At 45.0% G+C, this 288358-nt stretch overlaps 1 protein-coding gene across 4 annotated transcripts; it reads right to left on the bottom strand.

The window, feature by feature from the left end:
- Positions 1 to 64577: 64577 nt before the first annotated feature.
- Positions 64578 to 207512, bottom strand: KIAA1958 (KIAA1958 ortholog). 4 transcript variants are annotated; one of them, XM_075315965.1, is made up of 5 exons: positions 207180 to 207512; positions 150458 to 151658; positions 99646 to 99737; positions 66297 to 66470; positions 64578 to 65780 (listed from the first exon to the last, which is right to left on the bottom strand). In XM_075315965.1, the coding sequence occupies exons 2-5, from the start codon at positions 151632 to 151634 to the stop codon at positions 64977 to 64979; spliced, it is 2247 nt and encodes a 748-aa protein (XP_075172080.1). In that variant the 5' UTR covers positions 151635 to 151658; positions 207180 to 207512; the 3' UTR covers positions 64578 to 64976. The 4 variants fall into 4 exon arrangements, with proteins under 4 accessions (XP_075172080.1, XP_075172077.1, XP_075172070.1 ...); XM_075315962.1 differs by lacking the exon at positions 99646 to 99737 and having other exon boundaries at positions 66297 to 66469; XM_075315955.1 differs by lacking the exons at positions 64578 to 65780; positions 66297 to 66470 and having other exon boundaries at positions 97652 to 99737.
- Positions 207513 to 288358: the final 80846 nt, after the last annotated feature.

A 288358-nucleotide genomic window follows, 5' to 3' on the forward strand; every position in this document is an offset into this window, starting at 1 on the left:
TTTTATACAAGTTGCATGCAACTGTTCTCTTTTCTGGTAGATTTTTTTAGTTCTGAGTTTTCATTTTACAGCAAAATAGCAGCTTTGAAATAGCGGGTCTAAGATTTGCTGTTGCACAACACACATCATCATGTAGTCCCAGGTTAAGGCGTTTATTGTGCTTCGCGAAATTCAGAAGTTGCAAATGAAACAAGATTCCTTGAAGCAGAAGGAAGAGAATGGACAATAGAGAGCTGGATAATGATTTGGATTGCCTTGTATCCATACAGTGGTTAAAGTTTGTGACAAAATGGCAACAAAACCAAAATATCTATACTTAACAATGATTTCATTCATTTTAATGTGTTCTACTATTGCAGATAATGCCTTCTCCTGAAATAAGCAGCATTCATGTTATTGAAAGGTTCTTTATTTTGTTGTTTTCAGCATTCTTTTCCAAGAGATCATTTCTTCCAGGTTATGAAGAAAGAACAAAACATAGTAAGTATTTATGTGTGTAACGAGGAGTTTCATACTCGCTGTGTTATATATATATATATATATATATATATATATATATATAAACACAACTACAGTTTTGGGTGCAGTATTTTGAGCCAAATCTAAAAGTTGATTTAAAAGGAACAGGAAAGAATAAATGACGAATTTCCAGAGGGGGTTTTAAAAGCAAAACCAAAAAACATAAAATAAAAATACTATGTGTTAAATCCTCATACGAAATATAGTCTTGAAAGTGTGATATCTTGGGGAACTGAGTTTTCGATAATGGGGAGGGATGTTCTAGATTTGACCCCTGAATGCCTTTATTACCTACCCATAACTTACATAGGCACACTCTCTATAGCAGACACTTCATTGGACACGACCCCCTTATTTTGTCAACTTTTTCCCTTCTAAATAATGTGACAGGTTTTTGTTTTTTTAATAGAATTCTTCAAAGCATTTGTAATTCTGAAAATTAATACAAATATTGTAAAGACTTTGTTCCCAACTTTGCAATTTTTTGTTTTAGCTTGCAAAATATGCCATGAATTTTATGTTTTTAACAGGCATTTTCCAGGTATTTTGGGAGCTGTTTTCATTTACACATATATTTATTTTTTTATCAAACTTTAGTCAAAGTATTGATTGTAATGTCAAGACTCCATGTGGCATTAGCTGCACAGAAGGACATTATTGTAGATATTATTGTAGATATTTCACAAATGTATCCCTCTCTTCTGAAGAAAAAAGCATGCTATCCTAAACGTTTATATTTCTAGCTACAGTATAATTATTATAGATGTTACTTGGCTAGAATGTTCTACCAAGCTTAATATTATCGAACTGTACAGCCTTTCTTAGATTCAGTGGAGAGAAAGTAGTAAAGGGGTTGTCCAATACTCAGGCAACATTTTCTCAAATAGTATGTTTCCCTCAAGTTAAAGGGAACCTGTCAGGTGCAATATGTGTGATGCCCTGGACTAGTCAGGTCGTCCCAGGTAGTCCCATGCACACACACACACCCCTCCCCTTAGAAAGGTGACAGCAGCCAACCTACAGACCTTTGTCACCACCCTTCGGGTTTGATGTCCACAACAGGGGGGCGGAGCCAGGCGGTTGGCTCCGCCCACCAAGGAGTTCACAGGCCCGGAGGCGGGAAAACAGTTTAGTTTAGAGTTGAGTCTTGACAGAGAGTGAGGAGAGTCAAGTTCAAGGGCAGACCTGTGCCCCGGCTTGCCAAAGATTACACTTGGTGTCTGGGTTGGAGCCCAGACACCACTGGCAAAGAGGCAGATGGTGGTGGCCACCTGCAGGAGCTGGGATTACAGCCGGTGGAACCGTAGGGACCGGGGTTGGGCCGTGGCCCGCCGGTACCGAACCGGGGAACCGATTGGAAACCGGAGCACCAGGAGGGGTACTCAGACCCAGTACGAGGCCCAGAAACCACTAGGCTAAGTCGAATCAACTGATTGAGGACTGGACTTTAGGACCTTTCCCACACAAGACCCGACTGAAGACAACAGCCCAACCATTTAGGGTAAAGCCACCACCAAGACATAGAGACCCAAGGGGCCAGTGTCTGCGGGCAAACAGGGCTCTCCCGACACACAGCAAGCCGGGGAGTGGACTACCGTTGCTTAGGCATAGGAGTCATAACGTCTACATTAAAGAGGTGCACGAGAAAGGCGGAAACCACCAACCTGTTAGAGGGAAGCTGCAGCCGGCTGCGGGCACCGTTCATCATCCCGTTTGGTTTACCAGAGACTCAAGTGTGTTGTATCATAGTGAGTACACCAGTGCCTTCGGGCCGCGCACCGCACCAGCACCCAGCACGCATCCATCCCCTCGCCTCAGCACGTCCCTCGGGCCCCCGGGACCATCATCCCCCTACCCACGGAGGGGGTCAACACCAAGCACCCTCCCCGGGAGCCTAGTCAACGGCAGCGGTGGTGTCCATCCATTCACCACAACCCGTGGGTGCATCACGAACTTAAATCTCCTACAAACCACTGCGGATCTCCCCACCGAAGTCCCTACGTATAGCGCCAAAACCCCCCTTTCAGAGCGACATGACCCCCCGGGTCCGTGGAAGAGCTCGAACCACCCACCCACGAGCACAGATCCGAGCGACTCGGCAGCTGGCCGAGCCCCGGGGCGGTACACATACCCCTAGAACCACGAGAAATTCTGGGTGTATATTGCTGATCCCTGACTAACTGTCCCTGTATACAGTAGCATAAATAAACAGATCTTTAGAAAGTATTTCTGAAGATCGTTTATTATATGCTAATGAGCGCGGGGACTAGTCGCAAGGGCATGAGTTTCCTTGGCTAGCAGGCCCACATAGCATGTTAGCACACCACTGTAGGAGTACTAACATGCTAATGAATGTACAGCTTCGCCGCACATACCCCAGTCTTGATGGCTGCCGGCGGAGGATGGATGCGCACTGCACGTGATCCGGAGTCCTCGGGACATCCTGTCATGCGCACTATACCTCACTGAAGCCGGGAAGCTTCCACCTGGCATCAATTAGTGCGCATGACAGGAAGTACTTTTTCTAAAGATCTGTTTATTTATGCTAGTGTATACAGGGACGGTTAGGCAGGGATTACTAATATTCACCCAGAACTGCTTGTGGTTCTGGGTGCATATACTTTAAATAATACCACCTATACTCGTATCCAGTGCCGCTGCCATTCCATCGATGTCAGCACTGGCTCTTCCAGGGCTCCTGAGCCAGTTTTACATGATCCCTGCGGCTAATCAGTGGCCTCTTCACTGTTCCCTCTTTTGAATGTAATTGATATCAGGAGGAAGTAAGAGCTGAGGCTTCTCTTTCACCACCGGATGTCTGATTTGTCACGCGAGTCCTGGGAAAACCAGTGCCAACAAACCTAGAACAGAAAAAACAAAAAAGTGAGCCGGAGTATGAGATGGTATACATGGAACTTGTGAGACCATATTCACACTGGCCATGAGACAAAGAGAAACCAAGGAAAAAATTGTGAAAACATACCCTGCTGTAACTAAATAAAAGCATAGTGCATATAAACATAGGGTACTTAGTAAACACTGTTTTTGATCAAGAAAAGCATAAAGCTATCCCACCAAACGTCAAGGTGTACCCAGTTGGGATAGTACCTACACTCTCTAATATTAAAACCTTACCATGGGTCTAAAATAGGCATCAATGTGGCCTAGAACAGTGTTAGCACCATAGGTGAGTATCGGTGTTATTATTTTACCTGGGCAAACATACTAATTGAGAAGCGGTGTTCGAGTAGTGACAAGCTCTTTAACCCCTTGACAACCACGAGCAATAATCTTACGTCCTAGTGGTAATAGTTCCGGCAGCCGGGGGAGATCGGCGTACATCTCAGCTATTTCTACAGGCACGAGCGGAATTGCGTTCCGCCAGTGCCTTTTAACCCTTTAAATGGCGCTGTCAATATATGACAGCGCCATTATAATGGCGTTCACGCTATAACTTTACTAACAAGGTCTCCATAGAAGTCACGTGACGTGATCACTCACTTGGATCCTGTGGTTGTTATGGTAGCACACGGTCATGTGATGACTTCTGTGCTCACATGACTAAGGTCCTGTAAACGAACATCCGAGTACTGACTGTTACAAGAGATGCTCATTTCTCCTGGTCTGAGCAATGCCGCTCTGGTCGGGAGAAATGAATGAGCGATCAGACTGCTGATCGTTACAGCCCTCTAGGGTGACTAGTAAAATTAAAAAGTTTTGAAAAATTAAAAAAAACTAAAAGTTCAAATCACCTCCCTTTCGCCCCATTGAGAATTAAAGGGTTAAAAAAAATAAAATAAAATATACACACATTTGGTATCCCTGCGGTCAGAAACACCCGATTTATCAAAATATAAAATCAATAAACCTGTCCAGTAAACAGCGTAGCGGCAAAAAAATTCCAAATGCCAAAATTACGTTTTTTGGTCACCACAAATTTTGTGCAAAATGCAATAACAGGCGATCAAAACGTAGCATCTGTGCAAAAAGAGTACAATTAAAAACATCAGCTCAAGACGCAAAAAATAAGCCATCACTGAGCCATAGATCCTGAAAAATGAGAACGCTACGGGTCGCAGAAATGGCACAAAACGTGCGGCAGATTTTTTTTTACAAACTTATAAATTTTGTTAACCCCTTAGATAAAAGTAAACCTATTTATGTTTAGTGTCTATGAACTCGCACTGACCTCAGGCATCACAGAGACAAATCAGTTTTACCATATAGTGAACACTGAATAAAATCTCAAAAACAATAGTGCAATCGCACTTTTTTTTACAATTTTTCCGCATTTGGAATTGTTTTGCCATTTTACAGTACACTATATGGTAAAACTGATAGTTTAATTTAAAAGTACAGCTCGTTACGCAAAAAACTAACCCTCACATGACCATATTGACTGAAAAATAAAAAAAGTTACGTCTCTCAGAAGAAGAATGTAAAGAAAAAAAACGGAAGCGAAAAATCGGATGGTCGTGAAGGGGTTAAGCTAAATGTGCCAGAATTCTGGTGCCATTTGTGCAAAAAACCCTGTCTTTCACGACTTGCCTCATTTTGTTACGCAATTTGGACACTTTCTGCATTTTGTACTGCAAAATGGCATGGCTTGACTGCGAATGGTTAGTTTACGGGAATGGGGTACCCATGACTGAATCATGACTGCCGGCGGGACAGGCCCAATCAAATACTGCATGATTTAAATAGCTTGTGGACAGGGCTTGATGGCTGAATGTGAACAGCCACCAATTGCCAAAATCAAGACAGGTGAAAAAACAAACCAAATTGGAGGCAGAAAGGAAGAAAAGATAGATTACTTCTCTTTAAAGATTGCCTTGCCTCAACGTGTTTCCCCGTTTTTTTTAGGTCCAAGGTTCATCAGGAGGCTCGAATGGTACTGGACTTTCTGTGCGCACAGCCATGGATTATATTTCCAGAAAGTCCAGTACCATTTGAGCCTCCTGATGAACCTTGGACCGAAGAAAAAAAAAGGGGAAACGCGTCGAGGCAAGGTGATCTATCTTTTCTTCCTTTCTGGATAATAAATAAAGAGAAACGCGTTAGACAAAGCGATCTTTAAAGGGAAGTAATCTATCTTTTCTTCCTTTCTGGATAATTTATGTGGGTCATCTATACTCATGTATACAGGCTAACATTGATTGCCATGATCTGAATATTGAGGTGAGGTAATTTTTCTATGGGAAGGAATTTATCTTTGTCTTCCTATCCTGGATAATAGTGTGTGTTTTCTACACCCTGCTTCGTACATGATTATATAGTTGCTGTTACCTAAATGCAGGATACATATATATCTTGGAATCATGTACTGTTTTTTCTTTGTGTTTTCCCTGTCAATTATGTAAATGGGGCAACAGAAACAATCCTCTTATAGTGGTTAGTACACATGTGGAAATTTTGATAAAGTTATTTTTATTCCTTTGGAATTGTGTAAATAACTGAATCCATCCACTCAACTGCTGCAAATCTAATACAATTACATATGCCTTGATTTGTTATCTCTAGGGTGTGTGCTGTGTTATTTCTTGCCCAAACGGATTGATTTTTCCATTGTTGTTAACTTGCACATGTGTACTGAATCAAGTGTTGGTAGGACTATCTCCTCCACATTTGAACCCCAATTTTGCTAGCCAATTCAATTCATTACTGATCCACTTTCAGTGATAGGACACAGAAAAGGTCAGCCAACATGCAACGGGGGCACCCAAAAACCTACGGTGTCATACCTTCCGTTGTGAGGTAGGAACAGATTCCCTAGGGCTTTATAGAGACCCCAGAAATTTAGTTCCTAGCTCCCTTCTCTTTGTCCTTTAACACTAGAAGTCCCAGAGAGGGGTCATTTAACATTTCTACCTTTGGAACCCAGAGACGGGTCGAATGACCTGAAGGATTTTAGCTAACATCCTATAATCACCGTCTTTTGTTCTGTAATTAAGGCCATTACTGTCGCACCACAGGAGGTTGTTGTTTTCCATTGAGTTTAGCCATTTAGTTTCTAGTTAGTTCTATTCAATTTATTGTATGTCATTTGACCCTCTTTTGGGACTTCAGGGGGGAGCTCGAAATTTCTGGGACTTCTAGTTTTAATTTGTGTATTGTGTTGCTTTTGGTGTCACTGGGTGTCATATAATTTTTAAAATTTTTCAATAAAGATAATTTTATTATATTCTGATTTTTTCGTGCATATAAAACTATATTTTCCCGGACACTCCAGAGCATTGCAGAGGAATACGTACCTGGCAGCAATCTTGCAACCAGGAGCTGATTCATGCTGCCCGTGGTTTAGCAGTACTGCAGAGAATACTTTTCTCATCTGCAGCCAATATATTATCTACATTAAGTAAGACTTTCTAGAGGAAAAATATATTTCACAAATGAAGATTGAAAACTTTAAATTAGGAATTAAATTAAGGGGAAAAGAAAATCTTGTTGTAAGGCAGCAGTGACAGATCTTTGTAAAGTATAATGTTCCAGAAATGATTAATATATATTAATATATTCATTGTGTCTTTTTGCTTTGCAGTTATAGACTGTGTCATTAATTTCTGTTTGTCTGGGATGGAGGACTGCACAAAGATCTGCTTCACAAGACACGGCTTTCAATTCCAAGGTATAAAGTGTGTTATTTATGGTTTCTGAGGTTTTTGTAATGTCTTTTACATAATTGGATGATGACAGTGTTATACTTGTTTAACTTATGTTTTACTGTAGAGGATAGTCCTTTATCTGGTTTATATTACCATACTGCCTTCACATTGTGATATTTGCACAGACAACAAGGTCAGTACCTTTAGGGCTATCCAACCTATATGTCCATACATCACTTTATTATAGAACTACATTGATAGCAGCGGTCTACAACTGTTTTTAACTACCGGTAGTTGTTTTTTAATGGGAGTCTCAAACCTCAAATTAAACCATTTATAAATTCATATAGGGATTTAGCCCTATGAAATATATACATATAGTGTACATTTTACTTATTTTGCATAAAAAAAACCACATTTTCTTTGCTATTTAAATAAAGGTCTTCGGTGCTCCCTTGTCATGGCTAAGGGCCCAGTACACCGTTCCACAGCCAAAATCCTCCATCATTGCTTTCTGTTGATTGACTGTGCTCGCTCTGCAGTGCTGCCTGAATAGAATCCTCACCCCTACACACTGACAATACAGGATCCAAGACACACACAGTATCAATGTGAGCCGGTGCGTTCTCACCCCCTGTCCTATCTGCAGTGACCGGTCACTGTACATAGGGTCATACTAATTATAAAAAACCTAATTTTAAAGTAACCCTGTAATAGGGTACAATTATGCCAAACACCATTGCAATGGAGTGTCCAAATAATATCATACAGTTACCAAATAGTTAAACCATATGATGTAGTCACCAAAATAACAATGTCATCATACAGTGGCCATATTTTAGTGCTATATACAGTCTTATTTATTAATGCTAACGAATAACGTTTGGAACACCATTCTAAGTCTGAACTGGGTGCAAAAACCTAAAAAAAATCACTATGGGGAGATAAGGTATGCACACCAGTGACTATGTAAGGGGAATACATGGAATAGCAGAAACTGCTGTGTGAATACTGACTTGAAAAATCCAATAGCTATATGTAAGAGTGAAAATGTGAAAAATGGAATCTGCATTACTGCCATGAACATATGAATCAAGAGAAATTTAGCTACTGAATTGATCAATGCAACAGAGCCCCAACACTACGCCACAGTATTTCTCTACGTTGGGGTCCTTAGCTAGTGTGTGTCCTCTCATGCAGTTATGCATGTTGGGGCTCTATTGCATTGATCAATTCAGTAGCTAAATTTCTCTTGATTCATATGTTCATGGCAGTAATGCAAATTCCATTTTTCACATTTTCACTCTTACATATAGCTATTGGATTTTTCAAGTCAGTATTCACACAGCAGTTTCTGCTATTTCATATATTCCCCTTACATAGTCACTGGTGTGCATACCTTATCTCCCCATAGTGATTTTTTTTTAGGTTTTTGCACCCAGTTCAGACTTAAGCTGGTGTCACACTAAACGACAGCGACAACGACGTCGCTGTTACGTCACCATTTTCGGTGACGTAACAGCGACCTTGTAAGTCGCTGTTATGATCGCTGCTTAGCTGTCAAACACAGCAGAAGCAGCGATCATAAGGTCGCTGTGCTACATGTTCAGAGAGCAGGGAGCCACGCTTAGCGCTGGCTCTTTGCTCTCCTGCAGCACACATCGGGTTAATTAACCCGATGTGTACTGCAGCCACATGTCACAGTGCAGGAGCCGGCGCTGGCAGCAAGAGCGGAGGCTGGTAACCAGCGTAAACATCGGGTAACCAGGGAAAGGTCTTCCCTTGGTTACCCGATGTTTACGCTGGTTACAGCTTACCGCAGCTGCCAGTGCCGGCTCCTGATCGCTTCATTTCGTTGCTCTCTCGCTGTCACACACAGCGATGTGTGTGTCACAGCGGGAGAGTGACGACCAAAAAATGAAGCTGGACATTCAGCAACGACCGGCGACCTCACAGCAGGGGCCAGGTCGTTGCTGGATGTCACACACAGCGACAGCGACGGGACGTCGCTGCAACGTCACAGAAAATGGTGACGTAGCAGCGACGTCGTTGTCGTCGTCGTTATGTGTGACACCAGCTTAAGAATGGTGTTCCAAACGTTATTCGTTATTGTTAGTAGTTTTTCGTTTGTGAACCCTCCCCATACACACCTATTGCCAATCCATTTCATACGCATAAATAGCCTGGGTCTCAGCTTCTCATACACGGTAAGTTTTTGTTTTTTTTTTTTAACTGCATGAGAGGACACACACAAGCTAGGGACCCCAACGTAGAGAAATACTTTGGCGTAGTGTTGGGGCTCTATTGCATTGATCAATTCAGTAGCTAAATTTCTCTTGATTCATATGTTCATGGCAGTAATGCAGATTCCATTTTTCACATTTTCACTCTTACATATAGCTATTGGATTTTTCAAGTCACTATTCACACAGCAGTTTCTGCTATTTCATATATTCCCCTTACATAGTCACTGGTGTGCATACCTTTTCTCCCCATAGTGATGTTTTTTTAGGTTTTTGCACCCAGTTCAGACTTAGAATGGTGTTCCAAACGTTATTCGTTATTGTTAGTAGTTTTTCGTTTGTGAACCCTCCCCAACCACACCTATTGCCAATCCATTTCATACGCATAAATAGCCTGGGTCTCAGCTTCCCATACACGGTAAGTTTTTTTTTTAACTGCATGAGAGGACACACACAAGCTAGGGACCCCAACGTAGAGAAATACTTTGGCGTAGTGTTGGTGCTCAGGTGCATTGATCAATTCAATAGCTAAATTTCTCTTTATTCATATGTTCATGGCAGTAATGCAGATTACATTTTTCATACTTTCACTCTTACATATAGCTATTGGATTTTTCATGTCAGTATTCACACAGCAGTTTCTGCTTTTCATATATTCCCCTTACATAGTCACTGGTGTGCATACCTTATCTCCCCATACTTATTTATTAATGCGTCCATGTAAGGACCAAATAACAGTTATAGATCTACATTTCTCAAATAAGATTGCTCTTTCGTGCTTCACGAAGGCGGACCATACACATTGTATGGATGTCGGCATATCCGTTACTTCTTCCAATCATTCGTCTGACCGCCATCTGACTCGACACTCAGCTATACACAGGTATGTTTGCTTGGCCGAGTGCTCCTAGGCGCTCAGTGAGAAAGGCACCTTCTAACGGCTTTTCTCGGGAGAACAATGCGATCGGCACTCCAAAATTGGACATACGCAATCGAAATCTCCTCTGTCCATCAGTCAGCTAGCACCCCCATACACATTAGACCATCAGCTGAGCATGTCCTTATCAGCGGGTTCAGCTGACATTGGTCTAATGTGTATTGGGCATTAAGGCTGGGTTCATGCAAGTGTAGAAAAAATATTTTGATTTTCATTTAGAGAAAAATGGGCGATTTTCATCCGAATTGTGGTCCGTATGTAATCTGTATGGCATCAGTTTTTTATTTAAAGGGGTATTCCCATCTCCAAGATCCTATCCCTACATAATACGGTATTAGCAAATACCTCCAATTATAAAATGTAGTATAGTTTTCCTGATTCACTATGTTGCTTACCTCATGTGCAAGTCATTGCAGGACCTTAGGTATCCATGGTTACGACCACGAGCAACTGACTGACTAACTAACTGACTATGTGCATGGTCATAGACATGGATACCTAAGGTCCTGCAATGCCCTGAAGTGACATAGTGAATCAGGAGAACTATGCTACATTTTTAATTGCTATTCTTACAATTATTATTATTATTATTATTATTACTGCTACACCTACTGCATAATAGGATGGGATCTTGGAGATGGAAATAACTCTTTAAGTACGTATTAACATTTACAAGACCAAATGGTTTTCTCTGATAAGTATTGCAATGTATCGGTAAAAAATGGATACTTTATGGAGTATCTGTATGGGATTCTTTTTTTTTCTCTGCACCTATAGGCTTAAATAGGCAAATGTCACCCTACGATACTAGGTCATGCTGGGATTTTTCTTTTTTTCACATGCAGATTTGGTCCATAATAAACAATAAAACAGTCACCTTGCACTGCCCTATTGTATAACATTTGTGTGAATGAGTGTTTTTTCACGTATAGCACAGGGACCAAAAATATGCTCATGTAAACCGACCCTAAGGCCAGGTGCACACGTTCAGTATTTGGTGAGTGTTTACCTTAGTATTTGTAAGGCCACATGCACGCATTGAGTATTTGGTGAGGGTTTTTTTACCTCAGTATTTGTAAGGCCACGTGCACACATTCAGTATTTGGTGAGTTTTTTACTTCAGTATTTCTAAGGCCCTATGCACACGTTAAGTATTTGCTGAGTTTTTAACTCAATGTCTGTAAGGCCAAGTGCACACATTCAGTATTTGGTAAGTTTTTTACCTTAGTAATTGTAAACCAAAACCAGTAGTAGAACAATGAGAGGAAAAGTATAATATAAACACGGGCAGTACTTCTGTATTTTACACCCACTCCTGGTTTTGGCTTAGGCTAGGTTCGCACACTGCGTCTTTTTGACGCTGCGTTTTTGTGCGTTTTTGGCCGCTAAAAACGCACAAAAACGCACCTGCGTCGAAATAACGCATCAAAAAACGCATGCGTTTTTGCCACGATTTGGTGCGTTTTGGCTGCGTTTTGCTGCGTTTTTGATCTCTGCGTTTTGCTGCGTTTTTCCAATGCATTGCATGGGGGGAAAACGCAGAAAAACGCAGGAAAGAACTGACATGTCCATTTTTTTTTAAAACTCAAAAACGCAGGTAAAAAAAACAGATGTGTGCGGACAGCAAAAATGAAAACTCATAGACTTTGCTGGGGAAGCAAAGTCCTGCAGTTTTGAGGCCAAAAACGCACCCGAAAAACGTGCAAAAACGCCGCGAAAAACGCACTGTGCGCACATAGCCTTACAGATAGTCAGGTAAAACCTCACCAAATACTCAACGTGTGCCTGTGGCCTTACAAATACTGAGGTAAAAAACTCACCAAATACTCAATGTGTGCACGTGGCGTTATAGATACTGAGGTAAAAACTCACTAAACACTGAATGTGTGCAGGTGGACTAAGGCTATGTCCGGACGTTGCTTTTTTACCTGCTTTTTACCTGCTTTTTTGCTGCTTTTTCAACTGCAGCGTTTAATGCCAAAATGGTTGTGTTCTGCTTTTCAAGCAAAGTCTATGGGAATTTGGGTTTCTTGTCCGCACTATGCAGTTCAAACTGCAGCCTTTTTGTTGCAGAACTTTGGTCAAAAACTCAGCTTTGCAGTGCAAAACCCAAATGGCAAAAACAATTGACATGTCAATTGTTTTTGCCATTTGGGTTTTGCACTGCAAAGCTGAGTTTTTGACCAAAGTTCTGCAACAAAAAGCCTGCAGTTTGAACTGCATATGTGTCACCCTGGGCAAGCCAGGAGACACAGATAACAACACACACGCACCCCACATTCCCTGCAGGTACACCAGCTAACCCACAAATCCTTGTTGCCTTCCTCCAGGAGTCTGATGATGCACACCAGGGGGTGGGCCAGGCGGTTGGCTCCGCCCATCGAGGAGCTCACAGCTCTGGAGGCAGGAAGTTACAGGCAGATAGGAAGAGGAGATAGCTCAGGGACGAGCAGGAGTGAGGAGCTAAGTGGAGGAGTTAAGAAAGTGAAAGTGAAAGTAGTAAAGGAGGAAAGCAAGTGAAGTGACAGAAGAGGAAGACAGCCTGAAGGGTCCGGCTTTGTGTAGGGCCAGAACATCAAGGTCAGCAGACAGTGGTGAAGATCTGCAGTGGGACTGTCTGGAGGTTACTGGAAGGGCCACGGAGGCTGTGTGTATCCGGGGGTCTGGAGCAGTATACAAAGGGCAGTCAGCACCAGAGCAGGGGCTTTCGGAACCCAGCAAGGCTTGGAGTCGCTGTAAATTGCTAAATCCGTTAGTAAAGGGGACGTAGATCTCCCAACAAGCAAGTCCTGATTGACGGCAAAGGTCCAACCACAACGGGGAAACACCGCCACCGCCAAGGCACCAGTTTCCCAGGGCCGGCGCCTGCGGGCAAAGTGTGGAGCTCCTCCGGCACAGATTGCAGTCGGGGAGCGGGTAACCGGTGGGAATCCACCGCTACCAAACAGACATTTCAAAGGTGCAGGGAAGAGACCGTCACCGCTAACTGCAGGGAACCGCAGCACCGTGAACCGTCCGAGGGACCCGTCCAACCAGCCGTTTGTTTACCGAGAACTGTGTCGTGTTTACTGGCTGAGTGAGTACCTCAGTGCCGCAAGGCACAGCGCTGCCCCTGCGCCCCTGCACTCCACTGGGCTCCGGGATCACCAAACCCTACCCACGGAGGGGCGACACAACAACTGGCTGCTCCACATCACCATCCCCGGGATCCACATATTGAGCAGCGGTGGTGAAATCACCACAACCGTGGGTGGCGTCACGAACTATAACAATTCCCCACACCGAACAACCCCCTTTCACTCACGGGCGAGGAGTGTCGCTCGAGAAACCCCGGGATCCGGCCCACCGCTCGAGCCACCACTGAGCAGCTGCCGGACCCGAGCAGAAGGGGTGAGCGCGGTGTGCTGACACCCTCCTCCCCGCCCGCGACAACTTGGCGTCAAGAACAGGATCCTACCGCTCTGCCGTCAGGTAGAGGTGCGCCTTGTTACCGCCGGAGGCATCCGGCAGGAAAATTTCAGAAGCCGCCATCTTTGGCGCGAAAAGTTCCCGCTCGAGCGTCTTCTCGAGCAGTAGAGGTGCGAAGGCCAAAACTCCGCCCCGAGAGAGGAGGGGCCGGAAAGAGCTAAGGGGGACGCGATGGCGGCTGAACGCATGTAGCTGCGGCTATAAAAGCAGGGACGCCAGGACCTTGCGAGAATACCGTTCCTGGAAGCAAACAGAAAAGCCACCATGTGGATGCCGTCCCGCGACACCGTACCCCCCGCGCCTGGAACCGCGGCGTGGGTGGAGATCCGGACCGCGCAGCTCTCCCAACGGCTGCAGGTGAAGATGCAGCTCCTCGTGGAGGAGTGGGAGGCCGACATGGCGGACGTTGTAGCCACCGTGCGGAGACGCGAGGAGGAGGCGGAGAAAGGGAGGGTGAGTGACCCACGTCCCGATGCCCTTGCAGGGCCGGTCATCGCGGCTGTGGGGCCCGGTCCAAGCCCTCTCCCCCCGTTGCCTCCCTCGCCACCCGTCTCGGAGGCCGTGACCCCGCCACTAGGCCCGCTACCACCGCAACCAGTAGCGATACCCAGCCCGTCCGCCCCAGCGGATCGACCTGTAGCCGGAGCCCGTAACAAACCGGAGGCATTACCTTGGAATGCCCCGAAGATTGTGCCAGAGACAGTCCCCGAGCAGTTTCCCGAGCCGGAGCCGATGACCCGCTCTGAGCCGAAGGCCCAACTGCGGAAAGCCCCTGTGCCCATCCCCCACACCTCGGCTGAGGTGGCGCCGGGTTGTTGCTGCAAGGCAGCGCCCAAGGCCATGACACCGCGGGATACGCTACCCACCTTCCTGACAGTGGGTAACGTGCTGGATGTCCCGCGGGGCTCAACCCGTGCGCCGGAGCTGGCAGCAGCGCCATACTGGGACAGGGAGCCGACAAAGCTGGGCCTGGAGATCGCGGAGAGGGAGAGAAGGAAAGCTGAGCTGGTGGCCCGAGCCATTCGGGAAAAGGAAAACCTGCGGCAAGCGACCTTCCGTGTCCGGGGCCCGTTCTACGAGGGGCAGGTGAGGCGATTTGATGTCCGCCGGGGCTACGGATTCATATACGAGCCGGGCCTGGAGGCCGAGGTGTTTGTGACCCGGCGGGACGTGAATGCCCATCTGCCCGAGGAGCATCCTGGCCGCAATCTTATACCGGGGGATATGGTGCGTTACACCCGGCACTGCGGAGAGAGGGGGTGGTTCGCCCTGGATGTAAAGCTGAAGGGCAGCCCGGAGAGCAAGGTGAGCTCTGCATCCCCTCCCTCGGATGAAGCAGCAAAGGGACCGGAGTAGGGCAACGGATGCCCGTTGCACCGTCCCCGTTGGGACCACCACTGAAGTTGTTGTTTGTTTGAAAAGGTTTAAAAAGTTTGAAATAAGTGAAATTACCGAAGAAGTCACCTGATTTGTTTGTTGATTTGCTTTGTGATTGAACCGGCAGGAGCCGGCACCGTTGTCCCCGTGGGGACCGTTTAAAGTTTAATTTGCATGGGAACTATCCATGGACAAGCCCGTGAACTTGCAGGGCACCACAAACGTTAAGTGGCTTGTAAATATGTTGGTTACCGTTACCGTTTCCGCCATACCGCCTCCGGAGAGGCAGGTTGGAGGGAGGGCCCTGAGCAGAGCAGGCTAGGGCCCAGCCACCAAAGGAACCGGTGGCCACCCTCTGGAGGGGAAGGACAGATCCCGCTCGGGTAACTTGTGCTGGACTGTGGGTCAAGGGGTGCTGCCTGGGTTTTAGGGGCAGCATCAGGGCCAGGTTGCTTGGGTGGGAGAGAGCGGAAAGCGTGACCGTATACCGTTGCAACGTTAAAAGTAAATGTGCCTCCCGTCTTGGGAAGAGTTATTATTAAAAATGTATATAATTTACCATTTATAATGTTATACCGTTTTACCTTTACAGAAAAAAAAAACAAAAGGAAAATAAAACCGGTGTTGGACGGGCAGCCCGAGGACGGTCTGCGTTTTGCTAAGGAGGAATGTGTCGCCCTGGGCAAGCCAGGGGACACAGATAACAACGCACACGCACCCCACATTCCCTGCAGGTACACCAGCTAACCCACAAATCCTTGTTGCCTTCCTCCAGGAGTCTGATGATGCACACCAGGGGGTGGGCCAGGCGGTTGGCTCCGCCCATCGAGGAGCTCACAGCTCTGGAGGCAGGAAGTTACAGGCAGATAGGAAGAGGAGATAGCTCAGGGACGAGCAGGAGTGAGGAGCTAAGTGGAGGAGTTAAGAAAGTGAAAGTGAAAGTAGTAAAGGAGGAAAGCAAGTGAAGTGACAGAAGAGGAAGACAGCCTGAAGGGTCCGGCTTTGTGTAGGGCCAGAACAGCAAGGTCTGCAGACAGTGGTGAAGATCTGCAGTGGGACTGTCTGGAGGTTACTGGAAGGGCCACGGAGGCTGTGTGTATCCGGGGGTCTGGAGCAGTATACAAAGGGCAGTCAGCACCAGAGCAGGGGCTTTCGGAACCCAGCAAGGCTTGGAGTCGCTGTAAATTGCTAAATCCGTTAGTGAAGGGGACGTAGATCTCCCAACAAGCAAGTCCTAATTGACGGCAAAGGTCCAACCACAACGGGGAAACACCGCCACCGCCAAGGCACCAGTTTCCCAGGGCCGGCGCCTGCGGGCAAAGTGTGGAGCTCCTCCGGCACAGATTGCAGTCGGGGAGCGGGTAACCGGTGGGAATCCACCGCTACCAAACAGACATTTCAAAGGTGCAGGGAAGAGACCGTCACCGCTAACTGTAGGGAACCGCAGCACCGTGAACCGTCTGAGGGACCCGTCCAACCAGCCGTTTGTTTACCGAGAACTGTGTCGTGTTTACTGGCTGAGTGAGTACCTCAGTGCCGCAAGGCACAGCGCTGCCCCTGCACTCCACTGGGCCCCGGGATCACCAACCCCTACCCACGGAGGGGCGACACAACAACTGGCTGCTCCACATCACCATCCCCGGGATCCCCATATTGAGCAGCGGTGGTGAAATCACCACAACCGTGGGTGGCGTCACGAACTATAACAATTCCCCACACCCAACAACCCCCTTTCACTCACGGGCGAGGAGTGTCGCTCGAGAAACCCCGGGATCCGGCCCACCGCTCGAGCCACCACTGAGCAGCTGCCGGACCCGAGCAGAAGGGGTGAGCGCGGTGTGCTGACACCCTCCTCCCCGCCCGCGACACATAGTGCGGACAAGAAACCCAAATTCCCATAGACTTTGCTTGAAAAGCAGAACACAACCATTTTGGCATTAAACGCTGCAGTTGAAAAAGCAGCAAAAAAGCAGGTAAAAAGCAGGTAAAAAGCAACGTGCGGACATAGCCTAAAAGTGAGATACATTGCCCTATTGTGAAAAAGCTGTTTATGGTGGAGCCAGCATACTAAAGGCCCTTACACAATGAATATCTTAAATCAATTCTTAAGAAAAAAAGGGAAAAACTGCCAGCACCAAAATTCTCAAGGATAAAAAACTTTTCTTTATTTATTCATTTTAAAAAAAGAGTGTGCAAAAATGGAATAAAAACATGGCAGTACCCTTATATGTTTCAGACCTCAGTCCTAAAGGCGGCTTACACGCAACGACATCGCTAACGAGATGTCATTGGGGTCACGGAATTCATGACGCACATCCGGTGACGTTAGCGACGTTGTTGCGTGTGAAACGTACGAGTGACCGCTAACAATCAAAAATACTCTCCACATCGTTGATTGGGATACGCCGTTCAAATCCCAAATATCGTTGCTGGTGCAGGACGCAGGTTGTTCGTCATTCCTAAGGCAGCACACATCGCTATGTGTGACACTGCAGGAACGAGGAACAACATCGTACCTGCGTCCTCCGCCAACGAGGTGGGTGTGTCTTTCCTTTGGCTGCTCTCCGCCCCTCCGCTTCTATTGGCCGTCTGCCGTGTGATGTCGCTGTGATGCCGCACGAACCATCCCCTTAGAAAAGAGGCAGTTCGCCGGCCACAGCGACGTCGCTAGGCAGGTAGGTACGTATGACGGGGGCTAACGATATTGTGCGCCACGGGCAGCGATTTGCCCGTGACGTACGAACTACGGGGGTGAGTGCTTTCACGAGCGACATCGCTAGCGATGCCATTGCGTGTAAAGCAGCCTTTAGTCATAGGACGAAATCAATTGTTATTCTTCCTGTGGTATGGTCTCTGCTCTTTTCTCTTGATAATTGTTTGAGATCATTAGTATTGAGTATGACCGAACCATGTACAGTATTGTAAATAATTATATTAAATATGTTGTCCATGTTTTTAAAGAGTATCTACCTGATATGCTGAAACAGAGCGGCTATTCTCTATGGGCTGTCTGTTATTGCAGTTTATACCAGTCCACGTGGAATAGGGTACTTTTACATAGGCAGAATCAATGCATAACTAATGCGAGTCATTGCTATAAGAAGCCAATTACCACTCACTTTCACATTACAATTACTGATATTCAACAATCCTTTGCACAATTGTTCATTCCCTCTCAGTTTCATTATACAAAGCAAGAAGGCCTGCGGAGACACCATCACATGTTTCTCAACGCTGGCAGGAAACTAGCCAGGTCTTTCACCGGGAAGGAACAACCACGGGAAGGGCAGTCTCCAGTCAAGGAGACCACCTATGCCAAACATGGTATCCATCCACAGACAGCCGTTTCGGGGTATTTGCCCCTCATCAGTGTGGAGTAGGAATCTGGCTAGTGGGACATTGCCTAGTAAAAGACTATGTGAGCAAGGATGGTTGACCTTAGGGAGATCAACATCCACCACTGCGGAGACACCATCACGTGTTTCTCAACGCAGTGATTCTAGAGCAATGCCCCCTGAGAAATATTCAAAGCAAGAAGGCCTGCGGAGACACCATCACATGTTTCTCAACGCTGGCAGGAAACTAGCCAGGTCTTTCACCGGGAAGGAACAACCACGGGAAGGGCAGTCTCCAGTCAAGGAGACCACCTATGCCAAACATGGTATCCATCCACAGACAGCCGTTTCGGGGTATTTGCCCCTCATCAGTGTGGAGTAGGAATCTGGCTAGTGGGACATTGCCTAGTAAAAGACTATGTGAGCAAGGATGGTTGACCTTAGGGAGATCAACATCCACCACTGCGGAGACACCATCACGTGTTTCTCAACGCAGTGATTCTAGAGCAATGCCCCCTGGGAAATATTCAAAGCAAGATGATCTCCCTAAGGTCAACCATCCTTGCTCACATAGTCTTTTACTAGGCAATGTCCCACTAGCCAGATTCCTACTCCACACTGATGAGGGGCAAATACCCCGAGACTGCCCTTCCCGTGGTTGTTCCTTCCCGGTGAAAGACCTGGCTAGTTTCCTGCCAGCGTTGAGAAACATGTGATGGTGTCTCCGCAGGCCTTCTTGCTTTGAATATTTCCCAGGGGGCATTGCTCTAGAATCACTGCGTTGAGAAACACGTGATGGTGTCTCCGCAGTGGTGGATGTTGATCTCCCTAAGGTCAACCATCCTTGCTCACTCAGTTTCATTATAGACTTCTCAACATTGAAATTGCAACACCAAGAAAGAAAAGTTGCGTATTTGTGGAAATCACAGGATCGATAGACATGTTAACAATATGCAAATAATAAAAAAAATGGAAATAAATTGTTCAAAATCGTTATTAACTATCTTCTACATGCAGAAATCCTTGCAGTTACACACCTTGATATGCTATGTATGAGATTATTAATGGTTATTAGGCCCGTTTCACACGTCAGTGAAAAACACAGACGTTTTTCACTGGCGTGTAAAACACGTACAAGTCCCTGCGTGTGCCGAAAATCACGGCACACGTGGGTTGTCTAAGTGCAATCCGGGCTCCGTTCTCCGTGGCCCGTGATTGCACTTAGAGATTCACTCACCTGCGCCCGCTCCCGCTGTCCATGGTGCTGAATCCTCCCGCGACGCAGCATCCGGCCGGCGGTGACCCCCGCAGCAGCTGCTTCCGGGTCGGCTGTGTCGCGCATAATGAATATGCGCGACAGTAATCAGCCGGCACAGAAGGAGCAGGGAGAACGGGCTGCAGAGGACATCGCTGGACGCCGGGTGAGTTAAAATGTTTATTATTTTAAAAGCACATTTTTTTCTGGCACGTGTTTCACGGACCACACCACTGCGTGGTCCGTGGAACATCAGTGATGCCAGAAAAAAATGGACATGTCTCCGTGCAGCAATCACGCACACACGGGTACGCTGCACGGAGACACGTGCAGTGACAAATCACTGACGTGTGAGCAGACCCATTCATTAGAATGGGTCTGCGTATGTCAGTGATTCTGGTACGTTTAAAAAAAAGCACAAACGTACCAGAATCACTGACGTGTGAAAGGGGCCTTAGAGGAATGTTCTTCCACACTGTCCAACTGCTGAATGCAGTTAGACAGACAAATCATCAAGATACGCTGCTGGCAGCTTCCTTTGCAACTGCCAAGCAATGACATCCTAGATATGTTGAATTGGGGACAAGACTGGAGTTGCTGTAGGCCACACAAGCTCTTGACAATAGCACTAGCCTAGTGTTGTCGTGTCAAAAAACCTAATGTACGTAAAACATTATTTTCTGTAAATTGAGCATATTAGATCATCAAATTACTTTAAGATCTGTAATGATGGGAATAAGTATAACTTAGTGAGATGTTTTCTAATTTTTTCCTCTCATCCCTTAAAGCGCTTGTCGGGTCTCAGAGGAAAACTCTACATTCACTCTATGGAACTGCAGACTGTTGAATCATGACAGGGTGTTATGTGCACCATGTCCCAATTTCCCTGTATACCCCATATAGCTGGATGGCCATGTGACAGCATGTAAAGTTGTGGTCACAAGAAGATTAGATTCATAAACTTCTCTCAATTTTCTTCTATTGACAGAATTCGGACAAGACTGCAAATCACATACATGCAGGAACGTGACTGTCTACCTGCACAAAGAATACAGGGGAATTGTGACAGTGCATACTGTACATAGACAGACTGTAGACTTTTTTTTCTAACGCGGGCTTTACACGCTACGAGATCGCTACAGCGATCTCGTTGGGGTCACGGATTTTGTGACGCACATCCGGCCGCTGTAGCGATCTCGTTGTGTGTAACTCCTAGGAGCGATATTGGATCGTTGAAAAAACGTCCAAAATCGCTCCTCGTTGACATGGGGGTCCATTCTCAAATATCGCTGCTGTCGCGTGGGCGAAGTTGATCCTCGTCCCTGCAGCAGCACACACCGCTACGTGTGATGCCGCAGGAACGAGGAACCTCTCCTTACTTGCCACACACCAGCAATGAGGAAGGAAGGAGGTGGGCGGGATGTTCGTTTCCGCTCATCTCCTCCCCTCCGCTTTGATTGGCCGGCCGCTTAGTGACGTCGCGGTGACATCGCTGTGATGCCAAACGTCCCTCCCCCTCGAGGGAGGGATTGTTTGGCAGTCACAGCGCCGCCGCCGACCAGGTAAGTGCGTGTGACGCTGCTGTAGCGATAATGTTCGCTGCGGCAGCGATCACCAAATATCGGCATAACGATAGGGGCGGGTGCTATCACGCTCGCCATCGCTAGCATCGGCTGGCGATGTCGCAGCGTGTAAAGCCCCCCTAAGACTAGACAACCCATTTAAATAGTGGGGAAAAAAAACTACTGTATATGTATGTATATATATATATATATATATATATATTATTGGTTCTGTCGCGGGCGGAGGAGGGGACGCTGCGCTCTCCCACTGCTCGGGTCCGGCTGCTGCTGCTGCGGCTGCTGCTGCTCGGTGGTGGCTCGAGCGGTAGGCCGGATCCCGGGGACTCGAGCGGCGCTCCTCGCCCGTGAGTGAAAAGGGTGGGGATTGGATTGTGGGGATTTGGTTATTGTCCGTGACGCCACCCACAGTTGTGGTGATATTGGTGACACCACCGCTGCTCTGGACGGGGGATCCCGGGAGCGATGATAGGGAGCAGCCTGGATGTTAGTTCTCCCCTCCGTGGGTAGGGGGTTGGTTGTCCCGGGGCCCGGTGATGGGGTAGGGATGGATGGCAGGCGGGTTACGGGGCCTGGTGAGGTGCAGGGTCGCGGGGGCAGCGCTGTGCCGCACGGCACGGTGGTACTCACTCAGCCAATGATGAGGACACAGTTCTCGGTAAAACACACGGCTGGATGGACGGGTCCCACAGACGGCTGCGGTGTTGTTTCTCCCGGCAGGTTGATGGTGACTGCCTTTCCCTGCACCTATGTAGTGTAACGGTTCCAATGGGTTCCCACCGGTAACCCGCTCCCCAGCTTGGATGGGTGCTGGAGGAGCCCCTTTTGCCCGCAGGCTCTGGCCCTGGGAACTTTAGCCTTGGCAGTGACTGTGTTTCCCTCTCTCGGTTGGACGGTTGCCTTCTGTCGAGACTTGGCTGCTGGGAAACCCAGGAGGTTCCCTTCGCTAACGAATTTGGCAAATTCACGGTGACTCCTAGCCTTGCCGGGGTCCGTAAGCCCCTGCCAGATGGTGCTGACTTCTCTTTGTGTACCGGTCCGGTACCGCCGGGCCACCGCCCGTCCACGGTCCTTACGGTAGACTCCGATAGGCCACTCCTGCAGACGGTCACCACCGTCTGCCAACCTTGCTGATCTGTCCGGGCCACACACCCGGACCAACTTCTGTCTGCTCCTTTACCGCTTTCCTTCCTCTCACTTTCACTTCCCTCACTGAACTGTCCTCTTTTCCCGCCTCCAGGACTGCGAACTCCTCAGTGGGCGGGGCCAACCGCCTGGCCCACCCCCTGGTGTGAACATCAGCCACTGGAGGAAGGCAACAAGACTTTTGTCTGACTTAGGTGTGCCTGACCGGGGTGTGGGGTGTGTTGGTGTTGTTCTCTGTGGCCCCTGACTTGTCCAGGGTGCCACACTTCATTTTACTCTGTGGAAATGTGAACTTTTGATTTATGTTTGAATTTAATCACTTTAACTGCCCAAAAATAAAGCAAAGCTACAATGTACAATACTGAATGAAGCTAATTATATATGTAATATTTTATTTTGTAGATCAAGTAGAAAAAGAAAGCCTGGAAATACAATGTGTTATTCTCTTTGCCAACTGTGCAGCCAAGTGTATGAACAATTGGTGAGGCTTTTGACAGAAGCAAAGTTCTTTGCAACATGAGCTCAGCCTTAATCTGATCAACTCCCTGGGCATATTATATGTATGTTGTTTAATGCTGCACTCCATTCTGTAGTCTTTATGTAAAATAAATCTCTTCTTTTGTCTTTATGCCAGTGGTTGATTTCTGATACTGTATGCAGTTACTGATGTCATGTAACAAGACCTGGGCAGCTCTTTTTAGCTTTCTGTATCTCTTTCAAAGGTTATTATTGCAGTGATTACTGAACCTCCCCCTAAAACACATGTGCACATAAGCTGTTTTTTTTTCTTGACCCATCTGTTTTAGTAAATATTTGAATTTTCCATTTAGAGCATACTTTCTTCATAACACTTTTCTCTCAGAAATGTATGAATAAATTGAAGACCATTACCTTTGTAAATATAAATGGAAAATAACACAGGTCTGCCAAAAATATCTTTAAAAAGCTGCATGGGAGGTTTTCAGTGAACTAAATGTACTGTACTTTGGTGTGCTGAATATAAAAATGACTTCCATTTTCCCCCATCACGTACACTTTTCTTGCAAAAGAAGAGAGAATAACAGTGATCGATCAAAAAGTCATCATTTTATTATCAAATAAACACAATTAAATTTGTCATCCATGAAATGTTCTCCTTGTGAGTTTTCATTTTCCGGTATTTCCAGTTTCCCGCTTCAGCATTCAGCAGTAGTTAGGCATTATGTTTACATCCCATCTTCCCTGGTAACGTCTTTCCATTTCCTTAACATCTTGGAGGAATCTTTGCCTTCACTGTAAGCTCCTAAGTTGTCAGGAAAATAGTCCATGTGTGACGTACCGGTACGTGCTAAATCATGAAGGGGTTATCACCGCCGGCTGCTGCAGTGATCCAGTGGTGATCCCTGCACATCTGCTGATTTGAACAGCAGACGTGTGGCTATCAGGCGCAGCTGGATCCGCGGATCTACCCGCACCTGTTAACCCCTTAGATCACGCTGTCAAAATGTGACATTGTAATTTAAATGGCCACGGTGGGGAAATTGCCTTTCCCTGCCACCATCGGAGGCCCTGTTATGCGATCACGGGGAGCCTATGGTTGTCATGGTAGTGACGGGTCATGTGATTACTCCTGTCGCTATCATGGCGTAGTTCCTGTTACAGCCAATAGAGCAGTAGCTGTAACAGCTGGATAGCAGAATTTCTGCTGATCAGAGCTGTGCAGGTCTGATCAACAAAAATTAATATGCGATCAGACTGCTGATCCTTATAGTCCCCTAGGGAAACTAGCAAAATAAAAAAAAAAAGTTTTAAAGTAAAAAATAAAAAACCTAAAAGTTCAAATCACCCCCCCCCCCATGCGCCCCATTGAAAATTGAATGGTTACAAAAATAAAAATATACTTATATTTGGTATTGCCGCACTCAGAAATGCCTGATCTATCAAAATAACCTGATCGGTAGACGGCGTAGCAGCAAAAAATTTCCAAATGCCAAAATTACGTTTTTTTTGGTCGTTGCAAATTGTGCACAAAATGCAATAATAGGCGATCAAAATGTGGTTTCTCTGCAAAAATGGTACCATTAAAAATGTCAGCTTGAGACGCAAAAAAAAGCCATCACTGAGCCTCATATCCTGAAAAATGAGAACAATACGACAACAACACATGACTGTTACCATATAGTGAACACGGTGAATAAAATACCCCAAAAACAATCGTACAATTTCAATTTTTTGCAATTTGTCCACACTTGGATTTTTTTTTACCATTTTCCAGTACACTATATGGAAAAAATAATGGTTTCATTTAAAAGTACAACTCGTCCCACAAAAACAAGCCCTCATATGGCAAGATTGACAGAAAAATAAAAACGTTACAGCTCTCGGAAGAAGGGGAGTAAAACCGAAAAATGGAAAATTGCCCCGGGGGTGAAGGGGTTAAGTGCAGTTAGCATGCGTTCTGCAATGTTTTTTGTAAGGTGTATGTGGCGCCCTGGACAAGCCAGGTCGTCACAGGTACTGCAACAACACACCCCGGTTAGGCACATCAGCCGCACACACAAAATCCTTGTTGCCTCCCTCCAGGGGCTGATGTCCACACCAGGTGGGGTGGAGCCAGGTGGTTGGCCCCTCCCACCAAGGAGTTCACAGTCCTGGAGGCGGGAAAAGAGTGGAGTTGAGTTTGGGGAGTTGAGGAAGTGGGAGTGGAGCAGACTGACCGTGTCTGGGTACGTGGCCCGGGCACCTACGAGCAAGGTTGGCAGACGGTGGTGACCGTCTGCAGGCTAGGCCGATTGACGCACAACCGTAAGGACCGGGGACGGGCGGTGGCCTGCCGGTACCGGACCGCTGAGCGAAGAGAGGCCAGCACCATTCGGCAGGGCCTACGGACCCCGACCAGGCTTGGAGTCGCCGTTAAACTGGTCAAATCCGTCAGCGACGGGAACCTCCGGGGTTTCCCAGCAGCAAAGACCCGACTGAAGGCAACCGCTCAATCGTGAAGGGAAATACAGCTACCGCCACAGCTAGAGTTCCCAGGGCCAGCGCCTGCGGGCAAAAAGGGGCTCCTCCGGCAAATATACCGCTGGGGAGCGGGTTACCGGTGGGAAGCCATCAGGGCCAAGAACACAACACCGGTGCAGGGAGAGACAGTTACCGCCAACCTACCAAGAGTGACCGTCGCAGCCGTCTGTGGGACTCGTCCATCCAGCCGTTTGTTTTACCAGAGACTCCGTGTACGTTACTGGCTCAGTAAGTACCACCGTGCCGTCTGGCACAGCGCTGCCCCCGCGACCCTGCACCTGGCCAAGCCCCGCAATCCACCTTACAGTTAACAACTCCGGGCCCCGGGACTACCAAAATCCCCCTACCCACGGAGGGGAGAGAAACATCCCAGCTGCTCCCTGTCATCGCTCCCGGGATCCCCGTACAGAGCAGCGGTGGTGCCCCAACCTCACCACACACCGTGGGTGGCGTCACAAACCGACATCCCAAACCCCAACAGACCACCCCTTTCACTCACGGGCGAGGAGCGCCGCTCGAGGTCCCGGGATCAGGCCCACCGCTCGAGCCACCGAGCAGCAGCAGCAGCCGGACCCGAGCCACAAGCGCAGAGCCGAGCAGCGCATCCCCCGCCCGCGACATGTATCTTTGTAATTTCCCAAAAACGTATGCACTACATCTTTGAATAAATCCCACACTTTTCTTTAAGTTTCATTCAAGGAATTTGTAAACAAGAAAACATAACAAAGTTTATGTATGTCGGGTCCTACAAAACTCCTTTAGCTTGGCATCAGGGAGGTTTGGGAACTTGGGGCACAGATGTTTGAAGCATTACCCATCCTTTTGTAGAGATTTAACAAACTTTCATAAGACTGAATTTGATGTGAAGAGGTGGTAAGAGAACTCTTTCACGAGGAACCAGTCTTTTATAGATGATGGTCTTTTCACCATGAGTTAAGACCAAGGGCGTCACTACCATGGTTGCCACTGCGACCGGGCCCGGGGTTGAGGGGGCCCGCTGGCCCCAGCCCCTGATTCAGATAGATGTGTGTTGGAGGCTGCACATCCAGCTGAAATACATGGCAGCATAGAAATCCGTCAGGTCCCTGCACTGGATGTGCCGGCCACCGATTAAGGCCACGGATATTGCTCCCCACACATATGTGGTACCCCAGGGTTCAGTCTCCACAAATATACCTGTACCTGGGGCAGGGAAGGATCTCCACATCAGGTAATCCCATAAACAACACTTCCACTCCAAGCCTGGAGGGGGAGTTCTACAAGCAGAGTTCAGGTGAAGTCCACTTTAAATCCAGGTTAGGAGGCGGAGTCGGACAGACAGTTAACAGTTGGAGTTTTGGAGTTGAGCTCGAGCGAGGAGAGGGAAGACATCAAAATGGAGAGGACTGTGCTTAGCCCGCACGAGTAGCTGTGTGACAGACTGAGGGATCCAGAAGTGAGGCAAAAGAGGAGTGACCAGGGAAGTGGAGCCAGATCGGTTCATCCCCGAGGAACAGCGCTGATTACCGGACACCGGCGTCCGAGATTGTGAGGGATCTAATCTGCCCAGCAATAAAGACCAGAGGCCAGGGAGACTCCAGATCTCCTGGCCGCAGCAGCACCTGAAGGCAAAGCCGCTACACAGAGCTTAGGGACCACAGTGAGTACAACAGTGCCCCTTAGAGAAGCTCCAGTCGCCTGCCATACAGATGAAGAGAGAAAGAGAGGGTCAAGGTGTACCTCCAGGCAGCCTAGGACCAAGGAGAGACACCGCAGCAGGGAGGCCACATAACTAACATGGCATAGAGATCCTGAACTGTTCCCAGATTACCCAAAAACTGTCACATCAGAAACTGAACCCCTTTTTAATAACACCTGCAAGTAAAACCTGGTCAGAGTTAATGAAATGGTGTGACATACTTTATTTCTTTCATCTGAGGAGCCATAGGCTGCTGCACTAAAGTGACAGTTAAAAAGGCTGTGAAGACAAACTGCCATATTTGTGTAAAGGCCACTTTACACACAGAGATACATTTTTGGCAGATCTGTGGCTGCAGTGAAATTGTGGACAATCAGTGCCAGGTTTGTGGCTGTGTACAAATGGAACAATATGTCCATGATTTCACTGCAACCACAGATCTGCCAAAGATTTATCTCTGTGTGTAAAGTGGCTTTTAGGCTACAAAAACTGCCCTGGCGATCCTGCTTCACCTACGGGAAGCGTAAACAACTGGCTGCCTAACCATCACCCCGGAGGTCTGACCTGCAGCCCCAGTAACCATACTGGAACCATAGGTGACGTCACAAAATACTTTTATTTATTTTTTTATTATTATTTATTTAATTTTTTTAATTTTATTTATTTATTTATTTTTATTGTTTACTGACTTTCAGCGACCACCAGGGCCACGGGACCGGGCACAGGCCCCCGTGACATAATCCCATTATCCAACCTCCGGAACCGATTACCCCACGGCCCTGTGGCGGGTCACATACAATCCTGGGCATGGGGAGCAGCATGACACTGATGTCATCGCTACACCGCTTACACGCTGCTCACTTCCCAGGGTCACAGTAGGACGCCGGGGCAGCGCAGGGTAGGTGAGTACCATGGCCACCAGTCACACAAGGCCCCTTCCGGCAGACAGCAGATGGGGCGCCGCGGGGAGCAGCAGTTCACTGTCATTTGCTGCTCCTGCGGTGCACAGGCTCCAGCACAGGGCACCCTCCCCTCTTCTGAGTCCTGTCTGCTCCCGTCTTCACTACACAGAAAGGGGGGAGGGGTGCCGGCACTGCTGTGGCCGGAGAAGCTGCTTCTTAAGACCCTCTGAACTCCAGGAGGCCAAGAAGGAGGGGAGTATAATGTGAATCATGTGTTATGTGCTGTCTGTATGTGTTATGTATAAGATATGTGTGTCATGTATAGTGTGCAATATGTAGCTGTCTGTGTTATACTGCCTGTCTGTCTGTGTATACTGTCTGTGTCTACTGTCTGTGTATACTATCTTTCTGTTTGTAAATTATTGGTCTGTCTGTGTATACTATCTGTCTGTGTATACTATCTGTGTATACTAACTGTCTGTGTATACTGTCTGTCTGTGTATACTGTCTGTCTGTTCATACTATCTATCTGTCTGTGTATACTATCTGTCTGTCTATACTATCTCTCTGTGTATACTATATGTTTGTCTGTCAATACTGTCTCTGCCAATACTGTCTCTGTCAATACTGTCTGTCTGTGTATACTGTCTGTCTATACTATCTTTCTGTCTATACTGTCTGGCTGTCTATGTATACTGTCTGTGCATACGGTCTGTCTGTACATCCTATCTATCTATACATCCATCCTATCTATCTATACAAAATTCCATATGCCTCATTGTGAAAGTGAACAGATAGTACAATTGTTTTTTGTTTGTTTCTTTTTACTGTGTGCAGCACAGTGGGGGGGCTTTATACCAGGATGAGTGGGCTATATAGCATGATGAGGGCTATATACCAGTATGGGTGGCTATTTACCAGAATGGGGGGCTATATACCAGGTTGGAGGCTATATACCAGGATGGAGTGCTATCTACCAGGATGGAGTGCTATATACCAGGATGGGGGGCTATATACTAGGATGGGGCCATGATGGGGCCATATATACCAAGATGGGCCATGATGGGGCTATATATACGAGGATGGGCAATGATGGGGACATATATACAAGGGTGGGGCCATATATATCAGGCTATATCCATGATCAGAGTCATACACCAGGATGGGGGCATAATGGGGACGTATACCAGGGTGGGGCCATATATACCAGGCTATATCCATGATCGGGGTCATACACCAGGATGGGGACATATACTAGGATGGGACCATATATACCAGGATATAGGCATGATGGGGGTCATACATCAGGATTGGGCCATGATGTGGACATATTTACCAGAATGCGGGACATATTTACCAGGAAGTGGCCCAGGATGGGGGGCCCAGGCCCAAACTCTGCATCGGAGCCCATCAGACTGTAGTTACGCCACTGGTTAAGACTAATGATGAGCGAGTTTCGAAATACTTGGATTTGTGATATTTGTAACAAATACTGTCTAATACTCACGTATTCATTCCAAAAAGTGTGTGTAATGCAAGTCAATGGGGAAAACTCGCAAAGTAACGAGTAACCTGAATTCCGCACTATTCGCTACTCACACGAATAGTACGGCATGCGGGTTACTCGCTACATTGCGAGTATTCCCCATTGACTTTCATTACACACACTATTTGGAATGAATACGTGAGTATTAGACAGTACTTTTACGAGTATCGCGAATCCAAATATTTCGAAACTCACTTATCATTAGTTAGGACGTCTCTAACTGGTCAGTCAGTTTTTTTCCAATGAAGATCTCTGGCTCTACTATCCCAGAAGTACATAAAGCAGCCAGTAGACACGATCTTTCAAATAGTACTGATACATACTGTACCTCTGTACGTAATTGTATATTAGGGGTCAAATAAAAGTCAGAGGGTTTTTTTCAGCTATATTATTATTATTGTTATTATTATTATTATTAAACAATAGTGAAAACAATTGCTATAATCACAATTTTATTTTAATACATTTTTTTTTTTAAATAAACATCACAAATTAGTAAAGTATATGAACAAATGTAGTATCCAAGAAATTGCAACAATCTTTACAATACAGTGAACAGATTATTTATGGGGATCAGTAAAAATGACATGATGTTTTTTTTCCTTTATTAAACCCATAAAGAAGTTAACAAGAATGTAATGTGTACATATGTGTTTGGCAAAATGGCATTTATAAAGCTACAGCTTGTCTTGCAAAAAAGCAAAATCTGATATAGTGAAACTTATGTAAAAGTAAATAAGTTGTGGCTGTTACAACTATGAATGACTGAACCAAAAATAAATTGTCTGAACAAGTCCATCAAGAAAATGTTATTGTGTATATGTACGTGTATATGTGTGTGTGCATTTTAGATATCCTTGTGTGCCTACGTGTACTGTGTATGATACTGAATCGGTAGAACACGGATTTGAAAATACAAAGGTTGCCTACTGCTGCTGCCAGTGTGTGGCACAATGACAAGCAACAGCGCTCTGGATTTTGTGGTGTGAAGGGCGTGGTTATTTCTCAGAATAAAGTGTATGTAACATGGGTGTGTGATTAATAATCTATTAAACTAGTAATAATTTTATTGATTTATTATATTTATTACACAACAGGAGAATAAGGGGGTGATTAATGACTATAAGGTGATATGTGATTATAAGCTGTGGAAGAGTGAGTCACTAACAGGGCGTAACTACCGCGGTCGCAGCGGTCGCCATTGCGACCGGGCCCGCAGGGTTAGGGGCCCGCCCTGCAGATCAGCAGCCGGATCCTCTCTGTAAGAGAGGAGCTGCGCCGTTCAGTGGCAGACCACGCTGTTGGTATGCAACCGTGAATCAGGGGGCACGGTGTCAGCGGCGCCGAAGAGAACCGGGCCCCCCTCACCCGTCATCACCCACCGTAATGAAGAAAAATTGAGAGGAGCGCTCCGTTCCATTTTTCTTCATTCTCCCCCTGTGCCTGCGCTCGCAGAGCGTGGTGACGTCATCACTGCGCGCTGCTGAGCTGAAACAGCAGAGCACAGGATGGGAGGAAGCTGACCGGAGCAACGGGGGAACGAGGAGTGGTGAGAGGACAGTGCAGTGGCTGACAGCTTGTGCAATTATTGTACTGGGGCACAGAGGGGAGAAGGCCCTATCAACTAAAGGAGGGCCATGCAGGTAATAAGTATTATATATGCATACCTCCCAACTTTTAAAGAAGGAAAAGAGGGTCAAAGTTTGCGGCGCGCGTAGCGCGCCGCGGCAAATTTTTAGGCCACGCCCCCTAACCACACCCATTTCACAGTCACGCCCATATCCACTCCCCATCCACACCCATTCAGCACAAACACGCAGGCAGCCGGCGGGCCTCCAGCACGGACACGCAGGCAGCCAGCGGGCCTCCAGCACGGACACGCAGGCAGCCGGCGGGCCTCCAGCACGGACACGCAGGCAGCCACAGTGAGGCGGCCGGTCGCCTTCACAGACAGGCGGCCGGCCGCCTTCACAGACAGGCGGCGGGCCGCCCGCACAGAGAGGCGGCCAGCCGCCCGCAGAGAGAGGCGGCCGGCCGCCCGCACAATGAGGCGGCGGGCCGCCCGCACAGACAGGCGGCAGGGGGGCGCCCGCACAGACAGGCGGCAGGGGGGCGCCCGCACAGACAGGCGGCAGGGGGGCGCCCGCACAGACAGGCGGCAGGGGGGCGCCCGCACAGACAGGCGGCGGGGGGGCGCCCGCACAGACAGGCGGCGGGGGGGCGCCCGCACAGACAGGCGGCAGGGGGGCGCCCGCACAGACAGGCGGCAGGGGGGCGCCCGCACAGACAGGCGGCAGGGGGGCGCCCGCACAGACAGGCGGCAGGGGGGCGCCCGCACAGACAGGCGGCAGGGGGGCGCCCGCACAGACAGGCGGCAGGGGGTGAGGGGGGAGGGAGGGAAATCAGCGCTGGGGAGATTAGTTTACTGTACCAGCAGCAGCACAGGCAGCGCTCCTCTCTATGCCACGTCTACTAGGATGGTAGGAGGGAAAAGCAGGGAGGCGGAGAGAGAGTGGGTGGGCGGAGCCCGGGAGCCGGCCGTCCCGCCCGTGGCAACGGGACAAACAACGTAAAGCGTGAAAGTCCCGCTGTATCCGGGACGGTTGGGAGGTATGCAGCATGTTAGAATGTGTACATAAGATCCCGCTGGTGGTGGCCGCAGCTTATAGGCCCCAAATCTGGTGACAGGTTCCCTTTAAAGTGAACCTGTCAGGTGCAATATGCACTCAGAGCCAGGAGCAGTTCTGGGCACATATTGCTAATCCCTGCCTAACCGTCCCTGTATACACTAGCATAGATAAAGAGATCAAGAACAAATATTTTTAAAGATCTTATATCTTATGCTAATGAGCGCGGGGACTAGTCACAAGGGCGTTACTTCACTTGGCTAGTCGGCTCGCATAGCATGTTAGCATGTTATTACGCCCCTGTGTGAGTACTAACACGCTATATGAGCCGACTAGCCAAGTGAAGTAACGCCCTTGGGACTAGTCCCCGCGCTAATTAGCATAAGATATAAGCTCTTTAAAAATACTTTTTCTATAGATGCCTTTATCTATGCTGGTGTATACAGGGACAGTTAGGGAGGGATTAGCAATATACACCCAGAACTGCTCCTGGCTCTGAGTGCAGATTGCACCTGATAGGTTCCCTTTAAAGGGAACCTGTCACCAGAAATTTAGCAAAAAAAATAAAAGATTCCCCTCTGCAGCTCCTGGGCTGAATTCTGGAAAGGTTCCTGTTGCTATTGTGCCCCCTTTGAGACCTAAAATAATACTTTATGAAGTCTTACCTTTTTGTATGCAAATCTGTTTTTATGGTCACGGGGGCGGGCTGCCTGGCGTCCGTTATTCCCCCTCCTGCCGTTGTACGCCGTCCCCCATTGCTCATTTCCATACATGAGGACGCCTTCCTCATGTAACTGTCCTCCTGAAGTTTTGTGCATGCCCAGTGCCACTCTCGCGGGAGTAAGCACTGTGCAAAGTGTGAACGCTTTTGAGGTGATTGCGCAGGCGCGAGATTATGGGCGGCGCTGTGATTGTCATCAGCAGCGTCATCCAAGTACCTTCCCATAATCTCGTGCCCGCGCTTCTCACTCTGCCTCCACCGTTATGCGCAAGCACTGGCCATATGAACCACGTTACCTATTACCATGGGCGCGAGATTATGGGCGGCGCTGTGATTGTCATCAGCAGCGTCATCCAAGTATCCAAGTACCTGCCCATAATCTCGTGCCCGCGCTTCTCACTCTGCCTCCACCGTTATGTGCAAGCACTGGCCATATGAACCACGTTACCTATTACCATGGGCGCGAGATTATGGGCGGCGCTGTGATTGTCATCAGCAAAGTCATCCAAGTACCCGCCCATAATCTCGTGCAAGCAGTAATAGGTAACATGGTTCATATGGCCAGCACTTGCGCATAACGGTGGAGTCAGAGGGAAAAGTGCGGGCACGAGATTATGGGCGGGTACTTGGTTAACGCTGCTGATGACAATCACAGCGCCGCCCATAATCTCGTGCCTGCGCAATCACCTGAAAAAGCGTTCACATGCGCAAAACTTCGGGAGGACAGTTACATGAGGAAGGCGTCCTTGTGTATGTAAATGAGCAATGGGGGACGGCGTAAAGCGGCAGGAGGGGGAATAACGGACGCCAGACAGCCCGCCCCCGTGACCATAAAAACACATTTGCATACAAAAAGGTAAGACTTCATAAAGTATTTTTGTAGGTCTCAAAGGGGGCACAATAACAACAGGAACCTTTCTAGAAGCAGCCCAGGAGCTGCAGAGGGGAATCTTTTATTTTTATTGTGAAATTTCTGCTGACATGTTCCCTTTAACTGGTAGGGCAGCCAGGATAAAGCAGAGCTGAAGTTGTTGGGAAGCTAGGACCCAGCAGCTCTGCTCCACAGGCAGGAGACCACTGATCGGTAAGCTAATAGAAGCCTGCAGATGCCACTCTGCATAGGTTATTGTCACTGCTATCTGCAGGAGATAAGTGCTGATTGCACGGTCTCCTCAGCGTCCTGACTCCCCGCGTGTCTGCAGCAGTGAGAAGCCGCACACGGGGAATCAGAGAACAGCTGCAGAGAAACGCAGGCTCCGGGACTGGGGGGGTCGGCTCTGGTGCAGGGGGGGGAGGCTCTGCTGCAGGGGGGGGGTCGCTCTGCTGCAGGGGGGTCGCTCTGCTGCAGGGGGTGATTCATACCTAAGCAGCAGTCACAGGAGTAGGTGCGCGGTCGGCTCTGTAATGAATAGAAGGGAGAAACAGCGAGGCGGGGCTACAGTGGGTGGGTGGAGCCGTGACAAACAGCCTCACGGGCGGGACCCGGGATCAAAGGCTCAGAAGAGGGACTGTCCCGCTGTATCCGGGACGGTTGGGAGGTATGTATATGTCTGGGGTCTGACCCACTCACCAGAAAACTGCTGAGTGCCGATCAGCCCTGGAACCAGTAAGAGACCCTCCTATGTTCCAGTGCAGATCTGCAGGACACTCTGCCCCTCCCTCTGCTAAGAGCCAGGGGAGAAGATGGAGGCCGAAGCTAAAGAGGAGCAGCTGATTTCTGCAGGAGTGGACGTCAGGGCTGAGGGAACAGCAGGAAGATGGAGGCCACTTTTTTTTTATAGTCACGCGCTGTGACTATATTATGAACGCGGCATCCCATCGGTTAGCTTGATCAATGTTTTACACCTTTCAAGCTTCTTTTTGACACATTTTGTGTTTATCCCCTTGTCAACATGCCATCTGGTTGTTCACCTGTCAGCTGTCCTTAGCTGCTATGATATATTTGCCTTCATGTTATCTCGGTGCAGTATCAAGTACACTACTATTGTCACTGAGGGTATCATATCGCAATTGCAGTGATCCCTATGGTATTCTTGTGCAGTATCAAGTGCATCATCATCGTCACTACGGGCAGTATGTCCCAACTGTGATCTTCTTTATGCTTTCTCTGTGAAGTCTCAAACATATTACTATTGTCATCAAGCGTTTTGTGTCCCAAATGCGATCACCTCTATGCTATTTCTGCGCAGCACCAAGCATGTATGTGCGCATGCGTGCATATGGGTACATATGTGCTTGTTTGCACTACCTTTACCCTTGCTGTAATTTTTTCTGTAGGTCACGCATGACAGATAATCTAGCTATGTTGCTACTTTGTAGTTCAACTAAGGGCTGCTTCTCACTTGCGAGTTTCTCGCATTAGAGCAATGCGAGAAAATCTCGCATTGGAATCGGACACATGTTAGTGAATGATTCAGCTCTCATCTGCGATTTTTTTCTCAGTCCAAATCGGACTGAGAAAAAAATCGCAGCATGCTGCTTTTTTGCGAGTTTCTACTGCGAGTCTCTCCAATGCAAGTCTATGGGAGCGTGTAAAAAATCGGATGTCACGGGACGGCACTCACACCATCCTAGTGACATCCGATTTTCTAAATACATTTCTCGCATGTTTCCTAAAACACTGGAAACGAGTGATGTCTCCCAATGTCTGTCAATCACTATTCTCTGTCAGTCGGTCTCTCCCTCTCGGTCTCTATTCTCTCTCTGGCGGTCGGTCATTTTCTCTGTCCCTCTCTCACAGTCTGTCGGTCATTTTCCCCTCCTCTCTCATACTCACCGTTCCCCGATCTCCGGCGCGGTGCTGCACGGCATTCACACTGCTGCGGCAGCTTTTACTATTTTGAAAAAGCCGGCCGCTCATTAAACAATCTCGTATTCCCTGCTTTCCCCGCCCACAGGCGCCTATGATTGCTTGCAGTGAGACACACCCCCACGCTGAGTGACAGGTGTCTCACTGCACCCAATCACAGCAGCCGGTGGGCGGGTCTATACTGTGCAGTGAAATAAATAAATAATTTAAAAAAATGGCGTGCGGTCCCCCCCAATTTTAATACCAGCCCGATAAAGCCATACGGCTGAAGGCTGGTATTCTCAGGATGGGGAGCCCCACGTTATGGGGAGCCCCCCACCCTAACAATATCAGTCAGCAGCCGCCCAGAATTGCCACATACATTAGATGCGACAGTTCTGGGGCTGTACCCGGCTCTTCCCGATTTACCCTGGTGCATTGGCAAATCGGGGTAATAAGGAGTTTATGGCAGCCCATAGCTGCCACTAAATTCTAGATTAATCATGTCAGGCATCTATGAGACACCCTCCATGATTAATCTGTAAATTACAGTAAATAAACACACACACCCGAAAAAATCATTTATTAGAAATAAAAAACACAAACAAATTCCCTCATTACCAATTTAATAAACCCCAAAAAGCCCTCCATGTCCGGCGTAATCCATGGACCTCCAGCGTCGCTTCCAGCATGAAGATGACAGGAGCTGCAGCAGACACCGCCGCTCCTGTCACCTCCACGCAGCAACTGAGGTGAGTAGCGCGATCTGCTGAGGTGTCACTGAGGTTAATCGCGGCCACCGCTGGATCCAATGACAGCGGGTAACCTCAGTGACAGCTCAGCTGATCGCGCTACTCACCTCAGTTGCTGCGTGGAGGTGACCGGAGCGGCGGTGTCTTCTGCAGCTCCTGTCACCTTCATGCTGGAAGCGACGCTGGAGGTCCGTGGATTACGCCGGACATGGAGGGCTTTTTGGGGCTTATTAAATTGGTAATGAGGGAATTTGTTTGTGTTTTTTATTTCTAATAAATGATTTTTTCGGGTGTGTGTGTTTATTTACTGTAATTTACAGATTAATCATGGAGGTTGTCTCATAGACGCCTGACATGATTAATCTAGGATTTAGTGGCAGCTATGGGCTGCCATAAACTCCTTATTACCCCGATTTGCCAACGCACCAGGGTAAATCGGGAAGAGCCGGGTACAGCCCCAGAACTGTCACATCTAATGTATGCGGCAATTCTGGGCGGCTGCTGACTGATATTGTTAGGGTGGGGGGCTCCCCATAACGTGGGGCTCCCCATCCTGAGAATACCAGCCTTCAGCCGTATGGCTTTATCGGGCTGGTATTAAAATTGGGGGGGACCGCACGCCATTTTTTTAATTATTTATTTATTTCACTGCACAGTATAGACCCGCCCACCGGCTGCTGTGATTGGTTGCAGTGAGACACCTGTCACTCAGCGTGGATGCGTGTCTCACTGCAACCAATCATAGGCACCTGTGGGCGGGGAAAGCAGGGAATACGAGATTGTTTAATGAGCGGCCGGCTTTTTCAAAATAGTAAAAGCCGCCGCAGCAGTGTGAACGCCGTGCAGCGCCGCGCCGGTGATCGGGGATCGCTGAGTATGAGAGAGGGGGGGACACTTCAGTCACTCAGGGGATTAGCGGTCACCGGTGAGTCCTTCACGGGTGACCGCTAATCAGGACGCGACACAGACAGAGCCGCAGCATGACAATGAAGTCGGGTGAAGTTCACCCGAGTTCATTCTGATTGTGTGGCTCTGTCTGTGTCTGCTGTCATCTGCCATTCAGCTCTGCTGCATGGCTGTCTGTGTCTGCTGTCAGCGGCCATGTAGCAGCGCTGAATGGCAGATGACATAGTAAAAAATACGCATTACACACGCATTACACACGCATTACACACGCTAGTAAAATCATTAATTTATTCAGAAAAAGCATCTCACTTGCGTTGCACTCGCACCTAACGTGAACTAAAATCAGCCGAGTATTTTTCAGCCCAGTCGGACCGATTTTACTCGCATAGATGTGTTTCCAGCCTAATACTTACTCTTCATCTCTCCTACTTTAGTATGTATACTTGCATTACCTTGCGTATAGGTCTTGTCATACTTACTATATTTATGTACCATTGCATGCGTTACGATATGCTCCACATCCAGCTAGTCACTATGATTGTTATACCCGCCTTTGCTATGCAATAAACCTTTCAGGCAAAAAATGCCTACAAATTTATTTTTTTTTGCAGTTTCTACATGTATATTTTTTTCATATAAATATTGTCTGTGTGGGCCCACACAGTTTTTTCATTACAATGTATATATTTATATATTACTTTTCTATTCTTTACCCTGCTGTCTATATTTATTGTTTTGCTTTCAGTTGCGATATGTCTTCGCAATTAGGGTTAATCCCTATGAACGCATGTATTATCATTGTCTATGACTTGTGATCTGACGCGGTGAGCTTGTATCCGTGCACCGCGCTGATCCCACCATGTGTGCTTTGTTTACATACTTTGCGCATGCGCGCTTCTCATGCTCTGCTCCCAGCAGTTTTTGGGGTTTTTTTGATCCTCTTTCCGCCCCGTCTCCATGTACTGCGCAGGCGCGCATGTTATACTACTCTAATCGCGCTAGTGTTGTTGCCTTTCCTGCGGCCGGCCGATTACCATGTCTCCATACTGTTCTATACTGCGTATACGCCCATATGACGTCACACAGCGCCTACTGCATTCTGTTTTGCTGCTGCACAGGTGCGTGTACTTACCTACTCTACCTTTGTATATATACTCCTTTGTTTGGTACTTGTCTTACTTTCCCTGATGAAGCCGCTCCGGCGGCGATACGCGGCGGGCCATCCACCTTGAGCGGTCATTGTGCCTTGCCCCACCTCAAACCATGTGTGCCTGATCATCTTCATCTCCCCCTGGTGATCTCCCTGCTGCTATTCACCTGTCCTGTTTCCCATGCCATGCTCTGGTATTGAGCACACTATCCTGCAGCTCTTGGAGCTCCCTGCCTTCCACCTCTGTTTCACATAGGTTTGTACCTATCTGTTGATTCTCCATGCCCCCTTTTTTCATTGGGCCTATATATATTTTTGTGCCACAGTGGTCTATCATTTACCATTTCCTTGTATATATGCTCTGATGTTTTTTGCCACTACTGTGACACTTTATTTACCTATTGGCTCCCCTAGGGCATTTGTCCTTGTTGTGGCTGTGTGTGCATTAACCATCTATAGCTACTAATACACCTGGCTCCTTGCTGGCTCTATGATTCAGGATTGTATACCTTACCCATGCAGGTTCGTTATGCTATGATATTACCAGAGGGCTCTCATGTTACATGACACTTGATACTGCACAATTTGTGGTATTGTATACTATTTATGCTGCCGGATTTTTTTTTTGCACATACATTGGTATTTTGGTGTAACATTTTGGGCTCGGCTCCGCCAAGTGGATGTTTTTTGTCTTCATGTCAGTTTTAAATGTTTTTAACATGTCATTTTTGTGTATCCAATAAAGGTGTTTTTTGCTCATTATACTTACTCAGTGTGCCCCTGATTCCGTGTGCAGAATCTGTTTTCTCTTGTAAATGCTTCTCCCCTTCTGCACCAGGGTGCACCTTCCCTTGATTTATTATTAATTGAAGTGGTGCGCTCCGCTTTTTTGTTTGTGTGTGTGTGTGATAATGTATATATAATGTGTATATGTGAATGTGTGCATACAGTATATGTATCTCTGCGCATAGTGTATGTGTGTGTATATATATATGTGTGTGTGTGTGTATGTATGTGTATATGTATGTGTATATATATGTATATATATATATATATATATATATATATATATATATATATATATATATATATATAAAATGTGTGTGTGTTTTACATAGTATATGTACGTGTCTGTGTGTCTGTGTGTGTTTAATGATTGTATGTTCTCAGTGAGAGGAACAAAATTATAATCTTGTGATACCTTTTACTGGCTAACTAAAATAAAGTGATGTTACAGAGCAAGCTTTCGAGACATCTCAGGTCCCTTCTTCAGGCATGGTATTACAAAATATCTGAAGAAACACAAATATATGCACAAACAGAGCAGAGGGATGGCATAATAAAAGACATTTAAATAAACAAACACTGAGCCTAGAAAGTGAATCAATAATTAGCTTTTATTAGTGGTGTGAGAGTTTTATTGTCCCAATATCCATGTAGGATCAGAGGTCTGGTGAATCTCTGGAATAGACTTCTCAGATTTTGTAATGGGCCATAAATCCTTCTGACAGGTTGAGTCCTGTGTCCACAGAGTTAGGCTAGGTTCACACACTGCGTTTTTTTGACGCTGCGTTTTTTAGCGCTAAAAACGCACAGAAACGCAGCATCTTTAAACGCATGAAAAAAACGCATGCGTCTTTACCGCGTTTTGGTGTGTTTTTGGCTGCGTTTTGCTGCATTTTTTCTCACTGCGTTTTTCTGCATTTTTTTATCAGTGAACATTGCCATTAAAGATTGTTGAAAGAAAAAAAAAAAAGGTCTGATGTCATTTCCTTCTTTCATATGTTCTTCATTCTCCACTAGTGTATGCAGGAGAGCAGACAGCTGCAGAACTACAAGGCTCAGCATGCTTCATCCAGGACTGTATGCTGGAGGGAGAGTCAGGGGGAGCAGACCTACAAGGCTCAGCATACTCCATCCACTAGTGGATGCAGGAGAGCAGACAGCAGCTGCAGATCTACAAGGCTCAGCATCCTCCATCCAATAGTGTATGCAGGAGAGCAGACAGCAGCTGTCGAACTACAAGGCTCAGCATCCTCCTTCCAGGACTGTATGCAGGATTTCTTTGGCCCCCCAAACAAAAAAAATGATGTGAGCTTCGCCATATTTTTGTATGCTAGCCGGGTACAGCAGGCAGGTGCGGGCTGCCCCCAAACCCCAGCTGCCTATTTGTACCCGGCTGGGAACCAAAAATATAGGGAAGCCCTTTTTTTTTTAATTATTTTATGAATTTCATGAAATAATTAAAAAAAAAAATGATGTGAGCTTCGCCTAATTTTTGTGTCCAGCCAGGTACAACTAGGAAGCTGGGGATTGGAATCCGCAGTGCAGGATGCCCATGCTTTCTGGGCACCCCCGCTGCGAATTGCAGTCCACAGCCACCCCAGAAAATGGCGCTTTCATAGAAGCGCCATCTTCTGGTGCTGTATCCAACTCTTCCAGCTGCCCTGGTGACGGTGGCTCGCTGGGTAATAATGGGGTTAGGGCTAGCTGTATATTATCAGCTGGCCCTAAGCCCGAAATTCATGGTGTCACGCCAATATTAGGCATGGCCACCATGAATTTCTAGTAAAGATAAAAAAAACCACAACACACAGAAAAATATTTTTATTAGAAATAAAACACAACACAATTAGTGACTCCATCTTTATTGAAATAAAAAGCCCCCCTCCGCAGTAATCCTGGGTCAAAGGTCCCGCGCCGTCCAATCCGGATCCAATATCATCTGATCGGTTTGCTGGAAGGCAAAGCGATCAGATGATGTGTCAGGTTCCAGGATGTGAATCACATCACACATCAGCTGATTGTATAAAAGCCATTTATACAATCAGATGATGCATCAGTGCAGAAAAAAAAAACAAAAAACCTCACTTATGTGCTGATTACCGGCAGCTCCTGGAGCGGTGTTTGATCCCGTCCGATCGCTGGAGGAGCTGCCGGTAATCAGGGATGAAGTCTCCTGACGGCATCCGCTGACAGGTTAAGCCGGCCGGGCACCGGCGTCACCCCGAGACTTACGATCAGCTGACGCGTCAGGTGACTGCATCAGGTGATCAATCGCCAGGTCCTGCATCCATCGCACGTACCCGGGGAGACTGCACACAGCTGGAGTGGTGGTACCGGGAAGAGGAGCTGGGAGCGGGCATGGCACCAGGAGTCTGCAGACAGGTGAGTATGACATTTTTTTTTTCTACTGTTCACTTTTGTGTTCGCAGCTGCCTCCACCTCCCGCCCAGACATGGCGCCGTACAGCAGCAGATATGCACAGGACTGGAGGTGGAAGCGGCGGTGACGGTACCGGGAGGATTCACGCTTCTGTATTTACTGACAGAAGGAATCCTCTTCCTGTACATGTCACTTTACTACCCACCTCCTGCGTTTATAGCTGCGTTTTTGGTCTTAGAAACGTAACAAAACGCACCAAAACGCAGCTATAATAACAATTTGCGTTTCTCATTGCGTCTTTCAACATCCCATTGCACTCAATGGATGAAAAACGCAGTGAAAAACGCGGGAATAATTGACATGCTGCGTTTTTGTGGTCACCATAAAAACGCAGCTGAAAAAAAAACGCTGTGTGCAGACAGCAAAAATGAAAACTCATAGACTTTGCTGGGGGAAGCAAAGTCATGCAGTTTTCTGGGCAAAAACGCACCCGAAAACGCGCAAAAAACGCACTGTGTGAACTTACCCTTAAACATTTTAATGAAATTGTATTCCCAGAGCCTTGGCTGGCTCTGTGATCTGAAGTTGCCTTTTAATATGACAACTTTCATATGGTTTATGTTGTGTCCTAAAGCACAGAAATGTTTGGCCACATGTAAATGGATTTTTTTTGTCTGTAATTGTAGTTGCGGTGAGATCTCATCCTTGCAAGGATAAGTTCCTTGATGTGTCTGAGAGCATAGAACTTCGGATCATGATGCTCCTTAAATTAGGAGGCTGCCTGTAGCACAGCAATGGAGGATCTTTGAATATTATTTTTAACCGGTTATCCTTGTGTAAAATGTGGTGAAGTTTCTTGGCCGTTCTTCTCAGTACCTCAAGCTGTGGGTTGTAGGTCACAACCAGAGATATTGACCGTCTTGTCCATTAAAATCTATTTTATCATCAGTTTTGCACATTTTATTGTCAATAACACTTTATTACTGCACAAACTCACCTGTACTGTATATATGTGGCGGCTTTGTTTTATAACTATATTGGCATATGCATATTTTAATCAATAAAGTTCATATTTATATTGACCCCTTTTTTTGGTTTTCTTCTCTTTTTGTTTTGTAACATTTTATTGTCATTCCGTTAAAAGTGGCATAATACTCTGATAACATTGTTTTCAGCAGCAGCTTTGGAATCAGAGATAAGAGATTAGCAGACCCGAACTTTAAAGTTTGGTGTTCGTACCGTTCGGGTGGTTTAAATATGCAAATCACCAGAGCGAGGACTGCGGTGCTTCGGTGCGCTCGGTGCTCGACCCAGTGTGAGCCACTTGCAGTATTTTATTGGCTTGCACTGGGGGTAAAATCAGCATTATTGGATGTAATCTGTTCCCCCCCCAAAAAATAAATGAAAAATACCATCCTCCCTTTCTCGGAAGTATTCTTTTTGTGACTGGCTGTATGTGGGCAGAGAGCCAAACTGCCCAATCAGTGATTTTAAATTAGGTTCAGGTCAAGTTAGGGTACAGAACAGAACTTTAAAGTCTGACTGAGTCCGCAGAACCCGAACTTCCATGAGTCCGCTCATATTGATCAACGCTGTGTCCAGGCATCTTCCTCATGCTGTTCCTATTTCATTTCATTGCTAATTGCATCCATTTCAGCAATTTTCAGGCTTTGAGGCTGGAGTGAGAGGCACGGCGGCCATCTTCCCTGTGTGCTACCCTGCATCTGCAAAGCGTGCAGTGCTGCAGAGTCCCAGCATCTTGTGGCCGATTCTTCCGCAGTAGAAGTGGAGGAGTTGGTGGAGGCAGCAGCACTCACCCAGTGGAACAAGTTAGCGGAGTGTCCCAGAGAGTGGTGAGCGCTGGTTGACATATCTAATAAAGGCCGTGATGCAGGCGGTTGGCGGGCAGCACATCAGAAAGGGCACACGGTGGTGGAGGAACATTAACCATATAGGGGTCGGAGGGTCTGGCGTGTGTGCTCTGTAAAACGGGCCCCGCGGATCTTCCTCTCGCCTGGGACAGAACAAGGAATCTCCACATTAACCCCTCCCTACTGCCCAGGCCTACATCATACCTATACTCCACATCTAGTGTGTCGAGTGGACCCAGGACTCTCTTCACTATAACCTGGAATATGTGCAGCTATCATCTGGCTGCCCGAGTTAGGTGGAAGAGCAGAGGTACTCCTCTCACTGGCTGCATATCACAGAGGCACAGGACCAAGCGTGCTGGGGTACAGCAGGAGAGGGACATATAATCCGCAAATATCCAGTGGGACACTATGAGCTGCTCCAAGCAGTCTGGAGCCATTGATAAGCTCAGGGAGTTTACCAGGGGAGATCAGGCAGACACTCCTAGGGATAAGAGAAATGCTTCTTTCAAGGGCCAAGCATCAGCAGAAGATGATGCTAGAGATCAAGAAGACCTGACCCTGAGACAAGTATATGAACAGCTCATGCAGGCGATCTCTACATGTAAAAGTTCTATAACAGGGAAGATTGAGGAGGTACACTCAGAAGTTAGCCTTCTCCACCAGGATATGCAGACTCTGAGGGCCCGTACTGCAGAGGTCGAGATGAGAGTGTCTGAGCTAGATGATAAAGTGTTGCCACTGATGAATAAAGCTGACCGATGTGGCTGGCTCTATGAATTCATGGTATCAGAAAGCAGATGACTTGGAAAACCCGATGTACCGGAATAACAACAATTATTGGTCTACCTGAGCGCTCTGAGGGCCAGTACCCTGAACAGTTCTTAGAGGAATGGCTCAAATCCACCCTCGGGGATGAGTTTTCATTGACCGTTGCAGTTGATAGGGCACACAGAGTCCCAGCGAGACCTCCTTTTCCAGGTGCGCCATCGCCGCCTTTTTTGGCATGGCTTCTAAACTGTAAAGATAGAGATGCAACTCTCCGTCTGGCTCAGCAGAAAGGCCCTATCAAGTACAACAATGCCACTCTCTCAATCTTCTCAGACTTCTCTATGGACCTCCAGAAACAGAGGGCTCACTTCATGGAAGTGAAGAAATTAAGGGATCAAAACATTGTGTATTCCATGTTGTATCCTGCTCGACTCTGCACAGTCTATGAGGGATTGTCCCTGTTCTTTTCAATACCTGCGGAGGCTGAGGACTGGCTCCAACTCCATCCGGGGCCTAAGGGGCTGACGCGCTGATACTGTGCTTCTACTGGACGGTCTTTTTATGTCCCTCCACGGACTTACCTCCATTTGTTATCTCTCTTGGAGACATTCGGGATTTTAACATGCCTCAAGCGATGGAGAAATTGGACAGGGACTTGCAGAATGCGAGCCCTGATTCTTCTGTTCCCATATCATCTGTACCAGTACACTATGTTCAGTGACAGTATCCCCTTTTGTACCTGGGATGCTTTATGGGACTCCGAGAAGTTGTTCTGGAGTTCATCATATGTTTTTTCTGTTGAAGGTTCTATATACACTAACCCTGTTTTTTCGCAGGGACATGCACACTGCTGCTAGAATGCTAGCTATATTCTGTTACAGGATAAGAAGCAGCCGAAGGGAACCCGTAAGAATGGTTGGATGTAGGGGGAGGAGTATTATCCACTGAATACAAGATTTGCCTTCCTGCATCTGGGGTCCTGGTTCTATTTATGTGGGTCGTATAAAATGGGTTCAGAACTAGTGTTCATCACCTGGAATGTCAGGGGCCTCAAATAGCCCATAATGTGAATCAAGGTGTTTTCCAAAATTAAGCGCTGTAAGGCCCAATGGGTGGTGTTAGTCGAAACTCAACTTACGAGAGACAAAAGCTAGGTTGGTGAAAAAGCCATGGGTCCAATGGTTCGTACACACATTCCATACTACCCTGTTTCCCCAAAAATAAGACAGAGTCTTATATTAATTTTTGCTCCCAAAGATGAGATAGGTCTTATTTTCAGGGAATGTCTTATTTTTCCATGAAGAAAAATTCACATTCATTGATGAATAAAAAAAAAAAGAACATTTATTATATACTGTACAGTATCATCACAAACCAGCATAACCAGACAAACTGTGAATCCTATCAAGAATTTCTTGTTACTACCATCATCTTCTGGAACATCATCATAACAATCCAAAACCCTGAATTTCCTGGTGAATTTCTTGTGACTCCATTTCTTTCATAATCATTGGCCCAAAACTCTCATGTTTGGCAATAGCACTGTCCTTAAATGAGCTCCTCTTCTCCAGGTAGCCTGCTCGTAGTGCATTTGCAATACTACTGTCAGTAATTTTCTCCCATGAATTCTTCACCCAAGTCACAACCTCTTGCAGTTTAGGCTTCACAAAGTTTCCACGCTGATTTCTCTCCATTCTATTTTCAATGTAGTCATTAATTTCCATGTGCAAATTGTCCTTGAACGGCTTGTTTATTGCAATATCCAGAGTCTGAGATAGGCCGTCATTCCTGCGAGAATCATTATTTGATCTATTTTTCTTTCGTGAAGAAATTTCTACATGTCTTTAGCGCGGTGTTTGCTGGCTGCATACTAGACTAGCAGATTTCTTTGGCTCGTATAATAAGCGGCAGCATAAAATCAACCCACTTCCTTATAACTGCTTGTGTGGCCCAGGCTTTTCAGTTTCAAGAATAAAAGTGCCTGAAACACGTTCAATCTTATCCTTCTTGGCCTTAGAAATTCATAAAGGTGGGACTTTAGTGCCAACCAGACGAACTGCCAATATGCAGGTAACACGTGCACTTTTGCAAGCAGTGGAGGGAATGTACACCGAGGAGGCACCCCGCTGTTCAATTGTTGTTTGAGATGCTTGGCCCATAAACACTGCCATTTCATCCATAGCAATCATGTTGGAAAGATTGTATTTAGAGAAGTCAGTGTCATCAATAAAGGACTTGATTGCAAATGCACGTTTAATAATTACAGCATGTTCAAGCCTAAACAGTGTTCTGGATCTTCTTAAAGACAATTCGCTGAAGGAAGCTATCCAGCCAGTGTTGTGATGCTTTGAATTCTTTGGGGGCTATTTCAAAATGTTATGCCATTGCAAAGACAGTAACATACCGTAGGTACCAGAATCACTGACGTGTGAGGGAGGCCTAAAGAATCAAGCTGGCATACCGAGTGCCTGACTCATGCTTAGATTACATCTTTGGATCAAGTAATGTGGCAACCTTGGTAGATAAAGAGAAAGCAAGGGAAAAATTGTGAAAACATACCCTGCTGTAAATAAATAAAAGCATAGTGCATATAAACATAGGGTACTTAGTAAACACTGTTTTTGATCAAAAAGAGCATAAAGCTATCCCACCAACGCCAAGGTGTACCCAGTTGGGATAGTGCTTACACTCTCTAATATTAAAAACTTACCATGGGTCTAGAATAGGCCTCAATGTGGCTAAGGGCTGAGAGTGACCGGGTCCCAAATTCTTTGCCATATTGCTTGCCCTATTCAGAACCAAAGTCTTTGCTCTCCTGTCAATAACAAAGTCAAAGATCAGGTCTTCCAGCTCGGTATTCATGAGCATAATTATCCGGGCTGGAAGCAACAGACAGCAGAGGCATAGAGAGCAGCGCTTGAGAAGGTGATTGTAGAAAATAATTTTATTTCACAGGCACGTGTTTTCTCTGGTACGTGTCACATGGATCACATCACTGTGTGGTCTGTGTGACATCAGTGATGCCAGAGAAAAACGGACTTGTCTCTGTGTGGAACACACGGACACGCGGCTGCGCCACACAGACACACAGTCCGTGAAAAATCACTGATGTGTGCACAGACCCATTGATTTTATGCCCGTGATTCTGGTATGATAAAGACAGTAACATACCGTAGGTACCAGAATCACTGATGTGTGAGGGAGGCCTAAAGAATCAAACTGGCATACCGAGTGCCTGACTCATGCTTAGATTACATCTTTGCATCAAGTAACGTGGCAACCTTGGTAGATAGTGTGGTACATGGGGTACAGGTATATCAGATCACTGTCCAGTGATTTCCACGTTTAGATCCGGCTGGAACATAAGCAAAACCCTCTGGCGGCTGAACGCCTTTTAGCTTAAATTAATTGATCAAAGTGACAGGACCCTAGCTCAACTACAGGATTTTCTAGCAGCTGACCCCAAACCCTGGAACAATAATCATGTGTGGGATACCCTCAAAGCTTACCTTCGAGGATGTTTAGATTCGATCATAACACATATTAAACGGTTGACTAAGGGTACCTTCACACTTTAGCGATGCAGCAACGATCCGACCAGTGATCTGACCTGGTCAGGATCGCTGCTGCATCGCTACATGGTCGCTGGTGAGCTGTCAAACAGGCAGATCTCACCAGCGACCAGTGACCAGCCCCCAGCCAGCAGCGACGTGCAAGCGACGCTGCGCTTGCACGGAGCCGGCGTCTGGAAGCTGCGGACACTGGTAACAAAGGTAAACATCGGGTATGGTTACCCGATGTTTACCTTAGTTACCAGTTCACACCGCTTAACTTAGCGTGTGCAGGGAGCAGGAGCCGGCACTGGCAGCGTGAGAGCTGCGGAGGCTGGTAATGAAGGTAAATATCGGGTAACCACCTTGGTTACCCGATGTTTACCTTGGTTACAGCTTACCGCAGGCTGTCAGACGCCGGCTCCTGCTCCCTTCACATTCAGGATTGTTGCTCTCTCGCTGTCACACACAGCGATGTGTGCTTATCAGCGGGAGAGCAACAATAAAAAAACGAACCAGCACTGTGTGTAACGAGCAACGATCTCACAGCAGGGGCCAGATCGCTGCTCAGTGTCACACACAGCGAGATCGCTAATGAGGTCACAAAAAACGTGACTCAGCAGCGATCTCAGTAGCGATCTCGCTGTGTGTGAAGTACCCCTAAGGCGAAGGACAAAGCAATTGAAAGAAGACTTAAGGATTTAGAAGCAAGATATATAGCTAGCCCGACTAATGGGAACAGGGCGGCATGGTGGCATTCATAGAGGTCATATGTACAACACTTTAAAACTAAGTTTATTTATTTAAAACATATTTTATTTGATGTCAGCAAGCACATATCATCAACAAGAGAACATGTTGTTACATTCCATAAAATGTCTCCGGATCGTACAATGCTTCTGTTACATCATTTTCTTTTTCATTGTCACAACAATTTCATCTCCATAGAATTATCTTAACAATAATTTACTCTAACTTAACAACCTAACCTATTTGTTCCCTTCAGTTGGTCCTTTGGATGCTCCCCATCTTCAGTGTCCCTAGTGTCCCTGCAATGTCTTCCACACAATACCAAGACGTGTGTTCAAATGCTTTAATTAACTGGGTGATTTCCGTTTGTGTGAAGCTTTGCTCAATAAATGTTCTCCACTTTTTGAAGAATCTTTTAGTGTTTCTCCGAATCCAGTTTGTCGTACATCATTATTGTTTTTAGGGTATCAACTATTTCTGTATTTCTTGGAGTCTGTCTTATCAGCCAATTCCTAAGTAGGCATTTCTTGACTACAAGCAAAACTATGTGTATTACACCTGGAATGTGAGCACTTGCTCTGTCAGTTTCCGTAGGGGCTTCTATACAGTGAAACAAACAGGCCTGAGGGGTGACGGGTATAACTACTTTCCAAATCCTCAATATGTACGCCGCCGCTTCCTCCCATACCCCCCCTCACCTGTGGGCATTCCCATATGCAGTGAAACAGTTTTGCTTTATGGAGTCCACATTTAGGGCAATGGTCCAAGAAATGCACTGGTGAGCTGCTATGTGGTATATTAAAGGCGTATGTTGCGTTGTGTACTAGCTTAAATTGCATCTTCCTCCATTGTTCATTTATCATTACTTTCTTAACAGATTCCAACCCCCTTAGAATTTTATCATAGATGTCCAGATCGCCCAGAGCCATCTCCCAGGTTTTAAATATTTGCTCTTTCCAGGGGCCCTGTACTTGATATCTCAATCGTTGGTATATGATTGAAAGGGATTCATGTCCCGCTCCCTGACCAATCAATACATCAAAACTCCCCTTCTTCTCAGCCTTCCCAACCTCTTTTACCACTGATGTGTAATGTGTTGTTATTTGTAAATATTGTAGGTAATGGTGATTTTCCATGTTAAATTTTTCCGATACCTCCGTCCAGCTCAGAACTCTCCCCTCCTCTGTTTTCAGTAAATCACCCAACCTCCGTATCCCCCTCTGCTTCCATCCTTGAAATAATTTGTTTTGAGACCCTTGAGTAAAATTTGGATCCTCCCACAACGGGGTAAATTTTGAAAGACAATAAGGGAGTCTATACAGTTTTCTCAGTGCTCTCCAGGCCCCCACCGTGTCCTTTATTAAACAGCTCTGTTTCACGTACGTTGGTATTTTATCTAGCTTCATATGTAATACCGCTACCAAGTTAAAAGGGCTTGTTAGCTCCCTCTCCAGCTGAACATTAGAAAAGAAGCTTATTCCATTGATCCAGTCTTTTATATGTCTGGCAAGTGCCGCTAAGTTGTACAATCTAATCATGGGCATTTGTACCCCTCCGTCTTTTTTCTGTAGACACAGCTTTGAGTAGGATACTCTTGGTCTCTTTCCCTGCCATAAAAATTTTACAAACGCTTTTTGCAACTTGTTGATATCGGTGTGTTTTAGCAGTAAGGGAATAGTTTGTAGAGAATAGAGCAAGCGGGAGAAGCTGATCATCTTTATCAGATGTGCTCTGCCAAACAGGGACAGGGAAAGATTTTTCCACCTGTCTAGCTCTTTAGTTATTTTTTCAATTAGGTGTGGATAGTTAAGTCTATATAATGACATTGAGTCTCTGACTATTTTAATTCCTAAATAAGTGATGTAGTGCGGGGCTATGGCTACTTCTATTTCCTCACCTTGCCTATTTCCCAGGGGTGTCAAATATAGAATCTGACTTTTACTGATATTTATCCTGTAGCCTGAAAAGGAGCCAAAGTACGTCAGTTTGTCTATTACGTTCTTCAGATGGTTGTCTGGGTCTGACATAAATAAAAGCATATCGTCTGCAAAGCAGGTTAGTTTTATCTCACTATTCCCCACCTTGATTCCTGAGAAATCTTCTGATTTTATTAAGTATTGGGCTAGTGGTTCAAGGGCCAAGTCAAACAGAAGAGGGGACAGGGGGCACCCCTGCCTAGTCCCCTTCTGTAGCTGAAAAGATTTTGACAGAAAGCCCATTGTGGAAATTCTAGCTTCAGGCGTAGCGTAAAGTGCCTCCATATAGTTCCGAAAAGTACCCATTATGCCAAATGTATCTAATACTAGCCCTAACCAATGCCAATTTACATTGTCAAAGGCCTTTTCCGCGTCTAAGGCCAATAACGCAGGATTCCCCTTTATCAGGCCCGGTCTTTTTGTTCCATCTAGTACCGCCAACACTGTGCGAATGTTGAATACTGCTGACCTATTTTTAACGAACCCCACTTGATGTGGTCCTACTATCGATGGGAGGATCAATGCTAGCCGGTCTGCCAGGATTTTAGAGATTATTTTAATGTCTTGATTTATCAGCGATATGGGCCTGTATGATGAAGGGTCCGAGGGGTCTTTTCCTTGTTTGTGTATTACCTTTATATACGCCATATGGCCAGACTGTAGTAGAATTTTATTTTGGAGAGTGTAGTTGAAAACTTTTACTAAAGTGGGCATAACATCTTCCTGTAGTATTTTATAAAATTCCCCCGTCATTCCATCGGGGCCTGGGGCCTTGTTATTTTTAAGGTTTTTCACAACTGTTCTCACTTCCTCCTCGTTTATTGGGGCATTTAACATTTCCCTGTCCGATTCCGTAATTGTGGGTAATGACAGATTGTTTAGGAAGTTGTCTCCTTCTGTGTCATTTGCTGGCCCTTGTTCATATAGTTTTTTGTAAAATTCTCCAAATATGTCATTGACTTTCTTTGGGTCATTGTGGCTAGCCCCAGATGGGTCCCTCAAATGATTTATGGATGTTAAAGGAGTTATTCCCTTTGCCATTCGTGCCAGAAGCGAACCTGCCTTGTTCCCGAATCTAAAATAATGTGACACAATTCTCTGGCCCCTCATCCTCTCTGCCCTGTCCACCCACAAGTCAAATTCTGCTTTCTCTTTTATCCACTTGTTCCTATTACCAATAGATGGATTATTAATGTAGTTTGTGTATGCTTCTCTGGTCCTTCTGCTGGCTTCAGTGTATGCTTTAGTTGTTTTGTTTCGCAATGCTTTCACATATCCCATTATTCTTCCCCTTAGTACTGCCTTAGCTGCGTCCCAGTATAAATGGGAGTTCTCCTCATGCGCCTTATTATCCCATGTATATTCCTGCCACCACATTTTCAACAGTTTTTGGAAGTTCTCATCTTGGGCTAAGTGTGAAGGGAATCTCCACAGTATGTCTGTTCCCTTGGGGTAGGTTTCTTCTAAGTCTAGGAGTAATGGGGCGTGATCTGATATCACCAGATCTTGTATGTCGATCCTCCTCATTTTGTTGAGTAGACCCTGTGTTAGTAGAAAATAGTCTATTCTAGACCATGTGTTATGGACGTGGGAGAAATGAGTGTACTCTCGGTCTGCCGGGTGTGAGTTTCGCCAAGCATCTATTACACTAGTATGTTCTGTGAATAGATTCAGCACCCTGTCATGTGTCCTGGCTACCAAGCGTTTGTGTCCTGTGCCCGACCTATCTTCTCTGACGTTCATTACCGTATTAAGATCCCCTCCTATTATTATGTTCTTCTCAGGGTCCTCCAAAACCTGCCTCTCCAACTCCTGGAAGAAAATCTTATTACTCTCATTTGGTGCATATACATTATAGATTTTGAGTCGTCCACATGGGGTATCAAGCAAAGCTTTTTGTATCTCCCATCTCCATCATTTTCCTGTGTTATTACCTTACAATTTGCCTGCTTATGGAGTAGTATTAACACACCTGCTTTATTATTTTGGCCTGAGGATCCCATCACTTCTCCCACCCACATTTTGCACATTCTGGTGAAATCCTGATTTTTCAACTGGGTCTCCTGAAGTAGGGCAATGTCTTCTTTAAGCTTCTTTAAGTGCCTCAATATCATTCGTCTTTTGTGTGGCGACTGCAGGCCTTTAACGTTCCATGACACAATTCGCATCCTTATATATTACTTGAAATCTTACTTCTTATCCTATCTTAACTAAAACCTTCTTAAAACCTGTCCACCGCGTCTCTCTCTGGTGGTGCAAAAAAAAAAAAAGAAGTCAATTAAACCAAGAAAATAACACCGCTATCCTATATCCTTTGTAGGAAAACACAGTTGCGGACTTCACTTTTTTCCCGCATGTATGTAGGGACTCCTACTGATCCCTCTTTCACTCCTCAAAATATGTTCGCTTTCTTGAGCTTCCACACTTCACTTAAAGGCATGCTAAACATAGCTTCAGAAATATATACAAGTATCCCCAAGCCCTGAGGACTGAAAGTAGGTTGAACCTCGACCCAGTATATAGAGGCTCATTCCCAGGAGAGATGAAGGAAAAGAAAAGAAAGAAAAAAGGAAACAAGAGGAAGAAAGGAGGGAAGAATGGAGGAGGGGTCCAGAGGATGGTTATGGGAAGGAGAAGAATCATAAATGGGGAGAGGTGTGAATGGGATGGGGGAGTTGATTGGGACGGGTGGGGTGGGAGGTAGTTTGTGGGTGGGAGAAAGTGTGTAGTCGGGGGGGAGGGGCAGGAGAGGGTTTGTTTGTGGGTGGCAAAGGGGGTGTGGGCGGTAGGGGGTGGAAAGTAGTTTGTGGGTGGGGGAGTGTAGTTGGAGGGAGTGGGAGGGGAGTGTGGGTATGGGGGTAGAGGGAGGCAGTTATGTGTTGGAGGGGGGTGCGTTTGAGTGATGGGATAATAACGGGGTTGGGCAAGACAGGGAAAGAAGAAGGACAGAGGAAGAAAGAAAAAGAAGAGAAGAAAAAGAAAAAAAAAAAAAAGAAAGGGAAAAGCGGGGGTATGGAGAGGGACTGTGGGTGTCTGGGTTTTGGTAGAGTTAACGCTTTCAGGCCCACATCATGAACTCCAGACCCCCATACAAATCCCCCTCCCCCATCGCTCCTTTACAAACAGCATCAATACTCCACATTAATCATCAGCAATTTTGCCCCTGTATGGGCTATTTTATGTCCTCACCCCCTCTGGGGAGTAGCATCCCCACTCTTCGCCAGAGGCGACGCTTTTGCAAAAGTCTTGTCCACATAGCTTCTTGCCTGATCAGGGGCCGTGAATGTCTCTGTACCTCCTCCTGGAGCAAAGATTTTAAGGATGGCCGGGAATTGCAAAGCAAATTTTATCTTCTTTTTGAAAAGCTCTGTGCAGACATCACTGAAGGCTCTTCTTTTCTTTGTGACCTCCGCCGAATAGTCACTGAATATCAGAATCTTATGTCCTCTTACCACCGTGGGGAATGTCTTCTTCCGAAATGCTTGTAAGATGTTAGTTTTATCCACAAAGTTCAAATATCTGACAATCACTGGTCTGGGTCTTGGAGGTGTGTTTGCCCTTGTGTGCTGGGCTGGGGGTCCCACTCTGTGTGCCCTTTCAGCCTTGAGTGTATCAGCAATCTCCAGAGCAAGAGGTATGTCCTCCATGCATATCTCCATTAGCTGGTGAGGGGTGATAGTTTCTGGGAGCCCGATGATTCTTAAGTTGTTTCGTCTGGAGCGATTCTCGAGATCATCAATTTTATCTGCAAGTTGCTGGTTCAGCCTGGTGACTCTTTGCAGTTCGGCCTGCACCTCTCCCAGCTCATCCTCTGCAGTGCTGAGTCTATTCTCCACTGTAGCCAGTCTTTCTGATTGCTGTGAGATGGCTTCCTGCATTTGCTTCAGGGCATCAGACACTGTCTGGTCCAGCATTTCCTGCAGCTTGGGGGTTAACATCTTTACCACCTCATCAGCTAGGGACTTGTAAGAAATGCTGAGACCTGCAGTGCTTATCTCCTGCTCACCCCTCCCTCCTGCTGGGTAAGCTGATTACCAGGTTTATTGCTTTTCCTGGGCTTGGTCACCTCCGGAGCCATTTTAGCATTAGCCGGGCTGCTCCTTTGGGCTGGGGAAGATCCCTGTCCTACAGTCCCGTTCTTGTGCACATACCTCTCCATTATGTCTGAGGGGCATGCACACTGTCTTATCTCCTCTTTCCCACCTCTTATCAGCTGGTTTGTGTGCTAGGACTGCAGGGGTCTTGATAAAGAAGCAGGAGCTCTTCTCACAGGCTGCCTTCCATGGGAGCGCAGAACCCGGAAGTCAAAACTAAGTTTAAACGTAATTTGTTCTTTACACGACAGTCATATTTTGAGCTGGGGAACCAGTTGAGTAAATTACTGACATACATGGTTAGGCAGCATAATGCTTCAAATACAGTACTGGGTATACGGGAGACTGACAGCAAGGTTGTCACACCCCCAGATTACATTTTACAATGCGTCTACATGTTTTATAAACCCCTGTATAGCTCTAGAAGTATCCACGGGATCCAGGATTGCTTGGCGTCTCTGTCAGATTTAGAATTTCTCACTTTGAGTCAGTCGCAACTAGAGCTTTTGGAGGCAGATATTACAATAGAAAAGATAACAGAAGCCATATCAGATATGGTTAAGGGGAAGGCTAGATGGATTTCCTCTAAAATTCTACGGCAAATACTGTGACGCTTTGGCCCCGGTCCTTCTGGATGTGTTCTCACACTTTTCAATTGGCGGCTCTCTACCTGCCTCTCTCTATGAGGTACATATTATCGTGTTGAAAAAAGAGGGAAAAGATCCATTGGATTGTGGCTCCTATCCACTTATATCATTAGTTAACGTTGACTATAAGATCTTCACCAAAATATTGGCATCCCGGCTTAACTCTGTTATATTGAATATAGTGCATCCAGACCAAACCAGATTTATGCTTGGGAAAAACACCTCCATTAATATTACACGGGTCCAATCCATAGTGCAATATAGTGCGTTGGTTACGGAAAATGAGTGGACCTTAGCCTCGCTGGACGTGGCCAAGGCATTTGTCTCGGTGGAGTGGCCCTTTCTGTCTACCTGCCTCCAAAAGTTCGCTTTTGGTCCTAAATTTAGCAATTGGATCCACATGCTGTATAGATTCCCCACGGCTAGGATAATAATAAATGTCTTATCTGCACCCTTCTCTATGGGACAGGGCATGCGACAGGGTTGCCCTTTGTCCCCGACCCTGTTTGCACTTGTCATTGAGCCCCTGGCAATCCAAATTCGGTCTCACCAATCTATCGCCGGAATTACTGTGACTGATCATACAGACACGATAGGTGTATAGGTTTATATGCGACATGGTTGTTTTCATGGACAAGGTGCGGGAAACCCTACCAGTTGTTATTGACATTATAGATAGATTTGGGGAGTTCTATACATTAATTGGGACAAGTCGGCCTTAATGCCATTGATGCGCAGCTCAAGGGCCTCGCTAGATCGTCTATCACCCTTGCCTGTCATGTCTAGCTTCAAATACTTAGGCATACATATTCAAAAAGACCACACACTAGATTGTCAAGTGAACATATTACCACTATTGGAACATGTCAAACTTAAATATAATTTATGGGGGAAACTGCCACTCTCAGTCATCTGTAGGATAAATTTAATTAAAATGATATTGCTCCATAAGCTTAGTTATACTTTACAACACAGTGCGATACTTGTACCCAGATCTTTCTTCTCAACGCTCAACTCGCTCACCTCCTCTTTTATATGGGAGAAATCCAGGCCCAAACTCTGGCTGTCCACTTTGCAGAGATCCAAGTTGTTAGGGGGGATGGTCTTACCAGAATTTTTCTTGTACTACCTAGTGGGACAACTCAGGACTTTAGGCCCCTGGATGCCAGACTGTCAGTTGCCTAGATCGGAGGATCATCTGGCATGTGCAGTTGGAACAAACTGTCTGTTGGGGTTTTTGAAGTTGGACACACCGGGGTGTCCAAGCTGTTGCCTATCCTTAGGTTGGCACGATCAGCATGGCGACAAGCTAAGAAAGTAGTGCACTTGAAGGGGGCAGTGGCAGAGCTTCCGCTGTGGAGAAATGGTTACTTCCCTACTCTAATAGATCATCCCTCAGCTCAGTTTTGGATCACCCACAAGGTCCTCTTGTGGTGATCTCTTTGCCTTGGGAACTAATACCTTCAAATCTTTTGGGCAGGTTCAAACTGAGTACAACATCCCAACTTTTTCTAGGTACCTTCAAATCCGTACGGTGATCCAATCTTACTTACAGAGAACGGGGGCAGGGGAATTAATATCGTCATTCCCAATGAGGCATTCTGAAATCAAAGGGACCCTGGGGCTTGATACCGACTACATTTACTTACCTGTTGTCAGTAGAGACAGCTTCCTTGCCAGTTCAGGAAAAATGGAAACTTTTGATTCCTTCCATACAGGGAAAGGAGTGGGAGGAGGTACTGGAATCCCCAACTACTGTATCCCTATCCGCCAATAGTAAGTTGATTCAATGCTACATCATTCATACCTCACACCCACTCGTCTGTTTACTATGGGCCGTTCTCGTACATCGGAGTGTCCACGGTGTCATCTTTCAGGGGCAAACTTTACGCATATGATATGGAGCTGCCCAATTATATTCTCGTTCTGGCAGGAGGTGACCTCTTTACTTTCATCTATCATGTTGATTCCTGTTCCATGTGACCCTTTACTGTGTTTATTTGGGGTAGTGGAAGAGGAGTTGTGGGATCACTACATAAAAGTATTCCTAAGGGAAATCTTGTTCATGGCTAAGAAAATTGATAGGCCTGAGATGATGGGTGGTTCAGATCCAACTGTAAGATCCTGGGTTAAATTGGTCAACTCAATTATACCTTATGAATGAATAGTGTATTATAACAGGGGGCTCCCAGAAAAATTCAATAAAATTTGGGACTTGTAGAACTCCTCTCTCAGCACACTCACAGAAGCTTGAAGGGGATTACTAGGGATGATCGAATACCCTAATATTCGCTTCGACGGATATCCGACGAATAGGTCGCCGCTATTTGACTATTCATGAATATCCGACGCTCAATGTAAGTCTATGGGAAACCCAAATAATTTCACGTTGGACCTAACAGTGAGATGTGCTGACTAAGGAAACGGCCGAAAAGGATGGGAAAAGGCAGAATCTCTCTCTCTCTCTCTCCTCCGTGGAGCTGGAAGCCGGAGCAGTGGGGACTAACACCACAACAAAGATGGCTGCGGCGTTACTGTGAGAGCAAGCAACATCAGATGTGTTCATTGGCTGGAAAACAGGCGCCAGGAAGTCAGAAATGAAAATGAAAGTATTGGAGCGGATGTTGTTTTATTTGTCGGATACCGAATGGCGCGAATAGCCTGTTATCCGTCAGATACTGAATAGTGGCGAATACATTCGCTCATCCCTAGTGATTACTATAAAACTGACAGATCCCTCTCGGTGTTAGAATGTGGAACATTTTCCAGCGGTATATTGAGATAATATATAGTTCTTACTGTTGCCTTTTTTGGTTTTGATTTTTTCAGATCATATTGACTAGGCTGTCTAAGTTCTCAATACAGAAATCCACCGAATGCATAAATGTTATAGTGTATAGTCAACAATTCTGTTTCAGGTGCGGCTTATGTTATAGAGGTCTTATGATGTTATTTTTATGTTTAGGATTGCTATAGCTCCTCTTGTGTCTGGTCTGTATAATGCTATGTACAATTGAAGCTGTACCATGTTTGATTATGTTCTTAATAAAACAAAGTGAAAAAAAAAAAAAAAGAGATTGAAAGGGATTTGATACTGCCATAAGAGACTTGTGTTATTCACATCTTTTCAGGGCAATTTATTTCCTGTGAATCAAATTTTTAGAAAAATGAATTAAACCTGGTAAATGAATCTGAATTTCAAAAGATTCTATCATCACTAATGACTACCCTATCATTACGATGATAGATGTCTTACACCACCAACAATATAGAATTATGTCAACATTTAACTTATATTGCAGCTCAACATTTTATGTCAAGTATCCCTTCTATTATTGATCATCACAATAATTAAACTGGAAACTGTTCATTTTTGCAGGTACTGTCATTTTTAGGCTGTGTGCACACAATTCATTTTTATCACTTTTTTATTTAGTTTTTTAGTGCCGATATGTCACAAAATGTGAAGGGAATCCTGATGCCAGCAAAGAGACCGAGAATCCTGAAGTTTCATGCACACATCAAGTATTTTCTCTTTGGAGATTTGGTGCAGAAAAAAAATCTGCAGCATTTTAGCTCCTGCAGCGTTTTTGCTGCAGATTTCACTCATTCTAATGAATGGGAAAAGTCTGCACCAAAAAAGTGAGGAAAAAACGCATCGAAAACGTTGCAAAAAGTAGTTTTTTTTCTGCTGTGTTTTTCCTGCCAAGAGATGCAGAAATAGTGCAGAAATTTCTGCACCAAATCCTAAAATCTGGCACATACCGTTATGGATACAGCTGCGGTTAGTATTTACTGCTTAAGGGTGGAAACACATCTATGCGAGTAAAATCGGTCCGACTGGGCTGAAAAAAACTCGGCTGATTTTAGTTCACGTTAGGTCCGAGTGCAACGCAAGTGCGATGCTATTTCTGAATAAATTAATGATTTTACTAGCATGTGTAATGCGTGTGTAATGCGTATTTTTTACTATGTCATCTGCCATTCAGCGCTGCTACATGGCCGCTGACAGCAGACACAGACAGCCATGCAGCAGAGCTGAATGGCAGATGACAGCAGACACAGACAGAGCCGCACAATCAGAATGAACTTGGGTGAACTTCATCCGACTTCATTGTCATGCTGCGGCTCTGTCTGTGCCGCGTCCTGATTAGCGGTCACCAGTGAAGGGCTCACCGGTGACCACTAATCCCCCGAGTGACTGAAGTTAGCTGCTCTCTCTCATACTCACCGATCCCCGGGGCCGCGCTGCGCTGCACGGCATTCACACTGCTCCGGCGGCTTTTACTATTTTGAAAAAGCCGGCCGCTCATTAAACAATCTCGTATTTCCTGCTTTCCCCGCCCACAGGCGCCTATGATTGGTTGCAGTGAGACACACCCCCACGCTAAGTGACAGGTGTCTCACTGCAACCAATCACAGCAGCCGGTGGGCGGGTCTATACTGTGCAGTGAAATAAATAAATAAATAATTAAAAAAAATGGCGTGCGGTCCCCCCCCAATTTTAATACCAGCCAGATAAAGCCATACGGCTGAAGGCTGGTATTCTCAGGATGGGGAGCTCCACGTTATGGGGAGCCCCCCAGCCTAACAATATCAGCTGAGCTGTCACTGAGGTTAATCGCGGCCACCGCTGGATCCTCCAACAGTGACAGCGGGTAACCTCAGTGACAGCTCAGCTGATCACGCTACTCACCTCAGTTGCTGCTTGGAGGTGACCGGAGCGGCGGTGTCTTCTGCAGCTCCTGTCACCTTCATGCTGGAAGCGACGCTGGAGGTCCGTGGATTACGCCGGATATGGAGGGCTTTTTGGGGCTTATTAAATTGGTAATGAGGGAATTTGTTTGTGTTTTTTATTTCTAATAAAGGATTTTTTCATGTGTGTGTGTGTTTATTTACTGTAATTTACAGATTAATCATGGAGGGGGTCTCATAGATGCCTGACATGATTAATCTAGGATTTAGTGGCAGCTATGGGCTGCCATTAACTCCTTATTACCCCGATTTGCTGACGCACCAGGGTAAATCGGGAAGAGCCGGGTACAGTCCCAGAACTGTCACATATAATGTATGCGGCAATTCTGGGCGGCTGCTGGCTGATATTGTTAGGCTGGGGGGCTCCCCATAACGTGGAGCTCCCCATCCTGAGAATACCAGCCTTCAGCCGTATGGCTTTATCTGGCTGGTATTAAAATTGGGGGGACCGCACGCCATTTTGTTTAATTATTTATTTATTTCACTGCACAGTATAGACCCGCCCACCGGCTGCTGTGATTGGGTGCAGTGAGACACCTGTCACTCAGCGTGGGGGCGTGTCTCACTGCAACCAATCATAGGCGCCTGTGGGCGGGGAAAGCAGGGAATACGAGATTGTTTAATGAGCGGCCGGCTTTTTCACAATAGTAAAAGCCGCCGCAGCAGTGTGAATGCTGTGCAGCGCCGCTCCGGAGATCGGGGAACGGTGAGTATGAGAGAGGAGGGGAAAATGACCGACAGACTGTGAGAGAGGGACAGAGATAGTGACGGACCGACAGAGAGAGAATAGAGACCGAGAGGGAGAGACCGACTGACAGAGAATAGTGATTGACAGACATTGGGAGACATCGCTCGTTTCCAGTGTTTTAGGAAACATGCGAGAAATGTATTTAGAAAATCGGATGTCACTAGGATGGTGTGAGTGCCGTCCCGTGACATCCGATTATTTACACGCTCCCATAGACTTGCATTGGAGAAACTCGCAGTAGAAACTCGCAAAAAAGCAGCATGCTGCGATTTTTTTCTCAGTCCGGTTCGGACTGAGAAAAAAATCGCAGATGAGAGCTGAATCATTCACTAACATGTGTCCGATTCCAATGCGAGATTTTCTCGCATTGCTCTACTGCGAGAAACTCGCAAGTGAGAAGCAGCCCTAAGGCTATGTGCGCACTAGAAAATGGTCTTTTCTTAAGAAAAATCCGCACCCTCTGACAGAATACCGCACCCGCGGCAAAAACCGTGGTAAAACCGCTCGCGTTTTTCAGGTACCTAGAGAAAAGAAATGACATGCACATTAATTCCGCAGCGGAAATTCCACGAGTAAATCCGCAGGTATATAAAAAAAATGCAGTGTGCGCACAGCATTTTTTTCTACGCATAGGTTTTGCTGGGGAATGACTGCAGAAATGTTAGACACATTTTCTGCAGCAAATCCGCGGTAAAATCCACGGTAAACCGCAGCGTGCGCACATAGCCTAAGATGTTTTTCAGCTCTATAGTATTTTTTAAAAAAACAGTCATATTACTGAAACATATGAATTTGCAATGATTAAGTCCAGAACACAGAGACAGCACAAATTTTATTATCTCGAACATTGTATTTTTTTTTTAAAACCTTCAGCAGTGCGTGCAGATCCAGTGTACAATGCATGAAAAACAGATTCTCCTTATAGACAAGAGACAGCTAACAGTTCACACCATAACTTATCAGGATATTTACACAAACTGAGGCACTTCTTTGCAACCTTTCATATCCTTTAAGGTATATTTGTTCAGAATTTTCAGTAAAGCTATAATGTCTACAAATAGAAGACGCTCATATTTTTATTTCAGTAAATCACAGTGAATCACACAATGAACAAAAAATTCAGTTTTCAGAAAAGACGAGGAAAATGTCAATTAGAGGTAATTGCTGCTCCACTGTTGCTCTGCCATGTATCTAGTGGATACTACACAGCCCTCTTGTTTCATCTTGTTCTACAAGGGATCTGTTTGTGCTTCTACTTTTTTATTAATGTAACATTTAATATTCAAGTACAAACCTAAATCCTGCAAATATAATTTTAAAGTACAGATACTACTTTTCTTGTTCAACAGCCATAGAGGACAACAGTAGTAGTTATGTTTGAATGTGGCAGATAGCTGTAGACATTTTTAGATATTGGATTAATATTAGTCTTACAGTAAATCTTTCCCGTGTGTACTTACTTTTCAGTGTTGCACCTCTGGTTCCTTTGGGTCTCTAATTAGTGTTTCAAATTAAATATTTTGAAGCCAATTAATACATAGATATTTTTGCAAGTTTTAATGGTCATTTTTATGTGACTCTACACATAAACTATAATAATGTTAATTTTTTTTAACAAACTACTACATCGGTCCAATTTGCTAATATTTCCTGCTCTTTGTAGTCACCAGTCAGCCTTGCACAGCTCATCATAAATTAAATGAGCTGTGGTGGCTGGCCCCCATCCTGCCTCATCTATTTTGGCGGAGATGGGGCGCAACTGGCGCAAAAATGGCAAAAATGTTGTGACATATCAAAATGATTAATGCGAAAACACTGATTAGTTAGGGCCTGTGACTCTGTGGCAGCTGATATGGAAGAATTTATAAATAGTAAAATAAATTACGAGTATCTACAACATTAAAAAAAAGATTAAACTATTTATAGTTCATGTAATTAAATCTAGTTTAACTGTAATGAAAAACATGACAAGTTTCCGTCAGGAGGAGGGTTCAAACAGGACTGTAAATGTTTCTTATCAGTAAATTTTAAGAAGTGTGTGCTGGGTTTGTAAACACCTAATCTCAATTTATTATATTACTAAAGTATTCAAGAAAAAGTCGCTTTGTGAGGCAATTTGTAGATGCAGGTTAAACGTACATGGGTAAGTACAAACTCTAGAATAGATTACGGTACATTTACAAAAGTGTTATTGTGTTTATCAGTTTTCCCCAAAATTCTGGTGTCAAACTGAAATGTCGCAAATGTTTTGTTCAACTGATAGTTGTGCAAAACTGTTAAAATATTTAGTGCTTTTACACAAGTCCTGGCCAGCAGTCAAGAATTTTAAATGTGGGGGGGGGGGGGGGGGGGCGAGTGCTGTCGGTAATTTCATCATAATTTATTTCACAAAAATGGGCAATAAATTATGACAAAAATGTACTCCAGTCCCAGTCTTGAAACTACTTATTATGTTGGTGGCCAGCAGCTGAACGATTCACCAAATTCATTAAAAGGCAAAAACCTCTTTTTGAATTTAGTGCATTTTACCCCAGTGCACTGCTCATCAAGACTAGAGTGCAAAGCACCATCTGGATGAATAGGGGCCTATGTTGCTTGGGCTATATTAAAAGGCATGTTGTCTGTTCCCAGTATTTTAACAATAGAGTGGTAGGCACAACCCATTTCTTAAATACTATTGAATATCGCATTGCCAAAATCAAAGAGTTAAAAAAAGTTGCCGTTTGGGCCAATGATGAATCCTCAAAAAGGCTTTCCAACATAATACAAAATTTGGACAAAAACAGGAAATGGAATATCATAAGAACCTATATCCAATTTCCTGCATTTCTCCACATTCCTATTATACAGTGTGTCCACCCATATCCTGTCCACCGCCATTAACTTGAGAATGGTGGCACCTATAGCCATAGAAGTGGTGTCCAGGTATATTAAAGTATCCATGTGCTACGCAATGAAACCACCTATAGCGCCACCTGGTGGAAAACAACAGAGTAAGCATTTTTATCTCGAAAACGGAACTATATAGAGAAAAAAGTGAATTACAAAATTGTAGAGCATCAATTCAATGCGAATCGACACCTTGCATACAGAAATGCTATGATTAGAACGTGTAAAACTCACAAGGCTGCGGACGTGAAGCAATACCTCATGGAGACCTTCACACAAGTCATTGGGTATGATGAGGAGTGGCCTCCACGCTCACCTGACCTGACCCCATTGGACTTCTTTCTATGAGGTCACATCAAATAGCAGGTGTATGCGACCCCTCCACCAACATTGCAGGACCTACGACGACGTATTACAGATGCTTGTGCAAACGTGTCACCTACCATATTGCACAACGTGCAGCAAGATACAGTATGCTGTCCAGAGTCCAGATGTGCATTGCAGCTGACTATGGCCACTTTGAGCATCAAAGTTAAATGAGCGCCATATGCGTGACCAGCATTCAATGTTTTGGGGGGGATCATGGGTTTCATATCATAGCATTTCTGTATGCAACGTGTCGATTTGTATTGAATTGATGATGCCGTACAATTTTTTAATTCACTTTTTTTCTCTATCTCATTTCGTTTTGGAGATAAAAATGCTAACTCCGTTGTTTTCCACCAGGAGGCGCTATAGGTGGTTTCATTATGTAGCACATGGCTACTTTACTATACCTAGACACCACTTCTATGCCTATAGCTGTCGCCATTCTCAAGTTAATGGCGGTGGACAGGATATGGGTGGACAAACTGTATAAAAAAAGCCTTACCTGTTTTATTACTTGTAGACTAAGTAACATCTGTCAACATTATCTGCAAAATATTACATAAATATGAATTCTATTTCATCAATAACTTAGAAAAACTTGTGCTATTGTGATAAATTTCACATCCTCTTTCTTTGTGGTCTTTTTTAGTTGCTAAAAGGCACTAGTTTTAATTACTCATGCTGGGGAAATGAACACATGGGCAACACATGGGATTAGCCTTATAACATATACGCCAAACAATTTGTATGACAAAGTGTAGTCAGGCTGTAGGTCAGTGACAACATTCTGACGCTTTCTTCAGGAAATCCTGCTAGACAACATTGTGCAAGTCCATCATTTTGTGTTTCGTGGAATTCTTAATAACTGTTAACGGGACCAAACTTTCTAAATGTCTGTGTAAAGGAAACAAAAGTATAATTGTCACATAGCTCTAACTTCACACGTTTTGCCAATTTGGGGACAACACCACGTAACGATCGAAGACCCATTCTCTGTTCCTCGTACCAAACTTTTTCCATTCCACTGACCTCTTTCCTTGCCGTCAGGTAAAATGGTGAGTTTGCTTCTATTTGAGATGCTGGGCGATGGGCGTACATGTACTTATAAAGAAGACAGTAAGGACACCGTCTGTTTCCTTTTGAATGTTCATGGTAAATCTGGCCATAGCACATCTTATTAGGGTTAGCTTGTTTGTCTCTTTTAACACTGTCTGTTCTAGCAAAGAAGGGCTGATTATTTCCATCCTTCAGCAATTCTATATCTCCATACATTAGATCGGCATGTTCCTGTAAAGTCCTCATGTTTAGAAACTGACTATTGTATTTTACGACTGAGGACAACAGTGGCACAGGCCCGTCATCACCTAGACAGCCAATTCTCCACATCTCCTCTTCATCTGTTAGTGTGAAGTAGACAATATTGCGTGACCGGGAGCCTGACATTCCAGCTTTGTTGAGCATTCTCAGTTTTTCTTTCAACTTCTGTGACGAAGAATTGAAGACACTGCTGGTGATAGAGAAGCCAGCTCCTGCATTTTTAAGAATGCGATCTAAGCCTCTTCGTATTGCATGGAGAGATGTAGCTAAAAAGTCTGATCCATCTGTTTTTTTCACGGTCACGTAAAAATCTTCCAAAAGCTCATTCAGCCTTATTGCAGGGACCTTAAAGACAAAGCAAAAACAAGTCCTGTAGTTATCAAAGATGAGGAATGTTAAAAAAAAACAACAAAACCTTGCTGGCTACTGTCATATTAAGATTGAAATGTAATTTCAGGGCAGGCAACCTAAGTTGATGTGGATTTAAGCACAGTTGAGTTAGACAAATGGATCAATCATGGACATAAAATAATTCTGCAAGGAATGACAAAACAAACCAAATTTGTTGAGAGTAAGGTACAAATTTGTCTAGGAGATTACTATCAAACAGTACATTGAATTATGGACCACAATGGTACAATCCATTCATACATTCTAGTAAAAAGTTGTAAATACTGTTCATTTTCCTTCAACTGTAACAATATAACCATAGTCTGTCATGCCATTCACATCCACCCTTTCTCTTTATTCATTTGGCCAGTAAACTCACGCCCTGGGTTTGGCTATCTATTTTTTGTCTTTGAAACAGAAGTACTTTCATCATGTTTAATTGGAGGTTCAATTGTCAATGTGTACACTCACCTTGGTAAAGTCCATACAGTCTTTCAGTCCCCGTGTCATACACCAGTATCTCCAGACATTTAAAGCGTACAGAGTAGCTTTGGTTGTGTTTGAGCTGACGGCACTGATACAGAGATCTTTTAGGTCATCATGAAAATGAAAGATGGGGAACCTGTTGAGTTTGGTCGAGTATGCTGAAAAAGAGAGACAAGCATCACTGTATCATATACAGGTATAACAATAATTTATACATATTTTTATCAGGCAATATTACCATTGATAGCCAAAAAGTGAGTAATACCCATTACAATAGGAGCACTATATTGCAACATTTATGCTTTAGTAAATCCTTAAGAAAACTACATAAAGGGTTATTCCGATCTCAGACTTTCATAGCTTACTAACAGGATATACCATAAATGTCTGATATTTAATATATGTGGGTCGCACCTCTGGTACTTGCACTGCTCTCTAGAAGGGTTCTATATCCTGCAAAAGGAGAGAAAGCTGCAAAAACAAGCAATTAGTTTTACCCAACTATTTTCTGAACTCCCATAGAAAGATTGTAGACAGCTGTTCATGCAGTGACCTCTCCATCCAGTGATTCAAGATAGGGCACTGTTCTAAAAATTCCAGAGGTGGAAATGCCATCAATGTGTAAGAAGGAGCTACTGTAGACAGCTGTACATGCACAGTGACCTCGCCATCCAGTGGTTCAAGATAGGGTACTGTTTCAAGATTCCAGAGGTGGATATGCCATAAACGTCTAAGAAAGAAATACTGTAGACAGCTGTACATGTACAGTGACCTCTCCATCCAGTGGTTCATGCTAGATCCCACCTGGCGTTTTAATGTAGTCTGAATAAGATGTTTTATGAATGGTGAGGGCAATCTGATTTTCTATATATTTTTTCTTGAATGTCACATGACTTTTTTTCCATATGTGTTGCACCACATCCTCTTTTTTTCTACCATTTGGTTTTTTTTCTATGATACTGAGCGCTTAGGTGGTGCTAGTTTTTTTTTGTTACTTTGAGTTTTTCTCAGGATATGCCATCACTTTAAATTACAAAGCAATAGGTAAAAGCTGGTTATTTAATTGACAAAGAGGGTGAGTGTATCAACATCACTTAATTTTTAAACAGTAAGGAATATTTATTTAGAGGGGTTACCTAGAGCATAAGTAATCAAGTACAGATCAGCTGGAGTCGTAACATAGCTTAAGGGCTCATGCGCACGTTGCGGGTTTTTTTTTTGCGTTTCTGCAGCGTTTTAAGATGCAGCGTCTCATTGTCAAAATTCATGCTTTCTGCTTCCCCAGCAAACTCTATTAGAATCATGTAAAATCTGTGCGCACGATGCTTTTTTAAATGCAGCGTTTTGATTGTCAAAAATTTGCCAAAATCTCTGCGTTTAAAAAAGCAGCATGTCAATTCTTTTGTCCGTTTTGGCAGCATTCTACACCCATTGAAATCAATGAGTTGTAGAAAAATGCTACCAAAATGCTAAGCAGTGCGTTTGCACTGCATTTTTGTTGCGATCCACATGTTGACATAACAAACGCAGGTCTTTCAGTCTCTCTCTTTCTCTCTCTCTGTCAGTCTCGCTGTCTCTGTCGGTCTGTCTCTCTCTCTCTGTCGATGTCGGTCTCTCCCTCCCACCCCTCTCTTATACTCACCGATCCAAGATCACTGGCGCGGCGCTGCACGGCGTTCACACTGTGGCGGCTTCTCTTCTTTTGAAAATGCCGGCCGCTCATTATTCCATCTCGTATTCCCTGCTTCCCCGCCCACCGGCGCATATGATTGTTTGCAGTCAGACACGCCCCCACAATGAGTGACAGCTGTCTCACTGCAACCAATCACAGCCGCCGGTGGGCGTGTCTATATCATGCAGTAAAAAAATAAATAAATAATTATAAAAAAAACAACGTGTGGTCCCTCCCAATTTGGATACCAGCCAGGGTAAAGCCACACGGCTGAATGCTGGTATTCTCAGGATGGGGAGCTCCACGTTATGGGGAGCCCCCCAGCCTAACAATATTAGCCAGCAGCCGCCCGGAATTGCCGCATCATTAGATGCAACAATCCCGGGACTCTACCCGGCTTATCCCGAATTGCCCTGGTGCGGTGGCAATTGAGGTAATAAGGAGTTAATGGCAGCAGCCCATAGCTGCCACTAGGTCCTAGGATAATCATGGCAGGCATCTCCCCGAGATACCTTCCATGATTAACCTGTAAGTTAAAGAAAATAAACACACACATCCAAAAAATCCGTTATTTGGAATGAAAGACAAAAAACACCCTCTTTCACCACTTTATTAATCCCCAAATACCCCTCCAGGTCTGACGTAATCCAAATGAGGTGCCACGACGCTTTCAGCTCTGCTACATGAAGCTGACAGGGAGCGGCCACAGACCACGACCGCTTTCTGTCAGCTCCATGCAACAACTGAAGTGAGCCGCGCGATCAGCGATGACGTCACTCAGGTTACTCGCGGCAACCGCTTTCAGGTGGAGGACTCCAGCTGTGGCCGCGGGTTACCTGAATGACGGCACTGCTGATCGCGCTGCTCACGTCAGTTACTCAGGGGATTTGCGGTCACAGGTGAGTCCTTCACGTGTGACCGCAAATCATGCTGCAACACAGAGAGAGACGAGCAATATCCGTGAAATCGGGTGAAGCTCTGACGTCAGTGCTGCGGACTCCTGTGTCCTCGCACTTACCTCGGAGGTTCATCTGAGTTCATGACAGCACACAGAGACAGAGCCGCGGGATGACAATGAAGTCGGGTGAAGTTCATCCGAGTTCATTCTCATCGACCGGCTCTGTCTGTGGCTGCTGTCAGCGGGCATGTAGCAGAGCTGAATTGCCGGGGGACCGCACTGACACAAAATGCATCCAAAACGCATGTAAAATGCATGCAAAATGCATCCAAAATACATGCGTTTTGGATGCATTCTTTTTGTCAAAACGCAGTGTCAAGTCTGCCAGAGGGTGCATTCATTTCTGCACTAGTCAGATCGCAACGTGCGCATGAGCCCTAATGCCTTTTTTGGGTACTAGAGCTTAGCTCCTATTTGCCTTAATGGCCACTACCCTACCTGAGAATAGTCACTGCACTACGCACAGAGTTGTGCAAATGTCACCAAATTTCACAATACAAACTGAATTCATTATTACAAAAATTATATTATATATATATATATATATATATATATATATATTATCTCTTAGATCTGATAAGGGTGGTGTACTTACTTTGAAAATTCATATCAGAAAGTATAATCCTGATATTAAACTGAGACTTCACTCATAATATGCTTATGCAACCCTTAACAACCTGTGAGGTTCAGTTATATCACAGGTCGCTGTGGGGTGTATGGAGCTGGCTCAAGAGCTAAGCCCCATTAATACATGGCAGATGGTGACTGTGGCTCTGTTGCATAACTGGCATATGTCTGTCAAAACAGAATTTAAAACAAGCTTAGATAGCTGCTGTTATCTATTTAAATGCCACTATCAATCACGGAAAGCGGCATTAAAATTGTGCAATTAGTGGTGAGCGTGCACATTGACTTCCATTGCACTGCAAAATGCTAACTTAATTTATACACTAACAACACCAATATAGTCCAGAAAAAAAAAATCCTGTACAGCGTCTAATGCAAATATGTAAAACAAATAACCCACTAAATAAAGCATGGCTATGACCAAATATCACCATAAATTATTAGTGCACAATAATAAAAACACAGAAAAAATATATATAAAAACATGACATATAATACACACAATGCAAACGGGACAAAGGGCTGAAGTGGCAGGGCAAATCAAGAACCCCAGAGTAAACCGAACTTAAAGGTGATTCATGTTAATGTACAGTGGTACCTCACTTAACGAGTAACCCACTTAACGAGAATTTCGCTTAACAAGCAAAGCTTTCTGTAAATTTGTAACCCGGTTTACGAGAAAGCTTTGCTGTACGAGCAAAATTCTCACTGCACACACTTCCGGTTCCGTCCATCCACCGCGCTCTGACCCGCACTTGCAGTCCACACAAACACACACATGTACGCACAAACACACACACATACAGTATTATGCTCACCTTACCTTCCGTTCCACCGCCGGTCTCATGGTTCTTGTAGTTCCCGGGTACATCGCGACGTCCTTGGGGAGAACTACAAGTACCATGAGGCCGGCGGTGGAACGGAAGGTAAGGTGAGCATAAAATATGTGTACCTTCCATTTCATCGCCGGTCTCCTGGGTCCTGTAGTTCGCCGCTCCGCTCCACTCCAGGCTGTGCATCGGCATTTATAGCGACGAAGCAGGAACTTCCTGTCACCGCTACTCAAAGGCAGCGCGCTGGCCAATCAGAGGCAAGCGGCTCTGCCTTTGACGTCAGCACGCTGGCCAGGAAGTTCCTCCCTCGTCGTTATGGTAACTCGATACACAGCCCGTACTGGAGAACAGCAAGTCCCAGGAGACCGGCGATGGAACGGAAGGTAAGGTGAGCATGTAATATGTGCGTGTGCATGCGTGCTTGTGTGAGTTTGTGTGTGTTTGTACGTGCTTGTGTGCGTTTGTGCATGTGTGGAATGACAGAATAGGGGACCAGGATGGGACATTTAACAAGTTGTGGAACGAATCGTCTGCATTGCAATGATTTCCTATGGGAAATCTTGCTTTGCTGAACGAGTAACTTGGTTAACAAGCAAACTCCCAGAACAGATTGTCCTCGTTAAGCAAGGTTCCACTGTATATGCTAGGACCTTTGATTAAGAGTAACTTGGTTTGAGAGCGTTTTGCAAGACAAGCAAAGCTTTTTACAAATGTGTAACTTGGTTTAAGAGCAATGCTTTGCAATAGGAGCAAATACTCACCGTGCATACTTCCGGTTCTGTCCTTTCACCACGCTCTGACACGCTCTGGAGGTAACTTTCTGCCAAATGTAATGTTTACTGTATACAGTATATTATTTCACAGTACAATAAAAGAGGGGAGCCAGCACTGCTTGAGAATGATATGCAATAAATAAAAAGTGTAGATTCACAAATTCATTCCAACTGTACTATAATGCAAAATGAGATTTTTAGCAAACAATTGACCAATTTTTTGAGCCACCCCTGCCACATCACGGCAAATCTCAATAGGGGGGTCCTACTCTATATTTTATATTTCCATTGTGCCATGAGGCCTCCTAAACTTATTAAAAGGAGAACCATATTAAAGCAACACATGTACCTGTAACATTTCAGAAACACTTCCATGTTGGAAGGAGAGGCAGCTGTGAATAAAGGCAATCCAGGTCCCAGCATGTGCAGCAAAACGCCACACACACCAGGACAATGTCACAACTGGCCCTCACAGTGCCAGACCAACAACCATAAATAAAGGCAGAGAAGGCCCAAGTAAATGGTGCTTAATTAACATGCCTGTAGAAAAGGGTGAGCACAGTACAGTATATACTATATAGCATTTCTATCAATTTGCATTTGTAGATACAGTATTGTACTCACTTTCCACTAACCAGTATAGCACATTGCTTATACTGTACCTCTCGTACACCAACAATTCTATTGTAAGCTAAAGTGCAATTTAATTTGTTTCACATGTTTTTTACTCTACTGTACAGTATTTTGTATTAATGTACTGTAATGGGGGGGCGTGGCCTGGACGGCAATGTGAAGAGACGTGTTTGTGGAGCTCTCCTGCAAACTCCCTTGATAAATCCCTGAATACTGCTGTTATCACTGCCTCAGCCGGCTGTCAGGAAGATAAGGTGGTGAGGACTTATCTGGAGTGAGTCTGGTGGATGCAGAGAGGTGCCATGGTCCGTCACAGGCAAAAAGATAATGGAGGCGGGAAAGTCCCCAGCTCTCAGGATGGTGCCATGATAAGGAAGGAAGCTGAGAAAGTTAATGCAGCCTGTCAGGAGAGGATGCAGGTCGCGGCAAGGCTGGAGAAATTTGCCCGGACTTCAGAGAAATCACATCAGCATACAGATAACAGAGGTGAGGAGGGAGAAGACAATGCCAGCTCTGATGAGATGGGGGATGGTGAAAAGCAGCAAGATAAGACAGGAGAAGTGGAGAAAGCACATAGTGCAGACCAGGCTCCAGAAAACCCCACTTTAAAGGACGTTTTTGCAGTAGTGTCTTTTTGTAAAGAGGCTCTGACTTCCCTGACGAAGCAAGTTAAGGGATTACAGGCAGAGGTTGCTGACATTAAGAAAGACCTCAAGAAAGCCGATCTGAGAACAACGGCTGTAGAGGAGAGAGTGGGGATAACAGAGGATCATATTACAAAACTACAAAAGTCTGAAAAAACATTTGCACAGCAGATAGCTGAAATCATGGCAAAAAATGATGATTTAGAGAACCGCTCTAGAAGAAATAACATCCGAATTGTCGGCATCCCTGAGAAAGCGGAAGGAAGAAACCCCACTGAATATGTAGAAGACTGGCTCAGGGGGAAAATGGGTGCTAATGTCTTATCCAAGCTCTATGCTGTGGAACGTGCACACAGAGTCCCGATGCAGCCACAACCAGCAGGCAGGGGCCCTCGCACTATGCTAGCCAAGCTCCTCAACTACAGAGACAGGGACACTATACTGCGAAAGGCAAGAGACATGGAGGATCTTATGATTGACGGCCAGAGAATTTCCATATACCCGGACTACTCCATTTCTGTTCAAAAGCTACGTATGACTTTTACAGGAGTAAAGAGGCGCCTGCGAGAGATGGGGGTGCAATACTCAATGATGTTCCCGGCAAAGCTAAGAGTGACGGCGTTGGAGCGGGTGCACTTTTTTACAACTCCAGAGGAAGCCATGCAGTGGTTGGACGCAAACGAAAAGCGGATCCGTTTGAAGGAATGAGCTGACTGTCTGAATCTGCAGTGTGTTGGAGAAGGCCGGCTGAGGCTCTACAACATCCTTAGGAGCTTACAGGGGACCCTTCTTGTTTTTTCTTTTTTTTTTTTTTCTCCTTCCCTTTGGGATTGAGGTAGTATGCAGGGGGAATGCGAAGGGTTTGATGTGAGCTTCGCAGGACATGGGGACTGCCTAATTTGGCGCGGTGGTGGTATTTACAATTTGAGATTCCAGTTTAATTACTGTTCGCCATTTTACTGTTATATTGGTTGAGTGGAATATGATTATACATAGAAAGGGGGGGAGTGGAGAATTGTTGGAAAAGGGACGAATTTTAAAATGTGTCTAAGAGGGGAAGGCGAGGGAGGTAGGGGGGAATTTAGTAGGGATTATGGACCAGGTTTGGAAAACCCGATGCTTCACGGGAGTACTCGAAAACAGGAAGTGGTGGGGAGTAGGAGGGGAGGGGAGCAGGGGGGGAGGGGGGAAAGGGGTAGGGTAGAGGCAGCATGGGGAGATACTACAAGGTTTGATGGTTTTACTGGGTGGGATAATGGGGGATAGAATTAAGGTGTTGAGTTGGAATATTAGAGGGTTATCAGATAGGTCTAGGAGAGCGGCAATAATTAAATATGTTCAAGACCAGAACCCGTCAGTAATATGTCTACTAGAAACGCATCTAACAAAGGAGACAACACATGTTTTAAATAGGAGATGGGTGCAGAAGGCCTATCACTCCACCTTTTCCAACTATGCAAGGGGTGTATCACTGCTGATCCATAACTCTGTGCAATATGAAGAGATAGAAGTGTATGTGGATAAAGAGGGACAGTGTGTGGCCGTCAAGTGTAAAATATTTGGCAGACTCATGTGTATAGCTGCAATATATATACCACCTCCATATAAGTGCACCAAACTAAGGGAGATAAGGGAGTTCTCTGAGAAGGGGGGAGTAATCCCTTTTTTACTGGTGGGGGACTTCAATAATGTGATAGATCTGTACTGGGATAGGAGTAGTAGACCTCCAGGTATCCAGGATAGTTGTATGACTTCTTTGGCACTCTTATTGGGGAACTTGGAATGGTGGATGCCTGGCGAGTGAGGAATGGGAGGGTAACCTGCTTCTCTTGTTATTCGGCTTCACATAACACTCTGTCCCGCATTGACATGGCTCTAGCTAGTGATCTGATGGATGCAATGATAAGCGACGTGCAATATCTGACAAGAGTGATTTCGGATCATAGCCCAATTCTAGTGTCCATACGACGGGGGACCCTGACAGGGGGAAGGAGGGGAGAGTGGAAGCTTCATCCAGCATGGATCCGTCATATTAATATGGGGAATATAGAACGGGATCTTGGGGATTTCTTTATCCACAACGAGGGTAGCACTGGGCCGCTGGTGGTATGGGATGCGATGAAGGCATACCTCAGGGGACTCCTGTTCAGGGATATCTGTAAACGTAAAACACAGACGAGGCAGGATGAGAAAGATAGGCTGGAGGCCTTAGATAAGGCAGAGCTGGAAGCAATCTGGAGTACTACTACGGACGCGAAGCAAAATCTTAGGCAGGCGCATGAACAGGTTAATAAGATGCTTTTGGAGAAGGCGGTAAGGAAGCAGGCATTCCAAAAATTGCATTTTTATGAGGAGGGGGAAAAAGTTGGTCATCTATTATCGGTCATAGCTGCAGCTCAAAGGAGTAGTTCATTTGTGCATGGTATGGACACAGTGGAGGGGACACAGGTCACTGAGGTTGAGGAGATCCTTGGGGTCTTTAAAGATTTCTATCGCACACTATATTCTTCTATTGGAGAGATGAGGGTGGAAGAGGTGGACTCATTTCTTGAGCGAGGTGAGCTTCCGGTGCTGTCTGTGGCGGATAGAGATAAACTGGAGTCACCTATTACTATTGATGAACTGGAGGGCGCTCTGCATGGCATGAGCAATGACAAGGCACCGGGAGCAGACGGGCTACCAGTTGAAATTTATAAACAGTTAGAAGAAATCCTATTACCCAAACTATTGAAAGTCTTTGAGGTGGCGGAGGGGGAAGGTGTATTGCCTGAATCTATGAGAGAAGCAATAATAGTAGTAATTCCTAAGGAGGATAAAAATCCGAGGCTTCCAGACTCATATAGACCCATCTCGTTATTAACAGCGGACGTGAAGCTTCTGGCTAAGGTGTTGTCAAACCGGCTGACTGGAGTTATATCTAACCTAATCCATATGGACCAATCAGGGTTCATGGCCAATAGGTCGACAGCTGCTAATATCAGGAGATTATATCTTAATCTACAGTTGCCGCCTGACAACCCTGGCCGGAGGGTGATCGCTTTGTTAGATGCCCAGAAAGCGTTCGATAGTGTTGAGTGGGGGTATCTGTGGAAAGTGTTGCAGCATATGGGTTTTGGCCCACGGTTTGTAAAGTGGGTGCAGCTGTTGTATAATAGGCCTACTGCTAAAGTTAGAGTTAACGGTATGACCACCTCAGCGTTTGAGTTGCACCGGGGAACGAGGCAGGGCTGCCCACTATCGCCGCTCCTATTTGCTATTGCAATAGAGCCTCTGGCGGCGGCCATTAGGAAAACAAAGGAGATCCATGGATTTAAGTATGGGCATTTAGAGGAGAAAATAGCTCTTTATGCTGACGATTTATTACTTTTCTTGGGGGATCCATCAGCCTCATTGGATCATGCCATGCAGATAATAGAGAAATTTGGAGAAGTTTCGGGACTGACCATTAATTGGTCTAAATCGAGCCTCTTTAAGGTGGATGGGGAAGTAGCCTGGACAAATGAGGATACTGGGGCTAACAAATTGAAGAATGTGGACGAATTTAAATATCTAGGTATCCAGATATCTCTGCCAGTAGAAAAATACATACAGGTGAACTTATGGCCTCTCCTTAAAAAATTGAGAACCAAGGTGGATGCCTGGAACAAGCTACATTTGTCAGTTGTTGGAAGGGTTAATTTACTAAAGATGGTAGTAATGCCTAAACTCCTATACATACTGCACAATGCCCCTGTTTGTATTTCAAGGAAAAGATTTAAAGGGATAAACTCGCTGTTTAGGGACCTGGTGTGGGGTAAAAAGCAGCCTAGGGTGCGATTAGAGACTTTACAAAGGCCGAAGGATGAGGGGGGTCTAGCAATCCCAAATCCGGAATTGTATTATATAGCGGCGCAATGTCAACACCTCAGGGGTTGGTCTGATCGAGAGAAAGATGGGGGCATTAAAGAAGTACTAGAATACATAGTGGGTAGAAGTCCATTGGTAATGGGACTAGAGGATGGTGCGGTGGGGCTCCTGGGTAGAACATCTCCTACAATGGCACTTATAAATAAGACCTGGGATAGGCTGAAAAGGGTGAGAGGGGTGACCCGGTTAACTAAGTTTACACCTATCTGGGATAACAGTAATCTCCCGGAGATTCAGAAAATGGGGAATATTGAGGAGTGGAGACGCAAGGGTGTAATATACATGCATCAGATATTGGATGGAGGAATTGTGAAATCGTTCCCACAGTTACAGAGTGAGTTTCAGTTACCGGCGTCCGGCTGGCTCCACTACAGACAATTAAAACATGCGATTGCAGCCCAAGCGGCTAAACAAAGTGTGGCCATACAGACTGACCTGGTACTGGAGTATGTGTGTAAGGGCGGAGGAAGCACTAAAGGGATCATTTCTGGCACATATAAAGATATACTACATACCTTTCTTTTAGAATACCCAATTAAAACTAAATCTAAATGGGAGGAGGAAGTTGGGCCGATAACGGAGGAGGTGTGGGAGAGTATCCTGGAGTATGTCCCTAAACTTTCCATGAGCGAACCGGCCAGACTGTCTCACCTATACGTGATTCACCGGGTATATAGGTCTCCCTTACTGATGTTTAAAATGGGGTTGAAGAGGAATTCGGAGTGTCCAAGGTGTCAGGGATCTGACGCAGGTATTTTTCACATGATGTGGTCTTGTCCGAGACTGGTCTCCTTTTGGACTAAGGTTATCCACAAGATAGGAAGAACATATGGGTGTGTCCTTCCCAGGGAACCAGTGCTATGCCTATTGGGATATGTTGAGGAGCTTGGGGTGGAAAATACTATGAAAATTGTCATTGCTAGGCTGCTGTATGCGGCAAGAAAGCTAATCGCCAGGTCCTGGATTAAAAAAGACCCCCCAACCAGGGGAGAGTACATTAAAAGGGTGGAGTGTATTCTTCAGCTGGAACGGGGAGTGTATGAAAGAAGGGGGAATGTTAAAATGTTTGAGAAGCTCTGGTCTCCTTGGCTGCAATGCGAATAGGATGAGTGATGGACCAATAAACTGGTCTGGGACCGGGATAGCCGTCTGAGACCTCTGATGTGTGTGTTTTGTTTTATTTGTGTTACTAGTTGTTCCTCCTGCACAACGGGATGGTTGCTATACTACAGTTGAAGGGTATCCTAAGTGTGTACTAAATGGGATGTAGTATCGGGGAGAAGTGTTGCTGCCAGGGTGGGGGAGGGGGCGGGAGGGGGAGTTAAAGGGGTAATAGATGTGATAAATTAATTTGGATGCCGATTTGTTATTCTGTTGTATGTACTCTGTTTTAATAAAAAAGTATCTGATTTAAAAAAAAATGTACTGTAATAATTTTATGACTATAGTACATTAGTTTGTATTACTGTAATAAGTTTGTATAAATACAGTAAATATTTTTGGGTTGTGGAACGAATTGTCTGTGTTTGAATTATTTCCTATGTGAAAACTCGCTTTGATATAAGAGTAACTTGGTTTAAGAGCAAACTCCTGGAATAAATTATAATCCAAGGTGCCACTGTATATATATATAATATGAGTGACATTAAAGGACAAAAATACATATAGTGCAGAAAGAATAGAGTGAAGAGTAAGATTAGATCTAATAGTCCATTATGGCAGCCGTACTAATGAAAGCACATACGTAGTGAAACCATATAGATACTGTATACAATGCAAAGTCAGATATAATAATACCAAGGTAAGGGGGAAGTCAAGATGCTCAGCTAGCCTTATGCGCATTTCGCACAACGTGCTTCATCAGGGGTCTATAAGATCTATTTTTATCATTTAATTTATACGTTTGCACTTGCATATATGTATTTTTGTCCTCAATTTAATAGATATATATCTATCATACCATGTAAGTTAACATAATGTCATCTTTAAATTATGGTTTATTCTGGTGTTCTCTATTTGCCCTGCCACCCCAGCACTTTGTCTCCTTAAGGCTATGTGTCCACGGTAGAATGTTGCTGCGGATTTTTCTGCATGAAAATCCGCGACTTTCGCGGCAAATCCGCACCTTATTTTTGCCGCGGATTTACCGCGAATTTACCGCGGAATTGCCGCGGATTTTGATGCAGATTTTTTTTTTTTCCCCATTCTATACCCAAAATCCGCACCAAAATCCGCAACAATAATTGACATGCTGCAGATTTTTCCGGATCAAAATCCGCGGCAAATCCGCCGCGGAAAAATCCGCAGCATGGACACAGCATTTCCAAAATGCCATTAAAATGGCTTGGAAGTGCCGCTGCTGCAGATTTTCGGAAAATCCGCGGTAAATCCGTGGCAAAATCCGCAGCGTGGGCACATAGCCTTACACTGTGTAGATTATGTTTTTATATTTTTTTTTTCTATGTTTTTATTACTGTATACTAATAAAACCCATTATGTTTTAGCCTGATATTTATTCATAGTCATGCTTTCTTTAGTGGGTTATACTGTACTTTGTATAAATACTGTATGATTACTGTGTGTACTCTTGGGGCTTTTATAGTATATACTATGACTGGAATGTCATTGGTATATACTAGATGTGTAAGATCACTGTAAGTAGATGAGTCAGATCTCTGCATCTAGTGATCATGCAGTGAATCCTGTGCCTGATGCCTGAATATTCAAAGAATCCAATCTTCGAAGACTTAGTTGAATAAGAGAAAAGCAAGACAAAAAGCTTGAGGCATCTCCTAGACAGGAGTGTGTTATTAGGATATAAAAGCAATGTAAATGTATACCAGAAAATGTGGTATAAATATACATGATGAGAGATTAGATTTCAAGTAAAGGGAAATGTCAGCTTGCAACACAAATTCAATCAGACAGCAAGCCAAAATCTTCATGTATGATAAAAGAATGTTATAATCTTCTTCTTTTGTGTATCGGAGAGTCTAAACAGGCAAAACGGCATGTAGAATTGATTAAGACTGAAGACTCAGGGATTATGCACCACGTTCATGGTAAACAGGGGGTAAATTGCAAGATTTCTATTTTTTTCTTCTTTTAATACAGATTAGAATATGAACAATCATCTTTACCAAGGGGGTGATGCTCACATGGTAATAATCCAGAGCAACCTGAAGACATACCGCAGATAATCCTATGCACAATGCCCTCTTGGTAAAGACCAAAATTAAAGCTAAATATAAGGGAAAATATCTCTAAAAAAACAAACAAAACAGGACTAATCAGGAGACCAGTGGGAATAAAATGAAAGATATAGAGTAAAAATGGTGCCTTTTGTCCTGATGACAGGTCTTCTTCAAGATAATAACCTGCTTCAAAAAGTAGGTTATTTTCTTTTGACACATCCCCTTTAAGATGGCTACACACATTACATACAAAGGTTGAATAACAGATAAATGAAAGAATAAGAAAGATTATTATAGTGATGCACCCATAGCTTTCAATTAATATTGACTGTTATAGTCGTTTAGGCTGATCTTATATGTTGAATAATCAAAAATACCAGCGCTCAGAAGGCAGTGGATAAATGGCTAATGCTAGAGAGCAATTGCTGGAGAGCGAAGGACCTGTGGGCTGATAATATCGGGAGCCGTGATAAACATGTAAAATGAGGCAAGTGTTGGAGCTGCTAATAGTGAATACACTCCGCATGAAAGTGAATCGAGAAACAAGTGTAAAACTGCCAAAAAACTATAGCGCTCACAAACTAACGTGATAAAGGTTAATGACAAGTGCAGGGCAAATGAGGAACAACTTACTTGAAGAGTAAAACCCGATTAGGTGAAAATAGTTGTGTGTCCTCATCTGAAGCTTCGTAATGAACTGCAGAGGTAGTGTGTAGCGCAGGTAACTTTGTTAAGAATGGAAAGCTTTTCCTCACAGTAGGTGCAGAGTGTGGCGGTGTTCTGCAGGCGGACTTCACGGGGTAGTCTGCCTGCAGAACACCGCTACACTCTGCACTTACTGTGAGGAAAAGCTTTCCATTCATAACAAAGTTACCCATGCTACCTCTGCAGTTCATTACGAAGCTTCAGATGAGGACACGCAACTATTTTCACCCAATCGGGTTTTACTTTTATAACAAGTAAGTTGTTCCTTATTTGCCCTGCACTTCTCATTAACCTTTATCACGTTAGTTTGTGAGCGCTATAGTTTATTGTCAGTTTTACATTTGATCTTATATGTTCATTGACACTGGGCAAAGGATAAACAAACTTTCCTTCAAGGATAATTAATTAACTAGCATATTCATGTATTAAAGGGACTCTGTGAGCAGGTGTCTGCAATGTAAGCTGAAGAAAGCATGCTGTAAGAGTTAACAGAAAATTCAGCCCTGTGTCTCTTATCGCAATGTCTGCTTTTGTTTACCTGGAATGTTAGTATAAGCCTGTTATCTTTATCATTAGTGGCTCCCAGAAGTACCTGAGCTCTAGTCTGACCCCACACCCTTTTGTGATTAGCTGCTTCTGTTTATGGAAATATACACTCTACATGCAAAATCTAAAATCTTTCACTGTGTCAAAACGGTTGCACACAGTAATCTAAGTGATACATCATTGAACTCAGGGCCTCTTTGCCTACATCATGCTGCTCTTAGATAAGGTAACAAAATCCTGTTGACAGATTTCCTTTAAACGTGGTTGAATTCTTTCCAACTTTTTTGTTAAATTGTCAATTTTTATAAACTTAAGACTAATAGATATGGTCACCTTCTCTCTTGATTATTTCAGGTTGTTTATCTCCTAGCATGCAGTAGGCAAAAATTATAGTTCATTGTGGTATAAAATCTTGGTTTCCATTTGATTCAGGTGTATGGTTGCTAATTTGTACTAAGATAGTGTAATGGAATCTATTATGTGTTTTTTGTGTTATGTATGGTATAAAGCAGTTAGTGACATAGTGGTCCTATGCTACACAATCTTAAACATTTGTATCAATGGAATATCTTATGAATTCCCTCACCCAATGAAATCCTCAAGATATTTTAATTGCACACAAACTGGTACTCTTGACAAAACTTGAAAATTATATGAAACTAAATAAGAATTTACAAATTGTGGTAAGAAAACCAAAAAGTAAACCAATAAATAGCTTACAGGATGGTCACACTTAATGATATACAAAAACCTACAAAATTACTACATTCAAACAGTAATTAGAAGAAATAAAGCTTTATTGGCAATAAAAATCATTCTACAATGATTAAAAATAGAGATAATCATGTTGTCAATTCATATATTAGAAACATCATACATAGATCTAAGTTCTGAAAGATCTCAAAGACAATATATTAACGTTTTTGGCCACTACTTGGATTGTTTGTCCAGTTAAAATAAAAACACTTTTACTCACCTCCGGCTCTGTTCTGGTTGGTGTCAGCACTCACTCTCCCTTGGGCTCATGTTACGTCACATGAGCCCTGTGCCCAATCAACGCTGCATTCACTAATATCATGAGGAAGTCACATCTGAGGCTGGCCACTCACTTCCTTTTGAAATTCGATATGTATGAAGGCAGGGAGAGGGAAGACGGCACTGATTGGGTGGAGGGCTCGCATGACGTAAAAACGTAACATGAGCCTGGGGGAGAGCGAGTGCTGACACTGCTGGAGGTGAGAATGTGTTTTCATTTTAGAGTGCAATCACTCTGATTGAGAAGGGGTTGTCCAACTAGTAATTGTAATGTAATTGTCTCAGTTAACTATGAAAATATACCAGAAAGTGAACAACTAAAAACAAATTGTAAATTACATAACCTACAAAATAATTACCAATATTATACATATGAAATTCAATCAAAATTATATACATATACAGTTAGGTCCAGAAATATTTGGACAGTGACACAATTTTCGCGAGTTGGGCTCTGCATGCCACCACATTGGATTTGAAATGAAACCTCTACAACAGAATTCAAGTGCAGATTGTAACGTTTAATTTGAAGGTTTGAACAAAAATATCTGATAGAAAAATTGTAGGAATTGTACACATTTCTTTACAAACACTCCACATTTTAGGTCAAAAGTAATTGGACAAATAAACCAAACCCAAAAAAAAATTTTTAGTTTCAATATTTTGTTGCGAATCCTTTGGAGGCAATCACTGCCTTAAGTCTGGAACCCATGGACATCACCAAACGCTGGGTTTCCTCCTTCTTAATGCTTTGCCAGGCCTTTACAGCCGCAGCCTTCAGGTCTTGCTTGTTTGTGGGTCTTTCCGTCTTAAGTCTGGATTTGAGCAAGTGAAATGCATGCTCAATTGGGTTAAGATCTGGTGATTGACTTGGCCATTGCAGAATGTTCTACTTTTTTGCACTCATGAACTCCTGGGTAGCTTTGGCTGTATGCTTGGGGTCATTGTCCATCTGTACTATGAAGCGCCGTCCGATCAACTTTGCGGCATTTGGCTGAATCTGGGCTGAAAGTATATCCCGGTACACTTCAGAATTCATCCGGCTACTCTTGTCTGCTGTTATGTCATCAATAAACACAAGTGACCCAGTGCCATTGAAAGCCATGCATGCCCATGCCATCACATTGCCTCCACCATGTTTTACAGAGGATGTGGTGTGCCTTGGATCATGTGCCGTTCCCTTTCTTCTCCAAACTTTTTTCTTCCCATCATTCTGGTACAGGTTGATCTTGGTCTCATCTGTCCATAGAATACTTTTCCAGAACTGAGCTGGCTTCATGAGGTGTTTTTCAGCAAATTTAACTCTGACCTGTCTATTTTTGGAATTGATGAATGGTTTGCATCTAGATGTGAACCCTTTGTATTTACTTTCATGGAGTCTTCTCTTTACTGTTGACTTAGAGACAGATACACCTACTTCACTGAGAGTGTTCTGGACTTCAGTTGATGTTGTGAACGGGTTCTTCTTCACCAAAGAAAGTATGCGGCGATCATCCACCACTGTTGTCATCCGTGAACGCCCAGGCTTTTTTGAGTTCCCAAGCTCACCAGTCAATTCCTTTTTTCTCAGAATGTACCCGACTGTTGATTTTGCTACTCCAAGCATGTCTGCTATCTCTCTGATGGATTTTTTCTTTTTTTTCAGCCTCAGGATGTTCTGCTTCACCTCAATTGAGAGTTCCTTAGACCGCATGTTGTCTGGTCACAGCAACAGCTTCCAAATGCAAAACCACACACCTGTAATCAACCCCAGACCTTTTAACTACTTCATTGATTACAGGTTAACGAGGGAGACGCCTTCAGAGTTAATTGCAGCCCTTAGAGTCCCTTGTCCAATTACTTTTGGTCCCTTGAAAAAGAGGAGGCTATGCATTACAGAGCTATGATTCCTAAACCCTTTCTCCGATTTGGATGTGAAAACTCTCATATTACAGCTGGCACTTTCAGCCCATTATTATATATATATATAATTGTATTTCTGAACATGTTTTTGTAAACAGCTAAAATAACAAAACTTGTGTCACTGTCCAAATATTTCTGGACCTAACTGTATGTTGTGAATGTCAGTTATGCTTTGGCTGCTGGGAGGCTCCCTCTTGTGGCCAGGAATGGTTTGGACATAGAACAGGTGTGTTGAGCAATGGGCGTTTCCATTGCTAACTCTCTGCTTATTTAAATCCTGATCTGATAGCAGGCTATGCCGGATGTCAGTTGTTCTTTGTTCACCAGCCTGCTTCATTCTGCTCCACACCACATCTACCCCAGATAAGTGCTTTGCTCTTTATTTGTTGTTTGGTTCTTTTACTCTTATCTGAGTTTGTCATTTGCTGTCTTTGTTTTCAGTTTATTTGCATGCAGGGATTTTCCTTCTCAGTTGCTTAGCTGGGAAACTCCCTGCAGTTATGTTTGGAGTATAGCTCCTTTAAGTCCATGTGTTTGTGGCTTTTTGAATTTGTAATGATTCTTGTTTTCTGTTCATTGGTATGACAAGAGCGCCTGATATAGGACGGAGTGCAGATCGTGCGATCTGAAGGCCTTTTTGTACTATCAGGAATTTGGAATTTTGCACGGTTTTTCTCTGGCCACCATCAGCTCCTTTCCTGTCCTTTCCTATTTTAGTCAGTGGGGGCCTCACCTTTTGCTAATCCTATCATCTATCTGTATATTGTGTTTTCCTATATCACCGCAGTCTTTGAATGTGGGGGGCTTGCTATTCTTTATCTATTTTCTGAGGCAGAGAGTTATTCATCTTTCCTTTAGGATAGCTAGTTCTCCGGCTGGGTTCGCGGTGCACAGGATGTTAGTTCACCCCTCGGCTACTTCTAGTGTTGATGGTTAGTAAGGGGATGGCGGCCAGATTAGTTGCCAATGCTCTTGTCACCTTTTACCAATGATTTATGGTGGTCTTCCACGGTTCCGGATCATAACACATATACAAGCCAATGATTCTAGCACGTGAAGTAAGTGCCAAGATCATTCGTCTGTGTATGCTATTTTATACATGAGTTGATATAGTTACAGTTGTTAGACTTTATATACACAAGGCCCATTCTTTGTTAGCGTGATTTTAGTGAGTGTACCTATTGCTATTGCACTTATTGTTAGCGTTATTCTAGGGAGTGAAGCAATTGCTGTGCACTTCATTATGGTTATTCCTGCTGGGTGGGGGTAGGAGTCCAATTAATTCTAAGCATATTTGAATAGATGTTTTATATTATACTATTTATGTAGGATTACATTTGCACTTGTACTTTATAATATTGATTGTGTTTCGTGTATATATAGTATTGGTACTTATTTTGTAGGTTATGTATTTTCCATCTTGTTATTGTTCACATTTTGATATATTTTCATTGTTAAGTAGAACTCTTACGAGCATTATTATATATTAAATTTGAGACGTCATGATTTTTAGAAATATGATCTCTAGCACATAAATTGTCAACATGATGATTGTCTATGTTTTTATTCATTATAGTCTGATTTTTATTGTACTTATGTATTGACGAATAAAGCTATATTTCTTCTCATTATTGTCTGAGTGTAGTCATTTTGTAGGTAGTATTTTCTAGTCACTGAAAACTGAATGTAACAGAATCATAATCTCTTATGCTGACTACAGAACTGGTATCTACCACCAAATTTTCATTGTATAGTGGTAATCTGTTCAAAAATGTGTTGGGGTTGTTTTGCTTCCTCTAGCACTGAGTGCTTTGACTGTGTGCATCATGAAATCTGAAGATTACCAAAAGGATTTTATGTCGCAATCTGGTGCCCGTAAAACTGGGTTTGTGTCCTCCACCAAGACAATGACCTCAAACATACTTCAAGAATCACCCAGAAATGGATGGCGAAAAAGTGCTGAAGAGTTTTGAAGTGGCCAACAATGAGTATGAATCTACAACCCATTGAACACCTGCGGAGAGATCTTAAAATTGCTGTTGGGAGAAGACACCCTTCAAATATGAGCGATCTGGAGCAGTTTGCAAAAGAAGAGTGGTCCAAAATTCTAGGGGAGAGATGTAAGAAGCTTGATGATGGTTGTAGGAAGCAATTGATTGCAGCCATTTATTCCAAAAGATGTGCAACCAAATATTAAGTTGAAGATGACAACTATTTTGTCCGGCCCGGTTTTTTTTTTTACATTATTTCCAATTTGCCTTTTTCTCTCTTTTTTTGTGTTGTTCCAATACACAAGGGAAATAAGCATGTGTATAACAAAACGTGCAATTGTAATAATTTTCTGGGAGAAATATTTCATTTTCTGGAACAATTTCAAGAGTGCTAACACACTTTTGTCCATGACTATATTTAAAAGTGTTTTTTGATCTAAGACTTTTATGGTAAATCATTACTTTATCCCAGATTGAAAAACTCCTTTAAGGAGCTATCCCAGCTGGCTCCTAATAAGACATCCAAAGATAACGAGTGTCTGGTTAAAGTAGGAGTCCGTTCTAATCTCCTCATTATCAGATTTTAAATCAAATCAAATGTAGAAAAAGATTTTTTTTTTTTTTTGCTGCACACATTTGTTGGTTGCCTGAAACGTCCTTTTTTTGTGACACAAACACGCCACTTTAGCAGATGCCCTGCTACAACATAAAGACAATGTTAAGCTTTCCTGTCAACTTATCTACATGATCTGACCATTTCTTCATAGCATTTTAGTTTCCTAGACTAGAGAGTTATTACAATAAAATGGAAAAAAATAACATTGTGTACAAAACATGGCACTTGTACTGTAAAATTAAAAAGGCTGCTTATCACTACTATTTTTGAGGACATTTTTACTTGAAATTCATGACATTTTTATTTGAAATTCATGACATTTTTTGCAAGCCAAAAGATAAGTGTTAAGGAATAGTGATGGGCGAACCCCCCGATGTTCAGTGTTCGGGAGCCTTGCCCGAACGTTTTGTAAAGTTCGAGTTTTGGTTCTGAGATAACGTGAACTTACGTCCAAACACCGAACGTGGACTTTACAGTTATGGGATGGGGAGAGCTGTAAAATAATGAATATAGTTAATAATAAACATTGTCATTATCCTTACAGGTCTTGCGATGCATCCTGCAGACTTTGTCTCCTGGCCGCTTCTTCTTCCAGGTCCGATCATTGCTGTGCCCCTGGGTAACCACCACTGACTTACAGGACCTTCCATGACATCATAGCCATGTGACCAGTCTGGTATGAATGTTGTACAGACATTGGGTTACAGACTGATCATATGGCTATGACATCACGGAAGGTAAGAACATTCACACCAGACTGGTCACATGCCTATGACATCATGGAAGGTCCCACCCAGGGGCGCAACTATGAGTAAGGGTCAGCATGACCTGAAACTCGTAAGGATTTTCTATCTATACATGTATATTTTAACATGTTTCCAATAAAAGGATGTTTTATTTAAATTGAAGATTAGACTGCAGGTGCTGGAATTCCTTCTTTGTATTTGGATTTTCCTGTGGAGGTGGACTGCCCTCCTTCTTTCTTTCCGTGCACCTGGATGAAAAGGTGATATGGTGAATGGCAGGCTGAACATTTTTTGTGTATTTGAGTCTGGTATAAATGTTGTACAGACATTGGGTTACAGACTGATCACATGGCTATGACATCACGGAAGGTCCTGTAACACACGAGGTAACAACATTCACACCAAACTGGTCACGTGCCTATGAAGTCATGGAAGGTCCCACCTAGGGGCACAATTGACCGGCCTCAGCTATGCACTCGGGTGAAGTCTCTCACTGCTAAAGCTGAGTCTGTGTGAGCAGACCTGTGTTTGTCTTCTCACACAGATGTAGCAGAGCTCAAGATGCTCACCCGCCTTTGGACTACGTCAGAGTTTTGTTTTTTTTTAGTAATAAAGATGGAATCCTAAGTTTCTTGTTTTATTTCTAATAAAATATTTTTTCTCTGTCACAGACACTGTCACAGAGTCGGTGTCTGTGATTGGATGCTGGAGTAACCTGAAACCAGCCCATACCTTCTAGCATCTAGAATGCATGGGCAGATTCCAGGTTACTCATACAGAAAATCACAGATGCCCATTCTGTGTGACAGCGTCTGTGATTGGCTGTTGGGTCCCTCACACATACAGTAATGTAAAAATAAATAAATAATTTAAAAAAAATGATGTAGCGCTCCACAGTATTTTTGATTCTCAGCACAGATAAAGCGGATGGCTATGGGCTGCCACCACCATCTGCCTGGCTTTATCTTGGCTGACAATTAAAATACAGGAAGCCCATTCATTTTTTTAATCATTTAAAAAAATTTAAAAAAAAAAAATGCGTGAGCTCCCACCATATTTTGATTGCCAGTCAGGTAAAACCAGGCAGCTGGAGGCTGGGATTCTCAGCATGGTAAGGCCCAAGCATTCTGGGCCCCCCATGCTAAAAACTGCAGCCTGCAGCCACCCCTGAAAATCGCGCATTGTTTCTTAGCGGTATTTCCAGGCGCTTTACCTGGCTCATCCAGCGGCCCTGATGGAGGTGGCATGCTGGGTAATAAACGGTTTAAAACCAAATTTGTATTCTCAGCTGATACTAAACCCGAAATTCATGGTGTCAACGCCAAATTAGACATGGCCACCATGAATTTCTAGTAAACAGTAAAAAAAAAAAAACACAACACAGAATTGTTTTTATAATATTTTTAATCTTTTTTTTAGAAATGAAACAAAAAAAAACATTTAGAGAATTCATCTTTATTTTAAAAAAATCCTTAGTCCGACGAAGTCCACAGGTTGAGCATATTCAGCTCTGCTTCATCGCTCTGTAAAGACAAATGTCTTTACAGAGAGAGAAGCAGGCTGAAACTGAGGGTATGATTCCACTTACGCATGACTAGTGTGAGTTGCGCATCGGTATCACCTGGCACGGACTGACACTCTCTTGCCAGGAGCGCTCAGCTGCATGGAAATACATGCAGCCAACCCGCTGCTGACGGGAGAGTGTGCGCCGTGCTGGGCGATACCAATGCGAGACAGTGACAGTCAAAGTTCAATCGACTCCATGAGCCATGGACTCGGGTGAACCCTGACGTCACCATGAACACGGCTGAAAACAGCCGAGTGACGAGCAGTGCAATGAATACCCCTGTAAGTTAACAGGACCTTCCATGACATCATAGCCATGTGACCATTCTGTAAGTCGATGTCTGTACAATATTCACACCAGCCTGATCACATGGCTATGACGTCATAGAAGGTCCTGTAGTCAGTAGTGGTTACCCGGGGGCACAGCAATAATCGGATGTAGAAGCGGTCGGGAGAAAAAGTCTGCAGGATGCGTCGCGGGACCTGTAAGTATAATCATAATGTTTTTTTAACAACGCGCTTTTTTTCACAGCCCCTGGACCCAAACTGTAACACGAGCTTCCCAGGAAAGCTCATGTTCGGGATCGTGTGCACGAACACTATGTGTTCGGTACAGACCCCGAACTTTCCAGTTCGGGTTCCCCATCACTATTAAGGAAGCCTAAATGAACAAAAAATACTACATGATAATACATAAGCATTAAACAATGTATTAGCATCTATTCCAACATATTTATGAATGACATGTGGCATGACATATTAAGAAAAAATACCATACATTTTTGATAGATGAGGATTGTATTTTTTGGGACTCTCACATATGTCAAGAATAGTTGTGTTAGATGGAAATTCCCCTTGAAGTCTTAGGGCTCGAGCGCATGTTGCGTAATAGCATGCATTTATGCTGTATTTAGCACTGCAGCGTAAAGTCATGTGTCCTGCATCCCCAGGACAATCTATGTAGATTGTGCATAATCCGTGTCGCACATTGCTTTTTTGAACGCAGCGATTTGGATGCTAAAATTTAGACCCAAATCCGTGTGTTCAAAAATGCAGCAAGTCAATTAATTTGTGCGCTTTGGAAGCTCCCATTCTGTCTATGGGAGAGCCAGCATACATAGCGCATGAAATCGGCATGTAATCTGCTGAAACACTGCATCCATTACGCAGTATTTCTGCAGCGATTTGAAGCGCACATGTGCTGACAAATCGCTGCAGAATTTTCAGCATGTACGTGCGAACAAGCCCTTAAACTCCCAAACCCTCACCCCTAGCCATTTTTCTTTTTTAAATGTATATGAATTCAAATGTGGTGTTAGAAAGCACTTACAACTGTACCTTAGTTAAGGAATTATATGGGTACTAAATTTCTTTTGTGGTGATTTTAAAACAGTTGATCCCCAAAACGTTTTGTCTGTGAAATAGTAAACTACACTTCTCCTCCCTGGCTTCAGCGCTGTGTTGACGGTACCACCACCGGTCTACATTGGCAGAGCCTCTGAACTCAACAACTAGCTGCATCGCTGTCGACATGAAGTCAGCACTGCAGCCAAACAGGAGACCATGGCAGCATTGTAGACATAGCGCGGAACCCAGATGGGGTAAGTAAAAGATTGCTTTTTATTACAATGAAGCAAGATGCACAAAATAGTGTTTTGTCCAGAGCTTGTAAGGTATAGGTTATATTCCACTATGGCCTTGTCTTTCAACAGCAGTTTTCACCACTGGTAACAGTGTCAGGGAATGTTTTTAGTTGCTTATTTTATGCAGCATATTTGGTGCGTATTATAGTACAGCAAAATGAATGAGATTTCTGAAATCTCATGAGCACACTGCTTTTATTTTTCCAGCACAAATTTGGTGCTCAAAAATGCAGCATGTCAATCGTTGCAGCGTTTTTCAGGAATTCAAATGGACGTTTAAGAAAATCAACAACAAAAATGTAACATAAAAAAACAAAAATAAAACAAAACAAAACCCCTGCAAAAATGCCCTGTGTGAACATTTCCTTACTGTAGTGCTTAAAATAGCTGATGAATCAAAGGAACTTATCTGGCTAATGCTGAAAAAAAATACAGCAAAAAACTGTTTCTGAATCAATCCTCAAACCTTTCGATGTGTGATGTAGCCATGATACACCTATTAGTGGATGTAGATTTCTTAATGAAGCGGTTCTGTATCCAAATAGCATCGAGATACAAAGGGCCCAATAAATTGTGCCTGTTTTGTGTCGCATTTTTGGTGTTTGACGCCCTTTTTTGCTAGTGCCAAATTCATCTTTCCATTTGTGCCTTTTCTAAAGTCCATTTTATATATGTTCTCCTGTGTTAGTTTTTTTTATAATTGCCATTGTAGACAGAGTTTAGGGTTCCAAATGCTTTAGATTCATCATGTATGCCTTTTTGAAAAGTCACAAAGTTTGCCACAGATGTAATCCAATCCCTAACCGGGGTTGAATATATTTATGTCAGATATTCTGGCACAATTTTGTGCCACTTTGCAGACGTGTGACTTTTTGCACTAAAGACTCGAGTCTCAAAAATGAGTTACAGACAAAATAAAGACCATTTTTTTTAGTTTGTGCAAAATATCTTGAACTGAGTGCACCATTCCGGAGAACTTGGAGTAAAAGGGCAACAAATACAAGAAAAAAGAAAGAAAAGTGACTTAAACCTCCTGCCACCCCCAGAAATGATGAATCAAGGCAAAGAAGCTTAACCAGTCGGCTGAAGATGGGAAAATGCAACTTTAGAATAAGTGATGTGTAGAATTAAGGCAGAGATAAATAAAAAGAATAAGTCAAAAGATAGTGCTCTATTCTTAGATATTATCTGTCATCGACTGGAAAAAAAACCTAAAGCTTTAAAACACCATTAAAGCTGAGCTGCAACTTGTGTTACAAGCTAAAGTTACTGAGAGCACAATTATTTATGCAAGTGTTTTCCAAGCCTGCAAGAGCTAGATGTTTGATATATACCTCAGTTTCCTAGCAATTCATAGTGTCACCCACATGAAATAAATTAATGCGCACAGCCTGCCTTTCCAAATCGATATATGTATTAGACAATTGGAGCCAAGATTGTTAAATAACAGATGGCAAATATTTTAAGAAATGCAAAAGTAGATCTGTCAAATTCCCTATTACCCTGAGGGCAGCAGAAGGTAGGAGGCAGCAAATTTGTTGAGAATTAGTTTTCAAGAATTTTATATCCTTAGTGTAATAAGCCATGTAAATGCCATCCGTACTCATGTACTGACCATGTTTCAGCTGCCTGCACAAGTGACATACCATATGAGCAAAACGGTAACAATGTTTTGACCATTTGACTTTCAGGCTCCATATCTCACCATTCACTACAGCTTTGAGACTACCTTAATTTTATAGACAATCATCTAGGCTATCCTATACATAAATTTGATTTGCAACTATATAGCATATGATTAGTTATGCAGCTTGTTGTCATGTCACTGCACTGTTACTCTTTTGCTTGTAAAAATCTAAATTTTAATTTTTATTATTTTGTTACTATTTTCACCTTTGGTTTCAACACTGCTTGAAACCTTCTGGGCATGCTCACAATCAGATTCAGCGTTATTCCCCAATCCTATCGGCGGCCCTGTCATAACAGCCAGCGGTCAGCTGATGACCCTTGTGTCTGTCATGAAGAACTTCCTGTGAACTTCCTATTAGCGCCGACATTCATAGGAGGTCATAATTTCTGCTGTACAGTACGGTGCTGATACACTGCTCTGTATAAAACAAATGATCAGATGGTTGCAGCTTCAAGTCCCCTAAGGGGACTAGCAAATACTTTAAAACTTGAGAAAAAAGTTTAAAATATGAAAAAATATATATAAAAAAAACACACATAAAAATCCAAACCACTTTAAATCCCCTCCCTTTTGCCCCATTAAAAATAAAACAATTAAAAAATTCACATATTTGGTATTGCTGCATTCAGATTGTCTGATGTCTCAAAATACGATAAATTAATTCAAATCGGTAAACAGTGTAACAGAATAAAATTAAAAACGTCAGCATTAGTTTTTTGGCAGCTGAAAATTACAATAAAATACAATGAGGCGATCAAAACATCATTGCATCTACCCAAAAATGGTACCAGTAAAAATGCCAGCTTAGGGTGCAAAAAATAAGCCCCTCGTACAGCCTCAGATCCCAAAAAATAAAAACGTTACGGGTCTTGGAAAATGGCTTTAAAAGTGAAATTATTATTTCTTTTTTTTTTTATACAAAATTCTACATTTATTTTTCACCACGTAAATAAAGGAAAACTATAAATGTTTGGTATCTATGAACGTGTACTGACCTGGCGGACATTTTTTCACACACTGCTGAAGCATCAGAGAGCGGGCTAAAGCTGTTTTTCGCAATCGTGCAGGCTTCTCCATAATTTCCCTGCAGCTGTGACATCACTTGGTGTAGTGCGGTTGATCAGGAAGACCTTGTTTAAAAGGCTAGACAGGGAATCCAGGGACCATTTTATTGGGAATTAGGTTGGTAATCAGGGTAGTGAGACAATCTCTAAAATGTGCTAAATGCTCGTCAGTAATTATTCAAACACTCTATCTCTCCTTCCCCCAACTAGCCACCCTCTTAGCATGTTAGTATGCCCACAGGGGCGTCCTAACATGCTATTCATTGCAGCGTCTCCAGCGGTGACGCGTGTACCTGTGTCAACGGTGAATGCTGAGCTGACTATCCTGCAATTCCGGTCATGCGCAGTACACCTCTCTGAAACTGAGACATACACCCGGCTTCATACTGGAAGTGTGGTGCATTCAGCTCAGCATTCACTGCAGACACAGGTACGCACATCACTGTTGGAGACACTGCATTGAATAGCATGTTAGTATGCCCCTGTGGGTGTGCTAACATGCTAAGATTTTGTTACTTTTGGTATTTTTACACCACTCTTAGCTGCCTGTACCAAAGTGGGCAAAGCTTGGGTGGGATGGAGCTTGGTGAAGGTCTCCCAAAAAATTCATCAAAATTTGTGCAACTTTAGGTGTATAACTTACGCTAGAAATGTACTCCAGGCCCTGGCTGGAGAAAGATTTCTGGTGGAGGCACATAGCACTTGCAAGATCGGCCTAATCTATTAAGAGGTGTGCGCCATACCCCGGCGTTTCCTTCTTTGATACTGGCATGTAAAATGAATCGGGTCAATTGTTTTTCGCAAATATGATTATGTTACGCTGTCAATTACTTTTGGTTAATTGTGTAACAAAGGAAGCATAACAGTGATCATTTTGTTTATTAAAAAAACCTCCTCAATTCATTTTTATGAGTTTATATCTATACTGGTGTCCTATTCATTTCTACTGGGCCACTGCTTGTTCAGATTAAATGATTTTTATAACCCATCGAGCTCAATAGCAGATTTGTGAATTAGTCGCTGATTTTCATTACTACAGGGCGCAAGGTGGTTTGTTAAATACACGCAATTAAACCACCAGTGATAATGAAAAAAAGAAGACTATATTAGTAATTGCTACATACATACTGATGAAAATGAACTGCAATAAGGGAGATTTATTAAAAATCTTTAATAGGAATAATGCATTTATTTAAATATTTGTTGGTAGGAAACATATAGAGGAGGACACATATGTTTTTGATTTTACCCATTCTGCACCTTCTTACTTTGTATTTTAGCAAAATTAAAGTCTTTTCAGGATACTATTAATTTTTTTAAAAAAATTTTGCATATGCTACAGTATATTATTTTTATTCGGAATGGAACAACTAAACTTTTACAAATGTCAGTGCATTTCGATTTCCTGTGGTCAAACATTCAAGCAATCAAACAGAGTGGGAAAAAAAATATATACGGTATATTCTAAATATTATCAATAAATAAAATGAATGCATTTTCTATAAGGCCCTATTCACGCAACAGTATTTTGCATATGTATGGGGCATAATCTAACAGTAGGAGTTGCTCAAAAACACAGAAACAAATCTTTCCAATATATTTTATATCCCAAAACCTACTTGTCTAATCTACTTTGTCAAGCTCATATATGAAACAAAATCAGTTCAATTACTTTGCAGTAAAGTAATTAATCCACTATGTAGGTGTTGGCATCACCAGTAACTAGATCATATTTCTGAAAAGTTACTGGCAAAAACAATTAAACATCTAAAAAATGCCTTTTAGATAGCCCACTAAAATCGAGAGAAAAGATTCAGACTTTTGAAGCCCTTGCAGGCAGCTGTGAAAACATTTGTTCAAGTGCAAACAGGGGTACAAAAATATTTGCTCGGACAACCCCTTTAATTTTCAACTATGGTCACAAGAGCTGATGTCATGAATGGAAGTAAGCAATAGTACACAATATTGCAAGGCCTATAGACCACAGGATTCCTGGAGCCCAGGTAAGAAAATGAAAGAGGGGAATGTTTAGAAGTGACAGGACTTTGCAGTTGTGGATTTTGAATTAGAAAATTTGCAACATACCCCAAAATTGTTTTATTTCTTATATTTGTGTGAACAAGGTTTTGTAACACCTCATTTGTTTGCACTGTACCATTATCAGTTACCGTATATACTTGAGTATAAGACGACCCGAATATAAGCTGAGGCACCTAATTTTACCACAAAAAACTGGGAAGACTTATTGACTCGAGTATAAGCCTAAGGGCAGCTTTGCACGTTGCGACATTGCACGTGCGATGTCGATGGGGTGAAATCGAAAGTGACGCACATCCGGCGTCACAGTCGATATCGCAAAGTGTAAAACCTTTTTGATACGATGAACGAGCGCAAAAGCGTTGTTATCGTATCATCGCTGCAGCCTCCGACATTTCCATAATGCCGATGGTGCGACAGGTACGATGTTGTTCCTCGTTCCTGCGGCAGCACACATCGCTGTGTGTAAAGCCGCAGGAGCGAGGAACTTCACCTTACCTGCTGCCGGCTCCAATGAGAAGGACGGAGGTGGGCAGGATGTTTACATCCTGCTCATCTCCGCCCCTCCGCTTCAATTGGCCGCCTGCCGTGTGACGTCACTGTGACGCCGCACGACCCGCCCCCTAAGGAAGGAGGCGGGTCGTCGGTCAGAGGGACGTCGCACGGCAGGTATGTGCGTGTAAAGCTGCCGTAGCGATAATAATCGCTACGGCAGCTTTCACTAGATATCGCACGTGCGACGGGGGCAGGACTATCGCTGCAGCATCGGTAACACATTGTTACCGATGTCGCAACGTGCAAAGCCCGCCTAAGGCTATGTGCCCACGTGTGTGCGCTCTTCACCGCAGCGTAATGTCACTGCATGTCCACTTCAGAGCGCAGCTGTAAAATCTCCGTTCTGAAAATTTGGTGACTGCAGAATTTGTGCGCTCTGGATGCTGCCTCTCCCTATAGACAGAATGGAGACAGCATGCAAAGCGCACAAAAGAAGTGACATGCTGCTTTTTAGAACGAGGCGATTTGGCAGCATGCAAATGTAGCATGCTAATGTAGGAAATGCAGCAGCTACTGGTAGTAATGTGCCCATATTGTCCCCTGTAGTAATGTGCCCATATTATCCCTTATAGTAATGTGCAAAGATTATCTCCTGTAGTAATGAGCCCTCTAGTAATGTGCCCATTCTTGTGCTCTTTAGTAATGTGCTCATCCTTTAATAATGTCCTCATATTGGTCTTCTTCTTGTTCCCTATTATGCTGTTCACATACACATAAAAAATTATTCTCACCTGTCCTCCGTTCCCACGGTGTCCTCTTACCTGCTTTTTGCAGACCGTAGGCACCTAGACCCCTCGATGATCTCATCCGATGCAAGGATTGCCACTGTTTTCATCAGCGCTTTACGTCAGTTGAATGCTTTGCGGCACCACAAATCATTCAAGTGAAGTAAAGCGCTGATGACAACAGCGGAGGCCCCTGCACCGGGTGAGATCATCAAGGGGTCTAGATGTCTGTAGTCCACAAGATGTAGGTAAGAAAACACCGTGGGAACGGAGGACAGGTGAGAATACTGTGTTGTGGGACCCTCACTCGAGTATAAGTCGAGAGGGGCATTTTCAGCATAAAAAATGGTCTGAAAAACTCGGCTTATACTCCAGTATATACGGTACTAATTTTAGTACTGAAGTTGCACTATTATTATAGCACCATTTATTCTGTGGCATTTTACATGTAAAAAGGCGTATACATAATAAAAAACAAGTAAAATACAAGTCACCGACTGGTAGGAAGAGAGAGGACTATGAATCCACAGCTTCTGAAAATAACTTAAAGAGAATCTGTCATCAGAGATGTTCCTTATAAGCTGCAGCCACCACCATTAAGCCCTTATATACAGCAGTCTATGTGCCCAGGCTGATCTGTATAACATAAAAAACTGTTATTATACTCACTTGCGGTACGGTCCGATAGGTGTTGCTGGTCTTTGACCGGTGCCTCCTCTCTTCCTTCCATAACCTTCCTCCCTCCCAGCTGTGTGGATGACGCATCCTACGTCATCCACACAGAGGTTTCCATTGTGCTCCTGCACACTTTGCTTTGCCTTGCTGAGGACAAATCAAAGTATTGCAGTGTGTATGTGAAGGCGTTCTTTGATATTTCCCCGCGCCTGCACCTTACAGTACTTTGCTCTGCCCTCAACAGGGCAGAGGAAAGTGCGTGTGCACAGGAGTGCAAAGGAGGCCTCTGTGTGGATGATGTAGGATGCATCAGCCACACGGAGGTGGGAAGGAGGACTACAATGGAGGGAAGAGAGGAGGTGTCGGACCAACACCAACGATGCTTATTGGAGCCGAACGCCCAGCAGGTGAGTATAATAAAAGGTCTTTTTTATGTTATACAGATCGGCTTGGGCACTTATATACAGCATTATAAAATACTGTGTATAAGGGCTTACTGGTGGAGGCCACAGCTTATAAGGTAACAATCTGGTGACAGGTTCCCTTTAACAAAAGTATCCAGAGGAAATAACGTACCATTGTATACCTTGGTATAGGTCAGAATATTAGGAAAAAGAAGCATTCAAACAAAAGAGATGAGTCTGATATTTTACCTTTTTTTAATAAATTATAACTTTTCCCATGATTTTGTTGCATCAGGATTGTAAATACTGCAGTAATTTTAATAAGTTAAAATTAAATTTCAAGAGAAAACAGTTGAACAGTGAACACTTTTCACAGAGGAGACTTGATATTACACAAAAATATGCTGCTTTTCATTTGTATTTTAGAGGTCAAAAACATAACATTTCAGTAGTTTCCCATGCCGTGGTGATTGCAGTTTCATGAATAACATACACATGTGGCTGTGGCCCAGTTCTGGCTCACAACAGTGCAGATGAATTGAGGAACAGTCTTCACGCCATAAACACCATTGCATATTGCTATAAATGATATCTTGCCTTGATGCTACAGTTGTACAAATCTTACATTTAAAATCCTAATTTTGTCCAAAAAAATAAAAGAATATAATTAAAAAAGTTAAAATACAACTATCTCAATGTTTTCAGTCCATGAAAGGCATTACACAGAGAGAGTTAAAGTTGCTTAATTTAATCAAGTGCAGAAGACAAAAAGGCCGCTATACAAACTTCTAGGTCAGAACTGTCATTGTTTCAGGTCAAGCAGGCGTTAGGGAAGTAGGAGGCTGGCTGCAACGTGAGCCTACTTCTGGCATTTCTTTGAAAAGTACAAAATTTTAGCACCCTTTCTTGACAATGTAGCCTGTCGCTGTGCTCACCAGTCAAGACCTATGTATTTTTTTTAAAGTATCCTTTCAACAGTATTTATTTCAGGCTACAGCATGCATTTTGGTTGACCACTACAGTATAAATATTATTGTAGGTGCAATATAAAAACTAGATCTATTACAGACTTGTAATGTGAAAAAAACCCAATAATCTATTACATTATTTAATTATTTTTGTTTCTAAAGTGACAACATTAGAAGAGGGCTGGACTCAAACATTCAATCACAGTTTAAGTTTTAGTGCTAGTCTAAAAAACTTAGAGGGCCTTGTTGAGATTTTTCACATCTACCTGTCAAGTCGTGTCAGAAGAAGAGTCATAAGAGGCAGAAACAATAAAGTTTCCAGGCCCCGAGTGAGTTGCCATAGACTGGGCAGCTTGTTGGCTCAGATTGTTACAGATCAGGACTAACTGATTACTTTGGGCTTCCGACAGAGTGCTACAGCTTTGATACACACTAAAGTTGGTTTTTCTTCCAGGTATGTTACCCTTCTCACACATTGTTTTCACCATTTTGGCCAGTTTGTTTTTACCAAGAGCCTGACAATTGTACCAGTGAAGTGCTGCTAGGTTAACAACAGGCTTGATGGACAAGTAAAAAGGAGCATCTTCATAGCGCATGGCTGGAGGTCGTCGCTGTGCATATTCTTTGTAGTCTTGCACAGGACAAGTTTGTGGAGAGTGTGGTGTGGCATATACTCTACATTCTGTCCCTGCTCTTTTGATCTTTGAGTCAGGACTTTCCTGGCCCATCCACTCAAGAAATTCCAGTCCAGTCTCCAGTATTCGAAGCCTTACATCTCCCCATTTGAGTGTGGAACCATGAAAACCTGTACAGTGTCCAAAAGCTTTGGTGTTGTTCAACCAGACAAGATTCAACAAACCTTCAGGATTGTAACGACTCAGAAGACCTCTCTTGCGAAGAATAAGTTCATCAGCAAAGGTGAGCTTCATAGATTTATGGGGTTTGTTTCCTTTTCCCTTGCAACGTAGTTCAATTTGCTTTTGTTTTAAAGCATCCTGTGACCTTTTAAATTCCTTGTCTCTGGTTATGCTATAACCATACCTGTGCTCCTTGAGATATCGTTCCAGACCACACTGATAATTGGCCAGACTGTTTGGCTCATACTCAGACCCATCTTTTTGCCTGGCATCTACGAAGAAAGAAGCCAGGAAGTCATCTAGTTCTTTGCATGGAATCATGTAGATTTCTCTGGTCTCCATGGGGTATTTTGAGATGATAAAGTCTCTAAAGTTTCGCAGAGCTGTCTGTGTGCTACGAATGGTTTTCTCATTCTGTTCTCGGCTCAACTCAGCTGCGACATCATCTTCATCTAAACAGACTATAAAGGGGTAAAAAGAAGAAGAGCAAAAAGAAAAAAAGGAATGGAGAAAATATTGATATAAAGAAACAAAAAAAAAAAAAGGAAGGAAACATGCAGATGGTGGCATAAAAATGAAAGGTATAATGCAATTGAAAAGGTAAGAAGGGAAAAAGGGGAAGGAAAGAAAAGAAAACATGGTTGTGAATTCTACTATATCTGTTTGATTTGCAAGAAAAGGAAAAAAATTGCATTTTAGAACATTATTACATACCTGTTTGGACAGCCAACTTCAGTAGTTTCACAAATGATGTAGTAGAGCATAACAAAAAAAGAATTCAGTAATAGTTTCTTCGTGTCACTGGGCACTCATGGTGCGTGTAGATTGTCAGGAAAAAAAATAATGTGATATTGGAGATAATCCACATTTTGAGAAAAAAAATGTGAGATTAAAGCTTTTACTTTTACTCTTTATCCCACTGCTTCATGTGTGTCAATTCAACTACTAAGCCCATTTGTATGTGCTCCATTTGTGAAACCAGAGGTTGTACTGGTTCCATTTCATTAATTTCAGCTTTCAAAATCTTTGTCACATTCATAACGAATATTAAACAAAATGTTAAAGCCATCCACATGCAGCTTACACAGAAGCAGAATGACTACACTATTCAAGACATTTTTTAAAGATTGCAGTAAAACAGAAGTATGAAAAATAAAGCCACAGTAAAGCAAAGGTGAGTTTTTAAACTATTTCACAAGAAGTAAAGGGCAGTGTTTAGAAAAACTTGTGCAGACAGAAAGTGAAGGGGATCGGCATGATGGGCAGACCAACCAAACATATTAATGCTATCATTAACTACAGCTCCTCTGCATTACAAATTCATATGAGGAAAAGATTTTCACATCAATTTCATTGGTTACTTAATGAAATTTCATATTTTATAGTGTCAATTATAGTATAATCATACCAATTTTTAGAATAAAAAGTACATATTAGCAAAGTGGGGTTGGCCTTTTTATTTGTTTGGCATTTCTCTAAATTTAATCTAATAAAACCCTCAGCTTAGCTGTAATGTGCCCAGAAAGACTGGCCTGAACATTGGGATTGTGAGCTCCTAGCTTTTCCCACAACACTCTACAGCCTTGCTCTTTCCACTTACCCTAGCGCTGCCACATACTTTATCCAGCAGTTTCCAAATGGTGTCATCTGTAATGTTATAACTGTCGGCAACAGCTGAAAGGCAACCTGTCAAGTCCCTTATGCCCTCCAACCCAGCAGCATTCATGCCTGTATTCCCAAAATCCCTCCCGAACCAGCCCGGTATAACGCTATTGACTACTATGAATGTTTACAAAAACAACTTATAAACTTTGCTTTCTCTATAGTCGCAGGGACTTTAGTTCTCCTGACTAGTCAGCCCTATTTCCATGTTATCATGACAATGTTGGTGTAATAACATGATTTCCACGAACCACTGTCACCATCAACTCCTGGAAATCTCACACATTTGTATGTCTCATTTCAGCTGCGTCAGAGAAGCAGGGTGGACACTTCCCTGCTTCATTAGGCAAACTGCGCATGACTGGAAGTTCAGAAGACGGCTTACGTATTGGTCTTCTGAACTTCCAGTTACGAACAATGCGCCTAATTAAGCCGGGAAGCGTACACCCGGCTTCAAAGGCACGCTGACCAGGCTGACAGGAGTCACATGGTGAAGATACTTGGTTTAAACAAAAAAAAAACCAATGGCATGAAAGGTCCTCTATAAATGTACCAACCCTTTTGTAAAGACATCATCCAAATGAAACAAATGGATTTTGATCAGATGTACCACACGGCACCAATAGCAAAACCATTTACTGAACAGTAATATTACTATATTTGAAGGGGTTGTCTGCAGGGCTTTGAAGTCGGAGAATCGGTATAAAATAGACCGACTCCTAAAATATATAATAAATTGGCTACAGTAGTTCAATGCAAAATGTGCTGAATATGTTTTCATTAGAATTTGGGAAAGTTATGAAATGTCCTATAAATGTCTGTTCCATTTCTAATCAAATCTAGGCTTTTAGTTGAAATTAATCTGTGCTGCACTTTAGGTACATGATAAGTAGTGAAGCTCCTCCTCTACAGATAAGGGTAAAAACACACACATAAAGAATGCCTGCAATCATCTCAGAACTGCTAGAAACTCTAGAGTGAATAGGAAAGCAGGATTAAGGTAAGTACTTCTTAACCCCTTCATGGCCTTGGATGTATAGAGTTGAAACCATAAGTTTACATACACTATCTAACAAGACACATATGCATGTTTTTCTCACTATCTGACATGAAATCAGAATAAACCTTTCCAATTTTAGGTCAATTAAGAACCAAAATTATTTATATTTGCCAAATGCCAGAATAATGAGAGAGAAGGTTTTAAGGTATTTTTATTACTTTCTTCAAAGTTAAAAGATTACATACATTTCATTAGTATTTGGTACCATTGCCATTAAACTGTATAAATTGGGTCAAACATTTTGGATACCCTTTCACAAGCTACTCACAATAGTTGGTAGGAATTTTGGCCCATTCCTCTTCACAGAACTGGTGTAACTGAGCCATGTTTGTAGGTCGCCTTGTTCTCATCTGCCTTTTCAGCTTTGCCCATAAATTTTCAACAGGATCGTGATCAGGGTTTTGTGATGGCCACTCTAAAACTTTGACTTTGTTATCCTTAAAGGGAACCTGTCAGCAGAAATGTCCCCTAAAACCTAACAGATTCCCCCTCTGCAGCTCCTGGGCTGCATTCTATAAAGGTCCCTGTTATGATTGTGCCCACTTTCTGACCGAAAAAAAGTGTTTATAAAGTTGTACCTTTTTGGCTTCTGATTCTGTAAATCCGTCACGGGAGCGGGCTGCCTGATGGCCGTTATTCTGCCCCCTGGTCCTGTATGCCGCCCCCATCGCTGATTTCAATACTTCTGGACGCCGCCCACTGCTCCAGCCATCCCCGCGCATGCCCAGTGCCCATCTCTCGGGGATGAGCACTGTGCCCAGCGTCACCGCTGGTGACGTGCACGCAGGGTTAAGATTATGGGTGGTGCTGTGATGTTTATTCCTAAGCAACCGCCCATAATCGCGGGACCGCGCTTTCGGTGTAGTCACTGCTCCGCGCTCTTCCCATCTATTTCCTGCCTCGGGGCAAGATGGGAAGGAGGCGAAGTGAGGTCAGCAGCAGCGCGCTTGCGCAGAAAGAAGCAGGCCGAGGGGGAAAGCGCGGTCCCGCGATTATGGGCGGTTGCTTAGGAATAAACATCACAGCACCGCCCATAATCTTAACCCTGCGTGCACGTCACCAGCGGTGACGCTGGGCACAGTGCTCATCCCCGAGAGATGGGCACTGGGCATGCGCGGGGATGGCTGGAGCAGTGGGCGGCGTCCAGAAGTATTGAAATCAGCGATGGGGGCGGCATACAGGACCAGGGGGCAGAATAACGGCCATCAGGCAGCCCGCCCCCGTGACGGATTTACAGAATCAGAAGCCAAAAAGGTACAACTTTATAAACACTTTTTTTCGGTCAGAAAGTGGGCACAATCATAACAGGGACCTTTATAGAATGCAGCCCAGGAGCTGCAGAGGGGGAATCTGTTAGGTTTTAGGGGACATTTCTGCTGACAGGTTCCCTTTAAACCCCTTTGGCATCATGCTTCTGGTCATTGTCCATTTGGAATAACCATTTCCGCCCAAGCTTTAAGTTCTTGGCTGATGTCTTGATGTCTTGAGATGTTCTTCAGTATTGCCACATAATTTTCTTTCCTAATGATGCTATCCATTTTGTGAAGTGCCCCAGTCCCTCCTGCAGCAAAACAACCCCACAATATGATGCTGTCACCCCTGTGTTTCCCAGTTATGGTGTTCTTAAGCGTCAAAGCTTCTCCCTTTTTTTTCTCCAAATATAATGATGGTCATTATGGCCTAACAGTTCAATTTTAATTTCGTCAGACCACAGAACATGTCTCCAAAAATTTAGCTCTTTGTTCCTGGGTGCATTTTCAAACATTAAATTGGCTTTTTGATGTTTCTTTTGAAGTGATGGCTTCTTCCTGGCAGAGTGGCCTTTCAGCCCATGTTGATACAGTAGTTGTTTCACTGTGGATAATGACACAATCTTACCAGCTTCTGTCAGCATCTTCAGAAGGTCTTTTGCTTTTGTTATTCAGTTGATATGCACATATGCACCAATGCATGTTCATCTCTGGTACACAGAACCCGTCTCCTTACTGAGTGGTATGATGACTGGACATTCTCATCTTGTTTGTACTTGCAAATAATTGTTTGTGCAGATGAACGAGGCATCTGGAAATTGCACCCAAGGATGAACGAGACTTGTGCAAGTCCACATTTCTCTTCCTGAGATGTTGGCTGATTTCTTTTGACTTTCCCATGATGCTACAGAAAAAAGAAGTGTGTTTCAGGTGTACATTAAAATACATCCACAGGTGTGTCGCTAATTAACTCAGAAGTTGCCAATAAACCTATCAGAAGCTTCCAAAGACATGACATCATCTTTAAAGGCATAGTACTCTTAGTGTATGTAAACTTTTGACCAGTAATGCAAATGCCTTAAAGCATTTTCTCTCATTATTCTGGCATTTGGCAAATATAAATAATTTTGGTTCCTAACTGACCTAAAACGGGAAAGGTTTATCCTGATTTCATGTCATATAGTGAGAAAAACATGCATGTCTTTTTAGCTAGTGTATGTAAACTTCTGGTTTCAACTGTATATATGTCCAAGGTCGTGTCATCCTGGTTATTAGAGCTCCGATCAGCAGACTTATGCAGCTTAACAGGCTCAGGTGGATAAGAGATACAACTACATCTACTAACCACTTAGATAACGTTGTTAAAATATGACAGCGCAATTTTAATGGCTGCAGCGGGGATCGTGACGTTCCCTGCCGCCATTGGCGGCACCATGGCGCTATTTCCATGGTAGCATCGGGTCAGCTGATGACCCCTGACAATACCATGCCTCACTTTCTGAGAGAGCCGACAGAGCGCCGACACTAACAGGAACAGTGCATTTCTGTCTGCAGCATTGCTCTGATCAGCACAAGCAATCAGAGTTAGCAGTAAAAAAAAAACAGTAAAATCAATAAAAAAAGTAAAAAAAAGGATTAAAAAATTAAAAAAAGCTAAAAGTTTAAATCACCTCCCTTTCGCTCCATTGAAATTAAAACAATAAGAAAATACACATATTTGTAATTGCCGCATTCAGAAATGCTAAATCTATCAAAATATAAAACCAATTATTCTGATCGGTACACGGCGTAGCAAGAAAAAAAAATTCCAAATACCAAAATTAAGTTTTTTAGTCGCTGCAACATGGCATTAAAATGCAATAACAGGCAATCAAAGTGTCACATCTATGCAAAAATGGTATGTCAGCTCAAGACACAAAAAAAATAAGCCGTCACTGAGCCCCAGATCCCAAAAAATTAGAACGCTAATTTTATTTTGGATACATTTCTGTTTTTTTTTTTCACCCCTTAGATAAAAGAATATATGTTTGGTATTTATGAACTCGTATTGATGTGTGAGTTTTACCATATAGCGACTGTGGTAAATAAAAGACCCCCAAAACAATGCTGCAATTGCACTTTTATTTGCAATTTCACCGAACTTGGATTTTTTTTCAGTACACTATATGGTAAAAGTAATGGTTTCCTTCAAAATGAAAACTCGTCCTGCAAAAAACAAGCCCTCATACAGCTATATTGATGAAAAATAAAAAAGTTATGGCTCTTGGAAGAGGAGAAAAAAAACGAAAATGAAAACGAAAAATCGCCAAGGGGTGAAGGGGCTAAAGGATATCTAAAGCCCGCTTTACACACTACAATATATGTTACGAAGTGTCGGTAGGGGTCACGTCGTAAGTGACGCACATCCGGCATCGTAAGGTACATTGTAGTGTGTAATAGCTACGTGCGATTGCGAATGAACGGTAAAATTTTCATCGCATACACGTCGTTCATTCCTCATAAATTGAACGTCAGGTTGTTCATTGTACCCGAGGTAGCACACATCGCAGTGTGTGACACCCCGGGAACGATGAACAGATCTTACCTGCATCCTGCGGCTCCCGGCCAGTAATGTGGAAGGAAGGAGGGGGGCGGGATGTTTACGTGCCGCTCATCTCCGCCCCTCCGCTTCTATTGGCCGGCTGCCGCGTGACATCGAAAGGAAGTGGACGTTCGCCGCCCACATCGAGGTCATATGGACGGGTAAGTACGTGTGACGGGGGTTAATCGTTTGTGCGGCACATTCAACAAAATTGAACGTGCCGCACATACGATGGGGGCGGTTACGATCGCATACGATATCGTATGCAGAATCGTAACATGTAACAATAGTCCAGCATATAAGTTCTCTCTGTATGCTCAATGCTTTAGTTGAACTCATGTTTGGAGAGGTTAGCGCTGTGATGGCTTTTACACACTATACATACAGTGTGCTCAAAAGTTTACATACCCCGGCAGATTTTTTGCTTTCTTGGCCTTTTTCAGAGAATATGAAAGATAAAACAAAAACTTTTTTTCCACTCATGATTAGTGGTTGGGTGAAGCCATTTATTGTGAAACTACTGTGTTTTCTCTTTTTAAATTATAATGACAACCAAAACCATCCAAATCACCCTGATCAAAAGTTCACATGCCCCAGTTGTTAATATCGTGTATTGCCCCCTCTAACATCAATGACAGCTTTAAGTCTTTTGTGGATGAGGCTCTTTATTTTCTAAGATGGTAAAGCTGCCCATTCGTCTTGGCAAAAAGCCTCCAGTTCCTGCAAATTCCATGGCTTTCTTGCATGAAATCCACGCTTGAATTCTCCCTAGGTCAGGAGACTGAGATGACCACTCCAGAACCTTCACTTTGTTCTGCTGTAGCCAATGACAAGTCCACTTGGCCTTGTGTTTTGGATAATTGTCATGTTGGAATGTCCAAGTACGTCCCATGCACGGCTTCCGAGCTGAGGAGTTGAAATTTGCCTCCAGTGTTTGCTGATAACGTGCTGAATTCATCTTTCCTTCAACTTTGACCAAGTTTCCTGTGCCTTTGTAGCTCACACATCCCCACATCATTAGCGATCCCCCTCAGTGCTTTACAGTAGAAATGGTGTTCGTTTCATCATAGGCCTTGTTGACAACTCTCCAAATGTAACGTTTATGGTTGTGGCCAAGAAGTTCGATTTTGGTCTCATCACTCCAAATTACCTTGTTCCAGTAGTTTGGAGGCTTGTCTCTGTGCTGTTTGGCATATTGTAGGTGAGATACTTTGTGGCATTTGCACAGTAATGGCTTTCTTCTGGCGACTCGACCATGCAGCCAATTATTCTTCAAGTGCCTAGTTATTGTGCATCTTGAAACAGCCGCACCACTAGTTTTCAGTGAATTATGTATTTCAGCTGATGTTATTTGTGGGGTTTTTTTTGTATTCCAAACAATTTTCCTGGCAGTTGTGGCCCTAATTTTTCATTTGTAAATCACAGTTTGAACACTGCTGACTAGCATTATCAGTTCCTTGGATATCGTTTTGTATCCCTTTCCTGTTTTATACAGTTCAACTATCTTTTCCCGTAGATCCATTGACAATTCTGTTGCTTTTTCCATGACTCCCAATCTAGAAACATCAGTGGCTGGATGAAAGAGTCTGTCTGGATCCCAGAAACTCACTCAGCTTTTATGCACACACCGATTACAAGCAAACAGGTCACAGGTGAGGATGTTATCTTTATTAGCCATTCAAACCAATTTGTGTTAACCTCTGTGCATGTTATCAGGCCAAAATCACCAGGGTATGTGAACTTTTGATCGGGGTCATTTGGATGTTTTTGTCTGTCATTATGATTTAAAAAGACAACACACATTAGTTTGACAATAAATGGCTTCACCCAACCAACCACTAACTATGAGTGGTAAAAAAGTTTTTGTGTCATGCATATTCTCTGAAAAAAGGATAAGAAAGCAAAAAACTTTTGAGCACAATGGTAGAATATAAGGGGAAAAATGTTTTCTAACATCCCAAATTCGAAAAACCAGCAACAGGATCGATGAGGACTAAGAGATTATATATATATATATATATATATATATATATATATACACATACATACATACACACATGCACATACACGCAGACACATGCACACACACACACACACACACACACACACACACGTGAGAAAAGTACTGTTGGTATAGATGCCAAAACTTCATGTTTTTAGCTCTGTTAGCAGTTTTTTTCTTTCTGGAGTATGGTTCAGCACAAACTTGCTCCCTCCCTCCCTGCTCCCCTCTTCATAGACTGTGAAGCATCATAATGTGAAGCATTTAGCGAGCTGTACCCCGAGAAAAGCCCAATAATGAAAGCTCAGGGTTAAGCTATCTAATAACATACATTTTACAAACTAAATATTTATCATTTGTACTATTGATTTATGCAAAATTAGTTTTATTCCTATCCAAAATTCCCTATTCTTGCAGGCTTGACAAAATACCTTATTTTTTTATAGGACACAAATGTTTTTGAGAGCAAATTTGTTTGATTACAAAATGTCTAAGAAGCTTCCTATGATGTCAGCTGTATTTGAGCATTTCACAGTTACTCAAGATGAAAAATATTTTGTGTTAATGTATGACAAGTGACCCAGATGAAAACAAAGGCTGTGAAGTCAAAATCAGTGCATACTTAGGCAGTTATAAAAATGATTCTATAAAAGCTTTTAATCTAAAAAGACATTTACAACGCTTCCACACAGAAGTTTTTAAAGCTGTGACTGAAAAAGATCACAGCAGCACCAAAAAAACAGTGCCCAGCACTTCCCACCAGGCAATGGAGGAGGAAAGAGCATCTCAAACTCAAACATCAGTTACCAGATATTTTGTAAGTGACAATGTTACTGTAACAATAACAGCAGATAAGTTTAAAAGACAGCTCATGATGGATTGTGTATCATTATCATTATTTGCACAACAAGCTGTTACAGCTCTTAATGGGAGAAATGGGAGAAACTTGGTGTTTCTCTGGAAAGAGAAAGTATCAGAAATTAGTGATTGAAGAAGTCCTTAACCAAAAGGAAGATCTTAAAAAGATTCTCAAGAGAGCTAGCAATAAGAGATAGTCTGCAAGAGGGACCTGCTCGAACTCTGAATGGCAAAGTGAGGAAATTGGTTATTGCTGCCCGAACCCCTAAAATTGATTCCATCTTGAACAGAACGAGGAATTGCTGATCAACAATTAGTGCTTACGCATCATTAATTAATTAATGAAGCATCACTGGGACAGCCCTTATTTAATGATTGAGTGACTGCTTGAGTTTAAACCGATGGCCAACCCTCAGGTAACACTAAATGAAGGTCAATGGACAAAGGTGGCTGAATTGAAGGAATTGCTTCATCACCCATTTACAGTGACAAAAATGATACGCTGAGGATTTAACTCCTGGCATTTTCATAAAAGAGTGGAATAACTTGCTATTGTGGCTGTCCCAAAGAGAAGGGTTAATCGCAGATGGCAATGCTGTTTCAATGAAACGGAGAGAAACACTGGTATTAGAAAATAAAATTCTTCTGGCAGCTGTGTATGTGGACTCAAGTCATTGTATATTGCTGAATGATCAACAGCTTACTAAAGGAAAAGAAGCTCTGACAGAGGTAGCAGTAAGGATGAGTGGGCTACAGGACTGTCAAGAACAAGAGGAATTGTGTCATCCAGGGCTACTGCTGCCAAATCTTCAGTCTTATCAGATGAGGAGTTTAATTTTGAAAAGTATTTGGACGACATGAAGCAGCAAAGCGTTGCCACAGGGAAAAAGATTCCATTCCCATAGCAAACAGATTGGTCATATTTCGGAAATATTTTTCACTTGCTCTCAAAGAAGTAGAAGAGTTCAACTGTTCATCAAAACTGATTGGGCATGAGGCAATTCCTTTATATCCTGAAATGGCTAAACATGTTGCACATGTGGTTACCGCGTTGCCACAAACCCAAGTTAGTGTACAGGTTGTTCTCTAGCCTTAAAATAACTACCGTATTTTTCGCTTTATAAGACGCACTTTTGTTCCCCCAAATTTTGGGGGAAAGTAGGGGGTGCGTCTTATAATCCGAAAATAAGGGGGGGTGTATATATATATATATATATATTATAATATATATATATATTATAATATATATATATATATATATATATATATATATATATATATATATATATATATATACACACACACACACACACACACACACACACACACACACACACACACACACACACACACACACACACTACAGAGTCCAGGGGAGGTGGTGGCAGCTCTTGAGCGGTGCTGGGGGCAGGTGACAGCTGCGAGCGGCAGCGTTTGATCTCCTGCTCCCGCTCATATAATATGCACAGCCGCTGTCCATCACCATGGTGCTGAAAGCGCACTACGGCGATGGGCTGGGGCAGCGCGCATATTAGATCTGCCTGCGCCCTCCTTTGATCGCACATGCCCCCCCTGTGTTAGCTATGGCCCCCGTGCTGCTGCCCATAGTAAAATAAAAAAGCTTTACTCACCTCCTCCAGCGCTGATCTCCGGTCTCCTGCTGCTGCCGCTGTGATCATGCAAGCAGAGATGATATCACTCTGCCGTGCCAATCACATGACCGGCCGAGAACCAGGAAATGCAGGAGGCCGGAGCTCAACCCTGAGGAGGGAGTCACGAGACAGGACAGTGCTGGAGAAGGTAAGGAAAGAGTTTATTTTACTAAAAGCAGCAGCATGTGTGCAGCCACAGGGGGGGCCGTGTGTGCAGCCACAGGGGGGGCCTTGTGTGCAGCCACAGGGGGGGCCTTGTGTGCAGCCACAGGGGGGGGGCGTGTGTGCAGCCACAGGGGGGGGGGGCGTGTGTGCAGCCACAGGGGGGGGGGGCGTGTGTGCAGCCACAGGGGGGGGGGGCCGTGTGTGCAGCCACAGGGGGGGCCGTGTGTGCAGCCACAGGGGGAGCCGTGTGTGCAGCCACAGGGGTGGCAGTGTGTGCAGCCACAGGGGGGGGCCGTGTGTGCAGCCAAAGGGGGAGGCCGTGTGTGCAGCCAGGGGGGGGGGGGCCGTGTGTAGCAGCCACAGGGGGGTCGTGTGTAGCAGCCACAGGGGGGTCGTGTGTAGCAGCCACAGGGGGGCCGTGTGTGGCAGCCACAGGGGGGGCCGTGTGTAGCAGCCACAGGGGGGGGGCCGTGTGTGCAGCCACAGGGGGGGCCGTGTGTGCAGCCACAGTGGGCCATGTGTGCAGCCACAATGGGCCGTGTGCCAGCCATAGGGGACATGTGGCACCACTGGGGGACATGTGCCAGCACAAGGGGGCTATATTCAATATAAGGTGGCCATATCCAGATTAAGGGGGCTAATTTTAGGATGGGGGCTATGAGGGACATATACCTTATATGATTTGTTAGACGGACACTGGCATTATAAGACGGACCCAATTTATTAAAGAATTCTCTATTCCTTCAAATTTGGGGGTGCGTCTTATAATCAGGTGCGTCTTATAAAGTGAAAAATACGGTAGGTCATATTTGAAGTCATCTATGAAGGCCATAGTATTTCTCAGAACAAATTCATAGACTGCACAAATGTTATTCAGTACGGTTTTGTTGAAAACTGTTTTTTTCCTACTTATTACATTGCATATTTACAATTTATTAAAATCTTTTTGTGTTCTTAAGTTGTATTCAAATAAATATTTTTTTGTTCTATCTAAATAGCTTGATTATTATATCATAATGATGATTAAAAGCCTGATGTTAGCATTTTACTTCAGAAAATGTATCACTTAATCATGAGCCAAGTAAGAGTGAGTTAGAGTCGTGGAATCAGAGTCAGGGAAATTGCTGAATCAGAGTCAGAGGTTTGGCTTACTGACTCCACAGCCCTGGGTGTCCTTGTCTGGGACTTCAACAGTGATAGCCTATCCTCAGCACAGGTCATCAACATCTGATAGTGGGAGTGCGATATCTAGCACCCCTGCTGATCAGCTGTTTACAGTGCCAGTGGCAGCCGGGACCTACTCAGTTGTGGAGCTCCACAGCTTCGTCAACTGTGGCCGTGACTGGGTGCTGCACAATTGCTCCCTATTGGTTTGAATAGGGGGCAGATATGAGTAGTTCCAGCCGGAGACGGCACTGGGAACAGCTGTTCGACGGGGGTGCTGGTTGTCACACTCCCACCGATCAGCCAGTGATGACCTATCCTGAGGATAAGCCATCAATGACAAACTCCTGGACAACTTTTTTAATTAAATAAATCCCATATAAGGCCATTTTTGGCCGTCCCCCTTGCTTTCTAAATTCTTTTGTGGTACAGTATATATTAGTACAGTTTACTGAAGGATTTGGTGGTATTCTGACCTCTGAGATCTGACTCCACAATTCAAACAATGCAGTTTATTCTACAATGGTTTGAAAATTATTCTCAGGTTTGAAAATTATTCTCAGGTTCATAAAGTGATGGCATAGCCTAATGAAATGCTAAGACTTTACACGATGATGAAAAGTTTTAATCAGTGCAGGGTAGACGTTCTATGAACTTTCACAGCTCCAATATCAGAATTTGGCAAGCTATACACAACACCATGTCTCTAAACTTTCTTAGAACTGCAATGCCAGGCATACTGTCACCAGGCCAAACATATCTGCCAATACCCTAATGCTCCTTCTAAATATAGTTTCTTTGCTTTTTTCACATTATTGTCTATATGGTCATTCTACACATCTGCAGAGCATCCAATTAAAACAGTTGTAATTACAGGATGACATTTCTATTAGTTGGTCTGCAGTAACCATAAATGAAGTGGTGCCATACTATGAAAGAAAATGAAATTACATACAGTATGTTATGTATTGATGGGTCAATTCATTCAGATTGTAGCCTGAAACATAATGCAACTTTTGAATTTATGGTAGCAACTAACTTGTAAAAAAGAAAATAAATTTTAGCATTCAAAGGTAGACATTTACTAATAGATCCAGAAAAGCAAAGCATGAGCAATGTTTATTTGTTTCATCCTACATAGATTCCTATAAAATAACACATTCTACGGTAATATGTCAGCAGGATTTAACCCCCAAAACTATTTAAAAGGGAAGGTAGCTCTTTCTAAGACAAGTCCAACAATACCTTTACATGGCCAAGCCATTCTTCTATTACTGAGAAATCAGGGTTTGGCTTGATATGTAAATGAGAGTAAAGAACTATTGTAGATATGAAACCTCTGTCACTCCAGCTCTATTCCTTGCCAAGTGCCACTGGCGTTAAAGCCGCGCTGTCGCCAAAGGATGATAGAAAAATTTGCTGACTTAATGAAAGATTATTTTATTCCATAGGTCTACGCGTTTCGAGGTGAGGACCTCTTCATCAGGACCACAAAAATCAGAAAAATCAACAATACATCAAACAAAAATCAACAACACAATACATTGTTAATTTTTCTGATTTTTGTGGTACTGATAAAGAGGTCCTCACCTCGAAACGCATAGATCTATGGAATAAAATAATCTTTCATTAAATCAACAATTTTTTTTATCATCCTTTGGCGACAGCGCGGCTTTAACCCCTTCTATTCTCCAGCATTGAAGATCTATGCCAGGGTTCCCCAACTCCAGTCCTCGAGGGCCGCCAACAGTGCATGTTTTCAGGATTTCCTTAGCATTGCATGGGTGTTGGAATCATCAACTGTGCAGGTGATTAAATTATCACATGTGCAATACTAAGGAAATCCTGAAAACATGCACTGTTGACGGCCCTTGAGGACTGGAATTGGGGACCCATGATCTATGCTATGTGACTCCAGGCAAATTAGCATCAAGCAGCAAGAGGCAGTGCTGGGTGGTGAATAGAGCTGGAATACCAAAGGCTTCATATCTTCAGCCTCATTTACAAATCAGCTGGTTTCTCAGTTAGGCTATGTGCGCACGTAGCGTTCTGCCCTGCAGAAATTTCTGCAGTGATTTGAACAGCACACATGCGCTTCAAATCGCTGCAGAAAGAGTCCGTAATGAAAAAGAAAAAAAGCCGATTCAATGCGCTCTGAGTGCAGCCCCTCCCATAGACAGAGCGGGGGCTACAAGCAGAGCGCAGGAAAGAAGTGACATGTCACTTCTTAAAACGCGCGCTTCGGGCAGCAGCCGAAGCGCTGCGCTCTAATACGCCACGTGCGCACGTCTCCTGCATAATCATCATAGATTATGCTGGGGACACAGGACGCATGCAGTTACGCTGCGGTGCAGATCGCAGCGTAACTGCATGCAAATATGCAACGTGTGCACATAGCTTAACCGAGGAATGGACTGGCCATGTATAGGTATCACTGGACTTCTCTGTGAGAGAGCTACATGCACTTATAAATAGTTTTGGGGGGGTTAAATCCTGCTGACAGATTCACTTTAAAATGTCCGAATTAGTTAATGCCATTTCAGATACCATATTAGAGAATTTTCAATAATGAAGGGTGATTTTTTTCTGGAACTTTCTTGATCATCCAACTTAGATAGCTAGAAGAACTGGTATATATGTGCATTTCACAGATGCCCCAGTAATTTCAGTATGCACAGTTCATTGCTTAACTTATATCAGCAGATTTAAGGGGTCATATCATATATGACTATACCTGTGCACTTTACATCCTCTTTGTATAAGTTACTCTGTAATGCATCTCACAATAAATATTACTATTCATTGTCTGATTCCAGTATGCCATGCATGACTAGCTTTAAGGGTCCCTTCACACATAGCGACGCAGCAGCGATCCCACCAGCGATCTGACCCGGTCAGGATCGCTGCTCCATCGCTGCATGGTCGCTGTTGAGCTGTCAAACAAGCAGATCTCAACAGCGACGCAGCAAGGATACGGCGACCTTCACAGCGATCTCAGCGGTCGCAGGGACCATGTCACATAGCACGATTCTAATCTTGAATCGTGCACCGTTTCCGCGCCCCCTCCAGTCCTATTGGTGGTTGTAGGTGCGTTGTGACTGGGCGGTCACTTAATATTCAACTGCACAGAGTCACTGATTTTCAGGGATCCCGTAGCGAACGCAACTGCGTCACGCAAGTCCCTTGCGTCGACGTTATAATTCTATCTGATGAACGGATGAAGCGATGCAGAATGGACTGTATTGCGATCTGCTTGCTACACGCGGTCAGGGAAGTGAACTAGCCCTACCTACAAAATGAACTGTAATAGAACAAACAATGGAAGACGCCCAATGAGACGTCCAATGAGAACGCAGTAGCGATCACCAATCAGAACAGAGAGGGCGTGGAAACCAACGAAGATGCACGCCTACGTGAGTCGTGAACAAGGTCGCTGTCTAGGAGTCACACACAGAATTGCGTCCTGCACAGCAGGACATCGCCTTTGAAGAAAACGAACCAGCACTGTGTGTAACGAGCAGCGATCTCACAGCAGGGGCCAGATCGCTGCTCAGTGTCACACACAGCGAGATCGCTAATGAGGTCACTATTGCGTCACCAAAACCGTGACTCAGCAGCGATCTCGCTAGCGATCTCGCTATGTGTGAAGCACCCCTTAGCCTACTGAAAAAAAAGGAACAATGAGGACTTGAGAGTAATTTAGACGAATTGCTAACTAAAAATACAAATATTAGGAATATATGATTATACAGACAGTATACTGCACAGACCTACGCTTCCTTTAATGAAAGCCTTGAGACATAAAAGTCATGCACTGACAAGCAAGATTAATTACATCTTTTAGTTATGCAATATACTGAAAAAGAAGAAGCTTTGCTTTTATTGTTATTGAAGCAAAATGATGAATCCGTACATTAGGAATACATACAAATTACTGAAATAAAATGAATAATTCAGTGCTGTATTATTGCTTGTAGACCTATTATTTTCAGATGACTAATATTATGTATTACACAAATGAGACCTGCTTGCTGCAAATCTGTCAAGGACACCAGCTAATTAGGTTACTGGGTGGAACTCATCTCAACTCTGTAACCTTATCTACACCTTTTTACATATGCCATAGAGCGCTCATTACATTAGGAGGTTATTTCACCATTAGATAACCATTTATTGGATTCATATGCCTTTTTAATATCTACCTAAATTAACCATCTGGAATATTGACAGCTTACATAAAGATCAAGGCTACTGAAAGCAAAACATTTAATAAGCATATTCATCTTAAGTTTGGAGTGGTGACTGTAGTGGTAACTGGTCTAACTAGTAATATCACAGTTCCCTGCTGATTATTTTCTATTCATTCCCCTTTGTAGTAGAGCATACATGTATTCCATTTTTTAACCCCTTAACGACCGCGGGCCGTAAAATTACGTCCTAAATGACATAATCTTACTGCCCGCGGTCCTCCGGCGGCAGCATGCCGCGATCGGCACACATCTCAGCTGATTTTCACAGCTGAGATGTGTGCCTGCTAGGCACGAGCAGAATCGTTATCTGCTCGTGCCGATTAACCCCTTATAATGGCGCTGTCAATACATGACAGCGCCATTATAAGCGCAATCGCGGTAAAGTTTTACTTACCGCCGAAACCGGAAGTCACGTGACGCGATCACGTGACTCCCGATAGTTGTCATGGTAGTACAGGGTCATGTGATGACTCCTGTACTACACATGAATTGGTTTCACTTTCGCTGTGCCCGGGGCACAGCAAAAGAGAAAGACAGCGTATCTGCTGTTTACAGCCTTCCAGCTGTGATCAGCAGATACTGCAGAGCGATCGGAATGCTGATCGCAAGAGCCCCCTAGGGGGACTAGTAAAATAAAAAAAAAAAGTAAAAAAATAAGTTTTAAAAAATTAAAAAAAAACAAAAAAACCTAAAAGTTCAAATCACCCCCCATTCGCCCCATTAAAAATTAAAGGGTTAAAAAAATAAAAAATATACACACATTTGGTATCGCCGCGTTCAGAAACGCCCGATCTATCAAAATATAAAATCAATTAATCTGATCAGTAAACGGCGTAGCGGCAAAAAAATTCCAAACGCCAAAACGACGTTTTTTTGTCGCCACAACTTTTGCGCAAAATGCAATAAGAGGCGATCAAAACGTAGCATCTGCGCAAAAATGGTACCGTTAAAAACGTCAGCTCGAGACGCAAAAAATAAGCCGTCATTGAGCCTAAGATCCCGAAAAATGAGAACGCTACGGGTCACGGAATATGGCGTAAAACGTGCGCCACTTTTTTCGGACAAACTTCCGATTTTTTTTTAACCCCTTATATAAAAGTAAACCTATACATGTTTGGTGTCTACGAACTCGCACTGACCTGAGGCATCACACCCACACATCAGTTTTACCATATAGTGAACACAGTGAATAAAATATCTCAAAAACCATAGTGCTATCGCACTTTTTTTGCAATTTTTCAGCATTTGGAATTTTTTTGCCATTTTCTAGTACACAATATGGTAAAACTGATGGTTTCATTTAAAAGTACAGCTCGTTCCGCAAAAAATGAGCCCTCACATGACCATATTGACTGAAAAATAAAAAAGTTACGTCTCTCAGAAAAAGAATGGCGAAAAAAAAAAACGGAAAGCGAAAAATCGGCCGGTCGTGAAAGGGTTAAAACATGAGGCAATCCATTCTAATGACCTAAGAGCCACACTGACATTCTGCACTTCTCAGATCTACGTGAATCTCTCTTCTTCTAAACCTCTCTATCATTATTTTCAGATAAATAGCAGACACGAATTTCCAAATTTAGCATATGGAATAATACATTGTATATAAGGGGTTGTCTCACCAGATACATTTATAACATATTCTGTAGAAAAGCATTAAAAGTCCAAAAGATGCAGGTCTCCCGCTTAACTCTAGAACAGGGGTCCCCCAATCCTTTCTTTTCAACTGGTGCTGCAGGTATAATAACTGGAGGGGTGACCAAGCAAGTGTGCATGGCTGTAGCGCTGGATATGCTATAACTTGTTGTAATGAAACATTCCCTTTATAGAGGTCTTCTTTACCTTCCTGACATACCCCTTTGCTAAATACTTGCATTCCACATGAAATATTTCTGGAGCATCTTTTCATAACTGTGCACTGTGATGTTCCCTTAGTACAAGTAACTTAAAGGGGTGGTCCACCCATATTAATTATTGGCCACATTGATATTATGTTGAGAAACAATGTTTCTTTCAAATAACTTGTGTTGCCAATAGTGCCTGTGATCGGCGGTGTTGCGGTCCACTCATCCCCATCGCCTGACCCCTGGGCTCCGTGACCTCGGGGGTCCAGTGATGTCACGTCAACTTCATGCTCACAGCACATCACTGCAGTCTGCCCCAGTCTCCATGAATCACTGGGCTGTGGGTGGCGTTTCACCACTTATCACAGCTCAGCGTCACAGCCTATCATCTCCCTGCTGCAGAGTGTGCAAGCAGGAGACACACTGGGCTGTGACGAGTGGTGAAACGCCGCCCACAGCCCAGTCACTCAGGGAGATTGGGGCCGGCCACGGTGATGTCAGGTGAGCAGGAAGTTGACGTGACATCACCGGATCCCTGATGTCACGGAGCCTGGAGGTAAGGCGATGGGGATGAGCGGACCGCAATACCGCCGCTCACAGGCACTATTACCAACACAAGGTATTTGAGAGAAACCTTGTTTCTCAACATAATGTCATTGTTGCCAATAATGAATATGAGAACCACCGACAACTGGGTTTTACCATTTCCTTAGTCAAAGTGTATTTTCCCTATACAGTCTGGCAAAGTCACCACTAATTAGACTAGTGTTCATTGGTAAAGTTTCCTCTATTTTCTACATTGCTTCTCCAGCATCTCTAAAGCCTTAGCTACAAATGAGCTGTTTGCTACATGCAAATCTAATATATAAAGCTGAATGTGTGTATGTATGTATGTATGTATGTATGTATGTATGTATGTATGTGTGTGTGTGTGTATGTCCGGGATTGGCATCTGCACCGTCGCAGCTACAGCCACAAAATTTTGCACACTCACACTTCTGGACCCCGACAGCGTCATAGGCAATGTTTTGAGAGGAAATTTTAACCCCACGTTTTACAGTTATTCACCAAAAAACCTGCCTCCATTAAAGCGAATGGAGCTGGGAGCCACAGTGCAGCCAGAACTTCAGACGAATGCGCAGCCACGCCCTTAAATGGAATGTTGGCGTGTCACAATGCAGCCAGGGAAAGAGACAGACACAGACAGGGAAAGAGGCAGACACAGACAGGGTAAGAAACAGACAGACAGAGTAAGAGACAGACACAGACAAAGAGACAGACTGACAGGGAAAGAGAGGGAAAGAGAGAGACAGGTTAAGAGACAGACACAGACAGGTAAAGAGACAGACACAGACAAAGAGACAGACACAGGGAAACAGACAGACAGGGAAAGAGAGGGAAATAGACAGATAGGGTAAGAGACAGACAAAGACAGACAAAGAGACAAAGACAGACAAAGGGAAAGAGACAGACAGGGAAAGAGAGGGAGACAGACAGGGAAAGATACAGACAGGGAAAGTGACAGAGATAGATAGACAGGGAAAGAGATAGACAGACAGGGAAAGAGATAGATAGACAGACAGGGAAAGAAATTGAGACAGACGGAGAAAGAGACAGAGACAGTCAGAGACAGACAGGGAAAGAGACAGACAGACAAAGAGATAGAGAGAGAGACAGAGAGATATATACAGAGGGGGAAACAGACATTATAATTACATTTATATCTATTTGTTTTGTTTTGGTTTTTATGTGCAGAATACATTTATGTTAATACATTCTATTTTGTTAACAGCAGTTATTAACCCGGGCAAAGCCGGATAGTACAGCTAGTGAAAATATAAAAATAAATTAACAAACTTATTTAAGATAATGTAACAAAATGGACCATGGAAAATACTTTATGAAAACTTAAAAGTCAAGTCAAAAAAGCAAAGATGTAAAAATGATCTGGGAACTTTCTAGTCTAGAATGGACACTGGCAGAGAACTATGATGATAAGCATTTCAAGTGGTAAATACAAGTCTACTTAGACAGCACATGCAGCACCTATTAAAATATTGAAGTAAGCAGTCATACAGCCCTTGACATGTTATTAAATGAAACAAACAGGGGAAGACAACCATTAATGGAAGCTTAATGTGAAGAATCTCTGGAATAGAAGACACTTGATAAACAGCAATGAGATCTATCTTATTACTTATAGCTATGAGAGGGACAGAATATGGATACAAACGTCAACAATGAAGCAGGATTGTTTACAAAATGTTATTTTTTGCCAGCCTTGTTTATGACAGCAGCGGTTTTATTTAGGTAAAAGAAAAGCTATGTAGTGGGCTTAAAAAAAGCCAGGCACTCATCTTCACACATGAGGCCATACATCAGAGTATACTAGCTGAGGTGGCAGTTCCATGAAGCTTCCACAGCCAGGTCTGAGGCATCAATTATTACAGAGAAAGATATTTTGCAGACAATCTCTACTTGTTAAAACTACAGTGTATACAATGTGGACATATTGAAGTGCGGGCATAGTTTACATAATTATAGTATAAAAAGTGAGCTAAACACTGCAGCTAATACAACAATTGTCCAAGTGAAATACATAGGGCCCAATTGAAAGATTTTGCACCAAAAAAGTTGCATAAATTCTTGTAAAAGTAAAAAACTATTGTTGCAACTCGGAGTTTCCACCAGTTCCACCCATTCTAGACGTCACAGCTCATGCAATTCATGACAAGCTGTGACATTACCTATGCCAGAAATCTTACTCCAGTCAGGAAATGGAGTAAGACTTCTAGGCTTGAGTACGGAGGAGAAAGCTTACCGTCAGAGGCACTAAATTCATTAAGAGGCATGCAACTTTTCATGAATCTGGAGTGTCTGACTCCACCCACCGCGCCCCGGGAAAATAGACGTTCTTGGTGAATTAGGGCCAGAATCACAAAGATATAGCACACATAACAGAGTACAGCAAAAGCTGGCCCCCTTTACTCCCCAAATGTGGGATGAAAATGGGGGTGCTTCTTATAGTCAGAATTGTACTTAGTTCATTGTGGGGAGTGGAGGGCAGGAGCAGGGTCACCGATGCAGGAACTTAAAGATAGCATGCGGCGATAACGTGTATCTGCTATTAAAGAAGATGAATATTCCCTGCTCCCAAAGCATAATCTCGCTTACCTCTCTACACCAAGGTCAGTGATAGTAAAATGTTCACAGTCATTTACTATGACTGAAGCCGGCGCTGAGTGGTGGGCGGGATTATAGGTGTGGGGAGCAATGAATATTAATTTTAGATTAGCCGGCAGTTGACTGTGGGTGCATGGCAGTGATGTCACGGGTTGCCCATTGCTTACACACCAAAGTCAGTTGCCAGCACGAGAAGTGGACGTGATGCTCCTTGGGAGTAGAGGCAAGGTGAATATAATCATTTAATTTTTTTATATGTTAAAAGTCGCATAACGGGAGGCATATATATCAGGAAGAGCCCAGGATGGGGACATATATACCAGGATGGAGATCATATATACCAGGATGGGGATCATATATACCAGGATGGAGATCATATTTACCAGGATGGTGAATATACCCTCCCAAGCAAAAGGGCAACAAAGCTTTGAACATTTGACTTTCAGGCTCCATAGCTCACCATCTACTACAGCTTCAAAAGTGATACTAACATATCATGTTGTAGACAATTATCTTGGCTATCTCATACATAAATCTGACTTGAAACTATTTAGCATGTGTTTAGTTATGCAGATTCTTTCCATGAAGCCTGAAAGTCAAAAGTTCAAAAACATTGTTACCCTTTTGCTTGTCAGTGAATATACCAGGATGAGGGACAAGTATACCAGGATGGGTTTACATATATACCAGATAGAGGCCCAGGATGTGGGACATTAGTACAGAATTGGATTACATTACCCACATAACAGAGTCAGCAGCAGATCCCCCCAATAACAGTGACCACATATTTTCCTTCAACATTTTTTTCCCCATCTTCCTCCTCTAACACCTGGGTGCATCTTATGGTCCAAAAAATACAGTATGTTTTCTGTGATAACGTAGTAAGACAATCATATCGATATCATATCTATGGTACAAATACAAGACTGATGCACTCTGCACAATAGAATAATTGCTTTTTTGGACTCCTTATAAACACTAAATAAATCAAAGAAATTAACTCTGTGTGTGTAAGAAAAGAGGCAAACATTACAATCTATAAATATCATTGTCCTTAGCTAACTTTCATCATGCTCAGGGCTGCCAGTTTAATTAGGCCAGTGTACTCCAGATTCTTAAAGCAGTAAGTGTAGGAATAAGCATAGTTTGCATGCTCTACTATAGAACTATATTACTGCTGCCATAGCTTCATTATATTGAATACAACAATTAGCAAATCTTATATTTACAATAAAAATGTACATATCATCATTACCTCAGTGATAATAAGCAACATTCATGCCAATGGTTGGTAATCGAAAATTAAATTTGAGAATACACAAGGACAAGACGGCAATAGTAATCATGTTCTAACTAGTAGTGGTGCCCATTTAACAAGAAGGAAAAAAAAAAACCAATAATACTTATATTCAAAATGGTAAAAAAAAATATTTATTATGTGTGAGATTTTTGTAAGGTCCATTCATGCAAAGATCTAAAAAATAAATTGTGTAATGCCAGGTGTGCATGTTTGTTTTAGTGGGAAGAGGAACAAAATACATGCTGAAAACTACATTTCTTATCAGCACTTTGCTTCTCCACAGTGCTACATACACCTCCCTCCTCCTCTGTCTGTGCTCTTGACTAACCTTTTGTGTGAGAGTAGTAAAACAAAGAAAAAGAAAAATAGAACTATAAAATAAAGGTAATGTCTAAATTAAATTGAATAGTGAATGGTGTTCAAATATGTTTAAAAAATATATATACCGTATTTTTCGCTTTATAAGACGCACTTTTGTTCCCCCAAATTTTGGGGGAAAGTAGGGGGTGCGTCTTATAATCCGAATATACGGGGGGGGGGGGGGAGGTGTATATATATATATATATATATATATATATATATATATATATATATATATATACACAGAGTCCAGTGGAGGTGCAGGCAGCTCTGGAGCGGTGCTGGGGGCTGCTGGGGGCAGGGAGAGCTGTGAGCGGCAGCGTTTGATCTCTTGCTCCCGCTCATATAATATGCACAGCCGCTGTCCATCAGAAGCGTGGTGCTGAAACTGCATCGCGCTGATGGGCTGGGGGAGCTGTGCATATTATCTGCCTGTGCTTACCTTTGATCGCACAGGATCCCCCCTCCCCCTGTGTTAGATATGGCCTCCCGTGCTGCTGCCCATAGTAAAATAATGAACTCTTTACTCACCTCCTCCAGCGTCTGCCCGGTCTCCCTCCTGCTGCTGTGATTAGGAACGCAGAGATATCTCTCTGCTGTCCCGATCACATGACCTGCACTAGAACCAGGAAGTAGGAAGTGCAGGAGACAGGAGGAGCTCAACCCCGAGGAGGGACACACGAGACAGGACAGTGCTGCAGAAGGTAAGGAAAGAGTTTATTTTACTAAAAGCAGCAACATGGGGGCGATATGTAACAGAGGGTGATGTGTGCCTGCCACAGTGGGCCTGTGTGCCTGCCACAGTGGGCCTGTATACCTGCCACAGTGGGCCTGTGTGCCTGCCACAGTGGGCCTGTCTGCCTGCCACAGTGGGCCTGTCTGCCAGCCACAGTGGGCCTGTCTGCCAGCCACAGTGGGCCTGTCTGCCAGCCACAGTGGGCCTGTCTGCCAGCCACAGTGGGCCTGTCTGCCTGCCACAGTGGGCCTGTCTGCCTGCCACAGTGGGCCTGTCTGCCTGCCACAGTGGGCCTGTCTGCCTGCCACAGTGGGCCTGTCTACCTGCCACAGTGGGCCTGTATGCCAGCCACAGTGGGCCTGTATGCCAGCCACAGTGGGCCTGTATGCTAGCCACAGTGGGCCTGTATGCCAGCCACAGTGGACCTGTGTGCCTGCAAGAGTGGACCTGTGTGCCTGCAAGAGTGGGCCTGTATGCCAGCCACAGTGGGCCTGTATGCCAGCCACAGTGGACCTGTATGCCAGCCACAGTGGACCTGTGTGCCAGCCAGAGTGGGCCTGTGTGCCAGCCACAGGGGCCGTGTGCCACCCATAGAGGATGTGTGCCAGCCATAGGGGAAATGTGGCATCACTGGTGGACGTGTTCAATATAAGGTTGGCCATATCCAGATAAAGGGGGCTAATTTTAGGATGAGGGGGCTATGAGGGACATATACCCTATATTATTTGTTAGACGGACACTGGCATTATAAGACGGACCCCATTTATTAAAAAATTCTCTATTCCTTCACCAAATTTGGGGGTGCGTCTTATAATCAGGTGCGTCTTATAAAGCAAAAAATATGGTATATATATATATATATATATATATATATATACATACACACACACCGTATAATATATATATATACATATATATATATATATATATATATATATATATATATATATATATACACATATATACATACATACATACTGGCAGATTGATATAGTGGCACAAAAACATTCTTTTTTTTCAAACAATGTACGGTATGTATTGTACAAAATTCCATAAATCTGGTATTACCATAATGGGGGTGACCCACAGGATAAAAAGAACAGTTTATTTGTGCAGCACAAAACTGTTATTTTTTTACTACTTCTTACTATAAAGAGTTAACAAAAATTAGATAATAAGTTATATGTCCCACTGACAAATATACCGTATCCCAAAAAAAACAACAAACAAAAAACACCATCATACAGCTACGGCAAAGAAAAACTAAAAATACTATGGATTGGGCAATGTAACAATGAAATAAACATGAAAAAAAATGTGTCCTAAAAGCCAAAAATGAGCAAGCAAGCAAACAGTCTATGAAGAGTTAAAGATAGAAAACCAATCCAACATAACATAAAGGGCAAACATAAACATGTAGGACAAACAAACATGGGATGAAATAGACCATACTGTTTGTGAGTCTGCAAGATTCCGAAAGAAACAGACAAAAGAAACAGACAAGAAATCGCTCAATTCTACAGAGGGTTAATTTCCTGCTCAACTGTTCCATTTTCTCTAACATGAACTGAAATGGAGACCGGCTGATACAAGGCTCATGTTGCACCTGGTTGTCTTAGGCGGGCTTCACCTCAGCGGTATTCTTTCGCAATGCCAGATCTGGCACAAATGCATTTCACTTCAATGCATTTCCTATTGTCTCGTGGCAAGTTCCGCTCACATGCAGTTGCGTGTGTCATACACAACCGCATGTGACCGGAACTTGCCGCGAGTCCATAGGAAATGCATTGAAGTGAAACGCATTTGTGGCAGAATACCGCTGATGTGAAGCCTACCTTACACCTTGCCTCAAAAATCATTCATGAAACGGTTTGAGGAAAGAATTTAAAATATAGATTTGGCCATTAAAGTCCCCAGACCCAATCTGATCAAGCATCTGTGGGATGTGCTGGGGAAACAAGTCCAATCCATGGAGGCCTCACATTGCAATTTTTGGACATGAAGGGATTTTTTCACTCGATTTTTTCAGAGAAACAAATATCATGATATATTTTGCTATCTTGACTTAAAAGAAGTTAAAGGCACCCTATCAAGAAGATTTTTCTAACTAAAGTACAGAGGGGGCCATATTGGTTCTGTTACACTGATTAAAATGATACCAGCAATGAACAAATCAGTTTTGTAGATGTTAGGTGGTAAGGAGTGTTTGAGGTTTTCTTGTATTCACAGCCTTGTGCATCGTGGCTGGACTGTGGGTAGGGTCTTCGTCTCTGCCTCGGCCCCTTTACTGCCTCTGGTGTCTTCTACTTTAGTTAGCAAAATCCTGCTGGCAGGTTCTCTAATCAAAAAACGATGTTGAGCGGCATTCATCAAGAGTCATCTGGCTGGTGCTGGAGTAGTGAAGAGTCATGGTGTCCTGACAGATAGACCTCCCATTCTCCTATGCCTAGCAGGCCATTCATGAAGACAAAGTGGGTGGCCTAGCAGCCAGCACTGTCCAGATACTTCTCAAAAAACTACTTCAGCATTTTATTTTATTATTTCATTACTAGTCTAATTTAAGTCCCCTGCTTATTCTTATGCTCGCACTTCGGTATCTTCGTCTATTATCAGTGCCACTCCTGTCGGTCGCAGTTTGTAGCCTGCTGGTTGCTACTGTGTTTCATGGAGCGAGCTGGAGGTCACTCTGTGATACAAGTCTATGAGAGCATCGTTGTGGCTCTCATAGACTTGCATTGGGAGCTTGTTATGTAAATTCTGACTTTCAGCCAGTCAGAAGTTGCATCCAGAAGACAACTGCACTTTTAAAAAATACCAAACATACACAAACGCTGGAGTGGTGCTTTAATGAGCTAAGATCATGGTTTCTCAACTTCTTTTTATCCAGCACAATTTAATGGCTGATTTTATTATGACCATGCATAGAAAGGTATTATCCAGCACTATAGTAATGTAAAGTGGAACCTTGGATTAAGAGTAACTTGATTTGAGAGCGGTTTGCAAGACAAGCAAAGGTTTCTAAAAATTTGTAACTTGGTTTAAGAGTAATGATTTGCAATAACAGCAAATACTGACAGTGTACGCTTCCGGTTCTGTCCTTTCACTGCGCTCTGGAGGTAATTTTCTATACATTTGTACTGTATACAGTGTACCATTGTACAGTATGTACTATATAGCATGTCTATCAATTTGCATTTGTGGATACAGTATTGTAAATTCTTTCTGTTAAGCAGTATAGCACATTGCTTGTACTGTAATCTGCCTGTGCAGTATTCCTACCCCACATTTGGCTTAGTTCTGCCCTTATTTTGGGGAGAATAGATTTGGGGTGTGTTTGTGTATAATGTACTAGAGAATAAGGATTGTCATATTTATACATCCTTTTTTCTTTCTATAGTGTCCCGCACACCAACAATTCCATTGTAAGGCTGCTTTCACACTGCGGTTGTTTTAATATGCCTCATGAACGTTTTTTTGCTGCAGAAGCGGACCCTGTTTTTGTAAAGAGAAACGCATGCAAACGCATGTGTTACTTTACAGGATCCTGTCACTTGAAGTTTATGGGCGGGCATTGGAGTCATGTGATCGGGAGTGAGGGAAACTGAACGTGACAGACTGGAAATTCAGACGCAGCTGGGGGCAAAAAAGAGAGAGAGAAAAAGAAGAGAGGAGAGAGAGGAGGAGAGAGGAGGAGAGAGGAGAGGGGGGTGAGAGAGGAGAGAGGAGGAGAGAGGAGAGGGGGGGAGAGAGGAGAGAGGAGAGAGAGGAGGAGGAGAGAGGAGAAGGGGGGGAGAGAGAAGAGAGACGAGAGAGAGAGAGAGAGAGAGAGGCTGACTGTGATCATGCCAGGCTGGTTTCTGGCCAAACAGGATCCTGTTTATCAAGCATACCACCGTTTGCATGCTGTTTAGTCAGGATCCAGCGACTTGCAGTATTTGGACGCAGCTCAAAAACGCTGCAAGTAGCGTTTTTAAAAAATGTTAGAGAACTGCAACTCGCTGGATCCTCAAGATAACACACGCAAACGCAGGTGAACGCATGTTGACGCAAGTCCATTGCAAATACATTGAAATGAAAACGCATTTGCACTGGATCTGTTTTTGCGTTAAAAAAACGTTCAGGACGCATGTTAAAAAACCGTAGTGTGAAAGCAGCCTTAGCTAAAGTGCAGTTTAATTTGCCTTATATGCTTTTTACTGCACTGTACGGTATTTTGTATTAGTGTACTGTAATAATTTTATATGAATACAGTACGTTATTTTGTATTACTGTAATAAGTTTGTATAAATACAGTAAATATTTTTGGGTTGTGGAACGAATTGTCTGTGTTTAAATTATTTCCTATGGGAAAACTCGCTTTGATATAAGAGTAACTTGGTTTAAGAGCTCACTCCCAAAACCAATTATGCTCGTAATCCAAGGTTCCACTATAGTTTTATTTTACAAAAATCTAATAACAGGTTCTCACTAAAACAAGAGGGACAATGTATAACTCCAAAGGCATATTGTGCGGCCCTTTACCTCTGATCTATACTGCAGAAAATATGTTTGTGTATAAATATGGATCTCTTCAACGAAGTTTATGAGGGATGTGAAATATTTGGCTGTTTACATAACTCTAATATACTCCTTTTCTCTGGACGGTCAAATGAGAAAGATATCGTGCTTAGCAGATATTTGTGGCATATATTGTCAGATCGGAATAGTCCAGGTCCTAGAGTTGTACCATTTAACAATATGAGCCCCAGAACAAGAAAAGGTTGTGCTGCCCTTCTCTAAAGGGTCTATGTTTTACATCTTTTGGCAGATTCCACTGGTCAACTTCTGAGGACGTTTGGAGGCTACACCTTGACAGGGCAGCAGTTATACCAGCATATTCGGCAGGTGGTTTTATTGTTATGGCTGAACATGCAGCAACATAAGATCAAAAGAAAGAGGAGATTAAGGGATGAATTACTTAGCAAGAATCAGGAAACAAATTGATGGATTTAGCTTATTATTTTAGCTACGAGGCAAAAATTAAAAATATTTCACAATAACTACAAACAGATATAATTAGTATGATGTATACACTATCTGCAGCTACTGGGAGAGGGCTCATGTGTAGAAGCATACAGAATTTGCTTAATACTATAAATACTAGTTTCAGTTAAGTCAATCACAAATGTAAAAATTGCTTAAACTGTTTGTGGCAAATGCTAAGATTCTATCATTTACATCATATTAATATCATCATCTAAAATAACCAACACATGTGATTTAACAAATTTTTTCCAACTGCAAATTAAATAAATTAGAAAGGACCCCTGAACGTCCACGACTAGCTATATTATGCAATATACATGTAAACGCCAGTTTTTAATGCATATTTGCATGGTGTGATGGAAAAGAAGGACAACATGCACGAGCATAAGTAGTCTTTAATCACACATACCAATAATAGAGGCCTGCCCTAGTCATATGTTGTATTAAAAAACAGTCTTGCACACTCGAGTGAGAAATATTTACACCGTGTGCAGAATTATTAGGCAAATAAGTATTTTGATCACATGATACTTTTTATACATGTTGTCCTACTCCAAGCTGTATAGGCTTGAGAGCCAACTACCAATTACGTAAATCAGGTGATGTGCATCTCTGTAATGAGGAGGGGTGTGGTGTAATGACATCAATACCCTATATAAGGTGTGCTTAATTATTAGGCAACATCTTTTCCTTTGGCAAAATGGGTTAGAATAGAGATTGACGGGCTCTGAAAAGTCCAAAATTGTGAGATGTCTTGCAGAGGGATGCAGCAGTCTTGAAATTGCCAAACCTTTGAAGTGTAATCACCGAACAATCAAGCATTTCATTGAAAATAGCCAACAGGGTCGCAAGAAGCGTGTTGGGCAAAAAAGGCGCAAAATAACTGCCCATGCATTGAGGGAAATCAAGTGTGAAGCTGCCAAGATGCCATTTGCCACCAGTTTGGCCATATTTCAGAGCTGCAACGTTAATGGAGTATCAAAAAGCACAAGGTGTGCCATACTCAGGGACATGGCCAAGGTAAGGAAGGCTGAAAAATAACCACCTTTGAGCAAGAAACATAAGATAAAACGTCAAGACTAGTTACATAAGATAAGATAAGATGTCAAGGAATATCTTAAGACTGATTTTTCAAAGGTTTTATGGACTGATGAAATGAGGGTGACTCTTGATGGGCCAGATGGATGGGCCAGAGGCTGGATCAGTAAAGGGCAGAGAGCTCCACTCCGACTCAGACGCCAGCAAGGTGGAGATGGGGTACTGGTATGGGCTGCTATCATCAAAGATGAACTTGTGGGACCTTTTCGGGTTGAGGACGGAGTGAAGCTCAACTCCCAGACCTACTGCCAGTTTCTGGAAGACAACTTCTTCAAGCAGTGGTACAGGAAGAAGTCGGTATCGTTCAAGAAAAACATGATTTTCATGCAGGACAATGCTCCATCACATGCATCCAACTATTCCACAGCGTGGCTGGCCAGTAAAGGTCTAAAAGATGAAAAAATAATGACATGGCCCCCTTGTTCACCTGATCTGAATCCCATAGAGAACCTGTGATCCCTCATAAAATGTAAGAGCTACAGGGAGGAAAAACAGTACACCTCTCAGAACAGTGTCTGGGAGGCTGTGGTGGCTGCTGCACGCAATGTTGATCGTAAACAGATCAAGCAACTAACAGAATCCATGGATGGTAGGCTGTTGAGTGTCATCATAAAGAAAAGTGGCTATATTGGTCACTCATTTTTTTTAAGTTTTGTTTTTGCATGTTAGAAATGTTTATTTCTAAATTTTGTGTAGTTATATTGGTTTACCTGGTGAAAATAAACGAGTGAGATGGGAATATATTTGGTTTTTATTAAGTTAAGTACAAACTAATAGTTACCTGCACAAACTGATATCCTCCTAAGATAGCCAAATCTAAAAAAACCCACTCCAACTTCCAAAAATATTAAGTTTTCATATTTATGAGTCTTTTGGGTTGATTGAGAACATAGTTGTTGATCAATAATAAAAAAAATCCTCAAATACAACTTGCCTAATAATTCTGCACATAGTGTAGTAATACCATATGACAAAGTATACTCATGCAATAATGCATATTTTATATCTAAGGTGGTGTAATTGTAAAATCTTATCAGAACCGCTGTAACACATCTTGGAGTCGGTCTCCATGGCACATTCTCAGGAGGATCTCCATCTGGCCTTGATAAATAACCATTAGATTGCATATTGTTTCAGGGCCTGGTGGAACCTGCAATGTTCTGATTTTTCTTGTAATTCAAGACCTAAATATTATGTTTAACAGATTTTATAGACTGCAGGATTATACCACTTACATGGGTCAATGTGGAAACATTAGAGCACTTCACAAAATACAGTATGTCTCACATAGGACCGCAAGTGCCCTGCTACACAGCAGACAATGAAAAGATGCTTGGATTCATTGTATTATCATAATCTGATCCTACTTGAAGTCTTAATTTATTTTTTTTTACAAATTTTACTAATGAAAATGGTATCCATAGAAACAGCAAAATGACTGTACAAGATACATATTGTCAGCAATGACTGATAAAACTCAGTTAAACAGGATCAGTCCCCATATTTTCAATATATACTATATACCTAATTAGAGATCTCATAATGAACTGATGAGGCCAGTGTACTCACTTCATGTCAGAATACATGTGTAATTATTTACAAAAGTTACATTTAATCTACACCCACTTAGCTTGATTGAAAAAACCCTCAGTGCCCCTCCTCCCTGCACAGATCTCACACTGCTCAGTTCAAGCTACACCTATTAGCCAGACTGGGAGGGTAGAGATTAAATACACGACTAGACTAGTGAACACTTTCTCTCTTTAGCTGGGCTTGTGAAATGCTAATTTTAAGATTATACAACCATTCTGCCATGGATTTTTTTTTATGTAAGTACACCAGTCTAATCAGGTCCAATAGATCTATTTACAGTGCCTTGCGAAAGTATTCGGCCCCTTTGAATTTTTCAACCTTTTCCCACATTTCAGGCTTCAAACATAAAGATAAAATTTTAATGTTATGGTGAAGAATCAACAAGTGGGACACAATTGTGAAGTTGAACAAAATTTATTGCTTATTTTAAACTTTTTTTTAAAAAATAAATAACTGAAAATTGGGGCGTGCAATATTATTCGTCCCCTTTAAGTTAATACTTTGTGGCGCCACCTTTCGCTGCGATTACAGCTGCAAGTCGCTTGGGGTATGTCTCTCTATCAGTTGTACACATCGAGAGACTGAAATTCTTGTCCATTCTTCCTTTGCAAACAGCTGGAGCTGAGTGAGGTTGCATGGAGAGCGTTTGTGAACAGCAGTTTTCAGCTCTTTCCACAGATTCTCGATTGGATTCAGGTCTGGACTGTGACTTGGCCATTCTAACACCTGGATATATTTATTTGTGAACCATTCCATTGTAGATTTTGCTTTATGTTTGGGATCATTGTCTTGTTGGAAGACAAATCTCCGTCCCAGTCTCAGGTCTTTTGCAGACTCCAACAGGTTTTCTTTAAGAATATTCCAGTATTTGGCTCCATTTATCTTCCCATCAATTTTAACCATCTTCCCTGTCCCTGCTGAAGAAAAGTAGGCCCAAACCATGATGCTGCCACCACCATGTTTGGCAGTGGGGATGGTGTGTTCAGGGTGATGAGCTGTGTTTCTTTTACACCAAACATTGTTTGGCGTTGTGCCCAAATAATTTGATTTTGGTTTTATCTGACCAGAGCACCTTCTTCCACATGTGTGGTGTGTCTCCCAGGTGGCTTGCGGCAAACTTTAAATGACACTTTTATGGATATCTTTGAGAAATGGCTTTCTCCTGGACACTCTTCCATAAAGGCCAGATTTGTGCAGTGTACAACTGATTGTTGTCCTATGGACAGACTCTCCCACCTCAGCTGTAGATCTCTGCAGTTCATCCAGAGTGATCATGGGCCTCTTGGCTGCATCTCTGATCAGTCTTCTCCTTGTTTGAGATGAAAGTTTGGATGGACGGCCGGGTCTTGGTAGATTTGCAGTGGTATGATACTCCTTCCATTTCAATATGATCGCTTCCACAGTGCTCCTTGGGATGTTTAAAGTTTTGGAAATCTTTCTGTAACCAAATCCGGCTTTAAAGGGAACCTGTCACCTAGAATATGCATTCTGACCTGTCAGAAGACGCATATGTGCCCTAATTACACTTCCCTACCCATCCCTGTGCTGTAAAATTGTATAATCTGAAAGTAATAAAAAACATTTTATTACCTTCATATTGCATATGTAAATAGCAGGAAATGTGGTCACAGAGGCGGCGCCTTGCCCTATGGACGTCTGCATATTTCCGTGGTATCACGCCCCTGTGGGCGTGATACCATGGAGCGACGTCCCCATCATTCATTCTGTCCTGCGAGCATTGCGGCAGGCTTCTCTTCCGGGTTCTCCTTGTCAGTTTCAGACGAGCACTGCGCATGCGCAGTGCGCGTCTGAAGCCGGCTATTGAACACCCGGAAACGAAGCCTGCTGCAATGCGCGCAGGATAGAATGAACGATGGGGATGTCGCTCCATGGTATCACACCCACAGGGGCGTGATACCACGGAAATATGCAGACGTCCTTTGGGCAAGGCGCCGCCCCTGTGACCACATTCCCTGCTATTTACATACGAAATATGAAGGTAATAAAACGTTTTTTATTACTTTCATATTATACAATTTTACAGCACAGGGATGGGTAGGGAGGCGTAATTAGGGCACACATGCGTCTGCTGATAGGTCGGAACGCATATTCTAGGTGACAGGTTCCCTTTAAACTTCTCCACAACAGTATCACGGACCTGCCTGTTGTTTTCCTTGGTCTTCATGATACTAACTGCGCTTGAAACAGAACACCGAGACTATCACAGAGCAGGTGCATTTATACGGAGTCTTGATTACACACAGGTGGCTTATATTTATCATCATCAGTTATTTAGGACAACATTGGATCATTCAGAGATCCTCAATGAACTTCTGGAGTGAGTTTGCTGCACAGAAAGTAAAGGGGACGAATAATATTGCACACACCACACTTTTCAGTTTATTATTTTTTATAAAAGTAGAAAATAAGGAATACATTTTGTTTAACTTCACAATTGTTTCCCACTTGTTGATTCTTCACCATAACATTAAAATTTGTATCTTTATGTTTGAAGCCTGAAATGTGGGAAAAGGCTGAAAAATTCAAGGGGGCCAAATACTTTCGCAAGGCACTGTAATAATGGACATAGTTTGCACTGTGAAATCTGGTGAAAGATCAATTTTAAAGGGAACCCGTCAGGTCCAATATGCACCCAGAACCATGAGCAGTTCTGGGTGTATATTGCTAATCCCTGCCTAACCGTCCCTGTATACACTAGCATAAATAAGCAGATGTTTAGAAAAAGTATTTCTAAAGATCGTTTCTTATATGCTAATGAGGCCCAAGACTAGTCGCAAGGGTGGGAGTTCCCTTGGCTTGCCGGCCCACATAGTATGTTAGCACGCCCCTGTGGGTGTACTAACATGCAAATGAATGTGCAGCTTCGCCGCACATACCTCACTCTTCATGGCGGCCGGCGGAGGACGGTTGTGCACTGCGCATGATCCAGAGTCACCTAGACATGCGCACTAAATTGATGTCGGGTGTAAGCTTCCTGGCTTCAGTGAGGTATAGTGCCCATCCATCCTCTGCCGGCTGCCATCAAGATTGAGGTATGTGCGCCGTACACGCACAGGGGCGTGCTAACATGCTAAGGGGGCCAACAAGCCAAGGGAACTCACTAGTCCCTGGCCTCCTTAGCATAAACGATCTTTAGAAATACTTTTTCTATAGATCTCTTTATCTATGCTAGTGTATACAGGGACGGTTAGGCAGGGATTAGAAATATACACCCAGAACTGCTCGTGGTTCTGGGGGCATATTGCACCTGACAGGTTCCCTTTACGACAAAATTATCTAGGAAAAGAAAATTAGTGACCATTGGCAGGACTAATGTCTTTCATCACATATTAACCCCTTAACAACCCTTGACGTACTGGGTACGTCATGGTGACATGGTGCTAAACGACCCATGACGTACCCAGTACGTCATGGCGAAATCGGGGTCCCGGAGCCCCGGGGAGTGAAATTTGTTTAATTAAACAGTAGATTCAGGAAGGAGGGGACCTCTGCCTGACCTCAGGAGGGGTGGTGCCTCTTCCCCGAACCTACAGAGGCTGTGATTGGCTGACGAACGCCGCTCAGCCAATTACAGTCACTGTAATGTTCCAGCCATTAAAAATGGCTGGAACATTGAAATCCAGCCCTGATCAGTGCTTCTGTAGCACTGGCCATTGGCTGGAGCTGGGTGATCGGTGCTTCACCCGCCCCCAGCTCTGATTGGAGAGACCGGGCTTGTGACCGATCTCTCCAATCACCGTGGATCTGGTGCCGGTGACCTGTGTCTGTCCCTGAAAGCCGAGGAGAGCGGTCTCTGCGTGTGCCCATCGGTAAGTTGCTGCCCCCGCCGCCCGCCCTTGTCCCCGATCGCCCTGCCAGCCCCGCCGCTGTCTGATATCGCCCCGCCCGCCACCGCCAGCCCCGCCGCTGTATCCGATCGCCCCGCCAGCCCCGCCGCTGTCTCCGATCGCCCCGCCCGCCAGCCCCAGCCCCGCCGCTGTCTCCGATCACCCCGCCCGCCACCGCCAGCCCCGCCACTGTGTCTCCGATCGCCCCGCCCGCCAGCGCCAGCCCCGCCGCTGTCTCTGATCGCCCCGCCTGCCAGCCCCAGCCCCGCCGCTGTCTCCGATCGCCCTGCCCACCACCGCCAGCCCCGCCGCTGTCTCCGATCGCGCCGCCAGCCCCGCCGCTGTCTCCTATCGCCCCGCCCGCCACCGCCAGCCCCGCCGCTGTGTCTCCGATCGCCCCGCCCGCCAGCCCCAGCCCTGCCGCTGTCTCCGATCGCCCCGCCCGCCAGCCCCAGCCCCGCCGCTGTCTCCGATCGCCCCGCCCACCACCGCCAGCCCCGCCGCTGTGTCTCCGATCGCCCCGCCCGCCACTGTCCCCGCCACCATGTTCGCCACTGTCCCCGCCACCACGCTTGCCACTGTCCCCGCCACCGTCGCACCCACCTTTTTCAGCCGCTGCTGCCCCTGAAATCGGCCCCCACTGTTCCCGATCGGCCGCCGCCTCCTTCATCGGCTGCCCCTTCTCCATCGTCACTACACCTCCTCCCCCTCCATGTGCTGCAAGCCACCCTCCCCCCACATGTGCTGCAAGTCACCCTCCCCCCTCCATGTTCTGGGGGCCCCCCTCCCCCCGGGGCACCCCTCCCCCGGGCCCCCCCTCCTCCATGTGCCATCTCTCTCTCCCATCAGACTCTGCCCCCCTCCCCGATCTGCTGCCTGCTCTCTCCCATCCTCTTCATCTACTGCCCCCTCTCACACTCCTCAATCTGTTGCCTCCTTCATCTGCTGCCTCTTCTGTCTGCTGTGATCCTGCTGCCTAGATCCATCCTGTAAGGTAGGTATCCCCATCTCACCTCCCTCCCCCCCATCCTCCGCCGCTCCTCCATCCGCTGCGCCATTTCCCATCATCCATCCGCTGTGCCCTTTCCCATCCTCTGTCGCTCCTCCATCCGCTGCGCCCTTTCCCATCTTCCATCCGCTGCGCCCTTTCTCATCTGCCGCCCCGCCCTCTCGCATCGCATTATCCAGCGCAGTTGCTCGCTTCCAGACTGGAGTGGATGATGCGATGCGAGACTCGTGCATTGCTCTCACGTTTGGCACTGGTCTTAGTGGCAGGCGCTCATATTTTTTTTTTTTTATTCATTTTTTTTTTTTACTGATGTCTGTATTTTTTATTTCGCCAAACTAATTTTTTTGTATGGGGGGGGGTCTAGTTTCCAAAATGGGATCACATGTGGGGGAGCTCCATTGTTTAGGCACCTCAGGGGGTCTCCAAATGCAACATGGCGTCTGCTAATAATTCCAATCAATTTTACTGTGAAATGGCGCTCCTTCTCTTCTGAGCCCCGCCGTACGCCCAAACAATTGACCACATATGAGGTACCTGTGTACTCAGGAGAAATTGCACAATACATTTTATGGTGCATTTTTTCCTGATACCCTTGTGAAAAAAAAGCTACCTGTTTGAAAAAACAATTTTGTGGTAAAAAAAAGAATAAAATATTTTCACGGCTGAACATTGCAAACGTTTGTGAAGCCTCCAGGGGTTCAAAGTGCTCACTAAACAGCTAGATAAATTCCATGAGGGGTCTAGTTTCCAAAATGGGGTCAATTGTGGGGGAGCTCCATTGTTTAGGCACTTCAGGGGGGTCTCCAAACGCAACATGGCGTCCGCTAATAATTCCAACCAATATTGCTGTGAAATGGCGCTCCTTGCCTTCCGAGTCCTGCTGTGTGCCCAAACATTTGATTTCCACCACATATGAGGTATCTGCGTACTCAGGAGAAAATACACAATACATTTCATGGTGCATTTTTTCCTGATACCCTTGTGATAAAAAAAAAGCTACCTGGTTGAAGCAACAGTTTTGTGGTAAGAAACTTTTTTTTTCTTTTCACGGCTCAACGTTATAAACTTCTGTGGAGCCCCCAGGGGTTCAAAGTGCACATCAAACATCTAGAAAAAATATTTGAGGGCTCTAGTTTCCAAAATGGGGTCACTTATGGGGGAGCTCCATTGTTTAGGCACCTCAGGGAGTCTTCAAACCCGACATGGCGTCCGCTAATGAGTGCAGCTAATTTTGCACTCAAAAATTCAAATGGCGCTCCTTGCCTTCTGAGTCCTGCCGTGTGCCCAAACATTTGATTTCCACCACATATGAGGTATCTGCGTACTCAGGAGAAAATGCACGATACATTTTATGATGCATTTTTCCTGATACCCTTGTGAAAATACTAATTTTTATGGCTAAAGTAACATTTTTGTGTTAAAAAAGTAAAATTTTCATTTTTTCTTCTACATTGCTTTGGTTGCTGTGAAGCTCCTAAAGGGTTAATAAACTTCTTGGATGTGGTTTTGAGCAGAGTGAGGGGTGCAGATTTTAGAATGGGGTCACTTTGGGGTATTTTCTGTCGCCTAGGTTTCTCAAATCACTCCAAATGTGATGTGGTACCTAAAAAATTTTTTTTTGTAAATTTTGTTGGAAAAATGAGAAATTGCTGATGAACTTTGAACCCTTCTAACTTCCTAAACGGATTTTTTTTTTTTTTTTCAAAAATTGCGCTGGTGTAAAGCAGACAAGTGGGAAATGTTATTTAGTAACTATTTTGTGTAACATATCTCTCAGATTTATGGGCATAAAATTTCAAATTTTGAAAATTGCGAAATTTTCAAAGTTTTCGCCAAATTTCCGAAATTTTCACAAATAAACGCAAAACATATCGGCCTAAATTTACCACTGACATGAAGAATAATATGTCACGAAAAAACAATGTCAGAATCGCCAGGATCCGTTGAAGTGTTCCAGAGTTATAACCTGTCAAAGTGACACTGGTCAAAATTGCAAAAAATAACCGGGTCTTTAAGGTGAAAAGAGGCTGGGGGCTGAAGGGGTTAAGAAATGCTCCTAAATATGCAATTTGACAAAATAATTTTAAGAGTTAAGGGTGCTTTACATGCTGCGACATCGCTAGCGATCTCGTTAGCGATGTGACACGCCAGATCGCAGATGCGATTTGCCGAGATCGCACATGTGACCAGCGCTAAAAACGACCTATTTGCGATCTCGGCAGCGATCTGGCATGTCTCATCGCTAACGAGCAGCGTGTAAAGCACCCTTACGGCTACATGGTAGTGTCAATTATCCAGACAATTTTTTTTTTACCTAGTTTAGGGTTAGATTACTTACGTGTATAGGAAGTGCAAAATACCACATATGTAAATAATTAGTCACAAACCCCTTTTGGCCTATTTTAACAAAATCTAGGAAGTATAGCTCCAAGTGCTATATCACATAGGAATATGCTGCAAGAGTATTGAGTTGAACTGTGTATGAGTACTTCATCTTAGCTTTTTTTAATGGGCAACATCAAATTAGGGAAAAGATAAAAATTAGACTTAAATGGCAAAGTTAAAAACAATCAAGAATAGCACAGGTAGTTCAAGGAGCAGAGCATAGCATATAAAACATAGATGGTAAACCAATAACTACATTACAGTAATATAACAGGTGCAGCCACATAGATACATTATTTATTATCACCTGTCAGCCAGATTCAATGCAGGCACAGCGATTTAGTTACAGGATTGGTTTTCTATCTCATGTCTCCTGCAAGCTTTCAGTAATGTATCATCGTGCTTTTCCTTTGGGACTACAATGAAATAATTTGCAATAACAGGGACAAGCAATTATTCTCTATTCCAAGCAAGCTAGGGAAAAAATATCTTAGAGACATAAAAACCTGCAATCTCCTGTGAATTACATAAATTGGAATTTAAAAAAAAAAGGACAAGCAGAAGTATTTGTCGGTAAACAATGGATTATGTGAAAACACAGCCTGATAAATGAAACTATAATATTATTCTGTTGCACCAAACCCATATTTTGATAGAGTATATAAATCTAACCACCAGAGGGCACCTGAGCAATGTTAAGTTTAGCTTTGCTCCTGAAAATGTCACCACTTCTAATCAGATTCTATCCAGTTATTCAACTGAGATCCACCACCTGTTTTTGGAGATTATCAGGCTGTGATTCTTTCCATCCCCCTTTATATTGCATAATGTTTGCTCAAACTGGACAATTTAAAGATTTTAAAGTAAAACTAACAGAACCAAAGGCCAAAAAGAACAGATTATCATGCATTTGCCAAAAGCTATGTCTACCTTCACAACCACTTTTTCTAGCATTTAAAATAAAATATCCTACTGTTTGGTGTCTAAACAGATCTGTGCATCTCCATGGCACCGGACTACAAACAGACCCTGAAATAATTCTTTCATGTCACTGCATTTTTTACAGTACATAACTTTAAAGTGGTTGTTTGAAATAGCAGAGTGTCTGAACATGCAGGGAACCTTATAATAAAACATATACTCATCTCATCTGACTACCATCAGGCCAGTGCTGGCTGCTCTGAAGACAGAAAACAATAATGTGCGTCACTTGACCATTGAGGCCTGTGATTGCCTGCAGTGGTTAGGAATAGGAAGGACATCACTGCTTTCTGTCTCATAGCAGACCTTCAGAATGGCCTGTGCTGGACATTTGGAGAAATTAAAGCTGGTAAATGTACAGTTTACTATGATGTTAATACATTCCATGAATGTCCAAAAAAAAATATTGGCAAGTAGAACAAGCTGTCTGTCAGCACAGAATGACTGTTCAAACCAAGTACAGTCTCTCAGAGCACCCTTGGCATGGCCAAACAGTTTAGTGCACCTTCCCACCTGCTTGTTTTTACTCCACACCCCTCTTTGATTGACAGCTTTAGCTTAATAGAAGGGCAGAGATAGAAAATAAGTAGGTGGGAAGGTTCAATGAACTATTTGACCATGCCAAGGATTCCCTGAGAGACTGTAGTTGGTTTGAACAGTCATACCGTGCAGACAGACTCCTTCAACCTCCTTAATGACCTAGGACATATATATATATATATATATATATATATATATATATATATATATATATATATATATATATATATATATATATATATATATATATATATATGTTCTAGGTCTCGTCCCTCTCTTTGATGTAGGCTCACACGCACGGTGAGCCAAATCTTTCTCCCCACATGTCTGCCGATTTGATCAGAGGTCCACCCGCGCCTGTTAACCCCTTAGATTATGCTGTCAAACTCTGACAGTGTAATCTAACGCGCTCCGGCGGAGATTGCACTGTTCCTTTCCAACATCGCCATCACTGAGTGGTCATAACATTGCAGGGTCAACTGATGATCCATGTCACGACTCATTTCCTGTGAATGTAGGAGATCATGATTACTCCTGATCAGAGTGATACCCTGTTTCCCCTAAAATAAGACATCCCCTAAACATGAGACCTAGTAGAGGTTTTGCTGAATTGCTAAATATAAGGCCTCCCCTGAAAGTAAGACCTAGCAACGTTTTTGTTTAGAAGCATGCCCGCTGAACAGAACACCAGGGCCTGTTGTACATGGAAATAATGGCAGTAACAAGAAATTCTTGATAGGATTCACAGTTTGTCTATTTATGCTGGTTTGTGATGAAAACTACTGTACAGTATATAAAAAAATGTTCATTTTTTTGTTCAACATTAAATATGAATTCTTCTTCATGGAAAAATAAGACATCCCCTGAAAATAAGACCTAGCGCATCTTTGGGAGCAAAAATTAATATAAGACATTGTCTTATTTTCAGGGAAACACGGTACTGAAGCATCGTTCTGATCAGCAACAATGATCGGAATGTGCAAGCATAAAGTCCCCTAAGAGGACTAGTGAAATCAATAAAAAAAGTGAAAAAGTTTTTTAAAATATGAAAAAATAAAAAAAAAAAATCTAAAAACTGATTGGTAAAGGGCGTACGTTTTTGGGTCATCGCAATATTGCATTAAAATGCAATAACACGTGATCTAAACATTGGATCCACCCAAAAATGGTATAATTAAAAAACAGTCAGTGAAAGACGCAAAAAATAAGCCATCACTGAGCCCCAGATCGTGAAAAATGAGAACGCTACAGGTCTCGGAAAATGGCGACAAAAGCGCAATTCTTTTTTTTTTTTTTACAAACTTCTGAATTTTTTGTCACCACTTAGATAAAAGTAAAACTGTTCATGTTTGGTATCCACAAACTCGTACTGACCCTGAGAATCATACTGACAAGTCAGCTTTATCATATAGTAAACATGGTAAATAAAAAAAACCCCAAACATTTGGGCAATTGCACTTCTTTTTGCACTTGGAATTCTTTTCCTGTTTTCCACTACAATGATGCACAATCGATAGTGTCGTTCAAAAGTACAACTTGTTCAGCAAAATAACAAGCTCTCATATGCTATATTGACAAAAAAGTAAAAAAAGTTGTGGCTCTTGGAAAAAAGGGGAGGAAAAAAACCCCGAAAAATCACTGGGTGGTGAAGGGGTTAACAACAATAATCGACAGACGTGGAATCGAGATGTAAACGTGTGAAGCTTCCAGAAGGCCTCCCATTAAACTTGACTGCTATACACTACCTCACAGATCTAAAAGAGATTTAAAGCCATTTAGATGAGCCATTGAGATAATAAAAACACTTGAAACGCAATTATTGGCCATTGGAAACATGTTAGCAATCCCCCAATAAAGGAGCAAAACACTCGTTGGTCAGCTGATCGGATAGTTTAATCCAATAATTATCAGCTGACATTGCCACATGTAAACTGGAGATATGCTGGCAACATGATCCTGTATAAACGATTAACCTGTTCCTACTAGTTTTCATCAGACCATGTAAAACCGGTCAACAAACAAACACCAGTTGATTTGTATATGGCAAATTGGCCCTTTAAATGGGCCAAAATCGGTACGTCTAGATCAGTGTTTCCCAAACTCCAGTCCTCATGGCCCCAAACTAGTCATGTTTTCAGGATTTCCTTACTATTGAACAGGTGATGGAATCATTATTAAGGCATCACCTGTGCTATATTAAGGAAATCCTGAAAATATGACCTGTTGGGGGTCGTGAGGACTGGAGTTTTGGAACTACTGGTCTAGACGGACCTTTACTTTAGAGCAGACTGTAGTCTGTATAATATGTAAATATATGTACAAATTAGTGATGTCAAACAGTATTCCAGTATAATTCAATATGAAGACCACAAAACGAGTAAAAGGAGCTGCCTGGGAAGTATTACTATGCCATACGTATCTGTATGTCTCCACCCGGATGTGTTTCTCATGACAATGCTAATACAGGTTTTATTTTACAAATTAAAATTAGCATTCACATAAGGCTGGAGTCTCACTTGAGAGAATTGCATCGCACTGTCTGGACCGGCTGCCGGCTCTACCGACAGGAGTGTGCAGCTTCATGTATTTCTATCCAGCTGCATGCACCTGTCAGGAAAGAAGCCGGCCTGTCCAGGCGATGCGATGTGATGTGATCCTCGCGCGAGTCAAATGTAAGTGTAACTCCAGGCCTATATACAGAATAACAATCTAACAATCTCTTCATTATCACAAATGTGGATTGTAAACAGCTGCTTTAAGAACTACTAGACATTAAAAGGACTGACTACATTACAAAAATGTTCTCAATAAGGATACACTAATTTTAACACGGGTGTATAAACTCCACCAAAGTTAATAAGAAACTCAAAAAGCCTTAGGTATGGGAAAAACCTCACAACATGAGTATATTAAGCCCAAATGTTTATTTTAACATTAAAGTGAAAGTTATATCCAATTTACTCAAACAAAAATATATTAAAAGCATAGTGCCATTCATTTAGTAGGACACAACAGGATATACCAGACATTTTTATAAGCATGAGCAGGCAACATGTACCTATAATACACATTGTGCAGTTATTAGAGGTAAAATCCTATACTACACAAGAATGTGTCAGAAATAATAGAAGGCTGTGCGCAGATAAGCAAAGTTATATGTAGGCTGGCCTTGATGAAAAAGGGCGAAACGTGCGTTGGTTGACAGGGACACGAAAAATACTATCCTACATGTAAGTTTGCTTACCTGCTACTATGCTTTTAATATATTTTTTATTGAATTAATTTTGGAAAGTTTACTTTAATGTTAAAATAGATTTATAAATTTGGACTTAATATACTCATGTTGTGAGGATTTTTTTTTCGAGTTTCTTAAATAAAATATTGACCATATGCTTGTTATTCATGAGCTCTGATGTGCTTCTGCATGTGCTTTACTGAAATGTCCCTATCATCTGAATCTAGTTTTCTATAATGATCAGAATATACAAATAGAGATGTGAAAAATATTGTGCAGCTAAATAATGTGGCAGTTGCAGATAAGGCTGGAACATGGACTGTATTTAAAGTTTATATAGCATTCTCTGAAACCTGTGGCAAATAACTTGCATTAGTTAGAGCAGACACATTCTAAACTGCTAAACTATGCAGTGGAATAATGAAACATGAAGGCCATTTCTTCTGACACAGATGTGATATGTGACTTAATGTTTCATGAAAGCATTTTGCATTCTCTCCCTCTCCCTGTCCCTATCTGTCTCGGGACTGACCTGTCAATCATCTGTGACATTGGAGCTAGACTTGTCCCATTTCTGCATATGGCCCCCAGCTGTAAAGGTGGAGAGTTTTCAGAGAAAAAAATTAACCTGGCTACAATAGCACAGCCAGGCTCTGTTTCATGCTGCCCGCTGTTTGGCCAGCATGAACCAGGTGACAGATTCCATTTAATACGGTATTAAAATTTATGTGCATACTACTACACCCATTCCTTCTCATTAATAAGGCTATCTGCGCACTAGAAAAAGGATTTCTTAAGAAATTTCTTGAGAGTGAAGGATTAGCGCACCTGCGTTAATAAAACGCACCAATAACACACCAAAAAACATATGCGTTTTTACCGCGTTTTGGGTGCGTTTTTTTGCAGGTTGGGCCCTGCATTTTTTAATGCTTTAACAGCAATAAATAATATAGATAATAGATAGATAATTGATAGATAGATAAATAGATAGATAGTGGATAGATAGATGGATAGACAGATAAACAAATAGATAGATAGATAATGGATAGATAGATAGATGTATAGATGAATTAAAAAAAGATAAAATAAAGAAAAACGACGTGGGGTCCCCCATATCTTTTGTAGCCAGCTAGGGTAAAGCAGACAGCTGCAGCCTTCAGACCACAGCTGGCAGCTTTACCTTGGCTGGTAATCCAAAACAGAGGGCACCCCACGCTGTTATTTTACATTAAATAATTTAAAACAAAAAACGTGGGTTCCCCCCCCAAATTGGATCACCAGCCAAGGTAAAGCGGACAGCTGGGGTCTGGTATTCTCAGACTAGGGAGGTCCACCGTTATTGGACACTCCCCAGCCTAAAAATAGCAGGTCAAAGCCGCCCCAGAAGTGGCGCATCCATTAAACTTGCCAATCCTGGCGCTTTGCCCCAACTCATCCCGTTGCCCTGGTGCGGTGGCAAACGGGGTAATATATGGGGTTGACACCAGATGTGTAATGTCACCTGGCATCAAGCCCTGGGGTTGGTGATTTCACGCGTCTATCAGATACCTGACATCACCAACCCAGTCAGTAAGAATAAAAAATAGACAACAAAAAAAGTTTTATTTGAAAAAACACTTCCCAAAACATTCCCTCTTTTACCATTTTATTGAAAAGAACAATCAAATCCGTGTCCGGCATAATCCAATAAGGGGGTCCCACGACGATCCATACCATAGTCACTGTCCCAGTCAATGAAGAACAGAATGTTCCCCATTGCCTGGGAGAGTAGTGCAATGACCTGAGCTAACATCAATAGGTCAGCCCAGGTCACTGCAGGAGATGACGAGCGCTGCTGTCAGGAGGTTAGATGAGATCATTACAAGCTGTGACGATCTCCTGCACTGCTGACGTCAGCGCTGTCACTGCCTTCTATGCCCGCCGCGTTCACAGCGAAGAATCGCGGGAGCCCGTGACATCACCGCTAGTGACAGTCTCGGGCCGTCCGCGAGACATGACGTGAGAACGCGGCGGGCAATAGAAGGAAGTGACAGCGTTGACGTCAGGAGAGCAGGAGATCGACAAAGCAGGTAATGATCCCATCTAACCTCCTGACAGCATCGCTTGTCAACCCCGCGGCTGCCCACACTGCAGTGTGAGAAGCTGCTGATACTGCAGTGCGGGCAGCCGCGGGGCTGGCAGGGAGCGGGACACAAACTGCACGAGCACCCGATGGAGGTTACATGGAAGTGATTCCGTGCGGCTTCCAGGGATTGAGTGTGATCTGTGTTTACTCTTTGCTTAGCTTCCTCTTCCTGTCATAATGACATCACTTCCCTGCAAAACACAGGGCAGTGATGAACATTATGTCCCGAAAAACGTGAAATAACGCAGGAATAACGCAGGAAAATGCAATGAAACGCACAGAATTTGCTACCTGCGTTATTCCCTGCGTGATTTCATGATTACATTACAGTCAATGGAGTGAATAACGGAGTTAGCTGCAGAAAAGAAGTGACATGCACATTCTTTTTCTCAAGAAAATCTACTGAAAGAATTTTATTAAGAAAAAAACGCAGTGTGCGCACAGCTAATTTTCTTTGCCATAGGTTTTGCTGGGGAATGTCTGCAGAAAGGTTACAAGAATTTCTCAAGAAGTTTCTGCAGCAAAAACGCACCAAAAACGCGGGTAAATAACGCAGTGTTTGAACATAGCCTTAAGAACAAAAGTATCCAATACCAGGGACAGTTACAGCTCTGCATAAGTATAGCTACAAATAAAGGGAGTATGTCACCAGGTTTTTGCTCCCTCATCTGAGAGAAGTATGATGTAAAAGCAGAGACCCCAATTTTACACACATCCGTTTTTTGCAGTGCGGCTTAATCCGGCTCAAAAACCTATGCAATGGATGCGGCGAAAAAAACTGATCCGTTGCATAAGTTTTTCCATGCGGCCCGTCTGTTTTTTGACGGATGTGGCTTGATACTGAGCATGTGCAGTTCAAAAAACCGCATCCGGCGGCCGGATGCGGTTATTGCCACAGGACGCCGCATTCGGCGTCCATAGGCGTGCATTGTAAATCGCACTGCGTCGCGCCGGATTCGGCGAGATGCGGGTTTTTCGACGCACAAAAAAACGTGCCAGGCAACGTTACATCCGACCACCGCATGGGCTAAATATGCCGCATCCGGCAAAACCGGATGCAACGCAAGGCCATGCGGCACAATACGGCGCTAATGCAAGTCTATGCAGAAAAAACGCAAACGGCGGCAAAAAAAAAACGGTTGCATTTTTTTCTGCAAAGCGCCGTATTGTGCCGCTTAGAAAAAAACGGATGTGTGAAAGCAGGCTTACTGGGTTGCTTGTTGTATTTTTTTTTTTTTTTAATGAAATCACTGTTTTATCTGCGCTGCGGATGAACTACCAGTTCTCTAAAAGGGACATTTGTGCCTGCCCACACCACTGATTGATAACGTTCTGAGTACACTGTGCATAGGCAGAAATCTGCCAATGTTGTGAGCAGGGTTATATGGAGCTCATGAATATGGAGGACTACTGGGCAGCAGGTTTACTAGTCCTTTAGCAATAATCTCTGGCTAATAAACAATGGTATCAGGCAAAAAATGGTCGCTTGCCACTCTACCAGAAAAATGCTATCAGCTACGACAGGGGTTTTTCTATGAAGCAAAGTAAATTTTAATTATTATTATTTGGCTTACTGTTTGACTATTTATATTTCTTATATAACAAGGGAATTAACCTGAAAGCTAATAAAGGTGGTGCGCTGTCACAATTGGTCTATGCTACAAGGTGTGTGCAAATCATACACAGAAAGCAAAAAGGTTATATTACACAATCATACTCATTTATATTAGACCTTACAACACTTAGAACACAGATTAGATCTCTAGAGAACACTTCAATGTTTATTTATTCATTTCACTTGCTTATATAGCACTATTAATTTCTACAGCACTTTACAGACATAATCATCACTGTCCACATTGGGGCTCACAATCTAAATTACCTATCAGAATGTCTTTGGAATGTGAGAGGAAACCAGAGAACTCGGAGGAAACCCCATGCTTACGAGGAGATTATACAGCTCTTTGCAGATGTTTGCTATTATATTATACAATTCTGAGCTAATCCATGAATGGGCCATCTCATAAATAATTAGAATTTTTTAATATATCTGAACATTTATAATATTTGGTAGTTCAATTATCTAATGCAATAAAAACATTTCACAAAACCTGTTTTATCTTTTCCAAATTAAAAAAATAATATTTATGATATCTAATAGAATTCTTCAAGCGTATGCCATAACTTACTGATTGACGAAGGTCCATCAGTCTTCAAAATGAAGGGACAGCAGAAACTGTCTCTTAAAGAGATTTTAAACTACGAAAGTGACTCACTTTCTTTTATCCTAACTATTCCTAACTAACACTTTCCTAATATACTTCTGCTACTACCCTGCTCCTTTAGCTGATCTCTCGGCAGTGCGCATATTCCTGTTGATATTTTAGCTGAGAAGAGAGTGAAGTATGATCTTGGCATGTGCACCCAGACTGCGGTCACTGAGAGAGACCCCCATCACTGCTATGCCCTGCTCAGTTGGTTTGATTCCAGTCTCCAAAATGGAAGGATCAAAGCAAGAACATCAACATAGGAATATATGGACAGCAGAGAGATCAGCTTACAGGAGCAAAGTAGGTAGCATAAGTATATTAGGAAAGTATTATTTAGGAATAGTTAGGACAAAAGAAAGGGGGTCACATTAGTAGGGGAAAACCCTTTTAAGCACTGCGGCTCCATTACTGTACTCCCTGCATATAGATACTCTTGGGTATGTAGGGAATGAACTGAATATAACCTTGTGCCCTTTTTTCTCTTGCTCAGTAGTAAGCTTAACCCCCACCAATCAGAATGGTAAGGCAGCGCCTACTATTATTTTATAACAAATAGCATGAAATATCCCATTAATTTGCAATAGTAAAGAGGGCTTTTTACAATACAATCACCATGTAGCATTTATCCTGAGTATACAATTTCTGTCAACTTGGACCCAAACTTATCACTAAAAGAGAGCTCCTCATTTTACCATTCCTCCTTACTGCACTAAAGCGGTGAACAGGAGTTTGAGTGGACTGGTGGTTCACATTGTTCCTTACGACTGCATTCATAGTCTATGATAAAGCAGTGAATTGTGGGAAAATTCCTTTAAATCATTTATATATACTATATTTAATAGCTACTACTATTATTTCATAGAATAAGGGCAGTATGTTCAATATTGAATCTTTCTAATATAGAATTAAAGGTCACATACTGACTTGCTGGAAGGTCTGGTCCGATTGGCGTCGCTGGTCTTGACCCGATGCCTCTTCTATCCTTGGAATTGCCGTCCTTCTTGCTTTGAGTGAATAACGCTTCCTACTTCATTCGCACAGTGTCCACCATTGCGCTCCAGAGCATGCGCAAGGCTCTCTGCCCTGCTGAAGGCGTTCTTTAACCTTTCCCCGGGTCTGGGCATTATAGTACTTTGTTCTGCCCTCAGCAGGGCAGAGAGAAGTGTGCAATGGAGGTCACTGTGGATTATGTAGGATGCGTCATCCACATGAAGCAGGGAAAGACTACAGCGATCGCAAGGATAGAGGAGGTGTCGGATCAAGACCAGAGATGCCCACCAGAAAAGACTGGACTGCCCCTCAGGTGACAGGTTCCCTTTAATCAGTACATAAATATATTGCATTTACCTGGTTAGTTTGCTATATATTATTACACTTCCTGATCTAAGAATAGACTACAGAGACGTAGGATGTCAAATTACTTAAGTTAGCTGTCAGGTAAGCTATGCAGCAATACTCCAGTGTAAACATGTAAGCCGGACAGAGGCCAATGCAACTATAGGAGCAAAGCTTAGCATATTGCGTTATCCAACACGCCCAATTCTTCTTTCTCCAGGCATTTGCATTTAGTTGGGAAGCAGGAGCCCTAATAAACATTGGATAATTACAATTTCAAGTATCATATATACCCATCTTTAAGAAATCACAATAGTGAGGAAAAAGGCCATGTTTACCCTTGCAAATTATGAATTTAAAGTTCTCACATAAGTAAAAATTTCAGGCATAGTTTAAAGGGAACCTGTCAGGTCCAATATGCACCCAGAACCACGAGCAGTTCTGGGTGCATATTTCTAATCCCTGCCTAACAATTCCTGCATTTACTAGTATACATAAAGAGATCTTTAGAAAAAGTATTTCTAAAGATCCTTTATGATATGCTAATGAGTGCATGGATTAGTTGCAAGGGCGTTATATCCCCTGACAAGGGCATGTTAACATGCTATTCAATGGCCTAGCGTCATCAGCAGTGACAAGTTTACCTGTGTCCGTTGTCACCACCTCAGACACTGGGTGTAGGCTCAGTGCGCATGATCAGAAGTCCCGGCACTTCCAGTCATGTGCACTATGATGCCGGGTCTACGCGTCCCGGCTTCAGAGAGGTCTAGGGCGCATAACCGGAAGTGCCGGGCATTATGATCATGCACAATGAGCCTACACCCAGTGTCTGAGGTGGTGACAATGGACACAAGCACACACGTCACCGCTGATAACGCTGGGCAATGGGCGTTGACTAACATGTTAGCATGCCCCTATGGGCGTGCTAACATGTAAAGAAGGCGGACTAATCGTCAGAAAAAACGCCCTTGCGAATAGTCCCTGCGCTCATTAGCATGTCATAAAGGATCTTCAGAAATACTTTTTCTAAAGATCTGTTTATGTATGCTAGTAAATGGTGGAACAGTTAGGCAGGGATTAGAAATATGCACGCAGAACCACTCATGCTTTTGGGTGCATATTGAAACTGACAGGTTTCCTTTAACTTGGTCAAAAACTAATTTGTCACTTTTTTTCGGCAGACTTACAGAAGTTGTTCAGGTGAAAAAATGTTTTACTTGTCTATTTATTTTATTTTGCTCAGGCGTTTTTACTTACCCCCTGTCGCTCCAGCACGGAAACTCTGCTGTTGCCCACAGTCTTTGATGATGTGGCAAGAGTGAAGACTGCAAGTTAGCATCACAACTTTGCTGTCAAAGTTAGACAACTCAGGGTCTCCAAGTCCAATGGTTGGCTTCAGTAGTCGCATTAAGTAGTCATAATATTATTTCTGCAGCCAAGTCAGCAAAGAGTGGGGCAGCAGTGAAGAGTCAGCACTGGTGTATCCTACAGAGTAAATTTTTCAAATTATGTACTGTGAAGTTATGGTCTCTATGAAAAGATTTTATTGTTCAACTCTACCACTTCTGCACAAGTATTCAGATTAACTTATAAGTATACTTCAAGCAAGATAGTATTCAAATAGGATTAATCACACACTACCAACATGCATTCACACACATACACTTACATACCTGGAATGGACTGTGCCGTTCCATCACAGTTAATATTGGGAATGGTACTTGGCTGTTGTTGACTGGAGCTAACTTCAGGCTCTGCACTAACTGATGGTGAGAGTGCCATGTCACAGGGCATTGCTGGTTTCACTACAGGTGGTAGGAGTTCATCAGAAACCTCTTTCTTTTCCTGTGCAGGCAACTGAAGTGCTGATAAAGGGATGCTGATAGGTTGGCTGGGGTTTCCTGTAGAGGTGCTAACTGGCATCTGAATTCCTATTTGTTGACTCACAAGTGGAGTACTAGACAGAGGTTTGTTTTGTGTTGGCAAGGGTGGCCTTACCGGTTTCTGGAGTGGGGGTCTTTGTAAGACCAATGAGGAAGGTGTAATAGCCTGTATGTCTAAGTCATTGCTTAAAGATGGAGGCAAAATATTAGGTGATTTAGTTGATCCAATAAAAGGAGTTGTGGAAGGAGTCTGATTCTTCGGCTTAGTCATTTGTGTTAGTGATAGCGTGGGCCCATCAACACCAGCAGTGAGTTCAGCATTAGCAACAATGTAATAGTCTTCAGGATTCTCCTGTTTGATCTTCTTCGCAATAACATCACTACCATCCTCATCAGCAATATGTGACTGTGACTCAGAAAGAGATGAGTTAAGACCAACACTGGTTCTCTTTCGAGAAACACTAGGAGACTGCTGAGCTCTTTGCTCAAAATCACTGTCTTCATCAGTTACAGAAGATTCACACACCATATCAAATAATGTGGTTTCATCTTCATATTCTTCTACTGGCTCATCCAGCTCAGATGGTTCACTACAGTAGGAAAAATCACAAGAGTCTCTTGTTCTATTGCAATCAAGCTTAGACTTTTCTGGTCTACCAGGATACCTTTCCAATGGACTTGTCTGAGTCTCTGAGGCCAAGCCCAGTATACTTGGACTGTCCGAGTTGAAGCTTCTATTGTCCTGGAAGCATACTCTCTCTTGAGGGCCTGCCCTACAAGTTGTAGTCAATGGCCAGTGGTATGCATGACCAGCACTGCATCCCCACATAGCAGTAAGAGTGCCATGGGAGCCCTCAGAGAGTAAGTGCTTTAGGTTTGGAATAAGGCTACAAATGGTCCCATGACTATGGGCCCAGCTTACTAACTTAGAGAGGTTTTCTGAAGATGTATGAAGACAGTCTTCCATTGTTTCTGATCAGGAGGCCTCTTCCTATAAAGCAAACAGAAGAATCAAATATATCAAATCAAATTGCGACAAAATATTTAACATAATTTCCTATATATTAAGGATCTACCGCGCTTCTAAGATGAAATCTAATGAAATCTAATAAGGTTGCTAGCAATACTGGGGTACTTGCCTGTAGGAAAATGTGTCCTAGCCTATTCATACTTATCCCCTCCCCCTTTTATTTGTTATTTATGCTAATTCTCTTATAAGAATCCATTCTATAATAAAATTAGCATAAGCAGGGATAACTATAAAACCCATCCCAGCTATTATCTGATCGACAGCTGTTGTCACTCAACAAGCTTCTAATTTTACAAACTTTACTAGCTTGGATTTTAAAACCTATACATCCAAGCTGACACCTAAAGGTATGTATAGAATCAGCCTGATAGTGCCAGTATAGCACTGGCTGGCTTTAGGTTATATAGGAAAAACATGGTGATTGGTGCGCTTTAAGATGAATAGAGTTTAACAATAATTTGATTGAAAATAGGACTTGTCATTTTTCCTGAAGTTACAGTTTTAATAAATACTTTATCCCCAACTAGTAAAAATGCAATTTAGCACCTTTTCCTGAAACTCTGTTGTGTCAATCCTCTATTATCAAAAGTCTAAATGAAACAATGACTACTATTAACGTTGACAATTGGGACACACCTATTAACAAAAAGATGGTAAAACCTTGTTGTAAATGTATTCATATATTTCCAAAAGGAATAATGTAAGCAATGGCACAATGCAGACTTCTAAGAAGAGAGGCTGCTGAATTGTTATCTTATAGAGAATAGAATTTATGAAAATAGACACGTTAGGAGAACTGACAGGTACAGAAACATTCTAAATTGTTGTTTTCACAAAGTTTTTCATGTTAAACTGTATACACAATGGAATAGTGTCTGCAAAGCATGTTATTTTAACATTTTTCCTCTCCGTTGTGCAGATATTAGCAAAAAAAGTATTTAGAGTGGGAGGGGGTGGCAGTGAGGGACATTCAGAAGACCATTCAGGATTGACGGGCGTAGACACAAATCCAGGACTATCTAGATGAAAATAACCTTTTAAATGTCTTATTTGACTATTTGAAAAAAAAGAAAGGTGAGAAGGAGATGAGGCTATGCATGTATGTGGCTTGATCCAATATAGTTTATAGGAGTTGTGAAATGCTCAGTTTTTTCAGTACAATAAAGACGGCCCATTAATATGGACTGACAAGTGGGAATATTGCCCAGATAGTCCCTGCAGTGAAACCCAGTCCCTGCAGTGAAACCCACACCTATTAGACATTTATTGCAAATACTTTTGATATGTCGTACATCTCTTATATGGGAATACCACAACAAGTTTTATTGTTGTCAAAGGTAGATGCTGACTTCATGACCATCGAATGGCAAAGACATGTGGCCAGGCCCATCATTCACAGGTCTATTGAATATCAATGAGAATAGAATGGGAAACTAGCGCATGAGCAGTTCTGTGTGCATCTTTATTCAATTAAGGCCATGGATGGATAGGTGTGCTTGAACCAGAACATGGTACAGCCAGTGATGAATATATAGAAGAGATAGGACCCTGCTTCACCTTATATATATTTCTGGAGAAAAAGACGAATAATAGGGAGGGAGGGAACTCCAGCACACTTCCTCAATTAAAGAAAAAATGCTCAAAATGTATATTCAATCAATTCATTCATTATTTCAAAAGAAAAAAGTCCACATGAGTGAGACATTTCGACCGAACCCGGTCTTCCTCAAAAGGACTTATCAGTGCAGAGTCTGTTGCCAGGCGCGAGTCTCACGGAGCCCATTCCTCTGCACAGATAAGCGCCTGGCAACATACCTCCTCGTAATCCAGGATGGTCCAGCGTCGCTTCCAGCTCTGCTGCATGGAGTTGACCGGAGCTGCAGAATACACCGCCCAGAATACACCGCCGCTCCTGTCAGCTCCACGCAGCTAATGAAGACAGCCGCGCGATCAGCTGAGCTGTCACTGAGGTTACCCGCTGTCACTGGATCCAGAGGTGGCCGCGGGTATCCTCAGTGACAGCTCAGCTGATCGCGCTACTCACTTCAGTTGCTGCGTGGAGCTGACAGGAGCGGCGGTGTATTCTGCTGCTCCTGTCACCTTCATGCAGCAGAGCTGGATGCGACGCTGGAGGTCCGTGGATTACGCCGGACATGGAGGGGTTTTTCGGGCTTATTAAAGTGGTGAACCAGGGTATATGTTTGTGCTTTTTATTTCTAATAAAGGATTTTTTCGGGCGTGTGTGTTTATTTACTGTCACTTACAGATTAATCATGGAAGGTATCTCGGGGAGACGCCTGACATGATTAATCTAGGATTTAGTGGCAGCTATGGACTGCCAATAACTCCTTATTACCCCGATTTGCCAATGCACCAGGGCAAATCGGGAAGAGCCGGGTACAGTCCCAGAACTGTCACATTTAATGTATGCGGCAATTCTGGGCGGCTGCTGGCTGATATTGTTAGGCTGGGGGCTCCCCATAACGTGGAGCTCCCCATCCTGAGAAAACCAGCCTTCAGCTGTATGGCTTTATCTGGCTGGTTTTAAAATTGGGGGGGACCGCACGCCGTTTTTTTTAATTATTTATTTCACTGCACAGTATAGACACGCCCACCGGCTGCTGTGATTGGGTGCAGTGAGACACCTGTCACTCAGCGTGGGGGCGTGTCTCACTGCAACCAATCATAGGCGCCGGTGGGCGGGGAAAGCAGGGAATACGAGATTGTTTAATGAGCGGCCGGCTTTTTCAAAATAGTAAAAGCCGCCGGAGCAGTGTGAATGCCGTGCAGCGCCGCGCCGGGGATCGGGGATCGGTGAGTATATGAGAGAGGGCTGCTCAATTCAGTTACTCAGGAGTTTAGCGGTCACCGGTGAGTCCTTCATTGGTGACGACCGCTAATCAGGACGCGACACAGACAGAGCCGCAGCATGACAATGAAGTTGGGTGAAGTTAACCCGAGTTCATTCTGATCGTGCAGCTCTGTCTGTGTCTGCTGTCATCTGCCATTCAGCTCTGCTACATGGCTGTCTGTGTCTGCTGTCAACGGCCATGTAGCAGAGCTGAATGGCAGATGACATAGTAAAAACGCCTCCCTACACATTACACACGCTTGGCAAGTCAATAAATAATAAAAAAAAAAGGGGTGCCCAATGCATACGTCACAGAACACGTGATCTAAAGGATCGCACACAAAATTGATCAATTTAACATAGACTACTAACGCACGTGTGACAGCAAATGAACAACCTACGTGTGATCTCATTAAATCGCATATGCGACCTGGGCATGTCACATCGCATACGAGATCGCACACCTAATTGTAAGGTGTTAAGCAGGCTTAACAGAATAATTCCAAAAGTAAAAAAACAACAAAAATACAAACATAAAATAATTTCAACACAAGTTTCAGTTAATATTATGTTGAATCAGGTGCTATTATATAGCACAGATGTAAACTTTATTTTCAGGAGTAATAACTGTATACTGAAATTAAATGATTCTAGTTAAGTATTGTTAAGACTAGAGCTTGTTGAACTGGCAAAAAACAGGGAACGGCGGGTCTCTGCTGAATTTAAAAAAAACAACGATCTGCTCCGGAATCCGGTACCTATTTAAGTCTATGGGGACTAGAATTTGGAGATTAAAAACGGTGGAAGGGATAGGAGGTTAGGAGCGCGCGTGGTGTACTCACTGAGGCTGTGTCATGGCGGCTTACTCCTTCCGGGTCACGCTTTCCCTTCCGGAGCCGATAAATATGAATAATATATTGAATATTCACTGTTTTGCCCGCCCACCGACGCATGTAATTGAATGCAGTTAGACGCGCCTCCACCCTGAGTAGCAGAGTGTCAACTGACTGCAACCAATCACAGGCGCCAGGATGGCCGGTGGGCAGGGAAAGCAGTGTAAGTGTCTGCGGGTCAGTATGGTGGTATAATAATAAATGAATAAATAAAACAATTGGTGCAGTGTCCCCCATATTCTGATGCCAGCACACATAAAACCCATGTCTGCAGCCCCCAGATGTTAGGCTTTATCTGTGCTGTGTATCAAAATAAGCCAAGAGTCACACATGCGAGGGACTCGAATCTCATCACCCGGCAGCTGCACACTCTCCTGACAGGAGTGTGCATGTACATAGAAACACATGCTGCCGACCCACTCCTGTCAGGAGAGTGTGCGGCCGTGCTGGGTGATGCGATGCGAGACTTGTGCGAGTCTGGCATGACGTCACCCGGTAGCTGCACACTCTACTGACAGGAGCATGCAGGTACATAGAAACATATGCGGCCGACGCTCTCCTGTCAGGAGATTGTGTGGCTGTGCCGGGTGATGCGATCCGAGACTCATGCGAGTCTGGCATGACATCACCTGGCACGGCTTGACGCTCTCCAAACATGAGCGTGTAGGTTCATAGAAACACAACAGCCGACCCGCTCCCGTTAGGAATGTGTGCGGCTGTGCCGGGCGATGCGACGCGAGAATCGCGTGAGTCCCTCAAAAGTGTGATTCCGGCTTTAGAGAAACTGCATGCGCCTTTTTTTTATTATTTAAATAAATAATTAAAAAAAAAAAAACAACATGCGGTCCCTCCCCAATTTTGATACTCAGCCAAGATAAAGCCAGCTTGGGGCTGGAATTCTCAGCCCGCAGCCGCCCGGTATTGTCGCATCCATTAAATGTGACAATCTCTGTGCTTTACCGGCTCTTCCCGTTGCCCTGGTGCGGTGGCAATTGGGGCTAATAGCAGGGGCTAATAACAGTGCACAGTTGCTACTAAGCCATAGGTTAGTCATGGCACAGGCGCCTATGAGATACCTGCATCGCACCTGTAAATAAAAGTACAAACACAGAGAAAAAATACTTTATTTGGAATAAAATACAAAAACACACCCTCTTTCACCACTTTATTAACCCCCAACACACCCCTCCAGGTCTGGCGTAATCCACACGAGGTCCCACGCCATTTCCAGCTCTGCTACATCTCACAGCGAAGACTGCCAGCTGTGAGTGTAGACAATGACTGAACCGCGATGAGTAATGACTGCAGGCAGACACTGTCACAGGCGGGGGGCACGTCTGACTGAAACCAATCACAGACGATAGGATGGCCGGTGAGCGTGGAAATCACGGAAAACTGTGTGTATGCGATGAGCCTAATGCGCAGTACAGGAAGTGAATGCGCAACCCGGAAGCAGTTTGCCGTCATGACACCGAGTCTCCCTAAGTATGAAATGCTCGCTTAATTCTTTTTTCTTTATTTTTCCTTTAATTTCCGCAGTGCCGAATCCGAATTGTATAACTGGAATCCAGGGCCCGGTTCCATCACTGGGCATCTTTGAAACCGCTATAACATATAGTATGAAAACTATAACAGTTCGGGTCCACTCAGCCCTAGTTAAGACCAATTAATAGTGCTCAGGAGTAACAGACATTAAATACCAACATGAATTAATGTTGCAGCCTCTTTGCATAGCTGAATATTAGGTAATGTAAATGCTACACTTCATTGTTGATGTTATTACAAACATGTACCGTAGTTATTCTTGGTAGTACTTTTAGCAATGGAAACTTGGTAGTAAAACTATGAGGCCCTATTCACACCTGTCAATTTATTTTATGTTTTTTTCCTGTTTCTTTTCCTCTACTGCAAAGTGGTCTCCTATTACATACAGCTCTGACAAAAATTATTCCAGTTTTATAAAACTATTCCAGTTTTATAAAAATCAGCTTCTCTACATGTCTGACAGCCATTCCATTCCAGTGTCAGTTGAATTCCAACCAGAGTACACCTCATTCTACTTAATGTGCTTCTGATTAGGTGATCAACTGAACCTAATCTTATTTAACGAGGGAAAGTATAAAAAACACTGCTGTGGTCTTCACAATCCACTTGCAATAGGAAAAGCAGGATGGCAAAACAAGTGCTATTAATATCCCAAAAGTAATAGTAATGAAAAAATAACTTTTAAACATGCTAAAGGAGTTGAAAAGAAAAGTTTTGAGTGAGGAAAAGGGCTAAATTCTGGCTTTACTAGCAGAGGGATACAGTGAGCGTCATGTTGCCGCCATCCTTAAAAGTTCTAAAACGGCAGTCCATTACAACAAGGTCAACAGCAGACATTGGGGACAACAAAGCTACAGACCGGCAGAGGGCGAAAGTTACTTTCCACTCACCGGGATGACTGTCATCTTATTTGAATGTCACTCAGCAACCGCAGGATGACATCAAGTGACCTACAAAAGAAATGGCAAATGGCAGCTGGGGTGAAGTGCTCGGCAAGAACAGTTCATAACAGGCTCCTAGAGGTAGGGCTCAAGTCATCTAAAGCTAGAAAAAAGCCTTTCATCAATGAGAAACAAAGGAGAGCCAGGTTGAAGTTTGCCAAAGACCATAAGGATTGGACCATAGAAGACTGAAGTAAGGTAAACCTGGAGAGGCGTAACAGCCACAGTGTCTTGCATTTACTGTGAAATTTGGTGGAGGATCGGTGATGATCTGGATGGATGCTTAAGCAAGACTGGAATTAGGCAGATTAAACTTTGCGAAGGACGTATGAATCAAGCCACATACAAGGTTATCCTGGAAAAACAGTTGCTTCCTTTGGCTCAGGCAATGTTCCCCAATTCTAAGGACTGTTTTTTCCAGCAGGTCAATGTGCCATGCCACACAACTAGGTCAATCAATGTGTTCATGAAGGACCACCACATCAAAACCCTGTGATGGCCAGCCCAATCTCCACACCTGAACCCCATTGAAAACCTCTGGAATGTAATCAAGAGGAAGATGGATAGTCACAAGCCATTAAACAAAGAAGAACTGCTTACATTTTTGCACCAGGAGTGGCATAAGGTCACCCAAAAGCAGTGTGAAAGACTGCTGGAAAGCATGCCAAGATGCATGAAAGCTGTGATTAAAAATCATGGTTATTCCACAAAATATTGATTTCTGAATTCTTCCTGAGCTAAAACATTAGTATTCTTGTTTCTAAATTATTATGACCTTGTTTTCTTTGCATTATTTGAGGTCTGAAAGCATGGCATTTTTTTGTTATTTTGACCATTTCTCATTTTTAGAAAATAAATACAAAATTTATTGCTTGGAGATTCAGAGACATTGTCAGTAGTTTATAGAATAAAAGAACAATTTACATTTCACTCCAAAATTTGCCTTTTCAAGAGAAAAATCAGAAAAACTGAAAATTTTGCACTTGTGTCTTATTTTTTTGCCACAGAACAATTCTTTCAGTTTTTTTACATACTAAAATCAAAGTGGTTTAGCACCAAAAATGCAATTAAAAAATGCATTTAAAAATTCCTCAAAACAATTTCCCTTACTTTTCCATGTAGGAAAAAAAATAAGGAAAAAAATGCCAGGTGTAAACATATTCTTAGGCTGTGTGCGCATGTTGCATCGTGTCCCTGCAGAAATTTCAGCAGGGATTTGACAGCACATGTGCGCGTCAAATCGCTCCAAAAAAACTGCATAATGAATGCAGCGTTTGTGCAGAAAAAAAAGCCGATTTCATGCGCTCTGGATGCAGCCTCTCCCATAGACAGAGTGGGACCTGCATCCAAAGCGCATGAAAGAAGTGACATATTGCTTTTTAGAACGCAGCGATTTGGAACAAAATTTTGGTATCCAAGTTGCTGCACTCTCAAACGCTACGTGCACATGGATTATGCACAATCTTCATAGATTGTGCTGGGGACGCAGGTCGCATGCATTTACGCTGCGGTGCCATATGCAGTGTAAATGCATGAAATTCGACAACGTGCGCATGAGCCCTTAGACTGCTGTTACAGTTGCGATACATTTTTTTTGTATGCAATTGTGACAAAATCGCCTTGTTTTACAAATAGCACATCAAAAAGTTGTGGTATTCCACACTCAACGCAAAATGTGGCCAAAAAGTGAAAACGTGGCCTTAGTCTACATACTCCCTTTTTTGTCAATATTTTTTTAGACAAAAAAAGTAAGATTTTAAACATTTGTACTTTCGTGTTATTTTTATTATTTTTTTTAAATTAATGTGTTTTGATATTTTTTTTTTATAAAAATGGGTAGCTCTCCTGCCCCATATGGTTCTCCTTGGTGGATGCTATAGTAAATTTGTCCCATTGTCTCTTTCTTCCAACATGGTAAAGTAGTGATCAAAATTAAGTTTCTTATGTAGAATGCTTACTAGAAGGGCACAAAATTCATAGTACTGCCCACCTGTTTTTAAAGGGAACCTGTGAGGTGCAATATACACCCAGAACCACAAGCAGTTCTGGGTGCATATTACTAATCCCTGCCTAAATGTCCCTGTATACACTAGCATAGATAAAGAGATCTTTAGAAAAAGTATTTCTAAATATCTTTTATCATATGCTAATGAGCGTGGGGACTAGCCCCAAGGGTGTTATATCCCCCGGCTTGCCGCCCTCTTATGTTAGCACACCCACAGGAGCGTACTAACATGCTATTCCATTCAGCATCACCAGCGGTGACGTGCATACCTGTGTTTGCTCTTCTGAATGCCAGGCACTTCCGGTCATGTGCAGTATGAAGCCAGGTATACGCGTCCTGACTTCAGAGAGGTCTACTGCACATGACTGGAAGTGCCTCTTCATTCAGAAGAGCGGTCACAGCGAACACAGATACTCGCGTCACTGCTGGAGATGCTGCATTAAATAGCATGTTAGCACGCCCCCGTGAGTGTACTAGCATACTAAGCGAGCGGACTAGTCGGGGGACATAACAACCTTGGAACTAGTCACCTCGCTCATTAGCATAAGATAAAAGATCTTAAGAAATACTTTTTCTAAAATTCTCTTTATCTATGCTAGTGTATACAGGGACAGTTAGGCAGGGATTAGCAATATACACACAGAACTGCTCGTGGGTCTGGCTGCATATTGCACCTGACAGGTACCCTATAAGTAATTTTAAGTTTAAGAAAAGATTGGCGTACACTCAAAATTTGTGGAGTCAGGAAAATATTAAACTGTTGCTCACTCAAAACTGAAAATTGTAAGTATTTACCAGACATGGTTATCTAATAAGAAATGTCTAATAGGATAATTCTGTTCAACATGTAAGTTTGTAGTTCAGCTTGTGTCTGCTCTTCATGCAATGTTTATTCAGCAGAGGATATGAAGGGTAATCAGACACAGCCTGACATCTCCATGTTTCTCTTATGTGGATTATGCCCCACTGCCGCTCTTTCCTGACCTTTGCAAGTAGGCCAAATAAACAATATCAGCAGTGTTTAGATTTCAGGCCGCTTTGCCTAGCAACTAATTTAATGCAAGAATATGCTGGTGTAAATAATGTGATCAGGATAGCCTGTCTGACTATTTTTTCTTTGCAGTCTCCTTTGAAAAACTACTGTTTAAAACAGCAAAAAGTAAAATTTGTGTAAATAACCGTATTATTAATGTGAACCTCACCTTAATTAAAGAGGTTAGCACACAAACACATATATGGCTTATGAATTTAATTTCACAATAAATGTTTCTATTGCAATTGATTAAAAAATATACAGTTTACTACCCTTAGCCACCTAAAATATCACTACTCCTACCTGTGTTATTTCCTTGTTTTTTTCTTATTCATTTATTTATCGCATTTATTTATTTAGAGAGCAGAAACTATCCCTCTCGCGCACCGGAAATGTAATTGCACAGGCTTGAGATTATGGGCGGCACTGTGCATGACCTCACCAGAGTCATCCTAGTACCAGCTCATAATCTCGCGCCTGCGCAAATACATCACTGTCGCGCGAGAGAGATAGTTTCTACTCAGGCCTGCGATAGTGGGCTTTGCTAACTGCGCCTGCGCGAGACTTCGGCATCAGCATGGAGGATGACGGGGCCATCGTCATTAATGCAAATCAGGACTGGGGGATGGCAAACAGCGGCAGGAGGAGGGACAGAAGACGAAATAGAGCCCGCCCATCTGGCCAACCAAACTCATTTGCATACGAAAAGGTAATATTTTATAAAGTTGTTTTGGAGGTCTGAAAAGGTGGCCAACAACAAGGTGCACCTTCATAGAATGCAGCCCAGGAGCTGCAGAAGGTGATATTTTTGGTTTAATAGGGAAAAATCTGGTGACAGGTTCTCTTTAATTACTGCTGGCCTGTGAATTGCTGCTAGGGTCACAGGTTGCTGAAGACCTATCACAGCCGCCTCCTCCCTTTAAAAGATGGTGGAACCTGTTCCTCCATGTCGATTATAGCTCTAGCGATACCGGTTGTTGTGATCCAGCTATTGGTGAACTGCTGCATGCTATTTAGTGGGCTGTGGAAACATCCTTGTTGTTTGTTTATTTCTTCTCTGTACTTTATTTCTCCCTGAGCATGTATTGTCTTTAGCCATGTGTGTGCTTGCAGTGAGTTTGAGTTTTGGATTTCCCCTGTCCGTCTGTTTTTGTGGGATTCATCAATCCTGTCCCAGCCCTTCCCGCGGTATTAAACCAGAGCTGTTCAGAAGATAGGACTACGCTGATGGTCCAGCCCTCTTCACCATCTGAGGTACTTATGGAATAAGGGAAAGTTTAGGGTCCCTAGCATGAGAGCCAGTCTGATGAATGCTGAATGCTGCTGGGTTGGGGGGCATAGGGGACCTGACAGGTTTCCTTTAAGAAGCACATGACTCATAATGAATTTGGCATATCTTCGGGGCATGGCTAAACTAGACTGGTGTGTAATACTCCAGTCTTTATGAATTGAGACCTCAGAGTCATGGTTCACATGCTTGTTTCTTTGGAAAGCCTACAATCTGTTCAAACACAGTGAGAACATTTTTAGAGGATTTCTGAGTTATAAAAGAGTTAGTAACAATCAGAGAAAATACACAGATCTAATACCCAGAAAAATCAGCACAACCCTAAAGATATGAAAGTGAAATATTTTCCAGTAGTTTACTTACAGCACATTTTTATAATGCTTTATACCTGCAACAATACTGCTATTCAATCCAAGACTATACCAACAGCACTACAAACAGACAAAACTGGGGACATCTGGCTACTTAAAGGGAATCTGTCCGCAGGTTTTTGCTATGTAATCTGAAGACAGCATGTTGTAAGGGTTAAAGGAGATGTCCAATACTAGGACAACACCTTCTGATTCTTCTAGCATATACTTACCTCTTGTAAGTGCTCCGTTCCAGCGGTGCCGGGGCTCATGAGAGACTGATGTCACACGAGCCCCACATCCAATCAGTGCCAGCTTCCTTCTCCCTGCCTTCGAACGAAACAAGTAATCAACAAGAAGTGAGCGCAGCGCAGTGCTCACTTCCTATTAACATGTTTAACACATAGAATTCAGTGATGCCTCTCTTGTCAGTCTAGGGTGTTGTTTATTTGTAATGTTTATTTTCGCAGCAGGACATTATCATTGCTGTGACTAGCTGGCTCTGCCAAGTTGTACGGCATGCTCCTTCCTCTGATTCGCACCTCACTCTCAGTGTACAATGTCTATAGAGAGCCTGGTGTGGGCAGTTGCTGCTAAATCTGTAAACTTTGATTGTCAGAACCAGTAACTAGGTGATAAACTGTTGGATTCAGGGACTATTTGCCTACATCATGTGGTTCTTAGATGAGGTAGCATCCCCTTAACAGAATAACCCAGTTAGGCCTACTGTTAATGCGATTTATTAACATATACAATATCTATCAGGTTCCAGATTTAAAAGGGTTAATAACTAGTAAGTTGAAAGCAACTTTGCAATTTACATGTTATTAAAAATCCTTTTCGTTTTGAGAACAGAGGGCTTTTTAATCCTATTACTTGCTGTTTGTTGCCGAGGTAACTTGCCACCGCTGAACTCTATCAGACAAGGCTGGTCTTCTTGGCAAGGAGTGCAGTGCTTACACGCTCTTTTCTATGGAGCCTGCAAGCACTGCTCTGAATCTCGCTGGATTCATCCAGATTCAGTCGCCCTGCTTTTCTCCCCTGCTGAGGCAAATCTAAATCTGTCTATGATTGTAGCATCAGAGAGCGCACAGTTCGACCTGCGTTATGATGTTGCCATTTAGCCAAACTGTCATGCACTCCTGAAGACAGATGAGACAACCCATTTACTGTAAGTTATTATAGAGGTCAGAAGTTATTATACTTGTACCTTATTTGATGTTAAAGACTTTATTTGATGATACAGAAAAATTAATCACTAGTTTTGATTCATCTACACTCAAGATGTTTCAGTGAATACACATGGATAAATCATCTATATATATAATTGCCTTATTCTGTCTGTCTATCTGTCTGTCTTGCTCCAAAATTGTGTCCTTACGGTGACAACCAGCGGATTGGCCGCTGGCCTCGGCATGGCCCCGCCCCCCCAGCACGGATTGGCCGCTCAGCTTGCCCTGGCCCCGCCCCCCCATGGATTGGCCGCTCGCCCCGGCACCCTGCACGCATTGGACGCTTGGCCAGGCCCCACCCCCTCACGCATTGGATGCTCGCCCTGGCCCCGTCCCCCCGCACGCATTCCCCGAACCCAGACGGAGACGCCCGACACCCAGGTCACTGCTGCAGCACTCGAAGCCCACACCGCAAGACAAAGTGGAGAAAAGCCACTAGCACACGTGTGCCGGAGCCGGCGTAGGCTGGTATCCATAGTACATATCGGGTAACTATAGAAACCGCTTTCCTTAGTTACCGATGTGTAAGATGGTTACTAGCTTACCCCGGCTCCCGGCACACGTCAGCACTGTCGCTTACCTTTTCTCCACTTTGTCGCATCCGGCGCGCTCCCGTGCACTGTGTACACTACAGTTGCCGCGCGACAACCTTCGATCACGTGTTTTCATGTGACCAGGAAGCTGCGGCGCAGCCACTGTCCTGTACAGTGTACGGTTACACACACACACACACACACATAGCAGACACACATGGATACACCGACGCATACACACATAGCACACATGCATGTACACACACACACACACACTGAGCACATATACACACATAGCAAACACACATGGATACACTGGGCGCATACACACAGCGCACATGCATGTATATACATACACACACTGAGCACATATACACACATAGCAGACACACATGGATACACTGGGCGCATACACACAGCGCACATGCATGTATATACACACACACACTGAGCACATATACACACATAGCAGACACACATGGATACTCTGGGCGCATACACACAGCGCACATGCATGTATATACACACACACACACTGAGCACATATACACACATAGCAGACACACATGGATACACTGGGCGCATACACACAGCGCACATGCATGTATATACACACACACAGCAGACACACATGGATACACCGAGCGCATACACACAGCGCACATGCATGTATACACACACACACTGAGCACATATACACACATAGCAGACACACATAGATACACCGTGCGCATACACACATAGCGCACATGCATGTACACACACACACACACACAGACACATACTCTGCTGTACACTCACCCAGCGATGCGGTCCCCGGCACTGAAGTCCCCAGCGCTGTTCCTGCTTCCAGCTCCTCAGGGCACTGAATATTCAGTGAGTATAATGAGCGGCGATAAGGAGCGGGAGGCAGCAGAGCCAGAGACAACATGGCTGGACAGAAGTAAATATAGAGAATATTTTTATTAAAAAGACCCATATTTTCTCTGGGGCGCGCAGCATCCGACAAAGTCAAGAAAAGCCGGATGTGTGAAACCACTAGCTTACCCCGGCTCCCGGCACACGTGTGCCGGAGCCGGCGTACGCTGGTAACCATGGTACACATCGGGTAACTATAGAAACCGCTTTGCTTAGTTACCCAATGTGTAACATGGTTACTAGCTTACCCCGACTCTCGGCACACGTGTGCCGGAGCCGGCGTACGCTGTTAACCAGTGTACACATTGGGTAACTATGGAAACCACTTTGTATAGTTACCCGATGTGTACAATGGTTACTAGCTTACCCCGGCTCTCTGCCCATTCAGATCATTAGTCTCCCACTATCAAACACGCCGATGCGTGCTGCACAGCAGGAGACCAACAAGCAAAAAATAAACCAGCACTGTCGCTTTGCATAGTTACCCAATGTGTACCATGATTATCAGCTTACCGACATACGCTGGTAACAAATGGTACACAATCCTGTAACTATGGAAAGCGCTTTCGTTAGTTACCCAATGTGTACCATGGTTACCACCTTACCCCCGGCACATGTGTGCTTGAGCCGGCGTACGCTGGTAACCATGGTACACATGGGGTAACTAAGCAAAGCGCTTTGCATAGTTACCCAATTGTGTAACATGGTTACCAGTGTACGCCGGCTCCCTGCCCATTCAGATCGTTGATCTCTCACTGTCAAATACGCCGATGCGTGCTGCACAGCGGGAGACCAACGAGCAAGAAATGAATCATCATTATTCAAGACTTGCTGATTATATTATTATTCAATCTGCTACCCTACATACACATTCTAGACTACCCGATACGTTAGAATCGGGCAACCTTCTAGTTTCATAATAATGACATAAATCAATGATGTCATAAAATCACAGCGATTCTGCTGACAAGACACAGTGTACAATGTAGAACTGTCATTTAGACAATTTCAGTGACATCAACACTCTCTAGATGGCTGATTTTTACTTCGAATTTTTTTTCCATCCTACGGTGACAATCCCAATCGCTAATATTGTAAGTTTGTAACAACACACAGCAAACTTTTACTGTAATGCGTAATGAACGATTCAAGGGTACCCTTTTCTCAGGCTTACTAGCCTTATAATTCAGCAGGCTCCCATTGTTAGGTCTTTATTACTGGAAACTCGGTTGTACTTTTATTCTATTCATGCTGGGATAGGAATCAGATCAATGCACCGATTTGTGCTTTTTAGCCTGTCCCACAACAACACAGTCAAACTAAAGGTGGTGTCACACACAGCGACGACGACAACGACGTCGCTGCTACATCACCATTTTCTGTGACGGAGCAGCGACGTCCCGTCGCTGTCGCTATGTGTGACATCCAGCAACGAGCTGGTCCCTGCTGTGAGGTCGCCGGTCGTTGCTGAATGTCTTGCTTCATTTTTTGCTCATTGCTCTCCCGCTGTGAAGCACACAAAGGGTTCATGCGCACGTAACTGCTGAATATTCTGTAGCGATTTGACAGCACATGTGCGCGGTAAATCACTGCCGAAACACTGCATAATGAATGCAGTTTTTTTGTTTAAAAAAAGCCGATTTCATGCGCTATGGCTGCTGCACCCACCATAGACAGATTGGGAGCTGCATCCATAGCCCACGGAGTAATTGACATGCTCAATTTATGAATGCACAGATTTGGGTCAAAATTTTAGCACCTAAATCGCTGCGTTCATAAAAGCAACGTGCGCACGTGTCATGTCAATCTACATAGATTGTAGAGAGAACGCAGGACGCATGCATTTACACTGCAGTGCAATACGCAGCGTAAATACATGCAATTACGCAACGTCCGCATTAGCCCTATGGCTGAGTTCACATGTTCAGTAGTAATCAGTTAGGGCTTCTTCTCACTTGCGAGTTTCTCGCAGTAGAGCAATGCGAGAAAATCTCGCATTGGAATCGGACACATGTTAGTGAATGATTCAGCTCGCATTTGCAATTTTTTTCTCAGTCCAAATCGGACTGAGAAAAAAAATCGCAGCATGCTGCTTTTTTGCGAGTTTCTACTGCAAGTCTCTCCAATGCAAGTCTATGGAGCGTGTAAAAAAAAAAAAAAAAATCGGATGTCACGGGACGGCACTCACCATCCTAGTGACATCCGATTTTCTAAATACATTTCTCGCATGTTTCCTAAAACACTGGAAACGAGTGATGTCTCACAATGTCTGTCAATCTCTATCTCTGTCAGTCAGTCTCTCCCTCTCGGTCTCTATTCTCTCTCTGTCGGTCAGTCTGTCGGTCGGTCACTATCTCTGTCCGTCACTCTCTGTCTAATGCGGTCTATCCCTCTCCCCCCCCTCTCTCATACTCACCGATCCCCGATCACCAGCGCGGCGCTGCACGGCGTTTACACTGCTCCGGCGGCTTCTCCTCTTTTGAAAAAGCCAGCCGCTCATTATTCAATCTCGTATTCCCTGCTTTACCCGCCCACCGGCACCTATGATTGGAGTTAAACACGCCCCCACGCTGAGTGACAGCTGTCTCACTGAAACCAATCATGGCAGCCGGTGGGCGTGTCTATGCTGTGCATTAAAATAAATAAATAATTTAAAAAAACGGTGTGCGGTCCCCCCCAATTTTAATACCAGCCAGATAAAGCCATACGGCTGAAGGCTGGTATTCTCAGGATGGGGAGCTCCACGTTATGGGGAGCCCCCCAGCCTAACAATATCAGCCAGCAGCCGCCCAGAATGGGCGCTTCTATTAGATGCGACTGTTCTGGGACTGTACCCGGCTCTTCCCGATTTGCCCTGGTGCGTTGGCAATCGGGGTAATAAGGAGTTAATGGCAGCCCATAGCTGCCACTAAATCCTAGATTAATCATTGCAGGCATCTATGAGACACCCCCAATTATTAACCTGTAAATTAAAGTTAATAAACACACACAGTGAAAAAATCCTTTATTTGAAATAATATGCAATAACAAAGACCCTCGTTCACCACTTTATTAAGTACGCAAAAAACCATCCTTGTCCGACGTAATCCACAGAGGTCCCGCGTCGCTTCCAGCTCTGCTACATGAAGGTGACAGGAGCTGCAGAAGACACTGCCGCTCCTGTCACCTCCACGCAGCAACTGAGGTGAGAAGCGCGATCAGCTGATGTCAGTCAGGTAACTCGTGGCCACCGCTAGATCCTCCAACAGTGACAGCAAGTCGCCCGAGTGACAGCGATGAAGTCATAAGTGAGTTGCCGTCACGGGGGGAGAATCCAGCTGGCTGCGGGTAACCTGAGTGACGGCAGCGCTAATCGCGCTGCTCAATTCAGTCACTCAGGGGATTAGCGGTCACCGGTGAGTCCTTCATGGGTGACCGCTAATCAGGACGCGACACAGACAGAGTCGCGGCATGACAATGAAGTCGGGTGAAGTTCATCCGAGTTCATTCTGATCGTGTGGCTCTGTCTATGTCTGCTGTCATCTGCCATTCAGCTCTGCTACATGGCTGTCTGTGGCTGCTGTCAGCGGCCATGTAGCAGAGCTGAATGGCAGATGACAGCTGCTGAGAAAAAAAAGGATCACACACGGATCACACACGCACTGCACACGCACTGCAATCATGAGAAAAATCTCAGGATCGCAGTGCAGTTGTATTACACTCTGACCTAACGTGAACTAAAATCAGCCGTGTTTTTTTCAGCCAACTCGGACCAATTTTACTCGCATAGATGTGTTTCCAGCCTCAGAACGGATTCTGCAGAGATCCGCTGGCAAAAAAGTTATGGTTAAGAGCATTAAAATAAATCCTTTATTAATTATTCTAAAAGAGGAATCCACTCCCTCGAATAAATTCTCAATTCACAAAGCCTTCACCATGTGTAATCAGTGCGTGCCCATTTCATGCCGCTTTTAGAACGTCATGGTGGAGGCCACTAGTTCAAAAACAACTAAATAAACCAACATAATAAACAAACACAATATGTTTATGCCAGATATGGATTTTTGGTCCAATTTGATAGAATAAACTAAGGCATAAAAACTAAATAAACCTAACAAAAATTCATATGGTACTGACAGCGGTCAGATATCGCGATTATTTGTACATGTTAGGCATATAGCCGAATTGGTTCAAAGACAATAAACACACTAGTTCAAAAACAACTAAATAAACCAACATAATAAACAAACACAATATGTTTATGCCAGATATGGATTTTTGGTCCAATTTGATAGAGAAAACTAAGGCATAAAAACTGAATATACCTAACAAAAATTCATCATGTTCTTATACATGGTACTGACAGTGGTCAGATATCACAATTAGATAAACATGTTAGGCATATAGCCGAATAGGTTCAAAAACAAAAGAACATACCAACATAATAAACAAACACAAGATGATTATGCCAGAGCACGGACAATGGTCCGACTTCGATTAAGAAGGAATTGCTCCAAGGAGGGTGACTTCCGAGCTCAAGCTTGTGATTTAGGAGACAAATTTCGGAAGAGGGGTTACCCCAAGACGGTTATCAATAAGGCATTTAAGGAGGCGAGGGAAAGACCAAGATCGGAATTATTGATCACCAAAAAGAAAGTAGATGTCCGGGATGGATCTAATAGATTTATCACCACCTTTGACAACGGTGCTGATGGTGTACGTCGCATTTTCAATAAGTACTGGTCGATTCTGAGGATGGACAGAGAATTATGCCCAATTTTGTCTAAGCAACCCCAGATTACTTACAGGAAGGGTAGATCCTTGGCAGACCGCTTGGTTCATAGCCATTTTATGCGATCAATTGAGGACAATTGGCTAGTCAAGGGTACCAAGGAAATCAAGGGTTGCTTTAAATGCTCAGGATGCATTGCATGCCCGGTTATCCAGGTCACTAAGACCTTTAGGAGTAATGTGACTTCTAGGGAATATGCTATAAGACATTTCATCAACTGCCGTACGCAGGGAGTCATATATAAGATCGACTGTGTGTGTGGACTTGAGTACATTGGAAAAACCATCCGTGAATTTAGAAGGAGAATAGGTGAACACCTAGGCGACGTGGAACATCGGAGGGACACGGCCGTGTCCCGACATGTCGTTGAAAAACATGGGGGTGATTCTAAGGTACTGAGATTTACTGGGATTGACAAGGTCCTGAGACCTAAAAGAGGTGGAGACTGGGACAGGTTGGTCCTTCAGAGGGAAACGAGGTGGATGTTCAAACTTGAGACCCTCGCACCGGGGGGCTTAAATGAGCAACTGTTGTTTAATAGTTTTATTTAGTGTCTATGGTACCCCCTGCCAAATAACTGATCCATTTAATCCTCCAATTTACTTTGATGGAGAAATCGGTGGTGTCTATTGAATTAATATTTTTGACGCCAAGGATGTAATCCATTATATGTGCTAGTATCAATATTATTTACCCTTTATGCCGGTGGCAGGGGGTCCATTTGGAGGTATGAAGAAACCCACAATATATGGACATAATAATCTCCTTGGTTCATTTAATTCCCCTCAAGAAACCCCCTGGAATACGCCTTATATATTCTCTAGGTACCCATTAAACCAGGATTCTTTTTCACTGGCCGTCCCTTGCATTATGTGATATTACTGATGGAAGGTGTCTCCTATTGATATTGTGAGGTCCCCTATATGTGAGGCCACCAGCTCATGATGATACGGCCCGTGTGGAGTGAGTAGCTGTCCAGCTGTATGCGATGTCTGCATGGCTGGTTCACCCCCTGGGGTGCAGCATTTGGGATGGTTTGGCCTCCTTTTTGTTTGGAGACTTTATATTTGGAATGATCTGCTGCTTCGCATTGTCGATATGATGCCTAAGATAATAATATGCGGACCTTCTAATATATACCTTATGATCTGACAGAGAGAACTCTGTGATGGGTTAAAAAAGGCTATCCGCCCCTTTGCTCAGTCGCCCCCGGTTTGGGGGCGTGTGTTCTTCTATTATGTAAGAGTGATTGGGCTCCTGGTTAATGGAGTTTCAATGGGGCGGATATTATTATGTCTCCTTCTGTACACGCGCTCCCGGGGGCGTTCCCTTGGTGGAACGCTCGTGGAGCGCAAGCTTGGGGGACGGAATATGGAGAAGCAACCTCTGACGGAGATAGAGTAGGGCCCTCCTCTTACCCATGAGCGGTCATTTCCGGGGGCGTGCCCTGGGTGGAACGCAAACCTGGGCGACGCAGGAGGAGGTACTGCTCTGAGTGGGAGAGGGAGAACCACCCCCTCCCCTCTAGCCACGTGTCTCTGCGTGCTGGGGATTTCCTCTATGTGAGACGCCAGTGTATTATGGGTCAGATGACGTATTGAGGTGACGTATTGTGGAGGGGGAGGAGATGTTCCTCTCCTCCTATTATCTCTATCTATTGACAGTTATGGGCGGTTTCTTTCTTGGGATGGAACGCACGCTGAGCAGCATGGATTGCTGCTCCACATGTGCCGAATACTAAGTGGATTACATCACTATCTACACAATACTAATGTAATTAAAACATCAGGTGAGATGTCCCTCCTGATTGGAGGAGCCACATTAGCGCCATGTTTAAAAGACCCCATTATGTACGAACCAGCTTCCTTTGACATCTGTGACATGTGAGGGCTGGCAGTGAGGACCTGGTGTATTTCTAATATGTCCCCTGAGGAGTCAATGTGGACGAAACGCGTCGGGACGGCAACAGGGTCAGCCTAGGGGTCCAACCTTGCATTAGATGTGGACCGTCCTTGTTAGGACGGGAGTTTGGGGTGGCAGGTAATTTGTTGTTTTATGGCCTCCTGATTGGACAGGGAGAGTGAATGCCGGACTAGCATACTGAACCCAGGAATCCAAAGGAGAGACTGCCTGCCCCCTATCTGTGGAAGGATTTGGTGAGATCATTCCTGCTATATGCCTAACATTTGTCTATAAGTGTGGTATCTGACCGCTGTCAGTATCATATAACAAGTGATGCAATTTTTTGTTAGGTATATTTAGTTTTTATGCCTTAGTTTTTCTATCAAGTCGGACCATTGTCCGTGCTCTGGCATAATCATCTTGTGTTTGTTTATTATGTTGGTATGTTCTTTTGTTTTTGAACCTATTCGGCTATATGCCTAACATGTTTATCTAATTGTGATATCTGACCACTGTCAGTACCATGTATAAGAACATGATGAATTTTTGTTAGGTATATTCAGTTTTTATGCCTTAGTTTTTTCTATCAAATTGGACCAAAAATCCATATCTGGCATAAACATATTGTGTTTGTTTATTATGTTGGTTTATTTAGTTGTTTTTGAACTAGTGTGTTTATTGTCTTTGAACCAATTCGGCTATATGCCTAACATGTACAAATAATTGCGATATCTGACCGCTGTCAGTACCATATGAATTTTTGTTAGGTTTATTTAGTTTTTATGCCTTAGTTTATTCTATCAAATTGGACCAAAAATCCATATCTGGCATAAACATATTGTGTTTGTTTATTATGTTGGTTTATTTAGTTGTTTTTGAACTAGTGGCCTCCACCATGACGTTCTAAAAGCGGCATGAAATGGGCACACACTGATTACACATGGTGAAGGCTTTGTGAATTGAGAATTTATTCGAGGGAGTGGATTCCTCTTTTAGAATAATTAATAAAGGATTTATTTTAATGCTCTTAACTATACCTATCAATTGGGATTGCTGTATTACCAAAAAAGTTATGCAAACACAACTTTTTTAACCTTCATTAAAGGGATTCTGTCAAGTTCAATATACACCCAGAACCACGAGCAGTTCTGGGTGTATATTGCTAATCCCTACCTAACCGTCCCTGTATACACTAGCATAGATAAAGAGATCTTTAGAAAAAGTCATGCGCACTACTTCAGTTTGAAGCCAGGACGTGTACACCCGGCTTCATAGTGCGCATGATCGAAACTCTGGGACCATGCGCACTGAGCCGAAATCCAGCTTTGGACGCAATGTCTATGCTAGTGTATACAGGGACAGTTAGGCAGGGATTACCAATATGTACCTATAACTGCTCGTGGTTCTGGGTGCATATTGAACCTGACAGGTTCCCTTTAAATAGATGATGTCTAGATGTTTTTTAACACTGGAGCCTATAACTATATAAGATCTGTTAACCAATTGCTATTTAGCCATCTGGTTTTCTTGTATTTGTAATGGATCCATTTTTTTCTTGCCAGATCCATTTCAAATGGAAGATAAATATCAACCAGTTAACGGATCCGTTCTCTGTAGACTCCCATGTTAAAAAAAATACACATGAGAAATAATTTTGCCAACGGATCTCTGCAGGATATGTTCTAACAGATACTAGACATGAACTTAACCTAGACAAGCAGAAATTGCAGGAGAAACCTGCAAGAGAAACCAAAAAGATGGGAAAATAGCAATATACAACAGAGATCCAAATTATACAATTGTTGAAGTAGCTGGACCAATCACTGAGTCAAAAAAGGAAATTCAGACCTAAAACATAACTTTTAATAATCCATATAAAATGAACAATAGTTCATAAAAGAGTTAAAACCACGGTTCACAATCGTTTCAAAAATTGGACGATCAACCGGACCAAAGTATGGAACTACTGAGATCCTAAGCAGCACACAAAGCCTCAGCTGGTTTGCACAGCAGTGTACAAGTCTACCAGCACAGCCAGTTTACACACAAATATATAGCTGTGCTAGCATACATACTATAACCACCTGAGGTGTATACACAGATTAGTTGTCATATTGGAACCCCCATCAGGGGAACTCTCACTGTGTATATTAATCAGCAGATTTTTATAGAGGAATTTAAACATAGATATATATATTCCTCTCTAATTAGGAATGGTCTTACCAAGTTCCAGATTTATGGCAGGCATTAATTGTCGGTTACCAACTCAAAAACGGGGGGCTGTTTCTCAGCACATCAGGTCCCATATAGTTGGATAGCCACAGTCAGGCAATTTTATAGGTTCCCACTCCCAACGTTTCAATATGCTTGAATCAGGTTTTACACGCGCCTGGATGCGTGAATCGGGCATCTGTGGAGGGTCATGAAAAAAGCGATGCTTAGTGACGTCCACTGCTGATATCCCACCTGGACTCCCCTGATGATCCATATTGAAACGTTGGGAGTGGGAACCTATAAAATTGCCTGACTGTGGCTATCCAACTATATGGGACCTGATGTGCTGAGAAACAGCCCCCCGTTTTTGAGTTGGTAACCGACAATTAATGCCTGCCATAAATCTGGAACTTGGTAAGACCATTCCTAATTAGAGAGGAATATATATATCGATGTTTAAATTCCTCTATAAAAATCTGCTGATTAATATACACAGTGAGAGTTCCCCTGATGGGGGTTCCAATATGACAACTAATCTGTGTATACACCTCAGGTGGTTATAGTATGTATGCTAGCACAGCTATATATTTGTGTGTAAACTGGCTGTGCTGGTAGACTTGTACACTGCTGTGCAAACCAGCTGAGGCTTTGTGTGCTGCTTAGGATCTCAGTAGTTCCATACTTTGGTCCGGTTGATCGTCCAATTTTTGAAACGATTGTGAACCGTGGTTTTAACTCTTTTATGAACTATTGTTCATTTTATATGGATTATTAAAAGTTATGTTTTAGGTCTGAATTTCCTTTTTTGACTCAGTGATTGGTCCAGCTACTTCAACAAAGAAACCAAAAAGATGCAGCAGACACATCTTGTTATGAGTCAGACAGTGGATTCCTAGCGACCTTTTTGACAACACAGACAAAAGTAATGCTACAACATCTTATACCATGATTGGGGGTTTGGAAAGTTGTTTTCAAGAATATGATTGGATTGCTGTCAATTACTGTGCTTTTAGAAGCAGCACGATCAATCAAATGCAACAAAACATTTATAATTTATTAATAATCTTACGCGGCACACTGGATAATTATAGTTAAGATCACTTGAAAACTATCAACTGGTGAAAGTTTGCTTCTCTCAGATAAAAATATGGACATCAGGTATAGATTACAGATCCTGGTCCTGTGATGAATGCTTGAAAAGCAAGAGGCTGGCTTATATTTGGGAAGAAATTGTGTCTGGCATTTTGTTAAGCATTCCAAAGTGAGGTACCATATGTAAGTCACTGGTATGAGGGTCACTATTATTCCAGGTGTTATGGGGGACATGTTTTGGAACTTCTCTAGCCATTACCATTTTAAAGGTAATCTGTCAGCAGGTTTTGCTTCAACATCTGAGAGTGGTGTGATGTAGGCAAAGAGACCCTGAATTCAAGAATGTATCATTTAGTTTCCTGGATGAAGCAGTTCTGACACAATCACCAAGTTTTAGATGTAGGGTATGTGCGCACGTTGCGTTCTGTGCACTGTGGAAAAGAACACACCCTCTAAAACTGTAAACACTGTGTTTGTAAAAAAAAAAAAATGCATCCAAAACGCATGCATTTTGGATGTATTTTGCATGCGTTTTGGATGCATTTTTTGCAGTGCGGTCCCACGGCAATTGAGCTCTGCTACATGGCTGCTGACAGCAGACAGAGTCGCGCGATGACAATGAACTCGGATGAACTTCACCCGACTTCATTGTCATACCGCGGCTCTGTCTGTGTCGCATCCTGATTAGCGGTCTCCTGTGAAGGACTCACCGGTGACCGCAAATACCCTGAGTGACTGAAGTGAGCAGCGCGATAAGCGCTGCCGTCACTAAGGTTACCCGCAGCCAGTTGGAGTCCTCCACCCAAGACCGCAACTCACCTGTGATGTCATCGCTGATCGTGCAGCTCACTTCAGTCACTCGGGCGACTTGCTGTCACAGTTGGAGGATCCAACAGTGGCCGCGGGTGACCTGACTGCGGCTCACTTCAGTTGCTGCGTGGAGCTGTCAGAGAGCAGTCTGGTCTGTGGCCGCTCCTGTCAGCTTCATGTTGCAGAGATGAGAGCGTCGTGGGACGTCGTGTGGATTATGTCGAACCTGGATGTGTATTTGGGGGTTAATAAAGTGGTGAAAGAGGGTGGGGTTTGTTGTCTTTTATTCCAAATAAAGGATTTTTATCAGGTGTATGTGTTTATTTTCTTTAACTTACAGGTTAATCATGGAAGGTATCTCGGGGAGACACCTGCCATGATTAACCTAGTACTTAGTGCCAGTTATGGGCTGCTGCCATTAACTCCTTATTACCCTGATTGCTATCGCACCAGGGGAATTCGGGATGAGCCGGGTAGAGTCCCGGGATTGTCGCATCTAATGGATGCGGCAATTCCGGGCGGCTGCTGGCTGATATTGTTAGGCTGTGGGGCTCCCCATAACGTGGAGCTCCCCATCCTGAGAATACCAGCCTTCAGCCGTGTGGCTTTACCCTGGCTGGTATCAAAATTGGGGGAGGGGGGAGGGGAGCCGGAAGTCGTTTTTTTTTATTATCTTTTTATTTATTTTACTGCATGATATAAACCCGCCCACCGGCGGGGAAAGCAGGGAATAGCAGATTGAATAATGAGTGGCCGGCATTTTCAAAAGAGGAAAAGCTGCCGGAGCTTTACGACAGCTGTGCAGCGCCACACTGGTGATCGGGGATCGGTGAGTATGAGAGAGGGGGAGAGACCAACCGTCGGACAGAGAGAGGGACAGACAGAGAAAGAGACCGACCGACAGACAGAGAGACAGAGAGAGATTGACCGACATCGACAGAGAGAGACTGAAAAGACCTGCGTTTTGCTTGTCAAAAAAGCATGCGGAACGCAACAAAAATGCAATCCAAGTGCATTTTGGTTGCGTTTTGACCCACATCATTGATTTCAATGGGTAGAGAACGCACCTACAACGCACAAAAGAAGTGACATGCTACTTTTTTTCCGCAGTGATTTTTGGCATCCAAAACACTGAGTGTAAAAATGCAGCGTGCGAATTTGAATTTTCGGACTTCTCATAGACTTTGCTGGGGAAGCAGAACGCCTGCAATTTGGCACTGAAATGCTGCAGTTCAAAATGCAGCGTTAACGCGGGAAAAAACGCAACGTGTGCACATAGCCTTAGCAATGAAGCAGATCTCAGAGAGCTGCCCCCACCCACACCAGATGCTCTATAGAAAGTGTACATGACAGTGAGGTGATAATCACAGGAGGGAATGTGTCAGACTACCATTCATAAGGCAATGTAGTTCAGCAATGATCAGGTCCTGGTGCTAAAACAATTATTGCAAGTAAACACCATGGACATTGATTACAGACACATTGCTGAATTCTCTGTTAACCCTTACAGCAAGCTGTGTTCAGATTACATACAAAAAAACCTGCTAACAGATTGCCTTTTAGTCTATATGCACACATTGCAGTTTTTCTGCACACAAACTGCAACCAAAACTGCACCTTGTCACTGAGAGCCTGAAAATGTAAAAAAAACCCTTGTTGATGTAGTGTAATTTTGCTGCATTTTTGTTAATACAGTTTTTAAAAGAGAAACACAATATGATAGCATAGGATAATGAATAAATAGCTAGAATAGATGGATAGATAGAGAAAATAGATAAAAGAATAGATAGAAAGAAAGAATATATAGAATAGCTCATAAGAAAGAACATATAGAATAGATTGACGGAACAGAATAGCTTGATAGAGGGATAGCTACCTTGGCAACTGTTTTTTAATTTTTGGGGTGTAAAAAAATGACATGGGGTTCCACCCATTTTTCATTTCCAGCACAGGAACAGCAGCTGCTGCAGAGTGAAACCCTCAGCTGTCTGCTGTACCTTAGTTGGTTATGAACAATAGAGGGGATCCCTTGCTTTTTTTTAAATTATTTGATTTTCTTAAAAAAAAAATATACGTGGGGTTCCCCATTTTTCTAAAACCAGCCAAGATATAGCAGACAACTTAGGGCTGATATCATTAAGGTGCGAAGGGCCATCGCTATTTGGCCCTTTTCAGCCTAACAATAGAAGCCCACAGTCACCCCAGAAGTGGTGCATCCATAAAATGCGCCAATTCTGGCGCTGGACCCGACTTTTCCCGTTGCCCTTGTGCGGTGGCAATCGAGGTAATAAGGACTTAATGGCAGCCCGCATCTGCCACTAAGTTATAGATTAGTGATGACAGTCGTCTATGAGACCCCGCCCCCATCACCAATCTGTAAGTGAAAGTAAGTAAACACAAACCCCCAAAAATTCTTTATAAAATACAAAAAGCACCCTCTTTCACCACTTTATTAACCCCCAAACACCCCTGCAGGTCTGAAGTAATCCACATGAGATCCCACGATTATTCAGCTCTGCTACATCTCTGTCCTGTCACAGCAAGCATCATAGAGCATGACTGCCCGCTGAGAGTGCAGACAGAGCCGCAGGATCAGAACTAACTCGAGTGAACCCCTGACGTCACAGCTACGGGCCCCGCAGTACGACGTGTGTTGCGGCAGTGATGTCACGGGTTCACCCGCGTTCATTCTGAGTGACATACCCACAGTCACTTCAGGATAGCTGCGGCCACAGCTGGAGTCCTCCACACGTAACGCATCTCACCTGAGTGACTGAAGTGAGCTACGCGATCATCGGTGGTGTCACTCGGGTGATTTGCGGTCACAGTTGTGATGTTCAGGCCACGTCTGAAGTGAGCCCCGCCATCAGCGGTGATGTCACTCACATGAGTCCAACTGCGGCTCACTTCCGTCGCGGCCTGATTTACAGTCACAGGTGGAGGACTTATGTGAGTGACATCACCGCTGATCCCGGGGCTCACTTCAGACGCGGCCTGAAAATCACATTGCGCAGTCTTGTTCTGTGGCGCTCGCTGTGAGCATCAGCTTTAGCAGTGCTGGAAGAGTCGTGGGACCTCGTGTGAATTACGGCAGATCTGGAGGGGTGTATGGTGGGGTTAATAAAGTGGTGAAAGAGGGTACTTTTTTGTCTTTTATATCAAATAAAGGATTTTTGCGGCATTTGTGTTGATTTACTTTCACTTACAGATTAATGAAGGGGGTGTCTCATAGAAGCCTGCCATGACTAATCTAGGACTTAGTGGCAGCTATGGGCTGCTATTAACTCCTTATTACGCCAACTTCCACCGCATCAGGGCAATCGTAAAGAGCTGGGTAAAGTGCCGGGACTGTTGCATCTAATGCATGCAGCAATACCGGGCGGCTGCTGGCTGATATTTTTAGGATGGGGAGAGCCTAATAACCATAGGCCTTGAGTATCAAAATTGGGGTAACCGCACGCTTTTTCTTTAAAATTTTTTATTTATTTATTTTACTGTATAATATAGATCTGCCCACCGGCATCTGTGATTGGCTGCAGTCAGACAGCTGTCACTTAGTGTGGGGGCGCATCTGACTGCAACCAATCACAGATGCCAGTGGTCGGGGGAAGCAGGGAATATGTATGAGCCTAATGAGTGGCCCCGAAAGAAGAATGAGAGGCCGCGGGAGCAGTGTGAGAGCCGCACCAGTGATTGGTGAGTAAGAAGCGCTTGGAGAGAGGGAGAAAGAGACAGAGAGAAAATAAATTTATCCTGGAACAATGTGGGTCCCCTACATTTTTTGTGACAAAAACGCAAGTAAACACATGCAAAACGCACAAATTTGGTAGCATGCATTTCTCTTTGCGTTTTTCATCCCCTCTTTCATTTCAATGGGTGACAAAACATGATAAAAACACAAAGAAAAGTGAACATGTCGCTTCTTTTTTTATCAGACAGTTTTGACATATAAACTGCAGACAAAAATCTGCAACGTGTACAGCAAGTCTGAATTCTCATAGACTTTGCTGGGAAGTCAAAAGTCAGAACTTGCTGACAACAAAACTACACCAAAAACTGCAGTTATAATCTGATATTATAGAAGTACAAAAAGTGAAAACTAAACAAAAACTCCTAAAATTCAATTTTATTAGTATCAATCATTAAAAAGGGGGGGAGTTATACTCCAAAAATGTATCAATTTGTTTCAACCTTCAATAAAATAAATACAACACAAGGGGAAGGGGCAGGGGGGCTAGCCCTTATATTGCCCTAAGCTGTCCCCTTCCTTGCCGCGGAGGTTGGCACCCTATAGCCTGCGCAGTTGGCGCCCCCGCTCAACGTCGACTGACCCTTCAGGCCCTAATATGACCCTGTTAGATATGAAGGTGACAGTAACAGCAAGGATTAAATAATCCTAATGAACCAACAGTGAAGTCTAATATAGATGATACACCAATGAGCTAACCAATATGATTAAATTGGACATATAGCAGGGCACAATGACCCAAACAATTAACCACTCAGTAACTCTCAAGCGGCTTCAAACGAAAACCACCCAACGCGTTTCCCCTCATATATCTGAGGTTCTTCAGGAGTGGATTACAAGGTTAGTTCATGAAAAAGAAACAGATAATACATCATTAAATGCTGATGGTCCTATGACACACTGGGGATTAAAGATTATTCAGGATAATCCTAATCAGATCCAAACATGGGCAACCATAAAAAGTTACAGAGACCTCAATACCACATTAACAGTCTCCTGGCAGGCATAAATATGGCAGGAGTTAATCACAGTCTCTATTCAGATAAAGTAACCACGGTCTCAAAGAAAACTAGGCAGCCAAAATTCAAACAAGAAGGCATAAGCCACTTATCTTAACCCCGTGTTCGTCAGTGTAGGACAGTGTAGGACACTCATCATGGACTCCCAGATGAGAAACGGCTCCAGAAACCTCAATGCATCACATCCCTCGTCTGGCTCCTTGCGTCCCAACCCTTCAGCCCAGATGTGGCCGCACAATGAAGGTATGAAAGGGGTTTCTTTTTCATGAACTAACCTTGTAATCCACTCCTGAAGAACCTCAGATATATGAGGGGAAACGCGTTGGGTGGTTTTCGTTTGAAGCCGCTTGAGAGTTACTGAGTGGTTAATTGTTTGGGTCATTGTGCCCTGCTATATGTCCAATTTAATCATATTGGTTAGCTCATTGGTGTATCATCTATATTAGACTTCACTGTTGGTTCATTAGGATTATTTAATCCTTGCTGTTACTGTCACCTTCATATCTAACAGGGTCATATTAGGGCCTGAAGGGTCAGTCGACGTTGAGCGGGGGCGCCAACTGCGCAGGCTATAGGGTGCCAACCTCCGCGGCAAGGAAGGGGACAGCTTAGGGCAATATAAGGGCTAGCCCCCCTGCCCCTTCCCCTTGTGTTGTATTTATTTTATTGAAGGTTGAAACAAATTGATACATTTTTGGAGTATAACTCCCCCCCTTTTTAATGATTGATACTAATAAAATTGAATTTTAGGAGTTTTTGTTTAGTTTTCACCAAAAACTGCAGCGATCGCATGTAGCCTAATAGCTGCTCTGTTGACGTGAAGCAGCAGAATCAACCATTCGGGGCCGAAGCCGAGCAGAACAGGCTGATAGTTAGCAACTACCAGCTTTTCTGTTCTGAGGCCCATAGTAAAAAAGATAAAATAGATCCGGTCAACCCTTTAATATAATATTTATTTACTTATATATCGCTATTAATTCCACAGAGCTTTACATACATCAGCAATAATGTCCCCATTGGGACCCACAATCTAAATTCCCTATCATTATGTCTTTGTAGTGTAGGAGGAAACCAAAGTATGCAGAGGAAACCCATGCAGAACATACACACTCCTTGCAGATATTGTCCTTGGTGGGATTTGAACCCAAAACCCCAGCACTGCAAGACTGAGCCACCGTGCCACCTAACCATTCACTTCTGAGCGATTTTCTGTTGTTTATTTTTATCTCCTGTGAGACAGGGAATATAGCTCAGATGGGATCTTTGCTTTGGTCCAAGCGAGTGGCTATGAATTCACAGATGACAGCGGCAGACTGGCAGGTTCCAAACAGATACGGCCACTGCCGTGTTTATTGTGTACACTTATCCCTCAGTGTTACACATGCAAAAACAGGAAAATAAACGTCTAAGGCGTCTGGCCACTAACTAACAACAGAATGCTAACTACAAAATAAACCTATGTAACAAACAAAACAGTATTCTCTTACTGTGTCGGTTCCTCAGCACATCCAGTGGAGGTATGGAGTCTCAGCCCCAGCAGCCATGAGCCTGGACTGCTCTCCTCAGCAGGCTCTCTGTTCTGAATGCCTCCTGATTATTTCAACTGATCCAGTGAGGAATCAAAACCCTGGATTGAATGTGGAGAAGGGAGCAACCAGTCCCACTGCCATTCCTACTGATTGCTCCAGGAAAAACCGAACCCAAAATTACACTGAAATAAACAGGCTTCAGTGACTAACTTATTGCTGAGCCAGATATAACTTTCCCAACTTTTCCCAGCCCATTTGCATAGGCCGACCGCTCCACAATCAATACATGGAAGCATATGAAATGAACCGAGGGGAAACATACCTGTTCTCTAGTACTTCTCCCCTCGACATCTCACACTCCCCTTATTCCAAGAGTCATAACTTTTTTATTTTTCCGTCAATATAGCCATATGAGGCCTTGTATTTTTGCGGGACGAGTTATACTTTTGAAGGACACCATTCATTCCTCCACATAGTGTACTGGAAAACGGGAAATAAATTTCAAGTGGGGTGAAATTGCAAAAATGTTGTTGTTTTTTTTTATTTACCATGTTCAAAAGATGGTAAAACTAACATGGCAATATGATTCCCCAGGTCAGTAGAAGTACAGTTAGGTCCAGAAATATTTGGACAGTGACACAAGTTTTGTTATTTTAGCTGTTTACAAAAACATGTTCAGAAATACAATTATATATATATATAATATGGGCTGAAAGTGCACACTCCCAGCTGCAATATGAGAGTTTTCACATCCAAATCGGAGAAAGGGTTTAGGAATCATAGCTCTGTAATGCATAGCCTCCTCTTTTTAAAGGGACCAAAAGTAATTGGACAGGGGACTCTAAGGGCTGCAATTAACTCTGAAGGCGTCTCCCTTATTAACCTGTAATCAATGAAGTAGTTAAAAGGTCTGGGGTTGATTACAGGTGTGTGGTTTTGCATTTGGAAGCTGTTGCTGTGACCAGACAACATGCGGTGTAAGGAACTCTCAATTGAGGTGAAGCAGAACATCCTGAGGCTGAAAAAAAAAAGAAAAAATCCATCAGAGAGATAGCAGACATGCTTGGAGTAGGAAAATCAACAGTCGGGTACATTCTGAGAAAAAAGGAATTGACTGGTGAGCTTGGGAACTCAAAAAGGCCTGGGCGTCCACGGATGACAACAGTGGTGGATGATCGCCGCATACTTTCTTTGGTGAAGAAGAACCCGTTCACAACATCAACTGAAGCCCAGAACACTCTCAGTGAAGTAGGTGTATCTGTCTCTAAGTCAACAGTAAAGAAAAGACTCCATGAAAGTAAATACAAAGGGTTCACATCTAGATGCAAACCATTCATCAATTCCAAAAATAGACAGGCCAGAGTTAAGTTTGCTGAAAAACACCTCATGAAGCCAGCTCAGTTCTGGAAAAGTATTCTATGGACAGATGAGACCAAGATCAACCTGTACCAGAATGATGGGAAGAAAAAAGTTTGGAGAAGAAAGGGAACGGCACATGATCCAAGGCACACCACATCCTCTGTAAAACATGGTGGAGGCAACGTGATGGCATGGGCATGCATGGCTTTCAATGGCACTGGGTCACTTGTGTTTATTGATGACATAACAGCAGACAAGAGTAGCCGGATGAATTCTGAAGTGTACCGGGATATACTTTCAGCCCAGATTCAGCCAAATGCCGCAAAGTTGATCGGACGGCGCTTCATAGTACAGATGGACAATGACCCCAAACATACAGCCAAAGCTACCCAGGAGTTCATGAGTGCAAAAAAGTGGAACATTCTGCAATGGCCAAGTCAATCACCAGATCTTAACCCAATTGAGCATGCATTTCACTTGCTCAAATCCAGACTTAAGACGGAAAGACCCACAAACAAGCAAGACCTGAAGGCTGCGGCTGTAAAGGCCTGGCAAAGCATTAAGAAGGAGGAAACCCAGCGTTTGGTGATGTCCATGGGTTCCAGACTTAAGGCAGTGATTGCCTCCAAAGGATTCGCAACAAAATATTGAAACTAAAAATATTTTGTTTGGGTTTGGTTTATTTGTCCAATTACTTTTGACCTCCTAAAATGTGGAGTGTTTGTAAAGAAATGTGTACAATTCCTACAATTTCTATCAGATATTTTTGTTCAAACCTTCAAATTAAACGTTACAATCTGCACTTGAATTCTGTTGTAGAGGTTTCATTTCAAATCCAATGTGGTGGCATGCAGAGCCCAACTCGCGAAAATTGTGTCACTGTCCAAATATTTCTGGACCTAACTGTATTTAGATGCCAAACATGTACCATATATATTTCTTTAAGTGGAGATCCTTAACATTCTAATTTTTCGAGATATGGGCTATGTGATAGCTTAATTTTACACCCTGAGCTGAAGGTTTTCACAAGTACCATTTTTTGGGTAGATAAAATGGGTAGATAAAATGTTTTACTGAAATGTTCCGGGCAACAAAAAAACCTGTAATTCTGGTGTTATGATTTTTTTCTTATTACGCCATTAACCGATTGATTTATTTTATATTTTGATACATCAGTCATTTTTTTGAACGAGGTGATACCAAACGTGTATTTTTTTTGTTTTATTTTTAATGGGGCAGAAGGGGGGATGATTTGAATTTTTGTGCATTAAATCAGCCATCAAGTGCAGGGAAAGATGCAGGCTCAGCGTGGGAGCGCACATCAAAGAAAGGGACACGGCCAATCACGTGAAGACATTCACCTCCGACTGTGACAACACCACATGAAGCCAATGAGTTACCATGGCATGCTCCTGTCACTGCCATCTTGGTATACCAATGATTCCAAGGTGCAATCTAGCTTTCATAGGAGACTGTGATTTGTCCTAATCCTAGGTGTCTTGGATGACTAGGACTGAGAAGACATAGGCAGTACAGGGAATGTCATTCATATTGGTAAGTAAACCCCTGCTCGGACTAGTCCGGGTAATTTGTTTAGTGACCAGGTGTCTATGTCTTGATTTTGCACAATTCAGTATGCTAAAAATCCTTTTAGAAAACATGTGTCAGAAATAGTGACAATGGCAGAAATATTTAGGGCAGCAAACACAATGTGAACTTTGAATGATGATAAAGATAAATGGTGAGGGCTTCAGTAAACACTAATCATGTAGAGCCGCAGTATGACAGCCACCAGTGTAATGCAAGCCATTTGTCATTTAATATTTCGCTGAAAACTTATTGTTTGGATATATTTTCAAAGCAAAGCCAATTTCAAAGAAATCAACACAAGCAGAGTTTCCACACTATGCTTCCAATTAATTAATTTGCTCCACTGTTAGTATTGGTGGAATTAAAAATAAAAAAAAACATTTTATAGATAAAAAAGACCATTGCCATAACATTTAAAAAGAAGAAAAACAAAAAGCCAGCACTAAATGTGTACTTCAGCACTAAAAATTCCAAACTGTTCTTATAAAAATCTTTGAGACTTTTGGCAAAAAATTGCAATTTCTTGAGCTGCCACGCCAAATCTCATTTTTGCCGTGACGTGGCGAGGCAGCTCAAGAAATTGCAATTTTTTGGCAATTTTTGGCAAAAACTCAGTCATGGGTACGGGATTGAAATGGACCAAGTGAGTGCTGCTAAGAGCAGTTCTACTATTCATATGTGAGGCCGTATGGCATATTTTATAAAAATATTTTAGTGTAGGACTGCCTCAAATGAGATTTGCCGTGACGTGGCGAGGCAGCTCAAGAAATTGCAATTTTTTGCCAAAAATCTCAAAATTTTTTATAATAAGTACAGTTTGGAATTTGTAGTGCTGAAGTGCACATTTAGTGCTGGCTTTTTGTTTTTCTTCATTGAATTGGTCGGTGGCTGACCCCCACCATGCTATGCACCCCAATTTGGGATGTATTCCATCTGTCTAGATTTTGGCGGTTGGTGACTGTTCACATTGTCATCAGGCCTTGTCCACAGGCTATTTACTTCATGCAGCATTTGCTTGGACCTGTCCCGCCCACAGCCATGACTCAGTCATGGGTACGGGATTGAAATAGACCAAGTGAGTGCTGCTAAGAGCAGTTCTACTATTCATATGTGAGGCCGTATGGCACATTTTATAAAAATATTTTAGTGTAGGACTGCCTCAAATGAGATTTGCCGTGACGTGGCGAGGCAGCTCAAGAAATTGCAATTTTTTGCCAAAAATCTCAAAAATTTTTATAATAAGTACAGTTTGGAATTTTTAGTGCTGAAGTGCACATTTAGTGCTGGCTTTTTGTTTTTCTACATTTAAAAAGAAGTAGTCAATTAAAGCCCGCTTTACATGCTGCAATGTATCTTACGATGTGTCGGCGTGGTCACGTCGTAAGTGACGCACATCCGGCATCGTAAGGTACATTGCAGTGTGTAACAGCTACGTGCGATTGCGATTGAACGGTAAAACGTTCATCGCATGCACGTCGTACATTCCTCATGAACTGAATGTCAGATTGTTCATCGTACCCGGGGTAGCACACATCACAGTGTGTGACACCCCGGGAACGATGAACAGATCTTACCTGCGTCCTGCGGCTCCTGGACGCTAATGCGGAAGGAAGGAAGGAGGTGGGCGGGATGTTTACGTCCCACTCATTTCCGCCCCTCCGCTTCTATTGGACGGCTGCCGCGTGACGTCGATGTGACGCCGAACATCCCTCCCACTCCAGGAAGTGGACGTTCGCCGCCCACAGCGAGGTCGTATGGACGGGTAAGTATGTGTGACGGGGGTTAATCGTTTGTGCGGCCCGTTCAACAAATTGAACATGCCACACATACGATGGGGGCGGTGCAAATTGCATACGATATCGTATGCGAAATTGCAACGTGTAAAGCTGGCTTAATAACAGGGAGACAGTTTATTCTAGGGAAATGTGCATCCAAACACTTTGTCTTAGGCCTCCTTCACAAATCTGTTTTTCTGGTGTGTGTGGTGTCCATTTCCACGCATACGGAAGACATGGACACAGGTTGACCCATTAAATTCAACACACGCATGTCCGCTTGCTCCACAAGGCGACATGTCAATTTTCTGCAGGCAGCACAGGTGTCACATGGATCGCACACTGATGTGATCCGTGTGACATCAATGTGATACGTACTGGAGAAAACACATGTCACTTAAAAAAAAGAATTTTATGCTTACCTGTCTCTGGAGCTGCTGTTACGTCCGGGTCCCGCTCATTATAGTCATGAATATTCACTGCACTGACTGCGGACCCGGAAGCAACAGCAGCTCCCGATTCCGGTACGTATACAAGTTCATGCTGCCTGTGTGCTATCTGGATATCCCACGGCTAGCACATGAACAGCACCAGGAACACAGACACATATACACACCTACACCACGGACAATGCAAAACATTCCTTTTTTGCACCGACGTGTGAAGGGGTTCTACTGAGGCATCTCCCTCCAGTTTTATGTACAAAGTCCTTAAATAGGCAGCTTTGACAGATGTGATTATCTGCTGCATAGGTCTTTCTGTAGTTGCGCCAAATTTGGCAACAGAGGACCTGTCACATGCTAAAAAAAAAAGGGGGTTTTCCCACAACCAAAGTTCATTTTAATTAATAGATCTTGGATGATGTGATTAAAAAAAATGAAATAAAAAGTGTGTGGTGTCTTCCCATTGGTTGTAGCTGAATGATGGTAACTTCAGCTGGAAGACACACGCCACCTACTGTCAGCAAGTGGTACTGCAGATCCCAAGGAAACGCAGCCCAGTGGATGAGCGGAGCCTGCGCCCACCAGCGCCACTTGCATCAACTCCTCTCCCATCACCAGCACTCCAATCAGCGTGCAGGGGGGCGGTCTGCACCCCCTGCTCGCCGATCTGCACCCCCGCTTGCCAATCTGCACCCCCGCTTGCTGATCCGCCCCCCCGCTCGCCAATCTGTCCCAGATGCCTGCCGATCTACCCCCCCCGCGTTCCATTCTCCTGTGGTCAGCGCGATCCTCACCCTGGCTTCTGCTGTCAACCTCTGACGTCCCCTGCCTGCTGCCACCGGGGCGTCCGTGATCTTCTGCGTGCGACGTCTGATCCCATCTGCTTCCATTGTTGGGTCCTTCCTAGGTCCTAGCAGGGCTGTCCTCTTGCTGCCTCCTCCTGTACTAAGCCGCCCATCCTTCTGCCTGCTATAACTCCTGCTGTTCCTCTGTTCAGTGATCCTCCTGCTAATGCTCTGGCCCTGTGAGTAATATATATATATATATATATATATATATATATTTTTTAGCGTCCGTATCCCCCATTGCTTTGTACACCTAATTTATCCGTGCGTCTTGCAGCGGCCAAGCACTGATCGGAATGCACATTACGGATTGCCATCCGTGCTCAATTTTGGGCAGGACTTTTTTTTGCGTCTGCATCGCATTTGCACCTCATAGGCTTAAAATTTCAAATTTTGCAAAATTTTCAAACTAAACATAAAAAAATATCGGCCTAAATTTACCACTTTCATGAAGTAAAATATGTCAAGAAAAACAATGTCAGAATTGCCAGGATCCGTTGAAGCGTTCCAGAGTTATTACCTCATAAAGGGACACTGGTCAGAATTGCGAAAAATGGCGAGGTCAGTAAAGTCAAAAAAGGCGCTGGGTGGTGAAGGGGTTAATGCTGCGATCGCATTGATTGCAGCATTAAGGGGGTTAAACTACCGGGAGCAGCAACGGCACTGCTACGGGCAGTGGGAGCCGGATCGTGGCTGTAAGATCAGCTGGAGACCCAGCAGCAATCGCATGAGTACAGTGAACCCCTGAACCCCTGTGATCGCTATTACAAAAAAAAAACAAATGGAAAAATGCTTTAAAAAAAACAAGAAAACACAATAAAAGACAAGCGTTTTTACTGCAAAAACATGAAGTTTGGTGTATAGAAAATCAGCACACAAATCTGCTATATAGGCATGTACCCTTATTATTATTTCAAGATCTATTGATTAAAATGAACTTTAAAATTAACTCTAATCATGGGAAATCCCCTTTAAATAATTTGTAAAATGTCTTATTCCTTCAGCTTCACTGATTTTGATGCCCTTTTCCATTTTGTGCTATGTCACTCAATAGCAAAGATATTCATTTTTATTGCTTTGGGGGCGCACTATGTGAAATTTCTGAAAACTGCCCGATTTTTCTTTGGGGGTGTTCTCATTCACCACTCCCTCCCAGATGCTGCCAATCACAGCTTATCAGATGATCTAGCAGTATGAGACACTTCTATTACTGGCTGTATCTTTGAGGGAGGGGTGAAAGTGCACAACCTAAAAGAAGACTGAAGAAACATCCAGTGAGACTGTAGGCAGAGATTTCCTATACTGCGCTCCAAAAGCAATAAATGTAATTATCTCAGTAATATGTATGAAGGAGGCTGACATCATCAGTTCAATAGCTAAGGCTACTTTCACACATCAGTTTTTTGCCATCAGGTTCAATCCGGAAAAAAACGGGTAAAACGGATCCGGTACCGCATCCGTTTTTTCCCCATAGACTTGCATTGTTACCGGATTGTACCGGATGGCTTTGCGTTGCATCCGTTTTTTTCCGGATGCGGCAAAATTAGTTAATGCGGCGGCCGGAGGCAACGTAGCTTGCAACGTTTTTTTGTCCGGCAAAAAAAACGCATCGCGCCGGATCCGGCGCGATACGGCGTGTTTTACAATAGAAGCCTATGGACGCCGGATCCGGCGTAATGCGGTAAAAAACGGATGCGGCCGCCGGATCCGTTTTTCTAAACTGAGCATGCTCCAATGTAATTAACAAAACGGATCCAGCCAAAAAACGGACGAAAAGGATGCAAAAACGGATGCAAACCGTATCCACCGGATCCGTTTTTTTAACGGATCCGGCATAACGGATCCGTTAAAAAACGGATCCGATGGATACGGTTTTCACTTTTTTTTCAGGATCCGTTGGATCAGGAAAAAAAAGGACTGTGCCTGAATACAGAAAACTGATGTGTGAAAGTAGCCTAAGCTAGCCTTCTTCCCTTTCACGGCAGATTCAGAGAAAGATAAGAGGGCTGGCTTAGCTATTAAAATCAGCAACCTCCTTCATACAGCATGATAAGGAAGAAAGCATAAAAGTGGAAAGAAGAGGAGCTGCTAGGACACAAGACAGGCAGTGGAATATGGGAGCTTTCACAAATATACTATATTGGGAAATTCTATTAATTTCAGTTTGAAACATGTACACTGGAGATCAAAATTAGAGAACACATCATTTCCTAAATGTTAAGGTGATTATATCCTAATACTCGTATAAGTAAACTAGCAGTATTTTAAGCTCATTTGATAAATTGAATTTTTTTAAAAACACATAATAAAAATGTAAATAAGATAAATGAAAAAGAACACTTATCAAAATTAGAGAACACTTTTAGATACATGCAAGTTATTGGTGTTAATATGGCACATGGTGCTAATTTCCTTAATTGTTTGATAAACTATTTAACTGGCAGACAAACTTTCCAGTTTGCAAAGTAAATGAAATCCTCCGGCAGTAGGTTGTCCAGATGAAGGCAAAAGGGGTGACCATATCAGCCATAGCAAAAGAAGTTGGTCTTTCCAACTCTGTGATTTCACGAATATTGCATTTATACATCACAAACTCTTTCAAGTCTCCCAAGAAGGCTGGTCGCTCTTGGAAAACAAATGCAAGAGAGGACAGAATAATGGAAAGACTCTCCATGGGTAATCATTTCAACACTGCAGCTGTAATTGCTCGCCAGTTCAACACTGAACAAAATAGGGATCTGTCTCACTATACAGTGTTACTACGTTTAAGAGCATTTGAACTGAAAGCCCACTCTGCAGTGACCAAACGTTTCATTAGCAGGCTAGACTCACCTTTGGTGAGGAGCATGTTGTGTGGACAGAGGAGAAGTGGTCCATAGTTCATTTAAGGCTTAGTTCACACTTCCGTTGTTTTGCATCAGTCACATGCGTTGCTTGACGCATGTGACTGATGCCTTGTACAACGGATGACAACGGTGACAAAGAAAAGAATTTGTCGGACTCCGTTGTGTGCTGGGGGCGGTGTTCAGGGGGCGGAGTTCAGGGGGCGGAGCTGAGGACGTCAGTGCCGCGGTCTGCATGGCTGGGGACAGGTGAGTGTGTGTGTGTGTCTACATGCGTGTGTACATGCGGAGTGCGGGAGGGGGCGGAGCGCGAGGGGGCGGAGCCGAGCGGGGCCGTGGAGCTGAGGACGTCAGTGCCGCGGGGACTGCAGGGCTGGGGACAAGTAGGTGTGTGTGAGTGTGTGTGTGTGTGTACACATGCGGAGTGCGGGAAAGGGCGGAGCCGAGTGGTGAAGTGTCGGCCTCCTTGCACACTGTATCCAGGGTAAATATCGGGTAACTAAAAGCAAAGAACTTTTTGCTTGGTTACCCGATATTTATCTTGGATACCAGCTTAGCGCGGGCTCCCTGCACCTGTAACCACTGTAAATATCGGGTAACTAACCAAAGCGCATTGCTTGGTTATTCGATGTTTATCCTGGTTACCGGGGCGGGGAGCCAGAGAGCGCATGCGCAGCGAAATCCTACGGATCGCGCTGCTCAAAAAACGTTACAGGCTGCGTTGCTCCCGCCCGGCGGTCAGTTAAAAAACGACTGACCGCGACGCAGCGGATGCAACACAGCATCATTGGTCACAATCCGTCACTAATAGAAGCCTATGGGGAAAAACAGGATTCCTGCTAAATATTTTGCAGGATACCGTAATTCCTCAAGGCTACGGATTGTGACTGATGCAAAACAACGGAAGTGTGAACTTAGCCTTAGTGATGAAAGCAAGTTTAATTTATTTGGGTCTGATGGGAAACATTATATTTGTCAACAAACAGGGGAAAGACTGAAGTGTAGCCAGTGAAAGGTGGTGGAGGAAGTGTCATCGTTTGGGGAATGTTCTCTGCAAAAGGAGTTGAACCTCTCATACAGCTACATGGCAGAGTGAATGCAAGTGCTATTAGAACCTTCTTCAACAACATGTGGTTCCTTACTTACGTTCATCACTCAATCAGTCAGCAATTTTCATGCAGAACAATGCTCCCTGTCACACAGCAAAATGGGTAGAGCACTTCCTTGAAACAGAAAACATTGAAGTAATGAAATGGCCGCCTAGAGTCCTGATCTAAACCCAATAGAAAACCTCTGGAAAATTCTTGGTGACAAAGTTATGGCAAAGAAACCCACAACAGTCAAACAACTGTGGAAGAGACTGGAAAAATAGTGGGCCAAAAATCACACCAGAGCAGTGTGAGAGACTAGTGATGTCCTGTGGTCGCAGATGAGCTGAAGTCATTCAATCCAAAGACCTGTACACTTTCTAGTGATTGGTGACTATTGTTACCTTCAGAAAATTTACTTAGAATCTTTCTCTGTGCCACAGTCATTGTTCTTCACTAGTGATGAGCGAGCATGCTTGTTACTACTCGGTACTCGCACGAGTATCACTGTACTCGGGCTACTCGTCGGGGACCGAGTAATCTCGCGATACTCGTGCTGTACTCGTGGTCTTCATCCCTGCATGTTGGCGCTCTTTTGAGAGCCAGCCCTCATGCAGGGATTGGCTGGCAGACCACTGCAATGCCACAGCCCTGTTAGTTGTGGAATTGCAGTGATTGGCCGGCCTGCACAGCGTGACCGAGCCTTTATACCGGCGGGCGCGCTGTGCTCTGCACACAGCCATCCAGACAGTGAGTGCAGGGAGAGTGTTGCTGTTTCAGGGAAAGGTTTGCGGCCCTTTATAGCTATTTCCATATCAGGGCTGCAAACAGTGTGACCAGAAGTCCTTCTCAGGACTATTATAGTTGTATACAGGCAGGCAGGGTATAGCCAGGTCGGAGTACAGTAGCAGAGTCCTTCTCAGGACTATTGTTGCTGTATACAGGCAGGGTATAGCCAGGTCGGAATACAGGCTAGTGACCAGAAGAGTCCTTGTCAGGACTATTGTAGCAGTATACAGGCAGGCAGGCAGGGTATATAGCCATTCCTAGTGGTGACCGTATACCAGCCTTCATCATATCTGGGGCTGGTGTACACAGTCTAAAACAGTCCAGATAGTGTCAGACTTCTCAGTAATTGTCGCTCCTAAAAACCTGTTAGGTTCTTAGTGCGTCCGTTCTTGCATTTAAAAACCGCACGTGTGTGCCTGTCGGTGGCAGCGTACAGGTGCACGATTTGCACAAACTTGGATATAACGCACAAGTCTAGTGAATACACGTCAGCACAGCATTGCAAAATGCGCAAGGGCGTTGGCAAGCAACAAGGAAGTGGACGTGATGGTGGTGCAGGCAGAGGCCGAGGTCGTGGGCAAGCTCTAATTTCGCCACAACAAAGGGCCACATCTAGTCGCTCACACGTCCTGTCCCAAATTCTTGGGGACCGCAGCAGTACACCGCTCTTGAACCAAGACCAGTGTCAACAGGTTGTTAGTTGGATAGCGGATAATGCTTCCAGTCAGATTGGCACCACCACAAACACTCTGTCTTCCACACGGTCAAGTGTCAGTAGCCGTGATACTGCACCGCACATTTCAGAACCTGATCCTCCTTCCTACCACAAGGCTGAGTACACGTCCTCGGACATTACTGATCCCACACTTGGACACTCGGAAGAGCTGTTCACGTTTCCATTCGCACATTCTGGCCTCTCGCCAGCTCATGTTGAAGTGGGTCATGAGGATATCGTATGTACAGATGCCCAAATATTTGAGCAGCCACGTTCTCACGAAGTCGGCAACGTGTCTCAACAAGGGGTGGACAATGATGAGACACAATTGTAAGGAGGAGGAGCAGGGTGCGGAAGAGGAAGACGACGTGGTGGATGATCCAGTAACTGACCCAACCTGGCAGGAGGATATGCAGAGCGAGGACAGCAGTGCACAGGGGGAGGGAGGCGTAGCATCCCAACAGGCAGTAAGAAGCAGGGTGGTGGCTCCAGGCAGAAGTCAGGCAACCGTTCCCCGGAACAACAACACGACACAAGGTGCCTGTACAAATGTTAGGTCTTCCCGAGTCTGGCCGTTTTTTAAGTTGGCTCCAGATGATCCTAAAAGGGCCATTTGCAACACCTGCCGTGCCAGCATCAGCAGGGGTACCAAAACTGGCAGCCTGACCACCACCAGCATGATCAGGCACATGTCAGCCAAGCACCCGACTTTGTGGGAAGTACAACAGAGTCGAGGAGCAGTGCTTGCTGATGTCACTGCTACGTCTTCGCTGGTTGTGCATGCGAGCCAATCCCCTGTCCATGCTGCCTGCGAACAAGCCTCCTCCGGTCCTGCACCTGCAGTTGCCTACGCAGAAATAACACCATCATCAAGCACGTCCTTGTCCCAGCGCAGCGTTCAGTTATCCATTCAGCAAACCTTTGAACGCAGGCGCAAATACACTGCCAACGCCCCACATGCCACAGTTCTAAATGCTAACATTTCGCGACTGCTTGCGCTGGAAATGTTGCCTTTTAGGCTGGTGGAGACAGAAGCATTCCGTGACCTGATGGCGGCAGCTGTCCCACGTTACTCAGTCCCCAGCCGTGAAATACAGCAATAATACCTAAAATATAACTTTTACAGGACTAGCGCCGTGACCGCCTGATTAACCCAGTTTAGGTCTACTCCTTAAAGCTCCCCTGATGAATGATACACATGAAACGCGTCGGGAGGAGGAGAGTCTGGGAGAGGAGAAGTGGGTCTATTCATAAGGGGTCCTAGACCGGTTTAATGAAGGTCTTTTTGGATTACGCCGAATATGATGACACACTGACACTCTGGGAAACAAGACACCAGGATTTGGGTGAGATTGTTCCCTGATAGAGAGCATCAGGTTAACCTATGGAGATTGCATCCCTGGCTATTGTTTTTCAGTATCAACCGGTTGTGAGATAATCATTAATTGCACTGGTAGCTGGGGTCCAATAGGACTCCTTGCTATTATTTAACCGGTGGTTAATAATCTGATGGATGACGCTGCTGTTAGTGATATCAACTGAGTGTGAATAAGCAGCTGTGTTATATAAACTACACATCCGGTTGATTAGGTTATATTGCTTTAACACCAATTGTTATTCAAGGTGTGTTTGCTACCTCACAGGGTCTGCTGGTTTACCCTTGAAGTTGGGAGAACTCCAGCAGGTGATTCATTCCCTGTGTTTATTTTTATGCATAGGCAAGGTGATCCTTCCCTATTTTTAGAGGAATTATTAAAAGTTATATTTTAGGTATTATTGCTGTATTTCAGGTCTTCCATATTGATATACCATACCAGTGGCTGCATTATATATCAGTCCCCAGCCGCCACTATTTCTCCCGGTGTGCCGTCCCCGCGTTGCATAACCACGTGTCACAAAACATCACACGTGCCCTGAACAACGCTGTTTCACCCAAAGTCCACCTAACCACAGACACGTGGACAAGTGCTTGTGGGCAAGGCCGCTACATCTCGTTGACGGCACACTGGGTTAATATTGTGGAAGCTGGGACCCAGTCTGAGCGAGGGACGGAACACGTCCTTCCCACACCAAGGTTTGCAGGCCCTACCTCAGTCAGGGTTTCACCCACACTCTACAGCTCCGGAATGTCATGCTCTTCAGCCTCCTCCTCCTCCTGCGCATCCTCATCCACTTTACCCTCCACACCAGTCCCAAGCTGGAAGCACTGCAGCACTGCCTCGGCGAAGCGGCAACAGGCTGTGCTGAAGCTAATCTGCATAGGTGACAAACCCCACAATGCAGAAGAGGTGTGGACAGCTCTGAAACAGCAGGCAGATCACTGGCTCACACCTCTGAACCTAAAGCCAGGAAAGGTCGTGTGTGACAATGGCCGGAACCTGGTGGCGGCTTTGAGGCGAGGCCAGCTGACACATGTTCCATGCGTGGCCCATGTGCTCAACCTCGTGGTTCAGCGGTTTCTAAAGTCATACCCAGAGCTGTCTGATGTGCTGGTAAAAGTTCGCCGCCTGTCTGCACATTTTCGAAAGTCACCTACCGCTTCAGCCGGCCTTGCCGGCTTTCAGCGCCGTTTGCATCTTCCGGCTCACAGACTGGTGTGTGATGTCCCCACGCGTTGGAATTCAACTCTGCACATGTTGGTCAGGATATGTGAGCAGAATAGGGCAGTTGTTGAGTACCTGCATCACCTAAGCCGTCGGGAAATGGGTCAAACTCCACACATAACACCTGAGGAGTGGAGATGGATGTCCGACCTATGTACCATCCTCCAAAACTTTGAGGACTCGACCAAGATGGTGAGTGGTGATGACGCCATTATTAGCGTCACCATACCGCTTCTCTGCCTTCTAAAACGGTCTCTGCTCAAAAACAAACATGATGCATTGCAGGCGGAGCGCGATGAGTTGCAGCAAGAAACAGTAGTGGGTGTGGGTGATAACACACAGCCCAGCCTCGTCTCATCACAACGTGCAGTGGAGGACTATGACGAGGAGGAGGATGAAGACATGGAGCAACTCTCCGGCCAAATTGAGGATATGACATGCACACCAGTCATATCCTCGGTTCAGCGTGGCTGGCCAGAGGACAGGGTAGATGAGGAGGAGGAGGAGGAGGAGGACAGCATGTTCAGTCATCGTGCTGGTCAGGCTACTGAAGTCCTGGCTGTTAAGAGTCTGGCGCACATGGCTGACTTTATGGTAAGCTGCCTGTCTCGTGACCCTCGCGTTAAGAACATCTTGGCCGACAATCATTACTGGTTGGTAACACTGTTAGACCCACGCTACAAGGAGAACTTTATGTCTCTTATTCCCGAGGCGGAGAGGTCAACCAAAATGCAGCAGTTCCGGAAGGCCATAGTCACGGAAGTAGGCAAAGCATTCCCCTCACAAAACGCTAGCGGCATAGGTCAGGAATCAGTGGACAACCAAGGCGTACAGCCGAGAGAGGCACAAGTCCAATCCGCCAGAGGTAGGGGAACAGTCTTTAAGATGTGGGACAGTTTTCTCAGCCCCTCACGTACCACAGCCCCTGAGGTGCGGGGTAGTGCCACAAGAAATCCTAAGTTTGCCCAGATGCTCAAGGAGTACCTTGCAGATCAAACAACTGTACTCCGACATTCCTCTGTGCCTTACAATTATTGGGTATCCAAGGTGGACACGTGGCATGAATTGGCTCTCTACGCCTTGGAAGTCCTAGCCTGCCCTGCCGCTAGCGTTTTGTCAGAGCGTGTTTTTAGTTACGCAGGTGGAATCATTGCAGATAAACGCACCCGCCTGTCAACTGAAAATGCTGACAGGCTGACTCTGATCAAGATGAACAAGGGTTGGATTGGGCCAGACTTCACCACACCACCAGCAAATGAGAGCGGAATTTAAAGTTTGTAACGGGAATTTGCCATGTACCTCCACTCACCCATGGGTACACACTTCTGGACTTTGGATAATCGCTGGACTGCTCCTCCTTCTCCTCATGCGCCACCATGATGACCGTTACAATAGTTAGGCCGTTGTTTCAGGTATACCCCCAGTGGTAAATTTTTTCGCCCATTCTTTCAGAATGGACATTACAATGACAGGAGACCCGCTCCTTTGCAATGGGAACAATGTTTTGAGGCCCTCATGCACGTCTCTATCCAGGGACAATGTGGAGCCTCCCAATTTTTGGCTGCCCTGCCTAAGGGCTATACTACAATAGACCCACTTCCTTACAATGGGCACTTCAGGTTTACAGGCCCTCATGCACGTCTCTATCCAGGGACAACGTGGAGCCTCCCAATTTTTGGCTGCCCTGTCTAAGGGCTATACTACAATAGACCCACTTCCTGACAATGGACACTTCAGGTTTACAGGCCATCATGCACGTCTCTATCCAGGGACAATGTGGAGCCTCCCAATTTTTGGCTGCCCTGCCTAAGGGCTATACTACAATAGACCCACTTCCTGACAATGGACACTTCAGGTTTACAGGCCCTCATGCACGTCTCTATCCAGGGACAACGTGGAGCCTCCCAATTTTTGGCTGCCCTGCCAAAGGGCTTTACTACAATAGACCCACTTCCTCAAAATGGGCACATTAGACTCAAGAGGCCTTCATGTACGTCTCTTCTCAGGGACATCGAAGTGCCACACAATGTTTTCACGTAAAATCTTTCATGTAATCTCCAAAAGTAACATACACCAGCTCTATCTCACTATTGGGTATGTGCCCTTAACATTTCCGCCATGAAAATTCATTTTGGTGTCATTTTGGAAGGTTTTCTGGTGAGTCCGTAAAAATGGCGTAAAACGCGGAAAAAATTGTTCACAGCTGTGACTTTTGAGTGATAAATGCTTCAAGGGATCTTCCCCATGCTGTTGCCATGTCATTTGAGCACTCTTCTGAGACTTTTGTGACATTTTTAGGGTTTCTACATGCTGCCGGGGGCCATTTCATAAAAATACTCGGGTCTCCCATAGGATAACATTGGGCTTGGTGCTCGGGCCGAGTACACCAGTATCTTGGGATGCTCGGCCCGAGCCTCGAGCACCCGAGCTTTTTAGTACTCGCTCATCACTATTCTTCACTAATTATCATCATCACATTTTGGACAAAATAAAGGTTTTATGTTGATAAACTTTGTATATTTTGTAATCCACTGTTCTGGTGGCATGGTGTACCCCTTACAAATAAACCTTCGAATGTTGATCAATGTAGACTATATTATATCTGAAAAAAGCAAGTGATTATACATTGTTTACATTGTTCTCTCATTTTGATCTCCAGTGTACAAATCATGTTTTATTTGACTGGAGAAACCTTAAAGAGAACTTAACAGCTGATACTTGCTGCCTGAATCATGGGCAGCATGTATCGGACCGTGGCTGCATGATTTCCACCAGGTATGTTTGACTATGAAATATTGCATGGATATAAATACAATTCTGCCAAGCAGACAAATGTTGCCAAAGTCCTGAATCAACAATCTAACAGAGCAAGGACTAAAATATAACTTTTAATTACTCACTTTAAAATCATACATAAAGTGCAGTGCAAAATTGTGCAAAAACACACATAAATTATATACAATAAAAGGATGGATTTCACCCAGTTCTTCACCACGGGCAGACCAAACGTCACCAATTTGGATGATGATAACAGGCGGATTAGAGGGTTACTCAGAGGCAGGATCCAGGTAAAATGTATGGTCCTAACCCCTGTCGAGCCCCATGTAGTTACTTCCGCCCTTACAAGGGCAGCACCCAAGTGATGCAAGCTACCCTGAACAGACAAAGACCCTCCCAACACGTTAACGCGATTCCCTCTCAAATCTGAACAGTGAGTTCATCAGGGGAGATTAAATAAATACAGCCTGCAATGGCAGGTATGTATCAGGGGAGACTAAATGAACACAGCCTGCAGTGGCAGGTATGTGTAAACACACACCGCAATACTCAGGTGTGCTAGGTGGCCAGTGGTACGCTGTCTGCTGCCAAATGATCTCTTTAAATACCTTTGAAAACTCCTGGGCGTCTGACGTCACATCCGACATGCCGTGCCCTATAGTAACTGCACGTCATCACTCCAAACAGGAACACCGAGCATGTATCAGCAGGGTTTGCCTGATTAAAGCGGGCGTTACACACTGCGATCTCGCTAACGAGATCGCAAGCGATCGTACCTGCCCCCGTTAGTAGCTGCCCCCAACCTCGCTTACACCCGTCACACGGACTTACCTGCCCTGCGACGTCGCTCTGGCCGGCGAACCGCCTCCTTCCTAAGGGGGCGGGTCTTGTGGCATCACAGCGACGTCACACGGCAGGCAGCCAATAGAAGTGGAGAGGCAGAGATGAGCGGGACGTAAACATCCCGCCCACCTCCTTCCTTCCTTATTGCCGATGGAGACAGGTAAGGAGATGTTCGTAGCTCCTGCGGTGTCACACACATCGATGTGTGGTGCCGCAGGAACGAGGAACAATATCGCTAACATCCTGAAAATCCTCCATGGCAAACGATTTTGCCCTCTTTTGCGATCGTTTAAGGTCGCTCTTAAGTGTTACATGCTGCGATCTCGTTAATGACGCCGGATGTGCGTCACAAACAACGTGACCCCCGACGATAATTCATTAACGATATCGTAGCGTATAAAGCCCGCTTAAGTCTGCCAGGCATCATCAATCAACTACCACATACTACCAATGGGATGCGGAGACGCGTACTACGCATGCATGCTTAACAGGTAGTCACATACATGCCAATGCATCCATTTAAACAGTAATTTAACATGTGTGTGCCCCATATGCACCAGTAGGGATGCCAAACAAGATGACAACAGAATATAAGAGTGTTGGTAACCACTTAATAAACCTGCATGTAAACCCATAAGTTATAATGTTTAAGAATGCTCCCACACTAAACAAAGAGGGGGGAGGGGCATAGTTAGCCCAAATTCATTCAATTTGGTGTACATGCAGGATAAGTGAAGGATAAAGCACTTACCCGCCCAAATAAGCAACAGAACAGCAGAAAATTTTGCACTGCACTTTATGTATGATTTTAAAGTTAGTAATTAAAAGTTATATTTAAGGCTGCTTTCACACTACTTTTTTTAACATGCGTCATGAACTTTTTTTAACGCAAAAACATATCCAGTGCAAATGCGTTTTAATTTCAATGCATTTGCAATGGACTCGCGTCAACATGCGTTCACATGCGTTTGCGTGCGTTATAGTGAGGATCCAGCGACTTGCAGTTTTTTAACTTTTTTCAAAAACGCTACTTGTAGCGTTTTTCAGCTGCGTCCAAATACTGCAAATCGCTGGATCCTGACTAAACAGCATGCAAACGCATGTGAACGCTGGCATGCTGATACAGAGCTTGCTCTACTGAGCATGCCTAGAAACCAGCTTGTCGTGATCAGTCTCTCTCCCCCTCCCTCTCTCTCTCTCCCCGCCTGAGAGCGGCGGACGCTCGTAACCAAGTTAAATATCGGGTATTCAAGCAAAGCACTTCACTTAGTTACCCGATATTTACCTTGGTTACAGCTTACCGCAGCTGTCAGATGCCGGCTCCCAGTCTCACGTTCAGTTCCCCTCACTCCCGATCACATGACTCCAATGCCCGCCCATAAACTTCAAGTGACAGGATCCTGCAAAATAACACATGCGTTTGCATGCGTTTTTCTCTGCAAAAACAGGATCCAATTTTGCAGCAAAAAAAACGTTCATGACGCATGCTAAAAAAAAAACGTAGTGTGAAAGCAGCCTTAGTCCTTGCTCTATGAAATATTGCAGCTTTAAAAGCTACTTTCTACTTTAACCCATTCAACCCAGGGCAATTTTACATCTTTTTCCAAGAGCCATAACTTTTTTTTCCCATCAATACAGCCATATGAGGGCTTGTTTTTGCGGTACTAGTTGTACTTTTGAACGACACAATTAATTCCACCCCACATTGTACTGGAAAACCGGAAAAAATTCCAAGTGCAGTGAAATTGCAAAAAAAGCGCAATTGTATATTTGCTTTGTTTTTATTTATTTGCCATATTCACTATTTTGAAAAACTGACTTGGCATCATGATTCCCCTAGTCAGTACGAGTTTGTAGATACCAAACATATATAGTTTTATTTTTATCTAAGTGGTGAAAAAAAATTCTGAAGTTTGTCAAAAAAAGAAAAGCTCATTTGTCGCCATTTTCCAAGACCCGTGGCGTTCTCATTTTTCAGGATCTGGGGCTCCGTGATTGTATATTTTATGAGTCTTGAGCTGGCAATTTTAATTATTACATTTTTGCGTAGATGCAATGTTTTGCTCAAGTATTATTTCATTTTAATGCAATATTGCGGTGACCAAAATCCTTCAATTTTGGCATTTGGAATTTGCTACTCGCGGTGCCATGTACCGATCAGATTAATTGATTTTATATTTTGATAGATCGGCATTTCTGAATGCGGAAAAATGTGTATTTTTTATTTATTATTGTTTCATTTTTAATGGGGCAAAAGGAGGGTGATTTGAACTTTTAGGTTTTTTATTTTTAAAAACTTTTTTTTATTCATTTTACTAGTCCCCCTAGGGGACAATATGCCTACACAATCCGATCACTCATTAAGCCTATGTGCACACGTTGCGTTTTTTCCCGCGGAAACGCTGCGTTTAGAACTGCAGCGTTTCAGTGCCAAATTGCATGCGTTCAGCTTCCTCAGCAAAGTCTATGAGAAAGCCGAAAAATCAATGCACACGCTGCGTATCTAAACGCAGCGTTCTGGATGCCAAAAATCGGTGCGGAAAAAGAAGCAAAATGTCACTTCTTTTGTGCGTTGTAGCTGCGTTCTCCCCCCATTGAAATCAATGATGTGGGTCAGAACGCAGCTACACCGCAGTTCGCTGCATTTTTGTTGCGGTCCGCGGGCTTTATCGGCATACAGAACGCAGGCATTTTACCTGGAAGTGAGGTCAAAAGGTTTCCTGTTGACCTCACTTCCTGGCAAAGTTCAGGAAAGCCCCCGGTGTCGCCAAAGTGCCCGCCCTGACCCCCGACCCACTCCTGAAAATCCAACATGGCCGCGCGCACAGCAGCGCACCGGACGCCCTACTCCTCTGTTTCTGTCGCATGTGCAATAACACATGCGACACAAAACTGCTCCCCATGCCCTGCCAGGTCACCCCCTATTCCGCCCGGTGTTCCCCGGTAACCCCCGTACCTGTCACAGTGCTGATCCCCCGCGGCCCCCTCCTTCACAGTGCGCGCCGGTCACATGTGCCGAGCAGCTGACGGCTTCCTGTGTTCAGTGTGAGCTGCGCTGGCTGCTGCTGCTCGGCACTGTGCAGCTGTGACCCGGGGAGAGTGGGTGCAGATTCTTTTCACCCACTCTCCTCAAATGGAGGGTCTGCACTACTAGAAAATGGGGGACATGTTCCCTGAGCGTGCCCCCCATATTCTAGAAGGTCCAGAGGCGATGTGGGACGTTTAAAAATGGATACTGCGGACCCAATTTTTTTTCTTTTCTTTTCAATAAATTGGTGAAAGAGGATATGTTTTTCGGAGTGTTTTTTCAAATAAATTTTTTTTTTGTTGTCAATTTTTTTTGCTATTACTGTCACTTAGTTATGTCTGGTATCAAATAGACGCCGTGACATCACTAATTGCTGGGCTTGATGCCAGGTGACATTACACATCTGGTATCAACCCCATATATTACCCCGTTTGCCACCGCACCAGAGCAACGGGATGAGTTGGGGCGAAGCGCCAGGATTGGCGCATCTAATGGATGTGCCACTTCTGGGGCGGCTGCGGCCTGCTATTTTTAGGCTGGGAAGAGTCCAATAACCATGGGTCTTCCCATCCTAAGAATACCAGACCACAGCTGTCAGCTTCACCTTGGCTGGGGATCTAATTTGGGGGGACCCCACGTTTTTGTTTTTTTTAATTATTTATAAATAAATTAAAAAAAACAGCTTGGGGAGCCCTCCAAATTGATCACCAGACAAGATGAAGCTGTCCGCTGTGGTTTGCAGGCTACAGCTGTCTGCTTTACCCTGACTGGCTATCAAAAATAGTGGGGACCCCACGTCATTTATTTTAATTATTTTTTTTTTTGGGCTAAATACAAGGCTAGGCACCCTTTAGTGCCACATGAAAGGCACTAAAGGGCGCCAGCTTAGAATATGCAGGGGGGTGGGATGTTATATATATGTTTGACATCCATTGACACATTTTAGGCTATGTGCCCACAATCAAGGTTTGCAGCGTTATGGGCGCAGAGTGTTTTCCCTGCGTCCATAACACTGCGTTGTGCAGTAGAAGCACAGTGGAAGGATTTTTAGAAATCCCGTGCCCACTGGGCTTCTATTCTCCGCAGCATAAACTGACCTGTGGCGCGGCTTCCCAAGCCTCAGCATGTCAATTTATGCTGCGGAGACAAGAGTGTTCTCTGCAGGTAGAATAGGGCATGGGCAGCTGCGTTCTCCCGTGGACAACACTCACATCTCTGCAGGAAGGCTGGCACTGTGTACTGGATGTACTGTGGCACTCTCACTGGATCATGTGGTCAAAAATGCACCTGAAGAAAACGCATGGAAAACGCATGAAAAACGCACGAAAAACGCATGCGTTTTTGATACGTTTTTCCCAAAACGCATTGTTTACAATTGTCCCCTCTGCCAGAGGGTGCGTTTTTTTCTGCACTGAAAAAAACGCAACGTGTGCACATAGCCTAAAACCTAAGAAGCAAAGAAAAATCAGGCCTAACAGATTCACTTTTCTTATAAATAGCCATACTGTTATGACAATATATCAATTTGAAAAAAATAATTAAATAAAAAACAAATATGCACACTACTGCAAAAAGTCATGAAATATTCTGCAATTTAATATGCAGTACCAGACCAAGACGTTTTGAAGCAATACAGTAAATTTAATGACCCAGATCTATTAAAGTGAACCTGTCAGGTCCAATATGCACCCAGAACCACGAGCAGGTTTGGGTGCATATTGCTAATCCCTGCCTATCCGTCCCTGTATACACTAGTTTAGATAAAGGGATCTTTAAAAAAAGTATTTCTAAAGATCTTTTATCGTATACTAATGAGCGAGGGAACTAGTCCCCTGGGCATTAGTTCCCCTGGCTAGTCGGCCCCATTAGCATGTTAGTACACCCCTGTGGGCGTGCTAACATTCTAATGAATGCGCAGCATCACAGGATGATCTCACTCACCTCTCCGCTGCCATCGCCACCCGACACTGGATTTTGGCTTAGTGTGCATGACCCCAGAGTTTCGGTCAGGTGCACTATGAAGCCGAAATCCAGCGTCGGACGCAATGGCAGTCGAGTGGTGAGTGAGATCATCCTCTGATGCTGCGTGTTCATTTGCATGTTAGCACGCCCACAGCGGCATGCAAACATGCTAATGATGCCGACTAGCCAGGGGAACTAACACCCAGGGGACTAGTCCCCTCGCTCATTAGCATACGATAAAAGATCTTTAGAAATACTTTTTCTAAAGATGTTTATCTATGCTACTAGATACAGGAACAGTTAGGCAGGGATTAGCAATATGCACCCAGAACTGCTCGTGGTTCTGGGTGCATATTGGACCTGACAGGTTCCATTTAAAGAAAGAGAAACCTTTTTAAATCAAAGTGGGACAGAGAATAAGAGGGATTGCCTCTCCAAAAAAGGGGACTACTGAAAGATGTATTCAAGTAGGATTAGAAAGTACTACTATATCTATGGTCCGAGTACAGACTGCGATGTATGGACAAATTCAACAGCCTCATAGGCATATTTCACGCTGTCGAGTTCTGTTTAGGAGACCCATGAGCAGTTTGGACATAGTGCTCAATATTCGGACCGTGAGGCTATGTGCGCACGTTGCGTAAATTCATGCAGTTACGCTGCGCTTTGTAGCGCAGCGTAACTGCATGCGTCCTGCGTCCCCTGCACAGTCTATGGAGATTGTGCAGGGGCCGTGCGCACGTGGCGTTTTAGAGCGCAGCGCTTCGGCTACTGCCGAAGCGCTGCACAAAGAGAAGTGACATGTCACTTCTTCCGTGCGCTCTGCCGGCAGCTCCTGCTCTGTCTATGGGAGGAGCTGCAGGCAGAGCGCACGTTCTCGCCGGCACCATGCGCTTCAGAACGGAGCTTTTCAGCTGCGCTCTGAAGCGCACCTTTTACGGTGCTGGGCTAGTACGCAACGTGCGCACATACCCTTAATGTTGGAAGTGTCAAACTGGCCAAAAAAGGAACTAAATATATAAAATGTCCCAAAAGACAAATGACAAAGGTATTCTTTCAATTATGTAAAGGATCTCCTTTTAATTGATATGATGCTGCACACCCAGTCTTTAGTAATTCACCATGCATAATATATAAAATTCTTTATACCTAGCACTATTACTATCACTTTTTCAGTATTTTGCATCATGCAAGCCAAACCATGTGGGTTTTATTGAAAGGAGCATAACTGACAAGCAGAAAAAGTACACGGCATATCATTCTGTACACAGCATATTATTTCTAACTATAACTCATAATAATAATATGTACTCAGTGGAATTTTATAGAAAATTAATATTTTAATGTCTTATCCATATTGTAAACGACAAGCCAGTATCTTCCCTAATTCTAAAATAAAAAAATAAATAAAAAAAATGTGGAAGACACCGCATAATATAACACCTTGTATCTCGTAATCTCGGGAATTCTTCCCTTCGTACATTTTATCCTTGAAATGGCCCTTCTGCATGAGGAGAATAATTAATCAGGTCTTTATTGTACGGTAAAAATAAAGCATTCTGCAGCGTCGGTCTGCGCCTTTAATATGACTGTATCATATAAGACTGAATGAATAAGTATTAGCACCCCAGGACAGACTGGCTGTAGTGGAGCCTTTGTTACAAGGAGTCTGAGGAGACAAGTGAGACATAAAGGGATAAATTAATTACAGGCAGATAAAGGAAGATGGGGGAATGCTAAGTAGAGGACTTGTCTGAGCTAAGTTGGAGGCTTAGAGACATCCTCATGTGGTTTGGGATAAATCACTTTTCATAAAATCTTGTAATATCTAGCCCTTTCTTAATTATGAAATGAGATTGGAGTGTCTTTAGACAGGAGTCAGGGTACACATGTATGGAGCAGACAGCACACAAACAACTATCAGGAAGGATGATCACCACCCTAATAGGCTGAGCTGAGAGGCTCTGCTATAACATGACGTCAGAGCGAGCAGTGACATCACACACAAGTGGCTGATGTCATAGGTGATTCCTCAGGACTCTCTCCATCCTGACAGCTCATGTAATAAGCAGCAGGAGCAATCCACTTCCAGAAGGGAGAGATGACCTTTCTGCACACAAAAGCCTCCCCCCAATGGAAGTACTTACCTGCAGGTGGATCCCCATAGGAATGCTCTGCCTGAACTATATGAGAAGTTGAGGTGTTATTAAATGGCCCTCCCACTGACCGGCGGATAAGCAGTTCTCTCTCCCGTCCGCTCCTGTCGTTCTCTTTTAGGGGGACTCCTCTCCCCCATCCACCGCTGTGTGTGTCTGTAGGGAGGGGTATAATAACCTAGACAGTATCCCCTTTCACCGCAGCTCCGCCCAGTCGATGATCTGATATTGGCCAGTCAGGGGAGGCGATACGAGGGGGATACAAATAGAACACAGGGGGGAGGGGAACAAGTCCGGAGCTGCTGCCGGAAATTGAATTCACGCTCATAAATATACCACAGGAAGTATGTAATAACACATACAGTCGGGCTTCGCCTCGCCACCTCCCATCCACTATGAGGGAAGGCGGGAAATACAGTGCGGAGGCTCCGCCCCCCGCGCCCTCCCCGGTTGGGACAGTTCTGTCAGGCGTTCTGTCAGGCGCGTTCACAGCCAGGTTGTCCCATTGTTGTGAGGAGAATGTTCGAGCCTGGCGGTGTGTGCGCGCCAAAATCAGTCACTGCAGCTCCTGACAGGGCTGCTCAGCGCCGAGCCGGATTTCTCAATGATATTCTGCTCTTGTTTACGGTCCCAGCATCTCTATAGTGCTTACCTTTTTATTGTGAGGAAATATTTCAATATTCAGTCAGGGGGGTAATTATAATGGATGCAAAGCTAAATAGTCAGGCTCCAGGCCTGTGTGGGTGCTGTTACAAAGATATATCTATATATATTTTTATATTTGAAACCAGAAGTTTACATACACTATCTAAAAAGTCACATCTGCATGTTTTTCTCACTATCTGGCATGAAATCAGAATAATGCTATGTGTGCACATTCCATCTTTGTGGTGACCACAAAGGCTAGGTTCACACTTCCGTTAAATTGAATCAGTCACAGTCCGCTGCTCTGGTAAACAACGGAATCCGTTTAGTGGATTCCGTTGTTCCCATACAATCGTATGAGCGGCGGATTGTGACGGATGATGGTACGTTGCACCCTCCGCCCGACTGACCGCGGGGCGGAAGGAAAGCAGCCTGTAACATTTTTTGAGCAGCGCAAGCTAAGATTTCGCTGCGCATGCTCTCTCTGGCTACCTGCACACGTAACCAGGATACACATCGGGTTACTAAGCAATGCCTTTTGGTTAGTTATTCGATATTTACACTGGTTACGTGTGCAGCTGTCAGGGCCGGGAGGACTGGTAGGCCCAGGAGGTGGATCCACTGGACCATGCACCCCACCAGGAGGGCTGGGTACATGGTAGCCGGAGCACAGGCATGGCAGGAACAGGTATAACCAGGTCACCAGGGTCACGGAGGTCTTTAGGACAGTACAGCAAACAGGTAGCAAAGACAAGAAGTCTACGGGACCAGGGGGCTTGAGCACCTAGCTTATAAGAATATGCTACAAGATACGTTGATCAGGCCCCACCCATATAGAAAGGCCAGTCCTATATACCCAGCACAGCCTCATGTCATTTTCTGCTGCAGGTGTGCTGGGCCTATAATACCAGGAGAGTGGGCGCAGCCCGGTCCTATACAGAAACACGTGGCTTAGGCTAGTTTCACACTTGCGTTGTTTTGACGCAAACGGAATCCGTCACTAATGTAGTACAGTTCATTTATTTACATTGGAAGTGCGACATCATGTGGACACATGCGGGTACTGCATGACACACACACGCGCCATAGTAACGCGCTTCCAATGTAAATAAATGAACTGTACTACATTAGTGACGGATTCCGTTTGCGTCAAAACAACGCAAGTGTGAAACTAACCTAAGTGAGCAAGGATGGTTGACCTTAGGGAGATCAACATCCACCACTGCGGAGACACCATCACGTGTTTCTCAACGCAGTGATTCTAGAGCAATGCCCCCTGGGAAATATTCAAAGCAAGAAGGCCTGCGGAGACACCATCACGTGTTTCTCAACGCTGGCAGGAAACTAGCCAGGTCTTTCACCGGGAAGGAACAACCACGGGAAGGGCAGTCTCCAGTCAAGGAGACCACCTATGCCAAACATGGTATCCATCCACAGACAGCCGTTTCGGGGTATTTGCCCCTCATCAGTGTGGAGTAGGAATCTGGCTAGTGGGACATTGCCTAGTAAAAGACTATGTGAGCAAGGATGGTTGACCTTAGGGAGATCAACATCCACCACTGCGGAGACACCATCACGTGTTTCTCAACGCAGTGATTCTAGAGCAATGCCCCCTGGGAAATATTCAAAGCAAGAAGGCCTGCGGAGACACCATCACGTGTTTCTCAACGCTGGCAGGAAACTAGCCAGGTCTTTCACCGGGAAGGAACAACCACGGGAAGGGCAGTCTCCAGTCAAGGAGACCACCTATGCCAAACATGGTATCCATCCACACACAGCCGTTTCGGGGTATTTGCCCCTCATCAGTGTGGAGTAGGAATCTGGCTAGTGGGACATTGCCTAGTAAAAGACTAGGCAATGTCCCACTAGCTGGCTGGCTGGCTACGGTATACACCGTATACCGATGATCACGTTACAGTAAATGACAGCGCCGGTAAAAAAAATATTTATCTCCCATCTGGCATGATCAAACATGGCACATGGGAGATAAATCCCCTCCCCGGTCCCCTCCGGTTCCCCGGGGTCGCCAAAGTGCCCCCCCAACCCCCTCCCAAAAATCCAACATCAGCGCACCGGCCGCATTCACCCTTTTCCTCTGATTTCTGTCGCATGTGCTATGACACATGCGACAGAAAACTGCTCCCCTGGCCCTGCCAGGTCACCCCGCATACCCCCCTGGTGTCCTCCGGTGTTCCCCCGTACCTGTTGCAGCTCTGATCCCCCGCGGCCCCCTCCTCCTTCACAATGCACGCTGGTCACATGCGCAGAGCGGCTGTCAGCTCAGCTTCCTGCTTTCAAAGACGCTGGCTGCTGCTCCCTCTCTGCAGCTGTGACCCGGGGAAAGTGGGTGCAATGTTATTGCACCCACTCTCCTCAAATGGAGGGTCTGCACTCCTAGAAAATGGGGTATACGTTCCCTGAACGTGCCCCCCATATTCTAGAAGGTCCAGAATTGTCGTGAAACTTCCAAAATGGCTTACAGGGGACCCGATTTTTCTTTTCAATAAATTGGTGAAAGAGGGAATGTTTTGGGGAGTGTTTTTTCAAAAAAAAATATTTTTTTTTGTCAATTTTTTTTTTATTATTGTCAATTTGTTATGTCGGGTATCAGATAGACGCCGTGACATCACTAATTGCTGGGCTTGATGCCAGGTGACATTACACATCTGGTATCAACCCCATTTATTACCCCGTTTGCCACCACACCAGGGCAACGGAAGAGTTGGGGCGAAGTGCCAGGATTGGCACATCTAATGGATGCGCCACTTCTGGGGCGGCTGCGGCCTGCTATTTTTAGGCTGGGGAGTGTCCAATAACGGTGTCCGATAACCATAAAGAGTCCGATAACCATGGCTCTTCCCACCCTGAGAATACCAGACCCCAGCTGTCAGCTTCACCTTGGCTGGTGACCTAATTTGGGGGAACCCCACGTTTGTTTTTTAATTATTTAAAAAACAGCTTGGGGAGCCCTCCAAATTAATCACCAGACAAGATGAAGCTGTCAGCTGTGGTTTGCAGGCTACAGCTGTCTGCTTTACCCTAGCTGGCTATCAAAAATAGGGGGGACCCCATATAATTTATTTTAATTTTTTTTTGGGGGGGGGGGGCTAAATACAAGGCTAGGCACCCTTTAGTGCCACATGAAAGGCACTAAAGGGCGCCAGCTTAGAATATGCAGGGGGTGGGACGTTATATATGTTGGACATCTATCCATTCATCCATTGTAGCATTTTAAGCTATGTGCCCACAATCAGGGTTTGCAGCGTTTTAGGCGCAGAGTGTTTTCCCTGCATCCATAACGCTGCATTGTGCAGTAGAAGCACAGTGGAAGGATTTTTAGAAATCCCATGCCCACTGTGCTTCTTTTCTCCGCAGAATAAACCAACCTGTGGTACAGCTTCCCGAGCCTCAGCATGTCAATTTATGCTGCGGAGACAAGAGTGTTCTCTGTAGGTAGAATAGAGCTAAAGTCCACAGCAGCCTGAACCCAAATTCTGGGCATGGGCAGCTGCGTTCTCCCATGGACAAGACTCACATCTCTGCAAGAAAGCTGACACTGTGTACTGGACGCCGTGTCGCTGGATCATGGCCACATAGCCTAACAGTGAGAATATTGTTGCTACAGCAACATTTTTGTGAAGTACCTGTGGATTCAAAATGCTTACTATACTCCTGAATAAAATACTTGAGGGGTCCAGTTTCCAAAATGGGGTCACTTGTGGGGGGTTTCTGATCTATAGGTACCCAAGAGACCCTGCTAATGTGACATGGTGCGCGCAATTTATTTCAACTTTTCCAGATTTCAAATGGTGCTCTTTCCATTCCAAGCCCTCCCATTTATCCAAACAGATATTTTTGGCCACATGTGGGGTATCCCTGCGCTCACAGGAAATTGGATAACAACCTGTGAAGTCCACGTTTTGTTGTTGCCTCTTGAAAAAGTGAGAAATGTGATGCTAAATCAACATTTTTGTGAAAAAAATGAAAATTTTCAATATGGCAACCTAAGCTTATCAAATTCTGGGAAGTATTCGTGCATTCAAAATGCTCAATATACACCTAAATAAAAGCTTTGAGGTGTCTTGTTTCCAGAATGGGGTCACTTGTGGAGGACCTCCACTGTTAGGCATCTTAGGGGCTTTCCAAATGCGACATAGCGTCCGCTAATTATTCCAGCCAATTGTCAGTCAAATGGCACTTTTTCCCTTCCGAGCCCTGCTGTGCACCCAAACAGTTGATTTCCACCACACATAAGGTATCAGCATACTCAGGAGAAATTGCACAATAAATTTTATGCTGATTTTTTTCCTTTTATTCTTGTTAAAAAAAAAAGCTATCTGGTTGAAGTAACAATTTTGTGGTAAAAATGTATTTTTTTATTTTCACAGCTTAACATTATAAACTTCTGTGAAGCACCTGGGGGTTCAGGGTACTCACCAAACATCTAGATAAATTCCTTGAGGGGTCTCTTTTCCAGAATGGGGTCACTTGTGGGGGACCTCCACTGTTTAGGCACCTCAGGGGCTCTCCTAATGCAACATGGCGTCCGCTATTGATTCCAGCCAATTTTACAGTCAAATGGCACTCATTCCCTTCTGAGCTCTGCCGTGTGCCCAAACTGTTGATTTCCACCACATATAAGATATCACCAAACTCAGGAGAAATTGCACATTAAATTTCATGGTGATTTTTTTCCTGTTACCCTTGTGAAAAAAAAGCTACCTGGTTGAAGTAACAATTTTGTGGTAAAAAATTTTTTTATTTTCATGGCTCAACGTTATAAACTTCTGTGAAGCACCTGGGGGTTCAGGGTACTCACCAAACATCTAGATAAATTCCTTGAGAGGCCTAGTTTCCAATATGGGGTCACTTGTGGTGTTTTTTTGCTGTTTACGTACCTTAGGGGTCCTCCAAATGCGACATGGTGCTTGCAATCTTTTTCAGCCAAATTTCCTTTCCAAAATTCAAATATTGCTCCTTCCGTTCCAAATCCTCCCATTTGTCCAAACAAAGGTTTCAGACCACATGTGAGGTATCACCACGCTCATAAAAAAGTGGGTAACAAACGTTTAGGTCAAATTTTTGGAATTACCTCTTTAAAAAGTGAGAAAATTGATGATAAAGCAACATTTTTGAGAAAAAAAGGACAATTTTCAATCTGACAACATAACGTTATCAAAATCTGTGAAGTACCTGTGGGTCCAAAATGCTCACTATACCCCTAGATAGAAGCCTTAAGGGGTCTAGTTTCCAAAATGGGGTAACTTGAGGGGGGTTTCTGCTGTTTAGGTACCTTAGGGGATCTGTAAATGCAACATGGTGCCCGAAATCTGTTTCAGCCAAATTTGCTTTCCAAAATTCAAATATTGCTCCTTTCGTTCCGAGCCCTCCCATTTGCCCAAACAAAAGTTTCTGACCATATGTGGGGTATCGGCGCGCTCTTAAGAAAGTGGGTAACAAAGTGTGAGGTCCAATTTTTGGTGTTACCTCTTGAAAAAGTAAGAAAATTAGTGCTAAAGCAACATTTTTAGGTAAAATGTTAATTTTTATTTTTTTTCATTCGACATTACTTTAGTTCCTGTGAAGCACCTGAAGGGTTAATAAACTTCTTTGATGTGACTTTGAGTACCTTGAGGGGTGCAGATTTTAGAATGGTGTCACTTTTGGGTATTTTCTGTCACCCAGGCCTCTCAAAGTCACTTCAAATGTGATGTGGTCCCCAAAAAAATGGTTTTGTAAATTTTGTTGAAAAAATGGGAAATTGCTGATGAACTTTGAACCCTTCTAACTTCCTAACCCCAAAAAATTATGTTTAAAAAATTCCGCTGATGTAAAGTACACAAGTGGGAAATGTTATTTATTAACTATTTTAATTGCAAAATTTTAAAAATGTTTGTGAAATTTTAGATTTTTCACAAATAAAATAAAAAAAATCATCCTAAATTTACCTCTAACATGAAGCCCAATATGTCATGAAAAAACATTCTCAGAATCACCGGGATCCATTGAAGCGTTCCAGAGTTATAACCTTATAAAGTGACACTGGTCAAAATTACAAAAAAATGGCCTGGGCATTAAGTACAAAACTGGCTTCGTCCTTAAGGGGTTAAGCCACTTTGTAACCAATTTGGCAGTATGCTTTGGCAAATTTGTCCATTTGGAAGACCCAATTCCACACAAGCTTAAAGTTCCTGGCTGATATCTTGAGATGTTGCTTCAATATTGTTACATAATCTTCTTTCCTCATGATGCCATCTATTTTGTGAAGTGCAACATTCCCTCCTGCAGCAAAACAACCCCAGTTCTTAGACTTCAAAGCTTCTCCCTTTTTCCTCCAAACGTAGCGATGGTCATTACGGGCAAACAGTTCAAGTTTGGTTTGGTCAGACTACAGGACATGTCTCCAAAAATTAAGGTCTTTGTTCCTATATGCATTTGCAACATAAATCTGACTTTTTTAATGCCTCTTTTGGAGTAATGGCTTTTTTTCTGGGAGAATGGGTTTTCAGCCCATGTTGATAAAGTACTCGTTTCTAGTGATGGGCAGTCCGACTCTTTTTGGTGATCTGGTTCCCATGGCTCCGCTCACCAAAAAGAGTTGGCTTTTTCGGATCCTTCATGGATCCCTATTAAATATGTGTTTGCCCCAGTCACAGGAGGGAGCCGGATCTTTTGTGTCGGTTCGTTTGCAACCAACACGTTTGCAACCATCCAACCATCATTTCACTGTGGATAATAGCACACTCTTACAAGCTTCTGCCAGCATCTTCTAAGGTCTTTTGCTTTTGTTCTTGGGTTGATATGCAGATGTCTGACCAAAGCATGTTCATCTCTGGTACACAGAACCCATCTCCTTCCTGAGCGGTATGATGGATGGACATTCATATCTTGTTTGTACTTGCATAGAATTGTTTGTACAGATGAACAAGGTACCTTCAGGTATCTGGAAATTGCACCCAAGGATCAACCAGATTTGTACAAGTCCACAATTCTCTTCCTGAGATTTTGGCTGGTTTCTCTTGACTTTCCCATGATGCTACACAAAGAAGCATTCCGTTTCAGGTGTGCATTAAAATACATCCACAGGTGTGTCTCTGATTAACTCAGATGTTGTGAATAAACCTATCAGAAGCTTCCAAAGCCATGACATCATCATATGGGCTGACTTATATTGTTTAAAAGCACAGTACTTTTAAGGGGGCTTTACACGCTACGATATCGTTAATGAATTATCGTCGGGGTCACGTTGTTTGTGATGCACATCTGGCGTCATTAATGATATCGCAGTGTGTAAAACTTAAGAGCAATCTGAAATGATCGCAAAAGAGGGCAAAATCATTTGCCGCAGAGAGGTCGTCCTGAAATAAAAAATCGTTTCTGCTTTTTAGCGATGTTGTTTGTTGTTCCTGCGGCAGCACACATCGCTGTGTGACACCGCAGGAGCGACAAACATCTCCTTACCTGCCTCCACCGGCAATGCGGAATGAAGGAGGTGGGCGGGATGTTACGTCCCGCTCATCTCCGCCCCTTCGCTTCTATTGGACGGCTACCGTGTGACGCCGCACGACCCGCCCCCTTAGAAAGGAGGCGGTTCGCTGGCCAGAGCGATGTCGCAGAGCAGGTATGTGCGTGTGAAGCTGCCGTAGCGATAATGTTCGCTACGGCAGCGATCACCACATATCGGCCGTACGACGGGGCGGTTGTTATCGCGCTCGACATTGCTAGCGATGTCGCAGCGTGTAAAGCCCGCTTTAGTGTATGTAAACTTTTGAGTTTGCAGAAAGCAATAAAAGTGCATTAAAATATTCTTTCTCATTATTCTGGCATTTGACAAATATAAATAATTTTGGTTCCTAATTGATATAAACAGGAAAGGTTTATTCTGATTTCATGTCACATAGTGAGAAAAAAATGCATACGTGTCTTTTTAGATAGGGTATGTAAACTTCTGGTTTCAACCGTATACACATGTTGGGATCAATTATTGGGATGCTTTTATGACATCCTGTTTTAAATTGATAGGCACTAATATAAACCATCTTAGGCTATGTTGACGTTGTGTTTTTGCAGCATTTTTCATGTGTTTTAGATTAATTAAAAACTGCTTTTTATAGTACCAGCAAAGTCTACTAGAGTTCAGAAATCTTATGCACAAGAGTGCATTTTTTTATCTTGAATCTTGACTGAAATGGAAAACTGCGTTTTTGAAAGAAGCAACATGTCAATTATTGTATTTACCGTATTTTTACCGTAGACAGCATATGTATTTTCAATGTACACCTTTACTAGTTATATAAGATGCAATATATTTTCTCTGTATTGATTCCTAATTGTTTAATAAAAAAAGATCTGATTTAAAAAATAAGACGCCCCGGACCATAACACGCACCCTGGTTTTAGAGGAGGAAAATAGGAAAATAAAATTTTAAGCAAAAAATGTGGTCATGACACACTGTTATGGGGCGAGGATCAACTGCTGACACTGTTATGGGGGTAATGTCCCCAAATTCTCTACTAAGGTACCCCATCCTGGTAATGATCCTCCTGCCTTGTATATGATCCCCATCCCTGTAGATATGTCCCTCATCCTAGTATCGCCCCCATCCTGATAAATACCCCCATCCTGCTATATTGCCCCATCCTGCTATATTGCCCCATCCTGCTATATACCCCCATCCTGCTCATATACCCCCATCCTGCTCATAATATACCCCCATCCTGATATATGCCCTCATCCTGCTATATGCCCCATCCTGCTGTACCGCCCGGGGCTCGGCCGGCTGCCGAGCCGCTCGGATCCTTGCTCATCGGTGGGTGGCTCGAGCTCCTCACGGACCCGGGGGTCACGTCACTTCTGAAAGGGGGAGTTGCTGGTGCTACGTGAGGGGTGGTGTTCGGTGGAGTGGTCCACGGCCGGGGCCGCGGTTGTTACGTGACCAGCTCACCGGGCACCAGGTCACGGTCCGGGTGACCCACTGGGAGGTGGGGGCCGACATACCTCCTGGAGACAAAGATCTCGGCCTCCAGGCCGGGCTCGAAAATGAACCCCCATCCACGGCGGGGATCAAACTGGCGTACCTGCCCCTCGTACTTCGGGCCCTATACCCGGTAGGTGGCGGTGCGGAGGTTCTCCTTCTCTTTGATGGTCTGGGCCAGGACTTCCACCTTCTGCCTCTCACGGGCCGCGATCTCCCGGCCCAACGGGTTTTGCTGCCACTCCCAGTATGGAGCATCTCCTCGCTCCCTCTGCGCAGGGGTTGGGCCCAGCCGGAGATCCCCTGTGGCGGCTACGACCGGCACCTTCTGTGCTGGGGAACCCCGCTGTGTCGTGGCCTGCTGTGCTGCCTTGCAGCGGCAACCCCGCGACGCCTCAGCCGAGGCCTGGGATCTGGGAACGGCCAGCGCTGCCCACCGGGCCTCCTTCTGGCAGGGATCCACCTCCATCTTGGCCGGGCGGACTGCCGGGGCCTTGGGCAGCTGGGGTGCGGTCACTTCCGGGACCGGCGGGACCACGTAGGGAGCCGGCATCCTCCGTGAATTAAGCTTCAAGGGATGCGGGATTGGTGCGGGCTGAACAAGCGGCCGTCCGCGGGCTGCTTCCCCAGGTGGGTCCTCACAGGCGGACGGGACAGAGTCCGCTGCCGGTGTCGGGGGCAGCAGACCAAGCGGGGGAGCAGCGGCAACCGACACGGGCGATGAGGGAAGCAACATGGAGGGCAGGGGAAGACCGGGTCCCTCAGCCGCAGCGGCCGGTCCCTCGGAGACATAGGGGCGTGGGTCGATTACTCGCTCTCCAAAATTTGCCTCCACTTCTGGCACCCGCACGGCCGTGGCTATCTCCTCCATCTCGGCAACCCATCGTTCCATCAGGAACCGCACCTGGGCTTGCAAGCAGCAACACATCAGGGTCATCCGGGCTTCCACCCATGCCGCTGTTCCAGGCGCGGGTTCCGGGAATTCTGGCTTGCCTGACGGGGCGGACATGATGCACTGTCGGGGTCCAGGAACCAGACGGGTGGCAGAGTCCTGGCTCTCAGGGGGCGGGGCTTCACTTTCACGCCCTTTTGCTTGGAGAAGATGGCTTGGGCGGGAAACTTCGCGCCACTGGACAGTGACAAGATCTGTAATTTTTCAACGGGGACTCCGCTGACGATAACTTCAAGGCGCACTTCCACCGGTAAGTGGATGGGTTCAATCCTGTTTGTGACGCCAGAAGAAAGCGGATGTGTACCACCCGGTGCTCAGCCGGCTGCCGAGCCGCTCGAATCCATGCTCATCGGTGGGTGGCTCGAGCTCCTCACGGACCCGGGGGTCACGTCGCTTCTGAAAGGGGGAGTTGCTGGCGCTACGTGATGGGTGGTGTTCGGTGGAGAGGTCCACGGCCGGGGCTGCGGTTGTTTGGGGGTTAAGTTTGTGACGCCACCCACGGGTTGTGGAGAATGGATGGACACCACCACTGCTGTTGACTAGGCTCCCTGGGACGTATTTGCGCAGCTTGGTGTTGACCCCCTCCGTGGGTAGAGGGATGATGGTCCCGGGGGCCCGAGGGAGGTACTGAGGCAGGGGAATGGATGATGCGTGCTGGCGTGTCGGTGCGGTGCGGCGCGGTCCGAAGGCACTGTTGTACTCACTATTACAAACACGCTGGAGTCTCTGGTAAACCAAACAAGATGGTGGACGGTGCCCGCAGTCGGCTGCTCTTTTCCCCTTTTCAGGTTGGTGGTTTCTGCCTTTCTCCTGCACCTCACTTTTGTAGAAAATGATGACTCCTATGCCTGAGCAACGGTAGTCCGCTCCCCAGCCTGGTGTGTGCCGTTAGAGCCCTTTTGCCCGCAGACACTGGCCCCTCGGGTCTCTATGCCTGGGCGGTGGCTTTTTACCCCTATGGTTGGGCTGTTGTCTTCAGTCGGGTCTTAGGTGGGAAAGGGCCTAAAGTCCAGTCCTCAATCAGTTGATTTGACTCAGCCCGGTGGTTTCTGGGCCTCGTACTGGGTCTGAGTACCCCTCCTGGTGCTCTGGTTTCCAATCGGTTCCCAGATTCGGTACTAGCGGGCCACCACCCGTCCCCGGTCCTTACGGTTCCACCGGCTGTAATCCCAGCTCCTGCAGGTGGCCACCACCGTCTGCCTCCTTGCCATAGATGTCTGGGCTCCAACCCAGACACCGGGTGTTAGACTGTGGCAGACCTGGACACAGGTCTGCACTTGAACTCCACTCCACTTCACTGTTGAAACTAATCTGTTCCACTAACACTGTGCTCCCCACGGGAATTGAACTGTTTTTCCTGCCTCAGGGCCTGTGTACTCCTCGGTGGGCGGGGCCAACTGCCTGGCTCTGCCCCCCTGGTGTGAACATCAAACCCGGCTGGAGGTGACAAGGTTTTGTAGGTTGTCTGCTGTCACCTTGTTAATTTGGGGAGGTGTTTGTGTAAGGGCCTACCTGTGACTACCTGGCTAGTCCAGGGCGTCACACTGCTATATACCCCATTCTGCTATATACCACATCCTGCTATATACCGCATCATGGTGTATGGCCTGTATCCTATGGCACAGAAAAAAATAAACGTTTATACTCACCATTCCTCACTCCCTGCAGCATCGATCATCTTCCTCTCTGTGTCAGCAGCAGCACCGCTGACCTGTGTGGAGCCATTCCCCTGCAGCATCGCGATGTCCTCCTGTCTGCCGGCTCACTGATGTGTGTGGAGACTAGCGGTGTGCACAGCGATGACGTCATCGCTGTGCTCACTGTTCTCTACACACATCAGCGGGTCGGCAGACAGGAGGACATCGTGATGCTGCAGGGATCAGTGGCCGGTGAGTATACTTATTCACTGCCCCCTGTGCTGATGATGATGCGCGGGGGGTCAGTGAATATAACCGCACATGATCACTCCAGGCTGTAGTTGCCAGTGGTGATCACGCGGGCCGGCTGATTATTATGCACGCACCCCCCACCCATCATCCCGGCCGCCTTCAGCGCTGAGAGATGATGGGCGGGAGGATGGGCGTGCATATGAAATGACCGGGCCCACGTAGTCACGACAGGCGCTGCTACAACCTGCTTGTGCCGCCGATGACCCGCTCCACTGCAGCACCCTCATTCCCTGCAGCCATGCCCTACATTCAGACTATAAGACGCACCCCTTCCCTTTCCCCCAACATTTGGGGGGAAAAAAGTGCGTCTTATAGTCCGAAAAATACGGTATATTTGAGAGGTTTTTCACCATTGAAAGCAATGAGAAAGTGCAAAAATGCAACAAATGTGTTTTTGCTTCTTTTGTGGTAAATGAAACTTTCATTTGTGTACAGTACATGTTTAAATAAAGCCCCAAAATGCAGCCAAAAAAACGTAGCAAAATCTGGATTTGGAAGCAGCTTTTTTTACTGCCAATAGAGCAGGTTTTGGCAGTAGCAAAAATGCAAAGTGTGTACATAGCTTTTCAGTTACAGCAAAGCAAATGGCATTCATAGAAATGTCATGTCCCCATTGATTTTTTTCGCAACTTAAACTGACCTACGGTACGTTTTTTGAAATCCGCAACATGTCAATTTCTCATCAGTGTATGCTTCATTTTATGTGTGTATTTCCTCATAGAATTGAACTGGATGCGGAAAACCTGCACTAAATGCACTAATTTTTTGTTATTATGTTTATATGGTGCCATAATATTCCGCAGCAATTACATCATCATCACACTGCACACTGAAACTCGCAATCTAAATTCTATAATACCTTTTGAGTGTGGGAGGCAACCCACACAAACGCAGGGAGAACACTAGAAAACGCATAATGTGACATACCAAAAAGAGACAAACTGCAATGTTAAATTAATGTAGAAAAATTAAATTAAAATAATGCAAGTAATCTAATTTAGTTAATAGGTGAAGAAATGCTGTTTAATATCTGTAACATCAAAAACTCAACAAATCCTGCTTTGCTCCGTCTACGACCAGTCGATGACTCCATAGCAGTTAAAGAGAACACCTTACTATGGTCAGTTTTTTTGGGTTGGCGCCAAGCAAGACGACTTAGTGGACTTGACCCTCACACTCAGTACTTCCTTTTCGGGGTAATCCCTACTTTTTGCAAGGCAGGCCACCTTCTGTTTACCGTGTGCTTGAAAATAATGGCTGTCGATTAGTTTGTGATATGCTGTCGGATAAACAATGTTATCTTACTTCAGATGACATTGCCCTTTTTGGCAGGCGATAATTTCACTTATGTCCAGACCAGACATTATGTAAACTCTGTGCTACGGGCTATCCCAGAAGACATTAGAGAGCACCCCTTAAATTTAATTTCCATTAAAGCCCACATGGGGACCTATTCTTTGAGTCTCATATATAAGCTTCTTAAGCCTTCTATGCGGTAGTCAGACTCTTTGCCAGACCCGGGGAAATGGGTGTCTCAGTTAACTGACAAAACTATGGCGCTCATGATCTTTCTTAGTGCATATATTTCCCCGGGAGTTAAATGTAAGATGTCTCCCTCTGGTGACCATCCTTGCCCTAAATGCATGCATTCCCCAGCTGACATTTTCCACTGTCTCTGGGATTGCCCGAGAATACAGGAGGTCTGGCACGTTCTCTCACAACACCTTACTAATAACTTTGCTCTTTCTATTTACCTCTTCCCTGAGTGGGCCATCTTCAATATTCTCCCACAAGACCAGCTGGGTAGCCTTCCTGCTCATCAGCGCCGCACTTTATTCATTTGGGTGGCGGCCACTTTTAAAAGTATCTTACACCTCTAGGCGCAGGACGCAGTCCCTACTCTTAGTTTGATTAGTACGAAGGTGGCCTACCTCTTCAAAATGGACTGGATAGAGTCCTTACTTAAAGAAAATCTCACAAACTGCTTCTTTCTTAGATCGACTTCCTTTATTAATGCCCAACCACTCTCTACGCGCCAAGCAGTGCATGACTGTTTCCAATTTACAGATTGGTACATGAGAGAGCAAATTGCTGGCAGAGTTCCTGTTAGGCTTGTGTAATGTGTTGTCACAAGGTTTTTTTCTGTGCATGCCCTAGGGAGGGGAGGGAGAAGGGGGGGAGGGGTTCAGGGAAGTTCTCCCAGTTTGTTGGTTTATTCGAAATTTGCCATCTAATCTTCCTTTTTGTCCTATTATTGACATACTGTATTTCCTTTTGTCTTTTTATTTTATCCTGGATATGTATGTTTGTTTTGCCTTCTTTTCAACAAAGACTGATTAAAAAAAAATCAAAACTCAACAAACAATTGTGGAAATGTAGCCTTTAATGTCCGCTTCATCAAAGTGTTTACATGACGTTTCTGGTGTAAGCAAAACTTTGAAGTGACTTTTTTCAGAATTGACACTATTAGTTATTGCAGAAATGTTTCTTTATTCCCTGCAAAGATGTGCGAAATTTATTAAGTGGCATGCAATTCTTAATGAATTTGGCACAACCTTCCTAATATATAATATATAGGTAACTAATATAAATGCTCAAAATTTAGAAATAAACATTTCTGACATGCAAAAACAAAACCCCAAATAATTAGTGACCAATATAGCCACCTTTCTTTATGATGACACTCAACAGCCTACCATCCATAGATTCTGTCAGTTGCTTGATTTCTTTACGATCAACATTGCGTGCAGCAACCACGACAGCCTCCCAGACACTGTTCCGAACGGTGTACTGTTTTTCCTCCCTGTAGATCTCACATTTTATGAGGGACCACAGGTTCTATATGGAGTTCAGATCAGGTGAACAAGGGGGCCATGTCATAATTTTTTGATCTTTTAGACCTTTACTCGCCAGCCACACTGTGGAGTAGTTGGATGCATGTGATGGAGCATTGTCCTGCATGAAAATCATGTTTTTCTTGAACGATACCGACTTCTTCCTGTACCACAGGTTGAAGAAGTTATCTTCCAGAAACTGGCAGTAGGTCTGGGAGTTGAGCTTCACTCCATCCTCAACCCGAAAAGGTCCCACAAGTTCATCTTTGATGATACCAGCCCATACCAGTACCCCACCTCCACCTTGCTGGCGTCTGAGTCGGAGTGGATCTCTCTGCCCTTTACTGATCCAGCCTTTGGCCCATCCATCTGGCCCATCAAGAGTCACTGTCATTTCATCAGTCCATAAAACCTTTGAAAAATCAGTCTTAAGATATTTCTTGGTCCAGTCTTGACGTTTTATGTTATGTTATGTTTCTTGTTCAAAGATGGTCGTTTTTCAGCCTTCCTTACCTTGGCCATGTCCCTGAGTATGGCACACCTTGTGCTTTTTGATATTCCTGTAACTTTGCAGCTCTGAAATATGGCCAAACTGGTGGCAAATGGCATCTTGGCAGCTTCACGCTTGTTTTTCCTCAATTCATGGGCAGTTATTTTGCAGCTTTTTTGCCTAACACGCTTCATGCGACCCTGTTGGCTATTTGCCATGAAACGCTTGATTGTTCGGTGATCACGCTTCAAAAGTTTGGCAATTTCAAGACTGCTGCATCCCTCTGCAAGACATCTCACAATTTTGGACTTTTCAGAGACCATCAAATCTCTCTTCTGACCCATTTTGCCAAAGGAAAGGAAGTTGCCTAATAATTAAGCACACCTTATATAGGGTGTTGATGTCATTATACCACACCCCTCCTCATTACAGAGATGCACATCACCTGATTTACTTAATTGGTAGTTGGCTCTCCAGCCTATACAGCTTGGAGTAGGACAACATGTATAAAAATGATCATGTGATCAAAATACTCATTTGCCTAATAATTCTGCACACAGTGTAAATTCCCTGCCTAACAGTCCCTTTAATACATTGGACATGTAAACAGATCTTTCGAAAAATTATTTCTTAAGTCTGTTTAAGATATGCAAATAAACCCTTTGACTAGTGGGCTGTGGGCATGATAACATGATTTACAAGAGCTGGCGTCAACACCAGCACTCTTTAAATTATGTGCATTACATAATTTACAAAAAGTACACATATTCGGCATTGTCATGTCCGAAATAACCCAATCTGTAAAACTGTCACAATATTTAACCCCCTCAGTGAACAAAGCTGCAAAAAAACTATGCTTTTTCGTACCACGAAAAAAAGTGAAATAAAATGCTATCAAAAAGATGCGTTAAAAATTATATCACTGAAAACATCATCTTGTCCTACAAAAAAACAAGCCGCCATACAGCTCTGTCAGAAATAAAAAAAAGCTATAGCTCTCAGAGTACAGCAATGCAAAAACATTTTTTTTTCAATAAAAATGTACCTTGCAATTTGTTGTGCAATTTCTTCTGAGTACACCAATATCCCATATGTGGTGGAAAACTACTGTTTTGGGCGGACGACAGGGCTCGGAAGGTAAGGAGCGCAATTTGACTTTTTGAAAGAAAAATTTCCTGGAATCGTTAGCGGATGACATGTTGCATATGGAGAGCATCTTGTATGTCTAATCAGTGGAAACCCCCCAGAAGTGATCCCATTTTGGAAACTAGACCCCCTCAAGGAATTTATGTTGATGTTTTTTGAGTACCTTGAACCTCCAGGTTCTTCCCAGAATTTTATATTGTTGAACCATGAAAATGAAAAAAATTCAAATTAACAAAAATGTTGATTTAACCCTATAACTTTAATTTTGACAAGAGTAACAGGAAAAAATGTGTGTCACCCGGGGGATAGGGGTACTCAGATCCGGGCAAGGGTCACTTCAGTAAGTATCACGGTGGCGCGACCCGGTCTGTGACCCCAGGCTCCACAATAAAAGGGGGATTAAGTAGGGGAAATTGTCCGTGACGCCACCCGTGGGTTGCGGTGATAAGGTGGTGGCACCGCCGCTGCCTCTGGGGACCGTGCCCGGGACTGGTGGTGTGGGGGCAGCAAGGTGGGATCCCCTCCACGGGTAGGGGAGTTGTAGTCCCGGGGCCCAATTGGGAGTGGTGGTTTGGGGAATAACGGGTGCAGTCCACGGCTTGGACCAGGTGGTGCAGGAGTACTCACAGTATAAGCAATAACTGACATGAGTCCAGAATTGAACCAAGTTGCTGGTAACTGGTGCCCACGGCCGGTGGCCGTGAGGACGGGTCCCACACCCATGTGTGTGATTCAGGTGCTCTTTTCCTGCCCGAGGTCTGTGTCTGCTCTGCACACTGGTCCGGACTGGGTCCTGACAGCTGGCACTGGGGGGGGGCCACTACCCTCGCCCAGTCCACTCCGGGTCCCCACAAGTGGCTGGCCTGCTCCTGAGGCCCTTACTACCACTTCTCCTCTGCTCCCAACGAAGCTGCTTCCAGAACTCTCCCCTCCTGCAGACTGACTCTAAACTCAGCCCTGCTCTGCTATTTCTAAGCTCCTCCCACCCCTCCCTTTTCCTGGGGAGGGGGTGAGTGGAACCTGATTGGATGGTGTGTTTCTGTGTGTGGGAAACTTCCCAATGGAGTGTGAGATCTGCACCAAAAACATGGATGCAGACATTTGTGACACCCTGGTTTTGCAGACTCACCCCTGGCCCGTCGGAATGGAACTGTTACGTCACCGCCGGAGTCTGCTCCAGCGACTTCTGCTCCGATCGCCAGGCGACGCAGTGTTCCTGCCGTGGATGGTGCTAGTGATGGGAGAGGAGTCGATGCCAGCAGCACCGGTGGGCGCAGGCTCCGATCATCCACTGGGCTGGGTTATCTTGGGATCTGCAGTACCGCTGACTGACTGTAGGTGGCGGGTGTCTCCCAGCTGAAGTACCATCATTCAGCTACAGCTAATGGGAAGACACCACACCCTTCTTATTCCCCCTCCTGTCTGTTGGCCTCTGCCAGAGATAGTTCTGATTCTGGCTCATGTGCTGTTTGTTTTGTGATTCCTGTGCGCTGACTTGCTTGTTGTTGACTACCCTTCTGCCTGCTGTTTTGTACCTCGCTGCCCGCCCCGGATCTGACCACTGCTACATTTTCTGTTTACGCCTTTGCTTGCCGATTCTGTCCCTGTTCTGCTGTTCCTGGTTTGACCCTGCCTGACGACAACTCTCATCGGACTGCAGACTTCCACGGGTAGAGATCTCCAGTTCCCTGTGTAATTCCAAATCCCTGTATAGGGGTTAAAGGGTTTCAGGGTTCTGGGGTCCTGCTTGGTGAGGGGCTTCCCTCTAGTCTGTCCATTACATCCTACTTGAGTCTGTTTATCCAGGCAGGTGTTACAGTATCTCTGGCCCACTAAACAAAAAAAAAAAATGGATTCTCTCCATGCTGTGCTGAATCAGGTGCACACCCTTTCTGGCCTGGTACATGGACTTACACAGCAAGTGCAGGTTCTCAGGTCTGCTCAGGTTCAAGCCCCTAGAGCACCGACCTCCGCATGTCCAGAGTCCCGTCGACTGCAAGGGAACAGATCACGTTGTGGAGCCGATCGTGGAGGGCCTGGATCTCTGAGGCAATCGTTTCCAAGGCAGCAACCGCACCTGAGCGGGCCCCAGGACACCCGCTCAGGTGCCCAGGTACTTCCTGCAGACCCTATGAGGTTAATGATACCTGTCTCATTGTTTCACCAGGGTAAATCTGTGTGGCTGCAGGCCTTGTTGATTGTGGATCTGCTGCTAATTTTATAGACACTATTGTAGCAAAAGAACTGGGTTTGACTTTGCTAAGGTTAAATGCGCCTATTAGAATCTCTGCTATTGACAGTACACCTCTCACGCAGGGTGTGGTTACTTTTGTAACTCCAGAGATCTCCATGCTTGTTGGGGCTCTGCATGTAGAATCCGTGTCATTTTTTGTTCTTGAGAATCTGATGTCAGCGGTGGTTTTGGGCATGCCATGGCTACGTAAGCATAACCCCGTCATAGACTGGCATCAGGGTGAGATTGTGCGATGGAGCCCTGAGTGTCAGGAGATGTGTATGTCGTTATCTGTTAACCTGACAAGAGCTGAACCTATCTTCATACCTCATGCATTCAGGGATTTTGCTGACGTGTTTTCTGTATCTGAATCTGAAAAATTACCTCCGCAAAGAGATTATGACTGTCCCATAGATTTGGTCCCCAATTCCCGAGTCCCCAAGGGTAAAATGTATAATCTTTCTGGTCCGGAACGTCAGGCCATGAAAGATTATATAGCAGACAGTCTGCAGAGAGGGTTCATCAAACCATCCAGGTCACCAGTCGGTGCTGGATTCTTTTTCGTTGATAAGAAAGATGGTGGCCTCAGACCTTGTATTGACTACCGTGAACTGAATGCTATTACTGTAAAGAATCAGTACCCTCTGCCACTCATCCCCGATCTGTTTAACCAGCTCATAGGAGCCCGGTGGTTCACCAAGCTGGATCTCAGGGGAGCATATAACCTAATCCGCATCAGAGAAGGGGATGAGTGGAAAACCGCATTTAATACTCCAGAGGGACACTATGAGTACCTGGTAATGCCTTTTGGATTAAGTAATGCGCCGGCTGTGTTCTAGAACTTTGTTAATGACATTTTCAGAGATATTTGTGGTCAATATGTGGTGGTCTATCTGGATGACATCCTGATTTATTCTCCTGATGCTACGTCACATGTCCAACATGTCCGCACTGTACTCCAGAGACTCAGAGAGAATTCCCTATTTGCTAAATATGAGAAATGTGTTTTTTTTGAGGCAGAGGTTTATTTCCTGGGTTATATATTGTCTGCAGAAGGCTTCCGCATGGATCCCTCTAAGCTTCAACCAATTAAGGAGTGGGTACAACCCAAGTCTCTGAAAGCCTTATAGCGTTTCCTTGGGTTTGCTAATTATTACCGCAAATTTATTAGAGATTTTTCCAAAATTGCCAAACCCCTCACTGATTTGACTAAAAAGGGGGCTGATGTGGTTAACTGGAAGCCAGAGGCGATCCATGCCTTCTCAAAATTTAAAGAATGTTTCTCCTCAGACCCAATTCTGGTTCAGCCTGACCTTATGCGTCCGTTTATTGTGGAAGTTGATGCATCCGAGGTTGGAGTGGGAGCGGTGCTATCACAAGGTACTCCGTCTCTCACTCAGCTTCGTCCTAGTGCCTTCTGTTCCCGCAAGTTTTCTCCCACAGAGAGAAATTATGACATTGGTAATCATGAGCTGTTGGCAATTAAATGGGCCTTCGAGGAATGGAGCCACTTCCTCGAAGGCGCCAAACATAAGGTCACAGTCATCACAGACCATAAGAACCTCACTTATCTGGAATCTGCTAAGAGACTCAATCCTAGGCAAGCTAGGTGGGCATTGTTCTTCTCCAGATTTGATTTTGTAGTAACATTCCGGCCCTGTACCAGGAACACCAAAGGTGATGCACTTTCCCGTAGCTTATGTCCCTCTCAGTCTGAAAACTCTGAACCAGAGCATATTTTAGCTAAAGGCATTATTATGTCATCTGTTTCCTTAGATTTGATAGAAAAGGTCCATAATACCCAAGACCAAGCTCCTGAAACCACTCCTGTCCATAAACTATTTGTCGCCCCCTCACTTCGCCTACGGGTACTTCAGGAATCCCACAAGTCTGTGCTGGCAGGTCACCCTGGTATCGGCAATACCCTCCGATTAGTAACCAGACATTTTTGGTGGCCAACCGTAGCAAAAGATTGTAAGGAATATGTACTGGCTTGTGAAACTTGTTCTCGAGCCAAGGCACCTCGTACCCACCCTGCCAGATTTCTCCAGTCCCTACCTACCCCAGTAAGCCCTTGGACACATCTCTCCATGGACTTCATCACTGACCTTCCACCCTCAGAAGGGAAGACCTGTATCTGGGTAGTAGTGGATAGATTCAGCAAACAGTGTCATTTTGTTCCTCTGTCCGGATTACCTAATGCTGAAACTCTTAGCAGGTTGTTCATTAGGCATATTGTGCGGTTACACGGGGTTCCGGAAAATATTGTTTCTGACCGAGGAACATGGTTCGTCTCGAAATTCTGGAGGGCATTTTGTAAGAAGATCAATATAGAGCTATCTTTTTCTTCTGCCTACCACCCAGAGACCAATGGTCAGACCGAACGTTCCAATCAAACCCTTGAACAATATCTCCGGTGTTATGTGTCTGACCATCAGTCTGACTGGGTGGAATATATGCCGCTAGCTGAGTTCGCAATCAATAATCAGTATCAGGAATCCATCAAGACTACCCCCTTTTTCTGCAATTTAGGATTGCATCCCCATTTTGGTTCTTTTTCTTCCGCTGTGGTGGATACTCCTGAGGCTGAATCAACTGTGGACAAATTGAAGGCTATCTGGTCTGAGGTGAAAGAGAACCTGAAGAAGGCAAAGGTTGGTCAAGCCTCCTCTGCTAATAAGAGACGTTCCAAGGGCCCTAGCCTTGGAGTTAGGGACAAGGTATGGTTATCCACACGGAATATTAAACTCAAAGTCCCTTCTGCTAAGCTGGGTCCGAGATTTATTGGACCTTACGAGATAATCGAGGTCATTAATCCCACAGCTTTCCGTCTGCAACTCCCCCCGTCCTTTAAGATATCGAATGTTTCTTTGTCGCTCCATTGGGAGACCCAGACAATTGGGTGTATAGCTTCTGCCTCCGGAGGCCACACAAAGTATTACACTTTAAAAAGTGTAACCCCTCCCCTCTGCCTATACAGCCTCCCGTGCATCACGGGCTCCTCAGTTTTATGCTTTGTGTGGAAGGAGGCACACATCCACTCATCTTCTCATTTTAGTTATATCGGTTGGAAGAAAAGTGGGCCCCCACGGGGCCCCCGGCATGTTCCCTTCTCACCCCACTTTGTCGGCGGTGCTGTTAAGGTTGAGGTACCCATTGTGGGTACAAAGGCAGGAGCCTCATGCCGTCTCCTTCACCATCCCTTAGCGGCTCTGGGAGAAGTGGGATCCTGAGTGGTCATCCAGTCATGGGACCGTGCTCCCTCCGCAGCCCCTGGGGGAATCTGTCGGACAGGAGTTTGTTTATCCTCAGGGACCGGGCCTTGCATCACTAAGGTACTCTTTACCCCCATGGGGGATGTGCATGGAGCGCCTACATCCCGGACGCTGCAGCAGCTGCTTATTTGTGACGGCCGGCGGACTTCCGCGCCGACCGCGCCTGTTTGTCGGCCGCGGTATTAAATTTAGTCCCCGGCTTCAATTGCGGCCTAGTTGCAAAACTCCCGCCCCCGGGCCTGTCTATCAGGGATAAGGGCGGGACTGCCGGCCTGACGTCGGCTGTGGGGGCCAGGGCATCCTGTATGTTCCTCCCCCCCTCACTGATCACTGTGGGGACTCCAGATTCCCGCACTTTTTCTAACGCCGCCCCCGGCTTCTCTCCTCCCCTGAGAGCTCCGGCAGCCATTTCTTTGGCATTCTGCCTGTGGAAGATTTCCTGGAAAGAGCTCTGCAACGCTGGGAGACCTAAGGCAGGGAATCTGGAGGACACACACTCCGCTTTTTAGCGGTCGGTAAGCCACACCGGTCACCCGGTGCTGGTCCCCTCAGGGTGCCGGAATAGATACTATATATATTTATATATTTCTGTTCGGTCGGGCTGTATACCCTCCCCATATACCCTCAGTGATCACTCTCCTAGGAGACAACAGCATGTCGTCCACAAGGAGCAAGGGGGCCAAGACACAGGGTTATTTTGCGACCTGTACCTCTTGTGCGGCTAAGTTACCTGCAGGTTCCACCTACCCTCACTGTGAGCAATGCTCAACCCCTGTTTTGCTTCCACAACCAGAGCCTCGGTCACTAGTGGGCCTCTCGGCTCAGGTAGAATCCGTTGCTCTCCCTGTCCAGGCGGCAGGGACAGAGTTTGCAGTTTTTGCTGAAAAACTCTCTGAGTCACTCTCACATTCCATGGCTCAGTCTATGGACAAATGGTCTGCCAAGCTGCTTGAAGCCTTGCAGTCCAGACCGGTCCCTACACAGGCCCCGGGCCCTGTTGGATCTTCACCCCCAGGCCCCTCTCTGCCCGCGCCGCAGCACGTTCCCAGGGGGGGCCCTAGGTCTCACGTGGAGGACTCCGGCCCGGACCACAGTCACAGACCGGCTAAGCGGGCACGCTGGGAATCTTCCCCGACTTCTTCACGCTGCTCAGGTTCCCAGCGTGAGGACTCTCTGGAGGACGAGGCGGACGTCGCAGCTCAGGGCTCTGACACTGACGTTGCCCTCAATCTTGATACACCTGACGGGGACGCCATAGTAAATGATCTTATCTCGTCCATCAACCAGGTGTTAGATATCTCTCCCCCACTGCCACCTGTGGAGGAGTCAACTTCTCAGCAGGAGAAACACCAGTTTCGGTTCCCTAAACGCACACGGAGTGCGTTTTTCGATCACTCTAACTTCAGAGATGCTGTCCAGAAGCCCAGAGCGGTTCCGGACAAGCGCTTTACTAAGCGCCTTACTGACACACGTTACCCCTTCCCTTCTGACGTTGTCAAGGGTTGGGCTCAATGTCCCAAGGTGGATCCCCCAGTCTCTAGATTGGCGGCTAGATCTGTGGTATCGGTTGCAGATGGATCATCGCTAAAGGATGCCACTGACAGGCAGATAGAGCTCCTGATGAAATCCATCTATGAAGCCACGGGCGCGTCTTTTGCCCAGGCCTTTGCAGCCGTGTGGGCACTACAAGCTATCTCAGCTTGTCTGGCTGAGATTAATGCGGTTACACGTAATTCTGCTCCGCAGGTTACGTCTTTGACTTCCCAGGCGTCAGTTTTTTCTTCCTATGCCATGAACGCAGTTTTAGACTCTGCTAGCCGTACAGCGGTGGCATCCGCTAACTCTGTGGCAGTCCGCAGGGCCATGTGGCTGCGTGAATGGAAGGCAGACTCGGCTTCCAAGAGGTTCTTAACCGGTTTGCCGTTTACTGGCGACCGATTGTTTGGCGAACGATTGGATGAGATTATTAAGGAATCTAAGGGAAAGGACTCCTCCTTGCCCCAGTCTAAGCCAAAGAGACCTCAGCAACGACAGATACAATCGAGGTTTCGGTCCTTTCGTCCCTCCGCCAAGCCCCAATCCTCTTCGTCCAGCAGGCCGGAGAAGGGCCAGAGGAACTCCTATGCGTGGCGGGCTAAGTCACGTCCCCAAAAGGCCGCAGGAGGCACTGCTTCCAAGGCGGCCTCCTCATGACTCTCGGCATCCCCGAACCGCATCCTCGGTCGGTGGCAGGCTCTCCCGCTTTTGCGACGCCTGGTGGCCACATGTTCAAGACCGATGGGTGAGAGACATTCTGCCTCACGGTTACAGGATAGAGTTCAGCTCTCGTCCTCAGACTCGTTTCTTCAGAACCTCTCCGCCCCCCGAGCGAGCCGATGCACTTTTTCAGGCGGTGAACGCTCTGAAAACAGAAGGAGTTGTGATCCCTGTTCCCCCCCAGGAACATGGTCGCGGCTTTTACTCCAACTTGTTTGTGGTGCCAAAGAAGGACGACTCGTTCCGTCCCGTTCTGGACCTCAAACTACTCAACAGACATGTGAGCACCAGACGGTTTCGGATGGAATCTCTCCGCTCTGTCATCGCTTCAATGTCACAAGGAGACTTCCTAGCATCGATCGACATCAAGGATGCTTATCTCCATGTGCCGATCGCACCCGAACATCAACGCTCTTTGCGCTTCGCCATCAGGGACGAACACCTTCAGTTCGTGGCATTGCCTTTTGGCCTGGCGACAGCCCCACGGGTGTTCACCAAGGTCATGGCATCTGTTGTGGCGGTCCTACACTCTCAGGGCCACTCGGTGATTCCCTACTTAGACGATCTCCTGGTCAGGGCACCCTCTCAGTTGGCGTGTCAAAACAGCCTTTCCGTCGCTCTGGCGACTCTCCAGCAGTTCGGTTGGATAATCAACTTCCCAAAATCCCAGTTGACACCGACCCAATCACTGACGTACCTTGGGATGGAGTTTCATACTCAGTCAGCGGTAGTCATGCTACCGCGGGACAAACAGCTTTCTCTGCAGGCAGGGGTGCAATCTCTTCTTCGGGGTCAGTCACACCCCTTGAGGCGCCTCATGCACTTCCTGGGGAAGATGGTGGCAGCGATGGAGGCAGTGCCGTTCGCGCAATTCCATCTGCGGCCACTCCAGTGGGAAATTCTCCGAAAATGGGACAGGAGGTCGACTTCACTCGACAGGAACGTCTCTCTTTCCCTTGCAACCAAGACGTCACTTCAGTGGTGGCTCCTTCCCAACTCTCTGTCGCAGGGGAAATCCTTCCTACCCCCCACCTGGGCTGTGGTCACGACGGACGCGAGCCTGTCAGGGTGGGGGGCGGTTTTTCTCCACCACAGGGCTCAGGGAACCTGGACTCCGATGGAGTCATCCCTTCAGATCAATATTCTGGAAATAAGGGCAGTGTATCTAGCCCTATTGGCCTTTCATCGGTGGCTGGAGGGCAGGCAGATCCGAATCCAGTCGGACAACGCCACGGCCGTTGCTTACATCAACCACCAAGGCGGCACTCGCAGTCGTCAAGCCTTCCAGGAAGTCCGACGAATTCTGCAGTGGGTGGAAGCCACAGCCTCCACGATCTCCGCAGTGTACATCCCGGGCGTAGAAAACTGGGAAGCAGATTTTCTCAGCCGACAGGGCATGGACGCGGGGGAATGGTCTCTTCACCCAGACGTGTTTCGAGAGATCTGTCGCCGCTGGGGGACGCCGGACGTTGATCTCATGGCGTCACGGCACAACAACAAAGTCCCAGCATTCATGGCCCGGTCTCAAGATCACAGAGCTCTGGCGGCGGACGCATTAATTCAGGATTGGTCGCAGTTTCGACTTCCCTATGTGTTTCCTCCTCTGGCGATGCTCCCCAGAGTGTTGCGAAAAATCAGGTCCGACTGTCATCGCGCCATTCTCGTCGCTCCAGATTGGCCGAGGCGGTCGTGGTACCCGGATCTGTGGCATCTCACGGTGGGTCAACCGTGGGCGCTCCCAGACCGCCCAGACTTGCTGTCTCAAGGGCCGTTTTTCCATCTGAATTCTGCGGCCCTCAACCTGACTGTGTGGCCATTGAGTCCTGGCTCCTAGCGTCCTCAGGGTTATCTCAAGATGTCATTGCCACTATGAGACAGGCCAGGAAACCAACGTACGCCAAGATCTATCACAGATCTTGGAGGATCTTCTTGTCCTGGTGCTCTGACAAGGGTTTTACGCCCTGGCCCTTTGCCTTACCCACTTTTCTTTCATTCCTTCAATCCGGAATGGACAAGGGTTTGTCTCTCGGCTCTCTTAAGGGACAAGTATCGGCGCTTTCCGTATTTTTTCAAAAGCGTCTAGCCAGACTTCCGCAGGTCCGCACGTTCCTGCAGGGAGTTTGCAAGCGTCCGCTGGAACCCTGGGACCTCAATAGGGTGCTAACGGCTCTTCAGAAGCCATCTTTCGAGCCGCTGCGGGAAGTTTCTTTATCACGTCTTTCGCAAAAGGTGGCATTTCTAGTGGCAGTTACATCGCTCCGTAGAGTGTCGGAGCTGGCAGCGCTGTCATGCAAAGCCCCCTTCCTGGTTTTTCACCAGGATAAGGTGGTTCTACGTCCGGTACCGGAATTTCTCCCTAAGGTGGTATCCCCTTTTCATCTCAATCAGGATATCTCCTTGCCTTCATTTTACCCTCATCCAGTTCACCAATGTGAAAAGGATTTGCACTCATTAGATTTAGTGAGAGCACTCCAGCTCTACGTGTCTCGCACGGCGCCCCTGCGCCGTTCAGATGCCCTCTTTGTCCTTATCGCTGGCCAGCGTAAGGGTTCGCAGGCTTCCAAGTCAACCTTGGCTTGATGGATCAAGGAACCGATTCTTGAATCCTACCGTTCTTCTGGGCTTCCACTTCCTTCAGGGTTGAAAGCCCATTCTACCAGAGCCGTGGGTGCGTCCTGGGCACTGCGGCACCGGGCTACGGCTCAGCAGGTGTGTCAGGCAGCTACCTGGTCTAGTCTGCACACTTTCACGAAACACTATCAGGTGCATGCCTATGCTTCGGCAGACGCCAGTCTAGGTAGGCGAGTCCTTCAGGCGGCGGTTGCCCACCTGTAAGAGGGGGTCGTTTTCGGCTCTTTTTATCGAGGTATTCTTTTACCCACCCAGGGACTGCTTTTGGACGTCCCAATTGTCTGGGTCTCCCAATGGAGCGACAAAGAAGAAGGGAATTTTGTTTACTTACCGTAAATTCCTTTTCTTCTAGCTCCTATTGGGAGACCCAGCACCCGCCCCTGTTCCCTTCGGGCTGGTGTTCTTTTGTGTACACATGTTGTTCATGTTGAATTGTTCTTTTGGTTCATGGTTTCAGTTCTCCGAACATCCTTCGGATTGAATTTACCTTAGACCAATTTATAAGTTTCCTCCTTCCTGCTTTTGCACCAAAACTGAGGAGCCCGTGATGCACGGGAGGGTGTATAGGCAGAGGGGAGGGGTTACACTTTTTAAAGTGTAATACTTTGTGTGGCCTCCGGAGGCAGAAGCTATACACCCAATTGTCTGGGTCTCCCAATAGGAGCTAGAAGAAAAGGAATTTACGGTAAGTAAACAAAATTCCCTTCGTTCCATAAGTCCCTTCTCAAGTTATATCGTGTCCCCATTCACCCAGTCAGTGACCCCCCTCCTCCTGTTTTGGTTGAAGGTAACTTGGAGTATGAGGTACAGAGAATACTTGATTCCCGTATGGTCAGAGGGGCGGTACAGTATTTGGTGTACTGGAAGGGTTACGGCCCTGAGGAGAGGTCATGGGTCCCTGCAAGCGATATTCATGCTAAGGGTCTTGTCCGGCGGTTTCACCTCCAATTTCCTGGGAAACTGGGTTTTGAGGGTCCGGAGGCCCCTCGTGGAGGGGGGGTACTGTTACATCACCGCCGGAGTCTGCTCCAGCGACTTCTGCTCCAATCGCCAGGCGACGCAGTGTTCCTGCCGTGGATGGTGTTGGTGATGGGAGAGGAGTCGATGCCAGCAGCACCGGTGGGCGCAGGCTCCGATCATCCACTGGGCTGGGTTATCTTGGGATCTGCAGTACTGCTGGCTGACTGTAGGTGGCGGGTGTCTCCCAGCTGAAGTACCATCATTCAGCTACAGCTAATGGGAAGACACCACACCCTTCTTATTCCCCCTCCTGTCTGCTGGCCTCTGCCAGAGATAGTTCTGATTCTGGCTCATGTGTTGTTTGTTTTGTGATTCCTGTGCGCTGACTTGCTTGTTGTTGACTACCCTTCTGCCTGCTGTTTTGTACCTCGCTGCCCGCCCCGGATCTGACCACTGCTACGTTTTCTGTTTACGCCTTTGCCTGCCGATTCTGTCCCTGTTCTGCTGTTCCTGGTTTGAAACTGCCTGACGACTACTCTCATTGGACTGCAGCCTTCCACGGGTAGAGATCTCCAGTTCCCTGTGTAATTCCAAATTCCTGTATAGGGGTTAAAGGGTTTCAGGGTTCTGGGGTCCTGCTTGGTGAGGGGCTTCCCTCTAGTCTGTCCATTACATCCTACCTGAGTCTGTTTATCCAGGCAGGTGTTACAGGAACTCAGACAGATTGCGCCACAGGATCTTGAACAGGTCGGAACATCTCATGTAAGTCAAATCAACATGACATAGGCTAGGGAAACACACTAGGGAAGGAGGGAGACAACAAACAGCATTTAGGCACTTTACATATAAACGCATCAACAGCTGCATCACAGTATTAATTTTCCTGGCCTCCGTAAGAAATAGCACAAAGGAGGAGAGGCAAAAAACTTTGGTCGAGTGTCTATAAGTAGTACGAGAATGTAAATAATATTATCTATCTCTGGAGCCAAGTCCGCTCTAGGAATTAGAATCACTCTGAGGGGTTTACAAGCCCTAGAACAACACGGGGTTCCTGGCTTGAATCAAAAATCAAAAAAGAGAAAAAACAAAAGAAGAACTATTTCTTCATATATCAACTCCTCGCAGCTATTATTTTCAAACATTGTTCAATGTGGTCAAGAAAAGTTGAATTGTAGCTCCCACATGGCTAGGTGTTCGGTCTCTTTTTTTCCTGTAGCTGGTCTGCCCTCCTCTGACGTGTTGGAGAGGATGGGGGTGAACGATGCCTTTTAGATGTGATCCACTGCTAGACTGCCGAGGGTGGTGGCTGCGGAGGGGTTAATTAACAAATTAGACATTTTCAGGACGGGGGCGTGGCCTGGACGGCAATGTGAAGAGACTGTTTGTGGAGCTCTCCTGCAAACACCCTTGATAAATACCTGAATACCGCTGTTATCACTGCCTCAGCCGGCTGTCAGGAAGATAAGGTGGTGAGGACTTGTCTGGGGTGAGTCTGGTGGATGCAGAGAGGTGCCATGGTCCGTCACAGGCAATAAGATAATGGAGGCGGGAAAGTCCCCAGCTCTCAAGATGGTGCCATGATAAGGCAGGAAGCTGAGAAAGTTAATGCAGCCTGTCAGGAGAGGATGCAGATCGCTGCAAGGCTGGAGAAGTTTGCCTGGACTCCAGAAAAATCACTTCAGCATATAGATAACAGAGGTGAGAAAGGAGAGGAGGGAGAAGACAATGCCAGCTCTGATGATATGGGGGATGGTGAAAAGCAGCAAGATAATACAGGAGAAGTGGAGAAAACACATAGTGCAGAGGAGGCTCCAGAAAAACCCACTTTAAAGGACGTTTTTGCAGTGGTGTCTTTTTGTAAAGAAGCTCTGACTACCCTGACAAAGCAAGTTAAGGGATTACAGGCAGAGGTTGCTGACATTAAGAAAGACCTCAAGAAAGCAGATCTGAGAACAGCAGCTGTGGAGGAGAGAGTGGGGATAACAGAGTATCATATTACAAAACTACAAAAGTCTGAAAAAACATTTGCACAGCAGATAGCTGAAATCATGGCAAAAATGATGATTTAGAGAACCGCTCTAGAAGAAATAACATCAGGATTGTCAGCATCCCTGAGAAAGCGGAAGGAAGAAACCCCACTGAATATGTAGAAGACTGGCTCAGGGGGAAAATTGGTGCTAATGTCTTATCCAAGCTCTATGCCGTGGAACGTGCACACAGAGTCCCGATGCAGCCACAACCAGCAGGCAGGGGCCCTCGCACTATGCTAGCCAAGCTCCTCAACTACAGAGACAGGGACACTATATTGCGAAAGGCAAGAGACATGGAGGATCTTATGATTGACGGCCAGAGAATTTCCATATACCCGGACTACTCCATTTCTGTTCAAAAGCTACGTATGACTTTTACAGGAGTAAAGAGGCGCCTGCGAGAGATTGGGGTGCAATACTCAATGATGTTCCAGGCAAAGCTAAGAGTGACGGCGTTGGAGCGGGTGCACTTTTTTACAACTCCGGAGGAAGCCATGCAGTGGTTGGACGCAAACGAAAAGCGGATCCGTTTGAAGGAATGAGCTGACTGTCTGAATCTGCAGTGTGTTGGAGAAGGCCGGCTGAGGCTCTACGACATCCTTAGGAGCTTACAGGGGACCCTTCTTGTTTTTTCTTTCTTTTCTCCCCCCTTTTTTTTTTTCTTTTTCCTCCTTCCCTTTGGGATTGAGGTAGTATGCAGGGGGAATGCGAAGGGTTTGATGTGAGCTTCGCAGGACATGGGGACTGCCTAATTAGGCGCGGTGGTGGTATTTACAATTTGAGATTCCAGTTTAATTACTGTTCGCCATTTTACTGTTATATTGGTTGAGTGGAATATGATTATACATAGACAGGGTGGGAGTGGAGAATTGTTGGAAAAGGGACGAGTTTTAAAATGTGTCTAAGAGGGGAAGGCGAGGGAGGTAGGGGGGAATTTAGTAGGGATTATGGACCAGGTTTGAAAAACCCGATGCTTCACGGGAGTACTCAAAAACAGGAAGTGGTAGGGAGCAGGAGGGGAGGGGAGCAGGGGGGGAGGGGGGAAAGGGGTATGGTGGAGGCAGCATGGGGAGATACTACAAGGTTTGATGGTTTTACTGGGTGGGATAATAGGGGATAGAATTAAGGTGTTGAGTTGGAATATTAGAGGGTTATCAGATAGGTCTAGGAGAGCGGAAATAATTAAATATGTTCAAGACCAGAACCCGTCAGTAATATGTCTACTAGAAACGCATCTCACAAAGGAGACAACACATGTTTTAAATAGGAGATGGGTGCAGAAGGCCTATCATTCCACCTTTTCCAACTATGCAAGGGGTGTATCACTGCTGATCCATAACTCTGTGCAATATGAAGAGATAGAAGTGTATGTGGATAAAGAGGGACAGTGTGTGGCCGTCAAGTGTAAAATATTTGGCAGACTCATGTGTATAGCTGCAATATATATACCACCTCCATATAAGTGCACCAAACTAAGGGAGATAAGGGAGTTCTCTGAGAAGGGGGGAGTAATCCCTTTTTTACTGGTGGGGGACTTCAATAATGTGATAGATCTGTACTGGGATAGATATAGTAGACCTCCAGGTATCCAGGATAGTTGTATGACTTTGTTTGGCACTCTTATTGGGGAACTTGGAATGGTGGATGCCTGGCGAGTGAGGAATGGGAGGGTATCCTGCTTCTCTTGTTATTCGGCTTCACATAACACTCTGTCCCGCATTGACATGGCTCTAGTTAGTGATCTGATGGATGCAATGATAGGCGACGTGCAATATCTGACAAGAGTGATTTCAGATCATAGCCCAATTCTAGTGTCCATACGACGGGGGACCCTGACAGGGGGAAGGAGGGGAGAGTGGAAGCTTCATCCAGCATGGATTCGTCATATTAATATGGGGAATATAGAACGGGATCTTGGGGATTTCTTTATCCACAACGAGGGTAGCACTGGTCCCATGATGGTATGGGATGCGATGAAGGCATACCTCAGGGGGCTCCTGTTCAGGGATATCTGTAAACGTAAAACACAGACGAGGCAGGATGAGAAAAATACCCTGGAGGCCTTAGATAAGGCAGAGCTGGAAGCAATCCGGAGTACTACTACGGACGCGAAGCAAAATCTTAGGCAGGCGCATGAACAGGTTAATAAGATGCTTTTGGAGAAGGCGGTAAGGAAGCAGGCATTCCAAAAATTGCATTTTTATGAGGAGGGGGAAAAAGTTGGTCATCTATTATCGGTCATAGCTGCAGCTCAAAGGAGTAGCTCATTTGTGCATGGTATGGACACAGTGGAGGGGACACAGGTCACTGAGGTTGAGGAGATCCTTGGGGTCTTTAAAGATTTCTATCGCACGCTATATTCTTCTAGCGGAGAGATGAGGGTGGAAGAGGTGGACTCGTTTCTTGAGCGAGGTGAGCTTCCTGTGTTGTCTGTGGTGGATAGAGATAAACTGGAGTCACCTATTACTATTGATGAACTGGAGGGCGCTCTGCATGGCATGAGCAATGACAAGGCACCGGGAGCAGACGGGCTATCAGTTGAAATTTATAAACAGTTAGAAGAAATCCTATTACCCAAACTATTGAAAGTCTTTGAGGTGGCGGAGGGGGAAGGTATATTGCCTGAATCTATGAGAGAAGCAATAATAGTAGTAATTCTTAAGGAGGATAAAAATCCGAGGCTTCCAGACTCATATAGACCCATCTCGTTATTAACAGCGGACGTGAAGCTTCTGGCTAAGGTGTTGTCAAACCGGCTGACTGGAGTTATATCTAACCTAATACATATGGACCAATCAGGGTTCATGGCCAATAGGTCGACAGCTGCTAATATCAGGAGATTATATCTTAATCTACAGTTGCCACCTGACAACCCTGGCCGGAGGGTGATCGCTTCGCTAGATGCCCAGAAAGCGTTCGATAGTGTTGAGTGGGGGTATCTGTGGAAAGTGTTGCAGAATATGGGTTTTGGCCCACGGTTTGTAAAGTGGGTGCAGCTGTTGTATAATAGGCCTACTGCTAAAGTTAGAGTTAACGGTATGACCTCCTCAGCGTTTGAGTTGCACCGGGGAACGAGACAGGGCTGCCCACTATCGCCACTCCTATTTGCTATTGCAATAGAGCTTCTGGCGGCGGCCATTAGGAAATCAAAGGAGATCCATGGATTTAAGTATGGGCATTTAGAGGAGAAAATAGCTCTTTATGCTGACGATTTATTACTTTTCTTGGGGGATCCATCAGCCTCATTGGATCATGCCATGCAGATAATAGAGAAATTTGGAGAAGTTTCGGGACTGACCATTAATTGGTCTAAATCGAGCCTCTTTAAAGTGGATGGGGAAGTAGCCTGGACAAATGAGGATACTGGGGCTAACAAATTGAAGAATGTGGACGAATTTAAATATCTAGGTATCCAGATATCTCTACCAGTAGAAAAATACATACAGGTGAACTTATGGCCGCTCCTTAAAAAATTGAGAGCCAAAGTGGATGCCTGGAACAAGCTACATTTGTCAGTTGTTGGAAGGGTTAATTTACTAAAGATGGTAGTAATGCCTAAACTCCTATACATACTGCACAATGCCCCTGTTTGTATTTCAAGGAAAAGATTTAAAGGGATAAACTCGCTGTTTAGGGACCTGGTGTGGGGTAAAAAGCAGCTTAGGGTGCGATTAGAGACTTTACAAAGGCCGAAGGATGAGGGGGGTCTAGCAATCCCAAATCCGGAATTGTATTATATAGCGGAGCAATGTCAACACCTCAGGGGTTGGTCTGATCGAGAGAAAGATGGGGGCATTAAAGAAGTACTGGAATACATAGTGGGTAGAAGTCCATTGGTAATGGGACTAGAGGATGGTGCGGTGGGGCTCCTGGGTAGAACATCTCCTACAATGGCACTTATAAATAAGACCTGGGATAGGCTGAAAAGGGTGAGAGGGGTGACCCGGTTAACTAAGTTTACACCTATCTGGGATAACAGTAATCTCCCGGAGATTCAGAAAATGGGGAATTTTGAGGAGTGGAGACGCAAGGGTGTAATATACATGCATCAGATATTGGACGGGGGAATTGTGAAATCGTTCCCACAGTTACAGAGTGAGTTTCAGTTACCGGCGTCCGGCTGGCTCCACTACAGTCAATTAAAACATGCGATTGCAGCCCAAGCGGCTAAACAAAGTGTGGCCATACAGACTGACCTGGTACTGGAGTATGTGTGTAAGGGCGGAGGAAGCACTAAAGGGATCATTTCTGGCACGTTTAAAGATATATTACATACCTTTCTTTTAGACTACCCAATTAAAACTAAATCTAAATGGGAGGAGGAAGTTGGGCCGATAACGGAGGAGGTGTGGGAGAGTATCTTAGAGTATGTCCCTAAACTTTCCATGAGCGAACCGGCCAGACTATCTCACCTATACGTGATTCACCGGGTATATAGGTCTCCCTTACTGATGTTTAAAATGGGGTTGAAAAGGAATTCGGAGTGTCCAAGGTGTCAGGGATCTCACGCAGGTATTTTTCATATGATGTGGTCTTGTCCGAGACTGGTCTCCTTTTGGACTAAGGTTATCCACAAGATAGGAAGAACATATGGGTGTGTCCTCCCCAGGGAACCAGTGATATGCCTATTGGGATATGTTGAGGAGCTTGGGGTGGAAAATACTATTAAAATTGCCATTGCTAGGCTGCTGTATGCGGCAAGAAAGCTAATCGCCAGGTCCTGGATTAAAAAAGACCCCCCGACCAGGGGAGAGTACATTAAAAGGGTGAAATGTATTCTTCAGCTGGAACAGGGAGTGTATGAAAGAAGGGGGAATGTTAAAATGTTTGAGAAGCTATGGTCTCCTTGGCTGCAATGCGGATAGGACGAGTGATGGACCAGTAAACTGATATGGGACGGGGATAGCCGTCTGAGACCTCTGATGTGTGTGTTTTGTTTTATTTGTGTTACTAGTTGTTCCTCCTGCACATAGGGGTGAACGGGATGGCTGCTATACTGCAGTTGGAGGGTATTATAAGTGTGTACTATATGGGATGTAGTATAGGGGAGAAGTGTTGCTGCCGGGGTGGGGGAGGGGGCGGGAGGGGGAGTTAAAAGGGTAATAAATGTGATAAATTTAATTTGGATGCCGATTTGTTATTCTGTTGTATGTATTCTGTTTTAATAAAAAAGTATCTGATTTAAAAAAAAAAAGACATTTTCAGGACAGGGATCTCCAAGACGTCACAAAAATGAGGTACATCAGATGCAGCCCTGATCATTGCCGTGCGACCATTCTTTCTGGGTGAGAGGCTAAAAAGAATGCCCCATCTGTAGAGGATCTGGTTTTCTCTTAAGGTGTCTAAGAGGGGTTTAAGTTGCCTTCTCTTTTGCAGGGTAACCCATGATAGGTCTGTCAAGAGTTGAAGAGGATGGCCCTAATATTCTATATTACACAGTTTTTTTGCTTGCAGCATGATCTCCTCTTTGAGTTTGTAGTCAGTGACACAGCAAATAATGTCTCTGGGAGCCTGGGAAGAATCTTTTGGTCTGAGTGCTCTATGTGCCCTGTCAAGACTTACCTTGTGGGATGGGGGGGCTTTTAGGATATTGTTGAATACGGTGTGGAGGACCGTAAACAGATTCTTTTCCTTATTCTGCTCTGAGAAACCCCTAACCCTGATGTCATGGCGGCGCTCCCTATTGTCCAAATATTCCAAGTGTCTTTGATATTCACAGAGAGTGTCATGTTGTACTGCCACTGTAGATTGAAGACCAGCAACATATTTTCTTGTTTCATCATAGTCGTCTTCTAAGGCTTCTACTCTCTAGGCTATGGACTGAATGTCCTGTCGGGCTATGCCAATTTCTGTTCTGCAAACGTCTTTGATTTCTCTCATAAGGGACTGTAGATTCTCTTTCATAGATAATTGGGCCATATACAGCCTCCAATCCCTCATTGATATGCCTTAGAAGTCCTCTTCTGGGAGAGGAGGGGTGTCTGATATGGAGGAGAGCAGCGGTTGTACATACCGTGTCATGGATGGGGTAGCAGACAGGTGCAGATCCTCTGTAAGCCCCTGGGTCTGTGATGGCTCCTCAGTTATTCCCTGTGCTTTTGGATGCTGGGGAGGTAGAGAGTCAGCCCCTGAAGTTATATGCTGTGCGCTCATGTTCCCTGCTGAATCTTGTAGGCCTTCTCCTTCCCTGCCTGCATTCCCCTTCTCCTGTCTTGCCATTTGTTCCTCCTCCCCTCCACTGCCTGGTGTCCATGGCCTCCGTGGGTAAGCGATGGGGCCATTATGTGCCGTGTCTCCCTCCCGCTGCAGCCCCCCCGGCGCCATTTTTCAGGGTTTCCCTCTGTACCGCGGCCATGTTACCTGCGCGCTTCTTCACGCCGGCGTGGAGGAATATGTCCAGGGGTCCTGGTGTCAGTGCAGGTGGCGAGGAGGGCACCGCACGAATTACTGGCTTCTGTGAAGGCCTCCGGACCATCTCCAGCACATCAGCAGTAGGTATAGCGGGATCAGTGACCGCTAATGTAGCTGTAACCGTGGGAAGCTCTCACTCAAGCATCCTACTCCATGTATTTCCGGCCCCGCCCCTGCTTCAAGAAATTTTAACATGTTGAGCTATGAAAATGAAAAATACATTTTAACCAAAAAATATTGCTTGAGCCCCAAATTTTACACCCCTCGGGAGATCATCTACTGGTGTAGTCTCTGGAAAACACCCAAAAAATCAAACACAGCGAATTTTGCAGAAATAAAAATGACAAATAAACTCTTGTCATGCCCACTACATTGTGGTTCCTGTACATTGTGCCCAGCTCGTACTTCTGGAGACATACACCTCGTAAATTAAGCGTTAACTGTGATTTTGACACATTGTGGGGCTCAGAAGGGAGAGTGGAATTTGGATTTGGATGGTATGCAGATTTAGCTGGATTTTTTTTTTGTGGGTGGATGCCATATTGCTTTTCCAGAGCCTTTTTGTTACCAGTAATATGGAATATTTCCGTTAACAGATGACGGACCTAAGTTGGGACATGTGTTTTTGTGAGTTCAGTGGAATGCTACTTTGTGGCAATTTGGGGTACAGAACATTTTGGATCAGTTCTTAATTATCCTGTGCTCTATGCTGAGCACTTACATCAGGGTTTCCATCTACATCTCTGAAATTCGTGATTCAGGTGAAATCCCAGATGGATCCATTTACTATAATGAGGCAGCATAGTTACTCCAGACCCCGTTTGGCCTCTGTTCAGCGGTGTACTTCTTTTCAAGGTGAAGTAAACTGTTGTTGATTCCACTTTTGTGCACACCTAAAAAGATGCATAAATTATTGGTCAACCTCGGACCATAGGCCAAATGGGAGTTCAAAGTGACTCCCTCTGCCTCATTACAGTGAATTTTCTGTATTTCAGACATTTACACATAATCTCCAGCATAAGCGCTCAGCGTAGAGCGCAAAATAAATCTGAGCCGTTCCATACTGCAATCTTTCGGAGGCAGAGTGAACAAATCAACAGCAGTTGAAGAATTGGCTTTATTACTATTTTTTTACATCATACACATTGTGGTGTAAATGATAAGGCGGCTTTATTCCTGAGGTCAGTACGATTACAACAATACCAGGTTTAAATAGTTTTTTTTTTAAGTTTGTCTACTATTACGCTAAAACCCCTTTTTTAACAAAATAAAGTTTTTTTGCATGATTGAATTCTGAAGGCTATATTTTTTTATTTTTCTGCCAAAAGAGTTATGTAAGGGCTTGTTTTTTTGCGGAATGAGTTGGAGTTTTTATTGGTACCATTTTGGGCCACATAATATTTTTTTTATCCCTTTTTATTCCGCTTTTAAGGCAAAATCAAGAAAAAAATAACAATTCAGGAATTGTTTGGGTGTTTGTTTGTTTTTTAGGCCGTTCACCATGTCGTAAAAGTAATAAGACAGCTTTAATCTTCAGGTTAGTACGAATACAATGATACTATATTTATATAGGTTTTTTTATGTTTTGCCACTTTTACACCATAAAAAACAATCTTATAGAATAAAAAAATTGTATTTGCATTGCTGTATTTTAAGGACTATAGCTATTTTATCTCTGACAGAGCTGTGTGGCGGCCTTTTTTTGCAGGACAAGATGACGTTTTCAGTGGTACCATTTTTATTTAAATATGTCTTTTTGATCACGTTTTATTCCACTTTTTTGTCAGCTGTATGATGAAAAGACAGTTTTTGCTACTTTTTTTACGGTGTTCACTTAAGGTGTTAACTAGTGGGACAATTTAATAGATCAGGTTGTTATGGACAAATCAGTACCAAATATGTGTAATTTTTTGTTTATTTTTCTTCTTACATAAATATACATGTTTATTGGTATAACTTTTTTTTGTTTTTTATTTTCTGATTTAAAAAAAAAAATATATATATATATATTTTTTTTTCTACTTATTCCCAATATGGGGCATTACCTTTTAGTTCTCTGATTGCAACTAGAATGTATTGCAATGAAATGTGAGAATGTGAAATGTGCCCTGCTATGTATTGTGTAATGGCAGTGTCTGACCATACAAGGAAGGACATAGTCTTAAAGGGGTGGTTCACCCATATTTTTTATTGTCTAGTTCGATATTATATTGAGAAACAATGTTTCTCTCAAATACCTTGTGTTGGCAATAGTGCCTGTGAGAGATGCTATTGCAGACCGCTGTACCCGCTCCAGTGACGTCTCCGTCAAGTGCTGCACACGTCACATCCGTGCAGCCGGCTGTATTCTTCCTCACTCACTGAGCAGTGAGCGGTGTTTCACCGCTGTCACAGCCCATCTGCTCCCTGCTCCCTCACAGCACAGTACAGTGCGTCGCGTCTCTTGCTTGTAGCGAAGAATACCGCCAGCTGCACGGATGTGATGTGTGCAGCACTTGATGGAGACGTCACTAGAGCGGAGAACAGCGGTCTGCAATAGCGCCTCTCACAGGCACTATTGCCAACACAAGGTATTTGAGAGAAAAATTGTTTCTCAATATAATATCGATCTGGACAATAAAAAATATGGGTGAACCACCCTTTTAATATACCACAGCTCCTGGGCAGGGGAGGATGCAAAAGTGAATTTAAAGACATTACAGCATGGGATCATAGCTGATTCTTTTTATGAGGTAAATCATTTCCTTGCCTGTTTTTAAAAAATGTCTTACATGAACTGTTTGAACCAATTTGGCTGTAGAACACTCTTATTTTTGTAAGACACGAAAACAGTACAACTTCTTAGGGAACTCTGGGTAACTATCTGGCTCTGGCCACCCAGGTAATTAAAAAAATAATAAAGGAAATAGAAAGAAAATAAGAATAAAGCGGGTGTGTTATTCTTTCCAGTTTCCGCCCGGCTGTAACACTACTTCTGGGGCCGCTCATTAGCCTCATGCATGTGAACTGCTTCCCCTGCCTTCGCCCACCTCATTGTAATCACTGAGTTCACAGACCTGCATCTCCTGGCAGAAAACCACTGGGGTTTTTTTGACAAAAGATGCAGATTTGGTGCTGAAATTAATAGACCATATTCCTGGGCGAATTTGCATCGACTGGCAAAAAATGCTGTGGTGTGGTTCGTGAAACACGTACTAGAAAAACACTTACCGTACATTTAAAATAAAAAGCTTTTTAAACTCACCCGCCTCAGTGATGCTGTCTTCAGTCGCTGCTTTCTCTGTTTCCAGGCCGGCTAATTATGCTCCTACATATACACTGCACAGCCGACCCGGAAGTAGCTGTAGAGGGGGGAAACAGTGGTGGCCGGACTTAGCATCACGGGAGATTTCAGCATCACGGACGGCAGTAACATGGACAGGTGAGTATAACTGCCTGATCTCCGTGTATTATCTCGGATAGCACACGAAGATCACACGTGTGCCAAAATCACAGCACACGGAGGGACAACGTACCTTTAACACGTCAGTGACAAACATCTGTGTATTTCACTGACGTGTGAAAGAGTCCTTAAAGTGGTTACCCTAAACCAGACCTGGGCAAGGGGCGGCCCGCGGGCCACATCCGGCCCGCCTGCTCTCTGTGACCGGCCCGCCCGTCTTCAGCCGGTGCAGTGGAGCCGGGCTGCAGCGTGCCGAGCAAGGAGAGATCCTGTGCAGGTCCGCACAGTCAGTGCAGGCAGCGGAACGCAGAAGTCTTTCCTCTGTTCCCTGCCGGCACTAATTGTCAGTGACACACGCGCGCGCTCTGACGTTGTCAGTACTGCGCTGCGTGTGTCATTTCAAAAGTTCCCGCCGGGCAGGAGAAGGAGCAGCACAGCAGACGGAATAATTCATCCTGCACTGTAGGACCTGCGATGATGTCACGCCCATGTGACTGTGTGGGAGGAGACACAGGATGCCGGGCAGAAAGCAAGATACTGAATCCTGAAGGAGATGTGGACACATGATGACTGGTAATGAGAAAAGAGGGGACATGAGGGGGAGGGGGGCTGCAGGGTGAGTGCATATGTGGGAACATGGAGCTGCAGGGTGAGTGCATATGTGGGAACATGGAGCTGCAGGGTGAGTGGCATATGAGGGAAGATGGAGCTGCAGGGTGAATGGCATATGTGGGAACATGGAGCTGCAGGGTGAGTGCATATGTGGGAACATGGAGCTGCAGGGTGAGTGGCATATGTGGGAACATGGAGCTGCAGGGTGAGTGGCATATGTGGGAACATGGAGCTGCAGGGTGAGTGGCATATGAGGGAACATGGAGCTGCAGGGTGAGTGGCATATGTGGGAACATGGAGCTGCAGGGTGAGTGGCATATGTGGGAACATGGAGCTGCAGGGTGAGTGCATATGTGGGAACATGGAGCTGCAGGGTGAGTGCATATGTGGGAACATGGAGCTGCAGGGTGAGTGGCATATGTGGGAACATGGAGCTGCAGGGTGAGTGGCATATGTGGGAACATGGAGCTGCAGGGTGAGTGGCATATGTGGGAAGATGGAGCTGCAGGGTGAGTGGCATATGTGGGAAGATGGAGTTGCAGGGTGAGTGCATATGTGGGAACATGGAGCCGCAGGGTGAGTGGCATATGTGGGAAGATGGAGTTGCAGGGTGAGTGCATATGTGGGAACATGGAGCTGCAGGGTGAGTGGCATATGTGGGAAGATGGAGTTGCAGGGTGAATGCATATGTGGGAACATGGAGCTGCAGGGTGAGTGCATATGTGGGAACATGGAGCTGCAGGGTGAGTGGCATATGTGGGAAGATGGAGTTGCAGGGTGAGTGGCATATGTGGGAAGATGGAGTTGCAGGGTGAGTGCATATGAGGGAAGATGGAGCTGCAGGGTGAGTGCATATGAGGGAAGATGGAGCTGCAGGGTAAGTGGCATATGTGGGAAGATGGAGCTGCAGGGTGAGTGGCATTTGAGGGGAGATGGAGCTGCAGGGTGAGTGGCATATGAGGGAAGATGGAGTTGCAGGGTGAGTGGCATATGAGGGAAGATGGAGCTGCAGGGTGAGTGGCATATGAGGGAAGATGGAGCTGCAGGGTGAGTGGCATATGAGGGAAGATGGAGCTGCAGGGTGAGTGGCATATGAGGGAAGATGGAGCTGCAGGGTGAGTGGCATATGAGGGAAGATGGAGCTGCAGGGTGAGTGGCATATGAGGGAAGATGGAGTTGCAGGGTGAGTGGCATATGTGGGAAGATGGAGTTGCAGGGTGAGTGCATATGTGGGAAGATGGAGTTGCAGGGTGAGTGGCATATGTGGGAAGATGGAGTTGCAGGGTGAGTGGTATATGTGGGAAGATGGAGTTGCAGGGTGAGTGGCATATGTGGGAAGATGGAGTTGCAGGGTGAGTGGCATATGTGGGAAGATGGAGTTGCAGGGTGAGTGCATATGAGGGAAGATGGAGTTGCAGGGTGAGTGGCATATGTGGGAAGATGGAGTTGCAGGGTGAGTGGCATATGAGAGCTGCAGACTGACAGAAGGATGTGAAGGGGTGCAGAGTGTTTGAGAGGGGTAAGTTGGGGTACAGGCAGGGTGAAATATGTGGGCAGGGTGTGTGACATATGGGGGTGTAGTGTGTGTGATATGGGGGTGCAGGCTGTATGGGGAGCAGGGTGTGTGACATATGGGGGTGTAGTATATTACAGGTGTGCTATATGGAGGTGTAGTATATTACAGGTGTACTATATGGAGGTGTAGTATAATACAGGTGTACTATATGGAGGCGTAGTATATTACAGGTGTGCTATATGGAGGTGTAGTATATTACAGGTGTGCTATATGGAGGTGTAGTATATTACAGGTGTGCTATATGGAGGTGTAGTATATTACAGGTGTGCTATCTGGAGGTGTAGTATATTACAGGTGTGCTATATGGAGGTGTAGTATATTACAGGTGTAGTATATGGGGTGTAGTGATGTAGTATATTACAGGTGTATATAGGGGTGTAGTGATGTAGTATATTACAGGTGTACTATATGGAGTTGTAGTATATTACAGGTGTGCTATATGGGGGTGTACTATATTACAGGTGTAGTATATGGGGTGTAGTGATGTAGTATATTACAGGTGTGCTATATGGAGGTGTAGTATATTACAGGTGTGCTATATGGAGGTGTAGTATATTACAGGTGTAGTATATGGGGTGTAGTGATGTAGTATATTACAGGTGTATATAGGGGTGTAGTGATGTAGTATATTACAGGTGTACTATGTGGAGTTGTAGTATATTACAGGTGTGCTATATGGAGGTGTACTATATTACAGGTGTAGTATATGGGGTGTAGTGATGTAGTATATTACAGTTGTGCTATATGGAGGTGTAGTATATTACAGGTGTACTATATGGGGGTGTACTATATTACAGGTGTAGTATATGGGGTGTAGTGATGTAGTATATTACAGGTGTAGTATATAGGGGTGTAATGATGTAGTATATCGGAGGTGTATTATATAGTGGTGTAGTATAATACAGGTGTATATGGGGGTGTAGTATATTACAGGTATATGGAGGGAGTGTAGTATAATACAGGTGTATATGGGGGGTGTAGTATAATACAGGTGTAGTATATAGGGGTGTAGTGGTGTAGTTTATTAGAGGTGTAGTATATGGAGGGGGTGTAGTGATGTAATATATTGGGTAGAACTGAGGTAATTATATTAGTCCGGCCCTCTAAACTAATCCCAATTTCTCATGCGGCCCCATGGGAAAATTAATTGCCCACCCCTGCCCTAAACAGACATTGAATACTTGTAGAATGTAGAGCTGACAGGAGACTAAATGCATTCCGAGCAATATCTATCAATGTTTGTCATAAGACAACCCCATTAATATAGTTGTATGTCAACAGTGTGCAAAGCACCCTAAATCTTAGCTTTTCTATGGATTAGATTTAGGATATTCTTTTAACTTTACTTCATTTTATAATGTTCATTTGGTAATTTGTAAAATAATTGCATTACTCAAATGGTAATAGGATTTGCATTTATCCCTTTATTAATCTTTCTACAGTATTGTATGCAAATTCCCATAGGGAGTGTTTTTTTCCTTCCTTGGATCCAATTGTTTCTTGCTAATTAAATTGGCCACTACACATTAAAGTTAAGAATAGATTTTTTTTTCTCTCTATATAAAATAAATTTAATTGCTAAAGATAAAAAGTGAAAATTTACATCCAGCTCTTTGATGGATTTTATTGCAGTTCATCCAGCACAAGGAATAAAATATGTATGTGTGTGCATATATCTAAAAAAAACCCTACCTTCTCACCCCCTGTGGGTGGTTATTTGTCCTTCCTCATTCTCGGGTCCTCTGTGCATGCATCCAGTTAAAATACATCGCAGCACAGAAATCCATCGGGTCCCTGTACTGCGATGTGCTGGCCGCCTATTAAGGCCATGAATATTGCTCCCCTCGCACACGATCCTGGGCATGGGGAGCAGAGAATATGCTGACAGCTGATGCTGCTTTAAGTGGCCGCGTATGACACTGACGTCATACACTGCGCCGCTTACACGCTGCTCAGTTCCCAGTGTCGAAGGAGGACGCCAGGGGAGCTCAGGGTAGGGAAATACCGTGGCCACCAGACACACAGGGCCCCTTCCGGCAGACAGCAGATGGGGCGCCGCAGGGAGCAGCAGTTCACTGTCATTTGCTGCTCCTGCGGTGCACAGGCTCTAGCAGAGGGCGCCCTCTCCTCCTGTGTGCTCTCTGTCCTGTCTACACTGCTGCGGCCAGAGAAGCTGCTTCTAAAAACCCTCTGAACTCCAGGAGGCCAAGAAGGAAGTGAGTATAATGTGAATCATGTGTTTTGCGCTGTCTGTATGTGTTATGTATAAGATATGTGTGTTCTGTATAGTGTGCAATATGTAGCTGTCTGTCTGTGTATACTATCTGTGTATACGATCTGTCTGTCTGTGTATACTGTATGTCTGTCTATACTATCTGTGTATATTTTCTGTCTGTGTATACTGTGTGTGTATACTGTCTGTGTATACTGTCTGCGTATACTATCTGTCTGTCTATCTGGGTATACTATCTGTCTGTCTGTGTATATTGTCTGTCTGTCTATACTATCTCTCTATGTACAGTCATATGAAAAAGTTTGGGCACCCCTATTAATGTTAACCTTTTTTCTTTATAACAATTTGGGTTTTTGCAACAGCTATTTCAACGAAGTTGAAGTTACGCAGGGGATGGATATTTCAGCAAGACAATGATCCAAAACAACGCTGCAAATCTACTCAGGAATTCATGCAGAGGAACAATTACATTGTTCTGGAATGGCCATCCCAGTCCCCAGACCTGAATATCATTGAAAATCTGTGGGATGATTTGAAGCGTGCTGTCCATGCTCGACGACCATCAAACTTAACTGAACTGGAATTGTTTTGTAAACAGGAATGGTCAAATATACCTTCATCCAGGAACTCATTAAAAGCTAAAGGAAGCGACTAGAGGCTGTTATTTTTGCAAAAGGAGGATCTACAAAATATTAATGTCACTTTTATGTTGAGGTGCCCATACCTTTGCACCGGTCAAATTTTGTTTAAATGCGGATTGCACATTTTCTGTTAGTACAATAAACCTCATTTCAATCCAGAAATATTACTCAGTTCATCAGTTATTAGATATATGAAACTGAAATAGCTGTTGCAAAAACCCAAATTGTTATAAAGAAAAAAGGTTAACATTAATAGGGGTGCCCAAACTTTTTCATATGACTGTATATTCAATTACTTTGTATGCCAACAGAACCTGTCAAATAGTTTTTTTATGTAAATTGTCAAACATCTGTAAGCGTTATGTCCAGCAATATCTATTTTTCCTGATTATTTATTTGGTTTATTCTGATTTCTTTCTATGTAGTCTGATGAAGTTCTGAGTCATAAGACTGAAACGTTACCTAGCTACAAGATTAATAAATATTAAATTCAACTCTTCCTAAAGGAGTGCCAGATCTTTTTTTGTATTCAAATCTCTGTATGAAGTGGTCAAGATGATTGTCTATAAAATGATGGTAGTCTCACTGATGGAATTTCATGATGGAAGTTCTGAGCCTGAAAGTCAAAATTCAAAATGTTGTTACCCTTTTGCATCAGTGTATATTCCTAATGATCTGCTGATCTTATATGTAATATAGAATTCAATGATTTTTTTTTCCGGAAAAGATCAGAATTAATGATGAGCGAGTGTAATCGTTACTATTTGCTAGTCGCACGGCTAGTACGGTATTCGGGTTACTCGTTATATTGCGAGTTTTTGTGTACTCATCTCGCTCTATTCGGATATCCCTCCCAGCAGGTTTGGCACCTGATTTGCAGCCACTTAACATGCTGGCTTCTTAACCAATCACAGTAATGCCACACCCATCTTGTTTGTGGCATTACTGTGAATGGCTGGCCGCGCTTCATACTTACCGGGGGTGCAGGGCAGCATGAGAGAGAGAGAGAGAATGCTCCAGGCTGTCCCCATTCAGTTTCATCACTTTCCCATCCATTTAAGACATTTCCTCAGGCCCCCAGACCTCTTTGTTGGGTCCAGCAGAAAATTACTCGCATTTCCCATTGACTTGCATTGCAATCGCTATACGGAACTAGTACGCAAGTATTACAAAGTACTCGTTACGAGTACAGTTATTACAAATATTACGGTACTCGCTCATCCCTAATCAGAATGTATCATGTGCACTTCAATTGCTGCATGTTTTTCGTTGTGGCCATTTTTAATATTTTTTTTAAATTACTTTTCATTTTTTACTTTTATTAATTTACCAGTCACATAATTTTTTGCTTCATTAGTCATATTGCATATTATGTGTTTATATTGTATTTACAGTTTATGGGTACATCATATATTACATTTCCAAATGCTGGTCTTTTTATGCATTAATATATTATGTGTGGTATTCTCTTGTTGCCTCTAATGATCCTGCACTTTATTCCCCTTAGTGCTCATGGAAGGCAAAGACGTACCATATTTTTTGGACTATAAGACGCACCGGACCGTAAGATGCACCCTGGTTTTAGAGGAGGAAAATAGGAAAATTTTAAGCAAAAAATGTGGTCATGACACACTGTTATGGGGTGAGGATCTGCTACTGACACTGTTATGGGGGTAATATCCCCAAATTCTCTACTAAGGTACCCCATCCTAGTAATGATCCTCCTGACTTGTACATGATCCGCATCCTTGTATATATGTCCACCATCTTGGTATGTGCCCACATACCTGTACCGTATATGCCCCCTTCCAGGTATATGCCCACATCCTGATATGTGCCCCAATCCTGCTATATACCCCCATCCTAATAAATACCCCCATCCTGATAAATACTCCCTTCCTAATATGTGCTCCAATCCTGCTACATACCCCCATCCGGGTATATGGCCCGTATCCTGTGACACACAAAAAATAAATGTTTATACTTACCTTTCTTCTCTCCATGCAGCATCACTCGTCTTCCTGTCTGTGCCAGCAGCAGCGCCGCTGACCAGTGTGGAGCCGTGCACACAGCGATGATGTCATCGCTGTGCGTACCGCTCTCCAGACACATTAGCGGGCCGGCAGACAGGAGGTCATCGCGATGCTGCAGGGATCAGTGTGTTACGAGGGGAACCCGGGGAAGCGTGCCGTGTTATAGAGACAGCTTCCGCCGGTCAAGGTCCACTGTGCGGTGTAGGGGACCGCTGCTATGGTTGTTGAAGAGTGAGCGGGTTGCTGCTGACTATCGTCTGCTACGTCACAAACGATCTGCGTACACCGGCTCGCCCTAACTCGTGAAGGTTGTATGGAACAGGGCTCACAGCTCGGTGTACTTGTTGCACGATGAAGCACAGTGGTGCCCCCGCACGTGTGCCCAAGCGGACGTCACGGAAATGTGGCACGAGGGAAGCACAGAGGTGCCCACACACGTGTGCTTAAACAACAAGGTGAGTCCGGAGGCGTCCCGAGGAGCTCACCGAGGGCAGGGATACGACCTGCAAACAAGGCACTGCCTGAGCAGTAAGCGCAGAGCCCACAAGTAGAGAAAAATGCCTGAACAGTGGCATAGCAGCACGCTGCCAGACATACAACAATAGAGAACGGTCTCGCGCCACCATATTGGCAAGTGGAGCTTTTAAGGAGGCGCAGCTCCACCCAAAGGCAGGCGCGAGGCGGAGCCGATGGACTTAGCCCAATCAGGGTCCACGATGTCCCAGCCCGGCCAGTCAGGGTTCACTACATCATCGACCTCACTGATGTTCAAGCAATCGGCTTGCGGCGCGTCATCAAGCCGTGTGACGTCAGTGGGTGAATCAAAACATGCCACGTGGTGCACATGTGTATCTTCCCGCCCCTGGGACATAGAGGCGGGATCCAGGGTTTCACAATGTGCAGGGATAATGAAACTCTTGCTGCTTCCCTGAGCAGCTATCCTCTGCACATTGCGTAACCTCCCAGACCTTCGGCGCTGCTGAGCAGGAGGGCTCGCGGCAGGCAAGGAATGGGAGACCACATCATTCCTTGCAACAGGGGAGCCATGAGGTGTAACATTGCCCCCCTCCTGCCTGTGCTGGAAGGCCACTACCAAACCCGGGGCGCGGATATGATCCTCCAGTTCCCAGGACCTATGCTCTGGGCCACGGCCGGCCTATTCCACGAGGTAGTACCTCCTGCCCCGTATGACTTTTGTCTCTACAAGCTTTACTACCTCAGGGTCGTCGGACGAGAAGTCGGATTGGGCCGACAGAGACCCCGAGAACTTATTAAGTCGTACGGGTTTCAGAAGAGACACATGAAAGGTACTGGCTAAGGACCAGCGAGGAGGCAGCTGGAGCCGGTATGCCACCGGATTTACCTGCTCTAAGACTTTAAATGGCTCCAGGTACCTAGGGGCAAACTTGGCTGCCTTCACCCGTAGGTTGATATTTTTAGAGGACAGCCACACTAGGTCACCAGGGGCGAAAGATGGTGCAGGGTGGCGGTGCGCATCAGCCGTCGTCACCATCCGGTCTTTGGCCCTCTTAAGAGCCTCCTGGGTGTTATCCCAGATCTCCCGGGCCTCGGTCGCCCAATCCTCCACTCTAGGATCGGGTGACGTAATGGGCATCGGGACCAGGATTCTGGGATGTTGTCCGTTGTTAAGCAGGAACGGGGTCTGGCCGGAGGACTCATGGACCGCATTATTGATAGCAAATTCGGCCCAAGGAAGAAGGTTAGCGCAGTTGTCGTGGTGCGTGGAGATGAAATGGCGGAGGTAGATTATCAGGGTCTGATTGGTCCTCTCCACCAGTCCATTGGTCTTGGGATGGTATGCGGAGATGATAAGCTCTATCTGCAAGAGCTTGCAGAGTTCCCTCCAGAAGCGAGACGCGAACTGAGGACCCCGATCACTCACCACCTTGTCAGGCATGCCATGTAGCCTAAATACATGCTGAATGAACAAGGAGGCGAGGACACGAGACGTCGGGAGTCGCGCGAGAGGAACCAAGTGGACCATCTTAGAAAAGTGATCCGTGATGACCCACATGACCCTGTGCCCTGCTGACTTGGGCAGATCTCCCAGGAAGTCCATCCCCACCACTTCCCAGGGACGATCCGCCGCTGGCAGCGGGTGAAGAAGACCCGCAGGTCTCTGCCGGGATGGCTTATTCCGCGTACATGACATACAGGCTCCCACATACTCCTGTATGTCCTGGGCTAATCTTGGCCACCAATAATGCCTGGCCAATAGGTCTCAGGTCCTCTTGACCCCGAAGTGGCCCCCGACCTTGGAGGCATGGGCCCATGATAGCACCTCGTTCCGTAGCTCAGGGGGAACGAGGGTCTTGCCAGGTGGCACCTGGTCAAGAGAAGTGGGAGTGACCATCTTCAGGCTGTCTGGGGGTAATATGAGACGGGGCTCCTCTTCTAATTCCTCCAGAACGACCATACAATGCGACAAGGCGTCGGCCCGTACATTCTTCTCACCGGCCAGGTGGTGGATAGTAAAGCGGAATTGGGAGAAGAACAGAGACCAACGAGCCTGCCTTGGGTTCAGGCGTTGTGCTGTCTGGAGGTATGTGAGGTTTTTATGGTCAGAAAAAACCTCAAACGGATGTTTCGCACCCTCCAGGAGATGCCGCCACTCCTGGAATGCCAACTTCATCGCCAGTAACTCCCTATCCCCTATGGAGTAGTTCCTCTCGGCCGGAGAGAAGGATTTTGAGAAAAAGAAGCACGGATGCTTACTTCCTCGTTAGTTTTTCTGATACAGGACTGCGCCTGCACGGACCGAAGAGGCGTCCACCTCCAATAGGAAGAGTTTGGAGACATCTAGACGATGGAGGATGGGAGCCCTGGGGAAGTGGGTTTTAAGAGCGTGAAAAGCCTTTACCGTCTCCTGTGTCCATATTTTGGGATTAGCGCCCTTACGGGTAAGGACAATGATGGGTGCAGCCACCATCGAGAAGTTGGGAATGAACTGTCGATAATAATTGATGAACCCCAAGAATCGCTGCATCACTTTCAGCGAGCGGGGCTCAGGCCAGTTCATCACTGTCTCCAACTTCCCCGGATCCATTGCTAACCCCTGATGACTGGACACGATATATCCCAGGAATGGCAAGGATTCACGTTCAAAGGCACACTTCTCCAGCTTGGCATATAAAGAATGGGCGCGGAGCCTCTTGAGTACCCGGATGACATCCCTCCGATGGGTGGCAAGATCGGGGGAGAAAATGAGGATATCATCCAGGTATGCAACCACAGAAAGATACAAATCCCGGAAAATGCCATTCATGAAGTCTTTGAACACGGCGGGGGCATTGCAGAGTCCGAAGGGCATTACAAGATACTCGTAGTGACCGTCCTTGGTGTTGAAGGCTGTCTTCCACTCATCGCCCTCTCGGACTCGCACTAGATTGTATGCCCCCCGTAGGTCCAGCTTCGTGAAGACCTTTGCCCCTCGGAATCGATCAAACAATTCCGTAATGAGGGGCAACGAATATTTGTTCTTAATCGTGATTGCATTTAATCCCCTGTAATCAATACAGGGGCGCAGATCCCCTTCCTTTTTCTGCACAAAAAAGAACCCCGCACCGGCCGGTGATACAGACTTGCGAAAAAACCCTTTCGCCGGGCTCTCCTGGATATATTTGGACATAGCCTCCGTCTCTGGAGCAGAGAGTGGAGTATCTGTAGCCCTCTTGGAGAAGACATCCCTGTAGGCCTCATAAGGTGCCGGTAAATCCGACTCCCCTCTATTCCCCGAGGGCCCAACCGACCTAATGGTAGTGGGTGGTCCGGTGGTCACGAGGTGTTCTCTCCAAGTCCCTGCCCAGGATGAGATCTCCCCTGTTGCCCAGTTGAGCATAGGAGCATGCTGTCTCAACCAGGGAAGTCCCAGTAAGATCTCATCCGTCCCCTCGGGAAGCACCAGGAAGGACACCTGCTCATGGTATCCTGGTGGTATGTCCATCCTGAGAGGGATGGTGATCTGGGTAATGGGATCGACAAGCAGAGACCCGTTGGCTACCCGGATCCTACTTGGCTTGGGCAACAGAACCAAGGGATCTGAGTACTGAGTTGCCAGGGAGGTCAAAATGAAGTTGCCATCAGCGCCAGAGTCCAAGCAAGCCAGGGCAGAGAAGACAGTACTGCCGAACTGCAACCGGGCGCTGATGATCAACCTAGAGGGAGACGCAGTGTGTAGAGTCCACCCTCTAATGGAAACTAGGCGCTGTCTTTTCCCGATGGTTTAGGACATCGGGTGGCTATGTGTCCCCTCTGCCCACAGGAAAAGCAGATGACAGAAGGCAGAGGACCTGTGGTAGAGAAAGCCGTTTTGGACACCTCCATTGACTCCACGGAGTCGTCTACAGAGCTGGCTGGGAGACCTGTCCAGTGGAAGGTAGGGGCCAGACGCCTTTTAGGCCCAGTAGACGTGGGTGCCGAAGAGACCTCAAGCTTCCGCTCCGCCTGGCGGATATCAATGCGAGAAGCAATGTGAATCAAGGCCTCCAAGGTAGCAGGCACCTCACGCGTGGCCAGTGCGTCTTTGACAAACCCTGCCAGGCCCTCCCAGAACACGGGAACAAGGACATTATCCGGCCAGTCCAGCTCTGCGGAGAGTGTCCTGAAGCGCAGCGCAAAGTCCCCGACTGAAGCGGAGCCTTGCCGAAGTCGTAGGAGCCGCAGCGCGGAGTCGTGGGTGACTTGAGGCCCGAGGAACACCATTCTCATGGTCTCAAGATGAGCTGCAAGGTTATTCACCACCCGATCTCCGCGCTCCCACAACGGCGTGGACCACTTCAGCGCTCTCCCTGTGAGCAGGGACTGGACGAAGGCCACCTTCGCCTTCTCAGTAGCATAATGAGTCGCGGACAGCTCCAAGTAGGTGGCAACCTGATTTATAAAACCATGGCACTCGGAGCTGTCCCCGCTAAAGGGCTCAGGAAGCGCAAGGCAAGGTGACCTTCTGCCCAATACCACAGCCTGAGTAGCCGCCTGGATGGCGACTGTCGCCAGAGCAGCCTTATTGGAGGAGGACTGCTCCATTGCGGCCAACCGTGACTCCAACTGCTGCACATAACGCAGCAACTGCTGCTGCTCTTCAGCCATAGCCAGACCTTTGGCGCCACCGTAATGTTACGAGGGGGACCCGGGGAAGCATGCCAAGATGGTATAGAGACAGCTTCCGCCGGTCAAGGTCCACTGTGCGGTGTAGGGGACCGCTGCTATGGTTGTTGAAGAGTGAGCGGGTTGCTGCTGACGATCGTCTGCTACGTCACAGACGATCTGCGTACACCGGCTCGCCCTAACCCGCGAGGGTTGTATGGAACGGGGCTCACAGCTCGGTGTACTTGTTGCACGATGAAGCACAGTGGTGCCCACGCACGTGTGCCCAAGCGGACGTCACGGAAATGTGGCACGAGGGAAGCACAGCGGTGCCCACGCACGTGTACTTAAACAACAAGGTGAGTCTGGAGGCGTCCCGAGGAGCTCACCGAGGGCAGGGACACAACCTGCAAACAAGGCACTGCCTGAGCAGTAAGGGCAGAGCCCACAAGTAGAGAGAAATGCCTGAACAGTGGCGTAGCACCACGCTGCCAGACATACAACAATAGAGAAGGTCACGCGCCGCCATATTGGCAAGTGGAGCTTTTAAGGAGGCGCAGCTCCACCCAAAGGCGGGCGCGAGGCGGAGCAGACGGACTTGGCCCAATCAGGGTCCACGACGTCCCAGCCCGGCCAGTCAGGGTTCACCACATCATCGACCTCACTGATGTCCAAGCAATCGGCTTGCAGCGCATCATCAAGCCGTGTGACGTCAGTGGGCGAATCAAAACATGCCACGTGGTGCACATGCGTATCTTCCCGCCCCTGGGACATAGAGGCGGGATCCAGAGTTTCACAATGTGCAGGGATAACGAAACACTTGTTGCTTCCCTGAGCAGCTATCCTCTGCACATTGCGCAGTCTCGTAGACCTTTGGGGCTGCTGAGCAGGAGGGCTCGCGGCAGGCAAGGAATGGAAGACCACATCATTCCTTGCAACAGGGAAACCATGAGGTGTAACACAGTGGCCGGTGAGTATACTTATTGACTGCCTCCCATGCTTATGATGACGCGTGGGGGGGAGTGAGTATAGCCACACATGATCACTCCAGGCTGTAGTTGCCAGGGATGATCATGCAGGCCGGCTGTTAGTATGCGCACACCCCCCACCCAGGATCCCGCCCACCTGTCAGCGCCGGCTTCAGCGCTGAGAGATGATGGGCATCGGGATGCATGCATGTGAAGAGAGATAATGAGCGGGCCCACGTGGTCACGGTAGGCGCTGCCACAGCCTGCTCATGCCGCTGATGACCCACTCTACCACCACTGCCGCCCCCTTCACCACAGCCATCGGACTATAAGATGCACCCTCCACTTTCCCCAAAAAGTTTGGGGGGAAAAGTGAGTCTTATAGTCCGAAAAATAAAGTATGTATTCTTTTAGCCTTATTTAGGCAGCATTTTTTTAATGGACCAATCCTGTGAGCTAACATTGTATGCTTTATCTACATTGGCTGCTTTATTTGTCTATCTCTTATACCTACCTTCCATATGGGAAGGGAAGTAAAAGGCCAGTGAAAGCCATAAAGCTGAGAAATACTATTGAGAACTTTGCTAGTAGAAGTAAAAAGGAAAAAAAAACAAAGACAAAAAAAAAAAAAAATCAGAATAATAAAAATATTGGAGAAAGAGAAACCAATCTCAAACTAAAAAGTTTCTATACAAATGTACAGAGCATGAGCAACAAACAAGGAAAATGGGAGCTACTGACGAAGGAAAAGAAATATGATGCCATAGGCATCACTGGAAACTTGGTGGGACAATACACATGATTGGAATACAAGGCTTGAAAATACAACTTACAAGAATCAGACTTCATAAAGGTGGAGGAGGTGTTGCATTGTATATTAGAAAAACATATATCTCCACAGAAATTGAAGCTCCAGAGACTGGGGGTTTTGTGGAAGCTGTTTGGGTAAAGGCTACTTTACATGATGCGACATTCTAAAGTGAAATTCTAGATCGCAAGTGCGATCTTTTGAGATCGCACATGCGTAAAATGACCTATGTCCGATCTCAAAAGATCGCACTTGCGATCTAGAATTTCACATCGCTAACGAGATCGCTAGCGATGTCGCAGCATGTAAAGTACCCTTCAGACTTCAAAGTTAGATTTCAGAAAGGCAGATTTTGGGTAAGTTCACACAGTGCGTTTTTCGCGGCGTTTTTGCGCGTTCTTCTGGTGCGTTTTTGCCCAGAAAATTTCTTCCCCCAGCAAAGTCTATGAGTTTTCATTTTTGCTGTCTGCACACAGCGTTTTTTTTCAGCTGCGTTTTTGTGGTGACCACAAAAACGCAGCATGTCAATTATTCCCGCGTTTTTCACCGCGTTTTTCATCCATTGAGTTCAAGGCGATGTTGAAAGACGCAATGAGAAACGCAAATTGTTATTATAGCTGCGTTTTGGTGCGTTTTGTTGCGTTTCTAAGACCAAAAACGCAGCTATAAACGCAGGAGGTGGGTAGTAAAGTGACATGTACAGGAAGAGGATTCCTTCTGTCAGTAAACACAGAAGCATGAATCCTCCCGGTACCGTCACCGCCGCTTCCACCTCCAGTCCTGTGCATGTCTGCTGCCGTGCAGCGCCATGTCTGGGCGGGAGGTGGAGGCAGCCGCGAAATCAAAAGTGATCAGTAGAAAAAAAAAATGTCATACCGGTCTGCAGACTCCCGGTGCCATGTCCGCTCCCAGCTCCTCTTCCCAGTACCACCGCGCCGGCTGTGTGCAGTCTCCCCGGGTACGTATGCCTCCAGGACCTGGCGGTGGATCACCTGATGCGGTCACCTGACGCATCAGCTGATCGTAAGTCTCGCGGTGATGCCGGCCGGTTTAACCTATCAGCGGATGCCGTCAGGAGACTTCATCACTGATTTCCTGCAGCGATCGGACGGGATCAGACTCCGCTCCAGGAGCTGCCGGTAATCTGCACATAAGACCCGCAACACACATCCGTTTAATTTGTACGTGTGCGGTACGTATTTGCACGTACCGGAGACACGTACACACGGAGACCCATGTTATTCAATGGTAGATGGCACACACACGTAAAATCACACGTAACGTGTGACCGTGTGGTAAGTACGTGTGTGCGCTTTTCTACATGAACGACATGTCCGTTTTTGGCCGGCAGCACGCAGGCACGGACCCGCTTTAGTCTATGGGTCCGTGCCTGCACGTACCGCACACGGAGCATGTCTGTGTTCAGCACGTTTCGTGCGTGTGCGTTTTTACACTAGCGATCTTATTTTTTGTTTTTTTTAAATTTAAGTCAGTATACTTACCTTTTTTTCTGCTGTTCTCAGTCATACTTACATTGGCGCTCAGTTTTTTTCTTCCCCCGGCTCATACCGCTCCCTCATCACCAGCGCGGCGAGGAACAGCTGTGCAGAGAATGCGCAGCAATAATTACTTTGAATATACCGGCCGCTCATTAATCAATCTCGTATTCCCTGCTTTCCCCACCCACAGACGCCTGTGATTGGTTGCAGTCAGACACGCCCCCCACGCTGAATGACAGCTGTCTCACTGCACCCAATCACAGCAGCCGGTGGGCGTGCCTATACTGTGCAGTAAAATAAATAAATAATTAAAAAAACCGGCGTGCAGTCCCCCCCAATTTTAATACCAGCTAGATAAAGCCATACGGCTGAAGGCTGGTATTCTCAGGATGGGGAGCCCCACGTTATGGGGAGCCCCACAGCCTAACAATATCAGTCAGCAGCCGCACAGAATTGCCGCATACATTATATGCGACAGTTCTGGGACTGTACCCGGCTCTTCCCGATTTGCCCTGGTGCGTTGGCAAATCGGGGAAATAAGGAGTTATTGGCAGCTATGGGCCGATTTGCCGTATGGCTTTATCTGGCTGGTATTAAAATTGGGGGGGACCGCACACCGTTTTTTTTAATTATTTATTTATTTTACTGCACAGTATAGACACGCCCACCGGCTGCTGGGATTGGGTGCAGTGAGACAGCTGTCACTCAGCATGGGGGGCATGTCTGACTGCAACCAATCACAGGCGACTGTGGGTGGGGAAAGCAGGGAATACGAGATTGATTAATGAGCGGCCGGCATATTCAAAGTAATTGTTGTCGCGTATTATCTGCACAGCTGTTCCTCGCCGCGCTGGTGATCGGGGAGCGGTGAGTATGAGAGAGGGCTGCTCACTTCAGTCACTCGGGGGGATTAGCGGTCACTGGTGAATCCTTCACAGGTGACCGCTAATCAGTACGCGGCACACAGACAGAGCCGCGGCATGACAATGAAGTCGGGTGAAGTTCACCCGAGTTCATTCTCATCGTGCAACTCTGTCTGCTGTCAGCCGACATGTATTAACGACATTGTGCAACACACAAACAGACATTCCACACGGACATTCCACGTACACATACACAGGCATTTTACACACAAACACGGACATTTTACACGTACACACGGCTCGCATACGCCATCACACGGATGCCATATGTACCGGAGAAACGCCCCAAAAAAACGGAGCATGGACCCGAAAAACGGACCGTGTCACATGGACGTTTTTTCTGCGGAAGTGTGTTTTAGGCCTAAGTGAGTATTTTTTTTTTTTTGCACTGATGCATCAGCTGATTGTATAGACGGCTTTTATACAATCAGCTGATGTGTCATGTGATTCACTTCCTTGATCCTGACACATCATCTGATCACTTTGCCTTCCAGCAAACCATCAGATGATATTGGATCCGGATTGGACGGCGCGGGACCCTTGACCCAGGATTACTGCAGAGGGGGGTTCTTTATTTCAATAAAGATGGAGTCACTAATTGTGTTGTGTTTTATTTCTAATAAAAATTTTTCTGTGTTTTTTTTTTTTATCTTTACTAGAAATTCATGGTGGCCATGTCTAATATTGGCGTGACACCATGAATTTCGGGCTTAGGGCCAGTTGATAATATACAGCTAGCCCTAACCCCATTATTACCCAGCGAGCCACCGTCACCAGGGCAGCTGGAAGAGTTGGATACAGCGCCAGAAGATGGCGCTTCTATGAAAGCGCCATTTTCTGGGGTGGCTGTGGAATGCAATTCGCAGCGGGGGTGCCCAGAAAGCATAGGCACCCTGCACTGTGGATTCCAATCCCCAGCTGCCTAGTTGTACCCGGCTGGACACAAAAATTAGGCGAAGCTCACGTCTTTTTTTTTTAATTATTTCATGAAATAATTAAAAAAAAAAAAGGGCTTCCCTATATTTTTGGTTCCCAGCCGGGTACAAATAGGCAGCTTGGGGTTGGGGGCAGCCCGTACCTGCCTGCTGTACCCGGCTAGCATACAAAAATATGGCGACCCGATTTTTCTTTTCAATAAATTGGTGAAAGAGGGAATGTTTTGGGGAGTGTTTTTTCAAAAAAAAATATTTTTTTTTGTCAATTTTTTTTTTATTATTGTCAATTTGTTATGTCGGGTATCAGATAGACGCCGTGACATCACTAATTGCTGGGCTTGATGCCAGGTGACATTACACATCTGGTATCAACCCCATTTATTACCCCGTTTGCCACCACACCAGGGCAACGGAAGAGTTGGGGCGAAGTGCCAGGATTGGCACATCTAATGGATGCGCCACTTCTGGGGCGGCTGCGGCCTGCTATTTTTAGGCTGGGGAGTGTCCAATAACGGTGTCCGATAACCATAAAGAGTCCGATAACCATGGCTCTTCCCACCCTGAGAATACCAGACCCCAGCTGTCAGCTTCACCTTGGCTGGTGACCTAATTTGGGGGAACCCCACGTTTGTTTTTTAATTATTTAAAAAACAGCTTGGGGAGCCCTCCAAATTAATCACCAGACAAGATGAAGCTGTCAGCTGTGGTTTGCAGGCTACAGCTGTCTGCTTTACCCTAGCTGGCTATCAAAAATAGGGGGGACCCCATATAATTTATTTTAATTTTTTTTTGGGGGGGGGGGCTAAATACAAGGCTAGGCACCCTTTAGTGCCACATGAAAGGCACTAAAGGGCGCCAGCTTAGAATATGCAGGGGGTGGGACGTTATATATGTTGGACATCTATCCATTCATCCATTGTAGCATTTTAAGCTATGTGCCCACAATCAGGGTTTGCAGCGTTTTAGGCGCAGAGTGTTTTCCCTGCATCCATAACGCTGCATTGTGCAGTAGAAGCACAGTGGAAGGATTTTTAGAAATCCCATGCCCACTGTGCTTCTTTTCTCCGCAGAATAAACCAACCTGTGGTACAGCTTCCCGAGCCTCAGCATGTCAATTTATGCTGCGGAGACAAGAGTGTTCTCTGTAGGTAGAATAGAGCTAAAGTCCACAGCAGCCTGAACCCAAATTCTGGGCATGGGCAGCTGCGTTCTCCCATGGACAAGACTCACATCTCTGCAAGAAAGCTGACACTGTGTACTGGACGCCGTGTCGCTGGATCATGGCCACATAGCCTAACAGTGAGAATATTGTTGCTACAGCAACATTTTTGTGAAGTACCTGTGGATTCAAAATGCTTACTATACTCCTGAATAAAATACTTGAGGGGTCCAGTTTCCAAAATGGGGTCACTTGTGGGGGGTTTCTGATCTATAGGTACCCAAGAGACCCTGCTAATGTGACATGGTGCGCGCAATTTATTTCAACTTTTCCAGATTTCAAATGGTGCTCTTTCCATTCCAAGCCCTCCCATTTATCCAAACAGATATTTTTGGCCACATGTGGGGTATCCCTGCGCTCACAGGAAATTGGATAACAACCTGTGAAGTCCACGTTTTGTTGTTGCCTCTTGAAAAAGTGAGAAATGTGATGCTAAATCAACATTTTTGTGAAAAAAATGAAAATTTTCAATATGGCAACCTAAGCTTATCAAATTCTGGGAAGTATTCGTGCATTCAAAATGCTCAATATACACCTAAATAAAAGCTTTGAGGTGTCTTGTTTCCAGAATGGGGTCACTTGTGGAGGACCTCCACTGTTAGGCATCTTAGGGGCTTTCCAAATGCGACATAGCGTCCGCTAATTATTCCAGCCAATTGTCAGTCAAATGGCACTTTTTCCCTTCCGAGCCCTGCTGTGCACCCAAACAGTTGATTTCCACCACACATAAGGTATCAGCATACTCAGGAGAAATTGCACAATAAATTTTATGCTGATTTTTTTCCTTTTATTCTTGTTAAAAAAAAAAGCTATCTGGTTGAAGTAACAATTTTGTGGTAAAAATGTATTTTTTTATTTTCACAGCTTAACATTATAAACTTCTGTGAAGCACCTGGGGGTTCAGGGTACTCACCAAACATCTAGATAAATTCCTTGAGGGGTCTCTTTTCCAGAATGGGGTCACTTGTGGGGGACCTCCACTGTTTAGGCACCTCAGGGGCTCTCCTAATGCAACATGGCGTCCGCTATTGATTCCAGCCAATTTTACAGTCAAATGGCACTCATTCCCTTCTGAGCTCTGCCGTGTGCCCAAACTGTTGATTTCCACCACATATAAGATATCACCAAACTCAGGAGAAATTGCACATTAAATTTCATGGTGATTTTTTTCCTGTTACCCTTGTGAAAAAAAAGCTACCTGGTTGAAGTAACAATTTTGTGGTAAAAATTTTTTTTATTTTCATGGCTCAACGTTATAAACTTCTGTGAAGCACCTGGGGGTTCAGGGTACTCACCAAACATCTAGATAAATTCCTTGAGAGGCCTAGTTTCCAATATGGGGTCACTTGTGGTGTTTTTTTGCTGTTTACGTACCTTAGGGGTCCTCCAAATGCGACATGGTGCTTGCAATCTTTTTCAGCCAAATTTCCTTTCCAAAATTCAAATATTGCTCCTTCCGTTCCAAATCCTCCCATTTGTCCAAACAAAGGTTTCAGACCACATGTGAGGTATCACCACGCTCATAAAAAAGTGGGTAACAAACGTTTAGGTCAAATTTTTGGAATTACCTCTTTAAAAAGTGAGAAAATTGATGATAAAGCAACATTTTTGAGAAAAAAAGGACAATTTTCAATCTGACAACATAACGTTATCAAAATCTGTGAAGTACCTGTGGGTCCAAAATGCTCACTATACCCCTAGATAGAAGCCTTAAGGGGTCTAGTTTCCAAAATGGGGTAACTTGAGGGGGGTTTCTGCTGTTTAGGTACCTTAGGGGATCTGTAAATGCAACATGGTGCCCGAAATCTGTTTCAGCCAAATTTGCTTTCCAAAATTCAAATATTGCTCCTTTCGTTCCGAGCCCTCCCATTTGCCCAAACAAAAGTTTCTGACCATATGTGGGGTATCGGCGCGCTCTTAAGAAAGTGGGTAACAAAGTGTGAGGTCCAATTTTTGGTGTTACCTCTTGAAAAAGTAAGAAAATTAGTGCTAAAGCAACATTTTTAGGTAAAATGTTAATTTTTATTTTTTTTCATTCGACATTACTTTAGTTCCTGTGAAGCACCTGAAGGGTTAATAAACTTCTTTGATGTGACTTTGAGTACCTTGAGGGGTGCAGATTTTAGAATGGTGTCACTTTTGGGTATTTTCTGTCACCCAGGCCTCTCAAAGTCACTTCAAATGTGATGTGGTCCCCAAAAAAATGGTTTTGTAAATTTTGTTGAAAAAATGGGAAATTGCTGATGAACTTTGAACCCTTCTAACTTCCTAACCCCAAAAAATTATGTTTAAAAAATTCCGCTGATGTAAAGTACACAAGTGGGAAATGTTATTTATTAACTATTTTAATTGCAAAATTTTAAAAATGTTTGTGAAATTTTAGATTTTTCACAAATAAAATAAAAAAAATCATCCTAAATTTACCTCTAACATGAAGCCCAATATGTCATGAAAAAACATTCTCAGAATCACCGGGATCCATTGAAGCGTTCCAGAGTTATAACCTTATAAAGTGACACTGGTCAAAATTACAAAAAAATGGCCTGGGCATTAAGTACAAAACTGGCTTCGTCCTTAAGGGGTTAAGCCACTTTGTAACCAATTTGGCAGTATGCTTTGGCAAATTTGTCCATTTGGAAGACCCAATTCCACACAAGCTTAAAGTTCCTGGCTGATATCTTGAGATGTTGCTTCAATATTGTTACATAATCTTCTTTCCTCATGATGCCATCTATTTTGTGAAGTGCAACATTCCCTCCTGCAGCAAAACAACCCCAGTTCTTAGACTTCAAAGCTTCTCCCTTTTTCCTCCAAACGTAGCGATGGTCATTACGGGCAAACAGTTCAAGTTTGGTTTGGTCAGACTACAGGACATGTCTCCAAAAATTAAGGTCTTTGTTCCTATATGCATTTGCAACATAAATCTGACTTTTTTAATGCCTCTTTTGGAGTAATGGCTTTTTTTCTGGGAGAATGGGTTTTCAGCCCATGTTGATAAAGTACTCGTTTCTAGTGATGGGCAGTCCGACTCTTTTTGGTGATCTGGTTCCCATGGCTCCGCTCACCAAAAAGAGTTGGCTTTTTCGGATCCTTCATGGATCCCTATTAAATATGTGTTTGCCCCAGTCACAGGAGGGAGCCGGATCTTTTGTGTCGGTTCGTTTGCAACCAACACGTTTGCAACCATCCAACCATCATTTCACTGTGGATAATAGCACACTCTTACAAGCTTCTGCCAGCATCTTCTAAGGTCTTTTGCTTTTGTTCTTGGGTTGATATGCAGATGTCTGACCAAAGCATGTTCATCTCTGGTACACAGAACCCATCTCCTTCCTGAGCGGTATGATGGATGGACATTCATATCTTGTTTGTACTTGCATAGAATTGTTTGTACAGATGAACAAGGTACCTTCAGGTATCTGGAAATTGCACCCAAGGATCAACCAGATTTGTACAAGTCCACAATTCTCTTCCTGAGATTTTGGCTGGTTTCTCTTGACTTTCCCATGATGCTACACAAAGAAGCATTCCGTTTCAGGTGTGCATTAAAATACATCCACAGGTGTGTCTCTGATTAACTCAGATGTTGTGAATAAACCTATCAGAAGCTTCCAAAGCCATGACATCATCATATGGGCTGACTTATATTGTTTAAAAGCACAGTACTTTTAAGGGGGCTTTACACGCTACGATATCGTTAATGAATTATCGTCGGGGTCACGTTGTTTGTGATGCACATCTGGCGTCATTAATGATATCGCAGTGTGTAAAACTTAAGAGCAATCTGAAATGATCGCAAAAGAGGGCAAAATCATTTGCCGCAGAGAGGTCGTCCTGAAATAAAAAATCGTTTCTGCTTTTTAGCGATGTTGTTTGTTGTTCCTGCGGCAGCACACATCGCTGTGTGACACCGCAGGAGCGACAAACATCTCCTTACCTGCCTCCACCGGCAATGCGGAATGAAGGATGTGGGCGGGATGTTACGTCCCGCTCATCTCCGCCCCTTCGCTTCTATTGGACGGCTACCGTGTGACGCCGCACGACCCGCCCCCTTAGAAAGGAGGCGGTTCGCTGGCCAGAGCGATGTCGCAGAGCAGGTATGTGCGTGTGACGCTGCCGTAGCGATAATGTTCGCTACGGCAGCGATCACCACATATCGGCCGTACGACGGGGCGGTTGTTATCGCGCTCGACATCGCTAGCGATTGCTAGCGATGTCGCAGCGTGTAAAGCCCGCTTTAGTGTATGTAAACTTTTGAGTTTGCAGAAAGCAATAAAAGTGCATTAAAATATTCTTTCTCATTATTCTGGCATTTGACAAATATAAATAATTTTGGTTCCTAATTGATATAAACAGGAAAGGTTTATTCTGATTTCATGTCACATAGTGAGAAAAAAATGCATACGTGTCTTTTTAGATAGGGTATGTAAACTTCTGGTTTCAACCGTATACACATGTTGGGATCAATTATTGGGATGCTTTTATGACATCCTGTTTTAAATTGATAGGCACTAATATAAACCATCTTAGGCTATGTTGACGTTGTGTTTTTGCAGCATTTTTCATGTGTTTTAGATTAATTAAAAACTGCTTTTTATAGTACCAGCAAAGTCTACTAGAGTTCAGAAATCTTATGCACAAGAGTGCATCTTTTTATCTTGAATCTTGACTGAAATGGAAAACTGCGTTTTTGAAAGAAGCAACATGTCAATTATTGTATTTACCGTATTTTTACCGTAGACAGCATATGTATTTTCAATGTACACCTTTACTAGTTATATAAGATGCAATATATTTTCTCTGTATTGATTCCTAATTGTTTAATAAAAAAAGATCTGATTTAAAAAATAAGACGCCCCGGACCATAACACGCACCCTGGTTTTAGAGGAGGAAAATAGGAAAATAAAATTTTAAGCAAAAAATGTGGTCATGACACACTGTTATGGGGCGAGGATCAACTGCTGACACTGTTATGGGGGTAATGTCCCCAAATTCTCTACTAAGGTACCCCATCCTGGTAATGATCCTCCTGCCTTGTATATGATCCCCATCCCTGTAGATATGTCCCTCATCCTAGTATCGCCCCCATCCTGATAAATACCCCCATCCTGCTATATTGCCCCATCCTGCTATATTGCCCCATCCTGCTATATACCCCCATCCTGCTCATATACCCCCATCCTGCTCATAATATACCCCCATCCTGATATATGCCCTCATCCTGCTATATGCCCCATCCTGCTGTACCGCCCGGGGCTCGGCCGGCTGCCGAGCCGCTCGGATCCTTGCTCATCGGTGGGTGGCTCGAGCTCCTCACGGACCCGGGGGTCACGTCACTTCTGAAAGGGGGAGTTGCTGGTGCTACGTGAGGGGTGGTGTTCGGTGGAGTGGTCCACGGCCGGGGCCGCGGTTGTTACGTGACCAGCTCACCGGGCACCAGGTCACGGTCCGGGTGACCCACTGGGAGGTGGGGGCCGACATACCTCCTGGAGACAAAGATCTCGGCCTCCAGGCCGGGCTCGAAAATGAACCCCCATCCACGGCGGGGATCAAACTGGCGTACCTGCCCCTCGTACTTCGGGCCCTATACCCGGTAGGTGGCGGTGCGGAGGTTCTCCTTCTCTTTGATGGTCTGGGCCAGGACTTCCACCTTCTGCCTCTCACGGGCCGCGATCTCCCGGCCCAACGGGTTTTGCTGCCACTCCCAGTATGGAGCATCTCCTCGCTCCCTCTGCGCAGGGGTTGGGCCCAGCCGGAGATCCCCTGTGGCGGCTACGACCGGCACCTTCTGTGCTGGGGAACCCCGCTGTGTCGTGGCCTGCTGTGCTGCCTTGCAGCGGCAACCCCGCGACGCCTCAGCCGAGGCCTGGGATCTGGGAACGGCCAGCGCTGCCCACCGGGCCTCCTTCTGGCAGGGATCCACCTCCATCTTGGCCGGGCGGACTGCCGGGGCCTTGGGCAGCTGGGGTGCGGTCACTTCCGGGACCGGCGGGACCACGTAGGGAGCCGGCATCCTCCGTGAATTAAGCTTCAAGGGATGCGGGATTGGTGCGGGCTGAACAAGCGGCCGTCCGCGGGCTGCTTCCCCAGGTGGGTCCTCACAGGCGGACGGGACAGAGTCCGCTGCCGGTGTCGGGGGCAGCAGACCAAGCGGGGGAGCAGCGGCAACCGACACGGGCGATGAGGGAAGCAACATGGAGGGCAGGGGAAGACCGGGTCCCTCAGCCGCAGCGGCCGGTCCCTCGGAGACATAGGGGCGTGGGTCGATTACTCGCTCTCCAAAATTTGCCTCCACTTCTGGCACCCGCACGGCCGTGGCTATCTCCTCCATCTCGGCAACCCATCGTTCCATCAGGAACCGCACCTGGGCTTGCAAGCAGCAACACATCAGGGTCATCCGGGCTTCCACCCATGCCGCTGTTCCAGGCGCGGGTTCCGGGAATTCTGGCTTGCCTGACGGGGCGGACATGATGCACTGTCGGGGTCCAGGAACCAGACGGGTGGCAGAGTCCTGGCTCTCAGGGGGCGGGGCTTCACTTTCACGCCCTTTTGCTTGGAGAAGATGGCTTGGGCGGGAAACTTCGCGCCACTGGACAGTGACAAGATCTGTAATTTTTCAACGGGGACTCCGCTGACGATAACTTCAAGGCGCACTTCCACCGGTAAGTGGATGGGTTCAATCCTGTTTGTGACGCCAGAAGAAAGCGGATGTGTACCACCCGGTGCTCAGCCGGCTGCCGAGCCGCTCGAATCCATGCTCATCGGTGGGTGGCTCGAGCTCCTCACGGACCCGGGGGTCACGTCGCTTCTGAAAGGGGGAGTTGCTGGCGCTACGTGATGGGTGGTGTTCGGTGGAGAGGTCCACGGCCGGGGCTGCGGTTGTTTGGGGGTTAAGTTTGTGACGCCACCCACGGGTTGTGGAGAATGGATGGACACCACCACTGCTGTTGACTAGGCTCCCGGGGACGTATTTGCGCAGCTTGGTGTTGACCCCCTCCGTGGGTAGAGGGATGATGGTCCCGGGGGCCCGAGGGAGGTACTGAGGCAGGGGAATGGATGATGCGTGCTGGCGTGTCGGTGCGGTGCGGCGCGGTCCGAAGGCACTGTTGTACTCACTATTACAAACACGCTGGAGTCTCTGGTAAACCAAACAAGATGGTGGACGGTGCCCGCAGTCGGCTGCTCTTTTCCCCTTTTCAGGTTGGTGGTTTCTGCCTTTCTCCTGCACCTCACTTTTGTAGAAAATGATGACTCCTATGCCTGAGCAACGGTAGTCCGCTCCCCAGCCTGGTGTGTGCCGTTAGAGCCCTTTTGCCCGCAGACACTGGCCCCTCGGGTCTCTATGCCTGGGCGGTGGCTTTTTACCCCTATGGTTGGGCTGTTGTCTTCAGTCGGGTCTTAGGTGGGAAAGGGCCTAAAGTCCAGTCCTCAATCAGTTGATTTGACTCAGCCCGGTGGTTTCTGGGCCTCGTACTGGGTCTGAGTACCCCTCCTGGTGCTCTGGTTTCCAATCGGTTCCCAGATTCGGTACTAGCGGGCCACCACCCGTCCCCGGTCCTTACGGTTCCACCGGCTGTAATCCCAGCTCCTGCAGGTGGCCACCACCGTCTGCCTCCTTGCCATAGATGTCTGGGCTCCAACCCAGACACCGGGTGTTAGACTGTGGCAGACCTGGACACAGGTCTGCACTTGAACTCCACTCCACTTCACTGTTGAAACTAATCTGTTCCACTAACACTGTGCTCCCCACGGGAATTGAACTGTTTTTCCTGCCTCAGGGCCTGTGTACTCCTCGGTGGGCGGGGCCAACTGCCTGGCTCTGCCCCCCTGGTGTGAACATCAAACCCGGCTGGAGGTGACAAGGTTTTGTAGGTTGTCTGCTGTCACCTTGTTAATTTGGGGAGGTGTTTGTGTAAGGGCCTACCTGTAACTACCTGGCTAGTCCAGGGCGTCACACTGCTATATACCCCATTCTGCTATATACCACATCCTGCTATATACCGCATCATGGTGTATGGCCTGTATCCTATGGCACAGAAAAAAATAAACGTTTATACTCACCATTCCTCACTCCCTGCAGCATCGATCATCTTCCTCTCTGTGTCAGCAGCAGCACCGCTGACCTGTGTGGAGCCATTCCCCTGCAGCATCGCGATGTCCTCCTGTCTGCCGGCTCACTGATGTGTGTGGAGACTAGCGGTGTGCACAGCGATGACGTCATCGCTGTGCTCACTGTTCTCTACACACATCAGCGGGTCGGCAGACAGGAGGACATCGTGATGCTGCAGGGATCAGTGGCCGGTGAGTATACTTATTCACTGCCCCCTGTGCTGATGATGATGCGCGGGGGGTCAGTGAATATAACCGCACATGATCACTCCAGGCTGTAGTTGCCAGTGGTGATCACGCGGGCCGGCTGATTATTATGCACGCACCCCCCACCCATCATCCCGGCCGCCTTCAGCGCTGAGAGATGATGGGCGGGAGGATGGGCGTGCATATGAAATGACCGGGCCCACGTAGTCACGACAGGCGCTGCTACAACCTGCTTGTGCCGCCGATGACCCGCTCCACTGCAGCACCCTCATTCCCTGCAGCCATGCCCTACATTCAGACTATAAGACGCACCCCTTCCCTTTCCCCCAACATTTGGGGGGAAAAAAGTGCGTCTTATAGTCCGAAAAATACGGTATATTTGAGAGGTTTTTCACCATTGAAAGCAATGAGAAAGTGCAAAAATGCAACAAATGTGTTTTTGCTTCTTTTGTGGTAAATGAAACTTTCATTTGTGTACAGTACATGTTTAAATAAAGCCCCAAAATGCAGCCAAAAAAACGTAGCAAAATCTGGATTTGGAAGCAGCTTTTTTTACTGCCAATAGAGCAGGTTTTGGCAGTAGCAAAAATGCAAAGTGTGTACATAGCTTTTCAGTTACAGCAAAGCAAATGGCATTCATAGAAATGTCATGTCCCCATTGATTTTTTTCGCAACTTAAACTGACCTACGGTACGTTTTTTGAAATCCGCAACATGTCAATTTCTCATCAGTGTATGCTTCATTTTATGTGTGTATTTCCTCATAGAATTGAACTGGATGCGGAAAACCTGCACTAAATGCACTAATTTTTTGTTATTATGTTTATATGGTGCCATAATATTCCGCAGCAATTACATCATCATCACACTGCACACTGAAACTCGCAATCTAAATTCTATAATACCTTTTGAGTGTGGGAGGCAACCCACACAAACGCAGGGAGAACACTAGAAAACGCATAATGTGACATACCAAAAAGAGACAAACTGCAATGTTAAATTAATGTAGAAAAATTAAATTAAAATAATGCAAGTAATCTAATTTAGTTAATAGGTGAAGAAATGCTGTTTAATATCTGTAACATCAAAAACTCAACAAATCCTGCTTTGCTCCGTCTACGACCAGTCGATGACTCCATAGCAGTTAAAGAGAACACCTTACTATGGTCAGTTTTTTTGGGTTGGCGCCAAGCAAGACGACTTAGTGGACTTGACCCTCACACTCAGTACTTCCTTTTCGGGGTAATCCCTACTTTTTGCAAGGCAGGCCACCTTCTGTTTACCGTGTGCTTGAAAATAATGGCTGTCGATTAGTTTGTGATATGCTGTCGGATAAACAATGTTATCTTACTTCAGATGACATTGCCCTTTTTGGCAGGCGATAATTTCACTTATGTCCAGACCAGACATTATGTAAACTCTGTGCTACGGGCTATCCCAGAAGACATTAGAGAGCACCCCTTAAATTTAATTTCCATTAAAGCCCACATGGGGACCTATTCTTTGAGTCTCATATATAAGCTTCTTAAGCCTTCTATGCGGTAGTCAGACTCTTTGCCAGACCCGGGGAAATGGGTGTCTCAGTTAACTGACAAAACTATGGCGCTCATGATCTTTCTTAGTGCATATATTTCCCCGGGAGTTAAATGTAAGATGTCTCCCTCTGGTGACCATCCTTGCCCTAAATGCATGCATTCCCCAGCTGACATTTTCCACTGTCTCTGGGATTGCCCGAGAATACAGGAGGTCTGGCACGTTCTCTCACAACACCTTACTAATAACTTTGCTCTTTCTATTTACCTCTTCCCTGAGTGGGCCATCTTCAATATTCTCCCACAAGACCAGCTGGGTAGCCTTCCTGCTCATCAGCGCCGCACTTTATTCATTTGGGTGGCGGCCACTTTTAAAAGTATCTTACACCTCTAGGCGCAGGACGCAGTCCCTACTCTTAGTTTGATTAGTACGAAGGTGGCCTACCTCTTCAAAATGGACTGGATAGAGTCCTTACTTAAAGAAAATCTCACAAACTGCTTCTTTCTTAGATCGACTTCCTTTATTAATGCCCAACCACTCTCTACGCGCCAAGCAGTGCATGACTGTTTCCAATTTACAGATTGGTACATGAGAGAGCAAATTGCTGGCAGAGTTCCTGTTAGGCTTGTGTAATGTGTTGTCACAAGGTTTTTTTCTGTGCATGCCCTAGGGAGGGGAGGGAGAAGGGGGGGAGGGGTTCAGGGAAGTTCTCCCAGTTTGTTGGTTTATTCGAAATTTGCCATCTAATCTTCCTTTTTGTCCTATTATTGACATACTGTATTTCCTTTTGTCTTTTTATTTTATCCTGGATATGTATGTTTGTTTTGCCTTCTTTTCAACAAAGACTGATTAAAAAAAAATCAAAACTCAACAAACAATTGTGGAAATGTAGCCTTTAATGTCCGCTTCATCAAAGTGTTTACATGACGTTTCTGGTGTAAGCAAAACTTTGAAGTGACTTTTTTCAGAATTGACACTATTAGTTATTGCAGAAATGTTTCTTTATTCCCTGCAAAGATGTGCGAAATTTATTAAGTGGCATGCAATTCTTAATGAATTTGGCACAACCTTCCTAATATATAATATATAGGTAACTAATATAAATGCTCAAAATTTAGAAATAAACATTTCTGACATGCAAAAACAAAACCCCAAATAATTAGTGACCAATATAGCCACCTTTCTTTATGATGACACTCAACAGCCTACCATCCATAGATTCTGTCAGTTGCTTGATTTCTTTACGATCAACATTGCGTGCAGCAACCACGACAGCCTCCCAGACACTGTTCCGAACGGTGTACTGTTTTTCCTCCCTGTAGATCTCACATTTTATGAGGGACCACAGGTTCTATATGGAGTTCAGATCAGGTGAACAAGGGGGCCATGTCATAATTTTTTGATCTTTTAGACCTTTACTCGCCAGCCACACTGTGGAGTAGTTGGATGCATGTGATGGAGCATTGTCCTGCATGAAAATCATGTTTTTCTTGAACGATACCGACTTCTTCCTGTACCACAGGTTGAAGAAGTTATCTTCCAGAAACTGGCAGTAGGTCTGGGAGTTGAGCTTCACTCCATCCTCAACCCGAAAAGGTCCCACAAGTTCATCTTTGATGATACCAGCCCATACCAGTACCCCACCTCCACCTTGCTGGCGTCTGAGTCGGAGTGGATCTCTCTGCCCTTTACTGATCCAGCCTTTGGCCCATCCATCTGGCCCATCAAGAGTCACTGTCATTTCATCAGTCCATAAAACCTTTGAAAAATCAGTCTTAAGATATTTCTTGGTCCAGTCTTGACGTTTTATGTTATGTTATGTTTCTTGTTCAAAGATGGTCGTTTTTCAGCCTTCCTTACCTTGGCCATGTCCCTGAGTATGGCACACCTTGTGCTTTTTGATATTCCTGTAACTTTGCAGCTCTGAAATATGGCCAAACTGGTGGCAAATGGCATCTTGGCAGCTTCACGCTTGTTTTTCCTCAATTCATGGGCAGTTATTTTGCAGCTTTTTTGCCTAACACGCTTCATGCGACCCTGTTGGCTATTTGCCATGAAACGCTTGATTGTTCGGTGATCACGCTTCAAAAGTTTGGCAATTTCAAGACTGCTGCATCCCTCTGCAAGACATCTCACAATTTTGGACTTTTCAGAGACCATCAAATCTCTCTTCTGACCCATTTTGCCAAAGGAAAGGAAGTTGCCTAATAATTAAGCACACCTTATATAGGGTGTTGATGTCATTATACCACACCCCTCCTCATTACAGAGATGCACATCACCTGATTTACTTAATTGGTAGTTGGCTCTCCAGCCTATACAGCTTGGAGTAGGACAACATGTATAAAAATGATCATGTGATCAAAATACTCATTTGCCTAATAATTCTGCACACAGTGTAAATTCCCTGCCTAACAGTCCCTTTAATACATTGGACATGTAAACAGATCTTTCGAAAAATTATTTCTTAAGTCTGTTTAAGATATGCAAATAAACCCTTTGACTAGTGGGCTGTGGGCATGATAACATGATTTACAAGAGCTGGCGTCAACACCAGCACTCTTTAAATTATGTGCATTACATAATTTACAAAAAGTACACATATTCGGCATTGTCATGTCCGAAATAACCCAATCTGTAAAACTGTCACAATATTTAACCCCCTCAGTGAACAAAGCTGCAAAAAAACTATGCTTTTTCGTACCACGAAAAAAAGTGAAATAAAATGCTATCAAAAAGATGCGTTAAAAATTATATCACTGAAAACATCATCTTGTCCTACAAAAAAACAAGCCGCCATACAGCTCTGTCAGAAATAAAAAAAAGCTATAGCTCTCAGAGTACAGCAATGCAAAAACATTTTTTTTTCAATAAAAATGTACCTTGCAATTTGTTGTGCAATTTCTTCTGAGTACACCAATATCCCATATGTGGTGGAAAACTACTGTTTTGGGCGGACGACAGGGCTCGGAAGGTAAGGAGCGCAATTTGACTTTTTGAAAGAAAAATTTCCTGGAATCGTTAGCGGATGACATGTTGCATATGGAGAGCATCTTGTATGTCTAATCAGTGGAAACCCCCCAGAAGTGATCCCATTTTGGAAACTAGACCCCCTCAAGGAATTTATGTTGATGTTTTTTGAGTACCTTGAACCTCCAGGTTCTTCCCAGAATTTTATATTGTTGAACCATGAAAATGAAAAAAATTCAAATTAACAAAAATGTTGATTTAACCCTATAACTTTAATTTTGACAAGAGTAACAGGAAAAAATGTGTGTCACCCGGGGGATAGGGGTACTCAGATCCGGGCAAGGGTCACTTCAGTAAGTATCACGGTGGCGCGACCCGGTCTGTGACCGCAGGCTCCACAATAAAAGGGGGATTAAGTAGGGGAAATTGTCCGTGACGCCACCCGTGGGTTGCGGTGATAAGGTGGTGGCACCGCCGCTGCCTCTGGGGACCGTGCCCGGGACTGGTGGTGTGGGGGCAGCAAGGTGGGATCCCCTCCACGGGTAGGGGAGTTGTAGTCCCGGGGCCCAATTGGGAGTGGTGGTTTGGGGAATAACGGGTGCAGTCCACGGCTTGGACCAGGTGGTGCAGGAGTACTCACAGTATAAGCAATAACTGACATGAGTCCAGAATTGAACCAAGTTGCTGGTAACTGGTGCCCACGGCCGGTGGCCGTGAGGACGGGTCCCACACCCATGTGTGTGATTCAGGTGCTCTTTTCCTGCCCGAGGTCTGTGTCTGCTCTGCACACTGGTCCGGACTGGGTCCTGACAGCTGGCACTGGGGGGGGGCCACTACCCTCGCCCAGTCCACTCCGGGTCCCCACAAGTGGCTGGCCTGCTCCTGAGGCCCTTACTACCACTTCTCCTCTGCTCCCAACGAAGCTGCTTCCAGAACTCTCCCCTCCTGCAGACTGACTCTAAACTCAGCCCTGCTCTGCTATTTCTAAGCTCCTCCCACCCCTCCCTTTTCCTGGGGAGGGGGTGAGTGGAACCTGATTGGATGGTGTGTTTCTGTGTGTGGGAAACTTCCCAATGGAGTGTGAGATCTGCACCAAAAACATGGATGCAGACATTTGTGACACCCTGGTTTTGCAGACTCACCCCTGGCCCGTCGGAATGGAACTGTTACGTCACCGCCGGAGTCTGCTCCAGCGACTTCTGCTCCGATCGCCAGGCGACGCAGTGTTCCTGCCGTGGATGGTGCTAGTGATGGGAGAGGAGTCGATGCCAGCAGCACCGGTGGGCGCAGGCTCCGATCATCCACTGGGCTGGGTTATCTTGGGATCTGCAGTACCGCTGACTGACTGTAGGTGGCGGGTGTCTCCCAGCTGAAGTACCATCATTCAGCTACAGCTAATGGGAAGACACCACACCCTTCTTATTCCCCCTCCTGTCTGTTGGCCTCTGCCAGAGATAGTTCTGATTCTGGCTCATGTGCTGTTTGTTTTGTGATTCCTGTGCGCTGACTTGCTTGTTGTTGACTACCCTTCTGCCTGCTGTTTTGTACCTCGCTGCCCGCCCCGGATCTGACCACTGCTACATTTTCTGTTTACGCCTTTGCTTGCCGATTCTGTCCCTGTTCTGCTGTTCCTGGTTTGACCCTGCCTGACGACAACTCTCATCGGACTGCAGACTTCCACGGGTAGAGATCTCCAGTTCCCTGTGTAATTCCAAATCCCTGTATAGGGGTTAAAGGGTTTCAGGGTTCTGGGGTCCTGCTTGGTGAGGGGCTTCCCTCTAGTCTGTCCATTACATCCTACTTGAGTCTGTTTATCCAGGCAGGTGTTACAGTATCTCTGGCCCACTAAACAAAAAAAAAAAATGGATTCTCTCCATGCTGTGCTGAATCAGGTGCACACCCTTTCTGGCCTGGTACATGGACTTACACAGCAAGTGCAGGTTCTCAGGTCTGCTCAGGTTCAAGCCCCTAGAGCACCGACCTCCGCATGTCCAGAGTCCCGTCGACTGCAAGGGAACAGATCACGTTGTGGAGCCGATCGTGGAGGGCCTGGATCTCTGAGGCAATCGTTTCCAAGGCAGCAACCGCACCTGAGCGGGCCCCAGGACACCCGCTCAGGTGCCCAGGTACTTCCTGCAGACCCTATGAGGTTAATGATACCTGTCTCATTGTTTCACCAGGGTAAATCTGTGTGGCTGCAGGCCTTGTTGATTGTGGATCTGCTGCTAATTTTATAGACACTATTGTAGCAAAAGAACTGGGTTTGACTTTGCTAAGGTTAAATGCGCCTATTAGAATCTCTGCTATTGACAGTACACCTCTCACGCAGGGTGTGGTTACTTTTGTAACTCCAGAGATCTCCATGCTTGTTGGGGCTCTGCATGTAGAATCCGTGTCATTTTTTGTTCTTGAGAATCTGATGTCAGCGGTGGTTTTGGGCATGCCATGGCTACGTAAGCATAACCCCGTCATAGACTGGCATCAGGGTGAGATTGTGCGATGGAGCCCTGAGTGTCAGGAGATGTGTATGTCGTTATCTGTTAACCTGACAAGAGCTGAACCTATCTTCATACCTCATGCATTCAGGGATTTTGCTGACGTGTTTTCTGTATCTGAATCTGAAAAATTACCTCCGCAAAGAGATTATGACTGTCCCATAGATTTGGTCCCCAATTCCCGAGTCCCCAAGGGTAAAATGTATAATCTTTCTGGTCCGGAACGTCAGGCCATGAAAGATTATATAGCAGACAGTCTGCAGAGAGGGTTCATCAAACCATCCAGGTCACCAGTCGGTGCTGGATTCTTTTTCGTTGATAAGAAAGATGGTGGCCTCAGACCTTGTATTGACTACCGTGAACTGAATGCTATTACTGTAAAGAATCAGTACCCTCTGCCACTCATCCCCGATCTGTTTAACCAGCTCATAGGAGCCCGGTGGTTCACCAAGCTGGATCTCAGGGGAGCATATAACCTAATCCGCATCAGAGAAGGGGATGAGTGGAAAACCGCATTTAATACTCCAGAGGGACACTATGAGTACCTGGTAATGCCTTTTGGATTAAGTAATGCGCCGGCTGTGTTCTAGAACTTTGTTAATGACATTTTCAGAGATATTTGTGGTCAATATGTGGTGGTCTATCTGGATGACATCCTGATTTATTCTCCTGATGCTACGTCACATGTCCAACATGTCCGCACTGTACTCCAGAGACTCAGAGAGAATTCCCTATTTGCTAAATATGAGAAATGTGTTTTTTTTGAGGCAGAGGTTTATTTCCTGGGTTATATATTGTCTGCAGAAGGCTTCCGCATGGATCCCTCTAAGCTTCAACCAATTAAGGAGTGGGTACAACCCAAGTCTCTGAAAGCCTTATAGCGTTTCCTTGGGTTTGCTAATTATTACCGCAAATTTATTAGAGATTTTTCCAAAATTGCCAAACCCCTCACTGATTTGACTAAAAAGGGGGCTGATGTGGTTAACTGGAAGCCAGAGGCGATCCATGCCTTCTCAAAATTTAAAGAATGTTTCTCCTCAGACCCAATTCTGGTTCAGCCTGACCTTATGCGTCCGTTTATTGTGGAAGTTGATGCATCCGAGGTTGGAGTGGGAGCGGTGCTATCACAAGGTACTCCGTCTCTCACTCAGCTTCGTCCTAGTGCCTTCTGTTCCCGCAAGTTTTCTCCCACAGAGAGAAATTATGACATTGGTAATCATGAGCTGTTGGCAATTAAATGGGCCTTCGAGGAATGGAGCCACTTCCTCGAAGGCGCCAAACATAAGGTCACAGTCATCACAGACCATAAGAACCTCACTTATCTGGAATCTGCTAAGAGACTCAATCCTAGGCAAGCTAGGTGGGCATTGTTCTTCTCCAGATTTGATTTTGTAGTAACATTCCGGCCCTGTACCAGGAACACCAAAGGTGATGCACTTTCCCGTAGCTTATGTCCCTCTCAGTCTGAAAACTCTGAACCAGAGCATATTTTAGCTAAAGGCATTATTATGTCATCTGTTTCCTTAGATTTGATAGAAAAGGTCCATAATACCCAAGACCAAGCTCCTGAAACCACTCCTGTCCATAAACTATTTGTCGCCCCCTCACTTCGCCTACGGGTACTTCAGGAATCCCACAAGTCTGTGCTGGCAGGTCACCCTGGTATCGGCAATACCCTCCGATTAGTAACCAGACATTTTTGGTGGCCAACCGTAGCAAAAGATTGTAAGGAATATGTACTGGCTTGTGAAACTTGTTCTCGAGCCAAGGCACCTCGTACCCACCCTGCCAGATTTCTCCAGTCCCTACCTACCCCAGTAAGCCCTTGGACACATCTCTCCATGGACTTCATCACTGACCTTCCACCCTCAGAAGGGAAGACCTGTATCTGGGTAGTAGTGGATAGATTCAGCAAACAGTGTCATTTTGTTCCTCTGTCCGGATTACCTAATGCTGAAACTCTTAGCAGGTTGTTCATTAGGCATATTGTGCGGTTACACGGGGTTCCGGAAAATATTGTTTCTGACCGAGGAACATGGTTCGTCTCGAAATTCTGGAGGGCATTTTGTAAGAAGATCAATATAGAGCTATCTTTTTCTTCTGCCTACCACCCAGAGACCAATGGTCAGACCGAACGTTCCAATCAAACCCTTGAACAATATCTCCGGTGTTATGTGTCTGACCATCAGTCTGACTGGGTGGAATATATGCCGCTAGCTGAGTTCGCAATCAATAATCAGTATCAGGAATCCATCAAGACTACCCCCTTTTTCTGCAATTTAGGATTGCATCCCCATTTTGGTTCTTTTTCTTCCGCTGTGGTGGATACTCCTGAGGCTGAATCAACTGTGGACAAATTGAAGGCTATCTGGTCTGAGGTGAAAGAGAACCTGAAGAAGGCAAAGGTTGGTCAAGCCTCCTCTGCTAATAAGAGACGTTCCAAGGGCCCTAGCCTTGGAGTTAGGGACAAGGTATGGTTATCCACACGGAATATTAAACTCAAAGTCCCTTCTGCTAAGCTGGGTCCGAGATTTATTGGACCTTACGAGATAATCGAGGTCATTAATCCCACAGCTTTCCGTCTGCAACTCCCCCCGTCCTTTAAGATATCGAATGTTTCTTTGTCGCTCCATTGGGAGACCCAGACAATTGGGTGTATAGCTTCTGCCTCCGGAGGCCACACAAAGTATTACACTTTAAAAAGTGTAACCCCTCCCCTCTGCCTATACAGCCTCCCGTGCATCACGGGCTCCTCAGTTTTATGCTTTGTGTGGAAGGAGGCACACATCCACTCATCTTCTCATTTTAGTTATATCGGTTGGAAGAAAAGTGGGCCCTCACGGGGCCCCCGGCATGTTCCCTTCTCACCCCACTTTGTCGGCGGTGCTGTTAAGGTTGAGGTACCCATTGTGGGTACAAAGGCAGGAGCCTCATGCCGTCTCCTTCACCATCCCTTAGCGGCTCTGGGAGAAGTGGGATCCTGAGTGGTCATCCAGTCATGGGACCGTGCTCCCTCCGCAGCCCCTGGGGGAATCTGTCGGACAGGAGTTTGTTTATCCTCAGGGACCGGGCCTTGCATCACTAAGGTACTCTTTACCCCCATGGGGGATGTGCATGGAGCGCCTACATCCCGGACGCTGCAGCAGCTGCTTATTTGTGACGGCCGGCGGACTTCCGCGCCGACCGCGCCTGTTTGTCGGCCGCGGTATTAAATTTAGTCCCCGGCTTCAATTGCGGCCTAGTTGCAAAACTCCCGCCCCCGGGCCTGTCTATCAGGGATAAGGGCGGGACTGCCGGCCTGACGTCGGCTGTGGGGGCCAGGGCATCCTGTATGTTCCTCCCCCCCTCACTGATCACTGTGGGGACTCCAGATTCCCGCACTTTTTCTAACGCCGCCCCCGGCTTCTCTCCTCCCCTGAGAGCTCCGGCAGCCATTTCTTTGGCATTCTGCCTGTGGAAGATTTCCTGGAAAGAGCTCTGCAACGCTGGGAGACCTAAGGCAGGGAATCTGGAGGACACACACTCCGCTTTTTAGCGGTCGGTAAGCCACACCGGTCACCCGGTGCTGGTCCCCTCAGGGTGCCGGAATAGATACTATATATATTTATATATTTCTGTTCGGTCGGGCTGTATACCCTCCCCATATACCCTCAGTGATCACTCTCCTAGGAGACAACAGCATGTCGTCCACAAGGAGCAAGGGGGCCAAGACACAGGGTTATTTTGCGACCTGTACCTCTTGTGCGGCTAAGTTACCTGCAGGTTCCACCTACCCTCACTGTGAGCAATGCTCAACCCCTGTTTTGCTTCCACAACCAGAGCCTCGGTCACTAGTGGGCCTCTCGGCTCAGGTAGAATCCGTTGCTCTCCCTGTCCAGGCGGCAGGGACAGAGTTTGCAGTTTTTGCTGAAAAACTCTCTGAGTCACTCTCACATTCCATGGCTCAGTCTATGGACAAATGGTCTGCCAAGCTGCTTGAAGCCTTGCAGTCCAGACCGGTCCCTACACAGGCCCCGGGCCCTGTTGGATCTTCACCCCCAGGCCCCTCTCTGCCCGCGCCGCAGCACGTTCCCAGGGGGGGCCCTAGGTCTCACGTGGAGGACTCCGGCCCGGACCACAGTCACAGACCGGCTAAGCGGGCACGCTGGGAATCTTCCCCGACTTCTTCACGCTGCTCAGGTTCCCAGCGTGAGGACTCTCTGGAGGACGAGGCGGACGTCGCAGCTCAGGGCTCTGACACTGACGTTGCCCTCAATCTTGATACACCTGACGGGGACGCCATAGTAAATGATCTTATCTCGTCCATCAACCAGGTGTTAGATATCTCTCCCCCACTGCCACCTGTGGAGGAGTCAACTTCTCAGCAGGAGAAACACCAGTTTCGGTTCCCTAAACGCACACGGAGTGCGTTTTTCGATCACTCTAACTTCAGAGATGCTGTCCAGAAGCCCAGAGCGGTTCCGGACAAGCGCTTTACTAAGCGCCTTACTGACACACGTTACCCCTTCCCTTCTGACGTTGTCAAGGGTTGGGCTCAATGTCCCAAGGTGGATCCCCCAGTCTCTAGATTGGCGGCTAGATCTGTGGTATCGGTTGCAGATGGATCATCGCTAAAGGATGCCACTGACAGGCAGATAGAGCTCCTGATGAAATCCATCTATGAAGCCACGGGCGCGTCTTTTGCCCAGGCCTTTGCAGCCGTGTGGGCACTACAAGCTATCTCAGCTTGTCTGGCTGAGATTAATGCGGTTACACGTAATTCTGCTCCGCAGGTTACGTCTTTGACTTCCCAGGCGTCAGTTTTTTCTTCCTATGCCATGAACGCAGTTTTAGACTCTGCTAGCCGTACAGCGGTGGCATCCGCTAACTCTGTGGCAGTCCGCAGGGCCATGTGGCTGCGTGAATGGAAGGCAGACTCGGCTTCCAAGAGGTTCTTAACCGGTTTGCCGTTTACTGGCGACCGATTGTTTGGCGAACGATTGGATGAGATTATTAAGGAATCTAAGGGAAAGGACTCCTCCTTGCCCCAGTCTAAGCCAAAGAGACCTCAGCAACGACAGATACAATCGAGGTTTCGGTCCTTTCGTCCCTCCGCCAAGCCCCAATCCTCTTCGTCCAGCAGGCCGGAGAAGGGCCAGAGGAACTCCTATGCGTGGCGGGCTAAGTCACGTCCCCAAAAGGCCGCAGGAGGCACTGCTTCCAAGGCGGCCTCCTCATGACTCTCGGCATCCCCGAACCGCATCCTCGGTCGGTGGCAGGCTCTCCCGCTTTTGCGACGCCTGGTGGCCACATGTTCAAGACCGATGGGTGAGAGACATTCTGCCTCACGGTTACAGGATAGAGTTCAGCTCTCGTCCTCAGACTCGTTTCTTCAGAACCTCTCCGCCCCCCGAGCGAGCCGATGCACTTTTTCAGGCGGTGAACGCTCTGAAAACAGAAGGAGTTGTGATCCCTGTTCCCCCCCAGGAACATGGTCGCGGCTTTTACTCCAACTTGTTTGTGGTGCCAAAGAAGGACGACTCGTTCCGTCCCGTTCTGGACCTCAAACTACTCAACAGACATGTGAGCACCAGACGGTTTCGGATGGAATCTCTCCGCTCTGTCATCGCTTCAATGTCACAAGGAGACTTCCTAGCATCGATCGACATCAAGGATGCTTATCTCCATGTGCCGATCGCACCCGAACATCAACGCTCTTTGCGCTTCGCCATCAGGGACGAACACCTTCAGTTCGTGGCATTGCCTTTTGGCCTGGCGACAGCCCCACGGGTGTTCACCAAGGTCATGGCATCTGTTGTGGCGGTCCTACACTCTCAGGGCCACTCGGTGATTCCCTACTTAGACGATCTCCTGGTCAGGGCACCCTCTCAGTTGGCGTGTCAAAACAGCCTTTCCGTCGCTCTGGCGACTCTCCAGCAGTTCGGTTGGATAATCAACTTCCCAAAATCCCAGTTGACACCGACCCAATCACTGACGTACCTTGGCATGGAGTTTCATACTCAGTCAGCGGTAGTCATGCTACCGCGGGACAAACAGCTTTCTCTGCAGGCAGGGGTGCAATCTCTTCTTCGGGGTCAGTCACACCCCTTGAGGCGCCTCATGCACTTCCTGGGGAAGATGGTGGCAGCGATGGAGGCAGTGCCGTTCGCGCAATTCCATCTGCGGCCACTCCAGTGGGAAATTCTCCGAAAATGGGACAGGAGGTCGACTTCACTCGACAGGAACGTCTCTCTTTCCCTTGCAACCAAGACGTCACTTCAGTGGTGGCTCCTTCCCAACTCTCTGTCGCAGGGGAAATCCTTCCTACCCCCCACCTGGGCTGTGGTCACGACGGACGCGAGCCTGTCAGGGTGGGGGGCGGTTTTTCTCCACCACAGGGCTCAGGGAACCTGGACTCCGATGGAGTCATCCCTTCAGATCAATATTCTGGAAATAAGGGCAGTGTATCTAGCCCTATTGGCCTTTCATCGGTGGCTGGAGGGCAGGCAGATCCGAATCCAGTCGGACAACGCCACGGCCGTTGCTTACATCAACCACCAAGGCGGCACTCGCAGTCGTCAAGCCTTCCAGGAAGTCCGACGAATTCTGCAGTGGGTGGAAGCCACAGCCTCCACGATCTCCGCAGTGTACATCCCGGGCGTAGAAAACTGGGAAGCAGATTTTCTCAGCCGACAGGGCATGGACGCGGGGGAATGGTCTCTTCACCCAGACGTGTTTCGAGAGATCTGTCGCCGCTGGGGGACGCCGGACGTTGATCTCATGGCGTCACGGCACAACAACAAAGTCCCAGCATTCATGGCCCGGTCTCAAGATCACAGAGCTCTGGCGGCGGACGCATTAATTCAGGATTGGTCGCAGTTTCGACTTCCCTATGTGTTTCCTCCTCTGGCGATGCTCCCCAGAGTGTTGCGAAAAATCAGGTCCGACTGTCATCGCGCCATTCTCGTCGCTCCAGATTGGCCGAGGCGGTCGTGGTACCCGGATCTGTGGCATCTCACGGTGGGTCAACCGTGGGCGCTCCCAGACCGCCCAGACTTGCTGTCTCAAGGGCCGTTTTTCCATCTGAATTCTGCGGCC

This window comes from Anomaloglossus baeobatrachus, chromosome 1 (assembly GCF_048569485.1).
Source record: "Anomaloglossus baeobatrachus isolate aAnoBae1 chromosome 1, aAnoBae1.hap1, whole genome shotgun sequence".
Classification (NCBI taxonomy): Eukaryota; Metazoa; Chordata; class Amphibia; order Anura; family Aromobatidae; genus Anomaloglossus; species Anomaloglossus baeobatrachus.

What these genes read in the sequence shown, in the direction of transcription:
- KIAA1958 (XM_075315965.1), bottom strand. Translation starts at nt 151,634, where the DNA reads ATGGAAGACTGTCTTCATACATCTTCAGAAAACCTCTCTAAGTTAGTA. An exon ending in AACGGCACAGTCCATTCCAG is followed by an intron (nt 99,738 to 150,457) that starts GTATGTAAGTGT and finishes ACCCCTTTATAG; the next exon opens with TCTGTTTAGATGAAGATGAT. An exon ending in AGACAGCTCTGCGAAACTTT is followed by an intron (nt 66,471 to 99,645) that starts AGAGACTTTATC and finishes CTCTCTTTTTCA; the next exon opens with GCATACTCGACCAAACTCAA.